The following is a 259,371-nucleotide window of genomic DNA, read 5'->3' on the forward strand; positions in this document are numbered from 1 at the left end:
TTGGCAGGGTGGGTATGTGGGGGCTGAGCACAGGGCAGGCCTGTCTGGGTGCCAGCCCTGGATGAGGCCCACCTGCCTCCACCTCACTGTTCATGCACTTGTGTTCATGCACCCATTCTGGGCTTTTTGCTTCGGCTGACAAAAACATCATTTTCCGTGGGGAGTCTTTCAGGTCTTGTGATTCAAGTAAAATGAAAGCTGTGAGCCCTTGTTCCATCCTGTAAATCCTTCATTGTCAGCCCTGCTGACAGCCAGGCCTGGTCCTTCCCTTGAGAACCTGTGGCTGCCAAGCCCTCTGTTCATTGGTCCAGATGGAGCGGGTTTGGGAATTAAGTAAGTTCAGCTCTCTGAGCAGTCCTTCAGGTAAATCAGCTTCATCTTTACCATGCTCTGCTGCTCTACATGATGCCTGCTTCTTTCCCTCTTATTTATTCCTGGGGCCTGGGAGGAGAAACAGGAGTCTATTTATATCGGGTCAGCTGCTTTACTTTGCTAAATGTGACAAATGTGGTGACATCAGAGAAACATCCCACTTGCTGAGCTGGGCACAACAAGATGGTTACTCCTGTGTTCTCCGCACAATCCCTGCAGTTCAGGCTGCTAGCCCAGGGCTCTGCAGCTCCTTTCCCACAGTGACATCATGGAGTATCCGGGAGCTTGGCTTTGAGTTTCCAGTATGGGTTGGTGGGAAGCTGCACAATGCCCCTGTGCATAGGTGCAGGACAGGAGAGGTCTCTACGGTGCCCTGTTCCTGAAAGAAGCTTCTGGGGTGTGTGGTGGCATCTCTGGGATCCATGCAGGGCATGGGTTGGTGCAGAGCAGTGAGCAAGAAAGGCAGGCGGCAATGACGATGCCTTATCAAGCACAAATGATGGGGCTGGATCACACGGAGGTGCCTGGGAGCTGAAGGAGAGCACATGCTGCCCGGAGGGATGAGGGGACAGCAGCTCTGGAACAAGTTCTTTGGTTGCCAGCGCATCCCGGCTGCTCCTTGAGCCAGGGTCTGTGCTCGGCAGTGGCGCAGTGTGTGTGTGTATGTGTGTGTGTGTGTGTGTGTGTGTGTGTGTGTGTGTGTTGAACAGCTATGAACTGGGCCATGGTGGGACTCAGGCAGCTTATTCGCTCACCCTCTTGGTAACTGCCCCTGGTGAAGGCCAGGAGGAGAACCATTGGTTCCTCTGAGCCTGCTGGCACATGGGCTGAAAATCAAACACCCTTCCCCCTCCTATCCCTCCACTGTAGCTACTGGGGATAGATGTCTCAGCATCTCTTGGGAGGATGACCATATACAGTATAGCAAATATGAGGGATTTCCTTCTATCTTCTGTTTGAAGGCAAAGGTTGTTTTCACTGTTTTGTTTTATTATGTTTCTTTTTCTCTGTTCAGTACTCTCAGTTGGTTTTATAATGTTCTGTTTTTGGTTTATTTTGCTATACCTAATTGACTGGACAACTATTATGAAGTTAACGAGATATACCATACATAGTACCTATTATACCATCCCAGTATCCTACTGTGAAATTTTGTACCAATTTCACTGCATTGTCTTGATTGGTTTTGTTCTGTCTTGTGTTGTTACATTTTTACTACTTTCAAAATAAAATTTAAAAAAAAGAAAAAATATGAACTCTAAAGAAATTGGGCAGCCCCACCCCTAAGACAATGCCAGTGATTATATCCCTCGCAGCCTCTCTCTTGGGCTGGCTTTGCTTACTCTTTGTGCCTTTCCTCAGATGCTCTATGTTCCTGGCTTTTCCAAGATCTTGGGGTCTCCACTGAGCTTCTGGCTTCACATTCACAGTTTGACACATTGCCCTCTCAGGGTTGCAATGCCCGGTCTCTTAAGCCTTCTGAAACCTGGGTGGAGACCTGCCTAGTCTTGCATTCTGTATGTACCTAGAACAAGCACCACGTGGATGATGTCAAGGTCAGCCGTCCCCTTGATAGCCAGGCCACCTTGACTCATGGCTGCTGAGTTCCTTCATGGTTGAGCATTGTGAAAACAATTTCCTGGGTGGCTATTCTTGAGCTCAGGTGCCCCAGGGCTCTCTTCTCAAAGCAGGCTTTCACTTTTGCAAGCCAAAGGGCAGGGTTTTGCTCTGTCCTGACATGCCCTTTAGCCATTTTTTTTTTCTTTTTTCCTGTTGTAAAATACTTGTGTTTTTGTTTTGTTTTGTTTTTCCCAATGCTAATCTTTTCAGCATCCACACTCTCCTATGTTCTATCTTTGCTGCAGCTTTTTGTGGGGGGCAAAACTGAAAACTTAAAAAAAAAAAAAAACCACTCAGCTGTGCTACTTGCTCTTGACTCTCAATGTAGAGTTGTCTAAAAGTCCCCGAAGTATCCATGGTACAGATTAATGTTGAGTTGCCTTGAAATTTCTTCTGCCAGATTAATTAGTTCACTGTTCTTAGTCTCAGTTTCCTGAAGTCTCAAAACAGGAGCAAAACGTAGACAAATTTTCTGCCATGGGTTATCACATGTGGCCTGGAGTTCAACTGCTAATGGAGTCTTTCCTTCTACTTAAGCCCAATCTTTTTTTGGTATCAGGAATTGAGCTGAATCTTTACTGTCTGCTTTCTTGTTACCATTCTGGTCTTCTGCCCTCTGACTGGACTCTCCCATCAAGCTTAGCTCATAGTGTTCTAGGACTTCTCCAGCTGGTATCTCCAAACCCTTCCAAACTCCTCCTGTAAAACAGTTCCAAAGATTTCTAAACCACATAGTCAAGTACAGGCATAGAGGCACCCCACTCCTGGTCAAAATCTGTCTTAGCCTCTTTTCTCACTGTTGCACAAAAGACTCAATAATATCCACAAGGTAAAGGAGGAGAGGTTCATTTGTCTCAGTTTGTAGAGGGTTCAGTCTATAGCTGGCTGGCTCCTAGGTGGGATGATATGGCCCAGGCATGATGGAGAAGAGCTGATCATGGCATAGCATCCAGGAAGCAGAAGGAAGGAGCTGGGAAGAGAGATACAGACCCTGCCCAGAGTGACAATTGAGCCTCATCCCACCTCCTGACAGCAAGTTAGCTCCCATGTCCCATGGTCCAATCACCTTCGGAGGGTCTTGCCTATGAACAGGGAGGCTTGGGGGGAACATCTAGATATAAACCATAACAATACCCAAAAGGCAGTGTCAAGTAAGAAGTGTGTTTTACATGAATCTCCAGTTCCAGGGGAAGGTCTGGGCTGAAGATATACATTCAGACATTATCAAAGGGTTACTGGCAGTTAGCTAGAGTTAGAAATATTGCAGGCAGTAAGACAGAGCTAGGTCCTCCAAGGAGCCCAGATACCTTGCAACTATGGGGGAGACAAACACCTCCTGCTGTGGGCCAAGCCTCAAAACAAAAGATCAAACAAATGCACCCATATCCTAAGGATTGGTATTCTAGAGAGTTCTCTATCACCCTGAGGAAGTCAGGGATCACCATCCCAAGCCCCTATGGGTAGAGTCACTGCTCCTTAAGAATGTCTGCTTTCTATCTGACTCACTTCCCTGTTTTACCTGGATATTTAATCTTAGTGGTTAACCATACTTCTGTCCCACCTTATGCCTGCCTGCTTGTGAGTTTCCAGTTTTCCCTACCTTGAACCTATCCCATGATTTTACTCTATAAAAGTCCCTAGAAAAAGACAAGAGTCTTTGGCAACCAGCTCAGGACCCCTCCGTCTCTCTCAGACAGCTTTCTTTCTCTTAATAAATATATTCTGCTATTAACCTCCATTGTTCTTAAAATTCATTCTTCAATTTTAGAGAACATGAACTCTTACCAGACATACGATAGGTTGGGAGTTTTATTCCCTATATCATAAGTATAAATGGTGTTCACACCTCCGGATTCAATGAGCTCACTCTAGGAGTGAGCAGGGTGTGGTTTCCCAGAAGCCACACAGAAAGTGTTTCCAGGAGAAAGTGACAGAGGTGGAGTCAAGCACTGTGAGAGCTCATGTGAAAGGAGAACAGGGAAAGACCCCTCAGCATGACCACGTGAGGGTCAGTGGTGGCCTTTGGGTTAAGGAGTCCAGAAAAAAGCTTAAGTGGACTCGGTGGAAGGCAAAGTGGAGGAGAGGAATTGGAGGCTGTATCAGTAAGCAACTCTTTCAAGGAGTTTTGTTTTAAGGAGAACAAAACTGGGGTGGTAGATAGAGATGGAAATGAAGTCAAGAGAGTGTTTTCTTCTTTTTAAGGGCGGGGGGGGGGGGAATCACAGTATAATTGTGTGTTGGTGAGAATGCCCCAGCAGAGGAGAGCCCTGAGGATGAGGGAAAGGGGAGGAGATTGTTTTGTGGTACCCGGGCCTGGGTGTTTGTTTCTGAATGCTAAACCTCGTTGCCACACCTGGTGGCTTAAAATCACAGCGTTTGCTCTCTCACAATTCTGGAAGCCAGAAATCTGAAACTGAAGTGTTGGCAGAGAAGTACTTGCTCTGGGCTCTTGCTTGTATTTGGGGGGAAATGGTGAACCCCTGGAGTAGTTTTGAATAGAGGAGCAACATGAGATTACTCACATTTGGGGGTGGGTGCTGGGGATGGAGCCCAGGGCTTTCACACACGTTTCTCACTGAGCGGCACCTCTGCATCACTCAGATCCTGCAGGATCACTGGCTGCAGTGTTGCCCATGGAAGAGGAGAATCCATTCCTTGTCTCTTTGTCTTTGTGTGACTGCTGGCCTCCATTGACCACGGCCACATCTGTCTACTCTGTGTTCACATCGCTTTCTTCTCTGGGTTGCTCGTCTTCTGTCTGTCTTCAGTTTCCTGTCTTTATCTTTTAGGCCACTATCATTATCCCAGATAATCTAGGATGATCTCATTAACTAAGATCATTAACTTAATTACATCTGGGAAGTCCATTTTTCCAAACAAGGTCACATTCATGGTTCTGGGCAATAGGGCACTGTGGGGCCACAAGTTAGCCTGACCCAGCAGATCACAAGGAGTGGGGTCTGGTTCTCTGGGGCAAGCTGGCTTTGGTGAGAGCAGAGACCATCTGTTTCCGGTATCCCAGTATCTGCAGAGGGTTTGGTTCAGCTGAGGCTGCAGGGTATCAGTAGTGGTGGAGAATGCGGAGTTTCTTTTGTTGCTTCCATTTCCTCAACGAGATGACAAAAAGGTCCTCGGTGGACAGTGAAGAAGTGGAGGATTCAAAACTCTGGGGGGCAGAGAATAAGTGTCCTTATTCTGGGGGGCATTCCTGAAGCTGGGACAATGGATGGACTGGGACTATCAGTGTAGCAGTGTTGAAGCCCACCTCACACTGAGATCCTTTGGCAAGGCCAGTCATCTGTAGCCATGGTCAGCACCTATGTGGGCAGAGAAGGCAGAAAGTCAGTTCTATGCAGCTTGCTTTACCAGCTACGAGGGTGAGGGTATGGATGGAGGAATGTGCAAAAAAGTAGCTGTCACAATTACCATGGAACCTATAGACACTGAGTGTGCCGCACAGGCCTGTAATACCTGCACTCTGGGAAGCTGAGGCAGGAAAATCACAAGTTTGAGCCAGGCCTGGGCAATTCAGAAAATTGAAAAATAAAAGAAAGAGAAACCAAGAAGGTATTAGGAAGGTATGAGATGGTGGGAAGTGGCAGACTCAACGGATTCCAGACTGTGGAGACAGAATGCCAGCAGGAGCGAGCTCAGGGCCAGGAGGTGATGGTTACTGGTGAGAGGGCTGAGTCAGACCATGGAGGAGCTGCAGGCACCCTGGGTCTTGCCGGGGGCCTGGCTGCGGGAACTGTGGTCCAGGAGCTGTAACATCCACCCGTGTTCACTGCGGATGTGGATGATGGAGGCACGGGGTAGACAGTAAGCTTGCAGACCAATAAGCAGGCAACTCTGCCCTTGTCCAAGCTGAGCCCCCAAGAGGGGACAGGGAGGATGAGGAGGTGATGACCTCTTAAGTGGGGTGTGTGGCTGTGCAGGGGAAGAGCCCCACACAGAGACCTGCAGGACGGCATAGCTCGGCAGAGAAGCACAATACAGGGCCAGACCGAGCTGCGCCTGGAGCTGCCTGCAGGCACAGAGGGTCTGGCGCTGGAATTGGCTTGTGCCTGCTTCTTTTTGTGCTCTCTGCTGCTGATTTTGTCAAAATGTAAAACAAGGACACTTCATTCCTTTGGAAATCTAGCAGACATCACAGTTGCTGAGCTTAGTGCGAGGGGAAGGCAGCTCCCCCAGCCGCTTCTTTGGGGTGCTGCTTCCCGCACAGCTGCATGGGCTTCTGAGTCTCAGGCCCAGGGCTCAGCGTGCAGGGCAGAGCTGGGGTTGGGGTGAGCAAAGGATCCAACCTTGTGGGGTGGCTGGGAGTCCCCTGCAGGCTTCAACAGAGGTGAGCATGTCTGGTGTAGTTTAGGGAGATAGATGACTGGGGCACAAGACCAGGCCCCTAAATCATGATAGAGCTTGGCCAGCCCGAAAACAGAATCTCCTCCCAGCTTCATTCTTCTCCTTTCCTGGAGCCTGAGACTGAAGCGAAGAGTCTACTCAGCCTTCAGGCTGGGGAGCCTGCGTGGGATGTGGGTTTGGCCACAGCGTGGGACGTGGGACTTTGTGTGCGCAGATTCTCTATCCTTATCTGTCAGCTGCGGGCTGTAACAGCCACTTACGGAGCCAAAGGAGGATCTAGGGCAGATGTCACAGGCTGCTGGGTGCAGCCTCATGCCCCATGCATGTCAGCTTAAACCCAGATGGCTCGTTCCCAGTAGCGCACTTTGGCTGTAAGGTTGACCTTTGCTTCTTTCGGGAAGGAGGCAGGTTGTTCTGGGAATGTGCCTGTGTGGGGCAGGAGGAGGAGGGCACCCGCCATCACATCCTGAGACTTTATTTGTAATCATTGCCCTGTTCCCCACACCTATTGAGTAAATGAAAGCATTTTCTCTTTCTATTCCCACAGCGCCAGTGAAAGATGGTCTGAGGTCTGCGGCTTTGATGACCCTCCAGTCACCCAGCTCTGCACTCCAGTAGCCATGCAGTGTATGTGTGGGGGGAAGAGCAGCTCTCTGGTAACTACAGTGGCAGAGGGGCACTGGCTCCGGGCTGCTCATCCTACAGCCTCTGCCACCCCTTCTGTCCGTGAGCATCAGCATTGGCTCCAGGTGCTTCTGCACACAGCATCGGAAGGAGGGTTTAGAAATGTCGATTTGTCCCTGTGACTCTTTATCTGAAACTGGTAATTGCCAAGGTCAGGGTGGTGGCCCAGGGCCACCTCTCCCCTTTGTTCTCCACTGGGCTTCTCCCTCCACCTGCCACGATGGCCCCCGCCCTCCCTGCTGAGTGTGTTCTTTTTAGAGGGCTCCCTGGCCAATTACCCCACTTCAGGTGTGTGTGTCCTTAGATGCTCCCCACGAACTCACTGAGCTCCTCCCCTAGACCAGAAGGCCAGGGCAGGAATGCACTTGTTTTTTTCCCTATCTGCCTGGCCCTGCCAAACATCAGCCACTTGCAAACAGGCACTTGCAAAGTATTGTTGAAGAATAACTTATGCACCTCCTTACTTTCCTTTTTAAAGCCAGGGTCTCAGTATGTTGCCTAACTTGGTCTCAAGCTCTTGGATTTAGTGATCCTCCTGCCTCAGCCTCCTGAGTGCTGAAACTCCAGGCTGGTGGCACCCACCTGGGTACAGCTACCTTCTGTATTTCCTTCTTCTGTTGACCTAAACTAGTATGTTAGCTTGGGTCTGTTGACTGGGCGTCTTCTATGGACCAGGCTCTGTTTTAGGTGCTGGAAATGCAGCAATGAATAAGCAACAAAGAATCCTGGGTCACAGGATGCTTTTCCGCTGGTGAGTCAGGAATCTGTTATGCATGTTCTGAGTCATACCCTAGCCGATTTGATTTGTTCACCATCCACTTGACCAAGGGGAGACAGGAGGCAGGAGACAGGAGAGAACCTTCTATCCAGTTCCCCAGCTTAACGAAGCCCCAGCTGCTCAAAGGGTTTTACCTCTCTCTCCTCATCTTCTTTCTCTCTCATGCTTTCTGCTTCCGACTTTTTTCCACCTCTGTTGCATGGAGCCACTTCCCAAAAGCAGCTCTCTGGTCTGCCTCCTGGGGAGCTAAGCTGATCCAGACAGCATTTGAACTCCTTCTGTCACTTATCTCTACTTCTCTAGCTTTGGGTGCTGCTGTCTCTGGGCTTCTTCAGCAGCATGGACTAGATGGATGGTATTTGTTGTATTTTCCCCCAGTCATAAACTCAGGGCGTGGCAAATGTCAAAATCCTATGTTGGTTTTGACCTGACCTATGGACAGGAAGGAATGCAGTGCTGTCTGTGGCCTACGGGAAGCCAGATGCAGACTCTGCTGGCTGGACATTGGATGGAGCTGGTGATGCTCTTTTGTGTGCCCAGCTGGTTCCTGGCTGAGTCCCTGCATCTGACTTGTGGCAGCAGGTCAGCAGCCACTCAGGTGGCTCCAGGCTCTGAGTGGCTCTCGAAGGCCACTCCCTGCAGGGGGCTCTGTCTGCCACCTGCTCCTCCACCCCTGCTGGTAGGAGAAGGAAGCAGCCCCTCCTCCTCAGTGGGACCCATGGTCCTTCATCTGCTTCTCAGGCTGAGAACCAGATGTCAGGACGCTGTGCCTGGAAGGCCACAGCCAGGGACTCCATGGATCAAGTGACTTCAAGATTCTGTGCCAACCTTGACCAAGTCTTGTGCATAAAGGAAGTGACAGGCAGCTGGCAAAAGTACATTTGACAGAGCTCAGGGTTACCAGGAACAGGATGCTTCTGTGACCATGGGGCCCTTTTTCCTTGAGGCTTCCAGAAAATGGGAAGGTGAGGCCCACAGACTCTGGCCCTCTAATATGACAGAGGAGTCGGTCTACCCATTACGCTTTCACTGGTCTCTTCCCATTAGTGGCCTTGTTGTTGGTTACAGTACTACCTCTAGTCAAGTCCTTAAAGACAGCTCTGCATATTTGCTGTCACTCATCCCTGGGGGGCCACACACATTCACATATGAGCCTGGCAAATAGCTAATTTTTTGGTGATAGAAATTCTGACATACTTCAGATTCACATTAAATGTTAAGAAATGATGCATCCTTGGGTGTGGTGGGGCACACCTGTAATCCCAGCATTTGGGAGGCTGAGATAGGAGGATTGCCATGAGTCTTGAGGCCAGGCTGAGCCCAAGACCAGCCTGAACTACACAGTGAAACCCTGTCCCAAAAAAAAAAAGCATCACATAGTCTCCTTTGTTGCAAGTTTTGAAGCCTTAGTATGCTGTCACAAGTGGGTTACCCACAGGAGTACAAGTCAACTCTCTCACTCAGATTTTCCAATTTTCTCATACCTGTATAAGTTCTGCACAATTTTATACTTCACAATTAAGATACTTAATCCCCAAAACACATGGATCCCTTATGCTGCCCTCTTATACTCTCTGCTACGTCCCTCCTACCCCCTCCTGACGCTATTTCAAAATCGTTCTAATAGAAATAAATCTGAACTTACAGAAATGCTCTAGTACACCTGCACCAGGGTCACCAATCTATTTCCTCTGTCAGTGTATCGCTCACTCTTTCCTATCAATGTGTGTCTTTCCCCCTTTACCCCTGCAGTGTATGTTTCCTAAGGACAGAAATATTCTCATGTACAGGTGTAGTACATATTATCAACATCTGTGAATTTAACATTGATTTGAGAGAATTTCATCCATGACGTGGATTTTGATTTTTTTCAACTGGAACGTCCCTTATACCCCGCCCACTGCCTTTCAAGGTCCTATTCAGTGGTCAAGGCTCTTGGCCTCTCATCTGGGACACTTCCCATGCCTCCTTTTGTCTTTTGTGACACTGAGATTTTGGGGGATAACTCCTCGCTCCCGTCTAGGGGCTGCTCCTCGTCGTGGGCATTTCTAAGGTCCTGTCCTTGCCAGATCAGGCCCGCGGCTGCGCTCACTGTGGCCAGGGCTCGCCCCTCTGCCCTTCGGTGTGGTCCCGGGCCGGCTAGCCCAGCCTGTACCGAGGCCTGGCGCGCTCTGGAACTGGTGTCCATGGGTTTCCTGCAACACCCATCTTCCCTGTCGGGCCGGCCTCCAGCTTCTCCGGCTCCGGTCGCAGTCTCCTCCCCGCGCCCTCTGGGCCGATGCCAGGCAGGAGAGCAGCCTGTGAAGTCTCAAAAAGACAGGACGGACTCTGCGCCCTGCTGGCAGCGCGGGCTGCTCCCGAACTCCTCTCCGCCCCTCCCTATCCTGTCGCCCTCGCCCTTTGGTGGCCCTCATTCAGGCTGCCCGATGCTGTCTTCCACGCGGGCAGGGATTTGGCCTGAGGACCGCCCCGGGTCCGTGCTTCCGGCTGACGGACGCACAGAGCGGGGGCGAGGCTTTCCGGACTCGCACTCCCCGGAGCCGAGCGCTCAGCCAGCGCGGGTGCCGGCGGGCGTCTCGGAGGCGGCGGCCCGTGAGGCGGGGCTCGAGGGGGCGTGACTGGGGCGGGACTCGTAGGGCGGGGGTGTTGGGCGGAGCCTTGACTGGCGGGCCCGGCGGTGGGCGGGACCTGCGCGGCGCGGTGACGGCGGCCGGGAGGTGCGCGCCGCGCCCGCCTGGAACCATGGCGAGGGCCCTCGCCGCGCGCCCTGCTCCCCGCCCGCCGCCCCGGAGACCTGGCGCGCCCGCGAGCCCTAGTCCGTGACTTGCGCTCGTGACCCCGCGGGAGGCGCCGCAGCCCCGGTGCCCTGAGTCCCCGCCGCGCGGGAGCGGAGCCCGGGGCGGGCCGGCGCAGCACGCGGGGACGGGAGCCGAACGGGTCTGCGCCCGCGGTGTCGCCCTGTGCGGGTCCCGGCCGCCGCGGTGACAGCGCGACCTTCAGGAGCGCCACAGAGTCGCCCCGGCCTCGCTCTCTTGCGAGACCGGCCACCAGCAGGTAATCAGCGGTGGCAGCTTGTCTCTGAAGTTGTGTTAGGAGGGTTCGAAAGTTGGGGCGTTGCAGCCAGGCGCCCCTGCCTGATCCCTGCGCCACCCGAGCGCGAGAGTCCAGGCCTCCGACGTCTTGCCCGAACCCTGCCGCTTGACGCTACAGTGCAGAGCGCTCCAGGGCCTTCCCCGCTCCTCTCCTGCAGGGGCCTCCGCTGCACTGGGAACAAGTCGTGGATCCTCCAGCTCCCAACTCCAGAGTAGCGGAGCAGGCCGGGCTGCAGGCGCGCCCCCAGCTCGGGGAGGTGACTGGTGGCCAGGTTTGCAGAGCGGGAACCTGAGGTGACAGATGGCAGCCTCGCCCTCGCCCTCCTGCTCTTCGACCCCTGATCCCATTTATCACAGAGGATCCAGACAACGTAGGGCCAGGGGCGGGCGTTGAGCTGAGCTAGAAAGCGCCAGTGCAGCGGCTTTGGTTTCAGCTTGGCCCCAGCACCAGAGCGTTTCCTGTCGGAGCCCCAGGGATCTGTGAGGTTTGGTTTCCATCACTGGCAAAGCTCTCCCCAGAGGGTGTCCGCATCCCGGCTGGGCAGCTGTTGCTCCCACACTCTGGTGAGTTCAGGACACTGGCCCTGGGATGGGAACCAGAATTCAGAGCCTGGCTCCCCTCTCTCCTGACTCTGTGACCTGGGTTCCTAACTTCACCTAATGGTAGCATTAAGGGAACAAATGAAAGTATCTGTAAAAGTTAGGATGCTCTAGGAGGGTTTTCAGTTTTCTTTTCCAGTGGAGCTCCCACAGTGGTAATAATAAATCAGATCTTATAGTTGCTTTTTGTAGTCTGTTGTGCAAATCAGATCTAATACTTTAAAGGGCTTTGAAAATTATAGAGCATTGTTTACATCGAAAGGATTGGCTAAACTTTCAACTTCCAAACCAAAAGCATTTTGCTGCTGGCCATCTTGTAGGACTTTGTTTCTGTCATGTCCCTGTCCTGGCCTTCCATACAGTAGGCCTCATTGTGGGAGGGCCCCAGCTTTCCCACCTGGACCTGGTGCCCCAAGTGTGGAGAGCAGGCCTGGGCTTCCCTGCTTCATTGGCCCTCAGATGGTTCTGTGGTGTCACACTCACTGAAGAGGGCCAGCGGACTGGCAGGCTGATGGCCACTTCCTCCACAAGGGACAGTCTCTGTTTTCCACTGAGGGCTCCTGTGAGAAGGACATGGGATGGAGCAGGGCTGAAGTGAACCCCAAGGGCTGTGGATCCTCTGTAAAGCCTTTGTGTGGTCTGCGCTGAAGTTGTGTGCTTTGTGGCTGGGTGGTTTGGGATCCTTTAACAATCAGCAGTGGTGCTGTGGCCCTGGTGTTTGCAGACGGACCCCAATCTGCTTAACCTGTTTGAATGTGGAAGCTCTGTGGTTTCTGTGGGGGAAGACAAAATCGTGCCTCTTCTGGAGGCTGGAGATGGCAGGAAGACTCCAGCCAAGAGGAGATGCATGGTTCGTAGGCTTCGTTCTGCAGCCTGGGGTCAGGGTGGGATGCACGGATTTATCGAGGAAGGGCCTGCCTTCTGACAGTGCTTCTCCTGCCTGCCTTCTTAGTTGTGTACAGAAGGGGCTGTGTTCAGTACTGAGGGGTTCAAAGTTGTGATGAGGTGGGGCATAATAGCATACTGCCAGGTGGTGTGCAGCTGCTTAAAGAGAAGCTCTGTGCAGCTTGTTCACTGGAAGCCCATTTAATTATGGGATCATTCACGGTGCACCTGAGGCGGAAGAGGTTGTGGGCAGGGCACCCATGAGGGCTGTGTGCCAACATTCTGGGAAGACTGCAAGGGGCAGACCTCTCTGGTGGTCACTTGTGGCTCAGGACAGTCCTGGGCCTCTGTCTGACTGCAGAATGGGTGACACTGACGCTTAATTTTGCCCCTGTAACCTTCGGAGCAATGGAAACTTAGGGAACTCAGGGTTTGGGAGCATGGCCTGAGGTTTCTAACACTTTCAGTGTTAACCAAGTGGCTGGGTGGTTTGGGGTCCTTTAAGGAATGAGGAAGAATGGAATGTAGGATTTGTTTTAAAATTTTTGATAGGAGGGTATTGCTATGTTGCCTTGGCTGATCTGGGACCCTTGCAGTCATGTGATCCTGTCACCTCAGCCTTCCCATATTGAGACTGCAGGTGCATGCTGTGGTTCCTGGTTTGGATTCATCTTGTTTTAATATAGCAAAAGCCACTTTAAATTGTTGTCTCAGTCAGAAATGCTCAGGGACAGTGTACCTGGTCTTTTCTGAAGTCCTGGGAGGCTCCCAGCTTAAGTATGCAGGTACCCTAGTTTGAGGGTTTTGGAGTTGGTTGTTTCTAAGTCTAGATTGTATGACACACCAGGACACTCAAAAGCAGGTCATTGAGCCGGGTGTGGTGGCTCACGCCTGTAATCCCAGCACTCGGGAGGCTAAGGCAGGAGGATCGTTGCGAGTTCGAGACCAACCTTAGCTACAAAGTGAGCTCAAGGCCAGCCTGAATTGTATAGAGAGACCCTGTCTCAAAAAGATCAAAAAAAAAAAAAAAAAAAAAAAAAAAAGGCAGGTCGTTTACCCAGCGAACGGACTGACATTTATACTAATGAGAATAAAGATCTGACATCGAGAGGAAGTATAATTAATAAACTAAAGAACTACTGGGTGATAGACCATCCACGTTTGGGTAAATAAGAATATGCTGTGGATGTTTAGGGGACTTCAGAATCTCATAAAAATAATGAGTTGAACATAAACACGAGCATGTGGATGAGGAGGCTGAAAGTGTCTGCTTAGCTTCCCCTTCAGCGCTTCCCCCTTTCTGCATTCCTCCTGAGACTGGACTTCCTTATGAAACAGCGTGAGGTTGTTGACGCAGAAATGCCACTGCCTGCTGGCCACATCCACGAGGATCAGCTCCTAGGAAGTCCTGCCTAGGATTACGTTGCCACAGGTTTATCCATCTCTCTTGAAATGGGTATTAGTTAGACTTAGGAATGTGGGGCTGGTTAGCTGTCTTTCTTTCTTTCTTTCTTTCTTTCTTTCTTTCTTCTTTCTCTGGGTTTGGAGAGAAAAAGCGCTTATATGTGGAAGGAGAACTACGGGATTTAAAAAGTTCTCTGTTGGTTCCTCTGGGATTCTGATGAAATCAGTCTTTCCAGACAGCTCTTTAATATCAGCACCATATGTCTGGATTTTTTTGATGTTGATAGACAAGCCTTTGGTTTTTCAGTTTTGCAAAGAGTAGAATGGATGTGAACTAGCACAGGCTTGTCTCCTGGTATTGTGTCCGTATGAAATAATTTATTGTTTGGGATGTGGCAAATATGTCTCTAGAGAACTGAGCACAGTGGCTTATACTGTAACCCCAGCACTCTGAGGTTGAGGCAGGAGGATCAAAAGTTTGAGCCTAGCCTGAGCAACTTAGCAACCTAGCAAGCCCCTGTCTCAAAATAAGAGGATGTAGCCAGAGTGAAGGCCCCTGGATTCACTCCCCAGTACCACCCTTGCAATATCGGAACTGGTCTGGCTATACCTGTACCTGCGTGTTGACTTAGGAATCTGGGCCCCAGGAGCAGTGGTGTAGAAACCATCTAAGGATCACTAGGAAGCCTGTGGAGCAGGGAAGACAGACTCCAAGGGGCCAAATGGATCCCAGCTTCTCACCAGGCACCAGGTGGATACAATCCAGGGAACAGGTGTGGAAGAGGGTGCTGCTCATTGGGCCTCTTGACCTATGCGGTTCTGCCTGACTTTGGTCCTCGCTGTCCTGGCTCAGGCTGACTGATTGGAGTAGTGTGCCCGACTCAAGAAAGGGCAGCAGCGTCACCTGCAGGCTTTGCACCTGCAGTCTCAGATCTGCCCAACCTGAACCTGCACTGTCCCCACGTCCTCAGAGGCCTTATCCTTATTGTGAGGCACCATCTGTGTCCACACAGATGCACAAAGCAGGCTTTGCAGATGTTGGGAGGAGCAAGTGGATGTGTCCCTTCCCTTCCTGCCTTCCCAAGAGCTGGGCCCCCAGGCTTCATTTAGCCTTCTGTGTGTGTTCAGGGGGAGGATTAAGGCTCTCAGAAGAGGTTTCTGATCCCTTTCTCCCATGCCACCTCTGCCCTTCTTTGTGCATAACTGAAGCGTAACTGGAAGGGCTCTTGGGGAGGGGCAGCACTGCTTCTCAGCCAGTCCTTGCAGGCGCTGGTGCCACCTCCCCCTGCACATACCCAGAATGCTGGCTGCCAGTCTGAGTTCTGTGGAGCAGACCACTCCCCCTCCACCCAGCAGGGCAGCAGCGTGCTGCTCTGCTGAGCAACCTAAAGCACTGGATCACTTGTACTGGGGCATGTCTATCACGAGTCTGGACAGCAGAGTGCAGCTGGGCGAGGGTTCAGCCCATGCCACCTGGCCCTGTCCTCCGGCACCTCGCAAGTGTGGTGCTCTGCCTGCTGGGCTCCTGCCACATCCCCACAGAACCTAGCAGGTACTGTTTGGTGAAGTCCTTTTCTTCCCCCGAAGTGCCCAAACCCTCCTGGCTGTGGGGTCACAGGACAGCCCCAGCACAGTGACCATCTTAGAGAATGCTGAATGACAAAATGAGGCCTTCACAATTTGTCATTTTCACGGTGCAGTGTACTGTGCGATAGTGTTAGGTCTGTCTACGTTATCGCATGGGTACCACCCTGTCTGTCTTCAGAGCCTCTTCATCTTCCCAGCTGAAACTCTCTGCCCGTTTCTGTGCCCCGCAGCCCTGTCTCAGTGTGCTTGACAGTGCTCAGAACCTCATGAAGTGCAGCTGTGCAATGTGGTTGTTTCCCCAGCCCTGTGTCCCCGAGGTCCTTTTGTGTGGTAGTAAACATCACAGTGTCATCTTGGGCAGGGTTACCACGTCCCACCGTGTGTTCCCCTCATGTTGTGTGTTCTTGTCCTTCCGCCATCTCTGGGCCTTCAGGTCTCTGGGGTACTGGATAATTGCTCGGTTTTGTGACCGTTTTGGGCTTGACATTTGGAGGAGCTGCTCATCCATCTCACCGAGGCTGGATCAGTTTAGGTTCCCACCGGCAAGCACAGCTTACAGGCAAGCACAGCTCTCGGGCTCTTCACAGCCTCCTGGCACCTGCTTGCTGTGTGCTTGCTGTTTCTTTGTGTTTTGCATTATGGCTGCCCTAGCGAGTGTGGCATGGTTGTTTCTTTTGTGTCACTTACCCCATTCTGTCCTGTCCCATCCTGGGTCCTGGCTTCACCCTCCTGCCCCTGGGTTGCTGGTTCACTCTTGGGCATCACTGAAATTCTTCATTTGGGCAGAGTAACTTGTGTTACTCTGGTCTAGAGCTGCTGGCTTCCAGGTCCTGTGTGCTTTTGGTTTTTCCCGCTGTTTTTTCCTTATTTTTTAAACTTTTGAATGAAAATTGGAGGGTGTGAGCTGGTGGAGGGAAGAAGAAAGGCAACTGAGTTCCCCAATGTGTTTTCTTTTTGTCGTTGTGGGTACTGGTCCTTGAACCCAGGGCCTTGCACATACTAAGCCTGTGCCCCACTGCTGAGCCTGCATTGTGATTCTGAACACAGGGTTTTAGCAGTGCATTCGGTCAGCCTCTTGGTGTGAGAGTGCGCGTGTCATGGTCTGAGACCTCAGAAATGTGGCAGCAGAGTTAGGATATAACTTGAGGGATCTTGTTCTGTCAGCTGAGGGGTCTAGAGAAAGGGTCTGGCCTGTACCGCAGAATTGAAACCTGGGAAGAAAGTTGGAGGTTCACTTAAACTAAAAGGACAAGCAGATTCTTGTCATGGTATGGAGTTAAAATTGGTAATCTTTGTGCCCGGGGATTAAAAGACACCGACAAACCAGAAGAAAAAAAAAAAAGCAGAGGCTCTATGTGTAGTGCTGCAGGGGGAGGGGGAGATGTTGTTGGAGTCCAGCAGTGTGATGTGTGTGTCTCAGTGCTCTGTCTATGAGTGTGCGGCTGTGCAGGCTGCTGCACAAGCTGCTGCACATAGCTGGCTTCCGGGCTTCACAGTGGAGAAGAAAGGTTTGTCACCCAGGCGGTGGTCCTGATGTTTCTGGCTTCGCAGCTAGGATATCAAACTCAGGGCCTTGTGCTTGCCGGCAGGTGCTGTGCCACTGAGCTACATCCCCAGCACCTAGGCTGTGTTTTAAACAAAATGTGGCCGTTCTGTGAACTGGACAGTTCTGTTCTCAGTACTATTCATTACTTGAAAATTAGAATTCTTCAGATTTAACTGAAATACATGAATTCCTTTCAGAAACTTGTGCCTAGAGGGTTAAAATGCAACACACAACTTGTATATGTTCTTTTTTCCTCTTTAAAAAGGGTGCTTGGCCGTGTTGAAAACACGTGTAAAACGTAAAAAACGTGTTTTTTTTCTTCATTGCCTTGCTGGGGATGGAGCCCAGAGCTGTAGAACTTGCATGCTGTTTCTGCATCACTGCTGTTGGGACAACTTTGGGTCATTATTAGGACCTTATTAGGACAATTGCCTGTGTTAGTGCCCTGCTGGGCCCAAGTAAGCATTTGGCGTTAGCCATCATTGTGGGGGGTGTTTCTGAGCTCCCTGATCTGGTCCTCCACACATCATTATGGGGCAGCCCTGCCACGCCCTGGGGGACACGTTGGCCTTGGCGCCAGCAGGAACAGGAAAAGCCTCTGTGGCCGAGAGTATTGCTGTGGGGTGTGGTTTTGCTCATCTGACAACCAACTTCCCTGCTTTGGCTTTGAGGAAAAAGAGTTAACTTTGCAATGGTCCCAAGGCACTAGAAAAATCCCTTAGGATTTGATATTTAGACACAGATATCAAGACATTCCAAAGGCCTCTTGTGGAAAATATGTAGTTTGTTGTTGCATATTTGAGAAAGTCCACTTTCTATTAACAAGCAGAATGTTTTTATTATTTCAAGAGTGGATAAAAGATGTGAAAAGCAAGACACTGTTGACTGGTGTAATAGATGGGTTTATACTGTACTTAGGAGATTGGGAAGTAGCTTGTATTAACAGAAAAGAGATTACTTCAGTACAAGAGGAGTGTTTTACCGATTGACTGTTACCTGGAAAACTTTTAGCTGGGCTGAGTCTCTCCACGTTTGAGAGAAATGATGCTCATTGAGAAAGAATATCAGCAACGGTAACTACTCCTGGGGTTCGGTTTGTTTGTAGTCAAGCTTTTCCCTTGCTGGTGTGCTGAGTCCTGTTTGGAAGAAGTGGCATGGTAGGCAGTGATCACGGGAGCCAGACTGAGTTTTGCTCATGAACTCAGGGAAGTCACATCCACGTTTGGTCATCAGGCCAAGAAGGGGAGAAGCTGGTGGGTTTCCATGGACAGAGAAAGTCTGTGGCAACAAGAGATGGACTGGCTTCACCTCGTTGACCGTGTCCCAGGCCACCTGGAGAATGACAGGCACTTGCTGTGGAGGCTGTGGCTGGGAGGTATGCGCAGGGACCTCCTGTGGCATAGGGTGTGAGGTCAGGAGGGGTGCTGTGGGCACGAGTGGGCAGAGGCTGTGAGCTCAGGCAGACGCCATGAGGAAGTAGTAGGAAGGCACGGGCTGGGGCAGAGTCCAGGGTGAGCCAGCGGTTTCCAAGGTGGAGACAGTGGCTCGGGTGTGCTGGTGAGGACCTGGACAGTCCCGTTTCCCACACATTGTGCTTAGCAGGCTTCTGTGTAGAGGAATTCAGGCCCGTGGGAATTTACCCAACCGTTGGGCAGAGAGCTGTGCTTGAGGTAAGGGGTGGGGACCTTGCTGTGCAGACCCGGGAGATGTCCTGCATCACAAAGCAGGGGCCACAGGTCAGGGAAGCCCAGGAATGCAGAGGGCATTCTTAGGGTGGCTGTGGGGCTCACGGGGTCACCGCGGTGAGTTGGAGTGAGATACAGGATCCTTCAGGCTGGCATACACAGAGTGGTGTGCAAATATTTGCTGTTGTGTCATGGGGGTTCTGCTGTTCGCAGAGATGTTGGGGTGGCCACACGCAGTATGGATTCTGTGGTGCTTGTAACAGTCTGCTCTGTAGTCCATCTGCTGAGTACTTAATAAAGCTGGGTGTTATCTTTCCTATCCTTGGTTTGTCCAGGGAATTTTGTTGCCCCTGTGGGCAGGGCCTGGACCAGAGGAAAGCTCCTGACACCTGCCAGAGCTGCGAAACTTGCTTTCCTTCTGTCCAGAGCCTCACTCGCCAAGTGTCATTTCCACCACTTGATTCTTGTATTGAGCAAATTTCATAAAATTGTCATTTTTATATTTCTCCTTCTGTTGTCTTATAAAAATTAATGAAATCATGTGCAGTTTTTGGTCATCCTGTATTTGAATAGTTGGACGGGTGGGTGATTAAGCAAGGGCACTGAGAACACTCAGAAGCCAATAGAAGTGACTTTTGTGCCTGTGTTGTGTGGCTTGCATGCTCTGATGAGCACTGTACCACTCTGCCACCGAGCCACACTCCCACCCCCGTACCTCAGAAACTCCAAATGCCAAAGAAAACCTATGATAAACAGCACAAAAGCTTATGCAAACAGGATGGCCTTCAGGCACCTCTGATCTCTCCTGGCCTCAGGCTGTGGTGTGACCTGGCTGGGCACTAGGTGGTTGTGGTGGAACCAGGAGAGCTCTCCAGGGAAACTGAGGAGGGCAGTGTGGCTTGGGGGTGTGGCGTGGGAAGGGCAAGGATGGGGTTGGGAGGGTGACAGAAACCAGAGTGGATGTTGTGTCTTATAGGATTCTTCTCAGCATGTTAAGCATTCCAACAAAATAGAATAATGTACAAAATATGTGGTAGCTTGTAAAACACTGTGATCCTTGTCTTTGAGTTTTTGTCTTTTGCATCTTTGCTTGTGGCAGGAGTGGCTCTGGCATTGTAAGTCCACATGTGGATCTGCCAAGCTTTCTTAACAGCGTTAACAAGGATTGAGCCACGGTCTTTTGTGTGCAACTGTGTTCAGCAGTAGGGAAGGTTAATGATTGCCCATTTTTTAGCCAACTGTGTGATCGCTACTGATATAATTACCTGGTTGACCTCAGGATGGCATGCTCACATGCTTAGGCATGCTGGCCTGAGCCCTGAGTGTGGGCTGTGACGTGTGGCCCTCCTTGCCTCAATCGGTCGTGTGATGTGTGTGTTTGGCTCTTCCTGGCGGTCAGGATGTGCTGCCTGGAGGAGAATGGGGATTCCGGAGTTTTCAGCTGCTGCTCCTGTTGCCATGGAGACAGAGCGGCATCCCTGCCAGCAGGAGTCTGTTCTTTGACCTGGGCTTCCCCCCTGAAGCACAGCCCTTCCCCTCCCGTGCGGAGATGCAGGTTCTTAAACCGATAGAGGCCTCTCCGGGCAGATTGTTACTACAGGAATTCCTTTCAGAAACTTGTGCCTAGAGGGTTAAAACTTCCAGGGCTGTTCTTTGTCTTCCTCTCTGGCGCCCCCCCTCTCCTGCGGAGCTGGTTTCCTCCTAGCAACACTCTTTGGGCTGGACTGGCTCCCTGTCCCAGACTGGTGTCCCCAAGATGGAGTCCGGTCCTGGTGAGGTCAGGACCCACGCCCCGGTGGCAGGTTCCCTAGGGACATCCTGGCCTTTCCTTGTGTGGAGAGGTTTTTCGTTAGCAATTCCACCTCTAGTAGATGGGGTTTTAGGTCTTCTCTACCTAACTGCTCCAGTTAGTCTGTTCAGGGACTTCATTCTGCCCGTTAGCAGAACTCTCCCTTCAGCATTTGGGCACTCTGTCACTCTTCCCAGATGCTTGCCGACACCTGCCTTTCCCGTTAGGGTCTGCCGCATCTGTATCAGGGGACGGCTTCAGCGTCTCAGCCCGGCTGCCCCGGTGGTGTGGGGAGCAGAGAGCCGAGGAGGAAGTGGAGTCCTTGCCCGAGGGTGGAGGAGAGGAAGGAGCAGTCACATGGTGCTGAGCTCACTCTCGGGACACCAGCTGTGCTATTCTTAGGGCTCTTCAAGTTCGGTGGGCGCCAGATGTTCCCAGGCGGAGCTCCAGCCTCGCTCTTCCCACATATGGCATAGTGCAGCGTGTGCGGCGAGGACGGGAGCTTTCCATGAGCCACTTCACCGAGTTTCCCATGGACTTTCCCTTTTCTTTCTCTTTCTCTGTCTTTGTCTCCTCTGGCTCCCTGGCTCTGTGTCTCTCCCTGCTGGTTTTTACTTTCTTTCTCTGCCCTCTGTTCCCTTTGTTCCTTTCTCCCTTCGCCCTCCCTGCCCCTCCCCCGCCCTGTCTTGCCCCTTTCTCTGCTTCCCTGGGTCCTCGTTCTGCCTGCTCCTCTACCCATCCTTCCTTGTCTTCTCTTCCGAGTCCTCTTCACATAGCCCTGTGTGGAGCTGGGAAAGAGCTGAGTGGGACAAGAAGAAAGTTTGCTTATCTTAGCTTAGAAGTGCTCCTTGGCCTTGCGCAGAAAGTGTGAGGCAGGCAGGTAAGTCCAGGCTGCCCTGTGCCTGTCAGCGTAGCACTGCTGGCTCCTGTTCTCTGCTGGCTTGGACACGCTGTGCGTGATTGCTGGCAGGTCCCTCCCGGTGGTCGCTGCTCTTGATCCCCTTGTCACCTGTAGTAGAAACTGTCCCTCACTTCGCAGTGACCCGTGTCGGCTTGACTCAGACTCGGACTCCCTGAGAACCCACTTGGCATGGCTGGGCTGAGGTCCCATGGGGCGGGGCTGCTCTGCCTTCTGGCCTCAGGGTGCCCTCTGAGGCTCAGGGATGCCAGCATCAGTAGAGACACTTCCTGCTGTTAAGCGCAGTGAAGTCCACTTTTACATGCATTTTATAAGTGTGACGTAATTGTCTGATGATACTTGCATTTCAAAAATAATAATTTGAACAAACATTCATGGTGCTTCTTTTAATAGTGTTTGCACCTGTTGGAAATACATTTTGAGGAATGCTTCTGTAATCTGGGCATTTTTTTTAGAAAGAAAGTAAATCCATTTAAAAAATACTTTCGAATTTTAAACATTGTTCAGCTGTAAAAGAGACAGGATAAAAAATGCCGAAAGCGGGGCTAGGGATTTAGCTCAGCGGCATAAGTGCCTGCCTGCCAAGCGTGAGGTTGTGAGTTCCATTGCTGGCACAAAAAAAAAAAAAAAAATCCTGAAAGCCTGGACCCCTCTGAAGCTGTGGTGGCGAGTGGCCCTCTCTTCGGGAAGGTGGCCAGGGCCACTCAGCAAACCAGCCTATGCGGCCCCCCCTTGGGGATGCTTACTCCAGAAGCCATGGTGGTTCACTTTCCTTGGTGGTCAGCAGACAGGCATGGGAGGAGCCAGGACCTCTGGCTGGACATAGGGCTGGGAAACAGGGGTCTAAGATGTGTGCTGAGTGGCTTCCCTGACAGCTGGGCCTGGGGCAGCCAGGCAGCAGGTGGCAGCTAGCAATGGGAGGGGACAGAGTGGCAGCCGAGGTATCTCTAGGGAGGCTCTGGGCAGTAGGGATATCACCCTGACCCTGCAGGCTGCGGTGGGGAGGTGAGAGTTTAACCTGAATGTGATTGGAAGCTGCTGGAGGGCTCTGGGCAGGACAGTGACATGAGCTGTTTGAATTTTCTTTGTTTTTGGTGTCTGGACTGAACTCAGGGCCTTCACACTGAAATATATGCCCTGCTCTTTGTAAAATGTTTTTATGTTGGCACACAGTCATGCTAAGTTTCTAACTTGCCCAGTCCAGGCTCAAACTTGTAATTCTCCTGCCTCAGCATCCCAGAGTTCTGGGATTCCAGGCATGTGTCATCATACCTGGCTGGGCTGGTTTTGTAAACAGACCCCAGCTGCTGGGTGCAGGGGAAGCTGGGAGGGTCTGCACTGGTGCTGGCCCAGTGGCAAGGCACGATGTGCCTGCCTTACAGGCTGTGGCCAGCTGATAGGGTGGACGCCGACCTGCACAGGGCCTGGATCTGCTGCACAATGTTGATGGGGTTTGCAAAATGTGAGGGCAGCAGGAGTTGTCAGGCAGTGGGCAGGGACCATGTCACAGCGGTGAGTGGAGCCACAGTGACTTTTGTGGCTGAGAAAGTCCTTCTCTCAGCAGAGTGAAGGTGGCCGAGCATTCCAGAGCCAGGTGTCAGTGACAGTTGATTACAGTTCATCTCTGCTTTTTGCTTTTCTGAGTTGAAAGTTCTCGGAGGATTCTGGTGCGATTCTGTGGTACTTTCTTAGTGTTCATCATGAAGTTTACTACCCTGTGTCTGGGTACAGTGCCCTGTTTGACCTTCAGAGTTTGGACACCCTTCCCCTTGTAAATCAGTGTGTGCTGCCAGGCCCAGTGCAGGTTCCGTGGACACCTGTGATCCCTGTCCCTGGTAGGGTGCAGGGGTGGGAAATTGTAAAGAGATTAAAGGCTCAGCCAGACTCATCATTCTTATCCCTGACCTGCTCAGCAGTCTGAGATTAGCTCCCTCCCACAGAGCCACAGTCTTGGGGATGACTGGCTGGGAGGCTTTGGGGTTCACTCAATGGGAAGGGATGGTATGAGTGGGGGATGTGCTGCTCCCAGCCCAGGGCTGGCTGGGCAATGCCTGGCAGGTGCCTGCTGAAGGGTGCAGGGTTCGGAAGGAGCACAACTGAGGTTCTCAGCAGAGAGGTGGGATCTCTTGGAATCCGTGGTATTAGGGGCAGAAATTGTGTCACTTTTGCAGTGTGTGAAGACCATTTTGGGGTCACTAGGAGTGAGGATAGCGAGGTGGGCCTGTCAGGGCTTGGGGGAGCTTCCTTTGTGCCCTGACCCTGGGCCGAGTGTTGCTGTGCCTGGTATTTTTAAAGACATTTTTTACTTCTGATTGATACAGGGAGTGTGCACATTTACAGGGCACAGTGTGGCCTTTTTGCCATCCTGGGTGGTGTCACATTTTAATCATGGTGTGACATGTAACAGTCGGATCAGGATAATTGGCATAGCTGCCCCCTCAGATGCTAGTCATCATGGTCCCCTCCACTAGCTGCTTTGACATATTCAGCTGCCCCAATGCACTGTGACCATGAGTAGTCACCCTGCCCACCATATCCCACTGCCCGTGACCCTGCCCCCCTTGCTCAGTTACCACTGCTGTCCTCTCTGCCCACTGGGCGCTGAGCCTGTGCAGATGCTGCACCTGGAGGGGTCAACCCGAAGGAGCAAGCCCTGCCCCAGCCCAGGACTCTTCTGGGCCTTTCCATGCCCAGAGAGCAGATGAATGCATGGGGCCGACTCCTGGTGTCTGTGGGGCCCCAGGACTCTTGTGCTATCTTTACTTTCTTCATTTTTAATAAAATTTTCTCCAAGATGGTGGCGCCGAATACTTTTTAATCCCTGAAACAAGTGTAGGAGCTGTGTGGAACAAAGCTTGTTGTCCTGGAAGCCAACATTGTGTGCATAGAGAGGAGGGCTGCTCCTCCTGTTGCTTTCTGGTCAGGTCCGGCCCCCTGGAAGCTGGGGCTCTGGACTGGGTCTCCTTACAAGATGCTCTCCTGGTGGGTTCTTCTGGGCTGTTAGTGCTTTGCTCCACATGCCTGCCCGCTGCTCTGCATGCCCCCCATGCTCTGTGCCCCGTGCTGCTAATGGCTCTGGTGATCTCAGCCTAGGCCTGAGTGAGGAGGACAGCAGGCTCATTAGTAGCAGCTGGGCCCCTGACCTCCTCCTTGAAGTGGTGTGAGGGGTAATTAGCGAGCTCTGGTGTGGGGACAGGCGATTGCTGGGGCATGAATAATGCAATCTACCCTGTCTCTCTGTGGTTGTGCCTTGCTGGGAAGCCGTGGGTGGGGCCTGAGTCGGGGTTCTGTGTCTCCACGTGTGCGCTCGGTGACCTTGGGAGAGCTCTGAGCTGGGCAGCCTCAGGCTTCTGCGCATACTGTGAGTTGTGTGTTGGGAGTGGCACGTGGAGCATACTCCCATGGTGGTGAGTGGCCGTAGCGTTACCTCCCTCTGCTCCCTGGCACCCTCGGAGGTGAGGACTTTCAGCCTGTGATGGGTTCCCCTCCCCTGTGGGCCACACCAGGCTCTGGTGACTCATCTGGCACCATGACTGTGTGTTGTATAGCAGTGACCATGCCTGGCTATGTCACCTGGAATCACCTGTCCCTCCTCTGACCTTCTCAGCTCAGCCCATGTGCTCTGACCTCCAGGCCTCCTCCCTGTCCTGGCCACTGAGACCATTGTCCTTCCCTCATGTACCTGACCACACCTGTCCTGCCTTCTGAGAGCCACTGCATGGTCACCTGCCACTTGGCACGGGGACATCATAAACCAATAAAACACAGTCACAAGCTCTGCCTGGATGCTTCCTTGCTTCCTTGGCTTCTCGCTGTCTCTACCTGGGTGACTGGCTTGGGCTCTATGTCTCCTGCGGGCACCTGCCCTGCTGCCCTCTACCTTTCGCACGCACATTCCCACCCCTAGGGCAGAGTCAGCTGACCTGGCCTCCCTACCCGCTGCCCTTGCTGACTGTTCGTGTGGGACGTGCACACTGCTTGTCCTGCTTAGACCAGTCCTCCTGCGCCTGGCTGTGTTCCTCTCGTCCTGTCCATGGACTCTGCCCCCCTAGGCTGTTGTGTGTGGCTGTCTCTGCCACCTGTCAAAACTTTAAAGTGTTCTCTGTCCCTGTCCCTGGCCACCAGACACCTACACCATTATCTGTTACCCACAGTGCACACCGTGGTGCTGGGACTGAATCCTTGGCTCCTGGCCAGCCGGGTGCCCCCTTGGGCTGCAGGGTCTTTGTTGCCCTTTCCTGACTGCTGGGAAGCTGTATCTCCTAGTTCCCTCGAGCTCCTCCAGCCACTCTGCCTCCTGTACCTGTAGCTGCAGGTCCTGTCCCCGTGTAACCTTTGACTGTTGGTGTCCTCAGGTGCCCTGAGTCTGTGCTTGCCTGCTGTCCCCCGGGACCTCACCAGGGCTGTGGCGCTCTTGCCAGCACTGCTCAGATCTTGGTCCAGAGCTGCTTGTGAGCTCTGGACCTGTTTGCCTGCCTGCTGCGCTTGGCGGCCTCCTGTTGCTGTGTGTGCTGCCCGGGAGGCACTGTGTAGACAGGGCAGGCTGGCGTGGCTCTTGGGGAGGGAGCCGTCAGTCATTGCTTGTGTGCTTGGGCAGTATGTGGGGCTCCAGCAAAGCAGGAATACCGAGGGAGCAGAGGGTGTCACCTCCAAAAGGTGCCCATCCTCAGTGGTGGTGCGCATGAGGTGCTGTCCACTCATTCCCCAGGTGTGGGGCCTGCTTGGGTCCCCAAGCCCTGGCTTGCCCTTGCTGCCTCCCCCTCTCCTGGCCTGCTGCCCCATGCCCTCCTGGACCTCCCCCATGTGTCTCTACTCTGTAGCCAAAGAGCCCTTTCTGCTGATGCAGCCCTTTCTGCTGATGCAGCCAGGAGCTCCGATGGGGCTCAGGGGCTGTGCTTCCTCTCACACTGAGGCCTCGGAGCCTTTTTGGTCTCCTTGCCCAGCTGTGCTCTCCAGCGTGGCCTCTGCTGGGAAAGCTCTACCTGCCTCTATGCCTACCTGTCCTGGGGGTCCTGCCCCTCCATGAGGGCTGCCGACTCTCGATGCAGGAGCCTTCCCCACCCCAACTATCTCTGCCAAGTTTCTGCATGGCTGTCACTGGTGTTTGTCTGTGGCTCCAGAACGTCTTTGGCAGGGGCTGAGGTGGGGGACCTGTACCCGTGTGGACTCCAGGGGCCCTTCCTGCTTGAGGCTGAGGTCGCCACCCACCAGGTGGGGCCTCCACCAGGGCAGGGGCTTCCTCAGGTTCACTTTCTGGGACCGAGTGGCAGCCTGAGGGACAGAGGCTGCTGTGCTCAGGCCTGGCGTGGGGCCACTCCTGATGGTCAGAGATCTAACCCTCTTGATGCAGCTGCTCAGCAGGAGTGTGATCTGTGGGTGTTCTCTCCTGTGGGCTACCAGTTCTCCTGTGGGCTGCGTTTTCTTTCTCGCTAGCATTGAGTCAGTACATCAGTTTCAATTTTGATGAAGTCTTATTTAGCACCCCCCCTCCCCTTGAAATAGAGTACTGGCTGGCCTTGCACTTGCTGTGTGCTTTAGGCTGGCCTTGAACTCATGGAGACCCTTCTGCTTTAGCCTCCCAAGTGATGGGATAATAGGCTGGCTGGGTACGCATTTGTACTTTTATGGCGTATTTTAGAAGCTGTTGTCTACCTAAGGTCATGAAGGGCTGAGTGTTCTTCTAAGAACTTTAGTGTCAGCTCTTACATGTCTCTGATTCATTTCATATTAACTTTTGTGAGGTTGGGGCCAGCACAGATAAATACCTGGCTGTCTTAGCACCATTCGGTGAAGAGACTGTTTTCTCCAGATTGAGTTGAAACTGAAAACAATCATACAATGAAGGGTTCGCTTTGGGGCTCTGGGGTCTTTCTCACCAATCTGTGTACCCTTGCACTGGCACTGCACTGTCAGATTGCAGTAGCTGGGGAGGAAGTTGGAAATCAGGCAGTGTGAACTCTCCAACTTTGCTTTTCTTTATCAAGATCATTTTGACTGTGCTGGGTTCCTTACATTTGTATATGAATTTTCAAACTAGCTTGTTAATTTCTGCAAAAGACAGCTTTGACTATGTAGGTACATTTTAGGAATATGCCATTTAACAATATTAGTTTCCTACTCGTGAGCATGAGGGATCTTCTCATTGTCTTACGTATTCTTTTATTTCCTTCCATGGTGTTTGTAATTTTCTGTGTATAAGTATTGTACTGTTTTGTCAAATTTATGCCTAAATATCTTGTTCTTGTTGATGCTATTATAAATGGAATAGTTTCCTTCCATTTTTGGGATGTGTGTTGCTAGTTTATATAACTATGCTTTTTGACCTATTGATTTTGTATTCTGCAACTTCACTGAACTTTGTATTCTAGTAGCGGTTTTTTGTGGGTTCTTCAGGACTTCTTTAAGGTTAGGTCATCTACAAATAGAAGCAGTGCTGCTTTGTCGCAGTGTGGCTTTTCCTCTCTGGCCTTCTCTTCCCTTTGCTCCTCCCGCGCTCTGTCCCTTCTTTCTTTTTTCCTCTCATTCTTCCTTTCTGTCTTCACCTTACTGCCCTGGTGGAGAGCCCCTGTGTGATAACCAAGCAGGTGTGGTGAGGGTGGACGGACGCCTTGGGCTTCCTGATGGCCACATTCGGTGTTGACACTGCAGGTGATGCTCGCTCCACATGGCTGCAAAAGTTTTACATCTGCTTTGTTGAAGGTTTTGTCATGGGAGGGTGTTGAACCTGTCCAATGCTTTTTTGCATCTGTTGAGTCTGGGTGGTGTGTATATGGTTGTAACTTTTGACCTTTATTTCATTTAATATGGTATAGTTGATGATGTTTTAGATCATTGTTTTATTATTTTTCTATTAGTTTTTTAGGACTTGAGCAAAGTGAAAATAGTTTTGTTTTTTTTCCCCCCAGTGAAGTGGAGACTTCTGAGAAGAGCTCACTTCTGCTTGCAAGTTGTTTATCATGGAACTAAAGCTTTGCTCACTTTCTTTCAGGAAATGAACCCAGGGCACTGCCTGCTTCATGGTGGGTGCGTGTTCCTGGGAAGAGCATGCTGCGGGTGGGCTGGTGTGCAGGCTGTCCGCTGCCCTGGCTGCGTCTGCTGTCCCTGCTGGGAATGCTGCTCAGCCATCTTCCCGGATTTTCCTCCGCCCGCCCCTTCTCACTGACCCTCCCAGTCTCTCTGTGACCCTGCTGTTTCTCCTCCCGGTCTCCACTGCTGCTCTTTGTCCTGGGAATCCTTTGTCCCTGTGCTGACCCTACTGGCCCTGGATGCTGTTCTCCCACGCTAGGTCGCAGCCAGGCACTGCTGCCTGCAGAGTTGTCCGTGGCTTGTTCCATGGCACTTGCAGTTCTTACTGTGGCCTCTGTGGTGTCAGCGGCCCCTCCCCAGCTCCTTGGAGCGTTTGAAAGAGAGCAGCTTTGCACTCTGCCAGCATTCGAAGACAGATGCAGCAATTTTTGGGTTGGTGGGAGCCCAGATTTCGGTTTTTAAATTATTTTTTAATGTATTAGAAATAAAGCACACGGATTACGATGGTCAGTGGCTTATTTTGAACAGGGGTTCTGCTCATGATCTGCTGTGGTGGTCTCTGGAGGTGGACAGGTAGGGGTGCTCTGACCAGCCAGACCTCTCACTAGCCAGATTTATGTGTCCTGGCCGGCAGGAACCTGCCTTCCAGATGCCACAAGCCCTGCATTGGGTTTTGAACCTTAAAACTGAGATTCAAATTTTAATAATGACCTTTCAGATCTGCTATAGGGTCTAATCCATTTCCATTAGCTTTTTGGTATTTTTAAGGTTATCTGAACTTTAAAATTTTTTTTTTTTTTTTTGCAGACAGAGTTTGGCACTGTAACCCAGCTGGCCATGAACTTGCTGTGTAGCCCAGGCTGGCCTCGGTTGAGTGTAGTGGTCTTCCTGAAGGTTATTTGGATCTTGTTTGTGTTGCATGGAAGGCGTTTTCTGTGTTTAAAAGGGCAGTTTTCCTAGACAGTAGTCAATAATTTGGATTTGTAGAGGCCGGTGCCAGGCGGCCAGATGACAGCTCCTGAGGGCTTTCTGGTCTGGCACAGGGCATCCCCCGTGACCTTTTGGGGGTCCCGAACTCTGTGGGGCTCAGGAGGAGGGAGGTGCTCAGGGTGTCAGTGCTGCCTGCCAGCTCCAGGACCGTTGGGTGCCGAGATCAGTGCTGAGACCGACGCCAGCCTGTGCCAAGTGGCTTTGTTTTCCTTCCTGCAATCTGTTTTTTCACTTGAATGACATGATTTCTCTGGATTTTTAAGTTAGCCCACTTTGAGAAACTAGAGCTGCAAAGACAACTTACTGGAAAATAAAATCTTTACCAGCTGGTCACTGTGCTGCTTAGAGGTTTTTTAACCAGGAAAGTGGGCCTGGCAGTTTTGCTCAGAGCAGAAGTGTGTCACTGTGTAAGCTTGTGCTCTCAGGGTGCATTTCACGGTGTTGTTATCTGTATGAAATAGATCTTTGCTACCTGTGCCCTTACTTTGAAGCCAGACTTCTATGTTCAGTTTTAAAGGTGGATTTTTTAAAATGCATTTAAGGTAAAACTGGATGCAAAAGTGCTTTTAAAAAATATTTATTTGTGCATCTTAGTCGTGTGCACTTGGGAGAGTTGAGTGTCTTATGAGGTGCTGTCCTGTGCCGCCCCTGTGTCCTTTGTCAGGGCAGCCCCTGGCCCCTCCTCTGTCAGAGCAGCCCCTGGCCCCTCTGTGTGCACCTCCTGGGCCACAGAGACTAGACTTGGACCTCAAAGCTTTGTGTCCGGGGTTTTGACTGAGCAGCTTTGCAGGTGAGTCTCCTGTTGGCTTAGTGCATATGGGGAGGTCACAGGGCACTGTCTTGCTGCAGTCAGAAGCTGGGGCCTCTTGGGAGAGGTGGAGTCTGGCCTCGGTAGTGTGAGGCAGGGTCCTGAGGTGCAGGTGGGCCCTCTGCATCCTGCCAGGCTCAGGCCACCACAAGAGTTTCAAGAGTTTGCAGGCTCGTCTTGAGCGGATGGCAGGGCCTGGAGTCTGAGCTTGGAGTTGCGTGCATTGTACGTCCTTCCCCTCCTGGGAGGACAGGTAAACCAGTGGTGACTTGAAGTTCGATCAATTTGGGTTCACAGGGTTGCCAGGGGGCTGCTAGAGTTGACTTGTTTGGGAGGGAGAAATGGGATTTTCCTCATGACCATCTCCCAGCCAGAGACTCACAATTTTGATTGGGTCATATTTTTGAGGCTGATTCTGTAGTGTTCTCCTGCTGATGAGCAAATGTATGCTTTTTGATTATGAATTCTGAGTATTTTCAGCCTTGGTATTTCCTCAGTGTTCTGAAATAGCTTTTTCTTTTCTCTGTTTATTAGGATTACCTTAATTTCATTTAGTACTAAGGTAGTGCTATAGACTGATATTCCTATGTACATATTTATCTAATGAAGGGTAACATTTCAGTTACCTGTAACTGATACTTAAAATCATTCTTTAAATTAAGTATGGAAGATACTGGATCACACTCTGAAAAGGTCACGTGGTTTTGCAGGGGTGGTGGTACACACCTGTAATCTCGGCACTGCAGGAGGCCGAGGTAGGAGGATGGCAAGTTTGAGCCCAAAGTAGGTAACTTGGTGACTTCACAAGAGCCTGTCTCAAAATAGCAACAGGCTGGGGATGTGGCTCAGTGTGAGGGCTCTGGGTTTCATCCCCAGTGCTGAAAAAACAAAACGAAACAAAACAAAACAGCCCAGACCAAACAAAAACGCAAAGTAAAGTGGCAGAGCTGTTTCCTATCTCCGTCGTTTGCTCTGGACAGCAAAAATGTAAATGCTGCCGTGAGGCTGGTCTCTTAGCTGGTCACACACGACAGACAGAACGTGCACTCCTTTAGGGCTCCCTTTTCCTGACCAGCCCTCTGTTCTGGGCTTGGGAGTGAGAAAAGGAGGACGCTGAGCTCTGGTGCCCACAATCTGAAAGATCAGCCCATGTGTGCAAACTTGTGGCTGATTTTTAAAAATTTAAAGCAATAACTTGTTTTGCCAATTTTCATTATTTTGTGTTTGAAGCTGGGGCACTAACCCTGGGTCTCCTGCACGCTGCACCTGGCCTAGCCAGTTTTGCAGTTCTCCCTGCTAGAGAAAGAGCAGAGATGAGAGCCCGAGTCCACCCCAGATCCCGCTGTTCAGAGCATCGGTGTTGAGGAAAGGGAGTGCTTTGCCGGAAACCAGATGTCTGCACGTGGCAATGTGCGCATAGCCGTCTATTCTCTCTACGGAGCTGGGGGTTGAGCTTTGTGTTGCAGCCACATCCCAGCCTGCTTTAGAGTTCTAATTTGGAGACAGTGTTTGCTGAGTCGCCATAGCTGAGTTGACCCTGAGCCTCCGGCTTTAGACTGCTGCGAGAGCCGGGTGTACCATGTACTCCGCCTCCCCTTTGTTTTTGAGACAGTTCTTGCTGAGTTGCCTGGACCGTCCTCAGCCTCTCATACAGGTGTGCAGCCTAGAGCCCTGCAGCACGTAGCTTCAGACAGCCACACAAAGGCAAGTTTGATGGAGGCGCCCAGTACCTGCATCATGCCCATCAGAGAGCAGGACCCGCTTCCCACTTCTATAGCCTGCTGTCCCCCAGTGCCATCTCTGGGCACCAGGAGCATCTCCAGGCATCTGCCAGGCATCTAAGTCTCCCTCCTCCACAGGGTCCCCTGTCATGCCAGCTGGGCTGTGGTCCCCCAAGGCCTGACATTGCTTCACCCCTGTGCGGCCCAGCATGGCCCTCTGTCCAGGGGTCTCTGACACACCTTTGGACGAGCCTTTAGAAGTATCCTGTGACAGTAAAAGCCTGGTGAGATGATGGTGGCCCTGGTCCTCTCTTCACTACTGGAGTGTCCCCATAGTCCCTATGGGAGGCCAGCCTTCTCTTCAGACTGGGCTTGGGATGCCGTGTGACCCCCCGTGCAGGAAAAGAGTGTGGGGCCCTGGTGAAATGAGTGTCCCAAGGGTCTGAGGGTAGCAACTTTGTCCTGAACCTTAGTCCCAGTTCCTCTGTATGTTGTGTTTTTGTCTGGAGGCTGGAGAAGCTTCTGGAACCTCAGATGCCAGGTGGACCTTCTTTTCCACCACAGGGTGCGCACTAGCCCTTCCCACCCAGGGCTTGTCCTGCTGTCCCAGAAATGCTTATTACCTTGATCTGTGGAAATTCCTTCCTTTCCTCCCCTCTCATGCTGGTGTTCCTCTGGTACTGATCTTGTTTTTTATACCCGATTCTTAATTCTCATCCTCTCTTTGTTGAAGATTTCTCCAGCTTTCTCTTTAGTCCTGTTGGGTGATCAATTTTGTTTTCATTGTCAATTTTCCAGTTTCCAGAAGCTCTTCCCAAAGCCCTTTCACTCTTGGAACCTGTGCTTTTCTTAGCTCTGGAGTCAGGGTCTGCCATCTCTGCCAATGAGCCTGATGAAGTCCGATGTTTCCTTCTCACTTCCAGCTGTCTCTCCCACCCTCTTCTGATTTGCATGAGTATCTGTGAGAGCCCTGCCTTCCTCCTGGAGACCCTGAGGCTGCCGATTGTCTCTTCTCTGATCTAAGTGGATCTCTCTGGTCCCCTGCCTGGCTGCTGGGACTGCCAGGGAGCTGGGCTGGATGTGCCAGGGCTTCTGTGTGTTTGGTCTGTAGATTTTGTGCACTTCCATTTCTAGTATACCCACAGTCCTGCTGGGCTTTTGATTTTTCACTTTTATTTTTTTTGCTGTGCTGGGGATGGCACCCAGGGCCTAACGCTGGTGCTCCCCCACCAGCTGCCTTGCCCTGTCCTGCCTGCTTGGGCGCCCAGTGTGCCTGCGTCTCAGCACCCTGCCACTGCTCCTCTGGACGACACCTGTGTGTGGCTGGGGAGGCAGGCTGGCACTCCCCTGGGTTGAGTCCCATATGCTCTGTGTGAACTCTGGCAGCTCCTCCTGCTTTGGGCCACAAGCCTGATCCCGTTCCTCAGGAAGCTTCTAGTTTCAGTGGAGAGTTAAGGCTGCAGCTAGCTCTTTTCTAGTTTAAGGAAGAAGGTTTGTTTTTATGCACAGAAGAGTTAATCCACACATAGTGCCATTTCATGGCAACTGCTGGTCTTCTCTTTCCCAGGCTGGCCAGTGAGTATAGGCATAGGACGCAGAGCGTTGTTTGCTGGTGGTGGCAGGTGGGTCTCCTCATTGCTGTCACAGTCCTGATGGCGTCACCAGGCTTCTTGAGCTCCCAGTCTTCTGAGTTGACCCCTGTGAAGGCCAGGATAGTGCAGATCCTCTTTGGCCCTGTCTTTGATAACTCTGTAGGGCCCCTGAATTATCATCTTCCGTGAGGTGAGGCTGTGTGAGGCGAGGCGAGGTGGAAGTGGCACTGACTGTTCGGAGGCCAGGTGCCTAATGGAAGGGGACATCCCTTTATCTCACCACTGCCCCCAACTGGCCAACTGATGCTGTGCTCTGTTTGCGCTGGCTCTGTTCCTTTGGACAGCCCAAATAGCTGAGTGCGTGTCGGATGGTTCTGGGGCTGCAGGGACTTGCATAGGCTGTGTAGGCTTGTACAGAGGATGGTGGGCCCTGCTGCTGGCTGCAGGATGATCCGTGAAGAGAACTCTGAGACTGTGGGCCCTCTGTCCTCGCAGTAGTGAAAGGTAGTGGAAGTCCAGGCCAGGCATAGTTCTGGTGTGTCCTGGACATGGGTGGCTGGATTGTTTGCTTATTAGATCTCCCCACCTTACTGTGTTCTCTCTGCTGCCCAGCAACACCCAAGGACTCATTTGCCAGCGTTGCAACGTGAAGCCACCTGTGTCCTGTGACTTGGTGGTATAGCGCCTGCCCAGCTCTTGAGCGAGTAGAGTTACAGATGCTGTCAAGGGCAAGAATCCTTGGTGCAGTCCAGGCACACAAAGAATGTAAGGACAGTTAAAGACACACCTTGCTCTAGCAGGCTTCTGGGGCCTGACATCACCCATGTTAGACTTCAGAGGGTCTGTGGCATGGCCAGGGTCACGTGCTGGTTTAGAGTCCTGACCCTCACAGTTGTACTCACCTGCAGCCTTGTCAGAAATGCAGATTCCTGGCTCTATGTAGGCAGCGATCTGTGTTGAAGGCATCCCAAGAGGCTCAGATGGCCCTGGGCAGCAGTGGGGTGTGGGCCTCTCTCGGGGTGCCCCAAGAAGTGGCCCCTCTCGTCTCTGCTTAAGCCCCCTCGTGCCTTGTTGGGTGGACTCCTCTCTGTTCCAGGAAAGTAGCACCTGGACAGGGCAGCAAGATTCAATCTTTAGGGAAAAAATAATGTGCTATTCACATGATGTGCAGAAAGAACAGGATCTGAGGGGGCGTGGGGCCAGCAGCCACCACATTCGGGCCCCTCCACATCTTTGCTCTGCAGCATACAGACTCAGGTGCCTAGACCTGCAGCATGGAGGAGGCCCGGGTACAGTCTGTGATTGCTGGGGCTCGGGCTCCTGACTCACCCTGAGGCCTGGCTTGGACCACTCCATCGCTGTTTCCACCTCTGGCTCCCCGAGGCCCAGTGCTGCATTTTCCTGCTCTCCTGGAATGGATCTGGCTGTCCTTTCCTGAACAATGGCCATTTTCATGAGCCCTGCCTCTCCTGGGCCTCGTCGAGCGCACAATGGCCCCTTGTCTCTGCCATGCGCTCAGGCGACGGGCCGTATGGATCCTGTCTGGGCGGCTGTGGTAGCATGTTTAGAGTCATGTAGCGTGGTAGCCGAGCGGAGCTTGTGTCAGGAAAGTGAAGACTGGGAGCGGGCCAGAGATGGGAGGATGGGTGCTGGTAGCAGAGGCGGAGGCCAGAGGACCTTCTGGGTTGGCAAGGGGGTCCCTCATGTAGGAGCTGGGACTGCTCTCTAGGCCCCTGCTGTGGTACCGCCCTTCCTTCTGGGCTCAAGGAAGAGGAAGAGACAGAAACAGACAGAGTCAGGCAGAGACAGAGACAGAGACAGAACCTTGATGCAGTAGCTGCTGCCTCCCCGGCCCTGGCCAGGAGCTGGCACCTTTCCTGAGGACCTTGCTGAGCCAAGCCTCACTGACCATGCCTGACCCCGCCTGCAGGTGGAGCAGGCCTCAGCTGGCCAAGGGTAGAGGTGACCGTGAAAACACAGTCCTAGGCCCTCTGCTTCCTCTGTGACTGGCTGTGGGCTCACCCTCTGTCCCTGCAGACGGTGTGCCCACCCCTGGTCCACCTGACGCCGGCACGGATCTCCAGCTGTACGAAGGTCCACCTTGGATTTCAGTGGGTAATTCTCCTGCTCCCCACTCTCCTTGCATCCAGTCCTCCCTCTTCCCTGAGCCCAGCTTCTTGGCATCCTCGAAGTGTGGAGAGTATGGGATGTGGGTATGTGATGTGACCACGTGTGCTTGTGGGGCCCTCTGTGGCAGTCATGGCCCCGTCACTTTCCCTGGGCTCCTTGTGTGCCAGTGCTGTGCACACAGTTGGTGACATCACCAGTGAATACCCAGGAGCTGCAGAGTGCCTCAGGCCTGGCTCCCCTGCTGCCCTGCTATGTCCTGTGTTCCGCTCAGGTAAACTGAGGCATAGGGGGAGATGGGTCAGAGCTACACAGGGAGAGACCTGAAGGCCAGGGCCAGAGCATGCTGTATTTCAGCAGGTGGTTGGGAGGATGGGAGGCGTCCTACCCAGGCTGTGGCGTTGCTGTGGCTCTATGTGTCTGGGGTTCACGTGCCAGTCCCCCCTGTCCCCAGAGGGATGTGAGAAGCGGGGACCAAGCAGGGTCCTATGGCCAGCCTGCGTCACTCGGGAGCTGCTTCTGGAGAGCCCTGAGCTCCATGAGAGCCCGAGATGGGCTGCCCAAGCTTGAGAGCCAGGTAATGCTTTTCTGTGCGGCTGCCCGGTCTTGGGATCTGGGCCCTGTGCACTGGTTGCTGGCTGCACAGCCAGGCTGGGGCCCACGGTCTCTCTCCGCCAGGCCACAGAGAGGAGCTCTCTAAGATTGTTATTTATATGCACAGTCCGTTTCCCTCTTACCACTGATACGCCTACTTTCAGATGGCTGAAAATTTCCAGAAGTATTTTTTGTATGGTGGGAATTCTCTGCATGGTGGAAAACAGAAAAAACATGGTTGTTTTGTTCACTTGGGCAGGTACAGGGTCAGCAAGAGGAGAATCGGTTCCCCTCGTCATTGCCTCAATGGTCTCTGAGTGCTGATTAGTGTATCACTTGAACTTGTAGCAGTCCTCCTGCCTCAGCCTCCCAAGTACTGGGGTGACAGGTGTGCTGCACTACACCTGGCTGGAAGTCATAGACTTTTGAAAAATTTTTATTTTTAAAATTATACAGCAGAACAGACTTTATGAAATTTTACTTTTTGAATTTTAATTGTTTATTGGATATTTTAGGTACACATAACGATCTCATTCATCATAGGAAACTTGTGGCTGGCTGTACATGATGTACCTTGATTCTTTTCTCTCTTCCCGTTACCCTCCCCTCCTTATTTACAAAAGCTTTGTTTCCATTGTTTATAGCTTGGGCTTTTTCTTTTCGCATGCAGTTCCATGACTGACACACACATGCTGTTGTGGAGCGCGGGTGCAGAGCAGCCTCATGGCCCAGGGACCCCGTGGGCCTTGGCCTGTTCCTCTGCAGCCCGCTCCTTTTAAAAGTCTTTGTAAAACCTTTGTGAATAGCAGCTTTGCCGAGACCTAGCCCTGTGTGGTGCCTGCATCTCAGGACTGGCGTCCGGCGTTCTCTGTGGGCCCCCAGGGCTGTGCAGCCAGCGCTCTCGCCATTTCAGGACACTTTTGTTGCCCAGAAGGAAACCCATGTTCATCTGAGGTGACCCAGTGCTCTGTCCAACCCCTGCTGACCTCAGTTCTCCGACCAGATGCTCCCACGGGCGCAGCCACGACAAGTGGTCCTTGGGTCAGCTTCTGTCGCATCTCAGCACCTGTCCCTTACTGACGGCTCATGTCCCAGCCTATGGTCGTATTTGGTTCATGTGTCCACCAGTGGACTTTCAGAATGTTTCTGCTTGCTGGCTGCTCTGAAGAATATTTTACTTCCTGACTGTCCAGAGCTGGATGTTTCATTGCTGTCAGTAGTGGAAGAGCTGTGGGTGAAATCACCAGGCTGCGTGGGGGATCCTGAGTCAGCCTGGGGCGAAGCTACCAGGCTGGGTGCCACTGCTGGGTCCACTTGGATCCTTTCCAGCAGCATCTGCCCCTACTTTGCCACACTTGCTGTCACCTGTCTGGCTTCAGTTGTCAGCTCCTTGAGGGACTGTCTTGTTGCATGTCTCTATTGTGTTTCCTGTAAGGCTTCAGTGCCATCACGTCCTGGAAAAGCATCTTTAAACATGTTCTTAAGTATTTCAGCATGAACAAACTTTCTCTGCTGTAGTGATTTTAAATTGTGTCAGGCAAACCTGTGAACTGTTTGTTACTAGATGGTTTCTCTGAGGTGAATATCAGGAAGTAGGAAACGGAAGGCATTCTGTTTGTCTTGTTCACTCAGCTATCGAGGAAAGAGGGGAATAATCCTGCTTTTTAATGTTGTCCCAAATGCAGCTCTAAAGTATGCAATTTTCCTATCTTAAGCTTCAAGTACCTGCCATGTTGGATACAACATTGACTTGTTTTGTATTTCTTGAAAATTCCTGGTCCTCAGTGTTTCTCTGGCCCTGATTGTAATCAAATACCACTCTGTATCCTTTTCACAGTGATACTTTCAAGCTTAGGCTGTCCATTCACAGTATGGAGGTTTCAGGAAAAGCTCTGCTTAAGAGACAGTTTGGTCCAAGGAGGAATGGGTTCAGATGGCCAGGGCCAGCCTGGAGCCTGAGTCACGCTCTGTTGCTATTAATAGGCCTGTGGTGAAGGGCACCTTCTGCCACCTCCCTGCCCAAGCCCATTGGCATCTAACAGGCTGCGTCCCGAGGGTGGGGGTGGCACACTTAAGGTGTACTGATTGAAGCTACTCTGAACTTCTCTCCAGTGTCCAGATACCCTGACACCCAGGAGCAGGGACTACTCCTGAGTGGACATAGCTGGGCTGGGGAGCTCTGGGGGCTGGAGTCCATTCAGTGCCTGTGTTTTCCTCAGCAGGACTGGAGGCAGCCTCAGGGGTGCTTCCAGAGGAAGGGAGGAAGGGAGGATGGAGGAGGAAGGAGGGAGGAAGTCAAGGGGGGAGGGAAAAAGTGAGGAAGAAAAAATGCATATGAGGACAGAAGGAAGGATAGGAGAGAGGGAGAAAATTAGAGAGGAGGAGGAAATGGAGGGAGGGAGAGAGGATAAGGAAGGCAGGGAGTGAAGACAGAAGGCAAGAAAGAAGTGTGGAAGGAAGGAAACATGGAGGGAGGCAGGGAGGAAGGAGAGGAAGTGACTGTCCGCCTGCACCCCTGCTGGCATCCTCTCTCCACAAGGGAAGCAGCGCTGCCCCCTGCAGGCCTTACAGTTTGCCTGGATGGGACACCCCTCATGGCTCAGGGGGCCTCTGCCCTGCTGGCTATGGTGTGGGCCTGATCTTGGCACCCTTGGATGCTGGCCACCCAGGATGGCTCCTGGGGTCCTTCCCTGGGCACCGTCTGCTGGTGCTTGTTGTGGACCCAGCTGCTGCCTGAGACCAGGCGTGGGCCAGCCTTGTATCTTCTCCCCATAAAGCACCTAGTGACCTTGGGGCTCCCTTGCCACCGCGCCCACACCCATATAGTTAGTGTTCTTACTCCTGTGTGTTTAAACAAACTGTGCTGGCAGAGGAGTCCTAGGACCATCCCAGTGCAAGGCAGCTTTGTTGGGTTGTGTGTCAGTGGTCCTGTCTGATGCGGCCCCTTTGCTGAGCACCTGTCCTCTCGGCCGCCTGGAGCTGTGTGCAGGGATGTCCATCCCAGAATGGAAAGAGGACTTAGGGTGTTAACAACAGTCTCAGTCACCAGCACAGGGTAGGGCAGGATGGGATGGGTTCGAGTTTCCGTGTGAGTATGAAAGCAGGAGCCATCTACATGCTGTGGGTAGGTAATGCAGCTCGGACTGGCCCGGGGCTCTGGCAGTACCCTGCCTTGGCCTTGCATGCTGGGATGATGGGCACACCCCACCTGGCACTGCCCTTCATTTTAAAGACACTTGACCTGTTCATGTGGTGTCGAGCTAAGAGGCTGCGGTAGGTGGTAAGGGTCTGCGAGAATCAGTGTGTCAGGGTCGCATGTGTGTGTGTGGGCGCCCTCTTCTGCAAGACACACTGGATTTCAGAGTTTAAACGACGGATACACCCCTTCAGAACACTGTCTGAAACCTGTGCCTGACTTGGAGACAAGGTGCACCATCACAAGTATATGCGTGCGTGTCATGTGTGTGATGGAAGTGGGCCTTGGGCTGCACAGAACTTTCACGTAGGCTCCTGTGCACGTGAGTTTTCTAGTCTTTCCTCACAGATTCCAAAACAAACTTGCAGGCAGTAGCTGGGCGGATTGCAGCAGGTTCGGCCTGCACCTGTGGGAGTCCTTAGTGCTTCCTGTGGCCCTTTTGTGTATTCTGTAAGAACACGGGTAGGTTATAGATGATTTAATGTCTGTGTTGTAATTTGAAAAATCACTTAACTCAGAAAGAATACTATTTTTTAGGAAAAAAAATCAAGAGTGCATGGCTTCAGTATTGAGACATCTAGTGATGGCAGCGAGCATTTTAGGCTAGGTGCTAAGTGTTAAGTTATTCTCTGTGGCGGGAGCGTTCTAGTCAGAGTGCTAAGTGTTAGGTTATTCTCTATGGCAAGGGTGTTCTAGGCAAGGTGCTGGGTGTTAGGTTATTTTCTGTGGCAGGGACAGTCTAATCAGGGTGCTGAGTGTTAGATTATTCTCTGTGACAGGGGTATTCTAGGCATGGTGCTAGGTATTTGGTTCTTTTCTTGGTGTTGCTACCCACACCCTGCCACAGAGGTGAGAACAGAGCTGGGTAACAGGCATGGTGATGTGTGCACCTGAGGGACACCAGTATAGGACCTCAAGGCCTGAGGGACAGGCTGAATGACAGTTCAGTGGCTCAGATTGTTTTTGCATAACACACACCCTTTCTGTAGAACCTCTGTGCTTTGCTCCTTCACCCCAAAGAACTACGTCAGCCAGACAGATGGGCCGACCCGCCTGGATTGTGTCCACGCGGGTGGACTTGTCAGGGTTCTGTGAGCCGGTGAACACGGATACCGAAGCCCAGCCCCTCACGCTCGCTGTCTGGGATATGGGTGCTGTGCGAGTGTGGGGATGACTGCACTTGGGAGGACTTGGTCACCCACAGCCTGTGCACTGCCCGCTCTTCCTGTTATGTATTGACTTTGAGACAGGGTCCCAGCCAGTAGCGTGTAGGGCAGGCGGGGCTCTGCCTCTATGAGCTCTGGGCTCCAGTTGTGCAGTGGAAGGGTTGCTTCCCAGAGGAAAGGAAGGGCCTTGTGGCGGGTGGGGCAGGGCAGTGTTGACCTGACTGCTCTGGGCTTCCTGGGGTGGCGCCTGGAGGAGGGTCCTGCAGCTCAGAGGCTGAGAGGGGCTGGGGCCTCATTTCTCCTGAGGGAGATCTTTGCTTTCCTTTTTTCTACTTTTATTGTTATCATGTTTGCAGTATGCTGTGATCATGTCCCCCATCTCTTGGTCCCCTTGTATCCACAAAAGACCCACTTCCCTGCTTCCTATGATCCATCTTGCTGTGCTGTCTGTGCTATCGTTGGTGTTTCAGGAAACAGTGAGGAAGCCCCCCAGTGAAGCTGAATAAACATGATTTGAGGTGTATTTAAGAAGACCAAGGCAGACCAGAGGCTGTCCTGGCTGTGGTGTGGTCCTTGGTAGTTGTGAGGCCAGGCTGGGCAGCTTTGACCTCGGGACAGGGGAGCAGAGTGGTGAGGCAGGCGCCTCTCTTGCAAGCCTGGCTTCCTGAGCGCCTCACTGGTTTTACTGATATATTTACTTTTGTGTTGCTGGGAATGGCACCTAGGACCTTCACACTGAGCTATATCCCCAGCACCCTTTATAGAATTTTTATTTTGAGGTATGGTTTCACTGAGTTGCCCAGCCTAGGTTTGAGCTTGTGATCCTCCTGCCTCAGCCTCCTAGAGGGCCTGGATGATGGGTGTACCACCGTGCTGCCCTCTCTTATGGCTTTCTTCTTACAGTCTGTCTCTGGGAGAAGCCTTCATGTGAGCCCTGTCACGTCAATGTTGGGTGTTGGGAAGTCCCTGGGACTCTGGCCAGCTTCACTCGGGCTAAACAGTCCGGCCCCCAAGGCACTCAGTGGTTTTCATGAAGACCCTGTGGAGACGGGAATGGTGTGCTTGGCCTCACAGCTGACTTGTGCTGCTTCATTTTCCGAACTCTGTTTTGGCCTAATTCTAGGTTTACAGAAACTCGAGTTGCAGATTGAGAGTTCAGGGAGTTCCCACGCACCCTTGGCCCAGGGTCTCGGTGTTCACAACTAGCAAAACCAGCCTCAAGCTTCTGGTGGGATGGGACTACACAGCTACATGCATGTGTGGCTTGTATGCACACACTGCAGTCATTTCACAGTGAGTCTGAACCTGGGAAGCAGAGTGGACACTGCCCAGGCAGGAGCTGGCAGGAGGGGCTGCGGTTCCCAAGGAGGAGGCGAGGGGGCAGTCAGTGGCGGGGAGTCCCAGAGCCAGGCCGGCTCAGTGTGCCTGGACTTTATTTAGAAGATCGTCCGTCCTAAGATGCTTAATATAGGGCCCCGCTGTCATGTGAGAGCTCTGTTCTGCTCCACAACGGGCACAGGGCGCCTGGGAAAGTTCACGGTTGTTCATGTTATGCTGAGCCCTCTGCCTTCCTTGTCCTCTGCTTCATAAGTGAGAAGACCAACAGTCAACCCCCGTTTATTAGTCTGTTAGTCAGGAGCAGCAGGGGCAGCTGCCCACCCGCCCTTCGCTGGGGCTGCAGCTTTATCCTGCGGTGCTGGCCTTGGGTGATGTCCAGGGTGCTTGGGAAGGGGACGCTGGTCTGAAGGGGACAGGCATGGCACTCGGGCTGGGCTCTTGGCCACGGCCTTCCAGAAGGCAGCTGTCTCTGGTGGGCTTGGGACAGCTGCTCCTTGGAGATTGTGAGAGGCTGCCTGGTAGGGCAGGGTCACTCGGCTCCCGGTCTGCCCACTGTCCAGGGGATGAAACGGAAATTTCCAGATGCAGGGGTAGGAGGCTGCTAGTTGTTCCTGGGAAGACCCTGCCTCCTGGTAGACTCTTGGTATGGTAAGGTGGCACGGACTGAGTGCTCAATTCTGTGTGGTAAAGGACACATTTAAAAATCATTTTTGAACAATTTTGTTCTATTGATGCCAATTTCAGAAAAATAAAACTTGCATCCACATGTTTAAAACAATTCTGGTGCTGCTTTTAGTGTTTTACAAGTCAGAGACTGTGTTTTGTTTAACTGTAGGAGGTACAAACCAGCGTAGTTACAGGGTGATTACATGGTTGTGCCTCCGAAGGACCTGGTGGTTATTCTTTCCTTTTTCCTGACCACGGATACCACTTATTTGTGAAATACGGGTTGTGTCAGTGTTTTCCATCTGCCTTAAAACAAGGTATTTTGCTGTTGAGAAAGAGCGAAACAGTGCCAGGTCCCTAACAAAGACTGTTCAGTGTGCCCCAGAATACTATCAGGCAGGTTTCACTTCGTGGGAACCCAGTGCCCGGCCGTCCCCTGTGCCCTGTCCTCTGCCTGGCTGGACTTCCCACAGTGCTGCAGGAGTGGCTCTGCGGGTGCTGCAGCTGGAACAAGGCTCGCTTGTCTTGTGGAGGGGCTGTGCAATGCATTTGGACCTTACAGCTGTCACCTTGGGGGAGGGGCCACATGATCCTAGTGTTTCAGCTGAAGAAGAGCCACTCCCAAGGGCCAGCTGCCAGGGAGGAGCACCGCTGTGGGACCTCCAAGCCCAGCTCTCTGATCCTGGAGTAGGCTTTATCCTGGTGCTGCAAATAAAGTTTTATTGGAACATTGCCACATCCATTTGTTGATAGGTGGTCTCTGGCTAACCGGAAAGACGGCAGCTGAGCTCTGCCAGCCATGCATTGTGAGAAGTAACCATTGTTTTTAAGCAGGTGGGCTGGGGGTAGGTCCAGAGCAGCCATAACTGAAATACCGAAGTGACCGGGGAGACGAGTGCTCCCTCCAGAGGCCCAGGCCAGGCTGGGAAATTGAGAAGCAGCCCATTTCCAGCTTAGTGTCCGAGTTACCCACGTGCAGATCCTGGGAGCTCTTGAAATCTGAGACACTTTTTCTTTTTTTGATACCAGAAATTGAACTCAGGACCTTGTGCTTTCCAGGCAGGCGCTGTGAGTTACGTCCTGGCCTCCAGGCCCCGAGAAGCAGAGAATGGCGTTGCTTCCTTCTGGACTTGTCATACAAAAACAGTGCATAGATAAACAGTTTAAGCCGCTTATAGACTGTCTACTAAGATACCAAAGTTAAAATGTGTACTAAACTGTAATAATAAAATTCAAAATAATAACAAATTATAAACATTAAGCAAAAATATGTGCGCCCAACTTCCTGGGAACCCAAAGCTTCTCTGCAAACGACATACCGATGGCCTTTGCTTAGAACATTGGGGTGGGTTAAGTAGCTGTATTTCTTTTTTTTTGTCTTTTTCCTTTTTATTGGTACCAGGGATCAAACTCACGACTGCTTGCTTGCAAGGCAGGCGCTTATGCCGCTGATCTAAATCCCCAGCCCCAGTAGCTGTACTTCTTAATGAAGAGATCACATTGAGTGAAGCTATTCCATTTGGTACAGTGGTCCTGGCGTGGTGGCTGTCATAGGGCAGGCCACAAAGCTGATCTCTGCGTACTCCTCACTGTCCAGTCACAGTGCTTTCTGATGTCCCAGCCCCAGGCTTCATTCACTGTGTGGACAGCGGGGCCCTGAGGCAGGGCTGCTGTGGTCGCCATGTGGTCAGCACCCGAGTAATGTGGCAAGCTGGCCTGGGCCTGCCCACCTGCCCCCCCAGCTTCCATCCTGGAAGTGTGGACTCCAGCTACATGGACCGTGGCAAGGGCTTTTCCTTCCTGATAGAGCGCTCCTTGTGCCCTTCCACCTCCCACATACCCCACAGAAACCGCACACAGATTAATTGTGAAATTCCTCATTCCCTTACAGTGACATCAGCTACCCACGAGGTGAAGTTCAAGGTAACCTCTTGCATGCTTCCCCCAGGTGCCTCCCCTTGTGAGGTGAAGCGTGAGGCCAACGCGCTTTTCTCTTCTGCGTGTTCACTGCTAACTGGCTCTACGGTTAGGTTCATCTCTCCCTACTTCAGTGTAGTTTTAAGTCTCTCATCTTCACTGACTTATTTTAATTTTTGGGTTATGTAAAACAGGTGCATGGTGAAAAGCCAAAATACAGAAAAAAGTGGCCCCTAATCCTTTCTGCTTCTGCTGACTCCCCACGTGAGCAAGTTTATTGTTCTTATTAAAAAAAATCATACAATTGAGTTTTTCATGTGCAAAAAGCAGTGCTCTTTATACACCTTTTGTTTTTCACTGAGGAACATATTCCAGGGGCTTTTCCATAAGCGGTCTGTGGGGCTGTTTCTCTTTGTTCTATTGTTTGGTTAAACTCTTACATATAAACATTTAAGTTGTTTCCTGTATTTTACAATGCATGTCATAATGAATAATATTTTCCACCTTTTACAGTTTGTTTCTAAGTAGTATTTTAATTTTGATGGGAGGTATGGAGTTTTATTTTCTATTCTGTCTTCTAACTGGTCATTGTCCATGGATATGAAGTCTGTTGCGCTGGGCCTTGCAGTGTATGCCTGTATCCCCAGCACTTGGGAGGCTGAGGCAGGAGGATTGCTGGGAGTTCAAGGCCAGCCTGGGCTACATAGTGAGTTCAAGGCCAGTCTGAACTACATAATAAGACCCTGTCTCAAAAAAGAAAAAAAAAAGTCTTTTGCTTTTTGCGTAGTGTAATAAGAAATGTTAGTAACATGCCCTGCTGCTTTACTTCATTGCTGGCCTTGTTACTCTAGGTGTAGGGTCGGGTTGTCTGTGAGGAGTAATCTCACTACTTCTATTTCCATTCCGCTGCTGCTGATTTTCTCCTTTGGTCGGATTGTGTTCACTGACTGACACATTGTGCATGGTGGGGTTTGTGGACATCTTTGTCCTGGTCTGCACCTCACTGCAGACATTGCTGGTCCCCACAGCACCAGGTATTTGCTCTAGGTCTGTGGGCTGTGTGCATTCAGTTTGGGGTGCACCCTTCAGTTCCTGTTTTGGGGAAGATGAAGTTGAATTTTATAGAAGGTATTTCAGCATTTATGGGTGTCATCATGGTTTTTCTCTTTAGATGGAATAATATGGATGGAGGATGCCTTCAAGTGGAGTGTAAAACCTTGAACTGGGCTTGCCTTGCTGGTGTCGTCTTATGCTGTGATTTCATGGCCTGTGCACTGGACCAGTATAAGCCTCACTGGAATGATCTGGTCTTTGAATGCCTGTAGATTTCAAACCCTGTGGAATTCTGGTTGTGGAATTCGATGGAGAAAATCCTCCTTGTATCAGTTCTAAGGGTTCCTGAGGTGCCTTTTATGTTAGGTTGTATGCTGCAATTGTGAATACAAGTAACAAACTATCTGGAAATGTGCTTAAAATGGGCCCCTTTCCAACATTCTTGTTAACTGGAATTTTGCAAAGATGCCATTTTGTTATACAACAAGGGGACCAGCCAAAACCAGAATTACCTGGTGTGAAGGACGCTTCTAGAGTGTCCCTGCTCCTGTGCAGCATGCTGACAGGCAGGCGGACGGCAGGAGGGATAGGGCCATCAGAGCACCGTGTGAGGGTCTGGCTGGGAGCCGGGGAGCAGGTGCTGCTGTGGCCACACCTGGAGCACAGCGAGAGGCTTGAGGGAGCTACAGTTTTATGTGAAAGTGTTTGAGTTTTAAGACCTGGCAGTTAAACATTGAAAAGCACTTTAGAACACCACACTGTCCTTCAGAGTGTGACCTTCCTGAGCCCAGCAGGGTGTGGCCTTGGCAGCAGGCCGTCTGCACAGGCTGTGGAAAACTTAGGGTGCGTCCAGCCTTCGGGGGCCACGGAGAGGTACAGTGCAGGTTGTGGAGAGCACGAGTGACAGTTGGCTTGGGAAAGCAGTGTGGGGTGAGCTCCTGAGAAGAGGTCTTCGCTGCCCACTCCAGCTGCCGTGTTTCTGGCGTCCACTTTCTGTCTTGCTCTGCCTTCATGGCAATGCTTGTCATGGCTGCTGGCACGAAGGCGGTGCTGTGGAGTGTGGCTGTGGGGCTGGCCGGCCTGCCTACTCCTTTAGTAAGTGGTTCATTGTGACCAGAACGATGAACTGAGTGCCTTCTGGGGTGGGGAGGCGCTGTTCTGGCCTGGCCTCAGTCTCTCGGGGTGTCCTGGTACATAGCTCTCAGGCTACCCTCTCCTAATCACTGTGCCACCTCTTGTGGCAGGGTGGGAGCTGCTGGGGTCCTGTTGTGCCTTCTTTCCAGGTGCTGACACCTGTGCATTGTAGAGAATCTCCTTTCCACCAGGTTTTAGCCCAGAATCATGCAGACTGGGTGTCATCATGGTGAAGGCCACTTGCCTCTGGGGGTCACTTAGGGTGAATAAATCAGGAACAGAATTCCTTCCACACAGGTAGGTATCTGATGTTGGGTTCCCTAGTTGAAGTAACTTTCATTGCAGTGTGATTTACCCAGAAAACTAGTTTTGGGGGATTGTCACACTGCTTGTGGTGAGCTGTGTTTGTGGAAAAGGAGATGGCTGTGTCTGTGCCGAGAGGCTCTCCTCAGCGGGTCCATGGTGCCGTCAGAATGTGGTGACAGCTTCGTTTCCATAGCTGCGGAATCTGTTTTCAGAAACACAGGGCTGTGACTGCACTGTGGTTCATTGCTGAGAAACTGATATGGAAATGGAAATGAGGCTTTATTCGTCTACAGACTCTAAAACAAACACTTTCTGTTCCCCTTGGCTTAGCTGAGATTTCCCCTCCCTTTCCCGGTTTGGTGAGTTTCGCAGACGGGTTTGGAAGCTGAGCAGGAAGTGATGGTCACTCCAGGAGCCCCCCGACCTTCCCTCCATCCTCGTGTGACAGGTGACCCAGAGAAAACCCACTGTACTCCCAGCTGCTTACAGCTCTAATTGGCCTGCCAGGTGACTGACTGTAAGGCTGGAGAATCGGTGTGGCTTTGTTGGCAGGCGGGGGCACCTCGGCTGAGTCACAACCGTTGTCCTCCCTCTCTGAGTGTGCCTGTGTCTGGGTGCTGAGGGTGGGCACGGCACAGGCGGGGCCTGCGTCCAGTGAGTTGCACCCGTGTCACAGGAGGGTCACGTGTGCAGAGCCTGTGGTGGAGAATCCTGTTGAGATGGGCCCTCCTCTCCAGCAGGGCCCCCATGCCTGTGGGGTCAGCTCCAGGGCAGCAGGCACACGTGTGTGCCCAGATTGCGCTTTCCTCCCATCCATGTGATATGCGTGATGGCTCACGGCAAGCGTGTCCTGCACGGTGTCATTTCCATTCCCCGTGCCCTGGTGAGGGTTAGGTGTAGCGGAGAATGGGCTGTTCAGGGCCTCACAACTTGTGCTGAGCATGCCTTTCCATCTCCTAGAGGAGCCTTTGGAGGTGGCCATGAGATGTACTCAGAGCTGCCCCAAGATTTGGGAGGCCTAAACACTGCAGTGGGTCTTGGGGGACTCAGCCACAGGCTGGTGGGGCCCCGGCAGTGGGATGCAGAGCCGTGGTGGCCCTGGGCAGTCATGGGCCCTGCTGGAGCCAGGTTCCCATAGTCTACTTGTGTCAGTGTGAGCAGTTGTGGTGTGCTGCCCGCCAGGTCTGTGACCCGCTTGGCCCCCTCCACAATCCTGGGCAGACGTCTCTTCGTGGCCCCAGTCAGACAGTTCCACTTTCCAGTTTGTCAGTGTCCTACAGATGCTAAGAGGAAGGTTCCATTCTGTGGATGGTTACGCTCTGCTGAGGGAACAATTCAGCCGTGGGATTGTCTCTGACACACGTTCCTGCGAGTGGGTGAGGTCACTGCTGGCACTCTTGGGTGGTCTGGATTTCGATCAGGACTAGGATTGGGCAGTGATCAGGGAACATGGCAGTGGACCCTCATTGTTCTTCTTTTCATTTATTTGAATTTTAGTGCTGTTTTTTTTTCAAAAACTTTTTATTGCTGAATTTCTTTTAATAAGCTTCATACCTAGAAATTTTGTTATGTGGATTTACATTTTTTCTCGAGTTTGAAACGATCTTCATTGTTTGAGTGAATTTATTTTCAAAGAGCTATTATCTTACACTTTTAAAAATTGTGTTTCACGTTGATTTGTTCTTTTTATGCTTTTGGTCTTTGTTCAGAAGCTCTTTGAATCCAGTGCCGGTTAGAGAAGACTGCGCTGTGCTGCTGTGTCCTTGGTGTGCTCCCTGTCCAGTGGGCTTGCCTTTGCTGTGGGTTGGACCAGATGCAGACAGGCGGCTTCCCGCTCATCTCGCCCATCAGTGGCCTGCAGAGGCAGTGGTGTGGCCCCTGCACTGCTGTGGGTTTCTTGCCTCAGCCTCTGGAGATACACACTGGGGTGTGTATCACCACTCAAGGCTTTCGTGAGTTTTTAAAAGCTTTGAGTGCATTGTGAGCAGGACCTTGGGTGGGGTCCCAGACAGAGCTGTCCTCCTGTCACACCTGACTCCACATCTTTCTTCTGTGAGTCACTTTGCCAACTTTGTGCGAGGGTGTGGCAGCCTGATGGCCACTGCTTGGGCCAGGGCAGGGATAGCACTATCTTTGGCCTGGTTTGGGGGGGTCAGGGAGGCCCCCAACTTTGCTTTTCCTTCCCTTCAGCTCCCTTTCTTTTGTGCCCCGAGCCCTGTGCCTGTGCAGAGGGAGGTGCCGAGTGGACCCGGGGCTTCCCAGCATGGGACACTTGGGGCCTATGTGACACAGCTCTCCTCCTCAGAGCCGTAGCTGTCTACCTGGTATCTCCAGTTCTCAATGATGTGCTGTACAGGGACTTGGGGCCAGGGGAACTGTCCTGCCATGCGCTCTGCCTGGCATTGGCCTCTCCTGAACTCTTCCTAGTGCCCTCCTAGTGCTGCTCCACTGCCATCTACCAGCCTGGCCGTGTGCCCGATGGGCAGGATTAGGTGTCCAAGAGCCCATTCCCCCCCAGAGTGAGCCCCTGGCCTGGTATGGTAGGAAACCCCATGCAGGGTCATGTGCTGTCTTTACATCACCTACACTGCCCGGGTGCGTCCTGCCCAGCCTTAGGGTCCTCCCTTAGGGGACCTATGTCTATGCTGGACTCTGTCCACCTCATGTCACTGGACTCAGCACGCTGGATGGTGCATGAAGGTTCCACTGGGCATGGAGGGGCTGTGGGCTGTCGCGGCCTCTCAGCCTGATGCCTTGGCAGGGCCAGAGCTATTTATGGTGTTGAAAAATCTGCTGCCACCAGCTCAAGCGAGGGACAGTTACGTAAGGCGGAGGGACACTGTGTGTATTCTCCTCTTGCCTTTACTCTGGAGCTGAGATGGGCCTGCACAAGGCGGTGCGGCCAGCAGCTCCCTCCTCTCACTGCAGCAGGGTTATTTTTGGAGTGGGGACGTGGTCACATGAGTGCAGTTTTCATTCATGAGATCTAGATCGATGGATCAGAAGCTTGTCCTGACTTCACAGCATTTCTGGGGGCAGGTGTGCGTTGGTGGGGCTGCTAGGGCAGTGTCATCTCTCTGCAGTTGTCTAGTGTGGAAATTGCCCTTGTGTGAGTTGAATTCCACCTCAGTTGGTGGCACTCGTTGCACGTGTGTGTCTGTGTGTGGGCCGGGCCATCCTGGAGTCCTCAGAGAGCTGTGAGGGGGTTGCTGCTAGTCCCTGCTGCTCTACCTCCCCTTCAGGAGCCCCAGGTGCTGGAGAAGGTCACAGAGCCCTGGGAGTTGTCCCTGAGACCACTGGTCCTCTCCTTCCTTGTGCCTCTGGCTACCCCGAGTGCAAGGGCTTTCTGACTGGTGGCTCAAAGGCTCCTTGGATCTCTTGTCCCGCCGGTGGTCCACATTCCCCGCCGAGGTGCTCTTCCCCTGCCTAGTGTGCTGCAGCAGTGGCTGAAGTACTTGCAAGATGAGATATGCCTCAGTGGAGGTAACTCTTGGAGCGAGTTCCTTCCCCTGGCCCTCAGAAATGCCTTGTGCCTCAGCAGAGGGATAGCAGGAGGCCCAGCCAGCAACACAGGCCCAAGAACCACTTTGCACTGGGTTCTTGTCCCTTGTCTCAGTTCAGACCTGAGCCCACTTCATCCGGGCCTTTGCACTGAGCTACAGCCTCAGTCCTTTTAATATTTTATCTTGAGACATGATCTTATGACATCACCTAAGTTGCCCAGGTTGGGCTTGAACTTGTGAACCTCCTGTTTCAGCCTCCCAGCAGACTGGGATTATAGGTGTGCACCACCACACTTGGCTTGGGGTTCGCCTTTGCTAGCTCTGTGATCTTGGGAAGATTCCTGAGCCTTCCTGAATATTATTTCCCTGTGCTAGACAATGAGTGGGATTGGTGCTTGGCTAAGGAGCTACACTGTAGCGTGACAGGTGGGTGGTGCTGGCTTGTGCAGGTTAGGGCTTCCATGGCTCTGGCACACTAGGGCTTCCCATGAGAGCCGGCAGTGTCATGATTTTATAGGTGTGCCCTGTGTTCAAAACTGATTTTAGAGACTTTCAAGGGTCATTCCTGAGATAACCAAGGAGTGACTTTGAGGAGTCTGACTGCAATCTTGGAGTTTGCACTGGAGTCACTGCAGAGGAAACCGAGTCTCGGTGCCCTGCAGGGACTTGGCTGCTGCTGCCGCCGCAGCCACAGCCAGGAAGCCTGGACACCTCCCTTCCGTTCCCTGCAGGGGATTTGCGGGCCCTGGGCAGATGAGGCTCACTGGCAGCCGCCGTGCTGTCTTCCTTGGTGCCTACTGGCTGCCTGGCTGCTGCTTGCTTTCAATCCTGAGCTTGAGGAGGTCTTGAGTAATCTGAGATCTGTAATCTGATCATGCTGAGATCTGCAGCAGCATGATCTGAGTAACAGTGCAGGCACGCAGTGCAAGCAGCATGGACGTTGAGTTCATTTGGAGTCTTACTCAGCCCTATTCTGGAGCCTTGCCCTTTATGGGGCGGCATCACTACTGCTCTGAAATTCCAGGGTTCCTGAGGGCACACACAGTACAGTGGGATGCACCTTGTGCCCAGCTTTTGAGCAGTGCGTAGATGAGCTGTCCTGGCCCCGAGTGGCCTACCCAGTCACTCTTGCTGTGCCTTGAAGAGGCAGTGGGGTGGTGAGTGGGGGCAGGTGGCAGCTGCAGAGCACTGTGTGGCCGACATGGGCACCCTGCAGGAGTACTTCTGGGGTTCCCGGGACATCTGCTAGTCCTCGAGGTTGGCAGGGTGTAGTTCTCGAGGTTAACCTATTGTTCCCGAGTGGCCCACAGGCCCACACCCGAGTTGACTCTGAATCCCATCCCTGTCAGGCTCACAAACATCCCCACCATGGCCTGTGCACTCAGGAGCTCCTGGGCCGGGCCAACGTGGACAAGTGGTGTTGGTGGGTGAGGTGGGGGCTGTGTGAGCTCAGAGCCCCGAGAGCGGAGGAACTGGAAGTGCATGTGGTGCAGGCCAGGGAGGAGTTTGAGTCTGAGAGCAGGGAGTTGCAGTGCGAGTGATGCTCGGGGACTCACACAGGTGCCTCACGTGGATTCACTTGTTTCCTGATTCTGTAACTGGGATGTGCTGCATGCATAGCTGTTTTCTTTTTCTTTTTGGTGCTGAGGATTGAACTCATGACCTTGTGTTTGCACTTATGCCGCTGAGCCAACCCCCCCACATGCAAAGCTGTTTTCAACCCATAGGATTTTACATTATTTGCCATTTATTTTAATTGATGAGAGCTGGTCTCTTCATGTCGAGAGGACCTCAGGCTTTGAATGGGTTGGCCCGTTGCTGCCGTATAACATGTTCTAGGGATTTCAGAACTGCTGTTCCTGTTCACTTTTGAGGTGCAGTGAGCCTTTGTTGATGTCTCTAGAATGTTGTTTTTTCAGAAAGTGCTTATGTTAGCCAGGCGTGGTGCTGCATGCCTGTAATCCCAGCATTCAGAAGACTGAGGCAGGAGAATCACTATGAGTTTGAGGCCAGCCTGAACTACATCTCAAAAAGAGCGAAAGAAAAAAAAAGTGCTTATGTTAATTTTGCTGACTTGCAGCGTTCATTTGATTTCAGTACATTTCTGGGGTGAGTGTGTGAGACACACACCAGGACAGACAGTGGCCCAGGGCTGGCCTCCCTCACCCTGTGCCCAGCGGCAGTGACCCAGTGGCCCATGTGCCCAGCAGGCTCTTGCTGCCACTGTGAGCTCTGAAAGTTTCCCCCGTTCTGCGGGTTCCAGGATGCAGCCTTTAGGCTTTAGAACCCTTTTTTTTTTTACAATATGGATTTGAACGAATGTTACTTTTTAGTAGAATAGCTGCATTTTGGCAGGGTGAAGGTATTTCAGGTTTCAAGTGAGGCCTCACACAGGGAGGAGGTTGGGGTGAAGGCTTGGTCTGTCCATGCATTGTACACACCTGCTGTTCCAGTCCATCCTCTGCTGCCCCATTGGGTGTCTCTGCAGCTTGCTTTGGGTGGCAGCACACTCGACCTCTCCCTGGCTGTGCCGTTGTTGGTGCCTTGGTCTCTCTCGATGAACGTGGGCTTGTTAGCATTTCACGTGATAAACATTGCTGACCCGTTCCTATTGGCCAAAGAACCATGTGCATTTCTGTACTCCTCCCCTTCCTGCAATGATTCATAAGGTTAAGAGTTTACTAAGACAGTTGCCACATTGAGCATAGCCACCTCCCCCTCTGGGATAGGGGTCTCGTCGTGTTGCCAGGCAGGCACCAGGAGATCCTCCTTCCTCAGCCTCCCTAATAGCTGGGTTGCAGGTGTGCATCACTGCCTTGTAACAAGTTTTTCATCTTTTTTGGTCTGACAGCTTTTTTTTTTGGTACCAGGGATCAAACTCACGACTTGGCGCTTGCAAGGCAGTTGCTTATGCCACTGAGCTAAATCCCTAGCCCCTGACAGCTTTTTTAAAAAATTTTTTTAATCACTGCTGATGTCTGGAGGTGGGCTCCTTGTTAGCAAGGGAAGGGTACTGATGTCCTTTGAGCTGTCTGCTTTAGGGTCATGGATCTTGGCTTCCATCTGGACAGGAACTTAGGTGTCCTGGCTGGGTTCTGGGTCCGGCTGCATGTTGCCCAGTGTCCTCACTGCTGGGTTCCTTGTGTCAGGCTGTCTGTGGGCCGAGCCTGTGAGATGAGATTGAGGTGCCCACTGCTCTGGTGTGGCAGGGTGCAGTGTCTAAGCACTGACAGTGGCTTTTTGCCGTGTGTGCACGTGCATGTGCTCACGTGGATGAGAACTGTGACATGCATCACTGAACTCTCCAGGGGACCCCCTCCCTTGCACTCATGTGGAGTTTAAAATGGGGTGCTTTTTTAATTAAAAAAATAAAGGAGATTAAGATAAAAGAGGACATAACAACACAGGTTGGAACAGAACAATTTAAGCAACATAGTGTTTCACCACAAAATAACCCAACATAACAGTAGTTACCATAGTGTCTCTTTCTTTGAAATATTTGAGTATAACTTTGTATACTATAGCATCAAACATAACATAACATACTTTCAAGAGAATGAAAGTATTACAGGGTATTTAGAACCAATTAGCAGAAAATGAACAATGGTTTCTATATTATCTCCTTGTCTATAAAAATTTTGGTTTATACTATCACGTATAATAAAATCCAATACGATACAACATGATAAAACCAATGGAGACAGAAGAACAAAAGCTTGATGGGACTTCAAAACAAGCTGATATTAAATCAGCATTAGCTATTATAATGTCTTGTTTTCTTCAAAATAGCTGTTCATATCAACACAGACAATAAAATCAAACGCCCCAGAATAAAACCATTCCAATTAATGAATGAAAACATTATAAGGCTTGAAAGTAATATAATGGGGAATCATGATTACCACATACTTACACTAGGGAGACTATACGGTATTTACACATGTGAGTTTGATTTATTTCGCTTATGAGTATGGTCTCAAGCTGATCCATCCCGCGGATAAGCCCGTGGGCCTTTGCCTGGAGAAAGGATGGGGATGAAGGGCAGGGCAAGAGAAAAGAGAGACCGAGACTTGGTGGGATTCCATTCAAGCCTCGTTTATTTTTAAAATGGCTACAACTTTTATAGGGTGGAGGCAGGCCAATGGGGCAGGAAGAGGGCACAGAGTGTTATCTGATAGTCATGTCACATCCGGATATATGACATAAGCAGGAGAGGATTATGGGTAATGTAGGCAGACATGAGGATCATGGGAAATGTAGGCTGAAGCAGGAAGTTGCCTACGTCATGCGCGTTGTAGGCAAGGGGAGGATCATGGGAAATGTAGGCTGACACACAAAATGCCCTCAGGTTGGAGGGGCAGGGCAGCAGCTGCCATTCTGAGCCGCTCCCTACATCTCCTCCCTTATTATTTTATATATTTTTTAGGAACATGGCAGGCCCTGGGAGGATAGCACTGTCTTGGGTCAAGGACTCCTCATATGAACCCAATCGAGCCTTACCCATCATGGGCCTGCAGGACAGCTGTTGGTCCTGGATCTGTCTTAGGTGGCCGATTGGCAGTACATATGTGTCCTAGTTGCCCGTCTCTGGCTGCCTGTCCAGTGCCTCAGAGCATTTGGGCCACAGTATCATGTGGGCCGTCGGTGGGTGTTCTTTCCCGATAAGTTTGTTGTTCTGCCATTTCCAACTGGTGGTAATGTACCTGAATGGGCTTTGCCATAAATGTGTCAATCCTGTTATTAACCTTATTAATGAGCATCATGATCCTCTGAATAGAACAGCAAGGCGGCTAGGGGTCCCAAGAGGGGGGCAATGTAAGGGAAGAGACCCCCCCCACATGGAGGAGAAGGTGGTTTCTCCGAGGCGCTCTTTTTCTCTCTCTTTGAGGCGCTCTCTTAGTTTACTCATGGACTCTTTGACGACTCCCGAGTGGTCAGCATAAAAACAACATTCTTCCTTGAGGGCAGCACATAAGCCACCCTCCTTCATAAATAGGAGGTCTAGCCCTCTTCTATTCTGTAGGACTACCTCAGATAGAGACGTCAGGGACGCCTGTAGAGCCGTCACAGATGTTTCTATTTCTTTTAAATCCTGATCTACTGCTGCCTGTAATTGAGCTAGATGCTGATTTCCCAACACTAGAGCCGTAGTCCCTGTTCCTATTCCCGTTGCTACTCCTAACCCTAGTAATACAGCTAAGATGAGTGGCGCAGGTTCTCTCTTAAATATATAGCTGGTCTGCGATGCCTGGAGGTAGTAGTCTCCTGGGTGGAAGGTTATGCGAGGAAGAACCTGTACAAGAACACAAAAATCTGTAGACTTGTTAAAAGCATTGGTTGCTATACAGGGAGAAAGGCTGAAATTGCAGGCCCAAGACATTCCTGGGGATGGAATGAGTTAATTATTTGGCTTGAACTCTGAATGAAGCTGGGCACAGAGTCGGGCTGCCAGTGCTGGTGGACGGCTGAAGTCCCCAAGACAAGTCCCTCTGCCTGAGACATCAGGGAGAGTCAGCTTGTGGTGATTGCCCCAGTCACAGGCAGATGAGCTAGAAGAACTGTTAAAGGTTAAATTGAGGGCCTTTCCTTCATAATATGGGGGAGGAGCAGCCAAGCATAACCAACAGGATTGGGTGAGATCAGGTTGGGTATGATTTAAAGCCATGTATGCCCCTTTAATCAAACTGAATAGGTTAGAATGTGAATATTGAGGGGCAGGTATATGATCTGCCTGGTGTGGCGGGGCTTGAGAAACCCTTATGGTTGGGTGACTTACTGTGGTGGTTTGAACAGCAGTAACAGGATCTGTATTGGACTGATTGTATTTTGGATTTGGATTATGTTTTGGCTTTAGAGCAGGATTTGGGCCTATGGGCATGGATGAAATCTGTAAGGGAACCTTTTTTATGAGAATAAGATTTCCCCTGTCTTTGCCTGACTCATAAACTTGAAGTCCCCAGGTGTATCCTGTCAGCCAGCCAGGGTCTTCAGAAGTGGTGACAGTGACATTTAGAACCTGACAGGGTCTTTGATTGGCTGGTGGGTAGCCATCTAGGCTGCACCCCAGCGGCCCCCATGTCAGTTTAAGGTGTTTATTGGGGAAGGCGGGTTGCCACCCTGTTGCAACTGTTTCATAGCCCCAATGAGCACAAAAATATTCTCCCGGGGAATTACAATATGATCTGCCCCCTGTTGCTGTGGGACAAAGGTAGAATTAACTTTGTCTAGGACCTTGGAGCCACAGAAAGAACCAACAGGGTGTGGGCGCAAACCATGGACTTCCTGATCCTACCCAAGTCCAAACCACCTCTTGGTCTTTCCAGCGACTAAGCTCCCATTTCTTTTCTTTTCTTTTTTTTAACCTCGACTTGTAAGAATGGATAAGCTCCCATTTCCAGGGTAGATAGGGCGGTACGGAAAAGGGAGCATGGCAGCGCCATTTTTTTTTTTTAAATAAAAACAACCCTACATTTATTGCCCCCAGTAAAAACATAAGGGTAGACAAAACAATATAAATAAACATTTTACAAATACTCCCAAGGCAAACCACTTAATCAGCTGCCTTTTTTATATGGGTACACACTGTAATTGACATTTATCTTAATTGCCTGCCATTGCTTCTCACTGCTGTCTTAATTCACTGATCATTTCTAGTTGGAGACACTTTGCAGCAGAGTAATATTATCTCCTTTCAGCATGATCCTATCCAGTTGTTTTCTTGACTTGGTTTTAGAATGAATTTCTTCTGCATCATCTAAACCCCCGTTTGTTTTGTTTTGTTTTGTTTTGTTTTCTTTTTCCTTTTTATCAGTACCGGGGATCGAACTCACGACCGCCTGTTTGCAAGGCAGGCGCTTATGCCACTGAGCTAAATCCCCAGCCCCTATTTTTTTCTTTTAACCACCAGAGTCAGTATGGAGGTGTTGCCATTTTGAGTACCGGGGCAGTGCACGCCATTTTGAGTACCCTCGTGCCTCCAGACAAAGGGAGTGACAGCAAGTCGCCATCTTGAAAAGGCTCTGGGATATCAAGGGCCACAGAGCTGGGAGGGTTGGGTGCCTTAGATAAGTCCGGTGGTGGTGGAGTACAATTGCGGGAGGCAGCTAACTCAGCCTCACCCTGGGCAAGCATCTCCGTGACCTGAGGATGTGCATGACGTTTTGCCAGCAGCTCAGAGATTAAAATCCAATATGAAAAAGCAGTTACGGGAATCCTTTTTAGGCCAAAAGCTTCATAATAGTCTTTAAGAGCGTCTCCTACTCTTTTCCACCTGTTTAAATTAATGGTACCCTCTAGGGGGAACCATGGACACACTGAATGGATAAACTGAAAGTACTTTATTAATTCTTTTGTCTTAACCTTAATCCCTCTAGTCTTGAGTGCCTCCCTGAGGCCAGTCATGAACAATTCGTGCTGAGTGCTTGCCCCATGGTAATTCCGTTCACTTACCATGATTCAGGCGAGACGTAAGGTGGCCGTCTGCACAGATCACAGGAACAAAGTCCGAAAACAGCCACGCTGGCCAGCGCTTTACTTCTGTGAACGGTCCCGCGTCGTTATCCCTCGTGCCAGGTCTGCCCCATGGTTGGACGCCACTTGATCCGTCCCGCAGATCAGTCCGTGGGCCTTTGCCTGGAGAAAGGACAGGGATGAAGGGCAGGGCAAGAGAAAAGAGAGACCAAGACTTGGTGGGATTCAATTCAGGCCTCGTTTATTTTTAAAATGGCTACAACTTATATAGGGTGGAGGCGGTCCAATGGGGCAGGAAGAGGGCACGGAGTGTTATCTGATAGATCATCCTCACATCTGGATATATGACGTAAGCAGGAGAGGATTATGGGTAATGTAGGCAGACATGAGGATCATGGGAAATGTAGGCTGACGCAGGAAGTTGCTTACATCATGTGCATTGTAGGCAAGGGGAGGATCATGGGAAATGTAGGCTGACACACAAAATGCCCTCAGGTGGGAGGGGCAGGGCAGCAGCTGCCATTCTGAGCCGCTCCCTACATCAAACTGCACCCCTTTATTTATAAATATCTCAGTGTGATCATTCTTTATAGCTGAGTAGTACTCCATTGTATAAAAATACCACAACTTTTTTATCCATTCCTCACATGTTTCCAAGGTCTGGCTATTACAAATTGTGCTGCTATAAACATGGTTGCACATATATCACTGTGGTGTGAAGTCTTCAGTTCTTCTAGGAATATGCCTAGAAGTGGGATAGCTGGAACAAATGGGGACCTCCAATCCCAGCTTTCTAAGAAATCTCCAAACTGACCTCCACAATGGTTGTACCAGTCTACACTCCCAGCAACAGTGCAGGAGAGTTCCTTTTTCCCCACAGCCTCTCCAGCATTTGTTGTTGGTAGTTTGCTTGATCCTGCCCATTCTTTTAGGAGTGAGATAGAATCTCAGTGTGGTTTTAATGTGCATTTCTCTAATGAGTAGTGATGATGAACATTTTTTCATGTATTTATTTGCCATTTGTATTTCTTCATCTGAGAATTGTGTATTCATCTCAATGCCCAGTTTTGGATTGGATCCTTGAATTTTGGGAGCCTGATTTTTTAAAATTCCTTTGTCTGAGGGACAGTTCACTAAGACTTTTTTCCAGTTTGTAGGTTTTCTTTTCACCATGCTAGAGATTTCTTTTGACATGCAGAAACTTTTTAATAAGACATCATCCCAGTTATTGATTCTGGGAAGCATTTCCCGTGCAGTTTGATTTCTGTTCATGAATTCTCTACCTACCCCCATGTCTTCAAAATTTTTACCCACTTTGTCTTCCAATAGATTTAGTCTTTCTGTTTTAATATTCAGATCTTTGATCTATTTACATTTTAATTTAGTACATGGTGATAGGCATGGGTCTAGTAGTCTTAGTTTTCGGCATATGGAGAGCCAGTTTTTCCAACACCATTTATTAAAGAGACTGTCATTCTTCCAGTGAACATGTTTGACCCCTTTATCAAAGATAAGGTGGTTCAGTGTGTTTGTAGTGTGGTTGTATCTTCTAACCTATTCCATTGATCTTCGGCTCTGTTTTTATTCCAGTACCATGTTGATTTTACTACAGTTATTTGTAGTATAACTTCAAGTCAGGAATTGTGATGCCTCCTGCCTTGCCTTTGCTGCTTAGAATTGTCTTTGTTATTCTAGGTCTCTTCTGGTTCCAGATAAATTTTAGGAGTGATTTCTCTAGATCTTTGAAGTATGTGGTATTTTTATTGGGATTGCATTGAATCTGTATAACAGTTTTAGGAGAATGGCCATTTTCATAATATTTATTCATTTATTCCTATCCATGAGCAAGGGATGTCTTTCCATTTTCTAAGATCGTCTTCAATTTCTTTTTTCAGTGTATTATAATTTTCCCTATATAGATCTTTCACTTCTTTCTTGAGAATAATTCCTAAATATTTCATTTTTTTGGTTGCTAGTGCGAAGGGTGTGGCTTCTCTTATTTCTCTGTGTGATCTTCTTGTTAGTGTATAGAAATGCTATTTTTGAGTATTGATTTTGTATCCAGCTATATTGCTGAATTTATTATATCTAGGAGTCTTTCAATGGAGTTTGGGGGTCTTCTATATAAGTATCATGTCATCTGCAAATAATGATCGTTTAACTTCTTTCTTTTCCTATCTTTACCCCTTTTATTTGTCTCTCTTGTCTAATTGCTCTGGCTAGTATTTCTAGTACTATATTAAATAGGAGCAGTGACATCCTTGTCTTGTGCCTGATTTCAAGGTAAAGGTCTTCAGTTTTTGGCCATTTAGCATAATACTGGTTGCTGGTTTGTCATAGATGGCCTTTATCATATTGAGGTAAAGACCATCTATTCCAATTTTCTGTAAGGTTCTTATCATGAATGAATGTTGGACCTTATCAAAAGCTTTTTCTGCATCTATAGAAATGATCATGTGATTCTTACTTTTGGCTTTATTGATATGGTGGATTACATTTATTGATTTACATATGTTCAACCACCCCTGCATGCCTGGGATGAATCCCACTTGGTCATGGTGTATAATCTTCTTGATGATTTGCTGCATCCTATTTGCCAATACTTTATTGAGGATTTTTGCATCTGTGTTCATTAGGGAGACTGGCCTGTAGTTCTCTTTTTCAGTTGGGTCTTTCTCAGGTTTTGGTACTAGAGTAATATTTGCTTCCAGGAATGACTTAGGAAGGATTGCTTTCCTTTCAATTTCATTGAAGAGTTTGAGGAGTGTTGGCATTAAGTTTTCTTTGTATTTCTTGTAGAATTCCGCAGTGAATCTGTCTGGGCCTGCGCTCTTCTTTGTAGGTAAGGACTTAATTACATTGTCAATTTCATTAATAGAAATTGGGTTATTCAGCAATTTTATATCTTCTTGACCTAGCTTTGGTACTTCATATGATTCTAGGAATCTGTCAATCTCTCCTGTATTATCAAACCTATGAGAGTAGAGGTTTTTGAAATAGGTGTTGATGATCTTCTGTATTTCTACAGAGTCTGTAGTGATTTCGCCTTTTTCATTCCTTATTGCATGAATTTGAGCTTTTTCTTCCTTTTTGAGATAAGGTTGGCTAGGGGCTTATCAATTTTATTTATTCTTTCAAAGAACCAACTCTTTGATTCATTGGTTCTTTGGATTGTTTTCTTAGTCTCTATTGTATTGATTTCTGGTCTGATTTTTATAATTTTCTCCCTTTTGGCTTTGGGCTTGACTTGCTCTTCTTTTTCTAGTTGTTTGACATGTAGAATCAGTTTATTTATTTATGTTCATACTGTTTTCCTGATGTGGGAACTCAGTGCAATAAATTTTCCTCTGAGAACAGCTTTCATTGCATCCCACAGATTCTGGTAAGTTGTATTTGTATTTTTGTTTGCTTGTAGGTATTGTTTAATTTCTTCTTTAATTTCCCTTGTGACCCACTGATTATTCAAGAGTGTATTATTCAGTTTCCATGTGTTTGTGAGAATTTTGCAGTATCTTTTATCATTAATTTCTAACTTCATGGTGCTATGATCTGATAACATGCATGGGATAATTTCAACTCTTTTACATTTATTTAAATAAGTTCTGTGGGCTAATATATGGTCTATTTTAGAGAATGTCCCATGTACTACAAAGAAGAATGTGTATTCTGATGTTGTTGGATGGAACACTCTGTATATGTTTATCAAGTCCATTTGTTCACAGGTGTGATTCAGTTCTGTTACTTTGCTGATTTTCTGTCTGGTCGATCTGTCCCTTGGTATCAATGGTGTGTTAAGGTCTCCTGTTATAATTGTGTTACTGCTAATTTGGTTTTTCATTTCTGTTAATACTTGCTTTATATAGCTGGGTGCTCTGGAATTTGGTGCATATACATTTAAGATTGTTATCTCTTCCTCTTGAAGTTTTCCCCTAACCAGTATGTAATGACCTTCTTTATCTCTTCTGATCATTATTGGTTTAAAGTTCACATTGTCTGCAAACAGAATAGCTACCCCCGCTTTTTTTGGGATTCCTGTTGCATGAAGTATTGTTTTCTATCGTTTGACTTTCAGTCTGTGAGTATCTTTTTGGGTTAGATGGTTTTCTTGTAGACAGCATATGGTCGGATGCTGTTTCTTGATCCATTCTGCCAGTCTGTTTCTTTTGATTGGTGCATTGAGGCCATTTACATTTATGGTTATAACCATAATACTGTTATATGTTGGTTTATTGTTGACATGTTATCTTGCTACTGTTGCATCTTTATCTTTCCATTCTGTTTAATTGTCTGCTTTGCTTGGTGATTTTTTCCTAAGTGTATCTAATCTGTCTTAGTATTCTTTGCAAGGTTGGCTTGGTGATCATGAAGTTCTTCATCTGTTCTTTGCCATGGAAGTATCTTATTTCTCCGTCGATTTTGAAGGACAGTTTTTCAGGGTACATCAGTCTAGGTTGGAAATCATTTTCCTTTAGGATCTGAAATACTTCACTCCATGCTCTTCTTGACTTTATTGTTTGTGCTGAGAAGTCTGCTGTGATTTTGATAGGTTTTCCTTTATAGGTGATCTGTCTTGTATCCTCCACAGCTTTTAATTTCCTATTCTTATGTTGGATTTCTGGGATGGTGATTATTATATGTCTGGATGTAGTTTTATTTTGGTTATGGCTATTCGGAGTTCTATATGCTTCATTGATCCTGATGTCAGTTTCAATTCTCATGTTTGGGAAATTTTCAACTATTACTTCTCTAAATATCCTCTTGACATCCTTTATGTTGTCCCCTTCTTTTTCATTTATCCCTATCAATGGTTGTTTTTCTTTGCATCATCTTTCAGCTGTTGAATTATTAATTTCTTGATTCCTTGTTATTTTTAAAAGATCTTTTCCTGTCCTGTTCACTAGCTACAATCTTGTCTTCGAGGTCTGAAATTCTATCTTCACTTTCATTACGGCTGTTTTTACAACTTTCAATGGAATTTTTGATTTCCTGTATATCTCTTTGCATCTGCTTTATGTATTCTGTTTTTTTCTTATATTGTTCATCCAGGGATTCTACCTTTTTGTTTAGTTCCTCCAATTTTTTAACTGTGTCTTCTTTAGATATGTTCAGCATCTCTTTCATTTCTTTTATCATTTCTTCTTTTACTTGGGAGGTTATTTCTAGTTTGAATTCCTTTAAAGCTTCCTAGAGTTGCTTCTTTATTTCAGTTGCTATTCTGTCAGGTATTTCAGGTGTATGGCATATATTTTCTTCTGTGTACATAGCTCCTAGGGTTTCTTGGGATGGGCTGGAGATTTGAAATTGTATTTTGGCCTTTCGTTTTGTCATTTTCCTGTATTTCCATGTTTCAGGTGATATTCCAAGGCTTCCTCAGGGCCTGTTGGAAATCCTCTTCTATGCCCTCAGCTCCTGGAACTCTGGCTGCCCAGTTCCCTGGATTGACAGAGGATCAGTGGGGGTGGAGCAGGCAGGCCCAAGCCCTATGGTGCAGGTTGAGTGTGGCAGGAAGCTATGAAGTTCCTTAGCTGGTGGTGCAGTGATCCCAAACTCCCTGGTTTGGGGCATGGTGTGGGCACACTCAGCTTAGGCTGCCCAGCCTCTGAAACTGAGGGTGCCGGCAGCGAATGGGGTTTTTCTATCGCCCAGTTCAGGTTTATCAGATCTTTGAGATTCTTGTCTTTTGGATTTAAATCCTACCTAGCTGAGGAGGCTGTTCCTCTCAGGAGCTCTGGCTGAGTCTTGGTGTGGAGTCCTTGGGGCGAGAGGTGCACATCTCCAGCCATGCCGTCCTGTCTGGGGGCGGCTGTGTGTCTGTTTGTATTTCTGCCTTGGCCTCCCTGTTTCCCCTTTCTGGAAGCCTGGTGAGTGAGCTTTTCCAGCTTTAGGAACTTCTGCTGCTTCGCCTTAGGCTCCACACACCGCCTCAGGCTCCACCATCTCTTCTCCAAGGTGCAGACTCACACGGGCAATGTGGCAGTGTCTCCATACCCCGTCTAGACCACAGGTCAGAGCTCGACGTGCACCACCTGTGCCCTTACCTGCCCCCTCAAGGCTGCTCCAGCAACGCTCCTTCCTTTAGCTTCACCCCAGGATCCCCATTCTGGTTTATATTGGGCCTGCACCCGCCAGGGCCTCTGCTTCCCAGGGCTGAGCTGGCTCAGTCTCCATGCTGTGCTCGTCACTGCCTTCTGCGGGGACACAAGGGCTACCCACTTCCTCTCCTTCTGCACTGTGTGGCAGGCGGGCTGAGCACTACTCAAGCGGAACTGTCCGAAGGTCTTGTTGAGGAAACTCTTGGGGGTGCACAGCTATGGTTTGGTTAGACTGAAATGTTGGATTAATTACCTGTTAGCCTCCCTCTTCCCCCAGTGCGGGGGCCTTGCATGTTTGAATTGTGCTTCACCGCTGAATGTTCCCCTGCCCTCTCCCACTTTCTTGCCAGTCATTTGCTAGAGCAGTGGGCCTCAGACTGTTTTGTTCCAGGACCCCTGGAGCTCATGGAAGGCCTAGAGCACCGCCCTGGTTTGTGTGGTACCTCTACACACTGGGGACCGGTAAACAGCCGGGAAGCAGCGCAGACTCCAGGCTCCTGGGCCAGGAAGGGAGCCCTGGGTGCTCTCCCACTGCCCTGAGAGCACATGTGTCCTGACCCTTGCAGGCTGCCTGCTCTGTGTCCCAAGGCTCCTGATGCCTCCCGATGTGTGTGGCGCTATGCTGGCTGCAGCTCGTGCTCAGTGGCCTTTGAGGACACTGTCCCTGCCCAACCTCCGTCATTGGGCCCAGGCAGGTTTAAGTGGAGGTGTTAGCTGCTTTTCCAGGCGGCTGGGTTGGCAGTGGCCCTGGAGAGTGCAGGGACAGTGGCCTGGGACCCATTGGGTCGGGGCTTGCCCGCTGTCCTGGGCTCACAGTACCCAGTGGATTGAGCTCCCACAGAGCCCGTAGTTTCTAGCAGCTTCCCGGAGGAGTCCTCTGTTGTGCCCTCCGTGTATGTGGGCACACGTCTGCATTCTTGGCAGTCTGGAAGAGTGTAAGGGAAATGTGTCTTCTGTGAGTTCTTGTACCCAGCATTGCTTGTGCCGAGCGTGTCCCATAGTGGTACATCAGTGGTGTCCCCAGGACACTGTGCAGTGGCTGTGCAGGTTGATTCTTTATGGCCACTTCAAGCGGATTTTAATAGGTGCTTTGGTTCGTGGAAGGCAGCGTCCCTGTAGTTTGGTCTGTGAAACCTAGGCACAGCATTGGAGAAACCTTGACGCTTCTTAGGGTTTGCTGTGGGAATGGGTGTCATGTTTTCTAGACTTTGTCCGGACTATTTCCACAGGCCCAGTAATCATGCCTGTTCCTCTGCCTTGTTCCTAGGTTCCCCGTAAGCCACCCCTGCAGACACCCCACACCTCCTGGGGATCGTCTGCCTGCCTGTCCCGGACTCCGGCAGCGGGGCCCCCGATGGCAGTGGGCACCTCCCCCTGAAACCTGCCAAACTGGACGCCACAGCTCTGCACGACGACACTTCAGCCAGCTCCGTGCCCACTTCGGAGGTGTGTGGCTATGCGGTCCTAGCCTGCAGCCCGGGCATCCCCGAGGAACACTACGTGAGCGAGGCTGTGGATGATGCAGCCGACTGCAGAGGGTACCGAGATGCCTGCACCATTACTGGTACGGGGTCGCCCTGCCAGGGAGGGAGACCAGAGGGACTGGGGAACCCCGGAGTGCAGAGGAACCTGGGCTGTGGGCTTGGGGAACTTCGTGCCCCGCACCTGGCCTGCCAGTAACTCTTCTGTGGCTGTGTCAGCCGCTGATGTCTGAGATGTGGGCAGCACTTCCTGAGTAGCTGCAAAGGACAAAGACTGCTTGACATAATGCCCAGTGATTCTTTAAAATATGCAGATCTGTTGCTAGCAGCTCCTTGTTGTCCTGGGTCAGGTCAAGTGTCCAAGTGTCCTGGCCACACAGAGCTGGGACAGCCCCAGCCTGGGCCTCGATCTGGGCGGGGCCTTGTATACCTCACTAACCCTGATGGGACACACGCTGCTCTCCACTTGTGCCCCTGCCTGCGACCCAGAGACATGGAGCCAGTACCCTGTGCAGTCTGACCTTAGCCGAAAGTATGCTGTGGGCTCTTGCTCCTTCGATGGTGCCTCATCATGCACTTTCCCTGCAGGCCTGGGCCATGTCTCTGTGCCCTCCTTACCCGCTTTCTTGCTCTGGTTTTCTCCTGGGTCCGCTGTGGGCGACTTGACCCTGGTGGTATCTCCTTCTGCCTCCCAGTCGGCAGCAGCTTGTCAGTCCTGTTGTCCTCGGAGCGTGTCTGGAATTCAGCTGCGCTCCCAGCTCTGCAGCAGCTGGTGCCCAGCCCAGCCCAGCCCAGCCCAGATGAGGTGGGGGCTGAATTGGCACACAAAGCCAGGGTTTAACTCCACTCCAGCCCTCAGGACCCTTCCTGTGCCCTGGTGGCCCTGTGTCCCCTTGTCTTTCTGAGCCGTCCTGGCCACTTACATGCTCCAGCAGCCCTGCTGGGATCCCCCAGCACCCCAGACACTGGCTTCAGCCTCCATTGCTGCTCTGTGAACCCCTGCGTGGCCTTGCCCAAGATGCCTGGAGACCCTGCTTCCTGTCTCTGGGTGCCACTGCATCAGGTGCAGCTTTTGACCCTCACCCTTCCTCAGTCCGTGTCCAGCCTCTTCATTCTCAGAGCAGCCCTGTGTTACGTTTTGTCTTTCCGGTGTGCAGAAAGTATGAAGTCCTCCCACAGCAAGGACCTTCTGTGTCCCTGAGACCTTATGTGTCCCTGAGATCCAGTTCCTAAGGTGGCCCTGCCTGTGGCCAATGCTTGGGGAATGTTTATTGAGTGAATATGTCTTGCCATGAACACTGTGTGCGTTTCTAGGTGAATGGGCTAAATCACAGAGGTTCATAACTGGAACTAAAATCACCGAGCACTGTGTAGTAGAGTTGCTGCCAGGCCCGTGGGTCCTCAGGTTCTCTGCTGCCCTAGGAGGTGTCTGGTTGGAGGGGTGGGTGTGCTGGCAGCATCAAGGTAGGCGGGCACCAGGGTTGGTGCCATGATGAGCAGGGAGGCACAGGAGGGCACTGCCCGAGGTTAGGGGTGGGCAGGGCCTCCTGCTAGTAGAGGGGTGGTCACAGCTGTGCCCCCCTCCATCCAAGAGTGTGACCTCGCCCTTGGGAGTCCAGCCCATCTGAGCCGGTGCCATCCAGGAACATCCAGCTTGTTAAACAGGTTCCCCTTGTTCTGAATGTGCAGGTGGGGTGGGGGTGGGGGCCCAGGGATGGTAGAGGATGGGCAACTAGCAAGAGCGGGCAGCAGGAGATGCTGGGTAGAGGGAGCCGCAGTGTGGGTGTGCCCTTCAGGCTGAGGGCCATGGGCATCACGCCAGGGGGTGGCAGCCACACAGAGAGGCCATGACGTGAAAACGCGTGTGTTCTCCTGGCGCCTGTGCTGTCCTGGGAATGTGTGTGGGCCCTGAGCCTCTGCTAGTACAGTCCTGGGGCAGCACTGGCAGGCAGCCTCCCAGCCACTCCCGCTGCCCAGCGAACCCAGGACAGCAGGGACGCCTGTTCCACCTCGACTCAGGCAGAGCTGAGTGCAGCTGTCAGCGGGCCCTGCCCTACACCCTGGCCGGGAGGTATCGCATTTTGGGTGCGTCACTGCTGTTTGGGGTGGCTGGGTGAGATGAGCCGATAGGATGCCTGGCTGCCTGGTTACGTAACGCATTGTGCGTCCTGGGCAGCTGCTGTAGCCTCAGGATTTGCCCCAACAGGCAGCTCAGAAAGTACCAGGCAGGCTTGGAGAGTGGGCACCCAAACCAGGTGTCCAGCAGGACGTCATCTTCCTTTGAGCTGCCGAGGAGTTGTGTCTGCACATGGCACTGGTTTGCGAGCCAGGGCAGCCTATGGGGGCCCAACTTGGGCCCCAGCTGCACCCAAGCCAGTGCCTTCGGACCAAGCCATGTGGTAAGTGTGGCCACCTTGGTCATTCTTTGTGTTTTCTTTGTGGCCTGGCTGAAAGGAGAAGTGACTGAGGAGAGATGGTTTCGTTCTTGCTCTGCTGCTTGGTAGTTTGTCTGTGGGCCCTGGCAGGAAATTGCTGTGTTGATGATGGACAGGTGTGGGCACTCAGAAGCCGCTGTGCCTGTAGTGAGGCTGACCGATGGCCGCACCCTCGCATCCCAAGTCTGGTAGTGGCTCAGCCGGTCTCAGAGGCTCCCTGGCCTCTCTGACTGCTGTCTGTCTAAGGTTACATCTTTACGCTGCATTCTCAGAGCCTTGGCTGGTGTGGGTCAGAGAGGAATTTTCCAGGTGTGAGCTGAGAATCAGACAGACCCCTACCCTTTCCTTACCCGGCTCAGGCCCTGGGGTTCTAGTCCACACCTTCATGGAGCATGGAGTGCTTATGGTGGTACCTGCTCAGGCCTGTTGCTCCCCTCCCTCCCCGCCCTAGGCAGCTCAGTCTGACACTGGGCTGAACCAGTGGGTTTCTGTGCTGTCTGCTGTCTGGACCACAAAGCACTAAACTCCCGAGAAGCCTGGTCCTGTTCTTGGTCCTGGTCCTATTCGGGCACCTGAGGATTCCAGTGCATGAATTTTGCCCAGAAAGCACAGGACATCTCATGTCCTGCTCCCAGAGCCCAGGAGAACCCCAAGAGAGCCAGATCTAATATGGAATCTCAAATCCTCGCAGAAGCACAGAGGTGCTCTCCTGTGGCTTCAAATGTGCTGAGTCTCCTTCTTTTCTTCCTCCTTAGATGAGTGGGCCAAATGTGACCGCAGGACTCATGACAAAGTGTAAAATGAGGTCACTGCAAGGCTCCGGACAGGTGATTTGCATTCTCAGGTGCTGGTGTACTTTGACCCTCCTCCTGGCTGGAGTTAGTTATGCCTCTGGCTTTAATATCTGGCAGGTGTCACTCCGGCATCATGGCCATCACTGCTCTGGCTGTCCTGGGAGGCGCATGGTGGTTGGGGTGGGGAGAAAGTGGGGTGGTGTGGGGCCCCTGCCCACTGGGCCCTGGGCTTATTGGCCCCTGATGTGCAGTATGCAAGGCCAAGCTGGGGTGGGTCGCACAACACAGCATCTCATTATCATCTCCACTGATGGGGGAAACCGAGGCACCGAGGGCTTAGCCACCTGGGCAGTGCCGTGCCAGTGGACAGGTGAGCCAGGCATCAGGTCTGGACCGTCTGCTCTGATCTGAATGTCCTGTGGGATGTGGGGATTGTGGTGCGCAGTGAGTGGGGCCTGCTGCTCCTCTCTTGCTTCCCCTCCTCCACCCCCAACTGAGCTCACAGGCACCTGGCAGGAAGGCAGCAGCACAGAGGCATGGGGCGACTGTCCTCTGCAGGGAGGAGTCATGCTCCCTGCGTTCCTTTGAAGCTCTTCTCTGCACGCGTGTGCAGGGCACCCCGTCCCCATGGCACACACCATTGTCTTTTCTACTATGAGACCTGTAGTGGAGACCTCTGCTTTAGGGTGGGACTGTCACGTTCTTCTTTGCTTTTCCTTTGGGGAGTGGAACCCAGGCCCTTTGTACTGAGCCCTTTACAGCTCAGCCCTTTTGTAATTTGAGACTGGCTCACTGAGTTGCCCAGAATGGGCCTGAGCCTGCCACCTCCTGCCTCAGCCTTGTTGGAGACTTACTCATTGCTCCCCAGAGCCACAGCTGATTAATGAATTCCTGTCTGGTGGAGAGGATGTGGTCTCTGGTGTCTGGGTTTCCCTGCAGCTGCATGCAGGTGAGATTTGAGGGTAGGGACTTTAGTTTTGGTGGTCGTGGTCCCAGGTCCTGTTGTGTGTTGTTCAGGCAGCATGGGAGAGCATGGGGCCGTGAGGGTGGCACCTAGGGATTAGCAGCTAGAGGTGCAGTACCCATGTTCCTCTCTGTGCCTAGAGGTCAAACATCTTTCCACATTTCTGTTTTGTTTTTTATTTTTGTGGTGCTGAGGCTCAAACCTGGGGAGGTCAGTGCTCTGCCTCCAAGCTACTCTCCAGCCCATCTGCAGTCAGGGACCAGGGCTCTTGCTGTGACCTGAGAGAAACGTTTCTAACAGCGCCTGCTTTTTGCTTAGGGAGTGTGTATCTCTGTAACCCAAACAGATAATCATACTATCCTTATCAGGCATAGTCAGGACCCAGAGTGCCCACCTCCTGGGCTGAGGGGAGGGTCAAGTGCCTGCCGAGGCCTGAGGCACTCACTGTCTGACTCACCCCTGCCCGCTCACTGCCCTCACTGCCCTCACTGCCCTTGGTTGTCTGTCCTACCTTCTCTGTGTCTGTCCACAAAGGAAAGTGCATGCGGTGCACTGTGGGCCAAGGTCTCTGGCCTCTTTCCTGTCCTGCAGGACTGGCTGCTGCTGCTGTCCAGTGGCCGGGGAGATATGGGGCTGGGCAGACCCCTCCCCCTCCTCCTTCCGCTGCCCCTGAGCCTGGGCCCAGCTCCCCTGGTGGCTACAGCTTCACTCTGTTCTTCCTTCTACGGACGGGCGCACGGTGGCCATCTCCCGGAAGTGCTTCTCCTCCCTCTTGCTTGCCCCTGCTTGTGAGTAGGGAGCTGTTCTTCCTTTTCATCCTCTGCTGCCCTGCTCGTGCAGAGGCCTCTGGTCTCTGTGCTGCCTTTTGGGGGTGGCAGGGCTGGCTGAGTATCGGGATCTGCTGGAGCTTCGGGTTGTGCCAAGGGACCGGCAGGCTCTGGAGGCCCGTCGAGCTGCTGGTGAGGCAGAACTGCTGTCTGCTTCCTAGACTTGAATATTGGATTTACTGGGAGATCAAGTGACGTATTTCCATGAAAATACTTAGAAAACCCAGAAACTAAGTGAACTTCCGAAGAACCTTTATATTATGGAAATATTTAGTAGGCCCATGTGACCGTAGAGTGCTTGAACAGTGATGACTTGGAAGAACAAATTTTATTCATCAGGAAATGTTTATTTGACAACTGTTGGGGTGCTAAAGTCAAGTGTTGAATCCCTGAGTGTCCAGGGAGGGAAGTGGTGTGGAGAGATGGCATCAGAACAGGAGCATCCTGGCCAGCCCTGCCCTCTGCGGGCCAGGCCCGCACACCCCAACAGGCCATACCCACTGGCCACACCCCTGGCCTTGCAGAGAGAGATGCATCTGCAGTCCAGGACCAGGACTCCTAGCTGTCCCTAGCCCCTGGTTGCAGGTTGGGGCTGTCCCCCTGACAGCTTTTGGTAGGCAAGCTGCATCTGTAAGGACAGAGCCTGAGCATGTTTGAAAGAGAAGCTCAGCAACCAAGTGGACGGCCTTTGTCACTGCCACCCCACACCTGGACACTAGATCAGCGGGCCTGCTTGCCATAGGCTTGGCTCCTTCCGACATCCCCGCCTTGAATACTTATGGGGTTCTTGGCCTTGACTGTCCTCGCTGGCTCCTCTAACAGGTAGCTCTTCTTGAGGGGACCATGCTTTACATTTGTGTGATGTGACTTAATTTAAATTAGAACAGGCAGGTGCTGACAGCCCAGGTCTGTGCATATTCACAGCTGTGATGGATTAACTGATGGGCAGCCTGTGACACCCAGCTGGATTGGGTCAGTGTGGAGCTGGTGTGGAGGGTCTACCTGAGGACTGTTGCCAGCAGAATAAAAGCAGAACTGGAGGGGAAGATGCTGTGCTGCTGGTTTGCTCTCCTGGAGACGTTGGTTCTGTTCATTTTTCTGATATCAACTCAGCTATTCCCATTGTCAGAGGAGCTCGGGTCCTCATTTTTTTTTTTTTTTTTTGTCTTTTTCCTTTTTATCGGTACCAGGGATCGAACTCACGACTGCCTGCTTGCAAGGCAGGTGCTTATGCCGCTGAGCTAAATCCCCAGGTCCTCATTATTGCTGAGGGGGGCTGCAGTCCTCTTTTGGGAAGCTCTGCTCTTTCTTTGTCTCTTCCTGGCTTCAGAAGGGAAGAATGGTGCTGTTGATTCTCTTATTACTTTGGCTTTCCTAGTATGAACTTGGCTGTTCTCATCATTGGGGGAGCTCACACCCTTGCTGTTGCTGAGGATGACTGTAGTTCTTTTGGGGGGGGGGCGCCCTGGTCTTTATTTTGAGCATCTCTTCCTGGCTCCAGTGCAGATCCCTCAGTCTGCTGGCACAGATCCTTCACCCTGCTGGTGCAGGCTTACCAGCTCCACCACTGACTTGTGGGCCTTCCCAGTGCAGATCTATGAAATAGACTTGCATGAGACATCATGGTGGGCTCTAGGTCTCCAGCTCAACTCATGGTGGGCACTATCACAGGCTCTAGTCTGCAGCTGAACTTTTGCAGGACCTTGTCACAGGGTCCAGGCGCTCAGCTGGATTCTTTGGGTCTTCAGGGTGTGGACCCACACTCTTGGCACACTGCTGCCACCTCTCTAACCAGGTATGGTGCTTGCTCCTGCTTTGTCTGTTCTGATGTGCTGCTGAATCCTCAGCAGATACGCATGGCCTGTAAACAGACATTAGTAGACAGAGGCCCTCAGCATGCTGTGAACTTTTCCTGTGGCAGTCTCCCATTCTTCCTGTTTCAGCCTGACCAGGATGTTAGTGGAAGGAGCAGTGCAGCCTCCCAGGAGGTTCTGAGGTGTGTCAGTTGCAGGTACAGCACTGAGTGTGTGATCATGGGGTGGGCACTCGCTGGGCTCTGGTTGTGTTCCCAGTCTCTAAGGTGGGCCTGACAGGGTCAGTGTCCTCAGGATGTGGAGGCTCCCTATCAGTCGCCTGGACTGTGTGGCACAGACAGGCTCAGTGTGTACTGGAAGGTCCTGCCCCCTACCCTCGCCTCAGTCCCATTTCCCTGAAGCCACCCCAGCCACTGCAGCTCACAGTGAGTTCTCTAGCTCGGTCCCTGCCTGTCATTGGCTTTGATACTTGGCCATCTGCTGGGCATGGCCATGGGTTCTGCAGTCGAGGATCCAGCTGCGGGGCTCCTACCAGTCTGCACTGGAGTGAGGAGTACCATACGTGGGCTTTTGGTCTCCGCATTTCCTAGACTAGCCTAGGAATACACTGCCTCAGCAGGCTGGTCCCAGAGGTCCTGTCCGGCTGGAGCCAGCAGGGGTGCCCGAGAGGCTGTGGGCTTCACCCAGCAAAGGTAGCTGGATTAGCTGCTGCTTGGCTACTAGGGCCGAAGTGTGTTTTCTGTTTTCTAGTCCTCTGTCCTCTCCGTGTTCCTCTCTGGCTCCCCCCACCCCCATCCTCCTCCCACTCCTTCCCCCCCCGCTTCACTCCCTTTCCCCCCTTGCTCCCCCTTTCCCCCTTGCTCCCCTTGCTGTCTTTAGCGATGCAGTTCTTTTCTCCTGTGTGCAGCCAGCTGGTGTGGGCCACCGAGGCTCTGGGAAGCTTCTCTGCCCTCAGTAGCACTTAGATCCTATGACAGATCACAGGCACGGCCAGGCCCTCTGCCATGCTCTCCACTGACCGAACACATGTCCTAGGGTGACGAGGAGGCCTCAGGGTGTGCATCTGGGACCTTGGGCGTTTGCTAGGGCGAGAGGCTGGTACAGGTGTCACCAGATGCCTTAGCTAGAGCGAAGCAGGAAGGAAGAGGTAGGTGAGCTCTGGCTAAGGCTGAATGAAAGCTGCGCATCTTGCAGAAGGCTACTCGTTAGGGACTCGGACTTGGAGCTGGCCTTGTGCACCAAGAACCAGGGCTGCCTGGAGTAGGCAGGAGCAGGCTTGTGAGGTGAGGGCGCAGTGCCACCTGGTGGCTGGGGAGCACAAACCAAAGGCGTTCTGAGGAGGCCAGGGCGGGCGGGTGTGCAGCTCTGCAGACCATCTGAGGGAGTCTGACAGGTAGAGCAGTCACTTTAATCTTTGGAACAAAAGGGCTGGGGATTTAGCTCAGTGGCATAAGCACCTGCCTTGCAAGCAGGCAGTCGTGAGTTCGATCCCTGGTACCGATAAAAAAGGAAAAAGAAAAAAAAATATTTGGAACGAAAGAGCCCTCACCCCTGCCCTTCTTCTGTCTTGGTCCACACCTTTGCCCTGCCGTCTGCATCATGTACATGTTGGTAGGTTCTGCCACATTTCTGCTGTGACCTGGATTCCCCCACCTGTCAGTGGTTGTTGTGTGTTCATGTCTTTGAACTTGGTGTCCCTCAGCTGGGTGTTGCCTGGACCCCAAGCCACAGTGGCAACCTCTTGCCATGGTCACTGGTTGCCTTTGGACCTACAGGGCTGTCATCTGTGTCTGCTCGCCTGCCTGTTATGTCTTGGACGAAAGGCCCAGCAGCTCTAGGGCCACTGTCTTCTCCAAGTGGAGGACAGGTGCTCAGGAGAATATACCAGCACCTTCTGAGTAGTTGGACCCAACCAAGCTGTGTCCTTGCCATCCCATTGGCCACTGCAAGTCAGGATGAGTCCAGGGTTAAGAGAGAGCATTTTGTCCCCAGTGATGCTTAGGGCAGGTATGGCATGCACAGGGGAGCAACCCAGGTGGGGTCCTGGTGACAGGTGTGGGTGGCTGTCTCCTGAAGCCCTCTGTGTCTCTGCCTGCGTGTGAGTGGTATGTTTCTGTCTCTGTGCAAGCGGGCCTGGGCCGTAGCAAGGAGAGGCAAGCTGTGAGTGCATTGCAGGCGAGGTGGGGGTCACTTGTGGAGGAGATGGGGCAGCAGTGACAGCAGGAAGATGGCCCAGAGTGGACCTGTCACCTGCAGGACTGCCACCGACTTTTAAGGGCCACTTCTTCTCCTATTTGCTGCTGGTAAAGGAGGCTGAGTGTGAGCGTGAGTCCAGAGCCAAGAAGCACTGCCTCCGAGCTCCCAAGTGGGCCTGCCACTCCTTCAGCACTGCCTTCAATGAAGCCAGTAGTTGTGTTTTGCTAAGTGCTCAGCTCTGAGAGTGAGCGGGGGTGAGGGGGAGACTCAGAGTGCAGTTTACTGACTGGGCCAGTGGAAGGCAGGTGATTGTCCATTACAGTCTTCAGAGGCTGCACCTGCAGGCCAGGGCAATGGGATGATGGCATTGGGCCTGCCATGCGATGTCCTTTGTTTGGTGACTTTATTTGGCATCTTGAGGAGACTTTACCCAGGGTTGGTCTGTGAGGCCAGGTTCCCTGGGACTGGGACCCTGCCTACCATCAGTCTTCAACTGCCCCCACTCTGGGCTGCAGCCACACAGCCTGCCCCCAGCCCCCTTTGTACATGCTATTACTGTTAGGTTTCTCCTTTGCATGATAGAGAACCAAGAGCAAAAGGAGGAAAAGTCCTTTACTGCAGGCATGGGAGGGCTGCAGAGGCTGCAGGACCCCTCCGAGGCAGGCAAAGGAGCAGTGGGCTCTTGTAGAAGAGGCGGACAGAATGACATGTTGACAACGGTTTGGGGGAATGCAGAGCATGCCAAAAGCAGAAGGCTCAATTTCAGCTTGGAAGAAGAGCACAGAAGTCAGCAAGAAAGGGGTGTGCTGTACCTCTAGGGCCTGGTGCGGTGTTGGGCAGGCGCCAAGCTGAATTTCATATAGGTGGGCGCCTTCAGTTACCCGTTCTGCAAATCTTTTTTTTTTTTTTTTAATTTTATTTAAGGAGAAAAAGAAAAAAAGGCAGAGAAAGGGTACAAGTTAAACAGATTTACAGAAAAAAATAAACAGTAGGAAATCACTAGTTAATGGATTACATATTGTCATCTTAGAAATAATTGTTCAAGTTACAAAATTAAAGTTTATAAAGTGGACATTCCAACAATGATACTGCAAACAGTTCTGTTCAATGATCCAATAAAACTCAGTGATATCATTTTCTATCTTATACACTTAAATATACATGCAGTTATATCATTTAGAGCACTTTCTTTTCCTCTCTTTTGTACAATGACAATTACACATTTTGGGTTTTGTTGCTTCCACAGTTCTTATTACTTTTTTGGAAGAAAGTAGAACCAAATGTGACATAACAGAACAGAGTCAGTCAAATCAAAAGGATGGACATAATAGATAATGTAAAAGCATAATACAAGGTGATCAACAATGGTTACCATAATGCCTCCCGCTATCTCTAATAGAATTGCCTATATCATCAGTTGTAATAAAATTGAACAAAACAGTAAAGAACAAAACCAACAAAACCAAAATACTGGAGACATTACAGGTCTTCAAAAGTAGATAATAGTCAACCTGAATGGGCGTCATAATGAATCCCACTATCTTCACAGCTGTTGCCTAAACTTTCAAACCTGGTCCTATCAAGCAAAACAGAATAGAGGAACATCAGTCAAAACAAGATGGTGAGAGCAATACAGGGCTTTAAATCAAGATAATCGAAAGTCAAAGTGGGTTACTATAATATATCCTGCTATTTTTAAATTTATTTTTCCCTTAATTAAAAGGATAAAAATAAAAAAAAAATAATAAAATGGAGATTCAGATAAAAGAGGGCATAACAGCAAAATAGCGCAGATCAAAACATAACCATTTAAGCAAAATAGTGTTTCACCACAAGATAATCCCGACATAAAAGTAGTTACCATATTGTCTCTTTCCTTGAAATCTTTGAGTATAACTTTGTATACTATAGCATCAAATATATCAAATCAATGTAAAACCATTTAAGAGAATGACAGTATTACAGGGAATTTAGAATCAACTAACAGAAAATGAACAATGGTTTCTGTATAATTTCCTTGTCTATAAAAGTTTTTGCTTATACTATCATATATAATAAAATCCAATAAAATACAACCTGTTTAGACCAATGGAGACAGAAGAACAAAAGCTTGATGAGACTTCAAAACAAGATGATACTAAATCAGTATTACCTATTAAGACGTCATTTTCTCCAAAATAGCTGCTCCTATCATCCAATCTTCTCTGTCTCATTTCTGTTGAGCTCTTTTTCTGTCAGTAGCTGTCAGTTTGTCTTCTTCATTTTGTTTTCTGCTCCATTCATTGTGGCCTTTCTGCCACTATTTCTGGATTCTTCATATTTTTCTTTTTTAGAATATCCTGCAGTATTCTCTGTAGAGTTGAATTAGTGGTTGCATATTCCTCTAGTTCCTCTTTATCCTGGAAGCACCTTGTTTTTCCATCAATTTCCAGGGATAGGATATATCAATCTTGGATGGAGGTTATTATCTTTCAAAGCTTGAATTATTTCCCCCCATGCCCTTCGTGATTTGATGGTTTGTGCCGAGAAGTCTGCTGTAATTCTGATGGGTGTTCCTTTGTAAGTGATCTGTTTCTTGTCTCTGACAGCTTTTAATATTCTGTTCTTGTATTGGATTTCTGGAATTTTAATTATTATATACCTGGGTGTTGCTCTGTTTGGATTGTAGGTGGCTGGGGTCCTGTATACTTCATACAACTGAGTATCTTTACCTTTTGCTAAATTAGGAAAATTCTCCTGGATTATTTCTGTGAGTAGCTTTTGTAGTTCATTTGTTTGTGTCCCTACTTCTTCTTTTATGTTCTTAATTCTTAAGTTATAGATCCTCTTATAGATCCTCATCTTCTAGTTTTTGTATTATTGCTGTTTGTTTCTTTGTTATTTTTAAGAAGTTTTTCATTTCATGCTCCCATATTACAAATCTGCCCTCCAGTTCAGATAATCTGTCCTTAGTTTCTTTCAAGCTGTTATGCCAGTTTTCGATAGAGTTTTTAGTTTCCTGGTAATCTCTTTGAACCTGCTTCACGTATTCTATGCTTTCTCTATTTTCTCCATCAAACAATTCTCCCCTTTTTTTCTGTTCTTCCATTCCACCATCTGTTTTTTTCCTGGGTGGTGCTTAGCATTTCTCTAACTATTCTGCTTATATCTAGCTTCAGGTCATTGATAACTTCATTCCTGAACTTGTTTATGAGGCTCTTGAGATAGCGCTTTATATCTATTGGTGCTGTGTCTGCTATTGCCTCTTTCTCAGGATTGGGGGCCGAGGAGCCTTTCTTGTTGCTGCCTCTTCCCATATTCTTTGTTCCTTATATATGCAAGCATATATAGGAGGCCCAGCTTCCTTCCCTGTCGGCCACAGTCTGATAGAATTGCACTGGCTAGGTGTTACTGCCCACTGCAGCGCACCAGGAAGTTGCAGACCAGGCAGCCTATGCGGGGCCCGCCCCTCCAAGTCACCTTCAGGCGCTGGGATCTGGGTTGTGCTAGCCTACTGGGTCTCAGCCAGCAACATCATGTAGGCTAGGCACTACTCACCAATTCCACTTGAGAGGGGGATACGTGACTGAAGTCACTGCAGTGCCCTGTTCCCGCAAGTCTGCCCGGTCCCAGAATGTCCTCTGTTGGAGTCTCCTAGACCGTGGAAGAGTCCCAGTTTCTCTCACTCACCGCAGGTCAATTCACAGCTCCCTGCCCGTCCTGCTTTCAACTCTGTTCACCCATTCCCATTGTCAGAGCTTTCGCGCGTCTCTCTCTCTCTACCGAGCCGATGTAGACGCAGCAGCGGTGGCGGGAAACCCAAATCGCGGCTTCAATGGCGCGGGCTCCAGCTTCCACGCTGAGGCTTCTCTGTTCCTGTTATAGCACCAGGATTGCATTCCCAGTTGGTTTCTCTCAGCCCAGTTCGTTCTTGGGTCAGCAGGGCATATCTCCTCTTGCTTATGATTCCTTACTCTGCACCATTCCTGAATTCTAAGTTGGGTCTTTCAGAGAGCCTCCGTAGCTGCTGCTATCTGTCCGCCATGTTCTCCGAAGTCCCTGTTCTGCAAATCTTAACTCTCCAGTGAAAAGTCCGGGAGTGACTTCCACCACACTGGTGCTGTGTACTTAAAGACATCCCTCCACTAAAGAGAAAGCTGTGTTCAGGGATGCAGGAGGTTCCTTGGAGAGACAGTGATCGCTGACATGGAAGCATAATTTCTCTGTATCTGTTGAGTGCAGTGATGTTGTATACAGTGCTCTTAGTTTTCCTCTGTGGTTGGGGTTCCTGACTCCTCCCTGAGAGACTTGGGTGGTCTTCTGCCTACACTGGACACTCTCTGGCCCACCCCTCTGTAGCAGACAGAGGCCCTGCACTTCAGCACTCAACACTGCACTGAACACTCAGGAATGAGTGTTGGAGCGCTTGGGGGACAGGCTGGCTGGCCCCTCCAGTGCAGCCTGTGTGCAGACGTGATCATTGACCTGTACTGGTCTCTGCGCCTCCCCCAAAAACTCACAAGGATGTGGTTAGGGTGCTTCTCAGAGGTACCTGGAGGGAAGTGTATCCCCAGGGGATGTGTGGGAGTGTGTACCCCACCCCACTTGCGCTGTGCCTTGCTGAGGGGTCCTCCAGTCCTGTGGCACTGTGCACATTCTCCAAACCCAAGGGGAAGGCTGTGGGAAGCTGGGTCTGGAGCTGGTCATGCAGCGGTACAGAAACAGCTGTGAGGTGGGAATCTGGGGCCTGAGCCCTTTGCCTGGGGCCAGGTGCTATCTCCATGTGGATCGGGCTGGCTCGGAGGTGGGGAGGGGACAGTGGTGCTATCTGGGTGGAATTGTGCTTCTTTTCAGCATGTGAGTGAAGATTGTGAGTCACAGTCTCAGCATATGGGTGAAGCCGTGTCGGGATGTAGTAACAAGTCTGAGTCTCAGGGGGCCTTCTGCTGTGTCCTTGGAGTGACCTTGTGTTGTTTCAGTTTCAGATCTGTCTCCTAAATAACTGGCTGGAGTTGGGTGACCATTGTCCAAGCAAGGACACGTTAAGAAAACACAGAACAGTTTTGTTGAGGTGTAGTTTCCAACTGTAAACTCACCCATCATGCATGTGTTGTTTAGAGATTTTTAGAATTCTGTTTATGGAGCTGCAGCCCTCTATACTGGCAGCATTGCTTTATACCCCATTAGCAGCTTGTGGGGCTCAGGTCCCCATGTCTCCCGGGACTACATCGCTGTCACCACAGCTGGGCATGAGGAGCGGAACTGAGAGGTGTTTTGCTTCCTGAAGGGCTGTTCAGCTGTTTTCCAGGGCTGTCTCTGCAGGTGGCAGAGTGACCTTCATGATGACACTGGAGCACTAGGCATACCTGTGCATCCTGACGAGCCAAGGCGGGTGGCACCGTCGTGCAGCCTGCTGCGTCTCTAGTTGCTTGCCACTCTCTGGGCAGCGGGTTGGAGTCCTATGAGTGTCCTCTGTGTGCACTCGTCATGTGTCTGTGCACATGTGCATGTGGCGTGCTTTCGAGTTCTCACAGGTGGTGTTGTGCCTGCCCCCTTTGCCTCTCCTTGCTCACCAGTGTTACGCTTTCCTTGTGTTTGGCGTTGCTGCATCACATGTCCCTGTGTGGAAGGGTATGTGCCGAGGAAGAGTCCACGCTAACCTTGCATCCTGTGTCACGGTACAGCGTGCGTGCTCTGGCTAAGACAGCTACGGTGTCGCTGGGCAGCGTTTTCCCGCAGGGCCGTCACTGTGCAGCTCATTATGACTGGAGTGTCCAGGTGCAGGGCAGGGTGACGCTGTCTGCACCTCCCAGGAGGGCTTGCTCACTTCCTTCCACTCCCATCTCAGTGCTATAAGAGCCAGCCGGAGATGTGTCTTTGGCTCCTCTGCAAGAGAACTGCCTGAAAACAAGTGCGAGGTCAGGCCGCGTGGGTTGAGCAGGTTGTTGGTTGTTAAGCTGTGGTTTAGTGTCTGCAATGTAAATGTCCCCATCGGAGGTGTCTGGAGTGCACAGCTCAGTGCACTGTGGCGGCAGCCATTGCTGCTGCCCCCTCAGTGTCCCTGTGCCCACCGGGGAGCAGTTGCCACTCCCCTGCCCCAGCCTCTGCAGCCTCCTGTCTGCTCCCAGGCAGCGACTCTGACTGCACTACGTGCCATGCGGGAGTAGGTCATGGAGGCTCCGACCCACTATGGCTGGCTTACGTCGCCTGGCATAATGTCTTCATGGTTGGTCTGCGTGTGGTTGGCATGTGTTGGGGAGGTGGAGCCATGTTCCATGGTGGGTCCTCTGCCTGGGCGTGACTGCAGACCTGTGCCCTTGGGACTCTGCAAGCGACACTGTGAAACACATGGGTGCAGAAAGGCCTATTGGCAACCTGCTATGGCATTAGGGTCACCCAGATGTGGGCTTGCTGTGTCCAGTGGCAGTTTGGTGTCTTTTCTTTCGAAAGACTCTTGTCATGTGTGTTAGTGACAAAGCAGATCAGAAGCCATGCTCCTGTGCCTTGCAGTTTGGAGTTTTGGGGCTCCTCTGTGACATTCAATCCCAGGGATGAGACTGGTTTAAAGATCACAGAGAGCTTGGGTGCATTGTTCTCTCCCAGCGTTGTTTAATAATTGTCAGCTGTAACAATACTCCCTTTCAAGGAGGTTACGAAGAGGATTGGAAGTCCAGAGTGTCTTCATTCTGTTTCTAGCATGCCGAGTTAAGATGGTTACTAACACCACTGTTTCATACTTTCGTGGTGTGGCTCTGGCTGGACTTAGCTTACACAGTGAGCTTCCTCTTGCCACATGCTGCTCTGGTCTCAAGGGTCAGGCCCCTTGTGCTGAGGCACAGTGCTGCCCTGTCCCCTGGCTTTCCTGACACCAGGCTGTCCCAGCTCGAAGAAGACTTTGCTCAGCAGATCCTTGTCACTGTAACCCGCCCCCTCTTTGCTCAACAAATCCCCTGCCCAGGGGACAGTGCCAAGGTCCCTTGCACAAGATTACCCTTTAGCCTGGTGCTGGAGACCTTGTTTCTGACCTGATTGAGCAGGTGGAGTCGACGCGGCTGTCGGGTATGTGTGGCTGGAGCCAGGGAGCTGTGTGTGTGCATGCGCATGTGCCTTTGTACCTGAGGCGGGGGTTAGTGGTCACTCTGCCCGACTCTGGCTCGTGTGGACAGAACCGGTGTGGTTCTCCATCCGTGTTGAGGAAGAGCCGCTCCAGGCGCTGAGAAGTCGGCCCCAGCAGCCTCTCCCTACAGCGCAGTCTTGCAGATTGCATGTCCTCCCTGTGTCTGGAGATCGCGGGCAGCTCACCCTTGTGGGAGCCATAGGAGCAGGGAGAAAGGGAGACTTGTGCTTGTCCCTTTGGGGTCAGAGCGTGAGCTGGCAGGCAGCTCTGCAGGGATAGCAGAGGTAGTGGGGGCTGCTGTCCTGGCTTCTCGCTGCTGCTGCCTGAACTGGGGCCACAGCCGTGTTTCTGGATCTTGCAGGCCCTCATTTTCTTGTCTGTCTGTCTATATATATATGCATGTATGCATGTATTTATTTGTAGCAGTACTCCAACCCAGGGCCTTCCCAGCCCTTTAAATATTTAAAAAAAAAATTACTTTGAGTCAGGGTCTTGCTAATTTGCTCAAGCTGGGCTCAAATTTATAATCCTCCTGTCTCAGCCTCCCAGAGTACAGGGATTATAGGCTATAAAGAGACACTGGGGGTCATGTATGTCTCAGGCCCCAGTGGAACTGTGTGTGTCTTGGGTCCATGCTCTTTAATCCCGTAACTTCTAGAAGGAATAGTGGCCACGTCTGTGCAGAGTGGCTTTGCTGTGGCTGAGACCCCACCCTGGCTGTGGGTCTGCTGCCCCCCCAGGAGAATCTCAGGCAGAGGGTGATGTCCCTGGACAGAATGGAGTGGGGTCGGGGTGAGGAGGAGGGCTTAGATGTTGAGTGAGCGAAGGTCTTTTCTCTCTCGCATTGCCCCATGTCCCAGAGTGAAGTGCCAGCGTGGGACCCAGCACCCGATCTGGGATGTGCATATTTGATTTGGCCCATTGGAGCGGGCATTTAGAACCCAGGGCATCTGTGGCTGGGCAGAGTAGCCTTCAGAAGCTAGCCTCTGGGGGACCAGGGCCACCCCTGCTGGGGAGGGAGTGGGGCGGCCACTGTCCCAGAGGAGGCAAGGCCCAGGCAGGGCCACGACTCTGTAGGCCACAGGGTGAAGCTGGGGCAGGAGGGGATGGAAGGGTTCTCTGGGCTGGCACTGGCCCTGGGCATTGCCAGCAGGTGGCAGCCTGGTGCTGCTTCCTCCTGCACCTGCACCTGCACCTTTCTCTGCTCCCTTTCCCCTGCACCTTCTGCTCCCCTCTCCCTGTTTCCCCTCTGCTCTCTCTGCCCTGCAGTTCTCTGACATGAAGGTAGCCGGGTGGTGTGTGGGGTGCTCCCATCCCCGACAGCTCTCTGCACCCTGCCTGCCACTTGTTCTGACCATCGGGGCCTAGGCCCTCTGTCTCCACATACAGTGGCAGGCCAAGATCCTGGGGCCCCCTCCCCAGTCTGGGGTGCTGCTACCCGGAGCTTTTTGTTGTCCCTTCTGAGAGGAGGCCTGGTCCCAGATGGGTACCCTAGAGCATACCCAGGGGATGTGCTTTCCAGAGGCTCTCGCAGTTGTAAAGGTTGGAGAAATCCAGAGTGTGCTCTGCTCTGCCGTGGGCAAGTTGGGGCCAGACCCCCGGCTGGTGTCAGGAAGGGGCGCATCACCCATGACAGCCAGACCCCTGGGTGGAGGCCTACCCACAGCCCTGAGTGAGGCCCTCTCCTGGAAGGAGGGTCCCTCCAAATCCCACGCCTCAGAGAAAGCCTGGATGGGGTGTCCCTGAGAATGGCAGGTGTGGGACCAGCGCTGGCCAAGGATTGAGGGGCACCCACGTCCTGAGTCCACCAGAGGGACCAGAAAAACCTGACCCTAGCTGGCCCCATGTCCTTTACGCTGAAGGCGGCCACATGCCCTCCTTGGGTAACGGGTGGGCAGGCAGATCTGCCACTGTCCCCATTGTTCTTTTCCTTGGTTCTGCCCTCCATGCAACACGGGTGAGCAGTTGGAGTTGCTCAGCAAGGTGCTCTACAGGACTCTAAAGCTAGTGACTCTGAGCTCTGGTTCCTGGGTCTTGCAGTCCCTGGAGTGACGTGGAGAAAACCCCGTTATGTTGTGCTGTGAGAAGCCCAGGGAGGCTGTTGGGGTACAGGGTAACATTTGGGTGACATTTGGGGTGTGGCTGGTTGCTGGTGTAAAACCTAGATTTGTGGGGAATATGCCAAAAGCATCTTCGAGAACAGCGAGTGGTTGATGTGGTGAACGGATGGGGCGTGGGGCCCTGCTCAGAACAGTGTCGGCTCAGCTGACTGACCAGAGGCCAGACCAGCATGGCTCTGACCTCCACCAGCTACATCTTTGCTCCTGCCCTCTCAAGAGTCCTGGCTTTGCAGGGCTCTCTCCAGCAGCAAGGCCAGGTGGCTGGCCACCTGGTCATCCCTCTGCATTGCTGACCCTGGAGGTGGCCCCAGCACTGGATGACTGCAAATGGACAAGGAAATGGAAGCTGGAAGCCGTTTCCTTCCCATTGCTGAGGGACGTGGGTGGCCTGCAGGGCAAGTTGGGAGTGGTCATTTCTAGCTGGGCGGTTGTGGACCCAGCTGTCCCTGGGAGCCAGCATCCCCAAAAGGAGCACTAGAAACCTTATTGGCCAACAGGAAGTGGGGGCAAGAGGCAGAGTCACAAAGTTCTGTGCAGGCAGTGAGGAGTGGGTAACGGGTGGACTGATAACTAGTGGTCAGCTTGTAACACCAGCTGACTGAATCAACGTGGTGCTGAGTGTGGACATCCTGCCTGAGACTGCTGCCAGGATAAAAAGGAGACCTGGTGAGGAAACAGTGGCAGGTTGTTGGTTCTCTGTGGTGCTGGTTCTCCTGTTGCCATGGGTTCTCCTGGAGGAATTTGTCCAGCTTCTTTCCTGATTTGCATTTGGCTGTTCTCACTGTCAGAGAAGCTCGGGACCTTGTTGTCACTGAGAGTGGCTCCCAGGTTGGGGTAGCTCTGGTCCTTACTCTGAGCATTGCTTTCTGGCTCCGGAGAGAAAGATGTGTGCTGCTCAATCTCCAGGAGAAGCTCATCATGCTGACTTCCTGATAACTCGGCTGTTCTCATTGTCAGAGGAGCTCGGGACCTCATTATTGCTGAGGATGGCTGTGGTCATTTTCAGGGGAGCCCTGGTCCTTATTTTGAGCACTGCTTCCTGGCTCAAGTGCAGATCCCTCAGCCTGCTGATACTGATCCTTCACCCCTCTGGCATAGACTTTCTAGCTTCTACTGCTGACCTTTGAACAGTATAGAGCTGTGAAACAGACTTGCATGAGGTATTATTGTGGGCTCTGGGCCTCCAGCTGGACCTATGGGAGGTGTTGTCATGGGCTGTAGGTCTTCGGCTGAGCTTGTGCAGGATGCTGCCAGACCCTCGGCTAGATTCTTCGGGTCTTAGTGTGTGGACAGATTTCCATTCTTTTGTATTTGACTCTAGGTGACCATTATAAGGTAATTCCATAAATTATGTGTCTTGTATTGACTTGTTCTCGTGGGAAATCCCTGATGCCATCAGTGACCTTCCAGAGATGGCTCCCACAGCGGCTGTGGGGGCTAAAGGAGAGGGTGGGAGGAGGCTGAGGGGTTCTTCAGTCTCTGTCTGCACTGGGCACTGCTGTTCCTGCAGGTCTGTTGAAGCCATGCCCTCTGGGGTCCTGGGCTCTTTGAGGAAACTTTCGTTCTTCTTTGGTGACTTTTACCCAATAGCACATTTGTGCAGCTGGTTGGCCATGTGGGCTGGAGCTTCAGGGATGTGATGACCACAGAGTGTTCGAGGGTTGCACAGGGCAGTGTCCATCCACTCTGCCGGCCCATATGGGTTTGGGGGCAGTGCCATCCCTCACTGTGACCTTGTGGTGGCAGACCACTCACCAAGCCAGGCTGTCCCTGCTGTGCTTTGGGTGGGAGCACCACCCTGGCTTGCCACATCTGGTTGCCCATCCTGGCCCATGGGGCAGCCTTGGCCTGCTTAGAACTGGGTTTCCTGTGGTGGCCAAGTCCTGGGATTTCCATGACCTGCAGGCTCTCTCCAGAAGGGGGCAGCAGGTGGCAGAGGAGTGGAGAAACTGCCTGCCCACTGCTAGGCTTCTCAGACTGGATCTGACACTGAGCAAGTGACATCTGAGTCCCGAGGCTGCTATGAGGGCCCCAGGGGGCTCTGAGGACTCCAGTCGGGGTTTGCCTGTGGGGCTCTTGAAGGCTCCTAGGTGACAGTCACCACCCTCGGCCTCCAATGCGTCTTCTTTATGAGGCACATATGTGTCTATCTCTACTGGAGCCTCTGGTCCATGGCTGAGGTTGGGGTACCCCTGGGCGTCTGCCATGGTCCTCGCTGTGCCTCCCACGCAGCTGCAGAGTTGCTGACAGTTGTACACAGTCCTGTTGGAAAGGTCATGTGTGGGCAGTCTTTTGAAGAGGTGTCAGCCCAGCCTTGCCTTCCGACCCCATCTCCTGGTCCTCAGGCACCTTGAGGACATGATCTGTTGGGCACAAGGACCTTACGCCCTGGACACGTGGGAGGGTAGGTCAAGCCTTGACTTTCCAGCCACTGCCAGCTTGTTCACGAGTGACACGGGGCTCTTAGAAGAGGTCTTCATTTTTCCGGACTATTGTGTCCCCACCACCAAGCAGCACGAGGAGTCTAGCAGGTGCCAGCCAGTCGTTTGGGTGTCATACCCTGAGATGTTCCTGACCTGGTCTCCTGGTGCACTGCTTTGTGTAGCTACTGTGTGGTGGCCACCATGTGTTAATGGTTGGGACTGACCTGTGTTTGGCTGGCTCCAGGTCTCCTTGTTTGCATGACAGCTGAAGACAGCTGGGAGGCATCCCCAGAGTGGCTCTGTGGGAAGCAGCTGTGCCCTGGAAATCGAGCAAGGAAGCCCTGGCTTTCTTGGGCCACTTGGACCTTTGCATGGTGTTCCGAAACAGCAAGTAGGAAGCGTGGTCAGAGAAGTCCTCTGCCTGAGCCGAGCTGTTGCTATGTCCCGCAGGCCCCCTTCTGTACTCCGCAGACCCATGGGGCGACAGTGATGGACCAGGCTGGCTGGGCTGGGTTTCACTTGTTTGTGGTGTGCTCCATCCTCCAGGGTGGAGCTGTGAAATGAGGAGTGTCCTCATTTTCTGAGCTTCCACTCCTTGCTTAATGCTTTGGGAAGCCACCCTGATGTCCTGCTGCTCCTGTCTTGCAGCAGATCCCTGAGTGTCAGCTTGAGTGGGAGCTGCAAGAGGAGGGCTGGAAGGAACTGGGAAAGATGGTGCCCACCCTGCCCCTGGGGCCAGTTCCTACCCACACCCTCCATGCTCTCTTCCTGTAATTGTCCCCTTGCCCTTTCTATCTGCTGCATGGCCTTTTTAAACAAGAAGGAAGCAGAGATTCTGGCAAGTCCAAGGTGTGGCTCTTCTGGGCACAGGTCTCTCCACGGTCTGCCTGCATCCCTGTCCTGTCCCCTGCCTGGCCTTGAACTTGGAGGGAGTGGAAGAGAGAGGGACACTTCCCTGCTTCCTGAGTTCCGGCTTCTGTTCCCTACTGGTCCTGCCGAGGCCCTTCTCACTCCCACTCGCAGCTGTGTCCACGCTGGCACCAGTCATTCCTGACCATGTGCTGGGGATCTGGCTGCCTCCTTTGATTTGATCCTTTGTTCCTTTTGAGGTGCACTCCGAATCTTGGCCCATCCTTAGTACCTGCCTTTGCTCACACTGCAGAGCAGCCTTATCCATCGGGTGTGTTCCTTTTGCTCGCCTGTTCCTGGTGGAGGATGGAAGACAAGGCCTTTGCTGTCTCCACTCCATCCACAGTCCACCTCGACGGCAGCCTCACTACAGAGAGCCCTGGGAGCACATGTGTCGTTGGGCTGGTAATTCCCATCCAGCTGTGTGCACCTGGGGCGCTTGCTCCCTTTCTAGGTTGGCAAAACCATTGCTGCTGTCATGCCCTTTGCCTTCATAGGTGGCTGATGTCAGCAGCTGACAGCTGTTAACTACACTTCCCTTTAAGCCCCTTTGATAAGTGAGCCTGGGGTAGAGAAGTAGGGTGGCACCCTGGTTACCATGACAGAATAGTTACAAGGGCTGTGTCACTGTGCTTTGGATGGGTTGGTTCACTATCTGGGATGTTCTTGGGAGCCCTGGGCCAGTAACACAGGGGTAGGTTCAGGATGGCTGCGCTTGGAAGACTGCATCTTCCAGCTCACAAGTCAGATACAAAACACCCAGGAGGTGCAATTTAAGAAGCACAGTGACAGAAGTTCTGGAGGCGAGATGAAGCAGCAGTGTGTCAGGGCATTGGTACTCGTTCCATGCCTCAGAGGGGGTCACCTCTGGGGGTGATGGTTGGATGCCCCCTAGGCGCTCGAGGGTTGAGATCGCAGGACCACGAATGCTGTGTCTCATCATATCTCTGGGGTGGTTGGGAGGAAGGATGGGCGAGTGGACAGAGGAAGTAACACATTAAATGTAGGCCGGGTTCCAACCTAGGGGAAGGTTTGAACAGTAGAAGAGTAGGAGGAAGAAGTTAGGCATGGTGCTTAAGTTACAGCTGGTTGGCCTAAGTGCAGAGCGCTTGAGAAGGATCCCAGAGGGTGTGAGCTACAGAATTCTAAGCTTGACGTTTTTGTGTTTAGCTTTACTTGATGCATAGTAATTATACATGATTTGGGGTACAGCATTATGTTCAGTATAGTTTCTTACTCTGTGTGCCATGATCGATCATTCAGCACAGTGGCACCCTGTTGTCTTGTCTTTGTGTTGAGCATACTCACAGCTTCTCTACCAGTTTCTTTGAAACAATGAGCTGTCAACCACAATGCCCCTAATGTGCTGCAGAACGTTGGAAATATTTCTTCCTATCCAGCTGCACCCTGTTTGCCCACCCCCCATCATTTTAAGTTTTGGGAGTAGAATCACATGTGGGAGAAGCCCTGATCCGGCTGCATCTGGGAGCAAAGGCGCCGCTCCCAGCCAGGCCCAGCGGCTAGCGCAGCGTGGCACCTGCGGGTCCTGCCTCTCACTCCTACTCCTCTTGGTCTCCCTGTCCGCAGACGTGTGCAACAGCACCAACCTTCCCGAGGTGGAGATCATCAGCCTGCTGGAGGAGCAGCTGCCTCATTACAAGCTGAGAGCCGACACCATCTATGGCTACGACCACGATGACTGGCTGCACACGCCCCTCGTCTCCCCAGATGCCAGCATTGACCTCACCTCTGAACAAATCGAGGAGACGCTGAAATACTTCCGTAAGTCGCTGCCCTGAGTGAGATCATGGTGGGGTGAGGGCCAGCCCCCTGTCACACCCTGGGAGGCCCTGAATGGTTGCTGTGTTCTTTGGCCTGCCATCCGTGCAAGGGGTTTAAAACACATGGCTGAAGAGCTTGGCTGTCTAAAAGTCTTGAAGTTAAATGTTCTGACTAGAAATTTCAGAGCTGCAGGGACCAAGGAGGATTTTCTTCTGAACCCACTTTCTTTCACCTATACAGAAGACTCTGAAAATGATTCCACTTTCCCTTCTTACTACCATAGTGCATTGTTTTAGTCACTTCTCTCATTGCTGTGACAAAGTACTGCACACGCAAGGTTAACAGGGGCAAGGGTTACTTAGCTCACAGTCTGTGGAGGTTCAGTACCCAGCTGGCTGGCTCGGATGCAGGTGGGCATTGCAGAGAAGCAGTTCATGGAGGGCAGAAGGTAGCAAAGCAAGCAAGTAATAAGCCACTCAGTCTGTCCCTCATGTTCTTTCAGGCTGCCCAACCTTAGGAAGGGTGGCACTCACATCCTTAATCCTAGAGTCATTGACCCTAGCCAGAACTTTGCCAAACCTTCAGTGGGCTTTACCCTTAGTGCCACCCTTAGCATCAATCTGGCCACCTCTGAAAAAGCCCCCCTATGACTGATAAGGCTTTGAGGGGACATCTGGACACAGCCACAGCACAGTGAGTCCCTGGAGACTCTTGTGGGAAGTAGTTTGTCTGCATCTAAAACCAAAGGTATTGAGACCTCCAGACACTCGTTTTGTGATGTCACGAGATGGGCACTGAGGATGGCAGGTGGGTGTGGTCAGCAACTGCCATGTGGGGTCAGTGGCTGGTGTGTGCAGAGCTGCTGCCTGCAGCAAGAAGCACCCTGGCCACAACCCCCCATCACGGGTGATGCTGGTACTGAGTGCTTCAGCTTCTGTGTTTATTTACCAGGTGCCTTTTCAGAAGTGATTTCACTCTTGAAATTCATGCTAGCCGTGTCATTATGTCACCTTGAAAAGAGAGTATACCAGTCCTGCTGTCCAGGATGCAGCTTGGCCCCAGAGCAGCTTGCAGTGCATCTCTGGGGTTCTCTGTAGTTACCATCGGCAGTGCAGACCAGTCTTCCCAAGTTTCTTGGATTTGGGAGCTCATTTGTGTGAATTACGCTTGCTGCTCTGGGGTGCTTTCAGTTTCCTCTATGACATGCTAGTGAGAAAGGGGTTTGGTTTAAATAGACCTGTGGTTCATGCCTGGCACAAAGCCTGTGTCTTTGAACACTGCTGATAATCAGTTTCAATAGCAATAACAACAGGGTCCCCCCCAGGCTGGAGTGTTTTGGGGTGTACAAGAAGCTTTCTCTGCAAGTCACTTCTGAGCACTTGGGGCATTGGTGCTGAATTGTGTGTGTTTTAAACCAAGTCCAGAGTAGACCTCTGGGTAGGTCCTGAGAACTCACCCAGGCTACCTGAGACCCTCCGGGGGCCCTGTGGAGTTCTGTAGGCTCCCTGCTCTCCTCCCAAGGATTAGTCACTGACCCTCGCAGTGTAGTTGTGGCAGCAGCAGCCAGGGATGACTGCTCAGCTTTGCCTCCTGGTACCCTGTTCAGCACCTCCAGTCGGGCAAGGTGGGAGTATGGATGGCTGTTTATTCCCTGATGTGACCCATGGTCTCTAACCTCCGATCAGCAGTGGACTTAAGCAGATGATGATCTCATTCACTTGTTTAGTATTTAGTTACATATTTAAGGAGAAAAAGTCCCGATAGCAGGTTACAACACAGGTCACAATAACCTAGAAGCAGGGCAGCAGACGTTGGGTGGGGATGCTGAAAGCACTGAGTCTCACCCTACTGCTGTCCCTCTCTCTTGGTCTACTGCGTCTGGAACAAAGTGGATATTTGCTAAGTGTCAGTTAATGGGACAATCAAGCACTAACTCTCAGCTTAACGCAGGGGTCTCAACTGAGTACCTGGACCTTAGAGGGCAAGCAGAGAGAGGGTAGGGCTTCTGTGAACTTACAAACTTACAAAGCTACCTCTGTCTCCATTAACTTCTAACTGAAACTCGGCATTTGCTTTCATCACGAATGTAGACGGCGGGGCCAGTGATGCCAGCAGACCTGCGCCTTGGTCCCCAGTCCGTCCAGACCTCGGGTATTTTCACGCTGTGAAGCATTGGGAGCAGACGCCCCGAAGCACACCTTTGCCTTGCTGCGTGGGAGTCACGGGCGTGGTGAGCCGTGCAGCAGACACTCTTGTTTAGTGCATTAACAGAGAAGCACTTACATCTCAGGCCACTTTCTGTTTACATCACTGACTTCTCAGGTTCTGGCTACAACATCGGCACAGTTACCCTCTTTTGGAGTCCTTTGTGTGCTTTTCTGTCCTCAGTTCTTGCCTCCGAGGAGGGCTCAAGGAGCCTTGCCCACTGATGAGGGCGCTGGAAGGTCAGCATCAGAGCCTACTCTGGGCCTGGTGTCCTGTGGGTTTGTGTGTTTGGGTACGCCCTGCCACCCCAGAGCTGTGGGAGTCTCTTTATTGGGGGTTGGAGGAGTGGGTACTGGGACCCTTGCTCCTGCCAGGGGTACCTTCTGCAGCTGTGGGGGCAGTGTGGGGATGGGTGCTCCAGGTGGGGTTCTGTGTGCTTCCTTGGTGAGCAACCTGGCCGTGGTGGTGGGTCACACCTGCCTGCGTTGGGTGTTCCCTGAGCACAGAGACCACACCATGCTCTTCAAACCTACATTGGGCTTGCTAAGAAGAGGGGGAGCACTCAGAGCTCCCACCATTTGCTTGTGGCAGAATGACCTTCTCAGGAATCTCTGGCCTTGCCCAGCCAAGTGGACTGAACTCGAGATGAGTCTGTGGAGCACAGAAGAGGAAAGCGAGCCACACAGTGAATACGGGCACTTGGGATCAGACAGGTGCCAGGAGGAAGAGTCGATGTGGGTGCTTTTTGTGCACTGGTCTGTGAGAGGCTCTTCCTTTATCTCCTTTAGTGCCAATGACCTCTGAATTGAATCACACTTGTCTCATTCTGGAGCCGGGGACACTGAGGTCTGGGAGTGGGCAGCTTCCCCAGCGTTACATGGCCCACTGGAGGACGCTGGAGTTCAGGCACAGGCTGTCTGGTCTGACTCTTTGCCTGGGTCACTCTCAGAGAATGGGGAAATAGTCTAGCTTAACAGGCTGGCCTGGTGATAGCAAAGTCAACGCCCACAAGCAAAGCTTTGTGATAGGTAAGCAGCTTGTGTATGTGTAAGGAGTGGGCCCCACGTACACACAGACATGGCTCAAGGTCACCATGTGACACCAGGCCTGTCATCTGAAAATGAGGTTTTATTCTCTGGTTTTCACCTCAGTCCTGGATGCTACCCCCTACCTTCCTCAACAGCAGGTGGTGATGACTACACGTGCTTTAGACTCCTCCAGCCACCTGCACTTCGGCAGCCCCTGACACAAAGCTTGCTGGGTTGGTTGTCTGATAACTATGGCTTTTTTTGGGTCCTCCTTCCAGGGGCTGGAGGTAGCTTTTTGGCTCCTGAGCAGTGGTGAAGCTCATGTGTTCCTGACCAGTGACCTGCTGACCCCACCCCGGGAGGCTCCCCGAGGAAAAGAGAAGGTCAGGCAGAGAAGAGCTTCAAGTGTTCACTGCCTCGTTTGTTTTCCGTGTGAAACACAGCCCTGCGGGTGTGTGTTTACAAGGGCCAGCAGGCACTGCGCTCCTTGGAGAGCTTGACCTGTTTGAGTTTCAGCCATGGGTTTTTCACCAAGGAGATGAAAACATCTGCATTTTTGATTCTCTTCCAAGGCCTAACCCAAGACTTTGCACAGGGCTGGACCGAGGCTGGGAGCGCTCAAGGCTGAGTTGCTTACCTCACTGGAGAGCAAGTGAGAAGGGTCTGGGAAGCTGCATATAAACCAGCCTCCCTGACCATTTTAATTTCTTAAAATTAAATTTAAATTGGAATAAAAACTCTAAGATCATTAGTGTAGGTCAGCTGACCTTGTGCGCAGTGACAACTGAGCTCCTAAGCTACTGTGGGGGCCAGGAGTTATGTTGGGGCTCCCCGTGCTTCCCCAGCACTCTGGGCTGTGCCTGTAAAGTGACTGCACCATCCCACATTCATGGGTGTGCAGGAAGAACCCAACATGGATGGTGCTTGTCAGGGGGAGAGGCTACACCCAGGGTGGGGCACAGAGGCTGCTCCCCACCCACCCTCATCCTGCCCATGCCTTGAGCAGTAGGCGCAGGGGCCGCCCCTCCTGGACACACTCCTGGGAGGCTGCCGGGGCCTCACTGGCTCCCAGTGGCCCTCTGTGCCTCCCTCCCTCCCTCCTTGCTGTCTGGCTTCCGCCTCAGTGATTCTCAGCCTGGCGCACCTGGAGCCTGAAGGTTTCCTGCCTGGCCATGACCGCAGACACGATCCCTCAGACCTTGGGTGGCTGTGGGTGCTGCTCTAGATGTCAACCAGCCTGGCTGCCTCCTCAGTCTCCTCTCCCAGGCTCCCACTGCTGGCCACATGCATGAGGCATGCGTATAGCACACCCCCTCCTCACATGCCATCCAGGCACCTCCTCCTGTCCGTCAGTGACATGTCACTTCTTTTCATTTATCCCAGATCCCTCCTCTGACCCCGCTGCCACCACCGCAGCTCGATCTTCCCTGGCCACAGTCTGGTTCCCATTCTTGCTGCCTCCCTGCTTGCTTCTCTCTATGTCTGGGTGGGTGCTGCTGCTCACTGCATCCCATATGGGGTCATCTGAGGCCTGGGCCTGGCTCTGGACTCTGACCCCACCTGGCCTCAGCCGCCCTGCACCCAGCCCACTCTAGTTCCTAGCACCGTCGCCCTTCCTGGGGGAGCTTCCCTGGAACCCTTCCTTGTGGCACCCTCCTATGGCCTGGCCTTCCTCCTGTGGGGCAGCTTTGGGCACTCTGGGGTTCTTCGCATAACACCAATGGCCATGACGACCACGGTGATGCCTCACACCCTCGGGGCGCCCACTGCATTGGTAACGTGTAGCCCTGCTTTTGTTTGTGACTTCCTCAAATATATTAGTTGTTTTTCCAAATCAAATTGTCATTTGGCTGATTCTTTATTGCATCTTTTAAGACATTAAGCTTTGTTTTCATAGAACGACATTTGCTATTTTCACTGTTGGTGACATAAACAGCATAGTTGTGTAGCTGCATAAACAAAACAGGCTCAGCAGTTTGGGGTCACACAGTGGCCATTAGTAGGGACAGCGCTGCTCAGGCATGGACAGTGACCCGCCGGCCGGCAGTATTGCAGGTGTGGACAGTGGGCCCTGCACGGCTGTGCTGAATGCAGCTTTGTCAGGAAAGCTTCCTCTCCTGGTGCCTTTGCTGCCTGCTGGTGGGATCTGTACCTGCTGTACTGGGCTCCTTTCACCCCCAAGCTTGGCTCAGCAGCCAGCAGTGCAAGGGCAGATGTTTCTCATCCCTTCTGTGTGGAGGGCTAGTCTAGCACCGAGCCTGCAGCTGGCTGCTCAGGGCTGTGCCTCTGGCTGTCCTCTCTCTGCCTCTGGTCCCACTGGTTGATCTCTTACCCAGCTACGGTGCTTCCCTGACAGCGTAAGAGACGCCTTCCTCTCAGCTATCTTGTTGGCAGGATACCGAGGGAGTCCTGTGCAGTGTATGCCTGTGCGCAACTGCATTATGTGGCAGCTTCTCCTCCTCCTCTTCTGTCCTCCTCTCAAACCTGTTGTTCTCATCTTCCCTTGGCTGTGTGCCTGTGGATACTGGTCAGTGTGCTGTCCTGGTGTCTCTTCTTTTCTGGCTTTTGACTTGGCTGTTACCTCTCCGCAGGTGGCTTCTCCTCTCTCTCCACCTTGGTGTGTTGCCAGCATCTCCCGGAACTGGGTGTGGCTTGTCCTTCTTGCTGTATTGTTTTCGACAACCGAGCAGGAGCAGCGGAGGCCCATGAGGTCACCTTGCCCTCTCTCATGCACACAGTGGCTGATTTTGCCTCTTGGCTCTGGTCTGGAACCTTTGAGTGCCATCACCAGGAGGAAGTGGGGGAGCCCTGTTTTCCTGCAACTTTGTTGGTGGTGTCCTGGCATTGCAAGGCTGGCACTGGTTCCGGTTTCAGGGTGAGGAACCAGGCCTGCCTATCGCTGTGTTAGAGGATGCTGGAGTTGTCTCCCTCTCTCGACCGTGGGCCTTTGGTGAAGAGGGATAATCTTTAGAAGGAGACACATTTTAAAAATAATAAAATTTCTTGGAGCTGTGGATTTAGCTCAGTGGCACAGGGCCTGCATACTAAACCTGAGGTCCTGAGTTTGATTCCCAGTCCTTCCCACCAAAAAAATAAAAATAAAAAAATGCTTGTCTTGCCTGTCTTGCCAGGCAAGGTGGCGCACGCCTGTAATCGCAGCACTCAGGAGGCTAGTTCAAGGCTAGCCTTGAACTCAGGAGTTCAAGGCTAGCCTGGGTTACAGAGTGAGCTCAAGGCCAGCCTGAACTACATAGCAAGACCCTGTCTCAAAAAGGAAAAAAAAAAAAATTCTTTCTGAACACAAACTTTTAGATATTTGAAGAATGAGAACAAAAAAAATGAGTAGCTTAACAAGCAGCACTCCTTGGAAGCTTTTTCTAGTATTTTTTCTGCAATAGATGCATGACATTTTTGGGAACATAATGCTTTTTAAATTGCTATTATATGTGGACCATTTCCCCTGGTGTTAAATACTTAAAAAACACAATTTCTCCATTGCACAGAATTTCATCATTTCTATCTAACCATTTAACTGCTTTTAGGAATCTAGATCATTTGTGACTGTTCCACAGATATGGGTGAACGTCTTCTTACCTTCGTCACCCTTGATTTCTGCAAGGCATGGTTCTAGAACTCGATTTCCTGGGCTAAAGACGTCCCACATTAAAACGGGTGTGAACTGCCTCGTTCCTGGCTCCAAGTCTGAATGTTTCCGTAAGTGAGGATGCGCTGCCGGAGTGAGCATATCTGTAAGTGAAGACAATCCAGGTAGCTCTGGCTTGGCTTACACTAATCCCGGGGTCCACAAGGGACCTGGGACTCGGAGGCCGCTTAGCAGGTGTGGTGCTCACTCAGCCCGGTGGGCTCCTGCCATGGTGGCTGTTGCAGTCGGCCCTGCTCCTTGGACTCAGACTTCTCTTTTCAGCGCCTCATCCTGCTCTCTGCTGGATGGCAATGGCTTACGCCGAGGGAAGAGGCTGTCCTCTGAGCCCAGTGCCCGTTGTGTCCTGCGGGTCCCTGAGAGGGAGGCTTTCCCCGTCTCCTTGTTCCCAGCCAGGGTCCTTTCGGTCTGTGCAGTCATACAAGAAGCGCCCCGCCCTCTGGCCGGTATGCTGTCTTCCTCGGTGCACCTGCAGCTGTACCCACACGTTTTTATCGTCGCCTTCTGCTCTGACATCCTGAAAACAGGCAGGATTTTACCTCTCCTGAGTTCCCGCGTGGCATCTTCTCAGCCCTAACACATCCTCTTCCTCCCAGACCTCAGGCCAGCAGTTCTTGCAAGCCATGTATCCCTAAGTTTGGCCCTCGTAGTCTGGACACACTGAGGTCGTCTTGAGATGCCCAGGGTCGAGGAAGGACATACTATACTTTTTCTTAGTTTGCACAGATTATTTTCTGGAGTGAGTGTTTGGAAAACAGTAATGGTAGGTTATGGCCACGAAAGGGATAACGGAAGTGTGTGAGCATGACAGATCATTTCAAGACTGTTAACTGTTTTTAAAGTTCAGCATTACAAGAGTGACTTCTGAAACCCACCAAGGCAGCTTCCTGGGAGAGGACAGTGCTGCATATTATCTGAGAAAGTGGACCTGGCCTTGAGCTCATAATACCTGTAGGGTAAATGGTATCCTGGAGGTATGGGGCACCCTGATTAGATCCAAGGTCTTCTTCTGAGATGCCCAGGGTATGCTAGGGTTTGCATCTTGAATGTTCCACAGAGGCCATGTGGTTAAGGGTTGGTGTCCTGCCCATGGGGTCCTGAGGACGAACTGGAACCTTCAGGAGGTGGAGCCTCATGGGGAGTTGGTCTCTGGGGCCATGTAGCCTTGAGAGGACGTTAGCCTTGCCCCTCCTCTTCCCCTCCAGTGCTTCCTGGGCACCGTGAGTAAGCAGGTCATTGGTCCTACTTCCCTGTCTGGGCAGGACAAGTGACCACAGAAATGCTGGAAACCGGGAGCCAAATAAAACTCATCTCAGGTGTTTTGTCACAGAGGTGGAAAGCCAGCTCAGGGAGAAGAGCAGCTGGAAGGCAGCCCTCCTGCGCTAGAGGGCTACTCCCTCACCACCAGGGAGCTGTGCCACCTGGGGCACACTGCTCTTGACTGTGTGTTCTCTTCTGTTATCTGGATCACACAAGTCCTGTGACTCAGAAATGTTTTGCTGAGTTTTTCCTTCTGTGGTCAAAGGTAGCCCACAGTGATGTTTTTAAAAATGTCTTTCGTTGGGCTGGGGATTTAGCTCAGTGTTATAAGCACCTCCCTGGCAGGCGCGAGGTCATGAGTTTGATCCCTGGTACCAAAAGAAAAAACACAAAAACAAGAAAGGTAAAAATGTCTTGTTTTATGGCAGTTTTCTTTTCTTTCTTTTTTTTAATTTTATTTAAGGAGAAAAGAGAAAAAAAAAACAGTGAAAGGGTACAAGTTATACAGATTTACAGAAAAAAAAATGAACAGTAGGAAATCACTAGTTAATGGATTACATATTGCCATCTTAGAAATAATTGTTCAAGTCACAAAATTAAAGCTTGTAGAGTGGACATTCCAACAATGATACTGCAAACAGTTCTGTTCAATGATCCAATAAAACTCTGTGACATCATTTTCTATCTTATACACTTAAATATACATGCAGTTATATAGTTTAGAGCACTTTCTTTTCCTCTCTTTTGTACAATGACTATTACACATTTTGGGTTTCATTGCTCCCACGGTTCTTATTGCTTTTTTGTAAGAGAGTAAAACCAAATGTGACATAACAGAACAGAATCGGTCAAGTCAAAAGGGTGGACATAATAGATAATGTAAAAACATAATACAAGGTGATCAACAATGGTTACCATAATGACTCCTGCTATCTCTAATAGAATTGCCTATATCATTAGTTATAATACAATTGAACAAAACAGTAAAGAACAAAACCGACAAAACCAAAACATTGGAGACATTGTAGGTCTTCAAAAGTAGATAAAAGTCAACGAGAATGGGCGTTATAATGAATCTCATTATCTTCACAGCTGATGCCTAAACTTTCGAACCTGATACTATCCAGCAAAACAGAATAGGGGAACATCAGTCAAAAACAAGATGGTGAGAGTAATACAGGGCTTCAAATCAAGATAATAGAAAGTCAAAATGGGTTACTATAATATATCCTGCTATTTTTTTTCCCTTTGATAAAAATAAAAAAGTAAATAATGGAGTGGAGATTGGGATAAAAGAGGGCATAACAGCGAAACAGCGCAGATCAAAACATAACCATTTAAGCAGAATAGTGTTTTACCACCAGATAATTCCGACCCAAAAGTAGTTACCATATTGACTCTTTCCTTGAAGTCCTTGAGTACAACTTCGTATACTGTAGCATTAAGTATATCAAAACAATGTAAAACCATTTAAGAGAATGACAGCATTACAGAGTATTTAGAATCGACTAACAGAAAATGAACAATGGTTTCTGTATAATCTCCTTGTCTTTAAAAGGTTTTTGCTTATACTATCATACATAATAAAATCCAATAAGATACTTAGACCATTGGAGACAGGAGAACAAAAGCTAGATGAGACTTCAAAACAAGATGATACTAAATCAATATTTCCTATTAAGATGTCATTTTCTCCAAAATAGCTGTTCCTATCATCCAGTCTTCTCTGCCTCATTTCTGTTGAGCTCTTTTTCTGTCAGTAGCTGTCAGTTTGTCTTCTTCATTTTGTTCTCTGCTCCATTCGTTGTGCCCCCCCCCCCACTATTTCTGGGTTCTTTGTATTTTTCTTTTTTTAGAATATCCTGCAATACTTTCTGTAGAGTTGAATTGGTGGTTGCAAATTCCCCCAGTTCCTCTTTATCCTGGAAGCACCTTGTTTTTCCATCAATTTCCAGGGACAGTTGTGCAGGATATCTCAATCTTGGCTGGAGATTATTATCTTTCAAAGCTTGAATTATTTCCCCCCACGCTCTTCGTGATTTGATGGTTTGTGCAGAGAAATCTGCTGTAATTCTGATGGGTGTTCCCTTGTAAGTGGTCTGTTTCTTGTCTCTTACAGCTTTTAATATTCTGTTCTTGTATTGAATTTCTGGAATTTTTATTATTATATGCCTGGGTGTTGCCCTGTTTGGGTTGTAGGTAGCTGGGGTCCTGTATGCCTCATACATCTGAGTATCTTTACCTTTTGCTAAATTAGGAAAATTCTCCTGGATTATTTCTGTGAGTAGCTTTTGTAGTTCACTTGTTTGTGTCCCTACTTCTTCTTTTATGTTCTTAATCCTTAAGTTATGGCTCCTCTTATCATCTTCTTGTCTTTGTATTATTGCTGTTTGTTTCTTTGTTATTTTTAAGAAGTTTTTCATTTCATTCTCCCATATTATGAGTCTGCCCTCCAGTTCAGATAGTCTGTCCTTAGTTTCTTTCAAGCTGTTATGCCAGTCTTGGATAGACTTCTTAGTTTCTTAATAGTCCCTTTGAACCTGCTTCACGTACTCTATGCTTTCTCTGTTTTCTCCATCAAACAATTCTCCCCTCTTTTTCTGTTCTTCCATTCCACCATCTGTTTTTTCCTGGGTGGTGCTTAGCATTTCTCTAACTATTCTGCATACTTCTAGCTTCAGGTCGTTGATAACTTCATTCCTGAATTGGTCTATGAGGCTCTCTATATGGCGCTTTATGTCTATTGGTGCGGTGTCCACTATTGCCTGTTTCTCAGAATTGGGGGCCGAGGAGCCTTTCTTGTTGCTGCCTTTTTCCATATTCTCTGTTCCTTATATATGCAAGCTTACATAGGAGGCCCAGCTTCCTTCCCTGTCAGCCACAGCCTGATCGAATTGCGCTGGCTAGGTGTTCCCGCCCACCGCAGCGCACCAGGGAGTTGCGGACTAGGCAGCCTACATGGGAGTCGCCCCTCCGGGCCACCGTCAGGCTCTGGGATCTGGGTTGGGCCAGCCTACCGAGTCCGCCAGCAGCGTCACGCAGGCCAGGCACTTTTCACCAATCCCGTCCGAGAGGGGAATGTGTGGCTGGAGTCGCCACTGCGCCCTGCTCCCGCAGGACTGCCCGAGCCCAGAAAGTCCTCCACTAGAGTCAAACTGTGGTAGAGTGTCAGTTTCTCTCACTCACCTCACCACAAGTCAGTGTACGCCTCCCTGGCCATCCTGTTTTCGACTCTGTTCGCAGACTCCCGTTCTCAGAGCTTCTGCGCGTCTCTCTCCTTGCTGAGCCGATGTGGAGGCAGCCAGCCGCGGCGCGCCGGGAAACCCAAATTGCGGCTTCCAATGGCGCGGGGTCCAGCCTCCACACCGAGGCTTTTCTGTTCCTGTTTTAGCACCAGGACTGCATTCCAAGTTGGTTTCTCTCAGCCCAGTTCGTTCCTGAGTCAGCAGAGCATATCTCTACCGGCTTATGTCTCCTTAGTCCGCACCATTCCTGACTTCTGAACCAAGCTTTTCAGAGAGCCTCCATAGTATCTGCTATCTGTCCGCCATGTTCTCCCGGAAGTCGGCAGTTTTCTAATATGAGTTTTTCAGTACTGTATTAAAGAATCAAGAAAGTTAGAATTTTGAATTTTTGTTTTTAAAAACTGTAATGTTTACTTTTTCAAGTACTAGAAAATAGCTTTCAGGCGAAGCTTTAGGAAACATCTTAAAGAGTTCCCCAAAAGAATACCACAGAATATTCACCTGCCTCTCCAGGCACGCTCTAAATCACTAGGACTTTTCTCATTAAGATTTAGGGAGGTGTGAGGCTTAAATTCTAAAAGATAAATTACTAAAAGAACTTCCACCTTCGAGGAGTAGAGGCCAAGAGGGCAGAGCCCAGACCTAACAAGGGCTGTGGTCCTCAGGCAGGTACCTTGCATTAAATGGGTGCTTAGTAAATGCTTCCTAAAGAAGAAAAAAGAGACAAATGTTTTTCAGTTAATAACAAATACGCTTTTCTTCTTCCTTATCTTCTTTTTTTGTAAAATGAAACAATTTTAAAACCAAATGTAGAACAGAATGATAATTTTGTTTGTTGCTATCTTCCAAACACTCCTGCATCCTAATTGAATTTCTGAGTGAAGCAAAAATAGAGGCACAACAAGCTGCCTGCCTACCCCTCTGCCAACTGAGTAGCTCTGTGGTGTGGGTGCTGACCTGAGCAGTATATGGGTGATAGTTTAGACCTGAGATGTTGCTCGAAGTCACCCGTGTGTAGAGGACTGGATCGTGGGCACTATGCTCACCAGTGCATTCTTGGATTGACAGCTCCGTGGCTGAATGTGCTGCCAGGGGTGGGTTTTGGAGATGGCTGTTGGGATGTCACCTGGAAGCGTGTGTTCTTATCCTTGTTCCTCCCCGCTCTCTCCTTCCCAGCCAGGTTCTTCTACCGTGCGTTTTTGTCTTGCAGACAGCTGACCATGGACTAACCTCACAGCAAACCAGGAGCCAAATAAGCCTTAACTGTGAAGGGTGTCAGGTCTTATGTTCCTCTGATGGAAAATGGTTGAGACGGGGTGGGTACCAGTCATTTCACAAAGTGGCGACCTAAGGAAAAGATGGTGTGTGTGTGTGTGTGTGTGTGTGTGTGTAGGTGCAAAGAGACCCTGCGGGCAGCAAGACATCTTTGCCCACAGACCTGTGAGTGGAGGAAGAAAAGATACTGAGGGGGTGGGCTAGGAACCATTCCAGGACACAAAGGAGAGCTGATTGCCAGGGAAAGTTTTTGTTACAGTTTGCTGACAAAAGTGACACCAAATGTGTTTAAAAACAATGGCCTCGCCTTTCTCTCCTGTCAGTGCAGAAGACTGAGAGAGTCCTTTCCGCCAGTCCCCAGACCTGGGGCTGTGTCCCGCATAGGCAGGGGCCTCGGAGCGCAGGAGCAGGCCTCCTCCTGCTTCCTCCCCTTGTGTGTGGCTCCTTTGGGGTCTGGGGTTGGCAGAGTCAGCAAGATCAGAGTCAGCAGGATTGCAGTGACTGCCCTCACGGTGGCCCCATGAGCTGAAAGGTCCCCCACACTTGGTAGGCCTGGGGCTGGAGGCCGCCTTCTTGGGGGGGGCGGTGACCAAGGCAGCCCCACTGGAGCCCTGGCATGGGATCCTCATACAGCCCTGGGCTTCATTTGTTGCCTGTTACCTAGCAGCTGTCATTGTTTTTGATGGAACCAGTTCCAGCATTATGTTTCCCTTTTGTCTTTTTGAGATTTACATGCTTGGCAAGTGTCTGTTTCATGTCAATGCAGCGTGGTTCAGACAAAGCTGGAACGGGTTCCATGGGTGAAGACTGTTCCCACCCTATCCACTCACCTGTGATGGGCTTAGCTCACCTTGGGTGGGAACTAGTTTCTGGTTTATGTGTGTTTTGAGGCTGATGGCATCTGCCAGGTGACCTGCTGGTCCCAGTGTGAGATTCCTCCTCTGGGCTTCCTGGGCAGCCTGGTGGCAAACGTTGACCCAGTCCACACAGGTGCACACGAAGGGGAACTGCACTGAGGCTGGATGTCTGCTCCACTTGGGAGTGCAGCTGTGAAGGCCAGGCCTTGTCCTTATCTCCTGGGATGTCATGGCTGGCTGTCTCTGGAATGAGCAGGGCCATCTGGGCGAATAGCTGACAGCAAGCTGTCCCCTCAGAAGCCTGCCTTCTGCCTGGTACCTTCTTGACAAACAGTAGTTAAGGGAACACTTTCATAAGTGAGGGTCGGAGGGCTGTGCAGAAGCCTTCTGCTCTGCAGGGCTCCCGGAGCAAGTGGAGAGAAGGGCTGGTGCCAGTGCCGCGTGTCACACAGGCCCCACCACCCCCATGTCTCAGGCTCCTGGCTACCTTTGTACAGCTGGAAGGTAGAGGAGGAGGAGGGCGACCTGGAGATGGAACCTCGGTGGGTAGGGCTGTGACACCCAGGGGGGCTCTGAAGTAAACTCTGGCATCTCCATTTAGGCCTGGGTGCCTGGCTTTGATGGTGTCTGCTTTGCAGGGCTCTAGTTATTCTGGTGAAAAGTGCCATCTTAGAATATTAGGGAACCCTGAGTTAATGACCAACCTGACATCTGAACAGTTGGGTTATGATGGAATTTTAGGTTTGACTTATGACCAGAGTCTTGAGTTATGGCCCAAATGTTGGCAGCTTGTGCAGTTTTAAACAATATGCACAGTGTCCGAAAAGCGTGTGTAATTACATACGTGTCAGTGCATACCCAGCGCCATATGTTTGTGGATGTGGTTTCTTCAGGACTATATACTCACTACGAATACTGGTATCCTAGTGACCCCTAAAAAGCTAGTAAAGAAGCTAACTGGGATAAAGGGAGCAGTCACCCATTTCAGTTCTGAGAAGGTTGCAACCTAGTGAGTGAGAAGCAGGTCCTACTGGGCTTTACACTCTCCCAAGGAGAGGACACCAGGGAGCCGGATTCCTGACGTGCCTGTGGAAGGTTCTCGCCCTTCCATCCTCCCTTGCTGCAAGCCAGAGATGTCACCTTGAGTGGTGAGGACAGCATGGAATTGTTGTTTCTGGTAAACTAGGGAAATTATTGGTGTTTCTGGTAAATTAAACACATTATACAACCCTTTTTATGAAAAGGTTCATTAAGGGGTGCTTCGGGAGGTTCGGAATGCATTATGGGTATTTCCATTATCTCAAAAGGTATTGACTTACAACAGTCTTGAGTTATCCCCAGCCCTTGTGAATACATTGAGCTTGTCGGTTAAGGTCTGCTGTAGCTGTATTAGTTTCCTGTGCTGGGTGTAACAAGTGACCTTAATTTGGGGTCATGGAAAACCATGGAAATGGATCTGTAATGATTCTAATGGACGAAGCCTGGAATCACGGTGTCCACAGTCTATGGTGCTCCTGCGTGCTCCTCGGCAGCTTCCAGCCTCTCCCACAGTGTCCTATGAGTGCTGGCCCATGGTGTCCTCTGCTGATAGATGCCACACTCCAGTCTGCTCCACGCTGCTGCTGCTGCTGCTGCTGCTCTGTGTCTCTTCCCACCTAAGTTACTTGCACCTGAATTTAGGCTAATGTCACCTAAGACCTGTTATGGTTGTATGTAGATGTCCCCCAAAGTGTCATGTGATCACAAACAGGGCTTTTTCAGAGGTGGCTGAAGTAGAGTGTGTGACCCTGGGATTAAGGGTGGATGATTACTGGATCAGTCCACTGATCTGTTGGGCATCGCCCTAATCCCAGTAACTTAGATAGAGAATGAAAGGTGCAGAAAAAGGCTGCTGAGCCCCCTTGCTTGCTTTGCTGCCTTCTGCCCGGCTCTGCGATGCCTGTCGGCTTTGCCACCCTGCCTTGGAGCCAGTCGATTGTGACCTGAAACTTCTACCAATTGTGAACTAAATGAATAAACCCACCTGGCTTTCCTGGCTGAGGGGCAGAGCTTGCCCCAGCGCTGTCTGCCTGACCCTGGGGGCTGGTGCTGGCGCATGTGTCTTTATGGGGCCGCATTGTCTGTCTTTTTAACATCGTGAAGTCACGCTGATATTTCCATTTCACTCTTCACTTTTCTGATGATTTCTAATTTTGTTCTGAAACAAAACTCGTCACCGCTTTTTTGTTTCCTGTGTGTGACCCAAGAGCATCTGTCTCCCCATAGTGCCTGTCTTGTTTCTCTTTCAGATCTTACTTGCAGGTGATCTTCGAATTTTACTCTCCTTACTGGTTTGGAGTCCTGGAAGGGTTAGGGGGTGGCAGTACCTGGTTTCAGTTGGATGCTCTGGCAGATGACCTAAAGCACTGGGCCCTGTATCCTTGTCCTTGTTCCTGTCCTGTCTGCACGGTGGGCAGCAGTCCCTGAGGTGCCTGGCACTGTCAGATGCTAAAGGCTATGCAGCCGGTGTCTTGGGTTATGGCAAAAACCCCACCACAGTGGGGTTGCTCTGGGCTGTTTGCCAGTCCAGGTTCACTGAGGATGGTGACAGGAGACAGGGTCAGTGGGGAGGGGTGTTGTGCTCACAGGTGGAGTTGAAGCGAGATCCACCTGAATTTTAATCTTGTACTGTTTCAGCAGAGTTGCATATGTGTTATTTTCTCTTTCTAAGCCATGATGTGGGAGTTTTAGTGGGGATGTTCATGTCAGGGCTGCTCAGAGCCCCTAAAATTGCCCTGTAAGGGTGCTGTTTCCTTTGTGCTTACTGACATGCTGCCTACATTTCTTTCCCATTGAAGAATTATTGTTTATGTTGATTATAAAATAATAGGTTTCCTTATGGTAGTCCCACATGTGCTTACAATGTGCTCTGATCAAATCCTCTGTTATCCTGTCTCACCCCAATTCCACCCCTTTCCTCAGTGTCTTCTTCCACTTCCACATCCTCTCTTCTCCATCCCAAAGTCCACACATGAGAAAATAAAACGTGTAACACTTGTCTTTCTGAGCCTGGTTTGACAGTCTCCATTTCCATCCATTTTTCTGTAACAAACTTTTGTTCTTCATGTCTAATGCTCCCAATGTGTGCACTCCTCAATTGATAACGCCTGGACTAGTTTCCTTTTGGCTGTCACATAGGATCTTTTTTTTTTTGGTACTGGGGATCAAACTCATGACCTTGCACTTACCAGGTAAGTGCTTGAGCCATTGAGCTAAATTCCCAGCCCCACATAGGATCTTGATATGGTTTGTATCTGGATGTCCCCTCAAAGCCTCATGGAGTTGAGGGGGCAGGCTTTTCAGAGGCAGCTGAATCTAGAGTTTGTTACTAGTTCATTGTCTAGTGCTGGGATTCAGGGTGTGAGTGGTACACCCACCCTAGGGCAGGTAACCTGCACACAATGTAAGCGGGGAATAGAGGCTTGTACCCACTTTCCCCTTTTGCTCTTGCTGCTTTTCTGTCTTCTGCTGGGGTGAACGGTTGCCCCTCTGTCGTGCCGCCCTGCTTCGAAGCCACCTATTTAGGGAGTAAAACCTCCACAAACTGTGAGCTAAATAAACCTTTCCTCCTTTATTTTTGGGTGTCAGGTATTTTGTCTCAGCAATGAGAGAAAAGTAAGTAAGTCAGACCTCTGTTTTTTTGTTCATTTTTTACTTGACTTCCTTCATTTAGAATCTTTTGGTTTATTTATTTGTTTGTTTTGGTAGAGGTTTCAGTCCATAATCACTTGGCACCAAGGTAGATTATCGAGCAGCCCCCATACAGCTTCCTGCAGTGGCTGCTTCACTTTCATTCTTATCAGCAGAGTGTCCGTGCCCCTTTCACCCACATCCCCCTCAGTGTTTGCTAGTTTTTGAGCTCCTGCTGTGGCCATTCTAATCATGGTGAGATGGAGGCCCAGTGTGGTCTTGGGCTGCTGTTCCCTTGTGGTAAAGACAAATGGGTCATTTTTTTCATGCCTTTATGGACATTGTACTACTTTTGATAAATGTCTGTCCTGCTTATTTGCCCACTTGTGGGTTGGGTTACTTGTTCATTTTGGTTGAGTTTTTTGAGCTCTTCACGTATGCTGGAGGAGACTGATCCTGTGTTGGAGGAGTAGCGCCCACTCTGTAGGTTGTTTATTCGTGCAGTATTTCCTGTGCTCTGCAGAGGCTTTTCAGCTGATGTGATGCCATACATCGGTTTCTGCTTTTGTAGAGCTGAGAGCTGGTAGAGCCCTTTTCAGGAATTCCTGAATCATCTATCCCAGTGTTTCCTATTTCAGGGTTTCCTCTAATAGCTTCTGAGTATCAGTTCTTCGAGATGTTTCAGGTTTGCTTGGTAGAGTAAGAGTCAGGCTTTGGTCTTCTATGGGTGGCTTCCCTGTTCCCCAGCCCCTGCTGGCTGAAGAGGCTTCATTTAGAATTTTTTCTAAAATTTTTTGCCAGTATTTGTATGTTTTTGGCTGCATGGCTGAGGCTGCATAGGTTTATTCCTAGGTGTCCTGTATTCCATTAGTCTGTGAGTCTGTTTTTATGCCACTATTATGCTATTTTGTTAAAATGTCTTCATAGGATATTTTGAAATTGGGTACTGTGATCCCTCCAGCATTGTTCCCCCAGAATTATTTTGGCTGTTTAGGAACTTTTGTGTTTCCATGTGTATTTTAGAATTTTTCTTTTAGTTCTGTGAAGAATGCTGTGGGTATTTTGATAGGGACTTCATTGAATCTTGTAAATGGCTTTGTAGTATAGTCATTTAAAAAGTGTGAATTCTCAAGCCAGATGTGCACACCTGGATGGCTTTGAGGAGAAGGTGTGCCTAAGGGGCACCTGGCCCCGAGGCTGTGACAGCAGGAACAGCACTGCCAGGGACCATGCCGCTTCTTTATTCCCTACACTTCCTGAACCTCTCTCAAAGCTTGCTAACACCTCAAGCCAAGAAATGTGGCCTTGGCAGTGGCCTCTGCACACACGGGTGTCCCCTTGCCTGCTTGTGGGGAGCACTGCTTGTTTTGCAGCCCCCAGCAGACCAGATCTGCTTGTGCAGCAGGCAAGGAAGTCTAGGATGGCGTCCTATGCCACTGTACAGGGGAGGTGATGGTGAGGGATCAGCCTGACACTACAGGGATGCAGGAGAGGCTTCCAGACAGAGGCGGGCAGGGACCCAGCTGTGCTGGCTCCTCAGCTTCCAGAGTTGGGAGGTCAAGGTAGACTTGTACAGGGAATACATTCTGTGCGGGAACCTATATGCAGAGTGTATGTATGCATATGTGTGTAGCTTTCCTCTCAGCTTTTTACCATGCACATACATAAATACAGTCATGCTATTTTATACACATGTATTGCAGTCAGCCCTGTATTGGCAGGTTTTGCATCTGCAGACTTAAGCAACTGTGATTGAAAATATGCAAAGAAGATCGTCTGTCCTGAACATATGCAGACATTATTCTTGTCATTCATCCCCACACAGTGTGCCCAGCACTCACGCTGTGTTAGGTGTTGGAAGTAACTTGGAGAGGAGTCACAGTGATGGGAGGCTGTGTGCAGCTGAATGCAAAGCCTGCACCATTTTAGAGAAGAGTCTTGACCCCCCTGGGGTGTTGCCACCCATGGGGGCCTTAGAAGCTGTCCTCAGCAGGGACCGATGAGGGCTGCTGTCAGTACCATAGGTACCGTGAGCAGCACTTCCCCTGGGGGCCGTGGAGTGGCCTGGTCCAGAGCAGGATTGTCATCCAGGCATCCAGGGAACATTTTGGCAGTGTCGGGAGACATTTCTACTCGTCACATGTAGGGTTGGAGGATGGAGCACCAGACTTGGTAGCATCGCAGAGTGCCAAGGATGACTTCCATAACAGAAAGCCATCTAACCCTGAGAAGTTGCCCAGGGGTGAGGTTTGGTTCATAACAAGCAAAGATATTTAATGATCTTCCGTTTTCTTTTGATTAGGAAGCATTTTAAATATGTCAAACATTGAGAACTAGCACCTGTGACTGTCTGTTAACAGGCATAAAACATGCCAGTGCACTCATAAGGATGACTGTGAAGCCCCACACAGTCGCCTTTCTCCCTCCCTGCACTGTTGCCCTCAGACAGCTCACCTAAGTGTCCACCAGGGAGTGCAGCGTGCTGGCTGAGCCCTCCCAAATGGCTGTCTCCTCTGCTTAGAAGTTGCAGACCATTTCCCACAAGTGTGAGCAAAGCCATGAGTGTAGAGTAATTATCTCAGTGCAAACATAGCCATTTTCTGAGTAATTTACATTTTCTTAAGGCAATCGTTAAAAATTTTAAGAATTTTAAAAATCTGATTAAGAAAAGAAAACCAAAGGCAATGGTTTGCAAATTTGTTTTTCAGGTGCAGAGATACTTTCTGTAGTAAGCAAAGTAGCGCCAAGAAGCTGGTCCCCAGCTCTGCCAGGTGCCAGTGATACCAAACCTCATCTGCCCCTTGCCTTTTCCCTTGTGGTGCCTTGCAGCCTCTGCTCCCAGCATCCTTGGAAGACATTTCCTCCATCTCTGCATCATTTTTCTGAGCCAGCCAGTTTCTATGGCAACAGTTAGATTGAAAGATGAGCGGAGAGCAGGAGGCAAGGCTAGAGTGAGCTGCCCCGGAGGTGGTGTGTGTCCCTGACGTCACCCGCTGGGCGTCTGGATAGGACGGTTTCGGCTACTCCCATTCAGGGCCGCTGTCCAGGGCCGCTTATTAGCAGGACTGCCAGGGTCTAGAGAGCTCTGCAAACTGACCCCCTCTGCTGCCCTGTCCCCCTCCCCCTCTCCCCACTGACTTCCTCTTCCCACAGCTCCTTTTCTGATCTGGCTCCGTACTGTGGTTCAGCATGCACAGCCAGGTTCCAGCATGTGTTGCGGTGCTTTTCTGCCCAGTTATCTGGGAGGGCAGGGAGGCACGGCAGAGATTCACTTGATGTCCACGGCGCTGTGAAGTACTGTCTTCCCTCTGCACGGATACTGACTATGCAGAAATTTATCGAGGCGGATTATTATGAACTAGACTGGTACTATGAAGAATGCTCGGACGGTAATTATGGCCCTGAGAAAGAGCGCGGGGATGTGTGGAGGCATTGTCTTCCTGGGGGGTGGGGGTGGACTGGCCTCTGTGGGGAGACAGGCTGTGGGGGAGGACCGGAACTGGCTGCCAGCAGGCATATATGGCTCTGCCAGCTTCCAGGGCCTTGGGAGGAGATGGCAGCTGGGCAGGGCTCCTGACACCAGGGCTCCTTTGCGGCGTGCAGATGGCTGGAGGGCAGATGGCTTTTGGTGTGCTGGGCTTGCAAGGGTGGTGCTTCTGGGGACTGAGCCTCTGGAGTGAGATGTGAGTGCAGCATTGATGCATGTGTGTGCAAGTGTCACTGTTAGCTGGGCTCTGTGTGCCGGGGTTCAGTATTTGGGAGCGGACCCCAGGCTGTCAGCAGCAGGCCTGGACAACCTGCCCTTTTTGAGCGTAGACATGGGGTCTGCAGGAGCCTGAGGAGAGGCAGAAGCAGCTCCCCACTTAGTGCGTGATTGAGTGAATCTTGCGGTTGAATCTGGCAGAGACTGGGTGGGAGGCGTGGGGTGAGGCAGGGGAGAACTCGCTCTCCGCTCTCAGGTGGCCCTCTGGGTTTATACAGAGAGGGTGTGGCACATTCCAGAGGAGGCTGGGTGGCCTGGCTGGGAATGAGTGACTAGACAGGTCTCCCTCCCGAGAGGCTCCTGGTAAGGGAAGACGTCCAGAGGAGCTTCTGGAAAAGGGAAGATCATGGCTCCTACCGTGTTGAGCATCAGCAATGCGTGCTACATAGGGAAGCTGTCCTTTTCAGCTTCTTCCTGCAAATGACCCTTCTGCCACAAGCCTCTGCTCAGAAGGGGCACAGTTACACTCATGGAGGGTCTGCTCCCTGTGACGCTCTGTCCTAGCCCCATGTAAGCCGTTACAGGGACAGTAACTGCTTTTTAATAGAGGCACAGGTTTCAAATTGATCCAGCCTTGACTCCGTATCCAGTAACCTGATGATGTAACAGCTGGGAGCTGGCCTAGTTAGTGAGTGGAGGAGCTGCAGGATGGTCTCGGTTCTGCAGATTCTTGCCGTGACTGGACTCTGGGGGAAATGTGCTGAAAAGCCTTGCCTTGGTCCTTCTGCGTCCTTGAAGACGTGGCCATGTTGTGTCCCTGTTCGTCATTTTACAAACATAGTGGGAAGCGCCCAGGCTCCTGAGGGGAAGGGTGAATGGATTCTTTTTGTTTCTGGGCAGACTGATTTGTAAAGTAGCTCGCATCTTGTTGCCAAACCCTGAGAGGCACTCACAGGCCTGCTTCTCTTGGGAAGCTGTCACTGAGCCCACTGGTCTCCTTGGTGACGGGTGGCTCTGAACCCACCATAACTTTTTAAAGTGGTTCAGCACCTCTGCTCCAGCCAGGCCCCTCCTACGCTATTCCAGAAATGGGAGAGGGTTGCTTAACGTGTGGATCCAAGTGCTGCCCGTCCAGCCCTCTTTACACACAGGAATAAAGCTGGCCACTCCCCACGCTCAGTGGAGGGCAGAGGCGGCCTTTCTAAGCTGGGTGTCCATCCCACCAGTACTCTGGGGAGTCTCTTGGCCTGGCAACCCCGCTCTCTCCTTTCCTGTGAGTAGAGTCAAATGGAAGAGGTACAGGCTCCACTGCCCAGTGATAATAAATACTGATTTCTGTATCAGTCTGGATGTGTGTGGAGCAGAACCCTTGTCCCTTCAGCTTTTTCCTGTTGTTGGATAGAGGGGAGAAAGCTGTGGGGACCAAGTTACTGGCACAACTAGTATTTTCATAATGCTACTTAAAGATGCTGAAAACCAGGATAAAGGGACTGAGGCCAAGAAAGGGTCTGTCAGGAGACCGCACAGCATGCTTGTGTGCGTTGGCTTTGCGGTTCCCTGCGTGTTCACTCCTGCCTAGCTGGGGTCCCTCCTGGCTGGAAGCAGGGTTTGCCCTTGTGTATGTGCATCTTTTTAATTGCAAATCAGCACACAGAGCCTTGCTTTGTCTGCATTATCATTTGGCCTTTGAATCAATATTGAGCTGAACTTTTCTAAGGAACTTTCCATGCTGATAACAAAAGGTGAGTCAAATGCTTTGACAAAGATGCAAATTCATCATGGATGCCAAGCTACAACTATAAACTGCCAAGTTGGCATGGGGAAAGTAGCGTGTGTAGGTGGGCACACAGATTGAGGGCATCCAGAGCCTCCATGAAGGCTGGGGTGCGAAGGTGGATGTGCTCCTGGCCCCAGAGACTCAGGAGAACTTTATTTGGTGTTGGTCGCCTCCTTCCCTTTGTCAGTTTTAGTCATGTCCCTGCCTCTGCCCCCTGCACCCAGATAAGGCCCACTGGGGGTGACTAGAGGCAGGGGACAGGAGCTGTAATAATCAGGAGGTGGAGGACGATGATTGCTCAGTTCCAGGAAGTAATTGATAGAGGTTTGAAGTGGCCAGCCATGGGCACAGGATGTAGATCAGCAGCCTTCAGGGACTCACACCGTGTTGGCAGGGAGTACAGCTGCCACACTGGCATCAGACCTCCTGGGTCACTTAGACTGTCGTTTGGGTGTGTCCCATCTCCAGCCAGGATCTTTAGACCTTGGCCAATTGTAGGGAATAACCTCTCCCTTCCCACCCTGAGGAATCTCACTGCTTCCAGTGTATATCTGCAGAGCTCTGCCCAGGGATGGAGAGCAGGCAGAGGGCTGGAAGAACCATGGCTTATGGGGGCTCAAGTCTTCCCTGTCTCCACAGGTCCACAGGTCTCAAGCAGGCGCAAGAGGGCCCTGTCTTTCCACGTGGTCCTGTGGACAAGAGTGGGCAGGCAGAGCAGTCATGCTTGGGGTGCTTTGGGGGCCCAGGGTCCCTTAGGGTGTGATGGCTATGTGTTTGGGGTGTCTGTGCAGACAGATGTGGTGCATGGACAGTGAGAGCTTGCGGTCAGCAGTGCGGGCTCTGCCAAGGCTGAGTTTATTTTCTTAGATGTTGCACTAGTTGTCAGTTCTTCAAGAAAAAAGAAGTCTTCACACGAAGGGGAGTGGCCTTTTGAGCAAGATGTGGGCTGCAAACGCTGTTCACTGCACCATCTCCACTGTTGTCAGCCTGGTCGCCTCTCCACACGTTCTCCCCATCCTGGGTTGCAGATTTCAGGGTCAGGCAGACGGTGGCCACATTCATAAGGATTTTCAAGATGGGGCCACTGAGCCACAGCAGTGGTTCCGTGACTTCCTCCCCTGTGATGAGTGTTGCAGCCGTAGGTGAGGGCAGTGCTGTTCTCCACGTGCCTTGGGGCCCCTGAAATATCACCCCACCTAAGGTGGCTGGACCTCACACAGTTTTGTAGAGGGATCGTGAGCGTGGGTTGGGAAGCTGTTCCGAGAGTTTGCGATGATTGTTTAATTTCCCCAGCTTGATTCTGTGTCACACGATGCAAATGGACCTCTGGCGTATGACCCCGTGTTTATCGTGTGCTGGGCCTTTGCTTGCAGGGAGAGGTTGATTTCAGCTTCTCAGACATAGCACCATCGCTTGTAGTGTTCAAATGATGCTTCAAAAGGGATTAAATGTGCTGGCACAGGAGTGCACAGCTATTGTTCCAGCATTCTGGGGGCTGAGGGAGGAGGGTTGAGAGTTTAAGACCTATGGTTCAGTCAGGGGCCCTGGGTTCAATTCCTAGTAACGCGTATGTGGGTACACGCATGCACACGCACGCGCACGCGCGCACACACACACACACACACACACACACACGCACGCACACATACCGGATTGAATATAAAAGTGTCCTGGATGAGTGGAGCCTTTATTGCCAGTCTTAGTAATTAGAGACAGTGTCTTCCCTACACGGGAAAGCCCAGGATGAGGGAGTCGACAGGAGCACCCAGCACCCAGGTTTGTGTCAGGAGAAAAGTGGGGTCCTCAAGGAAAGGACCTCCCTACCTGCCTGCTCCACTGTGGGGGGCACACAGAAGTGGGGTGCGAGGGAGGAGGTGCAGAGAGCAGAAGAGGAGCTGCCATGGAATGGACAAAGGATTTCATAGACAGGAGAGCAGAGAATGTCACAACCAAGAAGAAAGCCAGCTGATAAATGGGGATGGGGGCAAAAAATTCCTCTACTACTCCCCCCCCCCCCCCCGCCGCCCCTTTATTTTTTACTTTGAGAGAAGTTCTCACTAAGGTTCTAAGTTGCTAGCCTGGACTCAGATTTGTCATCCTCCTGCCTTGGCCTCCCAGAAAGCTGGGATTGCAGGTGTGTTCCACGATGTCTGGCTACCCCAGACACTCTCATTACACAGGCAAAGTGAGGAACTGTGTAGTGACAATTTCTCTCAACCGGGGTTTGTGTCAGTGCTGGCAGGGATAGCTTAACCTGCAACAGGTGCTCCCGTAAGAAAGCGACACCTTCTTTGCTCTCATTCTGTGTGTTCAGAGTGGGCACCACCTTGAATTCAGAGACCCAGACATGCCCAGGATTAAGGTCCTGCAAGACCTGCCCATTCAGTGCGACTGACAGTTGTGGGTTTCTGCTGCCCGAAGTGCCTTTGGGGCAACTGAGTGATGGAGGCTGCTGTGAGGCCTGGGTCTGGCCCCAGCAGTGTCTGGTGCCTGGCAGGAAGAGCCAGGTGCAGGAAGTGTTCTCTGGCAAAGCAGTTAGGAAATTTTGTGCTTTCATGTAACTTTTCTGAAGATCTCAGCTATGTCCTCAGAATACTCATCGTTCAGTTTGGGCAGAGGAACATAGAAGTTTACAGTAGTATTCTGTAAACTTTTTAATATATTTAAGTATCTTCATGATTAAAAGTTGGGGCTGGAAATCCTACATATCAAGTCCTGCATGGTGTTGTGTTATGCTCTGTCTGGGATCTTGGGCTTTGTTATTCCCTCTGTTGGCATTACAGGATGCACTAGTATAAGAAGCCTGCTCTGAGTGACCCACTCAGAGCTGTTTCAGGTGTATGAAGTCAGCTTTTGTCAGCCTGTGGCCTAGCGTGGGCCCTGCCCGGCCCATAACCACTATTGCTGGCTGCCTGACTCCGTGGTGGGCCTTTCCTCCCACTATCTCCCCAAGGCTCAGAAGACCTGGCACATATACTTACTGGTTTTTGAATTACTTAACAATTTGATAACAAAAATTGAGATTAAAGAAATAATTCTTAATGTATATTTTAAAAAACAGTACTTAAAGTGCACACCTCTTTATAATGTGTGCTTTTTGAACTTGCTGCCTGTGAATTCTACTAAAACTTTTTTCCTTTTTTGCCCACACAGAACACATCTTTAACATGGTAAAAAGTAGCAATTTTACTTTCAATTTCCAAAAATTTAGCCAGAGAGTGTATATGAGCTTAGGTTTTAATTTTTAAGTAAAATCTTACTAATACTCTGGTTTTCTACCCAGAGGTGCTTGTGCACGGTCTTGTATTAGTCTGTGTGGCCCAGCAGTTTGGTTTAGCAGACGTCTTTAGCTGTTGAAACGGAATTCTCAGCTGCAGGATTCCAGGCTGAAGGAGCCATTGTCCCTGGCTTGGTGCGGAGTTCTTTCCGTGGAGATCGGGCACAGGTAAAAGGCTAGAGAGTAGTGCAGGCTGGGTGTTGTGCTGGGGCAGGGAGACTGTCACTGTGCAGCCAGCCATGACTGAAGCCTAGGGACCAGAGATGCTCCTGGGGGCTGAGGGCGCCGCTCCGCCCTCGCTGTCGAGGCAGTGGAACTGGGTCAGGATACACCGCACAGTACTGGAGTCTTCCTTGGGTTCCTCAGAAGCTGTTGGCTTTAGGTTGCTTTAGCAGTCGGAAAGGATTTTTTGAATTCGTGGAAACAGATTTAAGGTGAGGACAGGATTTATGAGGTGCAGATTAATACAGGAGAAATGTAATGCATCACTACCAAGGGAGGACAGCTGGGCTGAGTCTGCCACCACCAGCGTCCTGCCTCTGTCCATTTCTGCCAGAGTCTGAAGGCCGACTACTCCTTCACCAAGCTGTGGCCACCCTCAGAGCTGCCTGATTCCCAGGCCCACCCGCACCCACAGGGAGGCCCCACTAGGCTGTGGAGCAAGCCTGCCTCACGCTTCTGTGGCTGCACCTCTGGGCAGGTGGACCTGCCCCAGGCCCAGCAGGTGTTTTCCTGTGCTGCGGCTGTGGAACTTGCCGGATGTTCTATTACTGCTGTTCCCAGGGAGAAGACGTGGGGAACCCGCCTGGTGGTGGAGGTGGGTGAGGTCCTGCAAGGCTGATCTGGCTCCTCCCCAGGTGGGTGGCACTAGGTAGGGCCACCACCTGGCAGGTACCTCACCCCGCCCACCCTCCTCAGGCTGCTGCCTGTGATATTGGTGAGTGGCTCTGCTCATACTCCTGCATGCCAGCGGCCCAGGGCATGTTCCAGCGTGTGCCCCTCGGGCCTGGGCCCCAGGGCTCCTTGGGGCAGGCGGCCAGGCACTGTCCCAAGAAGCACCCTTTAGGGTGATATGCCAGCTTTGGATCACGTCAGCAATGTCCCTGAGAGACACAGGCGGGGAGGAGGAATGCTTTGAATGCAGCTGCTGGGAGGAAGAGAGGAAGCTGGCCTGTGAGCAGCAGGACACCCTGGACCTGGTGGAAGCAGGTAACTGCTGTGGATTCCCCACGCACATTACACACCCCTTTCCTGTTTACCTCCCCCAGAAGCTGTTGTTCTGATTCTGTCACCTGGGAGTTGCTGCTCTGGATCACCAGACTCTGTGTTTGGCTTTGCGTCTGGCTTCGCGTCTGGCTTCTGTGGCTTAGTTGAGGTCTCTGAGAATCACTGTGAGCAGCAGGTGCCAGCTCAGTCTGGTTCCTTCCTTTGTGTGTTCCAGCTCAGTGTTTTAAAGGGTTAAAGTTGTTTTATTACAGCTGAATGGGTCATAGGAAGTTAATGGACACAGGAATGAGTCATTAGGAAATAAAACATACTTTTGGTGCCAGTTGTGTTTATTTAAAAATTATCAATCACTAATTTGAAATAGAACGTTGTGCTTTCTAACTTAAGGACTTCCTTTGAAAACTGCCAGACGGCACTGTGTTGGAAGGCTGCTCCTTTTTGGGGGCTGAATGATGAGGGTCCAGATGCTGGGAGTTTCCCAGAGGCTTCTTTGCATCACCTACAGGCCAGAGAAAAGGTGATTTAAACATCAAGCACCGGGGCGTGAGTGAACAGTCAGAATACCTTTCACCACTTACTCTAGGATGTCCTGTTTTCATATTTCAGGATAACTTTCACTTTCAAAATTATTTATAGTCCGATATATCCCAAAAGTGTTTTCCCTTTGAAGTTACAGACCTGAAAATAGTGCTGCTCCACCTCCCAGACAGCTAAGCATGTTTTATTGGGGGAAGGCAGATGGGGGCGTAGGGCACAAGGATGGGGCTCCATTTGGAGGCCAGAAACCTGCTGGAGCATATGGCTCCAGTGAGCAGATGACCGAGAGAGAGGTGCGAGGCCTGTGGTGGCGGACACGTGTTGTGCTCTGGGGGTGACTGAGAGCTGGAGGCCAGCTCAGGCCTAACCGATCTGGTCCTGTCCTCGAAGGCTCATGGCTCCCAGTGTGTCTTAGTGACTGTCCCCAGACCCTCGGGTCTCGCAGTCTGGGCGAGGTGAGCGTGGGACTGAAAGGCACGTGACTGTGGCTGTGAATTAAAGGTCACGTGTGACACTGAGCAGCGCCTCAGAGCCTGGGCAAGTGAAGAATCGTGTTGCACACACGTCTTGCATGAGCACATTGACATGTGCACCCTCCGTGTATCTGCACTTGTGTTTGTAACTGATGGTGTGGAGAGTGAGTGCTGGGCACTTGCCTAGTGTGGGCACCATTTTGGGTGCTTTATATGGGCTCACGAATTGAACCCTAAAGCGACCATGTGAGGTGAAGCACATTGTCACTTCCGTTTGATAGCCCATGGGAGGAAAGCTGAGGAATTCCAAAGCTACCACTGGTAGTGGCTCCAGCTCATGCAGCATGGCTGCTGGGCCCTGCTCCAACCTGGGGCCCCAGCCAGGTGTTCTCCAAGGAGTCCTGGGCAGCAGCACAGGCCTGCCCTGGACCCTTGGAATTGCACGTTCTGCGGCCGCACTGGACCTGCTGAATCTGACAGTGGGATGGCCCAAGTCCAGGTTCTGCCATGCTTGGGTGGTCCTGGCCCTGTGGAAACAGTGGTGTCCTCTTGCTTCAGAGCTGCAAGAGACTCACTCTGAGTGTGCCACGTCGTGACCAATGGCTGCATTTGCTTCCTGTCTTTTCTGTCCCCCTTTCTCCAGTGAAGTACTTCTAGCTCGTGTGTGAAGTGGGCACAGTATTTCCAGGACAGAAGTCCTGAAGGGAAATACATCACTGTCTGTGTTGCTTTTCTTTGTGCACTGGGATCACCTCGTGCTTTAGGTTTGCTTCTGGCTGGAAGCAGTGAGGAGGGAGCAATTGGTGCACCCTGGAGGCCAGCAGCCAGGACCCTATGACTCTGTCCTTGCCTTGGGGCACACAGGGAGTAGGTGCTTCCTTATGCGGAGTCACCTTGTTCCCGAACAGGGCTTTGGGCTGAAGACTGAAGGACAGCATAGTATTTGAGTTGCTCTGGTGGCTGTGGGTGCCAGATATGTTTACCATCCTCTCCAGGTTACCTTGTGGGTGCTGGGCACTTTCTGACCTCACCCATTTAACCTTCAGAGGAGACACTGTGGCAGGGTTAGTCCTGCTTGCACTCCAGACTCTGGAACCCTTTGTACAGGTCCCCAGCTAGATGCATAGTGGCGCCTGCTGCAGCCTGGGGGTCTCCTTGCCCACCTAGGCTCTTGCCGATGGAGCCCTGGGCCTTTTCACCATCCTGCGTATTACCTCATTTCATCAGGCCCAGTGCTGGTGCCAGCTGAGACGTGGTGCCCTGCTCTTCCTGCTCTTCCTGCCCTTCCTGGGAGAGCCCAGCCCGAGCCACCTGCTCTGGAAGGTCGTACTTGTGAAACAAGGCTGATCTTGGGTGCCATGTGCCTGCTGTCCGTCTCTGCTCTCCTGTCTCCCAACAGGGCCAAACTGAGCAAAGGAGGTGGGTGCTGACCTGTCCAACCAGGTGGCTGGGCAAGCAGAAGTCAGGGTGGACCGCAAAGCCTGTAGTTTGTGGCAGAGCCAGGCCCCACGGCTGTCCCCAGGGCATGCCTAAGATGCCCCTGGGAGTCACAGAGCTGGTAACTAATGTCCTCCAGGCTGCCCTGGAAAAATGTGACTTGCCGAGAGCTCTTGGCACAGGTGCAGGTCCTGAGACCAGGGCTTCTTCAGTGAGTGTCTCCCGCTCTGCTTGGGGCAACACAGGCAGGTCTGTACCATGCAGCTCCTTCCGCAGATGTCACTTCCCGTGACGTCAGCTGCCCAGCCTGCCTCTGCTGCTGGGATGGCATACCAGCATTGCCCCAAAGCTGGGCCTGGGCCGAGGTCATGGATGAGCTCTGTATTTTAGGTTCTGCCTATCTCTGAGCCTGTGCCCTGTCCCTGTGTACCGCCTGGCATGCCCTGCTTGCTAAAGTGCACATGGGTCTGCTTTCTGAACAGGCCAAGAGGGGAGGATGTGTGTGTTTACTCAACAGGTGGGGATTAAGATCTGGCCTAGGGGTCACATAGCCCAGGACCTTCAGGAGTGGCTCTGAGCCCTTGGACAGGTTCTTTGAGTCAAAGGAGGACAGTAGTAAAACTCTTCTTATAAGGTAGCTGTGAAGGTTCGAGGGACACAGCCCAAAGCCAGGGTCTGGTGAGGGCTCATGTAAGCCACTCGATCATCACCTCATCAAATGCCTGGTGTAAATGGCCTCCAACACCCCAAGTTCTGTCCTAGGGCGGGTGACTCATGGTAGCATCCAGCGGACCCAATTTCAGTGCAGAGTCCTGTCCCCCTCCTTGGACTGGCCCTTGGCCTCTGTTTTGATTGCTAAGGAGGGGTCATGTTTGTGTTGTGGATTGTTTTGTTTGCACTGTAGCTGCTCATTGGAAATCACTCTGAAGAGTATGTTATCAAAGAGTTGCTGTATCGTTCGTTGATAACGTACTCAGATCTGCTCCTGCCCGCCCCAGCGAGGACCAGTGAGTCAGGGAAATCACCATCCTGCCCCTGCAATCTTGGCTGTGGCACCGAGAGCAGTAAAGTGGAGCCGGAGCTGGGTAGCACCGGACTGTGCTCCTGCAGGGGTACCTAGCTCCCAGCCAGAGCAGGGGCCAGGTACACCTGGCAGTGGGCAGCAAATGCCACAGTGACTGCAGTTCGAATGGCCGGGTCCTGTCCCTGCCGCTGTCCCCAAGTGCAGCACCTCTTTCCAGGAGTGGTGGCTGGAGGCTGTGTGGCACAGGGAGGAGCAGCAGCTTCCCTTGTTTGCAGCCATCCTAGTGACGTCCTGCGCCTCCCTTCTGCTGTTTTCCATGTGTTTGAGCCTCAGCTATGTTTCCAATTGGAAATAGGCAGCTGCTGTGGACAGCACTGTGGTGGCCTGAGCACAGCTGAGCCAGGCTGAGCCGTGAGAGGGTGCTTTGGCACCTTTGAGGCTGCTCGTGCTGTCCTAGGGATGTGGCCAGAGCATGGTGTGGTCAGGGGGGAGGTTTACATGTTACATGAGAGCTTAGAATGCTGAGGTCCAGTCGCCTGTGTTGCCTAGACAGCTCAGAGGTTCTCAGAGGCCTGACTGGGCTGTGCAGCCCTTGCTGTCATGCAGGTGTAGGGTCTCAGCTTCACACCTGTGTGCAGCGAGCTGGTTCTTCCTCTGACATAGGCAGCTGAGAGTCTGCTTCCTAGTCACAGAAGTAGGCTGGGAGCCTGTGGTGCTTTTGGGTCTGGTTTGTACCAAGCATAGGGATTTTGAGGTGCACTGAGGCTGAGTACTGTGTTTCTTGTGACTGGCCAGTACCCCACGTTGTGGCCAGACCACATTTTGGTCATTCTCTCACCACTGGAGGGACATTTGCTTCCAATCTGGCTGTAAGAGGTGGTGAATGCTTGGGCACACGTTTCTAGGTAGACACAGGTTTTCATCACTCTCAGATGGATCCTTGGACTTCAGAATGTCTCTGTGACTGTGGATTGTTGTCTGACTTCTCAGAGCCTCAGTTTCCCTGCCTTGAAATGGAGGTAAATGTGTTTACACTCAGGGCTGTGTCTGCCTGGCAGGAAGAAGGGTGCTGAAGGCTGAGTCTCAACAGCACTGGGAGGATGGCCCTCATCCAAGTCCCTGGGCCATTGGCCTGGCCTGTTCCACAAAGGTGGGCAGGACAGCTGAGGTGTGGGGACAGGGTGGAAATGGATGAGTCCTTTCTTCCTGCTGGGCGTGGAGAAGCAGGCTGTTCCAGTCCCGGGAAGTGGGAAGGGCATTCAACACCAGGAAATGCTCACAATGAAGTCGCAGGTGGGGAGCGGGTGCAGAGTTGGTGAGAAGGCTGGAAGGGCAGGCTGGGCAGCGGAGGACAGTCCCTGGGTTCTTGCAGGGCTGTGTGTGGAGGCTGCCTTGTGGAAAACGTCCCTGCGGAAGGGGCATGGGTTCAACCAAGCACGAACAAAGGACACCTGTTCTCTGTGCTCAGAGTGTGCCCACTTGTGTGGGCAGTGACTCACTGGGACTTTATGGGAGCTTCGTAGCTCCCAGATTATGAATCTCCACCCACACCTGATGAGCAGGGTGGACATTCCTGAGGGACGAGGGCCAGGTTGAAGACAGCCTTCTCCTGCCATCCTGCTGGGGCCCACTTCCTGTCACTGACGAGGAGTGCTGGTCTGCAGGCTGTGATCACATAGTGGAGCGGACCCATGGACCTTGCTGGTCACTTCTGTGACACCTGATTCCTATCCCTGCCTCTGTCAGGCATGTTGAAATTCGAGGACTCTGGGCCCCTTGTGAAAGCTCACTCAATGTATTTGTGGTTTTTTATAAGAAAAATTATAGAAAATTAATTTGACTCTACAATATCAATATTGGGTACGTGAAAAGAAGAAAAATCATTGGTCGTGAAGGGGAGAGAATAGATCTTGGATTCTAAAGAAAAGTTGGAAAGTCTGGCTCCAATTAAAGAAATGACCAGAGTGAGGCCAAAAACAAGCAACAGAGTACAAAGAGAGTGGGTATATCCTGTGTGTCTCCTCGGATATTTGCTGCTTGATCTTGGTGTCTTCTGGAGGGCCAGTGGTAATTCCTTTTTATCTGTCTGTCTGTCTGTCTGTCTCTTTACTACTGCATGTTCGCTTAGTTAATGATTACCATTGTGGGGAGCTGGTGCACGTACACAATTCCTTTTTCTCCTCTTCTCTCCCCCTCCCTGCCTCTGGTTTCTCTACCCTTTTGCAAAAGATCTGTGTCCCTACTCAGTGCTCAGTGAACTGAATCAGACACACAATCTTCAGTATTACATGGTTTCTCTTATATGAGAAAACACAAAGTATAAAGAAATTAGAGTAAAATAAAAGGTAGACAATAGGACATTTTATTTTTATACACACACATGCTGGTGTGAAATATTTATCCCCTCCAACCACACATAAAGATGTGTAAAGTTGGCCCACGTGGGAGAGAGGCTGCAGGAATTAGTGTAAGAAGCGGTGAAAAGGGCCTGGGGGTTTAGCTCAGCGGCATAAGCGCCTGCCTTGAAAGCAGGCAGTCGTGAGTTCAATCCCCGGTACCGATAAAAAAGAAAAAGACCAAAAAAAAAAAAAAAAAAAAAAAAAAAAAGCAGTGAGAGCTGTTTGTTCGCTTCCCTAAGATGAATGAGGAGCAAGGTCTGTCATGGGCAGCGGCCTGTCAGCCTTTGGTGGAACGAGTGACAAGGAGACACTCAGCTGCCTGGCCAGGCCGCCGTGCAAGTGGGCCTCAGCTCGCTGCCCACTCCAGATCTGCTGCTGCCCCTCCTACTCTGCGTCTGGGGCTCCATCTACGTCTCCCTCTGTGTCTGCCCCCGCTCCATTTTCTTGCCCTGTGAGGTCTTTGCTGAGCTTCCTACCAGCCTGTTTCCCCTTTGCCTCCCCCTGTATCTCATCTCAGACTCAGGACGAAAGAGCCCAGTGCCCACCATCCTGCTGCCCCCCAAGGTCCCCTGGCTCGGTCAGGAGCCTTGACATGGTGCTGGTCCTGTCACTGTGCCCTGTGGCCACTTCCTCTGCAGCCTTCAGTGCTCCCCATGGCCCCTTGTAAAACCTGCACTGCTGAAAGGTTCTCAAGGGACCTTGGGGACATCCTATCTCAGGGGACACCTTGTCTCCTGTGCACCCTGGGAGGAGGGCAGGTGTGCTGCCTGCTAGCACAGCTTGGTGCATGGTAATGGGTATTCGTTGGGGTGAGCTGGGTCACTTTACTTCGTTTTTAAATATTTGGACCAAGATTTTCTTGTATTACGTTGTTATATAGATTGACGGCTGCCCCTCTACTTCTTGGACACATTTTTGGATGGAAGGGAGTTATTGGGTCAGTTATTGGGTCTTCCTGAGTCAGAAACAGAACTTCCTTTTGCAGTATTCTTTCTGTAGAGAGAAATTCACAGCTCTTGTAGACTTAGTGTTTGGGACATCGATACTTGAAGAACAGAGCCCATGGGACCTTAAAACTGAGGGGCCAGGCCGTGCTGGTCCACACACCTCTCGTCCTTGGAAGAGGAAATCCAGGACCCAGAAGCTGCAGGGCTGTCCTGGCCCTGACATCGCTAGAAACCAAGGTCTAGGTGCCTCTCCACGCCCACAGGCCTCCGCTGTGTCCACACACTTCTCAGCACTGTTGATTTGTTCCTGTCCTTGGTCCTATGCGCCCTATGGCTGTGTTTGAGTACAGGAGCCAGACCCACTGGGACCCCGAGGCACAGCTCTGCTCTCTTGACCTTCATTGGGTCCCTGGCCTCTAAGCTTTTTCACCTGAGGACCCAGCCCTGGAGCAGTACCCACCTTGCAGGCTGCTGTGGAACTCAGTGAGAAAGAGCACCAGGTCCCTGCCCTTCCTGTTGGGCAACAGGGATGTTAGCTGCTGTAGTGCTGCGCATCTGTGCTTGTTTCAAAATGTGCCCCTTGCTGCTGTATGGCATTGGGGAAGTTACCCAACCTCACTGGGCCCTAGGTCCCATGCGTGCAGCGGTGTTAATGCAGTGCCCAGTCCCATGCTGATGTACCCACCGTTGGGCCCCTTGTGAGTGTGAGAAACTGGAATCACCAGTTTATGCACCAGATGTCAGGGTGCACCCCACAGAAATGCATGTCTAGCTGGCAACTAGAAGAGCTCTGTTGCTACTGTTAGTTTCTCTGAGGAGGAGACTCAGAGGAGCCCAGCACTAAGTCAATTGTGTTCCCTGAAACTCATCTGAGTCGCTTCTGTCCATCAGTAGGTGGTCACTATAGAAAATTTTTAAAGTGCACAAAAAGTAAGATGTACGATCTTGTCGTAATGTCAGTATTTTTGTGGGTGTCTTCATTTTTCTGGGTACTATAAGTATATACATCCCCACCCCTGGGATAATATGTATTTTATACATATTTTATGTATTATACACTCTCATCCTGTGGAACAAAGCGTGGCTTTTCATGTGTGCCTCTTACTCGTGGGGAACCTTGTACCCCGAGTGCCCCTGGCTGCAGCTGTCCTGGCTCAGGGATGCCAAGGGTGCCTTGCATGTCCTTTTGCAGTGTGTGAGGGGTGGCTCGAGAGACCTGGGCCTGCGTTTATTAAGATTTAGTTGTTGATGTACTTTAAGGCTTCTAGAAATTGGCCATGTAGAAAGGGTGACACGGGGTCCTTGCAGCAGCAGCTAAAGGGACTTGCACCCCTGAGATGACTGTCTGACCTTCACGCCCATGTGCTTGTGCATGCGTGCACACACAGATGGAGAAAGAGGAGTCAGCAGTGTGTTGGCACCCAGCCGTGGTGTCACATGAGTGCTAGTATTGCCGTGTGTTACCACTGGCAGAAACCAGGCTAGGTGTGCAGCTTTCCTCTGTGTTTTTCCTTGCAACTGCATGTGGCTGTCCACATGTGATCCTCTACATGAATAACCTCAGAGCTCTCAGGGCACAGAACTCAAGCATAGCTGGGCTGTTGGTGCATGCCCTCGGGACGGCCAAGGCAAGAGGATGGCAAGTTCAAGCCCAGTGGGGGCAACTTAGTGGCTTAACAAGACTGGGGCTGGGGTTGCAGCCGTATGAGGGGTCTGGGTTCAAACCCCAGTCCTGAAAAATAGAATGAAGTGTAATCTCTGGTTAATACAGTGCTGGAGAAGTGGGGCCTTCACACCTTGTTTCCTGGTGGACTATCAGCTGTACATCCAGAACAGTAACTCCTGGAGGCGGCCTAGGAATCTTCACCTTAGGGTTTCCTTGGCTTTGGGCTCTGAAACTATCTAGAGCAGTTGAGCCAGACACCATCTGCATCAAATTAGATACATTTGCCTTGGCCCTCGGTGGCTGTCGGGACCCTGGCAGGAGTCTTGACCTGGGGAGAGATGCTTCTGGTCCTCAGAGCTCTGGCTTGGTAGGTTGCAGATTGAGAGCCAGATTTCGGGCTTCTCCTTAGCTAGAAAAGCATTGCAGCAGATCAGATTTCTCTGGGCTCATTCCATAGGATGGTCTCTAATGCACTGGATAAAATATTTAGAATCCTATTGAGTTCCAGTGGCAGTGTGCCATGGGCAGTGCTGCTGAGTTGGACTTGGTTACACTCTCCATTCTCCATCACTGGGCCAGTACCGACTGAGGTTGTTGTGGAAGTTCCCACCCTCATACATAGCATTCCTAAGAAGTTTCATTTGGCTCCCGTACAACAGGTTTCAAAAACCACATTTTGACCTTAAGTCCACTTCTGTTCCCTCCTCCTGCCGTAGGGTAAAACCCATGTTCCTTCCTGGATGTTTGCTGAAGATCAGCTCCTTGCCATTGATTTAAAATAAGACAGCCCTGAGATTGTTCAGCAGACTAAGTAAAGCCTTGTTTCTTTGTGTAACTATTTTCTCCAGTGGAAAAGAAGCAAAGACAAGGGGGGTGGGGGGTGTCCTGCAGTGGCTCCTGAGCTGCCTCTTGTGACCAGTCAGTTGTCTGTGTAATGAAACTGCACTGTGTGTATGTGTGTGTGTGTGCACGTGTGCATGTGCGTGCATGTGTGTGTGTACATGTGCACTTCCCCAGTCTTCCTGGTAGGGAATCTTTGTACTTGAGGCCTTGGGGGCGGAAGGGCTGTGCCATTATAAAATCATCCACACAGGACAGTAGGCTAACAATTACATTATGGCTGCTGTCTGCAGGCCCCACTCAGCCTGTGATCAGGATTCTGGTCATGCACAGCTGGCCACTCTGTGACCCTTCCTTTCACAGTTCTGTTTGCTGAGCTTGCACAAGACCAGAGTCCCTTCCAGTCCTCTGCCTGGTCCTCAGCACCCTTGATACATGCACATACACAGGTATACACACATTCACCCAGGTACACACATGCATGGTGTCAAGGATTCAGGCTCCTTCCCACCCACAGACCTCATGTGAGACATGGAACCCGCCCACGGTGTTGACTGTGGGGTTCAAACCCAGCCAGACCAATCTTTCGGCCCCCTGCCTGGGGACCCTGTGTTTAGCAGGCATGGTGTCAGCAGCTTACTGTCCTCTCTGTTTCTTACAGTTCTCTGTGCTGAGAGAGTTGGCCAGATGACTAAGACGTACAATGACATAGATGCTGTCACTCGGCTTCTTGAGGAGGTAAGTGGCCGGGGATGCAGGAGAGCTGTCTGTTATTGACTGATGGTGATTTCTCATGTTTCAGGACTCAGAGATTGCTGAGCCCCTACAGAATCATTGCATGCCTTACTTTTGTAGCTGTAGGCTTATGTAGCTAATTTTGTGTAGATGTCTTGTGTTTTTAAAGAAATGTATTGGTGCTGCAAAATGCAATGGCATTTAAATACTTAGAATACCCAGTATGGTTCAAGATTTGAGAAACTAAAATGCAAGGTGACAGTGTATTTTAAGTGCATCCAGAAATGGGCAAAAAGGCCAGACATATTTTTGGCCTCTGCTTGTGTCAGCCTAGTGGAATATTACTCAGAGTCCGTGTGGACATGAGCACAGCAAGCATGGTGAGGTGTGTGAGGTGGGCTGTGTGTACTGCAAGAACTATGCTGTCAGCTGCGTCCCGGTGCCTTTCTGGCATTGTGTCCAGAGAAGGGTGACATATGCCACAGCCCAGTGCTGTGGACAGTCCAGCTCTTAGGCCCTCATTTCCCCGGCAGGCTCCAGATGATGCTGGGTCCTGTGACCACCCATGAGTATCTCTTCGGGATTCGAGTAGGGTGACTTGCAGACATGCACATGGCCATTAGTTATAGCAGAGGGAGGATATGGTGGAAACACGGGCAGGGCCTGGCCGTTCTGGTCTTCATGCTGCAGTCCCATTGACTGTCAGCCAGGCGGTGGCCTTTGGAAGCACGAGCCGGCACTGCTGCCTCTGGGCATGTGCACTTGGTGGTGGCCCAGGCAGTGATCTCAGCCTGTCCTTCTCCCTAGGAATGGGCAGGGGTCATGCCCTCCAAGTGAGGATTTTATGTAGACGCTGGCTATCAAGGGTTCACATCCCTCTGGGCGCTCTCCTGCATGTCCTTCACCTTACAAGAAGTGGTCTTGTAGTTTTGCAGAAATGCTGGGTGGCTTCTCCATGCGGTACATACTGGTGCTGTGCTTGACTTTGAAGGCTCAGTGCGTGCCCTCTGTGCACTCCTCCACTGCTCTGATAGTGTGGCAGCAGAGCTCCCTGCCTTTCTCTGGAACCAGCCGGTTCCCAGTTCAAGTCGGGCCGACATGTGATCACGTGGTGGCTGCATTGCCCACTTCCTGTGCCTGCTGCCTGTGCATATGGGTGTTTGCATAGTTGCTGTAGCTGTGCCCTTGGCCACTGGTGTGGAGGGCGAGAGGCTGCCTGGCTTCCTAGCTGCTGTTGTTGGGAATGAGAAGGAGCCAGCTCCAGCTGGGCGACAGGCTGCCCCCCACCCCCATGGGGTGCATCCAGGCCACTCTCAGGCAGCACAGCCCAGGTGGAGGGAGCAGACCAGGCACATGGGAAGAGGACAGGCTTTCCACCCAGCACAGTTCTGGGGAGCTGAGCAGCCTGTTCGTGGTTTCCCACTGTTTAACCCCATGGTCATTTCCTGGTTATTCCCGGGGTTTAGAAGCTCATCATGTGCTGTCTGGTTGTGAAAAGCAGTATATATTTTGGCATTCTTGTAATTGGAGAAACCCAGCCAGCCCATTGCCTAAGTGGAACTAGAGAGTAACTTTTACAATGCTTTCATGTCCACCATAGAATTTTACCATAACTCCTTGCTTCCCTCCAGCAGGGAATGCTCTTTCCAGTCACCATGGAGATTAGATTTCCAGGGCAGAAGGTGAGCGCTGCCCCCCAGGGAAGAGCAGGGCAGGCAGGATCCTGGCCTGGGTGGAGATCAGCTCTGGAGAGGGGCACTGCCCAGCCTCTGCCCTCTGCACTGTGTGTACCACCGGTGGGAGCCTCCCCGTGCTCCAGGCGCTCAGTGACTGGGCTGGCCTGGCCTGCACATGCAGTGCTGCCCCTCTGGTTCCCTTGTCTACAGTAAGAGGTTCATGCTGCAAAGCGGGGCAAAGGTTTTCATGATACCTGTGCTCGTTGAGCTCCGCAGCTTGTATCAGCAAAAGCTGGGCGGAGGGATGGTCAGTAGTGAGCCAGCAAGCGCCAATTACCCCTGCTGGGGCGGGGGCAAGAGCCCATTGGATCAGGTGATGACTTTGAGTTGCCCCTGGATGCTTCCTCACTGTCCAGGTCTCCCCACCTCAGTTCTTTGAGTCCTTTCTAGTAGGGACCAGATAAACACAGCCGTTGCTCTGAGAGATCATAAAGGAGTGAGGTAAGGGGCCTTCTGGGGGTAGCCTGTGGCCAGTGTGGATGAAGGTACAGAGCAGAGTAGCTTCTCATCCTGAGTTTCTGGGTGGTAAGAAGATGAGGGGCAGTAGGAGTTGTATGGACAAGTGCAGGGTACTCAGTTGATGTGAGGCTGGCACAGACAAGGTGGGTGCTTGCAGCTCAGTTGATGTGAGGCCTGGTGTGGACCAGGGTGGGGTACTTAGGGCTCAGTTAGCGTGAGGCCTGGCCAGCTGTGGGGACAGAGGCAAGTGCATTAGAGGTTTGGAGAGCAGGGAGACGTGGGGGACGAGAAGTCCATCACCCTGTATGGAGGAGCCACATTGTGGTCGGGTCTGGATCACCCCAATCTGCACTTTGACTTGGGGCAGTGCTGGAACTCACTGACCCCTCAGGGTTTATCTGAAGGAGGTGGCTGCTGTGACTCAGTAACCACAGTAATCAGAAGGTGTGTGAAGCAGAAATAAAAACTTCTAGGTCCTTTATCTTACGTTGTAACCGGTCAGAAAGCGGGGAGTGTTTTCCAGGCCACCTCGGCTCGCCTTCCTGGCCATATCTGCCTTTCAGATGTGCTGCCAGGCACACCGCTCAGCTCATCTCTGGTGGACCGGTGACCAGCAGAGTGCTTGTCCAGCACGCCTGAGGCCCAGGCTCAAGCCTAGCATGAAGCAAGAAGAGGTGGGGGCGACAGAGCCCTCACAGGCAGGCACAGTCACCACTAGGGTGCATAGGAGCAAGCACTCGTAACGTGGGGTGCCTTGGGTGTTTTCACGTTGTCCCATCCTTGTCATTGAAAACTCTAATTGCCGTTACCGAAGCAATGGCACATGTCCCTGGGATCAGAGTGTATGGCTGACAACGAGTCTGTAGTGGACCTGATCCTGCCAGCAGATTCCTGCTTAGAGCTACCCCGCCCAGCAGGAGCCAGGGCGTCTCCCCAGCATAGCATCTGTCCACTCTCAAGGACAGCTTCTCCCTCCCCGTGCCACTCTGTCCACTCAGTGTCATCGTAGAAAGACTCGTGTCTCTCAAGTGTGGCATTCTAGGCATGATTTTGCCTTTTGAAAGATTTTGTTTTCAAAGATAGAGCCCATGTAACTGTTCTTAAGTTTACAAAGCTAAACAAACAAAGCAGATATAATTGTATCTCAGAGTGACTGTAAATGTTTTTGTTTGGTATGTGGCAAAAGTAGGAAGTCAGTACTCCAGCCTGATGTGTGCTGGAGCAGCTGCCTCCTTGTGCCAGCTGTTAGTTCATTCTAGAAGTCTTCAGATTTCTGCACTCATTTAGCAGAGTCACTGGGCATTTCCATGAGCCAGGCCCTGATAGCACAGCCAGCCAGCCTTCTGGCAGACGACGGAAGTTGAGCTACAAGGGGTGTTGGGTCCGTGGCTCTGCAGGAACAAAGGTCACCAACCTGCAGACTTCCCTTCGGTTGCTCTTTATTTGTTGCTCTTGTCTGTACAAGGGTGATCAAAATACACAGGGTTGGTAAATTAAAAAATGATTACAGTAAAAGACATTGCAGTGCAGCCCCTTTAGAGTACTCCCCTCAGTTTGCACACAGTCACCCCATCGTCCTGGCCACTCTGCAGCAGCTCTTGAATCCTCTCCCACGTGTCTGTTCAAACAGTGATTAAAAGTACAGCGGAAAAGCAGGCTCCTAAAAATCGCAGTGTGTCCCCTCTACCTTGGTCACCAGACCTGGTTCTGTATGATTTCTGGCTCTTCCTAAAGTCAGAGAGGCCTTGAAAAGAATACGTTTTAAATTAGCTCAGAACATCGAGGCAGCCACACAGCACAACTGAAGACCCTTAGAGAGGAGGCTCCAGAGCTGCTGCAGAAAGCAGCAGGGACAGCAGGGTGAGTGTGAGAGCAGGGGTGGGGGCTCCTGGCAGTGTGTCTTTCATGTGATACATTTCTTTTCATTCAGACATTCACCACGATTTTCAGTCACACTGTGTGTGGGAGGAGGTTTCTCCCCTCAGCAGGCCCTAATGCCAACCCAGATGGTGAACTTCCTGCAGTCTTTTGTTACTTCTGGGGCCCCCTGTTTTGTGCACGCTTTGACTCTGGGCCCGGAGCCCTCTGGGGTGCAGAGTGACTCCAATTCTCCCGCCCCCTTTGCAGAAAGAGCGGGACCTGGAGCTGGCTGCACGCATCGGTCAGTCACTGCTGAAAAAGAACAAGGCCCTCAGCGAGCGGAACGAGCTACTCGAGGAGCAGGTGGAGCACATCCGGGAGGAGGTGAGGGCCGCCCCAGGGGGGTGGGTATGCGGAACCCCAGGATGACACAGTCCTCCCTGGCCTCTAAAGGGGCTATGGTGCCCAGCACAGGCGGGATGGGCTCGTGGGGTGTCCGCAGCCACCCCCACAACTGATCATGTGTGTGGACCAGAAGCATGAGCAGCCTCCTGGTGCATGGAGGAGCACTGTGCTCTCACAAGAGGCATCTGTGAGGTGCTGTCAGCCACAGGGGAATGGCGGGAACTTCTGGGTTCTCAGGTGTCTTTATTTTTTATTCTGAAGCCCAGGGTCTTTGCACTGAGCCACAGCCCTAGCCCCATCCATCTGTCTAGCCACCCATCTGGCTATGTGGTATAATCCTCCTGCCTTAGCCTCCCAGAGTGCAGGGTCACAGATGTATGCCATGGTGCTGCCTAGGCTGCTCCTAAGTGGACCTCAGTTTAGGAGGAATGGTGCTGACTTTCTGAGGAAGGTGTGGACAGGAGGGAGGCTGTGGGTCAGCTGTCATCACTGGCACAGGTTAGATGCACAGGGCCAGGCCTCTGAGCAGCCCCTTCCCTCTTACCTGGCTGTGTCCCTCATGGTGGCATCTTGCCTAGAGACTCCTCCTGCCCACTTCTTTTCCCTTGTTTTCTCTCCTTCTCTGGGCTGGCGCCAGGCCCCGAAGTCCCTTCTCTGTAGTGACTGGGAAAGAACCCTGGGGTCCCTAGGTCCCCCTGAGCAGGGGCCTGCCACCCGCTGCTTCCTCGTGTGACCCCACATTGTCCCTGCCTGACTCCACAAGCACCATGTAGCACCCGCTCTCAGGAGTGTGAGGGTTACAGCCTGCCCACCGGTGTACTGTCGGGTCAGTGTTGATGTTGGGTCTTCATGCATCCACTGAGATGGCCTTTTCTATGGAGGAGAGACCGTTCCCCAGGGAGGTGGGGAAGCGGGATGAAAAGTAGCCCCCATGTTGGACAGAATGAGGGAGAGGAGGTAAAGAACAGGGCTGCCATTCTGCTCTGCAGCTCTGGGTCCATATTCCTCAGTACTGATTGTTGAGAGGGCAAAGGAATTTTACAGCCTGAGTTTGTTCATTTTCGGACCTTACATACAAACCAGCATAAGCCAGGACCGGCTTCCTTCCTGCACAGAAGTGTTTTTTTGGCGGGTAGAGGGGAGAGTTTGAGGCAGGGTCTCACCATGTAGTGTGTAGTGTAGGCTGGCCTTGAGCTCACTATGGAGCTCCAGCTGGCCTTGAACTCACAGCGATGCTCCTGCCTCAGCCTTCTCTGTACTGGATTATGGGTATGCACTATCACGCCTGCCCAATCCATGCACCAGCAGTTTCTTTCTCATGATTGCTGAGCATAGGGGAGCCTGGCCAGAGGCTGCAGTGGGCATGGGGCACCATAGGTCTGTCCCCAGGAGGTGGCAAGCCCCCCTGGATCCAGGACTGCTGCCGCCCTGTTGTGACTTGGTGTCCAGTTCTGGTAGATTCAAGTGGCCTTCTGTGTCCTTTGGTGTTGGACTCAGTGTGCTGGCTGCTGACCCAGCTGGGCATCTGGCTGCTTCCAAGGCCAGTAGGCGGTGTCATCCCTGACTATCCTAGAGCCTTTTGGTTCCCTCTTTCTCTCTGCTCTTCTCTGAGCAGAAAAGAAAGCTGGGAATTTAGACAGGAGATTTCCATCATAAACATTTTCTTATCGAGACGGAGCTTAACTCTAAAACCTACTCTGAGTAGTGTGAATCCTATTAAGGCCTCATCACACCAGCAGCGTGGTGCTCTCCCGGGCCACGGGGCATCCTGCAGGCTGAGCACTGCTGTCCATGCAGGTCTCCCAGCTCCGCCATGAGCTGTCCATGAAGGACGAGCTGCTGCAGTTCTACACGAGCGCGGCGGAGGAGAGCGAGCCCGAGTCCGTCTGCTCTACCCCGTGAGTCCTGGTTGTGTGTCTGCACCGGTCTGCGTCCCTGTCCTCAGCCAGGCAGTGTCCCCACCTCCAGTGTGGCTACAGGATGTGAGGGCAGGTTTCCATTTTGCCCTTACTGCTTGCCTGTCAGGCCAGCTGCTGTGCCCGGGCTGGGCACTGGGCACCCAAAGGGGCTGGGGTGTTGGAGGAAACCCAGGAGGTTCCATGTGGGCCCTTGAGACTGAAGGTGTGGGGGCTCCTCTGAGAGCATGAATTCTCAGGCACCCCAGAACTGTTGGTGTTCAGTGGAGTCAGTTCCCCAGAGTCGTGAGGGGATATGCCACCCACAGACTGTGAGCAGAGGCCAGGAGGGGCCCAGGGGTCAGAGGCTTTCCTGGGCAGGAAGGCTGTGCTGGTTGAAAGCCTGCGAGCTATCTCCACTGGGTCCCCAGCTGTGGCAAACATTTTGTTCTCCCCAGGCTGAAGAGGAACGAGTCATCCTCCTCTGTGCAAAATTACTTCCATCTGGATTCCCTTCAGAAAAAGCTAAAGGACCTTGAGGAGGAAAACGTGGTCCTGCGGTCCGAGGTGAGGTGCTGCCTGCCCTGCAAGAACAGCTATAGGCACATGGCAGTGACCGTGCAGCCCAAGGGGTGGTGTACCCCACCCCGTCACAGGTGGTCCTGCCCCGGGTGTCCAGCTCCTGAGCAGTGACGGACGCCAGGGTGAAGCTGGTTTTCAGGTTACTGTGGATAGGACAAGGAGCCTGGGCATTTTTCTCTGGTGCCTCACTGTGGCTGGGCCAAGGTGCCCTGAGACTTGTGTGTTTAGGCACAAGTGTTTCCTCTGTGGGTGAGCGCAGTGTCAGGCACTCATCACAAGTCTAAAAGCCAGTTACTGTCATTATGACAGCCAGGAGAGCCGGCCGTGGGCTGCCAGGTGTTTGATGAGCAGGTCCAGCCAGTGAGTCGGTGACAAAGCCACACTCAGACTCCCCCTTCTCACACACACGCCGTGAACGTGGTGCTAACAGGTAGAGCAGTTGCCTGGCCTCGAGCTACACATGGGCACCTGCTCAAGGTACCATCCACTCTGGCCCCGTCAGTGGGTAGAACAGCTTGCCCCTGAACATGTCACAGGTAGAGAGAGCTGATCTGAGCCTAGTGAGGTGCCCTGTGTGCCCTGTTCCTATAGCCTGCAACTCTTCTAGCTGCTCACTTAATTTGGGGACAAAGCCCCATTTCTGAGAAGGTTTGCAGCATGAGAACATGCATCCTTCACCCCAGGGAGCTCAGAGGTCACTGTATGGGACACATAGGTAACAGGGTGTGTGGGCAGCATCCTGGCCCAGGCTGCCCACAGCGCCTCACGCCCAGCCTGGCTGCCCACAGTCTGGGCAAGTGCAGGCGCTGAGCTGAGCCCCTCCACAGGCCTGCCAGCTGAAGACAGAGACCATCACCTACGAGGAGAAGGAGCAGCAGCTGGTCAACGACTGCGTGAAGGAGCTCAGTACGTGCCCACTCCTTGCCCATGAGCTACCCATGGCCATACCAGGGTCTCCCTGCCACCCACACCCACTGCCTTCTTCAGGCAGGGCCTCTCCTGACCTTGCGTGTGAATTGGGTGTTGAGTGTGGGCCGTGCTATCTCAGCTCCTTGCTGGATGCTATTTCCTTGCAAGGCCAGCTTGGTGGCTGTGTTGGGCCTACTCAGAGACAGGTGGAGGGGGCAGATGCTGCATGCTGGTGACTCGGTATGACCAGTGAGGACAGGGATCCTAGCCTGCACAGAAGTGTGTTCCCAGCATCTCCGCATGAGCTTTCAAGAGAAGTAGACAAAGGGTCGGCAGAAAATGGGAAAATGAGACACTGGAGCTTAGTCCTAGGGCGTCAGGTGGGGAGCCCCCACCAATGGAGTGCAGCATGGCTCCTGCCAGCAACACTGCCCCTGGGCAGGGCCACAACAAACGCCCCTGGGGTGTGGCTACACCAGGCTGCACTGAGTGTCCCCCTGCTCACCCTCTGTCAAGCTGGGAGGGAAAGCCCCGAGAAGGCTGGGCTGCTCGAGGGAGACCTTCCGCTCTGTCTGGGGAGAGAACCCCACTTCGTGCACCTTCTTACTCCCACACAGAGCAGGGTTTCCCTGCACAAGCCACCATGAAGCTGTTCATCTGGGCTGCATGCGTGGTGACCTGACCCACCCTTGCTGCTGTTGTTTCTGTGTTCAGGGGATGCCAACGTGCAGATTGCTAGCATCTCGGAGGAGCTGGCCAAGAAGACAGAGGATGCCGCTCGCCAGCAGGAGGAGATCACACACCTGCTCTCACAGATTGTGGACCTGCAGAAGAAGGCAAAAGCTGTAAGCCCGGGCTCCTCTCAACATAAGTGGCTGAGATGGGAAGGGGCCATTACAGAGGAGGGCCGCTTCCTGTCAGGAGCACGTGTTGGCCCAGGAAGTGCATAGATCCGGTAAAACCTCCCGCTTTCCCTGAGTGGCTGGGGTCTCATGATGATCTCTGACTGCCTAAGAATGACCTGCAATCCCAGACGCCCTGAGCAAGGCGGCTATCTGTGGGGAGCTTAGGCCTCTTGCCTTGGACGGTGCCCTATGACAGAGGATTCTGCATAGCTCCATGTCCCCCAAGAGTTAAAAAGGAGCAGCAGAAGCCAGCATAGCCTCCCCGGTGAGGCCTGTGCTGAGCGCTAGTGAGGAGTGCACCTGGACAGTGAAGTCACAGCAGAGTGGAGGAGAGAAGCACTTCAGAGGACAGCAGCACTTCAGAGGAGAGCAGCCTCTGCTCTGCTCTGGCCAGTGGGCCGTGGAGAGCAGTTATGGCCATGGGAAAGCCTGTACGCTCGTTAGGCAGGAGCCACTCCACCTCAGTGATAAGGCAGTGGTGGCTGGGCTCTCCTGAGTCTGCATAGAAAAAGTGACTTAGCTTTGTCCTCACAGTGCGCAGTGGAGAACGAGGAGCTTGTCCAGCACCTGGGGGCTGCGAAGGACGCCCAGCGGCAGCTCACAGCTGAGGTGAGCATCTCCTTTCTGCCAGTCAGCTGCCTCCAACAGGCTTGAGTCCTGCCCATCAAGCGATTGCCTCATGGTGCTCTCACCTTGGTTCTGTTCCCTCTGTGCTGATGCTGGTTGTGGGAGTCCAGGCTGTGCCTGGCCCCGGGCCTGGCTTTTGCAGCTCTGATAAATATCCTGCATGGCTCAGAGCTGCAGCGCAAGGCCAGGTGCTGATGGGCTGTTCTGTGGCGGCAGCTGTCACTGGTGTCAAGGAGGTTCCCAAGCCCGTGGCTCGCTCTAGTCCTTGAGGACTCTGCACTTTGGCCCTAGGTCCAGGGGCAGTGGGTCCCCTTGGCGCTGAGGACGCAGTTGCTTTGCTGGGCCTCTGGGGTGGGGTGGGGATGCCTCCTAGGTCCTGAACCTGTGTCTTCCGGCCCACAGCTGCGTGAGCTGGAGGACAAGTACGCGGAGTGCATGGAGATGCTGCATGAGGCCCAGGAGGAGCTGAAGAACCTGCGGAACAGGACCGTGCCCAGCACCACGGCCCGGCGCTACCACTCACTGGGCCTCTTTCCCATGGTGAGTGGCGCCCTCCCTGCACCTCCCACCTGCGCCCTGCTGGCGGGCATCGTACCTTTAGTCAGAGGCAGCCTCTCCATGGCCATGTGCCTGGGGTGGGGGGTGTCTGTGTCGAGGCCGTGCGCCCCTGCTGGCTTGGCACAGGACACACTGGATCCTCACTTCCCACCCAAGCCTGTCCTTGTCCTACTCCTGCCCTGGAGATGAACCTGGATCTCTCGTGTTCTTCTCTGACCTCATCAGAGTCCTCTCGGGTCATTCTGCGATTCTCCCTCGGCCCTCAGAGGTCTGCTGGGTCTTTGTACACTTAGTCACTGTTGCCTTGGCAACTTCCCTATGGGTGATGGAAAGCAACTTCTGTCAGGCTACTTCCTTGTGATCTTATTTCATTACTCCTGGCCTGGTCTGTTTGGGGAATGTGATAGAAGGGATTTCCCGAGAGGTTAATGTCTTTGGGCTGAGTCTTTGGGCCTGTCATTTCCCTGTGACATTTGGGTACAGGGAAATGAGCTTGTTCAATTTCCCTTGTGTTAGATTAATGCCCCTTGAAGGTGGAGACCAGGTCTTGTAATTTCCTCTTTCCCTCTTAATACCTTGTACCAAGCACAGCACCCCGTATGTTGAAAAATTGTAGGTACTTAATAGATAACACATTTTGATGGTTGGATGGATGATGGACAGATGGGTGAAATGGAAAGATGGATGATTGATGACAGACATATGGGTCGATGATGGATGGATCATGGACAGATGTGTAAATGGATGGATAGTGGACAATGGGTATATGGTGGAAAAATGGATGGATGGATAGATAATGGGCAGATAGATGGATGGATAATGGACAGATGGATGGATGACAGCTACGTGATGGGTACATCGAATGGATAGATGGGTGGTGGATGGATTGAAGAACAGCTTACCAAGAACTTTGTAATATCCAGGCTTTGATTCCATGAGTTAGTAATACATCAGGTTCTCTCTGAGACAAGAACTTTGGGAAAACACACCCCTAGATGAGATAGGAGTGGTGGCTGTGTAACTCCTTGTCCTTTTGCTTTTGGTCTTTCCCTGGACTCTGCTTTAGCTTCCCTCGCCCATGCCCACTCTTTGTCCTGTGATTCTTTCTTCTTCAGTGATTCTCTGTCTCTGTCTCTGTCTCTGTCTCTCTCTTCCTGCTTTCACACATCAAACTCAGTCTAGCACTTCCATGTGGGGGACCTGGCCAGGAGTAAACATGAAAGTAAAGGATTAAACTGCATGGGCTGTATGAAGAGTAAAAGGTTAAAATGAGGATAAAGCACACAAGTAACTACACGGCAGGGAGTTTAGAAGAGTGAAGTGGGCCGTGTCCAGCCCTGTCCTTCCGCTTTCCCTGCAAGGGGCCGCCCAGCCTCAAGGCAGTGCTGCCACACCGCTTCCACCCGCCTGTTCTCTCACACTGCGATTCTGAAGCAGAGCCGGGGAGCTGTTGACTTGGGCTGTTTCTTCTCCCACAGTCCCCTGCGTGTTTGGTGCTCTGAGGGGAGAAACAGTCCCTCTCAGTCGTCTCCTGTCAGTCTCCTCCCCTTCATCTTCATCTTCATCTTCATCTTCATCTTCATCTTCATCTTCTTCCAGTAATGGAACTTGGGACCTTGCACTGCTAGGTAGGCACTTGTGCAGCTGACCTGTATCCCAGCCCCACACTCATGCCGCCCTCATTCGCTCCCTATGTCAGTTTCTCCCTCTTTCTTAAAACCTTGCCTGAGGGAAACCCAAAAAGTACAACACTGCTGGCCTCCTGAGGGCCTTCGGGAGGCCCTGTCCTGGAGTGCTGGCCACACACAGCTCAGGGCACTCGTGCTGGTGCCCTGCTGTGTCACAGCATCCTGGCTTTCATCCTGGCACAGTGAGCTCGGGGACCCCTAGGGTCACTCACTGTCTTGTCTGCTCTTCAGGACAGACCTGTCCTCAAAAACCCAACCAGTGCTTGAGGAGAGTGGACCCGAAAGCACATGTTCTGGTCTTTCCTGGAGGGACCTCTGCTGTCATGTCTATGCGGGCAAGCTTTTGCTTGCCCTTCCCTGTGGCGGTTGGCGTGTGTGGGTTTTGCACACTGGTTTATAAAGTGCATTGTGTGTCCAGGATATGACTGGCACCTCATCTGTGTGTGTAGTGTCAGTGCCCAGCTCTGTCTGCCAATCCCACTGCAGAATAAGACTGTGTGGAGCAGCATCCCTTTCTGTTGCCTGGGGCAGGTTACTTAATCCAGGAACATCAGATGGAGTCTAGGTCGCATTAGGGAAACAGGCCAGGCTGACCAGACCCAGGTCCCCCCGCCATAGGCCTGCGTCTCTGCAGTCTCTGCCAAACAGTCATGTACAGCAGGATTTGCAAAAGCTGAGAGGGCCCATGGCCCTTTCCTGCTCAGCCCCCGTCAGCTCCTTTGAGCCTCCGTGCCTGGTCCTGGCTTCAGACAGTGCTGCCCTGAGATGATGCCCGGGAGGTCCCTACCCCACGCCCCACAAAGCACTGGCCACAGGGGCTGCCTCAGTTTATATCAGTGCAAATCGAGTACTGTGAGCATCCACTCCTCAGTCACAATTGGCCATGTCCCATGTGCTTGGTGGCCTGTAGGAGCCAGGCCAGTGCATCATTGTCGAGGTTCTGCCCCTTCCCTTGGTGCCCTTGGTGCTGCCTGAGGATGTCCTGCCTCTTTCTGCACTTGCCTGGTCCTCATGCAGGAAGAGGACAGGCAGTGCTGGGGCACCCATCAGGCAGCCTGTGCTGTGGGCCTCAGCTCAGGGTCTTCCCTGCCTTCGCGGCCCACTAAGCTCACAGCCCTGCTGAAGAGGAAACAAAGGCTAAGAAAACTAGCAAGGACTTAGGGGTTTGGTGTGTGCTCAGGAGAAAACCACCTTTCCCGAGCACATGGATCAGGCTGGCTGGTGGGAGAGCCCAGGGGAGGACTAAAGCAGGGCCGGAGGTGACAGCGCCCAGACTCAGGTCACACACCGGGTGTAACCTGTGTGTTAGGGTCCCCCGAGTGCCGCAGCTCCATGTGACTCGTGGGCTTTGATGTCACACCTGATGCTCTGTAAGCTCGGCGTATCTGGAAACATCATCCCATCCTTCAGCACTCGTTCCCTTCCCCCTCAAAGTCACCATCCCTGTTTGGGGCCATAGGGCAGAGCTAGGGTGGCCAGGGAAGCATGAGGTTTGCTCCAGTTGACAGCTATGGTTAGGCTCAGTGGCTCTGTATCTGGAAGCTGCCCTGGCTTCCACCGGCCTGGGTCTCCAGCTGAGGAGGGTGTTCCTGATCCAGTGTCATGCTGGGGAAGCCTGCTGCTCAGTCCCTCTTAGGGACAGAGCCTCATGAGCCACTCATACAGGTGTGTTTCTGGCTTTTCCTAGGACTCCCTGGCGGCAGAGATCGAGGGGACCATGCGCAAGGAGCTGCAGCTAGAAGAGCCTGAATCTCCAGACATCGCGTACGTCACGCGGTTTGGTTGCTGTCAGCTTCCCAGGCCAACCATCGAGCCAGGATGCTCAAAACCTAGTCACAAGTGGGCCTCAGACCCTGAAGTGATGCCTGTGTCTGGCAGTCCAGTTTGAGGGATGTGGGGGACACAGCTGGCTCTAATCTGGGATGGGGGTACTTGTTGAGCTCTAGGAGGTTGGCAGGGAAGAGGTGTGCTTCCTGCCTCTCCTCCATCAGCAGTCTTGGCACAACTGTGTACCATCCTCCATGCCTTCCGTGGGAAGTGCTGTGTTATAGTGTTCAATGTCTGGTAGGAAAGGAAAGGAGGGCACAGAGGGCTCTGCAGAGGCCTGGCCAGGCTTCAGGCCCACCCACTGTCCAGAAGGAGCCTAGCTCCACAGGCAGGGTGTGAATGGGCCCTGGCTGTGCTGTGTTCAGAGGGTGTTAGTCCATGTGGCCGCAGGAAGCCTACCTCCTGAGATGGGAACCAGGTGACATCGTGTGTGACTATGTTCTTAGAAGTAGCAGCTTCTCAAATGAACCAGAGCTGGTGCCTGGCTCTCAGCATGAAAGCTGAAGCCTGGCTTTAAGTCTGGCTGTTTCTATATGAATGGTCAGCAAATACTTAGTCTACAATACATATTGAGGCCACTGTGTGTCCAGCAGGGAGCACTGCCCTGGAGCTGGTGTTCCCTGGAGTACTTATCGTGAAAGGGAGAACTTGTGGGGAGACAGAAGTAATAAGCATTGCTTTTGCAGGTCAGGTTTGGGTCTCGCAAGCGTCACCCTAGTGTGCAGCACGCAGTGGCATCTTCGACCCCTGGGTGCTGAGTGAAGGAGGCACCCTCGCCCGTTGCCTGATGTTCACCCCTCAGCTGACCCTGTCTAGAGGGCCTGACCCCAGGTCCTTCCTCCTCTGCTTCCATTCAGGCACCAGAAGCGTGTCTTCGAGACCGTGCGGAACATCAACCAGGTGGTCAAGCAGAGGTCATTGACCCCCTCGCCCATGAACATCCCGGGCTCCAACCAGTCCTCAGCCATGAACTCCCTGCTGTCCAGCTGCGTCAGCACCCCCCGGTCCAGCTTCTACGGCAGCGATGTGGGCAACATTGTCCTGGACAACAAGACCAACACCATCATCCTGGAAAGCGAGGCAGCCGACCTGGAGGTGTGAGTGAGCCACACATTTTCACCTTGCTGTCCCGGTAGAGGAGCATGGATTGGACACAGATGCAGTGACCAGGCCCCCTGAGGGATGTGGCTTGTGCTGGTCCATGTCCAGCCTGCTGAGCTCATGCTTGTCCTCAGTGCCCAGGCCTCTCTGTGATCCCTACTGTCTGGCTGCAGAGCAGACCCTGGCCTTGTGCATGCACTGTGGCCCAAGGGCAGGAAAGGCCAGGAGAACCCTGGCACCGCATGGTTTGCTTCAGAGCAGGCATGGAGAGCCAGGTGTCTTGCAGAACCGGCCCATGGCTGTCTCTAGTGCAGCCTCCTCTGACTGTGAAACCAGGTCTGCCTTACTGCTGGGTCAGATGGCCGGGAATCTCTGTGATCAGAGCTGGGTTTGGTTGGAGTTTAGATCTCAGTGCCCTTAACTCAAGAGGAAGCTTGAGCCTGCAGCTTCAAAAAAGCTTCATCTGTGAGGCATGAGGTGACCCAGGCTCGGGCTGGGTCTTGCTCAGTGTTCAGAGTTCATTTCAGTCCACTGCCCATCTAAGAAAAGCAACTCAGACCCATGGGCCAAGTTCTTTGGGGCAGGCATTTACTATTTCCATTCTTTTTTCCTTTTCTTTTTTGAACTGAGGGTTGGTCCCAGGGCCTTCCTGCTGAACTACATTTCCAGCCCATTTAGGTTTTGTTTTGCAGTAAGTTTGTGCTTAGTTACCCAGACTGGGCTGGAACTTGTGATCACCCTGCTCCCACAGTGCTGGTCTGGCACCTTGTGCCCTGTGCGTGGCACTCACCCCCATTTCTTCTCCAGGCCCAACGAGCACACGAAGAAGCCAGGCACACCAGGCACTCCGGGTACCCACGACCTGGAGACAGCGCTGAGGCGGCTGTCGCTGCGTCGGGAGAACTACCTGTCGGAGAGGAGGTTCTTCGAGGAGGAGCAGGAGCGGAAGCTGCAGGAGCTGGCCGAGAAGGGCGAGCTGCGGAGCGGCTCCCTCACGCCCACCGAGAGCATTCTGTCTCTGGGCACCCGCTCACGCTTCTCGGAGCTCACTGGCTTCTCGGGCATGTCCTTCAGCAGCCGCTCCTACCTGCCAGAGAAGCTGCAGATCGTGAAGCCGCTGGAAGGTGACCGCAAGGGCCCTCGGCCACTCTCTTCCCTGCTCGGGGACTCACTATGGTCCCTGATCCACCTGCAGCAAGCGGGCCACCTGAGTCATGCCTACTCCTTCTTTTTCCGTGACAGCCACCCACGCTGCTGGTTTGAGTTCCGTTAGGCAGCACCAACCCCTTCTCCCCTGGGTGGGGGACATCCCAGTTGTCCGTTCCCTCCCCTTCCCATGGTGCCTTAGAACACACCCTGGAGAGGCAGAGGTGTGGCTGGGAGAGTCCACATAATCTGATCCATCAGTCTCTGGAGGGCCAGAGGGGCGCTGGGATTCATGCTCTGACTCCCCAGAGACCTCAGGGTTGGGAGGTTGTGCCAAGCAGACCCTGGAGTCGGGGCTCTGCAGGAACACCCTGAGAGGGATTCACAGGTGTCGTGTTCTGGTTTGATCTTCCAGAGAGAGGGATGCTCTGAGCCAGGCTCATGGCAGTGCTGCATGTTGGGGTTGGGAAGGAGCTGGGAGCGGGGAGCCTGCGCCCCTGCCTCCCCACCAGGGCACTCCCCTTGTAGGATTGACCTCCTTGGATGACCTGACTCCTGGAAAACACGTTTTTTCCTTGTTGCTTTCTTTTTTTGCCTTGGGTATTATAAAGTGTTTCATCTGCACCTGCCAAGGGCCACCGGGTGTTTGTAGTTTTCCTTTTACTCCTTCTGTTTGGAAGCTCCTGGGAGTTTAGGGTGCTGTGGGTCGCTGCTGACTCAAACCCAGATCAGCCTCCCTGTGAGTGCACCTCAGCCTTCACCTTCTTGCCCCTCCGGGGAGTGCAGAGCCCCGTTGGCCCTGCCACTCGCCCACCCTGAAGTTTAACACACAGGTGTGTCCTTTATGCCCTGTGAGTTCAGCGTGCGTTACACACACAGCACTATGTGCCCGGGAGAGGAGCGCAGGGCTTTTCACCCAGGATGTTTCGAGAAGGCACCGCTAGGTGGGGTGAGCTTGCTGGAGACCCCACAGTCTCCAGAGGAAGGAAGAGGAGGGGCTGCTTTTCTGTCTTCATGACTCTTTATAGATTTAGACCCTTTGTAGGTTTCAGAGAAGGCTGGCTCACTCTTTTTCTAATGGTTCACTTAGTTGTAAGCTTGGCAATTGTTTTCGATCTGTGATTGTGTCTGTTATTATTTCAATAAAATCTCCCATTTCTGATTACTTTCTGCCTTTCTTTTATTTTTCTTCCCTTGTCTCTGTGGTCATTGAACTTTATCATCTCTATCTTGTCTGCTTTCTGTATTTTACTGTTTCATGACATCATCTATGCCTACAGCTTTGGACTCACTTTCCAAGCCCATGGCAGGATGAAGTCTTAAACTTTATGTTGAACATCAATGCACCTTTTATGTATGAGGTGGCAGTGTTTCTGTGATGACCTAGTAGAAACAGAGGGGCTCCCATCCTACTTTAGGATGGATTTGATTTCTGGTGCCCTGCCCCAGAGGAGGCTGAATCACTGCATTAGAATCTTACCACCATGGCTCCCAACACATCCTCAAGATACAGGTCCTTCTCCCCTCATTGCGTCATTCTCTGGCTTCCTAGCTGTTTTAAACCCAGCCAGTATTTTCTGCCCCCTACTCCCTGCGTGGTTGTTTTGTTTCTGGGTGACTAGGGGGTGGTGTGAGTTACTCCCTTGAGGCTGTTCCCTGATCTGTGACAGGTTGTGGTGAGGATGAAATGTGATGGGCTCTGTCCGCACCCAGTGCCTGGCAGGTGCCTTTTGAAACTCAGCTACTTCAAACTTTGTCTTTCCCAGTGCTGGGCAGTGGACCGCCCATGTGCTGAGCCATGTTCTTACATCGTCCTTTGCCCCTGGCCTGGGAGATGCCTGTGCAACTCCTTTGATCTCCAGCAACCAGGTAGAAGCACTTGGGTGAGGCCCTGGAGAAGGTTGCTGGGAGCACAGTGCATGGTGGTTGGTGGCCTGCATCTCCCTTCCCATTTAATCACCTTGCTGTCTGCTTATGGTGTTGGTGGTTGCGAGTGTGCTGCTCTCCCCGAGTACCTTCCAGGGCTAGGGCAGGCATGTTCACACTGTAGAGACTCGTAGAGACCCGAGGCAGAGGACTGAGCCATGGCTATTGTTTTCCTGTGTTTCACTCTTCCTTTCTAATTACAGCCAAGGTAGGATTTCCAGATGAACAAGTTCACCTATAGCTGGAGAAAGGGTCTGTGGCTACGTGGTATTGCCCTGTAGGCTTCCTCCAGACTCAGGAGCCCTGTCCTCCTCTGGCAGAGTGGACTGAGTTTTCTCCTCCTTCGTCAGCTGTAACAGTTGGGTGTGGGGAAGGAGAGAGACAGTGGCCGAGACTCTGCCTGTCCCTGCCCTCCACACCCTTGTTCTGCAGAACTGTATCTCCGGCAGCCAGGAGGACAGAGGTCGTGTGCTTCTCGCCCTATGCTGTACCAGCTGGCTTCTGTGCAGGGAGGTGTGGGCAGGGCTCAGGCTGAGGGTGATGGGTGGCAGCTGACAGCACAGGCTTGTCCTTTGAGGTGTCGAAAAGGTCCAGGAGGCCAGAGAGGAGCTGGGAAGACGGGACAGGAGGTGGCAGGCAGGTGGGAGGAGGTGCTCTGGGGCACAGCTGGGGTGGAACCTGTGAGCCCCTGAGCCTGACATAGTCAAATCACAAGGCGGGGTTTGTGGTGGCTTCACCAAATCTTTTTTCTCTTTGGCTGCACTGGGGATTGAACCCAGGGTCTTCACTCTGCGCTGCATCCCAGTCTTTTTTTAGCTTGAGAAAGAGTCTCATTAAGACACTAGCTGGGCATGGTAGTCCCAGATGTGAGAGAGGCCGAGGTGGGAGGATCACTTGAGTCCAGGAGTGTGGGCTGCAGTGCAGTATGCCGATCGGATGTCCCCACTAAGTTCAACATCAATCTGGTGACCTCCCAGAAGTGGGGAACACCAAGTTGCCTAAGGAGGGGTGAACTGGTCCAGTTTGAAAATGGAACAGGTCATTAAACCCCTAAATTGCCCAGTGTGGGTTGAAATTTGATCCCCCTGCCTCAGTCTTCCAGAGTGCTGGGATTATAGATGTGGCCACCACACCCTGCTCTCCACTTACTCCCCACCACATGGGTGAGGCAGCTGTCTGGGGTACAGTCCTGATCCCCAAGGCTCACATTCCTCACCTGCCCAGGCCCCAGCTCGCCCCACCCTGCAGAGTAGAGTGATGTGGATGTACTGGCCTCTAGATCCTCAGGGCATGGTGCCAGCCAGGCATGGCCATGGCTCCTGGAGCCGCCTCCTTGCTGCTGCTCTGATGCCCAAATTGTGCCCATGAAGCCAGTGAGCACCCAGGGCTTTGGGGATGGCCAGAACTCCCAGTGGGTTTCCTGCTAGCCCAGACACTTGCTTGGGAGCTTTGATGACCTTTGTGCAGCAGGATGCCAGCCAGTGCTTAGCATGTCCCTAGCCAGGACATGGATGTCCTGCCCTGATCTTGCCTGTGCACTGGGAAGAGCACAGTGTCGGATTCCTACAAGAGCCAGCCTGCCCTGAAGCTGGGTTCCATGCCCACTGATTAATGGCTTTGGGGAGTTGCCCAGCCCCAGGGTCCTGCTGTGGAGTGAGGTGATGGTGCTCACCAAGGATGTCTCGAGGAGGGAGTTGATGTGCTGCGGGTCAAATGTGCAGCACCTTACAGGCTCCACATAGGCTCCTGACACCAGTGGTGGCACAGTGGCACTGGGGGGCGGGGGAGCAGCTGCAGAGCTCTGGTGGCATTGTGCCCGAGTGCCCTGGGGCAGAGTCTCCTCCAGATCCTCAGAATCCCAGAGGCAAAGGCCCCAGCTGTGGGGTAGTTTCCCAGCCGGGGCCCCGGGAACATTGGCCTGTAACTCTGTGGCACAGCTATCCTGGGCCTTGCAGAGTATTAAGTGCCACCCCTGGCCTCTGCTCACCTGGCAGCACTAGTGTCCTTCCTTCCCATAGCTGCAACAGCTTTGACAGTTGTCCCCCGTTCCCCCTGACAACCACTGGGCCAACTGTCTTCCCTGGTGCAAATTCACTTCCGAGACATTGCCCTGTTCATGCTAGTTCCTTGTTGCATTGAGGGCATTTGTTTATGCTCAATGGATAGGGTGAGGCAGCGTGGGTGTATTTCTATGTCCTGAAGTCCGGGGCAGCCCTGGAAGGGGCATCAACAAACTCTGAGCATGGATCCTCAGATTTTTCAAGTGGATTTGTAACAGCCCCTGGAGATCCCCCAGACCCCAGCTGAGGTGGTCCATGGAGAGTGACCTCGAGGTGGCATTGGGGGCCAGCAAGCTTCCATCCTTACTTCCTGCATGCTCATGCCTGGGTCAGCCGTGCAAACAGCCTTGGGTGGCTGCTGGGCCCAGGTGTGCTGGAGGCCCCCTGTGCTGCCTCCTTTGCTGGCAGAGAGCTCCTCTGATCTTGGGCAGGCAGGTGTGGTTTGTGTTGGTGACTCCCAGCCCCTGGGCACACAGGTGTCAGAAGATGCAGCTGAATGTCCTGAGCCTAGGCGAAAGCTGGGGACACCTCTGTGTCCTAGAGGCAGATGTGCCCTGAACCCGATTCCCAGGTGCGCGTGGTGCTGGAACAGCTCCCAGGATACGTTGGTGTCCTCGGGGGACACACTCTGGTGTTGTTACAGACCACACACCGTGTTACCTGAGTCCCAGGCTGGTATCACGGGGGATTGTCACCTTGCTCTAGGCCACTCTGCGTGTTCTTAGATTACAACCAACAGGCAGCGCCAGGCTGCTGGCAGGTACGGAGACCGAAGGGGAGGCGGTAAGGGTCACACCCGCCACCTCCTGGCCTCTGCTATCCCTGGCGCAGTCCTGGGTGGGGCAGCATCGCCTCCTCCCCTTGTCCGTCTGTGCTCTGGCACCTGCTGTGCCCGTGCACACCCCATGCTTGTTTGGCTGTGTCCCCCTTTGCTGTCTGTACAATGACGATGCATTGAATTCTGGGGTTGCTTAAAATGCTTTGTAACCACACACCTGGCACGCAGTGTGGCATTTGTTTTACTTACAAATGGCGCCGTTGGTTCCTTGAGTCGGGCTCCTCAGGGCATGGCCAGGAAGAGGGCAGAGCCCACTGGGGAGGTGACAGCTCGTGTCAGCCTCCGTGCTAACCTGCTCCTCCCCTGTGCCCTTCCTCCTGCAGGTTCTGCCACCCTCCACCACTGGCAGCAGCTGGCCCAGCCTCACCTTGGGGGCATCCTCGACCCCCGGCCTGGTGTGGTCACCAAAGGCTTCCGGACACTGGATGTTGACCTGGACGAAGTGTACTGCCTTAACGACTTAGAGGAAGATGACACAGGTGACCACATTCCCCTCCCGGGCCTAGCTACCTCCACACCAGTGCAGCACCCAGAGACCTCAGGTGAGAGGTCCCAGGCACACTCGACTGTCCCAAGCAGCAGGAGCTCCCCTGAGGAGATGCAGAAGCCACCTGCGGCCATGGAGGAGGAGGAGGGGTCTGGTGAGGCCGTCGCGATCTGTCCCACACACCCGACCCCAGCCACACAGTTCTGGGCTGTTCTCACCTCTGTCCCCGGCACCATTCGTAGTGGCTCCCTGTGTGTGGCTTCTGTGCGTCTGTGTGGGTGACAATGAACGCATCCCCGTTGCGCAGTGCAGTGCTGTGTGCACCATGGAGTCTGAGGCCCCAGCACGGTACATGGGCATAGCCATGCCCGACTGGGCCTGGCTCAGCAGGGGTCTCAAGGGGAACAGGAGAGGCTGCTAAAAAGGAGTGGGTGGGGCCTCCAAATGTCAGTGCCCCCTTCCTGTTTGGGTGTCGCCTGGTGTCTGAGGGGCCCTGGTGAGTGCTGGTTGGAGCCCAGTAGGCCCATTAAGGAGGTGATGGATTGGTGCTGGGTTGGTCTGAGGGGGAACAGGCAAAGCTGCCTCCTGGATGCTGCTATCACACTGAAATAAGCCCACAGGGCTCGGGCTTTCAGACAACACTGGACTTCCTTCCTCCAGCAGAGTCACATTTGTGGTTTCTCTAACTTACGTGTGTGTTCAGGGTGGATTTTTAAAAAGTGATTAACCAGGTAAACCCCATGGGATCATTACTAAGCTCTTCCAGGAGGACCAGATGCATCTGAGAGCTGTGACACCCTGCCCCGGCATCAAGGTGTGGACAGCAGCTTATAGTCACTCCTCTGGGGGCTAGGTCCTGGGGTCCCAGAGAAACAAGGGGACAGACCTACAAAAGAGGGCTAGCATCACCCTTGTGACATCCTTCTATCGAGACTTCCTGTCTGGGCTTCCTGGTTCTCCTCTGTGAAGGCATGGCAGCCAGTACGGAGAGGCAGGACAGAGCTGAGGGCACGGTGGTGTTGGGTGCAGCCTTCCCAGAATCCCCAAAGTCAGGGCTCATTAGATGCACTCAGGGAGCTGTGCGAGGAGTGAAGCTGCTGGCAGCCAGAGAACCCCTCATGGGGGTGGAGGGCAAGACCGTGGCGGTGAGACCCAGCTGCCGCTCTGCATGGCCCTTTCTCATGGAAACCTGCGGCAGCAGCGTCCCGGCTGCCATCTGGGTTGGGACGAGCCGCAGAGGACCAGGTGTGCTGGTTTGCGCTGAGAACAGGGTGGCACTGGTTTCCAAGGTGGTGGAGGAAAGGCCTCCAGGCAGCTTGTGTTCTGTGAGGGTCGTGTCTCTAGGAGCTGCACTCGGGGGAAGGCACACTTGGGTTTTGGTGGGGCAGAGCTATATGGATGCTTGGCACAGGCTGTGTCCCTCTCTGGGTGAGACCCCTGGGTCCCCAGGGTTGCGGGCCAATGGTTAGCTCCCTGCGCTGGGCCGTGTCCAAGTCTAAGAGCTGCTGGGGAAGATGTCCGAGGGAGAAACTTCAGTGTCAGAAGGTGATACACCTTTTCTTTTTTAAAACTGGGAGGAAATGGTGAAGAGCAGACGCTTTTGTCTAGAGCCTACTGTCATGTTGAAGAAAACGTTTTGAGCACTGAAAAAAAATATCAGTATATTTTATGTATTACTTGAAGCATCATTTAATGATTTTTTAAAATTCCCATGTTTTAAAAAAGATGACTCCACAGTACTGTATTGTAAATAATTTAGACAATTAAAATGGGTTGTTGAAAGTGCTTTTTAAATCATAGTTTTACTTTATTTCAGTGACATGTTCTACGTCTCGGTTCACATAGGAAGCACATGTCGCCGACATGGTCTCTCCCTGGCCGTGGGCTATGTGCTGCGTTAGACTTCACACGCAGCAGGCACCTCAGCTCACAGCCCTGCGGGCAGCACCTTGGGTGGTTGCTTTCAGTGAGTCCTTCGAGTGACTCAGAGACCTGGAGCCATACGGGCATCCGTAGGGTTTGCAGGTCATTGTAGTGAGATGCTCATGGGCCCTGCACCTGGCACCAGCATATGGGCATCACCTGGCAGAGATACCCACTGAGACCCTGGTCACTGAGGATATGTGAAAATTCCCCTGCACCTCCAGCCCGAGGTCCAGCAGAGGCAAAACCAGGAGAACGCGCTGCTTGCATTGTGTCCTGATTTGGTACCTAGGCCCACATTTTGTGGGGAGCAGCCATGGGTGGGAAAGGCAGGGCACCTGTCACAGATACTATCATGGCCACCAGTATCTGAGGAGTGGGTCCAGGGGCCTGTGAGCAGGCTTGGCCCAGAGGCCTGGATGTCCAGAAGCAGGAGGCTGCACAGGGAGCTCACAGACCTCTGCCCCGTCTGTTCTGTTGAGCACCTGTCCACCCAGTGTGGCAGTCAGGGACAGCCAGCTGGCTATGGTCACTGGCACGCAGTCCTGCCCATGTCAGCAGAGTCAAGGTAGCCCTGTGCTCTTGTGTCCAGTACATGCAGCCTGGAAGTAGACTGACAAGGAGTGAGAGGACCTTGTCCTCCATAGAGATCAGTGTTGGGCAGTCCTGTTACAGACCTCTAGGACCAAGCCGCCCATTGAGAGCCGTTTCTCTATGGTGTCCTCACCTCAGAAAGCCATGCAGGTTCCTTGAGGAGCCAGTGCTTGCCTCCTTCTGTGTGTGGGTCCTCTCAGGAGTGTGCAGTGGGCCTCTGGGCTGTGGTCTGCCTGGAACGGGTACTGCCTGGAACAGCTCTGAGGCAGAGCCTAACTCTGAGGCTAGCCCTGCCATGCTGGTTCCCCAGGAGCCCAGAGACTCTGCGTTTCCCCAGGAGGCATCAGCAGTACCCTCACCATCTCTTCCCGGACGGCAGCCCATGGCAAGCCCCTCATACACACAATGAAATTGTTCACCTCTCAAGCCACACACTTCTTAGACAAAACAGACAGTAGAGAGCTTGGTGCAGAGTGAAGAATAGACTTAACTTTGCAGAAACCAACATGAAATTGTGCAGAAACCAGAAAAATGTCTTGCAGTGTGGTCTAAAAATCTCCGAGATAGAGCCCACAGGAGTGCTGCGGACCAGATGGCTGACCTCTGGGGTCCAGGCCTCCGTCACAGCCACGAGCAGACCAGGGTATGTTTGAGGGACACCAAAGAGGCCAAGGAAGGCGTCACCAGGCCACACGGAGCCTCACCCCACACCCCAGGCAGCGGGTTTCCAGGGCGCATATGGGGCTTCTACGTGAGCTCACCGCAGAACCTCCTGCAGTTACGGGACAGTGACAGGCGGTCCTTAGGGCATTTCCCTGAGCCCTGATTCCAGTCTCAGGAGGGACTTTGCCTGTTTGGGGCTTGTAAAAGGGCCCTGTCTCTCTTGTTTCTGACAGGCGGGGAACTGTCCTTCCCTCCTCCACTTTGGTGACCGGAGCTCCGAAGCCAGGCCCAGCTGGGCCCTGTGAAAATGTATGCTGTTGCTCACAGGGCTGGGCCCTCGCCCCCGCGACCCTGGGAAGCTGGCCTGACAGCAGCTTTTGTCACCAGTGTGTGACAGGTAGACTGGGCTACAGGTGTGACTGTTGGTGTCACAGCAGTGAGGAAATGCAGGTGGGGGAGTACTTTGTGTGTGTGTGTGTGTGTGTGTGTGTGTGTGTGTGTGTGAATGAGTGGATAGAAAGTCTCCACCAGCAGATTCTTGCTGTGTGCACAGAGTTCACACAAGGGAAGTAAAGTGGCCAGATGGTTTCCATTACCTCACACAAGGCCACCACTTCCCGCAAAGAGCAAAGATAAAACAGAAGTCGCCCGGACACTGCAGTTTGGATCCTGTCTTCCAGGATTTTGAGATGTGCTTGAGAGAATGCTTGAGCTTCTTTGGAAGTCATTCCCATGAGTTAAAAGGGCTGCGCGGCATGGCAGGGCTCTCCATCCCCGGACTGCATTTCCTCTGGCTCGCAGGTCTCAGGACTGGGCTCCCACCGGCTGTCCCGCTGCAGAAGAGCCTCTGTCCACATTTCCCTGGGGGCAGAGGAAGGAGCAGCACCAGAGAATGGGACACAAGAGCCTGCGGGTCCAGCCACGCCACACAGAAGGCCTGGTGGAGCAAGTCCCATCGACCTTCGCTTGCCATGGATCTGGGGCATCCTGGCCAAGCCCCAGCACAGCCCCTGGATTTGGGAGTGGCCGCCCTTCCAGGGGACCTGGCTGTACTGGCACCTGCGGTGCTGCAACAGAAGGATGCCAGATGCCACCTGCCTGGTTTTCCTATCAGTGCCAGGCATCGTGGGCCCAGAGGAGCACCGGCAGTCAGCACTGCCAGCCTACACGGCCTCGTGGGTCACATCGGAGAGCTGCACCTGCTCTAGAACATGTCACGTGTGTGTGAGAGCACCTGCAGGGAGCCCCGTGTCTGGGCAGGCATGGCCAGTGAGCCAAGGGCCCACTGGTTTGGAAATGTTGGAAGTGAGTGCAAGGCAGTGGTCAGCACTGTCTCTGGCCCAGTTACCTGCCCGTCAGCTGCTGCTCAGCCTCCAGCTGTGATCGGCGTGGTCTGCCCTTGCCCTCACACAGCCAGGCCAGGAAATGAGGGCTTCGACGGGGGATCAGAGCATAGTGCCCCCCAAAGGAGCAGGGCGACGTGAGCGCACAGTAAAGACCAAAGGCTCCTCACAACTGACTGCTGGCCAAGAAGATCCTCAGAGGAGCATAGGGCACCAGAGGCCCCACACCAGGCCCTCACTACTCTGAGTTGTGTCCCAACGTAGGGAGGCGCAGTGGCGGCCAGTAGCCTGCGGTGACCAGAGAGCCTGAGGACCCGTGTCCCAATGGTATTTTGCGGGCAGGTTGGACCTCTGATGCTGGGGCTGTGGGCTCTGACTGATGCTCCATCTTCTAAAGCTGTTGATTGCTTCTGGGTTCTAGTGTCTTCTGAATTTTTAGCAGCCTTTTCCCATCCCCAGAACCCACCTGTGTGAGGTGGGTTCTGCTTCCGTGGGTGCAACTGTGTCTCTAAAACCTCTTACACTACTGTTGTACTCAAAGATCAGAATCTAATGAGGTGAGGGTGGAGGGGCACACTCAGGCCTTTTTTGATTTGATATTCTGGCCAGGGCTTGAAATTGAGGTGCACTTCTGATTTCAGATCCAGCCTTGTTTGAATTGTTTTTAACATTCTCTCCCTTTCAACTGTTTCATCCTGATGATTTGTTTCCTGCTTTCTTCCCAAATCACCCTCCTGTGTGCGGCCATGCAGCTCCCCGAGGCCGTTGGTTGCTTTGGTCCTGGCCTCGGTGGCTGCAGGGAGACTCGTGATTATTCGGTCGTCTCCTCTTCATAGTCATAGCTGCTTCTGGTTCTGTTTCTCAGGCCCTGGGCCCCTGAGCTGTTGTATTACGGCTGGAGAGAGGGACTGAGAAGGCTGCTGCTGCCTTTTCTCTCCCTCCTCCTGCCGGGAGCCCCCATGCTGAGCGCTTGCTGGGGGCTGCAGGGCTCTGGCCCATGGGTGGGTCCCACACTGGGAGCCTGAGTCACCTCGCCATCATGCACTTGGCGTTGTCCTTCCTGAGCTCAGTGTGTGTCTGCAGCTTCTGCTGTTTCATTTTTTTATTATCTGCGTGGATTTGTGGTTCTGCAGCACCATCTGTTCCGTTTTGCTTTCCTTGTTTCTTTTTGTTCAAACTTGAGAGAAAACAACCTGTAGAGCTGGAAGGCGCAGGCTCCTGGGCTCCGAGTCTGTCCCCAGGAGGTCTCTGGGTGCTGAGCTGCCTGGCAGGCGGTTGAGTGGGAGGCTGCTTGCACCTTGCTGGGCATGCACTTGGTGCAACGTCTGTTTTTTCCCCTTTTGTTCTTTCTCCTGATGCTTGAGTTATGAATGATGCGGCAATCATGATGTCTCCTGTAGACATAAGGCTGCTCCCTGCCTGCTTTCCTTCCTGTAGCGCTCATACCTGTTTCCCTGTGCTACAGATGCCTCAGCCACCTGAGCAACAGCCCGGCAAAGCCTGAGAGGAAGTGATGGGGCTGACCTCTGCTGTTCCTAGAGCCCAGGCCTCCTGAAGGCGTCACCAAATGGGGCGGGGCCTAGGGAGGGACCTGTGCCATTCATGGTCTGTGTATGGGTCTCTGGTCTCTGAGCTCTTGCTGTGCTGTTCTTGAGGTGGCTGAGGCTTCCCATCCCACTGTGCCAGTTCTGGGACAGCAGTGGAGCCAGGTCCCAGAGCCCTGCCCTGCTGCTGGGCACCAGGTGGCCTTCCCTGTCTTGGGCAGGGTTCGGCACATGTTTGCCAAGAGAAAAACATGCAAAATGACAAAAGGAGAAAGCAAATTCTGAGCTCTGAGGAGGAAAACCAGATTCATGACCCACCCCAGGGCCCATCTGCCTGGAACTGGATCCACTGCTGGCCCTGGGCCTGACGGGAGCCTGTGAGGGTGGGCGGGGGCAGGGACACACTGCCCCTCAGGCTGGGCTCTGCCGCAGCTGTGTCAGAGGGTCACCTTCCCTTAAACACCTGCGTGACTGGCCCAGGCCACTCCACACCTCGCATCTGCTCAGGGCCCTGGGTTCCAAGTGCGCTGTGCGTACCCAGGTGCAAGGACTGTGTTTTGTTCCCCGATGCAGCGAACCACCCCGGGAAGTGCATGTCCCAGACCAACTCCACTTTCACCTTCACCACCTGTCGCATCCTGCACCCCTCCGATGAGCTCACACGGGTCACACCAAGGTAAGGGCAAGCTTGGCCGCGTGGGCCGCTGTGGGTAAGAACGGGACGCCCCTTTCCTGCAAGGCCTGTGTTGAGGATAGCCACAAGAGAGACTCCTGCAAGGCCAGCTCCAGAGCCAGGCTGGTGGCGCACACCTGGAATCCCAGCACTTCAGCAGCTGAGGCAGAATGATCACAGCTTAGGCAGCATAAATTCAAAGCCAGCACAAACTACAAAGTGAACCCACTGCAGAAACAAAGGAACGAAAGGCAGTTCTAGCCCACTTGAGAACGAACAGCACGAGTGTTTGCAGTCACCTGTTCCAGGCCCCACTTTGGAAACACGGCCCCTTCTGGCCCAGCCCCTGCTCAAAGGGAGAGAGCTGGCCCGTCTTCCTGCCCTCGGACCCTCCTTAATAGCCCTCCCAGAGGCCCCCGACTGTCCCACAGCAAACCTGCGTTTCCCGTGGGAGAGGCCTGAGAGGTTCTGGGAGTCCCTCTCCTGCCTGAGGCTGCTGCCTGGAGCCTGAGGCTGCTGCCTGGAGCCTGGGCTGCAGTGACCCAGGGCAAGAACCTCAGGGCCAGCCCCACACCTGGCGCTCGTGGGGCCTACAGAGAGCCCCATGTGTCCCCACACGGCTGTTCCTTCTGTGGTGTAGTTGAGCAACCTGCCAGGGTCCACAGAGGAAGATGCAGGAAAGGGGAACAGTGGGCAGTGTCCTGGGCACCTCATCTGTGCACACTTCTCCACAGGTCGTGGGAGGAGGACGACGGAGCCGTCCTGTGCCCGGTTGGGCAAGAGGCGGTATAGGGCAGAGCGGAGCCCATGGGCAGGGCAGGGGGTGAGCGTGCAGGGCGCCTGCTGGGCCCCTGCAAGGATCTGTGTGACGTGTGGCCGCCACTAACGGCCCGGCTTCGGGTGTCTCTGTATGGCGCTGGCTGAGTCGGCCTGGCCCTGCCGCCCTAACCATCTTAAATCCCTGGGCCGCCAGGCACTGGCACTAACCAGGGTCTAACCTAGGTCGCTGTCTCTGCCAGCCCTTCCTGTCCAGGAACTGGCCCTTCCTGTCCCAGCATTTTAAAGGCACTGGCCATGGCCCACTGCATCCCCAGCTAGAGGTGCTCGCTGATGTGGGTTGCAAGGCAGGAAAGGCAGCTAGGGTGAAACTGAGACTCCTAGGGATGGCCACCAGGCCAGACTTAAGACTAGAAGATCTGACCTTCTATGGACCATGTGTAACACCTGCAAACCCCACCTGTGTCCCCTGCAATGTCTGCCTCCCTAATCCTGGACTCTGCATCGCTCTAACCCAGTGTTTCCCGAGTGCCCTGGCCCCTCCTGTGCTTGTGTGAGCTGGGCCTGTGTCATAGTAAGATCCCTAGGCCCTCAAGTCATGTAGCTGGCACTTGCCATTGGGCTGTCCCTACCCAGAGGAGCCCTTTGGTCACCCTGGAACTTGGTCCAAGCAGGTTCTCCTCTATCCTTCCCACACTGGTCCTCTTCGGCTGGGCTGGGAGAGAGAGCTCTGTCCCCAGCCCATGGGCCATTTGGCTGGCCTGTTCCCAGCACCTGGCAGCCCATCAGTGGGCTTGGAGGTCAGGCGGACCCCTGCTCACAGTAGCTGCCAAAAGTCTCCCCCTGCGCCCTGTGACCCTATCTGTCCTGTGGCCTCCCAGCTCCTCCAGAGCTGAGCCCCGGATCCTGCAGTCCTGGCTGGGCCTCGTGTCCAGAGGCTGCAGCTGTCCCCTTCCCCACCAGGTGTGATTCTGGGTCCCAGGCAGTTCTGGTGCGGGGTTGGTCATGCCCTCAGTCCAGGGATGGCAGGGGGTCCCATGCAGCTTTGAGAGGGACTCTGTGGGTAGAGGTCTTGAGCGTCTCTTGGTGTGTCCTGGATCTGCCCCATCACCTCACAGGACACAGCCACCGGCCCTGCTGTGGCCACAGAATGTCCCTAAGGAATAACTTGCCGCTCTCCCTTCCAGCCTTAACTCAGCCCCGACTCCGGCTTGTGGCAGTGTTGGACACCTGAAGGCCACACCCGTGGCAACACCATGCACCCCAAGGAGGCTGAGCCTGGCCGAGTCCTTCACCAATGCCCGCGACTCCACGACCACCATGAGCACGTCGCTGGGGCTGGTGAGGCTGCTAAAGGAGCACGGCATCTCGGCTGCTGTGTACAACCCCCAGAGCTGGGACCGCGCAGCGCGAGGCGCCCTACTGCATGCCTACACCCCCCGCATGGCCGTGATCCCCTCCACTCCGCCCAACTCGCCCACTCGGACGCCCACTGGCTCCCTGCCCACCTTCGAGTTCAAGTGCACCAGCCCCCCATACGACACCTTCCTGGCGTCTAAGCCGGCCAGCTCCATCCTGCGGGAGGTGCGAGAGAAGAAGGGCGTGCGCAGCAGCGAGAGCCAGACTGATGTGTCTGTCGGCAGCCTCAACCTCGTGGACAAGGTCCGGCGCTTTGGGGTGGCCCGGGCTGTGAGCGCAGGACGGGCCCAGGGCCCCACCCAGACTGAGGACCAGGGACCCCTGCTCTGCGTGCCTCCCGGAGTACCCGGGGGCCTGGTCCCTGAGGGCCTGCAGCTGGGCTGCCCAGCCACCACTGTCACCAGCGCCGTGGGCGGGCTACAGCTGCCGGGTGGCATCCGCAGGAACCGAAGTTTCCCCACCATGGTGGGCTCCAGCATGCAGATGAAAGCGCCCGGGACGCTGGCCCCGGGGATCTTGATGGGTGCTAAGCTCCCCGCGCAGACTGGCTTGCGGTGAGGGCCGAGGCAGTGTGCCTGCTGGGCACTACCCCTTCCTGTCCTCTCGGGGTGACGGGCAGTGCCCCTGCCTGGGCGTTAGGGCTGGCACACAGCACACAGAGATCCCATGTGCACCCAGCCCAGCCTGTCCTGCCGCCCACAGGAAGTGCCCTATGCCTGTCCATGGCGTCACCTGTGTAGTGGGGGACGTGGGGTCCTTCCTTCCTGTTCCTTCTGAGAAGCACTGATGCTCCCATGGTGCTCTTATCCTGTGGATAGGAGACCAGTGAGTGCTACACCCTCTGCTCGCGTCACACCACGAGCTGTCAGGTGTCCCCTCGCCCGCCCAAAAGAGCTAGATGGAGCCTGGGCCACCTTCATGAGTTCCACCGCAGCATTTCCGGGTGATCGGAGCTTTCTTGTCTCTGGTGGCGGCTCCGTGCCTGCGAGGCCTCCTCTGCCTTGAGGGGAGCCTGTTCCTCCCGGCCTGGGCCTTTTCCCTCCACGCCTCGGACATGAGGTGGTCAGCCGGGGGCCACACTCCAGCCTGAGGGAGAACAGGCGTCCCGGCCTGTGGCTGCTGTGCCTCCCGCGGTCCCCGCACAGATCCTTTTCCCTTGCCAAGTGTAGGGAGGCGAGGGCACCGGCGACTCTGTCTCTGTGGTTCTGGGACGTGGGCCCGCAAGTCACCAGTGAGGTGGCACACGAGAGTGGAGGCCAGACCCAGGCAGCGTTAGTAGGAGGGGTGGCTGAGCCATGACCCAAAGGCAGCAAAAGGTGAGAGCGATGCCCTGACCACAGTATGCTGGCTGAGCCGGCGCCCCGTCCTGCATGCGGGCCAGCTGTGTCTGCACTCCCCAGGCCTCTGTCCCTGCATCATCTGTGGGAACAGTATGGTGCTGGGGAAGGCTCCGTGGCTCATGTCCCGCCAGCACCGCCGAGGCCTGGGATGGTTATTTATTTTGTGTGCCCTGACCTCAACCCCGCCCTGCGGTTATTTATTTCCTTCCACCTCAGGCCGCCCCCCCCCTCAGGTGGTCACAAGGCCATAAAATGGTCATTCTGCACCCGCCACCCAGCAGAGGTGTGTCCTTTGCCCGCACGAGGGTCACACATCAGCAAGGGAAAGGCGAGGGCCCACCCCAGGGGCCAGCTGCAGTCCTGGTCCAGACTATTTATTCCCTGCCCTACAAGCGCCCGCCGAGGCCGTGTGCCCGCCACAGGTAACTTACCTCTTCGGAGCTGAATGTATGTTAAGTGTCAGGGAGAAAAATGGGAACAGAAGACTGGTGGACTGAGTGGATCACTCTGCGTGTCAGAGAGGAGCCGCCCACCGCCGCAGAAAACCACTGTAAACCCAGCAATCCAGAGGCTGCAGGATTTAGCATAGTAAATATATAAACAGTCAGCATTGTGCAGCCAGTACCGGAAGTGTGTTCAAATGCATCAAACAGCAACAATACAGTTTTATTCGCTAACGAATATCAATAAAGTAAGTTCAGATGATGGAAACCACACTGGTATTCTCATTGTATCTTTTTATCTTTTCACCAAAGAGATGGATTGATCTTTATGTAAATCTTGAAAGTATTTGGCTCTTTGGGAAAATCAAACACAAGGCATAGTCTTTCTGTACCACTCACTCCCATTCTCTCAGCATAATACTGCACCTCAGGCAGCTTTTCAGGGCTGCATACTATTCCACCATGCATCTCATGACTATGTACCCATTCCCCTGGGACTTGTCCCCCACAGTCTTGGAGTTAATTCATCTGTTGTGCTGTCACAGCACTGGAGTGAAAACACCCTGCATGTGTGAGGTGAATCCCCAGGATGTATTTCAAGTTGCCTTCTGGGCAGTTAAGAGATTAAATAACTGAGGATAGTAGCATCACCAGCAGGGAATGGTGAGGAAGGAGGACTCTGGCTGGACAGCAGTGTGGCCATGCACATCAGTGCCGAGTGGGAAGTAGCACTTGGCAGGGCTGTGACCAGGACAAGCACCGCCCTTGTTCATTTTTAAATCTCTCAAATTCAGGGACTGCACCTCAGTGGAGTGGATTAAACACATCTGTGCACCTTCCATGTGTGGACGTCATCCTGGGGGGACACTCCTGTTCTCCTGAGCAGAGGAACTCATGAAGCACAGGACCGAGCGGGTATCCAGTGCTGTGCCACAGATCAGAACCGGGCTGCTGCGGGTTGGGCAGTGGTTTCAGCCAGCATGGCTTCAGTGACGGCCCTGGGGAGACGGTGCCTGTGTCTGGGGAAAGAGAAACCACTGGGACTGGAGGACAGATCCCAGTGCACCTGCAGGTCCCTCGACTCCCTGAGCAGTCCTAGTCCTCTGTGCCACTCCTGGTCACCCACAAAGCCACACCTGAAATGGGAGACGCTTGTGACCTGGGGCTCCAGGCAGCGGGCCGGGCCTCCCTGCCATCCAGAGGAGAAACAGAAATGCAGCCTCCAAGGGATTCTGTTCCCAGTAAGCTTCGAGAACTCTGCTGGAGCACAGACGCCCTGCTTGGCCTGGCCTTGCCCCATCCCCGGAAACCATATGGTGCTACCCACCTCACTTGAATGGAAGAGGAGAAAAGCCAGTTAATTTGCCCAGCAGGGGCAAGGGAAACTCTGAGACCTGGTGCCCTGGGCCTGAGCTTGGAGGATGGGGCAAGGGGAGCACATTCCAGGCAGAGGACAGAGGGGTAGAGTGGCAGGCTCTGTTTGAAGGCATCCCCAGGGCTTCCTCACAGTGGCACAGGAGCAGCTGGCGTTCCAGACCCAGCATCCAGAGGCCACAATCCCGCCACCCAGCACAGCTGTGTGGGTGCAGAAGCATCGGGGAGCATTGCTGGGTATCGGAGCACTCAGTCTGAGGAGGGGAGGTGCTCACCATGGACAGGCTATGGCCCAGGCTCCGAGCACACAGGACACACCTTCCCCATGTAGGACACACCCACACACTCGTTCCTGTACTATCCCTGCGTGAATACATGTCCATAATCACAAGGTGACAAACAGGGAAACACCAGGACATACTGCACTCACCCCTGCAGAAAATGCCAGTGTCATTAAAGAAAGGTGCTGTCCCCAATGAACGGATGATACAGAGGTGATTAAGTCAGCTCATGATCTGAACCGGAATGGAAACCTGAAAGGCTGCTGTAAAAGACAAATCCGGCACTCGGAGGAGTTTGATGTGAGCACAGGATTCAGGCACTGTGGAAGCACCCAGCTTTGGATGGCCTGGGGCCGCTTTGCACATGACCCCAGTTTTTCCAACATCACGAGTGGGGGAGCAGCCTGAGCACTGGGCGAGGTCCTCTGGGGACCTCTGCCTAGGAATGCACCGCTGCACATTCATCCACTCTCCAAGCTCCCGAAGCAAGAGCCACAAAAACAGGCACAAGAGACAGCATAGCGGCCAGACCCAAGCAGGGAGAGAACGAGAGATCAAGAAGCGTCATCCTCCATGTTCCCGAGTTGCCCAGGTGGGGATGAGGTCTGCTGTGAGGCCCCTGGACAAGGGGCCCCAGGCTCAGGCCATTAGTGTCTCCAAACCTGCAGAGACCCCAGTGGCACTGGGACCACGGGACTGAATGACAAGCTCCAAACTGCTCCGTGAATAGGGTGAAATGGGGAACAAGGTCTCTTGACAAAGCCCAGAGTAAGTCACCGTGAAACAGAACCTAACCAGAGAGTCTCATGCCTAGAGTGGACTCTCCTTATTCAACTTTGCCTCAAGCTTCAGCACAAAAAGGATACAAAAAAATAAAAAGGCAACCAAAGGCCTCCAAAGACCCTGAGGTTTCTCAAACAGACCCGAGGAGCACTGCCCAAGAGGATGCTGTGTGACGCAGTTAAAGACATTCACTCAGCAGGTTCATCATGGACAGTGGCCAGAAGGTAGTGGACCTGGCAGAGAACGAGTAGATAACAGAGGAACTGAGCAAAGTGTTCAAGGTGTGAGCGGCCAATGGACCAAAGAAACAGAGCACGCAAAATAAATGCCTGAGTAGAAACTACTGAATTCACGAACACAGAAATGACCAACGTGAAGGTAGGATTTCAAGAGTTTAGGACAAGAGAAGACATTATAATTTACACAGGAAAGCCTGAAAAATGAGAACAGACACAAAAAAACTCATCCACCAGCTACAAGATGATGCAAAGATTAAAGCTGGTGGAGTTAGAAACCAGAGGATGCACACATGGGGTTCAGAAGTCTTCACAGATAACAGCAGAAAATGGAAGTGTGGCACAGTGAATCCGCAGAGGCTCACAGAACGCCAGCAGAAAGAGCTGCTCTCAGCACATCATAGCCACGGCCCTGGAGGTTGGGCACAATGACAGAACTGTGCCAGAGAGCCACAATAAAAATAAAAAATCACTTATAAATGTAAACTGGTAGCACTACAGCTGACTTTTAAACACAAATTTTTATTTATTTATTTATTAAATTTTTGGTACCAGGAATCAAACTCAGAGCCTTTTGCTGGCCAGGCAGGCGCTGTGCCCTTGGGCTGTGTCCTCGGCCCTCAACACAAATTTTAAAGGCCAGGAGAATTGAAGTGTTTCAGCCCTGACTGATAAATTCTGCAAAGCTATCTTTCAAAATTGGTGGGGAAATAAGGACATGTCATGACCACACCATAAGAGATATGTGAACATGAGACCAGCACCCTAAAAAATACTCAAGAATATTCTAGACAGAGACAACGGAGCCAACAAACCTAAGGGATCAGGTGAAATGAATGCAGTAAGCAAGGTCAGTAGTTAAAGAGTAAGGGACAGATGAAGGGGTTGACCACAGAAAACTCAGTGGCAGAAATAAGCAGTATCCTTCAGAGTAGCTCTCCACCTAAGAAGTCATGTGGACGGACAGGCTGGGTAAAACCTGTAGCAGCTCATTGCATTCAAGTGACATCAAATCCAGAGAGAAGTCCATAGCCTAAAAACCAAAGGACAGAAAACACCAGCACAGCAGGGACAGCAATATTAATTTCAGACAAAGTAAACTTCGAGCTACATGGGACAGAAGAGGCAAAGGAGGTTACCACCCGGTGATCCAGGCCACAGCCAGGCAGGAAGGTGTAACAGCTGGAACCACCTCCGTGCCAGCACACAGTGCCCTTCCCACAGCAGACACTGCAAATCAGGGAATGTCAGGGACTCAGCATGCCATCGTAGAGACTTGGGCACCCCACTGACATACGTAAACAATAAAAATTAACAGAAACATCAGCCGAACCACACCTTCAAACAAATGAACTTAATGGCTATTAGCACGTTCTACCCGTGTATTAAAGGGCTTTCTCCAAAATAGAGCTTTCCTGGTCCATAAAGCCTGGGAATAAATACATGGTAATCCAAACTATCCCTTGTCCACTGTTAGAGGGAAGATCGGGGGCGGTGGGCAAAGGTGAGAGCCTGGGGGAGGTTTCTGCAAAGGCCACTTCGGGGAGAGGTTAAGCAGGGGGGGTCAGGACAGCACTAAGCTCGCTTGGCCCGGGCCTGGTTCCTCCTCTCCCCCTGGGGTTCCATATAAAGCGCGCAGGGCTGCACTGCGTGGAACTCCCTGAGTGCATGAAAGCATGCCCACACTGGGCCTTACTGCCCAGGCACGGACACAGACATCCCCGTGTTCTCCACCGAGTCGCTGTACTGAAACGTGCGCAGCACCCTGACTGCTAACTCGGCCTCGAATGTAAGGCTCTGCTCTAGATCTCAAAGATGCCACCTCGCCAAAACAAAACCAGAGAAGCATACCCAAGAACTCACACATAGGCAGTGAAAAGGGACAGTGCCTGAATCCGGGGTCTAGAGCCCAGATAAAAGCCAAGCGAGGTACCATGATAACCCTTGGGGGGCGGGTCCCTCCTCACCGGCAACAAAAGGGGCGAAGGACAAAGACCCTTGAGCACCAACCCTTCACTCTAAGGAGGCAGCTGTGTCTCATCTCCTCTCTCCAGTACAGTGAGTTTGTTCCTCCTTTTAAATTTGTATTCCTGGGCTGGGATTTAGCTCCGTGGCATAAGCACCTGCCTTGCAAGCAGGCAGTCGTGAGTTCGATCCCTGGTACTGATAAAAATGAAAAAGACCAAAAAAAAATTTGTATTCCTGATTCTTTATTGGTGCAAATTGTGAATCCCAGATAGATTAAATCTGCCCTGACCTGACACTGAAACTAGAAGTCAATCACTGAAGAAACCACAGAGATTTTATAAGCATTTTGCCATTTGGGAACACTCTCCCAAACACTCAGTTGGCCCCAGAAGAAATCCAGGGAGAAATTAATTCCTAGAATCAAACAGTAATGTAATGCTGGTCTAACACAGCAGAACCTGCAGGATGCAAAGAAAGCAGTCTCAAGAGGGAAGTTTGTTGTGCTCAGTGCGCACAGCATAAAAACATCAAGTCAAATAAAAACCTAATGATGCGCCTCAAGACACTAGAAAATTAAAGAAATTGAGACTAAAAGTAATACAAAGAATCAATGGATTGAGAACTGCTTCTTGGAAAGTGTCTCAGTTACTTTTCTCGTTGCTGAGACAATAACAACACCCAAAGTTAAAGGCAGAAAGGTTTATTTGGCTCACAGTTTGTAGAGGTTTCAGTCATGGTTAGCGGCTCCAAGGTAAGGTGGCAGGGCAGAGGACAGTCAGTTTGTATTGGGCAGAAGGTGGCAAATAACAAGAGCCAACCACAGCTCTTTCTGTCCCTTACATCTCATGCAGGCTGCTTAGGGTGGGCACCACCCACACCCTTCATCCTCGTGGCCCTGGAGCCTAGCCCTGCACCATGAGCCAGTCCTAGCGTCACACACCCTGGACCCTCTGACACAGCCTCGTCTGTGACAGCTGGAGGCTTTGGGGGACAGCAGGACAGAGCCACAGCAGCCAGTTTCCGTGTTTGCCCTGCCCCAGCCACACTGACTGGGTTTCCTTCGTCATCTGGCCCTTGGGTACCTGGCCCTGGTGTCCACCCCTTCAAGAGGGCTTTTTCATTATAGTTCCAGGTTCTGGGTCCTTGGTCAGGGAGGAACAAAGACACGAAGGCATCAGGGAGAGCTGAGTTCTGTTCCAAGCTCCTCTAGTTTTTATGTTCAGAATACGAGATCGCTTGCATGCAAGGAAGTTAACATTTTTGCTTATTTGGATTTTTTCCCTTTCCCTTTTCCTTCATTCTCACTGGGAAAGCAGAAGGTGCTCACTAGTTCAGGGTAACCATAGTTACCAAGTTGCCTTCGAGATGAGATGTCTCAAAGAATTCTGTTTTCCTCTAAGTTTTAATTCTGCAAAAATCACTTTCCTTGTCAGGTTCCCTGTTTGGTCAGGTTGATTCAGTGAGTTCTCCAAACTTAGGTCTTTTGGTAGCCTTATTAAAAGTTCAAAAATATGATTAACATGTTTAAAATTTTGTTTTAGTTTTTTCTATTTTTATTTGAAATAAAATGGATTTGGAAAAAATTTAAAAACAAAAAAGTTCAAAAATAAATACTAGATCACTGATTTTTAGCAAACAGTTCATGCCCCAAATGACAGGATTTTAGAATGTCAGTGGACCAGGGCTGGCAGGAAAAAGCAGCCCGGCCGCTGGCGGGCTCTCACTGGGTCAGCAGGCAGGAGCATTCTCTGCGCGTCCACAGGAGGCCGCTGTTGTCCGCTGCGGGACAGGAACCCAGGAGAGGGAGCCACCCTGGGCACGGGGCTCTCTGAGGCTGGGCTCCTGGATGCTGCAGAGACTGCGTCTGGGCAGCTACAGCCCAGTGAGCTCGGCTGCCGCCCCTCCCGAGTCCCTTCCCTCACTGCTCTGTCCCTGCGCAGCAGCCGTACCTGGCACACAGGTGCCCAGTGCATTTCAGCGTGGTGCAGAGCCGAGCAGGGGCTGCCTCAAGCCGATTCTGGAGTGCAGTCCGCCCCTTCCGGAGACACCGATGATCACAGTTGCCAAGGCCACTCAGGTGCAGCCCAGAGCGCCTCCTGCTGCTCCAGGCACCACCATCTCCAGAAGGGCCTTCAGTTCTACTACAGGGAGGGACGGTGGGAGGAGCGCCCAGGCCAGAGGACCTGCACACACTGCTGATCTTTCCTTTTGCTCCTGTTGTGTCGTCCCAGGGCCCCAGGCAAAGCCACTTTGGCCGTGGCCACAGTAGGTGAGGGGCTGGCCGGAGCCACACCCCTAAGGAAGCAGAGAGGAGCTGGGATCCTGAGAGGACAGGCCAAGCTCAGTGAATCCTTTCCCTGTTCTGCTATTGGGACCAGAACCGGCTGCCCAGCCTGGAAGTGTGCAGAATGAGCAACCAGCTCCAGGACCCTGGGTGGAGACCAAGGCGGGGTCTCTCCAGGAGATGACTGGGGGGAGGAGCTCGAGACATTGACCCCCCGCACAGTCACCTCGGGAGGCCACGCAGGCTTGGGTCTTGGCTTTGAAAACTGAAGTAACGCTTAAAGGGCCACCGGCTCCCATACTGACCACTGGCGAAGAAGGGCTGACACGGACGGAACCAAGGACGGCACGATTCTCTTAGACTGAACTTGAGGCAGCCAACAGCGGGAAGGCTGGGACCTACAGACCGAACCCAGCCAGTTCCATACCTGCAAGCAAGCACACCAGTGGTTTCCCAAAGACCTAAACAACACCCAGAATCCCCTGCTGTCACCAAGTTCTTCAGAATAAGTTCAAAGTTAACTGAACATACCAAGAACTGTGGAAATTTCCATTTTCCTTGGAAAAGACAGCAGCTGCCAATGATGAGCTTCCGCGTATGTGAGAATTATCAGTCACTTTACAGCAGCGACGTATGCTTAAATGAGTAATTATGACCATTCTTGAAATAAATGTTAAAGTAGGAAATCTCAGCAGAGACAAAAGATATAAGTGGAAATCTGAGAATTTAGAAATGCAAAAGCCAAACAAAGAAACTCACTGAATGGACTCATTAGCAGAATTCAAATGATAGAAGAATGAATCAGTGAATCTGAAGATAAATAGAAATTATCCAATATAAGCCATGGCAGAAGAAACAGAATTTTAAAAATGAATGACCCTCTCTGGCATGGGACAACAAGAACAGATCCAACATCTGTGTCATCAGAATTCCAGAACAAGAAATGCTAAGGAAATTCAAAGAAATAATGACTGAAAACTTTTCAAGTTTGATAAGATAAATTTATACATCTAATACTTGAACAGACCCCAAATGAGAATACATGAAGAAATCTACACCCAGACATACCATAATTAAACTGCTGAAAGCTAAAAAAAGGAAAAATCTTAGCAATGACCAGAGAAAATCAACTGTTTACTTTCAAGGGGATAATGACCTGCTCGACTGTAGCTTTCTCGTTAACTATAGAGACCACAGGGTGGGGAACTGAATTTTTATAGTGAAAGTGCTGGAAAAATGTTAATCTAGAATTCTAGATACAGTAACAACATTCTTTATGAATGAAGGTGAAATAGACATTTGAGTGAAAGAAAATGAAGAGAATTCATAGAAGAAAACCTGTTCTGAAATGCCTGGTGATGCTCCCCAGACAGAAAGGTCTGCCGTGGCCCCTCCCACAGGTGCCCTGCTCAGCCTCTGGAGCATCGATGCCTTGCTAAGCCTAACAGTAGCCACCACAAGTACAGAACACATCGTTCATCTGTCTCTAGCTATTACTTCCATTTGTAAGGTAAAGGCAGAGACTTTGGGCCAATTCCAGAAGTGTGCGAGTGGGATTGAGTGGAGCAGCCATACAGCCCCCTGGCTGGGGTGGGAGTATCTTGGACAATAATTGCTGTTTAGAAGGGTTCCCACACGCATTCTTATCACTGAGACACGATACTCAACACCCACAGCTCTAGAGGTGGAGTGGTTCAGGTTAGCTCAAGATTTCAAGAGAGTCAATCCATGGTCTTCAGGCTCCAAGGCAGGAACATCATGGCAGACACAGGGCAGAGCAGAGATGTTCCGTTCACAGTGGCCAGGAAGCAAAACAGGGGGCAGTGCCAGAGAAGAGTGGGTGGGGACCAGATGTGGTAGCCAAGTTTACGCCTCATGATCCGCCCAGTCATGCGCAGCAGTGGGCTTCACTCATTGGCTAGGTGCTTCTTAATCCAATGAAGTTAGCCTGTCAGGGTTAGCAGCCACACTATGGCACCTAGGCCCTGCATAGCGCTCCAGGGCAGCGAGGAGAAGTCGGTAGCAGTGTCACCCCAGCCCCCACACTGGGGACAGAAGGCATTGAGGACTCCAGACACTGGCCACCTGGGATGGGCACTGCAGAAGGCACAGCCAGGGTGACAGAGGGAAACGTTGTACACCGTGGGTAGCCACGTGAATGTCAAACCTCAGTGATTCTGTTGGTTACTTTTAATGCCCAAAATTAAAGGAGGAAGGGTTTATTTAATTCATAGTTTGTGGAAGTTTCAGTCTATATCAGCTGGCTCCAAGGCAAGGTGCTGTGGCTGAGGGGCAGCTATAGGGCTACAGAAGAGAGCAACAGCAACAAGAGCAAAAACAGGGAGCAAGCCTCTTTCCTGCCTCATATTGTAAGCACCACCACCACCACCCCACACCGTGGGTGTAGCGCTCATACCATCTCTGTGCCCTCCGCTTGCACAGGCTAAGGATGTTTACAAAGTGAGGACCCTGGCCAGCTGCTAAGTCCGTTAGGCTTGTAAACTTCTCAAGTTGACACGATGAACAACATCCTGGAACAGTAAGGGCAGGTCCTCTGCACCCTAGGATATGGAACTGCAAGGTTACTTAGTTAGGCTTCTAGACTTCTGAAGCTGACACAGTGTATCAGCCATCACAGTGATGCTGAGAACCACCCAGGGAAGGGCAGCTCAGCTGTGAGGGTGTTCTACAAATACTGCAAGACTCATATCACCCTGTGAATAGCTAAATAGACTTAATGTGGCCACGGGACACTTGCACTATTCTCAGATGTTCCAGAACATACTGGTCCCTGTCTGTGGAACCAGCCCCCAAATGCTGTGAGGCTGAAGGAGCAGCAGACTGATTCAAGACTACATAGAGTGCTGTTTCCTGGGGGACACGTGGTACTGGACCCCAGCAGGGCCAGCTAGACCCCAGCAGTTTGGATCAGAAGGATACCATTTGTGTTGATTACCACCAAGAACATTGCTCAAACAAGAATGTGTCCTGCTAATATCAGAGAGATCAAGCACATTCGTGGTGGCAAGGCCAGTGTCAGGGTCCAGTTGTAAAGCCCCACCTACTGTTCCCTGGCTTTATTTATGGTGTCCTGGGATGCTGACCAGTCATGGCAGTGAGGACTCGGGATGGCGCCACCCTTGTCCAGCTGAATCCATGCTGCGGTCTCAGCTGTCACTTTCCAGCCAGACCTCCAGCCCTGACTGTCCTACGCTGTCCTCCGAGGCACCTTTAAGTGACTGCTGTCCATCAGCTGGATGCTCACTGACAGCTTCCATGGTTCCCTGGCTGGAGCGCATTGGCAGCTTCCACTTTCTTTAGAAGCTGAATGGGGGCTGGAGGCTTAGCTCTGCTGCCTAAGCACCGTGAGTTCGATTCCTGGTACCAAAAAAAAAAAAGCTGAATAAGTGCAAAGCAAACCGTCAATGTGCTTCTTTTCCCTGCTTTGGCATCAATGATCCATTCTGGATTTTTAACTGTATCAAAAGAATAGGACTGCACACAGATGTGAGTGTGATGCGTGTGTGTGCATATGTGTGACTGCATGTGTGTGACTGCATGTGTGTGTGTGCGTGTGTGCATCTGCGGCTGGGTGGACTCTTCTGCAGGCACATGGCCGGCCCAAGGCTGTGGAAGGGTCTGCCTGCAGCTTCACATGCTCCTGGAAGACGTGTCCTGTGCCTGCACTGTGCTCTCATCTCTAAAACTAACAGTTTGAGGAAACTGCTTCCCAAACCATCCGTGCCTGAGGAGCCATCGCCCTGGGAGGTTTCTCCCTCAACTCATAATCACACACTAGGGACCGACTCTCAATGGTGGGCCAGGCCATGGCTGAGCACTGAAATACAACGGTCAACCAAACCACGACATCTCTGCCCAGCAGCTGACAGCCTACAGCGACAGGGGACACCTGCGCTCACCCGGCAGCATGGCTCTCTGTGGTAAGCGGGAGGAAGGGAGGCCTGGGAGAGGAGGACTACTCGGGGCTCTGGGGAGGAAGGCTGAGGCAGCAGGGAGCAGGTGAGGGACACAGACGGTAAGAGGCAGCCTCTGGATGGTGTCGAAGAACTGGGGGGGCCCTGGCCTCTCTTTCTGCTTGACCCTGGCTGCATTTACCTTCGGGACAAGGCTCTTCTGAAGAAAGACACTCGGGGTCTCGGGGTACATGGAGATGTAGCAGGCAATTGGGATTCTTACCTTGGTGACCTGGACCCCGAACAGGAACAAAGGGTGGTGTCTTTATTGTTTGTTAAAAGGATGAAGAAAGCAGGTTTCCCCTGGGCCCACTTTCTTTCCCCTGACCTCACAGCCAGGGTGCCATTCGGGTCCCCAGGTTAGGGTCCTCGCCTGACAGAGGCTGGTTTAGCCCAAGCTGGAGAAACCCATCCCGGTACAGCAGTGCTGTCCACTATCCACTGCTGGCCATGCGGGAAGCAGAATAGCTGCAGGCTCCAAGGTCACAGCAGTGTCCAGGGCCAATGGGCAGCTCCCTGTGGCAAGGGGGACACCCAGGGGTACACAGGTCCATTACCAATCTGCCACAGGACCCTGGGCAAGTTTGTCACCTGTTAATGTGGGAGGTGTGGGGCTCCAGTGGGTGGGGATGGAGTCATGGCCATGGCCATGGCCCCTTCAGCCTTTCCATTCTTGTGGAGCCATAGAAAGGAACTTCAGAGTAGCTTTCATCATCCGGAAGGATCCCAGAAGGCAGGCACAGACCTGGGGACCTGGCCAGGGCTTCCTGCGGGCGGGGATGGAGTAGGGAGGAAGGGCAGGAAGTGGAGCAGAAGGGCAGGAGTCTCAGGCACCCTAACCCCAGCTCAGGTGGCCTGGCTGGGCGTGCCCTCCTCCCACTTGTGGCTCAAGGTGGGTCCCCAATCTCAGTGCAGGACATGGACCCCTCAGCAAGCAGCTACTGAGGCCCTGGTGTTTGGGGGCCCTGTGTGTGTGGTCACCATGCCTCCTGAGCTGATTCCAGCCAGGGAGCCTCAGAGTGGCCAGGGGTGGTGACGGGAACCGTGGTGGCCTCTCCCCCCACTCCCCGTAAGCCCTAGAGAGCTGGCGGGAATGCAGGTGCTTCTAGTCCAGAGAAACACAGGAGAAAACTGTCCCCTAAGGAAGCATTGATTGCTGCGCCAGGTAACAGAGCAGCCCACCCTGTGTCTACTTAGAGATATGAGTCAGTCTCCCCAGCATCCGACTGTCCTGCGTATGGTCCCTGGTTGTCCTTGACTGCTGAGTGCTGTCTGATGTGGGTTGGTCATGTGAGCCCAGACTTCACCTTGGGAAACCACACGCCAGCCTCCCCCACCACCTGTGTATCACCTTTGGACCAGACCTCCCCCATCACCCACTTTCCCCATCAGGTCCAGGCCTCTCCTGAACCCCGCCCCTCCACCAACGTACAAGCTGTACATGCACGGTGTGCTCATACATCCAAGTGCACACACAAGCGCGCACGCACACGTGCATGCTCGGCTGCACACTCAGCCCTGACATCCCCATTGCTCACGGAAACAGAGATTTTCGTTGGGGCAGGTGGTGCAGCGCTAAACACACAGCCCTGGGGCCGAGGCTGGATGACAATGTGGAGTGAGTATGTGGAGTAATTCCCTGAGCAGCAGCGGCCTCTGTGGGCCTCTCTGTCTCCCACTAAACCCTGACTTCACCTGGGTTGGGACTCGCTCTGACCCAGCCTCTCAGGTTCCCCAGGAAGAGGCCTGACGTCTGCTGCCCTGGTGAGCTGTGGAGTTCTGCACCAAATGAGGGCCTGAAGTTCTGGGACACACATGTGGGGGCAGTAGGTCACCTCGGGTCATACAGCCACAGGGTTTGGGGGAAGCCACGGGTGTACCCTGAGGCAGACAGGACAGCAGGCTTGGAGGTGGAGGGCTGGGTGTCTGAGTAGCTTGAGTGCCACCCTGTCTGCAGAGGGACAGTGGCCCTGTGCCACAGGCTGTGGAGTGACCAGATGCATACAAAGTACAGGACTTTGCAGCTCATACTTGCAATCCTAGCACTCTGGGAGGATGAAGCAGGAGAATCATAAGTTCCAACCCAGCTCAACTCATTGACCCTGTCTTAAAAAATTTAAAAAGGGTTAGGGTGTAGCTCAGTGCAAAGGCCGTGGGCTCAATTGCCAGTACTACAAGGGAAAAAAAAAAGCATGGACTGACTGGGACTGCTCTAAGAAAGTTAAAGTCTGAGAGACCCTGCTGGAGTGAGGCAGCTGGGCAGCCCTGGAGTGACTGCAGGAGGCCCCTTGCCCAGTCCCTTGTGTCAGGTCGCCAGCCCTCAGGACCATGAACTGTAGGTGCATCCTGGTGCAGGGCCCAGCTGCTCTTCCCAGCAGACACACGGATGGAGGTGTGGACTGAAATCACTTTAATAGCATAGCAACGTCGTAGGACCAGGAGCCACGGGTGAAGGAGACACCAAGGCGTGCGTGGCACTAGGTAACTGCAGACATGGGTCATTCACGCGGAAGACGGAGAGACTGAGATGTAGATGGGACTGTGCTCCTGCTCGGTTCCTCCAGGGGGGCGGGCCAGAGCCTCTACACAGGGTACTCGTACTCCTCCTCTGCGCTGCGCCGGCCGAAGTCCATCCAGCCCACGTAGTCCCGGTCACTTATCCTGTGGTTGGGGTCTAGGCCCTGCAGGCTCTTGACCATGGCCATACGGCCAGAAGGGGCTGTTGGGCGGAGAGAGGAACAAGGGTGCTCACCTGAGAACAGGACTGCTCGGACTGTGGACAGCAGAAAAGGCCAGTGACAGACAAGACCTCACAGGTATGGCGGAGCCACCACGACACCAAATATAGGGCAGAAGGCCCAGAGGCTGAGCTGCCCTGGCAGTATTCGTCAGGGGCAGGTGGATTCCTCTGCTCCTGCCTGGTGTAGACGGGGGACTTGCCTCAGTCTACCCTGTTTCCTGACCTCTAACACAGGCCCTTGTCTGTGGCCCTCAGCAGAAGCCGACCTCAGCCTTCCCTGCGGCCCCTGCCAACTCCTCAATCTCACCCTGAGCATCTGGGAGCACAGCTGGCTCCCCAGAGAGCTTTAGGCTGGGTGAGTTATAACATCCTGACGGAGCGGTGAGAAACAAACCAAAGAAAAACACAAAAAACAAAACAAAAGGGGGCTTGAGTCCCACTGCTGTATCAATTCTGTTCTAAAGTTATTAACTTGAAAGCTACATTCTTTATGATCTGGAAAGACATGCTGACAGGTTGAGATCTCAGCTGTCCAGCAAACACCTTCCACAGACTCCTAGGTGAGGTCACCAGGACGTCACTTAAATCAGCGTCAGACCTAAGGAGACAGCAGGGCCTTAAGAGGGCGTAGTCCTGGGAGCAAGGCTGTCACTACCGCTGGAACCCAGGCTGAGCTGGCGGGACAGGAGCATGTGATATAGTACCTGCTGCACAGCAGACTTCAGCCCCCTGGAAATCAGGGTGCTGTTTGCAGAGCAAATCCCTCGGGGACCTGGCCTCTCACACAGAGAGGCGGTGGGACATCTGTAGTGTCCCCCAGCCCTGGAGGCGGGGCTGCCCTGCCCCAGCTGCTCCAGCCCAAGCAGTTTATGCGCTGATAAAGGACCCTGCAGGGAGGGCAGCCATCTCACTGGCAGCAAACTCAACCAGCTACAAAGCCAGAAACCAGTGTGCAGAATGAAGTCCCGCCTCCTGCAGCCCCTCACTTCCCTTTGGGGATTCAGTGTCTCCTCAGCAGGTACAGCCCCTCATCCTGGACACCTGCTGTATAGGATGAAGGGAATTTTGCTGGGACACAAAAAACCCACACACCTGGCACCTGGTGACAGCCATATGGAAATGATCCATCCTGCTGTCTGCTCTGATGACAAATGCCATTCCAGGACTGCCACCACCCAGGTGCCCTGCTGCTGCTGAGAAGTGACATGTCACCATTCTCTGGAGCTGTGGCCTCCACATGGACACAGTAGGCGTGAAGGTGCTGGAGTGGCTCTGGCAAAGTCAAGAGGCCATGCAGATGTGGCGCCTGGCCCTGCGGGTCCTGGCAGGCGTGACTGTGAGCCACTGGGCCACTAGAGGCCTCTCTTCGCCTCATCTCCTGACCCCTGAGAGCCCCCATGGGAGACGGCTCCAGAGAACTCAGCCCCCGCTCCAGAGCACCACAGGTTCAGAGCCATGTAAAAGTCTGATGTGACCTCAAAGCACGAGAATACCCCCGGACACCGTGTAGTCTGCGTGGCAAATACTGCCCGCCCCTCGAACCTCTGTCTTTCACAGGCACTGACCTGGGTGTGGCAGCAAATCACTAAGTGTCTGCTGCTCCCACCTGGGCTCAAATAGCCCAGTGCCAAAGAGAAGGGAGAGGGTGGAGAAGATGGCTTGGAAAAACCCAGCTAAGGGTCTCAGCACCAGACCCTCCTGGGGCAGGACTAGGAGCTAGTTTCAGGACTCGCTCTTTTTTCTAGATTGCTTCTCTCTGACCTTTCCCAAAGCTGGGGAGAGAGTTCCTTATCTATGGCTCAGTAACAGCCTAGGACATTTCAGATGGATCTGGCTGATCTTCAGACCCCATTGGGGGGCATAAACTAAATTACTTTCAGATCATCAAAGAGAAGCAACCCCCAAGCAGGGAGGCTTTCTCTGTTCTGCCTCTCAATGCACGTAGCAGGCAAGCAGCACAGGGATGAGGGTGGGCTGTTGGGGTGATTCCTCTGCAGGAGGAAGGAATGTGACAAGCGGTCTCCTGTCCTTTCCTTCTAAAGCCCACTAGATGAAAAGGGTCCCATCTCATCATCCTGTGAAACCTCAGGTGCCTGGTGAGCCCACTCCTTCCTCTTCTCCTTTGGTCAAGCCAGGGGCCAAGGCTGGGTAAAAGCCCCGTGGAAGGGTCCTGCGCCTGCCTCATCCGGCCCGTGGGTCCTGTGTGGCGTCCTGCCCGGCAGCGGGCAGCATCTGCGTTGCTGTAAAGCTGGGAGGAAAACCTGTCCCCAGTCATGATTCCTGCAGATGCATAGACGCCTGAGCCTCCTCAGCGGCAGAAAGAGCAGCAAGGGCTCAGGGATGCCCAGCCTCACCTCCTTTCTGCCACAGGGAGCCAGGTCAGAAAAGGGACCCCATGGCGGCCAGCTGGTCGCCCCATTCCGGGGGAAGGAGTCTGACTGACGCTGAGAACAGGAGCGCACCTCCGTAAACCGCGCTAACCCTTCGCCCAGGAAGGCGGCTGCGGGAGGCTCACTCTCCGCTCCTCCTAACTACGCCGGTGAAAGAGGGCACCAGCTCACTACTGCTTGTTGGATCCCAAGCACGGAGACCCCCTGCAGGCGCAGTCATTATCTTTAAAAGTGTCGGTACAATGCTGCTGAGCTTAATCAGCAGCACGACGGGCACCCACAGTCAGCTCAAAGCAAGGGTTTTCAGGAGGTTCGGCTCACGTCCTGCCGATCCTCTGTCAGCCACAGGACGCCCGCAACCGCCTTCTGTGGGCAGCAGGGCTCTGGAAAGGAGTCACCTCCTTCCGGGCACAGGAGGAGACGTCAGGGCAGCAGAGGGGCTTACCTTTCCGGGCCTGCTGGATGTACCGAGCGAGCAGCGCGCCCAGGCGCGCCCTGGGCTCAGCGGCGCCCGTCCTCGTCCGAACCTGCCTCCCGGGCGCGTCCTCCGCGCCCAAGATCTCTGGGCCCAGGGGTCCCGCCGGCGACAGCGGCTGCGTCCAGGCGCCAATCGCTAGAACCGCCATCAGCACGCACAGGCACAGGCCACCGTTCATGGCTGTGGAGAGAAGGGAGGTGAGTGCTGCGGAGAAGAGAGGAGTCGGGGTCCCCGGGGCGCCCAGATCTGGGGCCCAGAACCTGTGGGGACCTGGCTCCGCCGCGCGTGCAATGGAAGGAAGGTCGCCGTCCTGGGAGTGAGCCGGGTGGGAGAACGCGCGGTGAGAGATCTTGGAGAACGCGGGCCAGGGGCGCGCACGGCTTCGGAGGGAAGAGCCCCGCGGGACAACAGAGCTCTGCGCGGGGAGAGGGGCGCGGTTCCGAGCGCAGCCGGATCCTCCAAGTTTCCTGGACGCGAGGCGCTGCCCAGCGCTCAGACCCGGAAGGCGCGCCAGGCTGCGGCGTCGCCAAAGCGCGTGGGGAAAACGCGAGCTCCCATCCCCAAACCCCGGTTTCTTGCGTCATTCGGGGTCTGAGTCCGAAGCTACGGGGCTTTCATCCGAGAAGAGGCAGAGTTTTCTGCCCGCCGCTCACCTTGCCTGGCGCACACGGGGGAGCAGCACCGGCCCCGAGTGCGACCCGGAGGAGGACTTGGGGCGCAGCCAGGACCCTGGCACCTACCTCTGGGCGACAGCGCGGTGAGTCCCGCGGGTGCACCCAGGCGCCGTCCCTTAAGTAAGTCGGGTCGCCGTCACCTGCTGTGACGCAGCCCCGCCGCACGTGCGCACGGCGATGGCGACGGCTGGGGGCGGGGACAGCTCGGGAGCCCCCGCCCAGTCCATCTGCACCCCGCAGGCTCCAGGCGGCCCCGGGAGTCGGGGTTGTTCTCCCTGGGGACCTTGGGGTCCTTGGAGGAACCTGAGTAGGGACTGGGATCCTGCGTCAGCTCCTCCTCCACCTCCTAGGGCGACCAGAGTTCCACCTGTGGGGCTCTGGGAGAAAGGAGCGGTCCGCGTCTTCAGCCCCTTGAAAGCCTTGGAACTTCGGCTCTTGCTGTTCCCTGGCCGGGTTACCGCGGGGCCTGGGGAGACATCTGCCTGGCCCACACGCTCTCGCCGCACGCACACGCACTCCTGCTCCGCAGCAAAGCCTCGTGCCTGGTCTGCCGCGCACTCTCGCAGTCCAACCAGGCTCAGTTCGGCTCAGACTCGCCCTAACCCTAATCTACTGTCTTAGAGCTGAGGCATCGCCCCTTTCCTGGACCGAGAGGAAGGAGGACACCGTACATCCCTTGCGCCTCGCACCTCCTGCGGAGGGCCGCAGTCCATACCCTGAGACCTGTGGGTTGGGCGTCCACGGTCCACAGCCTGCGCCCCGAGATCTCCGCCACTACCTGGGGCACAATCCCCCGCACCCTCTTCTGCCCCCAGCTCCCAAGCCAGGAGGCCCCTTTGGAGAGAGTCACCCCAGGGACCCTGGCCTGGCCAGCGGTGGGCTGCGGGAGGACGTGACCGGGCCTGATTAGATCCCTTCTCCCTGCTGCTGCAGCCCGCAGAGCCTGCGGACCACAGGTGCAGTTCTGTGGGAAACCAGTCACTGGTGCCAGAGCCATGAGTCGGAAATGTAAACCTGGCACAGGGCAGACTCGCCTGAAGGTGCTCAGACACCCCCAGAGTTCTGATGCCCCTAGTCTGAGGGGGTCCCGGAGCCTACATTTCTACCCAGTCCGGGGCCAGCTTGGGAGCCTTGTGTGGGATCTCTGCCCTGGAGCTGGCCACCACCCTCCCTGCCCCGACGATTAATTCTTGTCTTTTTTTTTTTTTTTTTTTGTCTTTTTCCTTTTTATCGGTACCGGGGATCGAACTCATGACTGCCTGCTAAGGCAGGCGCTTATGCCGCTGAGCTAAATCCCCAGCCCCTTAATTCTTGTCTTTAATCACTTGCTCGGCGCAGACCCCAGGGCTGCTGATGAGACAGAGCCAAGGAAAACCTGCCACTGGTGATCTGGAGGCACTGGGGCAGGGCAGGTGTGGGAGGGGGCCTGCCAAGGCTCCTGGCAGGGAAGGCAGAGATCTGGGATTGGGAGGCAGGAGCCTGTCGGCACCAGAAGGCACCTGAGAGCAGAGACCAGGCCAGAGCTGGTTGGATTCACGGTATCTGGGAGGAATGAAATCAGGATAACACAGGGGCACAGAGGGATCCATGGTCAGGAGACGGGAAGGTGTGGACCAGAAGTGAAAGGAGAGGTAAGAACTTCCAGCCTGGGTGAGGAGGACAAGCTTGAGGTTCCCTGCTGGGAGGCAGGGCAGGTGGGGGACAGTGCTGGGGAGGGAGCTCAGGGCAGAGCAGTTGAGGCAGGCAGGGGGAGGCTCATATGGGGTTGATTTCCCCTGTGTGCGTAGACTGCCCAGAAGAGGTGGGACCCTGGGTATGGCTGGTGTGCCAGCTGGGTATGCTGCCAGCCTGGGGTTTGAGAGGGACAGGGATGGAGGGAGGGTAGAGCTGGTAGGGGAAAGGGTTCCTCCCACTGTCAGGTGTAGGCGCCTGCACCCCCTGGAAGGAGACCCCTGAGCTGGTGTGTGCTACAAAAAAGGAAAAATCAAAGGGAGGTGGCGCCCCCAGCTGCTGCATGGGCTCAGGTCTCTGTGGGCAGAGCCATGGTTCTCAGGCAGGACGGTGGGGACTGGGTTTTTCTTGTAACACACATGGACCTGGATGGCGGAGGAGCCATTTGCTCCCTAAGAACATGTCTACATATCCTTAGCAGCGTCTGGGAGGTGAGTTGGACACCTCAGTAGCCATCGGGCTGGTTGGGGCTTAGAGGAGAGTCCCCACCACAAGCTTGCAAAGACGCCTGCACTCCTGTCCTTGGAAGCCCAGCCTAGCCGTGAGGAAGGGTGTCACTTCCCCAAGGAACCCAGGGTAGGATGAATGTGACCTTGTCTCCTCTAAAGGGGCTGTTCTGGGAGCTTCTGGAAACTTCCAAGCAGCACCAGATAATGTCTTTAGTTGGCTATTCCCTTTCCTGGCCTCACTCTTCTCATGTCTTCTGAGGTTACCCCCAGACAAACCACTCACCCTCGTCTGTCTGAGTCCAGTAGAATCCCAAAGATGGCAAACATCACCAGGCCCCGCTGAGATTCGACAGGAGCAAAAAGCACCAGACACTTCTGCACGTGAAGCCTCCCCTGCAGCGGGGGGTGCAGGGGACCCAAGGGAGGCACATGGCCCTGGCCCTGGGAAGCTGGCAGAGAGCTCACAACATGTAGGCACTGCTGCTGGCCCAGCCTGTAGACCACTGGGCTCATTCACCCAGGAAAAGTGACTCCTGCTTTTCTATAGGGTGAGAAAAGCAAAAGGTTCCCCATTTCCAGGGTGCCTTATCTTGTTCCATGAGTCTCTCTAGGGGGATGAAAGAAGCAGGGCCTTCCTGTTGTGCCCTGTCCTCTGTCCCTCACCTGCTGGGCCAAAAACCCTGCATGGGTCAAGGTCCCTGTGTCACCAGGGACTGGAGCCTGGAGCTGCATCCAGAGGGAGCCATGGTGAGGAGACATCTGACAGCTGACCGGCCTGGAGTCAGGATTGCTGTCTAATTTTGCTGAAAAGAATTAGGATGGGCTTCCCCAAAGGGCAGCGTCGAGAGAGACGTGGCATCTTCCATGCCGCTGTGGGAGGTGTCTGTCTCAAAGACACATGTCCACCTGAACTTGCAGGACACTGGATTTCCGGGGATCCAGAGGAGCCTGCTAACTCCTGAGTCCTCCATTACATTGTTACCGGAAGTCAGGCTCCGCAGAGGCGGAGAGGCTGTCAGCTCTGATCAGAAGGCACTGGTTTGAAGGCTTCAGTTTGGGTCTTGCATTTTTCCTCCTGGACACATTACAGGTGCCACTGTTTGTCCTGGGACATTTAAAGGCCACGTGGCTTCCGTCACAGCCTTTGCCTTCAATGATTCAACTGCAAAGGATGCAGCTGCCCTGGCCCCGTGAGCAGCAGTCTCCGTAGGGCCCCTCATTTGGTTTGGTTTCTGCCAGAGCAGAGACTGAGTGCAGGGAAGTGGTTTTGAAGCTGGGGCTCTGGCTAAAGCAGGAGTGGTGGGGGAGACTCCAGAGTGTGTATTATGAGTGAGTTGCTGCCGTGGACCCTTTGGGGTTTGTAATAACTATGGTCACTGCAGGCAGTTGGACGGAGGTGAGGTCAGCTCCCAGCAGGTTATCTTCATGCAGAGCGAGTCCTCCTCCAAGACCTTTCCCCAGCCAGCATCCAAACCTGGGGCCGCAGAGCTGAAAGGCCTGTCCCCTGGAGGTGGGTTTGCAGAAGTTTTGGAGCTCTGCCTGGGGTTATTTGAGCGGGGACCTGGGGTCTCTGTGATCCTGAGGACTCAGCTTCCCCTGGAAGCACAGAGTGAGTCTGTGACCCCGAAATGATCCTGGCCTCCACCAGAGACCCCACCTGCTGGCCAGTGGCTGGCATCTGACCTTCCAGTCACGGTCCTGCCTGTGGAGCTGGGGCCCAGTGCAGGCCAGGGCTTCCCTGCAGTGGTGCTGTCTTGGGCGATGGCTTGGGAATGTGGCTTTTATTGCAAATTATTAAATGTATAGAAACATTCTGATTAAGTAGCAAACTGTCTGGCTTGCCTGAAATCCAAACTTAAGTCTGAGCGACTGCCTGCGTCTACCTCTCTGTGTCTTCCAGTTGGCCGTGGCTGCACATTTGTGTACTGCGATACACATGGTTTACTATGAGTCCTTTCCTTCTGTCTTAGGTGCTCTGAAGGGAGGATGGGAAGCAACTGTGTATGTGTATGGGGGGGTGCACTGGTCCATGTGAAGCTCATCTGGGTTGTGAACTGGCCTGAATCAAAGTTAGGGTGCTGTCCCCGCAACACTGGTGGGACACAGGGGCCCTGTCCTTTGGGGTGGGTGGAGCAGCCTTGAGCTTTCTCAGGTGGGCACTGTGGGCTTAGGCACGGTCACTGTAAGGACAGGGCCTGTGCACTTAGGAATCCTGCCAGTGTTGGAGCCACTGAAGCTGAGTACACGTGCAGCGCTGAGGTGTGGCCTGGGCACAGGTGAACTTAGAACGAGGAGACATCTTGGGGCAAGACAGGCCACAGCTGAGGCCACCTGGAGACTTAGTTTCCTTAATTAGCATCGTCTGTTGCTCTGAGGAGTCCTTGAATCCCTCCCAAGATCCTGCTCAGGTGTCCTCCATTGTCCACTCAGCTCCTTGCTTGTTCTGAGTAAATACGGGCCACCCAAGGTCAGTCAGCCAGCTGGCTAAGGGTTATGAGCTCTGCCAAGGATTTCATTCCTCCTGCGGCCCTAAAGACCATGCTGCTTGTCTCATTCCTTCGGCATGCATCCATTAAGGGGTTTGGGGATCGAGGCACAGACCCCAACATATGTCTGTTCCAGTCTTTAGAGGCCGAGGTAGAAGCCCCACTGAGAAGGGGTCAGAGCTGGGGGAGAGCATGGTCAAAGATAGGGTGTTTGTAGATCATGGAGCTGTGGGTTGTTGGGAGCCATGAGCTAGTGATGGTTCACACTGAAGCACAGAGCACCCCAGGAGTGCCCCAAGGGCACAGCATGCCTGAGAAATGGCCTGAGGGCATGGGGAGCTGCAGGTGTACAGGTGTCCAGTCCTAAGAACACAGGGGCGTAGGACATGAGCTGGTGAAGCAAAGGGCCGTGGTGTGACAAGTGTATAAACAGATGCACTGTGGTGGCCGAGCAGTCTTTTCACCAGGAGAAGGGCTCCACCTGTTCCCAGCTCTGTCTTGGTTTTCTTCATCCTCTCCTCGTTCTTTCCCCGAGGAACCTGAGAGCTCACGGGAATGCAACAGTGGGTGTTACGTCAGGGCAGTAGATGGAGAGCGGGAAATAGCTGCTGTCGAAGGGGACTTTGAGACAGAGAGCGGACCCAGGGGCTCAGACCTCATCATGCCTGACTGTTTTCTGGCTATTTTGACTCAGGCTGAGGAAAGGAGGAAAATTGAGAAGTCCAGCAAAACAGGCGAGCATGGGAAGGAAGTGGGTGGGGTGTGGCCGTGTAAAGACCGCCTCCGACAGTTCTTCCTCGCCAAACTGCTGCTGCCCTGGGGCTAACCGCGCCACCCAGTCATTGTCCATAGCCCGAGCCCCAGGCAGAGAGGCAGAGCAACATGCCCACGGCCTGCCTGGAGGCCCAGGGCTTGAGGAAGTTGGGTTTGGGATCCCATGCTGTGCATGAAGGTCAGGGTGGTGGAGATGGCAGCCAAAGAAAAGAGAAAAACTGTTTCATGCTGAAAGTTGCTGTGCTTGGACGGCTGGAGTTGGACCAAGTCTGTCCCCTAAGAATGCGCTGGCCACACGGGAATAGTCTGTGTGACAGTGATGAGGGCTCACACACGCACTTCCCAGCAACCGGATGTGAGTGAGGAGAGATGGTTTTGCAGATGAACTACAGCAGACGGGCTGTGGGCAGTAGGGATGTTGGGGTGCCAGCCCTGGGCTCTGGAGAATGCTGAGGAGTGTAGGGCTGATCTGCCAGACTGCGTTTTTCACGTAAGCTTCTGGAGCGGGGAGTTGGGAGGAAAAGAGACTCGGCCCTCAGCAAGAACCCTGCTTTGTATGTTGGCCTTTGCTCTTCATTTATATACGCCCTGAGCAGACCCCAAGACTGACCTGGGTGCAGGAGCCCTGCTGGGAACTGCATCCCAGAGAGCTTTCCTGAGGAGGCAGGTAGAGAAACAAGGAAGAGAGAAGCCAGGAGTGTGGTGCCTGCCGGAGCCCCGGGTTCAGTCTAGGGCTCTGAGAAGTGGTGTAGAATGGGCCCATGGAGGTGAATGATGGGGTGCTACAGCTAAGTGTGATGCTAGGATGTGGGGCCCGCTGGAAGAGGCAGGCCTCCCCTCTGCTGGTCCTTTGCTGCCTTCTTCCTGGCCCCCACGACGTGAGCAGCTGTCCCCCACTAGGCCTTCCCATTGTGCTCTCCTGCTTTGGAGCTGGCTGACCATGGATCAAGTCCTTTAAAGCCCTGAGCCAAGATCAACCTCTGGCCCTATAAGGGTTTTGTCCCAGTGATGAAGAAGTGACTAAGACCGGAAGCTCCTTGAGACAGAGGCTGTTGTCAGAATGAGACCAGTGCGGGGAGTCACTCTTCTGAGGCTGCGGCTTCGCAGAGGTGGAAGCAGCACTGACAGCTCAGATCTGCTAGGGCTGTCGAGTCTCGGAGGTTTATTCTGGGCTCCCCGTGAACTGCCCCTTGCATAACAAGATGCTAATTTTAAAGAAGATGGATACAGAGGGCTGCAGGAAGGCGTAGCTCCATCTTGGCAACCCCGATTGTCACAGGAGGTGCCAGGCTGCTAAAGGCATGCGCATGTGCTGTGCCCCAGCCGAGAAAATCCAAAGCCAGGAGCTGGGGGTGTTGGCAGCCCATCCTGGAGCTTCCCACGCCATCTGCCTGCCTTGGAAGATGCACACGGGCCCAGCAGTGTCTGGAGAGTTTGCTGTGGTCTCATGGCCTCAGCTGCACCTTCCTGCTTCGCCCATGGCTGCTTGTTCCATGCTGCCATGGAGAAGCCAGGTGTCAGGAGGAGGCAGTGAACATAGGTGCAGGTGTTCAGGAGACGCATGGGTGCCCTGCAGATCCACTCTGCAGATTGGTGACTGTCTTGGCCCTGGGTCACTTGTTTGCTGGCAGGCTTGCAGGCGTGGGTTTCAGAGCTGGAGAGCAGGTGTCCCCAGAGCCACTCTCTCACAATGAAGCCAGTGAACTGGGGGCTGACACCCTGCCCACTTTTGTCGGGGTCACTCGGAAGCCACAGGTGCCCAGCACAGTTCGGTCCTGTGGGCCCTTGTGGGGCACAGGCTCAGTCTGCACCCTAGCTTGGCCTCCCACCCCTGTTCTTGTCCTTGTTTCCGTACCCAGCTTTCCCGAGGTGCAGCCCAAATAAGCCCCTTGCACTCAGAGCCCCCTGAGGCTACTTGGGAAAACCCCCACACCATGAGCTGAATTTTCAGCATCCGTCAACATCCATGGCCTTCGTGCTGAGCTGCATCCTCAACCCTTTGTTGATACAGGGTCTCACTAGGTCACTAAGCTGTCCAGGCTAGGTTTGAACTTGTGATCCTCCCCCCCTCAGAGGCTGGAGTGCCGCGGTTACAGGTGTGCCCTATGATGCCCAGAAGCACCACTCAGTCTTGCTGTGGCATCTATCAGTTCCCTACTTCAGGAGCATCAGGGAGAGCTGGGCTTTGCCTGAGACCCTCCTGGATCTGCTGCCCAGCTCTATCTGCTGGTCAGGGAAGGCATCAGGAGGTGCCCCAGGAAAGCAGGAGAGGGGCAAGCAAGGAGGGGAAGCCCAAGAGGGGCTTGACTGAGACCAAGCCCATGAGGCTGGCCCACCCTAAGGCTGCAGAACCTCGAGGCAAGAGGCCTGGGCACCCATGTCTGCCCCTGCCTATCCCAACAAGGGCTGTGTGGCCACTCAGCTCGCCAGCCTTCTGGTCTCTGTAGATTGGGCCAAAGGCTCACACAGCCTCTGCACTGCCCCTGACAGTCATGAGCAGAAGCCTGTAGCGCCTGAGGGACAGACATCTGTTGGTGCTGACCACGCCTACTTGGCAGATGGCTTGGTGCACTCTGCACCAGGGGACGGGGCTCGACCTGGGCCTTGGCTGGGGGGTCAGCGGAACAAGTGCAGGCGGGCTCGTGGGACCCCATCACCGAGATGTGTGAATATGCCTATGATGCCTCCTGTCACACAAGTGTGCACACACGTATGCATGGCTCCAGAGTGAGTGTCACTGGCTGAAACCTCCTGCTACCTTCTCTGCTCCCCACAAGAGCGCCCCACAGGTCAACAATGAGAGGCCAGGGCACAGTGCCAAGAGAGACACTTCCCAGACACCCTTCCCGCATGCTGACCTGGCGTCAGGCATCAGGGCCAACCTGGAGGGCATTTTGTCTCTCTTTCCTGTCCACATCAGAAAACTGGATTGCAGAGTCAGAGTGGGGAGGAAAGGGATGGGTGTGGGTGCATTTAGGAGCGGGCTGAGGGACAGCCAGGTCTTGTTGAGCATTAATCCCCTTCCCTTTCCCCACCTTCTCACCTGCTATCGTCGGGGTTTACAGGAGCATTTCATACAGTACACATAATCTGTAGGATTATTTTATAATATTCACCCAAAGAGTGAAATGCAGAAAAGTGCAGGAAATCTGTCCACACACTAAAAATCCAAAGAGTCCAGCTGGGGGCCTGGATCTCACAGCAATGTCCTGCATGAGTCCAGCTAGAGACCTAGAGCTGTGACAATGTCTCATGCAAGTAAGTCTGTATCACAGATCTGTGCTGGGAAGGCCCAAAGATCAGCAGTGGAAGCCAGAAAGTCTGTGTCAGCAGGCTGAGGGATCTGCACTACAGCCAGGAAGCGATGCTCAAAGTAAGAACCACAGCCATCCTCAGTGACAAAGAGGTCCTGAGCTTCTACGACAACAGGTGAGTTCATATCAGGAAGCCGGCGTGACAAGCTTCTCCAGGAGAACCAGCGGCACCAGGAGAATCAACAACACCTCTTCCCCTACAGTTCTCCTTTTATGCTGTTGGCAACAATTCTCAGCTGGGCCTCCACACCCAGCACCATGCTGATTCAGTCCAGCTGGGGTCACAAGCTGCCCACCAGCTCTCAGTCTACCACATTGTCCCTTTTTTCTCCCCTAGTACTGGGGATTGAATCAAGAGCCTTTTCCACTGAGCTACATCCCATCTTTTTTTTTTTTAATTTTTCACTCTGAGATAGAATCTTTCTAAGTTGCCTAGGCTGGGCTTGAATTTGAGATCCTCCTGTTTCTGCTTTTCAGTCTATTGAGGTTACAGTGTGCCCCACATACCAGGCTTGCCTCACCCATGCTTTATTGGTGTCCCACAGTTTGGTGGCCACCTGTCAGGCTCTCCACTGCAGGCTCACCAGTGAGATCTAGAAGCCTGTATGGGGAGAGCCCAACCACCAGGGCAGCGAGCACAACCTTACGCATGGGATGAGGCTCGGCTCGCAGCAGCTACCAAATGCCTGTGGTTCACCTGCCAGCTCTGAAGGCTTCGATGGTGTGTCTTGGTTACTTTTCTCTCATTGTTGAAAGAAGACTCCCAAAGTGAAGCAAGGAAAGTTTTAGCTTATAGTTTTTGGAGGTTTCAGTCCATACCTAGCTGGCTCCAAGGCAGGGTGGCGTGGCTGAGGGATGATACCTCCTGGTGGCTGCAACTGACAAGAGCAAAAAGGGCAAAATAGGGAAAGGCACACCTTGTTCCCTCCCTGACACTGTATGCCAGCTCCCTGCCCCTGGGCAGGTGCAGCACGGCCCCTAGCCAATCACAGCACTAGACAATGAACCAATCACACACGCTAGACTCAACCACCTCCATGACTGCATGATGTTTGGCAGGGGCATCCGAACATAAGCCTTAACACAGTGGGAATCCTGACTGCTACCTACTTTTTTTTTTTTTTTTTTTTTTTTGTCTTTTTCGTTTTTATCGGTACCGGGGATCGAACTCATGACCGCCTGCTTGCAAGGCAGGTGCTTATGCCGCTGAGCTAAATCCCCAGCCCCTTACCTACTTTTGTGTAGGTTGGGCTGTGAGCCTCATGGGTGGGTTGAGGGTGTGCTGGTTTTCAGGTGCCCAGGGTCCAGGCTCTTCTTGTGGCCTCCTTTTCTCCCTCCTGCTGCAGAACAGCCTAGATCTGGGGCTCAGCCCAGGTCCCATGGTGTCCATCCTCTCTCCCCTGAGATCTGGGGCCTGACCAGAGTCTTGGCATCTGACCTGGTCTTCCAATGTGACTTGAGGGAGTGGCTTCTGGGTTCTTTGTATCCAAGCAGAGAACCGAGCAGGACACCCAGGAGGAGAAGCAGGAGTTAAGACTTACTAAAGTGAAGAGGTGGCAGTGCCTTCCACAGGTCTTTAAAGTCCTAGGGCTTGGGGGGGGGGGGAGTGAGGGGGACAGGGGTCACGGCCCACCAGGCTGACCTGCCTGCACCACCAAAGCCTACTATGGGCAGCATCCAGACCGAAATGTGGATGAGGCCAGAGACCAGCAAGGTCCTGCCTTCTGGTTTACGCAGGTCTGGGCCCCAGGGGACTGGTGACTGCTGTCTGTGGGTGTCCTCATCCCTCTGATCCCCGTCCTCCCCTTCTGACTGCCCTTTGCTCACTTGTCCTCCTGCCTCATCCACTGCCCCTCCTCCTCCCAGGGAGCTGAGCGTTGCCCTTTGGGACTAACAGATTCTTGGCCAGTTCTTGAAGAGTGGGCACTGGCCCTGTGTCCCCTGTCCTCTGGGGCCAATTGGGGCTCCCTGACCTGGCAGGTGAGAGCTCGGCAGACTCTGCCCCTCCTCCACTGTGCCTTCATAGTGGTTTTTGATTGAAGAGGCAGGGTTTGGAGGAGGTAGGAGGGCTCTTTGGAAGGGATATCTTCCAGATAAAGAGGATGGGGCTCATATCCCATAAGTTCAGGTTTAAATTCCTGATTTCCAGCAGACATGGTGGTACAGGTCTGCAATCCTGCACTTGGGAGGCTAAGGCAGGAGGATCACTGTGAGTTCAAGGCCAGCCTGGGCTACAAAACAGGGTCTGTCAAACAAACAAAAATTCCCACTTTCCCCTGCCTGGGTGTTGCTGCCTCTGTGGTCCCCAAGTCCTTCAACTTCTGCATGAAGAGGAGTTGTATGGCGCCTGCCCTGCAGCTGGAGGCTGACATCAGCACACAGAGGCCCCCACAGAGCCCCACACCGTGCAGGCTGGTGCCCAGTCACTGATGGCACAGACCGCTTCTCGTTCCCTGGGACTTCTGTCTTCTGAGCACATTCTTTAGAAATCTGCAGAGTCCAAAACCAAGAACAAAAGATGTCGCCCTTGAGGGTGATTTCAGGGAACTGATTCCAGGAAAGTTAAACTGAAAGCCCAGATCAAGGCACCCGGCTGGGGTCACCACCAGGGAGGCACAGTGGAGGAGAAGCAGAGTGTTTTCAGGGCTGGGGAGATTGGTGCTGCCACTCTGGCCTTCATCTCTGCCCCAGGGCCTGGTGGAGCCCAGGAGGTATCAAGGTTTTGCTTCCCAGAGTCCAAGAGCTGCATCTTCTCTGCATCCCTGAACCTGGGCAAGCGAACCCAGCTGAGCCCTGGATAGACGGCCGCTGTGTTTGTCCTCTCCTGCTGGAGAGTGTGGAGAGGAAGCACTGCCCTTCAGGGTGCCCACGCTGGCCTTGTTTTCATTCTATGAGAAGTGCACTTAAACAACTGTGCAGCTGAAGAAACTAGGACAACCCCACCTCAGCCACTGCGGCCTTGAAGTATGCCTGATGTCGTCTGGCTGGGGATGACCATGACAAGACCCGCTGTGACCGAAGGACTTCCTCCGCCTGCGCTCAAGCCGGTCCGTGTGTGTCCACACCTCAGAGGCTGCAGGGCTCGTCACCCTGAGATGCATTTTCCTTCCACATCAGTACTGCAGGAACCAGGACGCCTTGCGACCCGTGATGGTTACAGCTGTGGTAGTCGCCTCCTGCCTCAAGTATTCCTGTCCAGACCAATTCTGCGCAACAACTCGGGATTCACAGCCGGTGTCTGATGTCCTGTCAACCCCATCTGTGATGGGGCTGTGCATGTTAACTTTAACACAACTCCACCACCCTCAGGAAGGCTCCCTACGATTTGGTGTTGAAGTGACATGAAAGGGTACAGGACAGGTTGGCCCCATGTACCCAGGAAGACAGAGATACAACAGCAGGACCTGGAGACCTCATCAGTGAATTCACACTCTTCAGAGGAAAAATGATCATCAGTCTGTATTTTCTCAGTCGGAGATAACCAAGGGCTTTTGACAAAAGAAATTTCAAAGCAACAAGAGCAGGGTGTGACATTTTCATGTTGTGCAGAATGATTTTGAAAGCAGAATGGGGTGGTTTTCCCAAGGAGTCAGGGGTGTCTTTCCTCCCGTGCGTCTCAGAGCCGATGGGGTCTCAGTGTCTGGGAAACGGGGTGTGTTGAGAATGACATAGAACTGTTTGTTAGGAGCAAATGCTGCCATTACCTGGAAGATTTGTATAGTGTGATGTTTAGCAGGTAATAGTACCCCAGCCCTCCCCAAACCCTGCTCCACCTTGAACCTCTGTCCCCAGGCTTGGCGTCCCACATCAGCGTGAGGAGGAGGAGTTTTGATTCGGCAGCCAAGTGCCACTGCTGTACCTGAAGGTCACGATCCCACCACTGTGAATAAATCAGCAGTGGGCGGGCCATTGCGCTCGCTGTGGGCTCGAGGTGGTCTCCCGGCCTTTACTTTTGCTGCAGGAGGGAGATGGCTCTGCAGAAGCAGGAGTAGTGGCCAACGTGGTCTGCAGGGCTGGAGGACTCTGATTCCCCAGGTGACGAGAACTGTGGAGGTTCAGGAGAGAGCAAACATGTCGGTGACCCTCCAGGTGGCTGCAGGTGGGAGAGTCCTTCCCAGATCAGAGTCTTCCTGCATGAAAGGGCAGCTTTTCCTCTTCCTCTCCCTCTTCTTCTTCCTCTTCTCAGTGGCCTGGGACACCTGCCCAGCCTGCATCCTGATCTGTACTCTGGGAAAACCAGCCCTAGAGGCCCCAACTCTTGCGGTCCCTTCAGGCCTTGCCACAACCATGGCATCCCAGAGGTCAGAGCGGCCAGTGTTCCCCACTGCAGCAGCAGGTTTGCAAGTCTGCATTTGGCCCGAGCTGACCTAAACTGAGCTTGGTGAAACTGGAGAGACCATCCCAGCAGCGGAGGCTGCCTTACTTTCACCTGAAATGTGGTAAGGGGACAGTCGTAATTGTCTCTCCAATGAAAGGCGAGGGTTGGCCTGAGAATGCATCCGGGGCAGAGTGCTGAGGGGCGACTAAAGCTGGGCAGCGTCCTCTGACCCCTGGACTCATCCGGGCCTGACGGAGACCCATACCTGGATTTCCTAGCCATGCTGGTCAGTGAATTCTCACTGATGCAAACTCTTTTGAGCCAGGTTGATGTCCATCAGCCCCAACCTGCCTTGTTGACCCTGGGGGTAAAGGAGGAAATTTTCTGTTTCGTGGTGGGGAGGGACACAGTCCCTCTTAGCCTCTCTCTCCCTGTGAAGGGAGAGGGCTCGTGGGGCTGATGGTGCAGGACGGCACTTACATTCCTTCTTCTGAAAGCACAGCTGGGATCCTGCAAGCTCAGAACTGGTGAGACTGAGCATGTGGGGCCGTGGTCCACAGGTGCCCGGTTAGAGCCCCAGCCACCAGTGAACAGGGCTGCTCTCTAGGGTCTCCGAGCTCCCTCACAGCTGGCTATGAGCTGGGTGCTCTCCGTCAGGGACAAACCGTAATTTGTGCATTTCCCTGAGCACTGCTGGCAGTGAAGGGGTCCTGGGATCACAAGACTGAGCTGCTTTGCAAAGCAGGGCTGGCGAGGGTGCTCTGGCTGCAACTCCCAGTGAGGGACAGCTCTGCAGAGCCCAGAGCTGAGGCTGGCGCCACAGAGCCAGGTCTGATGGAAGTTGAAGGGAGAATGAAAAGAATTTTAAAAACAAGCTCACAGAGGCATAACCAAAGTGCCATATACTGTGTGTCCTTAGCATGGACGATTTGATCTGTGTGCTTGCACCCTGAGCCATCACCACACCCAGCGGGATGAACGTTTCCATCTCTTCCCAAGGTTTTCTGGAGCCATTCCCCAGCAATCAGGGACCTCTGTCACCAGGGATCCATTTCTGTTTCCTGGGGCTTCTGAGGACACCAAGGCAGGTTAAAAGCGTGCAGTGAGCCCTCTTGCAAGTGGCTGCTTCAGGCTGTGGTGGAATCATTGAGTTATGAGCTGAGGCTGTCTGATCCCAGCTTGAATCTGCAGAGGTTTTCCTCCCACGGCCCTGAGAGGAGCAGGCCAGACACCAGGCTGATGGTGAGGGATTTGGCAACTCAGTCAGGAGGAGCCAGCTGAGAAGAGCCCAGTGAGTGTGAGGCGTGGTGCTAGGCACAGGGACCGTGCTGGGCTCCTTGTCCTGGCAGGGTCAGAAGTGAAGAAAGATGTTGACACTGAAGCCCAAGGAGATGGAAGACTGTTGAGGTCTCCAGATAACCAGCAGATCACTAGCAGAAGTGATGACTCCCTCCCCGGGACCTTGGTCTTTTAAGAAGATAAAGCTTTGTCTTTCTGAGCTGAAGTGGCCACAGAGCGGTCTAAACACAGAGGAATGCACTGAAGATGCCCTGCATTCTCGTCCAGGTTTGACTGAGTCAGAAAGAGGGGTGTAAGCCAGACACTGTGGTACATGCCCAGCAGCCCAGCACTCCTGGGGCCGAGGCAGGAAGTTGGCCAGTTGAAGCCCAGTTTAGACAACTTAGGGACTTGGCGAGTTCCCTTCCTAAATTAAAAGAAGTGAGAGGGGCTGGAGATGTAGCCCAGCAGGAAGGCCTTGCATTGAAGCCCAACTACTGCACAAAATGGGGAGGAAATTTAAAGTGTTTTGTGTAAAACTCCTTTGGAGAGCAGCTCCTTGAGGGAATATTTAAAAGCACCGAAACCTAACTCCACAGGCTCTGCCTGTGCGGAGGCTTCGGGTGGTGAGCAATGGTGTGGAGTGGAATAAGCAGCATGGACATGGGTCTGTCCCCCCTGCCCCGCCCCGCACACCTGGCTCTGGGCGCCAGCTGCACTGAGACCGGCAGTGGCAAAACATAACCCCACATTGACCCTGAGCAAATCACTGCTGGGACGTACTTTTAGGCTCAGCAATAGCAGGAGGCCTCATTAATACTAGTGTTATTTACACATACAAATGAGCCCTGCTGGACTTCGCCTGCACATCCCCTCCCTGGCAATAAAACTTGATGGCTGCGATTCTCCCACTGAACAAACACCATCTTCCTGTGGAGGATCCCAAGCCCTGCAGGGCTGCAGTGTCAACACAGGAGGCCTGGAGAGCCATCTCATCTACCTTTCTACGGCCCTGGAGTAGCTCTATTGGGGTTAATGGCACTCGGATTGGAAAGCGATTCCGGAGCTGGCCCTGGAGGGGGGTCATTGCTGAAACCAGAGGCCACAGAGGGTCCCCTTGCCGTGACGGGCCCCTCCATGACAGCAAGAAGGGATGAGCCAGAGTGGCAACTGTTCATTCCGAGTATCTCTGACTTTTCTTAAAACACAAAAAAGGCCTAAGATCTCCGTGAATAGAAGTTTTCTCCCTTGAAGTGTAATTCCATGACTTAGATTTAGATGACAGATGTTGGTATCTGTATGTCTTTCACATGTATTCTATATTGCTCTTTAAGGTGATTTAAAACCAATTTACAGTTTTAACATCACCTAGATTTAGAGTGAACCTCTGGTCTCAGAAGATGGGGCACCTGATGGGGTGTGTTGTGTCATAGAAGAACACAGAAGGGATGAGGGGATCCCGAAGGTAAAAAGGGATTGAAAAGTCATAAATAAAAGCAACGTGTGGACCTTAATTGGGTGGAGTTTTTTCCCCAAACAAATGAAGTAAGACATCTTTTGTGGGACAACTGGAAAATATAAGTATGGAAAGAAAGATTATATAGAGGAATTATTAACTTTGTTAACTGTGATTATACTTTGTGTGTGAAAAGGTTCTAACTTCCTGGGGGTGCATAGTGAAGAATGTAGGGGTGAAATGGCATGTGTCTTCCTTTTATCTTGTTGCTCAGACAAAATACCCGACACTCAAAGTAAAGGAAGAAGGGTTTACTTGGCTCAGAGCTTGTAGCGGGTGCAGTCCGTAGTTGGCTGGCTCCAAGGTAGGTGGCATGGCGGCGGAGGAGGAGTCCATGGCAAGCGGGCAGGCAGGGCACAGTAGCCCTCTTTCTGTTCCTTACGGTTTATGCGGCTTCCTGTCCTAGGGTGGGTGTGGCACCCACACCCTGAATCCTCCAGAATCAGTCAGTGAGCTGATTCAGTCATCACACACTCTAGGTCCAGCTGCCTCTGAAAAGCCCTGCTGTGACCGCAGGAAGCTTGGGGGCATCTACACACGAGCCATAACAGCATCTTTCTGTGGTTCTCCTTAAAATATTTTAGCAAAAACTAAAGAAAATATGACAAAATACTGACTAACGTTAAACATAAATGGTGACTGTATGGGAGTTTGCTGTAGTATTCTGTTTTTTTTTTTTTTTTTTTTCTGAAAAGGTTAGAACATTTTCATTGTCTTCATCCTGTGGCTCCCTTCTGTCTCATGATCCAAAGTGGCTGGTTCTGTTCCCTCCCTCACATCTGCATCCCAGACCAAGGCATTTCTCTTTGGGGCACAACTTGGCCTTGCACTACTTCCTTCACAGTCGATAGGACTCAGGCATGTGATCCCAGGAAGCACCAAGAAGGCTGGGAGTGGTTAACTCTAGCTGGAAGCCCTATGGCTTTGTTTTCTAAAGGGAAGAACAGACGAGTGGGCATCGGCAGCCCCGACCTCCTCTGCTGCAAGCGGCCTCTGTGGCCACCGAGCTCCTCACACAGGGAGCACACCCACTGTTCTCTTTAGGGCGACAGCCCTCTGGGGACCCCACTGCCCCGCATCTTGCCCGTCTCAGCTCCCCGTTGCTGTAACACAGCACCAGCAGCCATCTGCTCCAGGAACAAGGAGGTCCTGGCTCACAGCCCTGGGGCTCAGTGCACAGCTACTGACCACTGCTCCAGCCCTGGGAAGCATAGGACATTGTGACAGGGAGACCAGGGGAAAAGCCCCTTGGCCTCATGGCTGGGAAAGGGCAAGGAAGGAGTGGGGGGGGCGTCCCCTTTGTGGGACACCACAGTACCCCCAAACCATCAGCCGGTCCCAGGACCAAGTCTCCCCACCACGAGGGCCCCAAGCTGGAGAGTCTCCGACAGCAGCATTTCTTAATCAACTGAAACGCAGCAGCGCTGCAGACCCCCAGCTCCTCACTCCCCATCCCCGTCCAGATGTGGGCACCCTGAACCCATCTCTGTCCCTAGCAGGTGTGCTCTGCCCAGCAGCAAGTTCCATCTCATGCCTTAGCGGTCTGACGGCTTCTGGGGCTCCCAGTCCAGGGCTGATGTCTCCTGGCATCATGCCTGACTTCCTGGGGGCACCCTTAGAAACTCAGTCCAGCACTGGAATGGGAAGAGGTCACAGAGTGGGAGGAAACATTTGCAAAAGCCCTATTTGGTAAAGGACTACTGCCCAAAGTACATGGAGAACTCTTCAAAGTCAGATGAGCAGACAAACAACCAGACTAAACCCCAGCGGGGATCTGAGCAAAGCCTCTCTGGGAAAGACGCACCATACGCAGGCACATGGACAGCCACTCCTAGTGCCTGTCCCGCAGAAATGCAAATGACAGTAACAAGAAGACCACACTGCAGAGCTACCAGACAGCCAAAGCCTAGAAAGCAGACATTCCTGGGTGAGGACACGGACACAAGGCCACAGAGACTCACGTTTTTCTGGAGGCTGTGAAAAATGGCACAGCCACTTTGGAGGCATCTTGGCAGCTTCCACAAAATCACACCTACGGTCCCAATGTGATCCTCAAATGTGGCTCCTTAGGAAAGGGGACACGGGAGTGAGATATGATCAGTGGCCGAGGCTGAGAAGGAGCAGGACAGACCTCAGAGAACTTCGAGGTTCCAGGGTGCTCGGTGGGACCTCACGTTGTGCATAACCCATGACGTTATTCATGAAGCCCACAGAGCTCTCAGCATGCACCAGCTGGGCTCAGGAGCGGTAATTCGGGTTCCCCGTCTTGCTGGTTCGGGCTTCAGTGCAGGGAAGCGGTGTGTGGTGTGTGGCGTGGTGAAGAGAAGGAATGACCATGTCCTCAGCCCCGCAGTGCCTCCCACGTGTGCTCACCGCGCTGCCATCTGTCTGCTTCAGCACCCTGAGCCCAGGTCAGATGTGACTTTCAGAGTGAGAAAAGAATGGGCTGTTTAATAAGGAGTCCTAAAACAGCTGCGCGGGAAAAGGGACAATGCAGGGTTGAGTGTGGACCTCAGTCCTTACACCAAAAACATCACAGGGGCTCAGAAATTTAAATGCAAAGAGTTAAAGCATAAAATGTTGGTTATTAAGTTTAGAATGAAGAAGACATCTTTTAGGGAGAAGCAGAAACACAGACACCACACAGGAAAAGGTGATGGGTTTGACTCGGGTGCAGGCAGGCTGAGTCCTCCCAAAGCACATGTGGGATTCCTAATCCCAGGCCCTGTGTGTGAGCCCCGGACTGGGATACATTTGGACTGAGATTGGCTCCAGGCTGGGTCTAATCCAACATGACTGGTGTCCTGAGAGGAGGAAGAGCAGAGGAAGAGACAGGCACGGGGCGGAAGACACCCGAGGGCCCAGGACTGGGGAATCCCAGGAGCACAGGTGCAGAGAAGCCACCGAGGGTCATCAGCACACCGAGGTCAGGGGAAGGTGGGAACCACCCTTCGGGCCTTCCCGCCTACTTGCCATCCCAACCGTGAGAAAGCACTTATCGGTGGCTTAATGTCGCCTAGTTGTGATGACCAATCTTATGACAGCCTTAGAAAGCAGGTGCATCCATAAAGATGCAGAGATGGGCTCAGAAAAAAAATCATAAACCCCAAATAAAAATCAAATGATTGAGTTCTGGCAATGATAAGGTTCTTCTCCCCCAGCAGATCTCCCGAACAACTGTAAACTGGACACAAGTGTTTAAAAAATTGTGTCAGGGCTTTGGAACAGACCAGAAGAAAGCAACAAAAGGAGGAGAGTTTATTTATTAAACATGGCCGCAGCTTGGGTGAGGATAGTCAGGGTCTAGCTTAGTGTAAAACAGTTTCCCCAGGCAGGCGTGAGAGGGAGTGAACCCCGCGTCCGCAGTTCTTACCGCACTGCAATTCTCCTCTAAGTCAGTCTCCATCTGCAAGGTGCTGTCCTGTGGGTCCTGGAGTCCTCATGCCCTGTGCTGCAGTGGCTCTGGGGCAGGGTGTGAGCAACGTTATGTCCCACCCCACTGGCCCACCACACCCTGCTGCCCTCCCCAAGCAATGGAACCACCCACAAAAGGACTCAAGCTTGCAGAGCGGAGCCAAAGAACTCTTTCCTCTTCATAAATTGATTATCTCAGGCATTTCCTTGCAGTGATGGAAAGCCAACTCGCACACTGATGATGAATGAATATATTCTCATGGCAAAATAATGAACCAATACCAGCAAATGAAATTTCACACTGGTTCTCTTACCCTCCGAGCTCATTTCTCTCCTTCGACATTAATGCAGCCAAAGAGGCACAAACAACCTGGTTTGAATTTGTTTCAGTAGTAAATGAATTATGCCATAATACAGTTTTTTTAATCTTTATTTTTTCCAGTTAACCACATTTTGGGGGGAAAACTTCCTGTGTTGTTAAACTTACATTATCCTCATCTTTATTTAACGGCTCAATGGAATCCCACTTGCTGAGTGTTCTTCCTACCAGGGGGCAGCCAGGCCTTTGCGCAGGTGTGTGTGTGGCTCTCAACATCTGATAGGCCCAGGCCAAAGCGTGCGTGAGTGTTCTAACATGTGGGGACATTTTTTTGTGTTGTTTTGGTGTTTGCCAGTTGGCTGGGAAACATGTATTCTCATTTACATACTTTTGTTTGTTACTTTTTGGGAGTCCATGATTATTTCAAAGTAAAATGTTAAAAACTAAAGTCAGGGGGAAGAAAACCTTTTAAAATTTTCTGCCACTGCCACAGCAGCTTGGGCACTTCCTTTCATCATCAAAGTGTGAGGTGCGAATTGTTAGGTCTGAGAAGAGGGGGAAGAGGAGGGGAAGAGGGGAAGAAGGGAAAGAGGTCCGTGGAAGGAGTGGAGTGGACGGCCATGAAAGTAGTGGGCGGCGGTGGCTGCAAAGATAAGAAATATAAAATATAAGTAACCTTTATTTCGGGAATGCGGGGAGAGACCCCCACCCCGCCCCGGGGCGCAGCATCTCCACCCCGGGCCGATGATCTCTCTCTGGATCTCTCTCCTCCTCCTCCTCCTCCTCCTCCCCCTCCCCCCCTCCCCCTCCTCCTCCTCCTCCTCCTTCTCCTCCTCCAGTGAGGCCCATAAGTAGCCTCTGTCTGGGGCGGACCCCAAGGGGCATTAGGGATACACAGGTATTTCTTTGGCACACATTTGGCGCCAGGGTTACAGGGACGGGGGTATAGGGTTACAGGCAAATCTATAGGGGCAGGGGAGGCAGGAGCCCCCTAACTTGGCTGAGGCTTTTCCTGGTTAAAGTGTCCGGTCTGAGCCAGCAACTCTTTCACGAATCAAATCAGACTTGACTCCCCCAGGGCCCAACCTGCCTCCCGGCAGCAGCACTGTCTCTGCAGGGAGCTCAGCTCAGCACAGAAGCTGTCGAAGCTGTCGTGGGCAAGCACAGGAACAAGACAAGATAGGACAAGGGATCCTGCAGGTCCCTGACATCTGGGGACATCTGGAGACATCTGAAATTTACACTGGACACTCCAAGGACTCTGCCCAATGAAGTGCAAGACAGCCAGAGAACTGACCACAGATGTTTATTAAAATCTTCCCACCTAGGGGGCTGGGGATTTAGCTCAGTGGCCTAAGCACCTGCCTTGCAAGTGTGTGGTCATGAGTTTGATCCCTGGTACCGAAAAAAAAAAGAAAAATCTTCCCACCTAATGTCTCCTGCCTTCTCTCCATCCCTGTAAAAGCGATACACTTTTCTTTGTTCCAGGCAGACGGTCTTACCACTCTCTGTCTGCCTGAACAGGCGCAGTAAATTCCAGCGTTGCGGAGCTGCCCTCTGCATCTCACAAAAAAGGTGCTGTCAGCTGGAATCTTTCCATCATCTCTGGTTCTTAAAGGGCCCGTTGGAAGCCAATGTCTTGGGAGACTAGGACTGGAGCTTCACATAATTGCTAGGGAAATAATAGTAATTAAAATGGATGGGAATAGTCTGGCTATTCATGGCAATGTTAAGAGACTTACGACTGGTTGAGGGAAGTTAGCTTCCAAGACACTTTCAAAGCCAGAAAGTCCTTAAAGATGCTCCTATTTTTTTTTTTTTTGAAATTTGTTTAGAAGTAAAATTTCCACTGAAGGGGAATCCACAGAAAATGTGTACATCACAACGTAGGTCATGATGGATTCCACAGTGAATACAACCAACAAACCAGTCCCAGATTGATAAATATAAAATTCCCAGTGCTGAAGAAGCCCCTCCATATGCCCTCTTCCAACCATGGCTTCCTTTCTCTACCATGTAGACTTCCAGCCCCTCTTTGGCAGCTTACCTGCTGCGTGTGCTGAAAATCAGACGCACTGTCTTTATTAGGCAGCACTGCAGAAAAGATGAAGTGACACAGCAAATGGTGAAAGAGAGACTATGAGACCTGCTTTGGGGACATTTTGGTAGCTAAATCCCCAAATCATGAACTCCCAAATCCCCCTGAACTCTTCTGGTTGGCAAAGTTCGCCCCCGGCAGGACTGCTTGCCCCTGCCTGAAGCCCATCTTGGCCTCACTTGAGTCAGGGTCCTGTAGAGATGCAAATGCTCAAGACGGCCTTCCCCATGCCTCAGGGCATCTGGCCAACATCCAGGGGCAGATCCCGGTATAGCCCTGTGATAAGAAATCACTTGCACACCAAGGGGATTTCTGGGATTTCCAGCAATGTGTGAGCAGGCCTTGGGGGAATGTGGGTCCATTGTGGATGAGTGTGGTCCCTCAGCCACACTGGGCAGAGCGAGGAGTTGGCAGTGTGCGCCGGGAGGAGGAGGAAGCCCCTCCCTGGCATACGCTTCCAGGTTCCTGGCCTCCAGACCAGTGAGGAATAGATTTTCTTTGCCCACAAGTCACCCAGTCTATAGGAAATGGTTCCCCAAAGGAACTAAAATACTGCCCAGACTACCACAGCCTGCTCACTCTGAACAGCAAGCACATGTACTATGTCAGGGCTCTGGGGACCACAGGCCCCACCCTGAGGTTGCAGCAGAGCTGGTCTCTGTGGAGGTGGAAGAGGAAGCTGGTCCACAGCTTCCGGCTGCCAGGAGCTCTTGGTGTTCTGAGTGGTAGACACACCACTCAGAGCTCTGCTTGGTGTCACCTCTCCTCTGGGCATGTCTGTGTCTCCTCCTGTTCTGTCCCTGACAAGGACAGTTGGTCACTGGGTTTCCGGCCCACCCTATATCAAGGATGGCTTCAAGTTGAAACCCTAAAGTTACTTACACCTGCAAAGACACTGCTTCCAAAGAGGCCACATCCACCACCGTGGGGGTAGGATGTGGACAGAGCATTTAGGGATCATGACGGTATTCAGCCCACCATGTAGGACTGTAGAGAGAGGAGACCAGGCTGGGGCAGATCACAAACTGCACAGGGCAGGTCCTTGAGATGGCTACATGCACTTCTGATTCTCGACTGATGTGTGGCCTGGCCAGGGTGGTGTGAGTCCTGCCGTCTGTACAAAGGGCTTTGCCATCTGACCATGGACTTGCAGTGGGCATCAGAGTCAACCGAAGCCACCTGGCTGACTCACAGGGGAAGAGCCGCAGAGCCAGGCTGGCCACCGCAGTGGGGGCAGAAGCTGTCAGCCAAGCCTGCCTAGCTCAGCCGAGTCCCAGATGACCCCCAACAGTGATGCCCAACAGATGCCCAACAGGGATAAATTACTGTTGTTTTAAGCCACCGGGTCTGAAGGGGTTCAGTTTTACAGCAATAGCTGATCAATACAGAGATTAACCCACCTGTGTCAGATATCAGTAGGCAAATAAAAGTAAGACCTTGGGATCTGAGTAACACAGTGATAAGCTCCCTGTAACAACCATCCGAGGAACCCAACGTAAAAAAGAGACGTTCTTCTAAATAACTGTGGATCAATCTCTCTCTGTCTGTCTCTCTCTTGCTCACAAATGGCAGCTCATTTTAAAACAAATCTTAACTTTTTCTGAAAAAAATCTAAAGGAAAATTTCATAACTGATAAATTATGGCAAAAAAGGAAACTAAATTTAACTCCCTCGAAAAGTTTTTCATTCAGTTGGGATAGAAATGGGTTTTCCAAGATAGTGAATCACAGAGAAAACAATCAGACAGAACTTATGGGCTCACTAGAAAGGAAAGCCAAGAGGCCCTATGTATAAAAATCCGTGGGGGTAGTCAGTGTCATACTGAAAGAATCACAAACCTTATACATTTATTAAAAAATACAATATTTTTAAAATATGTTGAACTGATCTTTCAAGCAAGTAAAAAAATCCACATAATCCCAAAAGCAAGTAAATAATAAATATAAAAGCAGCAACCAAGCCAGTGGAGCACTAATATGTCTTTTTCACTTTTATTTTCCTTTCCTTTCCTTCTTTTCTTCCCTCCCTCTTTTCCTTTCTGTCTCTCTTTCCTCTCTCTCTCTTCCTGAGAGTGAAGACACCGTACAGATTCAGTCAAGATACAATGAGGCCAGGCAGAACCAGCAAGGAAGCTCCTCCGCCCAGCCCACTCCCCGCCATGCCATAAGCTGTCCGACTGACGCAGGCCCGAGTGATAATAACTGAGTACGGAGGAAACCTGACATTTGTGTTGTTTGGATAATAATAACTGACATTTGTGTTGTTTGATTGACTGAACAAGCCTCGGGCCGGTAGTCTGACAACTATTTGGAGGATAACAATGTGCACCGTAAGGATTGTGGATTTCCTGTTGTCTTATCACTGTTTTGTTTCATTTTATTGTTCTATTTTATTCTCCTTTTTTTAAAGATACAGTAAGAAAGATATTAAACAGTGTCAGGGATGATGAATGTGTAGTCATAAAACTGAAGGGAATGTCATAGAAAATTAAATTTGAACATCTGAGGGAAAAGCACATGAGTTGTTAAGAATCAAAAAAAGTTGCCTGGGGAGTTAGCTTAGCAGTGTAAGTGCCTGCCTGGCAAGCGCAAGGTCATAAATTCAAACCCTGGTACCAACATAAATAAATAAATAAATAAGTCAGATTGACAGATTTAAGAGAGCAAGAAACATAGGATAAATGGGTTAGGTATTTTAATGTCTGTACTCCAAGCCCACACAGTTCTAGAAAATTTTCCAGGATTTTTTTTTTTTTGAGGCAGGGTCTCTTTGTGCAGTTCAGGTTGTCCTTGAGCTCACTTTGTAGCCCAGACTGATCTCAAACTCGCAATGATCCTCCTGCCTCTTGAGTGCTGGGATTACAGGCATGCGCCATCACACCCGACCTAATTATCCAGATTTTTTAAGGATTTATAAATCTCCATATTACTTAAAATTTCTGTTTTACTTAAGTAAAAATAGGGAAACCATCCCAATACATTCTGTAACAGTAGCATGGTCTTTCTACCAAACCAAAGAAAAAGAGAACAAAAGGAGAAAGCTGGAACCCTAACTCACTTTATAAAAGTGATGGTTCAGGGGGAGGCAAATTAAATCAAGCAGCATATTGAAATGGGATTCATCCTAGCCACGCAAATGTGATTCAGCGGTAGGAAATTTTCAGCGTAAGCTACTTTATGAACACATTAAAGAAAAATATGCATTTTTAAATACTGAATGAAACTTTTTATATGAAATCATCTCATTCCAGAAAGAAAGATGAAAATAGTCAAACTGGAAATAGAAAGAGCTTTCTAGAAATGATGAAGCTATTGTTAGAAACTGGCTACAGGGAACACCCACAGCCACGGCTCCGTGAGTCCCACCCTGGGTCCCGGGTTCTCCCCAGAGCTCCCTCAGCAGCTGCCTCTGAATTTGATCTCCTTCCACGATGTCCTGAAGGTGCCACCAAACGTTCCTGCAACTGGGCTGGAGCTTCCTTCAGCCTCTAGGTTTTTGATCATGCTACTTGAAATTTAGAAAAGGAAAGCCTTAGTTTGAAGAACAGGCTTACAAGAGTGGTTCTCAAAACGTGGTATCAGCTAGAATTATCTACGAGTCTTCCTGAAATGCAGAATTCTAGCACAAGAAATTTTTCAATACGTAACTTTTTTTTCAACACTAACACCTAATCATTGCAGAAATTTTGAAAACAAAAGCATGGCTAAAGCACTACTGTGAACATAAGGTGATACTTAAAATATTTTAAATAGTTTGGAAGGAGTTTCCACACCATCTGGAAGTAGATGACAATTTTACTTCATTTTATATATGACATAAGATTACCCCCACTTTTTTGGTGATACTGATATTGAATGAGGGCTCTGTACCCCAAGTTGCATCCTTAGCTCTTTTTAAGACGAGGTCTCACTATGTTGTTGCCCAGGGTGGCCTCCAGCTTGCCATCCTCCTGCCTCAGCCTCTGGAGTAGCTGACATTATAGGTGGGTGCAACCATGCCTCCCCTTGTCAGACACTGTGCTGAGAGCCACGGGAAAAGGAGAACCTTGTGCAAAATCAGACAAAACATGGAAGAAACACACCAAACTTGTGGTCCACATATACATTTTGAAAGCAGGAAGAATTGTTGTAAAAGAAAAAGATAAACTATAAATAAGAAAGTTCAAATACATATTTGAAAAGAAGTTCTAAGATTTGCTCTGGGAGTTTAACTTTTAGAGTATATAATACAGGACTCTAGCTTATAAAGAAGTACTGTGCACACATGACGGGTCATACATAATTTCACAACCTACCTTTTAGCAAAATTTGGAGAACATGTATCAGTATTTTTACTTTTCATAGGTACATGAAACCGCCTCAAGGTGGATATGGTGTTTGTAGCTGCTTTTAAATGTGACAGTGCTGTGCACTGTGACTATTTACCACTGCCGCACTGGTTTCCTTCCTGTCAGTCAGGATAAGCCAGGCTGTGCTGCGGTAACGAGCAATCCCAAATCTTGCTGCTTGCTTTGCACTCAGGTTACACATGGGAATTCGGCCACTCTGTGCCATTGTTGGGATTCTTTCCAGATGGAGGCTGATGGGGCAGTGTCATCCAAACCATGCCTGCCACCACGCCAGAGAGAAGAGAGGGCTCTAGAGGATCCGGCATGGTAAGTAGACATGTGGGTTGGATGGATACCTGCTACTTTGCTTGCAGTTCGTTGGCCGAATAGGTCCCGTGGTCTTGCCCAACCAGAGTGGGCCGAGAAATGCAATCCTGTCACACGCCCTGCAAGGTAGAGAACCGATGGGAAGTATTCAGCAGGAGGCACCCACGTGTGAATGGACTGCACCTCACTGAATTCTTTCAATGTTTCTGATTTCTCTTTATTATAGTTAGTGTCCTCCAGAATACATTATTTGCTCAGGCCTTGCTTTATTTCCTTCTTGCTAGTGAAATTGCTAGCTCAAAAAAAATATATAAAATCTCGTTCCATATTAACAAACCTCAATCTATTTAAAGTTTCTACTTTATTTAATTGAATAACCGTGTGGAAATCTTTCCCACATATTCTGCAACATTAGCAGAAGCTTGCTACCTAACCAAAGAAAAAGAGTATATTAGACACCCTCCTAATCACATCTAAGGCTCGGAAGCAAAGGTCTTTAGAAAAGCTCAGTGGAACGATTCTCTGACCTCTGTGACCGCCGCCCATCTGCCCCAGTGTGGGTGCTCCTGCTCTCTGCCTTGTCTGTTGAGGGTTCGAGCTCTAAGGAGGAGTCTCTGATTCCTTACTAACTCCACAGTCTGCCGGCTTGGAGAGCTCTGGAGAGGAGGCTGGGTCTTTGTGTGCCTATGACTTGGTCTTCTTGCTTGGCAGTCTAGTCTTGTCTGGATAAAATGCCTATTGTTTTATTATATGATATTGTAATTTACTCCTCAAAAGAGAACCCCGTCTTTTTTAGGGCTTCTCCAGCATGCTGCCCCATTTTGTTCACAAACTGACACATGTGGGCCTCAGCCTCCTGCCCACCTTGTGCATCCCCCGTCCACCACCTACAGAGCTGCCCAGAGAGCTCCCTGGCCAGCGGTCCACATTCAGTGTATCTGAAGGTGGCTTTGATCTTGCCACACTCTTGTGTGACACGTACCACCCCTTCACAGACGTCCACACAGAGCTCAGTAGTAGCATCTGCCTGTTTATTTAAAACCTTCTGCTTTCGTTTTGAAGCAAAGTCCTCGGTCTGTTAGGGGAAGCATAGTGGGCCAGACGTCACTGTGTGTTGTAGTTAGGGGTTGTGCAGAGAACACTAGAATCAGGACATGGAGTTTATAATATTTTTATAATGGTCACTAGGAGTTAACACAAGAAAATGCAGGAAATCTATCCACAAAACCAGACATAGAATATTTAGTCAAGGGCCTAAATCCCACAGCAATGTCCCACGTGAATTCAGATAAAAACCCAGAGCTCAAGATAATGCCTCCCACGAGTCCAACTGGAGGTCCTGAGCCCACAAGAAGGACTCACACCAGTCTCTTTTACGGATCCGTGCTGGGAAGGCCCAAAGGTCAGCGGTGGGAGCCAGAAAGTCTATGCCAGCAGGGTGAAAGAGCTGTGCTGGTGGGATGAGGGTTCTACGCTGGGGCCGGGAACTCACACTCACAACAAAGACCAGGGCTATCCTGAAAGGCACCACAGCCACCCTCAGCAACATGGAGGCCGAGCTCTTCCAACGACAAGCACAGTCGGGTACATGCCAGGAAGCCAGCATGACGAACCCATCCTGGAGAACAAGTGGCACATATCTTTCCCTTCAGAGCCAGGAAGCAATGCTTGATGTGAGGACCAAAACTTCTTCAGGAGAACCAAAGGCTCAAACAGCAATTGGTAGGGGAACCCACAATGCCTCAATGCAATGCAATAATGCATCAACACATTAACAACTTCTTTCTCCTTCTCCACCTATTTATGCTGGCAACTTCCCTTAGGTGGAGCATCTTCACTCAGTGCCATGCTGATGTAATCCAGGTGGCGTTAAGTTGACCACCAGTTCTTAATCCATAACACCGTAGTTGGAGACCCGGTGGACTCAACGTCCATTGAGCCCCAGCCTCGATCTCAATCTCAGGGTGGTCAGGAACCTATGGGGTGGGGGAGGAGGCAAGTCTGGGAGCACTGGATTCTAGAGCTCTATTCCAGGAGCATCAGAGACAAAGGCCAAGGCCTGGCCTGCCCTGGGGGAGCTGCTTCATTTCTCAGGCACAGAACCTGAGCAAATTTCCCGTAGATCACAGGCGTCAGGGACAGGAACTTCTGCTACCAAAACTGAGCTTGGGTAATGCTTGTTTTCCATTTTCTCTTAAAAACCTTGTGTGTCTATATATGATGAAAGTAAAAGCCCTCATTGTAGACATCTTAGAAGATGCAAAAGAGGATCAAAGAAAGCGACATTCAGGTGTCACTCCTGGGGGACAGCAGCTCTTGGTGCTCCGTCTGCTTCTGAAGTGGGGGCTGGCATCTCACATGAGTGCAGTGCGCTGCTGGGAGGTTCTGCTCTTGCCTGTGGCATCTCATGGGCACGAGCACTTGTGCTCCTAGAATCTGGCCTTTTCTGAAGCGAAGTATTCATTCCCCACTTCCCAGTCCATTCGCCAGGAGTAACAGTTTGGCACAGATTCATCCAGATAGTTTCTGTGTTTACACAGATATGAAGAGTAAACCCACCGGAAGGTACAGATCCCTCTCTAAACAACAAACGGAATTGCGTATCATTTACGGCTGTTCACTGAACAATGCATCCGCTTCCTCACTCACTCCGCCGTGGTGGATGGTGTCCCTGTGCCTGACCTGGGACCCTGGGGACGTCTCTGGACACAGCAAGGAGAGGACGGGCAGAGCAGAGTGTTCCTGAATCCCAGCTGTAGCTACTCATCTACTTTCTTAGGCTGGCTCTAATATTTCTGGTTTGACCGGGAATGTTCCTCCCACTTGTCTGACACTTTGCCGGCCCAGATGTGAGGGAAGTGGCAATGAATTCACAGACAAGTTAATCACCTCCATCTTCTGGATACATCATTTTAAAACACTAATGGCAATTTCATCTCATTACCCTGCATTACTTTTGCACCGTCCCTGTTTGTAACATTTTAGTGGTTTGATGCTTGTAATGAGGGTGTTAATGGGCTGGACAATTAGGAGAGCAAACCCTCTCCCAGCACAGGGTGGCCAGTGGGGGGTCCTCCCGCCCAGCTTCCTGCGAGCTTCTGTGGGAGCTGACACAGATTCCAGGGCGGCTTCAAAAGGCATTTTTTTAGATCAAATGTGTGGAGAGGTTACAGTTCGTCACAGTAGGCCACTGCTAAGTGCACTGCAGGGTCCTCCACAATAACTGTGGGCTGTAGAAGTCTGCAGAGGAGGTGCCCTTGATTCTGCCCCAGCAAACCCTGTCCTCCCTGGCCCTTGTCCCCATGTGTGTGGCGCCTGGGGACCCCTGGTGCACATACTTCTTCTTGACCTACCCTCCCCCTGCACCAGGCTCGTACCAGCTGCCCAATACCCCCTTCGGCTTTGGGAACAGTAGGTCCTGGTCTGTCCTGAGGCTGCTTCCCTCACTGGAAGGAAAGCCCTTCTCCTCTAGAGCTGACCATCTCTCACACTCAGATTATCACATGTGAACACCAGAGGTGTGCAGCAGAGAGAACCGGGAGCCAGGCTGCTCCACAGGTGGTGCAAACCAGGCACGATCCCACGACTACCGTGCAGCTCTGGGGGGCCACCCACAGGCCCAGGTGCTGAGGCTTGGTCCCCAGAGCAGACTGTAGGGAGGACATTGGGAGGCTGAGTGCAGGGGAGGCCTTGATAGATGAGACCCAGCTGGCCCCTTCCTGTCCTCCCCGCTGACCGTCAGCACATACCTCACCCCATCTCATCACTCTGCCAGTCACAGGCAGCAGGGCCAGCGTCCTGGACTAAAACTGCTAACGCTGCAGACTGAGCTGAGCCTTTTCTTTGCATTCACTCCTCACCTAGGCCTCTGCCACAGACACAGGCTGACACCACTGTCTGGCTGACACCTGAGACACTAGCTGGGGGTGGCTTGGTCCTTAGCTGGGAGGATGTGAGCTCCTGAGAACAATTACACTTGGAGAGTCATGAGGGGAGATTTTCCCGGACCAGAGATAGCTGTAGGCTGGGGGGAGGAGGGGAGTGTGAGGCTGGAACCCCAGGAGCAGACATGGGCGATCCTGGCTCCCAGCAGGACACCAGAGAGTGGTCACACCCACATTGGCCCAGCACAGGTGCAAGTGAGAGCTACAAGTCCGGAGGACAGAGTGACAGTTGCCATTGTGACCCCTGACCTCCCCAGTGCCAGGATTGGGGAGTGGGGGTCCCAAGAAGGACTGCAGTGGTTCTCCCTGTAGCCCTGCAGGCTGGGAATTTGAGTCAAAAATTGAGTAGAGTCCTGGACCCTAAAGCAAGCTTCAGGTTGTGAGTTCCTTAGCCAGGGAGCTGAAACACAGGCGTCACCACTCAGCGACGCTTCTGTTCTCTCCTCCCATCCCTGTCCCCACCCTGGTTTCTAAGGCAGAGTGAAGAGCCCACCACTGCCCTGGGCGCCTAACTCGCATGGCAGCTGCTCTCAAACTCTGTCCCGCGCACCGTTAGACCAAACTCCATGCCATGGTGGGGGGAGGTGGACCCGGGCCCCTATCCCAACCTTGGCCAACTGCCACAGGACACAGAATATGGCTTAGGAACAGGCAACCAAATAGCATCCCAGTGTGTTTTTTGTTAGTATTGGGCATCAAAAGACAGTTATGTAGGTGACTGAAATAGACATTAAACACTTCATTCACCTGACAGACATCAGAGAGTACATAAAGGTCAGGTGGCCCCCAGATTAAAGCAGGGTCAGGGTTCTTATAGCACAACAGGAAGCCAAATGCACACACGTGGTTTTGGCGTAGGTGGGAGATTTTGGCTTTCATCAGAATGCTCGGTTGGAGCTCGTGCTTATCCTATGCAGCTGGCTCAAGGCTGCGGTGCCATCCCAGAGCTGTCTGAGTATATTTTCCAACAGTAGTTTTGCAAGTCTTGTGACAGACTGTGTCATCCAAATTCACAATGTGAGGTGACAGCAAGAAAAAGAAAGCAAGGTTCAGAGGCAAGCAGGAGCCTTGTCTTCTGACATGTGGTGCTAAGTCTTTCTGCATGAGACTCTCAGCTGCATCTTGAAGGCCAGCACAAGACAGGGTGCCGGGGACCCCAGTTCCCTTGTGAAGCACCCTGCTTCATGAGCCCATCACTGAAGACCCCCTGCAGGCCTGGCTTCTCCATAGAAACCACCCCATCCTCTGCTCAGACCCAGGATCATCCATCCTTCCTGCCAGTGGACAGTGGACACCTCCACAAGGGCCTGGTGTCAAGATGCCAAAACCTCTGCTCCTGCCCAGCCTGGCCTCTGCCTGTGGGGCTCAGATGTCCCTTCCTGGTAGACTAGCCCTGCCCTGCCTGCTGCTGGAGCCCTGCCATGCACCTTTCCTTCAGCCAAGCTCCCCAAGGCTGCAGGCCTGATCCCATCTGCAGATCCTTTCAGCTCCCGGTCCCTGTCCTTGTCCTGCCCTGCCTCTTTCCTGCTCTTCCTGGAGAATCCTCACCAGGGAGAGTGGTTCCCTGTGGAAATCCCCAGCAGCCTCTGGGCAGAGGATCAGGTCACCTGGCAGATGTTCCTGCTGGCATTGGGAAGGGAGCTTCACAGATGCACCTGCTGCACATCCCAAAGCATGGGCGTGGATGTCCTCTCCTCTGCCCCAGGCTGTGGAACTGGTCCTCTGCTGGTTGAGGAGCCACCCACCTTTTCCAGAGTAGAGGTCTGATGTCTCTCCCAGTCTCTGATTTGAGCAATGTTTCTCTGGGGGAAGAGGACAATTCATGGGTTCCCTCAAGTTAAAATGGTGCGTCTGCCCTTGGCGGTTCCCAGTGGAGAACGTCAGCCCTGCCTGAAGGATGGAGGGCATGAGGTCGACAGTGACTCCACAGTGTCTCTGTCCAGCTCCCCTTCCTGCCTGGCTGGACCCCAGTTTGTAGGAAAAGAGACTCTTTATAGCCCATCCCATTCCGGGAAGACACAGTGCTGAAACTTCCTCCTTTGGACAAGCAAATTCCAGCCACAGCTGGTGGGGCATGGGCAAGATGTCTACTACCCCAACCCCTTTGGGTTGATACAAGCTGTGGGCTCTACAGCAGCTTGGTGGGGGACAGTGGCTAACACCCTCTTGTTCCTCTCTGAGCTCCGGAAGTCCCCTGGCACTAACCATGCCACTGTCCAGGCTAGATGGTCGCCATGCTGGGGTTGGGCCTCTACTTCCTGACCCAGAGCACTGAAGTCCATGCTGACCAGTGTTGTTCTTTAGTAAACTCCTTCCTGGGACACTTCATGGGCATCAAGGAGGTGACAAGGAGCAGAGAAGCAGCCCAGGGTCATGTCCACCAAGTAAACAAGCCCGATTCAGATAGCACAGGGCAGCCTGGGCACCTGAATGAGTAACAGCAGCTGGTGTCACTGAGCGCGACCATTGTTGAGCTTAGGAAGCGCCAAGTGCATTGCCACTCTGTCCTGTCCCTCCTCAGCTTCAGGTGCTGTCTTCTCACTAAGAAGAGCACCCTTCCTGTCGCCCCCTCTGAGTAGGGTTCTGTCTTTTTTTTTGGCCGTTGCTAAGGGCACGGGCTGAAAAGGGAGGCTAAGCACCTGGTGGCTCCACCATGGTGATCCGATCCCTGAATGCTGATAGACAGGGAGATGAAACCGGCTATGACAGGAGAGACCTTTCTGATGAGGGCTCTCTGGAACCCATTTATCAAGCACAAATGCTGCCACCTACCATGCACAGCAACAGTGACGAAAAGGCAGACAGATGTGGATGTGGCCCTAGAATTTCGTCCCTAAGGGAAAGAAGGATTGCAACTACACCACTGCACAGGTAGTGGGGGACACAGGGCAAGCATCAGAATTTCTCCTGGACTCAGAGAAGACCCCTGGAGCGGGCTTTGGGGTACATGGGATGATAATAAGGGTGAGAAAATAGGAGGGCCTGGGTGGCTTAGGCAGCGCGTGCTAACATGCAGAGGCAGCGGCTGGTTCCGACGCCCAAAGACAAACTCAATGGCGATAGATCCAAGGACGCTTGCCAGGCTCATCCAGCCACAGTCTGCAGGGCTCCGGGCAGCTAACGACCAGGTCCCAGGGACGTGGGCTCCTAAGAACACCATGGGGCCGGGGTGGAGTTTTTAATGACTCGATCCTGTGCCCACCACAAACAACTATGCTTGGGACGTGATGTGCATTTGTGCAACTTAAGCAGATAGCATTTCACGTCCCCTTCTCTCATGTGCTGTGTTTATTCAAACCTGGGCTTGGTTCATTTCAAATCAGTGAAGGTGGTATGGAACTTACACAAAGGTATCAAATAGTGTTTTGTTTGTGATGCTGTTATAATTACACATTCAATTATCCGATATGTATTGTTTATGTATGATTTTTTTAAACTCCAGCATGGCTTCAGCATTATCTCAAAAGAGGAAAGACTGTCTCTCCAAAAAGAAAATCAGTGGATAAAGAGGTGTTCGAAACCTGACCGAGGAGAATGTACTGCTTTGCTGAATCAAATGATCAAGTACTGCCTTATTTGTAGAAAGTTCTGTCAGTTTTCAAAGATCATAATTTGAAAAAAACATATGCAAAAAGCAAACTACATAAGAAGGAATGTTTCAGAAAGACTGAATAGTGGATCTGTCATCTCAGCAAAATTGCCTCTATTTTCCTGCAAATGGTATAATTTTATTCTTTATGGCTCAATCATGTTCTTTTGAATATATGTATTATAATTTTCCTCACACATTCATCTGTTGGTAGGCTGTTTAGATGGTTTAGTTATTGTGAACTGTGATGCCATGAACATGAACATGCGTGTATCACAATGGTGTGTTTTTAAAAAATATTTTGGGGTTTATATCAAGGGCTGATATGACTGGATCAAATGCATGCTCTGGTTTAGTTTTCTGAGGAACCTCCCTAACAATTTCCACAGTGGCTGTGCTAACTTACTGTACCCTGCAGTGTAGAAAGGTTTATTTCCCATATCCTGCAGCTTTCATCATCATCACCACCATCATCTGCATTCTTGGTGACAGCCGTGCTGGCTGGGATGAGATGGAATCTGAGTACAGTTTTGATTTGCATTTCCCTGATGGGAAAAGATGCTGAACATTTTTCACATATTTGCTGGCTATTTGTATTCTTCCTTTTGAGAATGGTTGCGTTCATTTGCCCTTTATTCACTAGGTTTTTTAGGGTGTGTGTGTGTGGTCTGCTCCCCTCTCTCAGCAGAGTATCTGACAGCGACTTTCTTGCATTCTGTAGCTGCTTCCCCACTCGCGGTCCTCACTACTCCCTGGTGCAGGAGCTTGTTAGCCTCCCGTTTGCACGGGCTGATTCTCACTCCTGTTTCTGTGTCACTGGGTCCGACTCAGGAGCCTTGCCTGTGCAGATAGCGTCAAATGTTTTGCCCATGCATTTCCTTAGAAGCTTCAGGTTTTGAATTGATGTTGGTACAGGGTGAGAGCTAGAGGCCTTGTCTCAAGCCCAGCTTTCCCAGCACGTTTGTTAGGCAGGCTCTCTTTTCCCAGCTTGTGCTTTTGAATGCTTTGTCCGGAATCAGATGGTTGTGGCTGTGGGGTTGCTTCTGTGTCTTCTATTCTGTTCCATTTGTCTGTGTGTCTTTTTTTGTGCTGGTGTCCTGCGGCTGTTCTTACTGTGTCTCTGAAGCATAACTTGAAATCAGGTGTAATAATTTGGTGACGCCTCCAGCTTTCTCTTTTTGCTTAGGATCGCCTTAGCCATACTGGGTCTTTGGTGCTTCCATATGAATTTGAGGATTGTTTTTTCTAGTTCTGTGAAGAATGTCATTGGAATTTCGATGAGGACTGTGAATCTGTAGATTGTTTCAGTAATATGATCATTTTAACAATACTAATTCCGCTGAGCTCTGAGCACAGGAGGTCTTTATCTTCCAGTTTCTTCATTTTTTTTTCAGTGTCCTGAACCTTTCACTGTAAGTCTCTCACTTGGTTTGGTCAATTCCAAGGCATAGGTATTTAGTTTTTGGGAGCCATTATTGAGTAGAATTGGTTTCCTGATTTCTTTCTCAGTGGGTTCATTATTGGTGTATAGAGAAAAGCTATTGATTTTGTGTGTTGCTTTTGTATCCTGCCTGTGCTCAATTTAGTGATTAGATTTAAAGTCTTCTTTTAAGGCTTCTAAGACTCGTATCATCTGCAGGGAGGGATAGTTTAGCTTCTTTTTCTCCTATTTGAATTCCTTTTCTCTCTTTCACCAATTCTGCTGGTTAAAATTTGGGTTTTATTGTGGGGAGGTACCTGAAATTGAACACACAACCTCATGCTTACTAGGCAGTGCTGTGCCACTGAACTATACCCCTGGCAAAAATCTCAAGAACTCCAGACACAAAAGTGGTGTCCTTGGCCAGCCTTGCCTCACTCCTGATTTTAGAGGAAATGTTCCCAGTTTTCCTACTTAGTGCGATGTTGGCTGTGGGTTTGAACACATACTGTAGCTTTTATTATATTGGGGTAAGATACTTCTATACCTAATTCTTTAGGAGTTTTATCATGAAGTGGTGTTGAATTTTGTCAATGGCTTTTTCCTCATCTGCTGGCATGATCATTGCAATTTTTATCTTTGAATCTATGTGGTATATTACATTTATTTATCTGTGTATATTAAACCATCTTTTGATCCAATTTGGTCAAGGTGTATGATCGTTTAAAATTGTTGTTGAATTCAATCTGCAATAATTTGACTTAGAATTTTGGCATATATGTGCATTAGAGATAATGCTCTGTAGTTTTGTTGTTGAGTATTTATGCACTTTTGGCATTCGGATGATGCTGGCTTCACAGAACAAACTTGGCAGCGTTCCTTCCTTTCCTATTCCATGGGCCAGTGTGAGGAACACTGGTATTAGTTGTTCTTTGTAAGTCTGATAACATTCAGCAATGAACTTACCTAGTTCTGGGCTTATTCGTTGGGAAACTTTTTGGTACCAAACCAGTCTTGTTGGTTGTTATTGATATATTTAAGCTTTTTATATCCTCTGGGCTTCACTTTGATAGGCTGTAAATGTATCTATTTCTTCTGCTGTGACATTTATTATTTCTTTTCCTTTATCAGTTTGGGGTTTGGTTTGCTATTGTTTCTCTAGGATTTTGAGACTCATCATCAGGCTTTTTTTTATTTAAGGATGCTCTGCCCTTCTGATGTAGGCACTCACAGCTCCACACTTCTCTCTTAAAACAGCTTTCACTGTGTCCCATAGATTCAAGGACATTGTGTTATCATTTGATTCTAAGAATTTTTTAATTTATCCCAATTCCACTGATTGCTGAAATATATATCATTCTGTTGCTGTGTGTGTCATTTGTGTGGTTTCTGTTGCAGTTGATTATTAGTTTCATTCCACTGTGACCTTTGACCCCAACATTCATATTCTAAAGGAACCTCAACCAGTTAAATCTTTGTAGATGTAATTAGGTGAGAATCTTGGGATGCGATCATCTGATAAATGGCATCTGTATAAGAGGAGAGGACACAAAACACAAAAATTCAGGAAAGAAGTGCGTGGGAACAGAGGCAGGGGTTGGCTTGGCCCCGATTGGGGAATGCTGGAAGCCACTGGAAGTGCAAAGATGCAGGGAAGGATTCTCCCCCCAAAACCTTCAGAGGGAATCTAGCCCTGTTGCCCCCTGAGTTGCCCTCAGAGAGAATAAACTTCTGGCTTTACTTGGCTTTGTTTTAGCAGTGTCAGGTACTGGACCTCAGACCTCCCACCGAGCTACAACCCCAGCCCTTTTTTAAAGCATGAGACAGGAACTAGCTACATTGCCTGGGATGTGTTTGAACCCATGATCCTCCTGCTTCAGCCTCCCAGACTACTGGGATCACAGATGTGTGCCACCACAGCCAGCTAATTTTTCTTGTCTGAACTCACCAATTTTGTAGTAATTTGTATCCCTAAGAAACTGCTAGGGTGGTGAATTAAATTTGTACTTCTGGTTCTTGCAAAAAAAAACCCAAACCAAATCAAAACAAAACACCATGAACTTATGGCCGGAAGCAGCAAATACAGATCATCCCATACTTTCTGAGAGCCAGGAATACGGGGGTTCTTAGCAGGGTGATTCAGCTGGGATTCCCCGTGGCACTGTGGTCAGGGCCTGGCTGGGCTGTGAGGTTTGGAGGACTTGGCTGGAGGACGCACTTGTGATGTTCAAGGGGTTTCACCTGCTGCTGGTGGAGAGTCAGTCTCTCCCCGGGGGCCTCTCCACGGGGCTGCTCAGAGCATGGGAGTAGGTCCTCCCAAGCAGGTGACGGGCGTGCGTGTGCGTGTGGGGAGGAGTCCAGGCCTTTTCACTGCCAAGTCTCAGAGTCCCGTGCTGTAACTTTTGCTTTATTCTGTCCCCTGGAAGCAGCCTGCAAGGCCACATCCAACTCCAGGGTGGGAGGGGGGGGGATAATTGGACTTCGCCTCATAAAGGAATTTCAGAAAATGTTTGGATCTCCTTTAAAAACTCATCTGGAGGTGTCTGTAGGAGTAGACCTGACCAGGACACCCTGCACCCAGCCCCTGCTGCAGACATAGATTTGGGCAGAGGTGAGGCCAGAGGCTGCAGCTGGGAAAGCGAAGGCTTCGGTGTGGAGCAGCCTGGTTGAGCCCTGAGGTGCAGCTGGGTTGATCAACCAGGGGAAATCATCAATCTCGCAGATCAAAAACAGTGGTGGGCCAGGGTCCAGGGTTCACAGGGCTCAATCCAGATAAATAAGGTCGAAAGTCTGTAAAGCTGAGTTTCTGAACTTTCTGTTCTCACCAAAGGAGCAATCGCTTTCGCTTTACATTTTTTCCTGTTCATCTCACTCTGCTGCTCGCTCACCCGTGGAGCACCGCCTGCCACACAGGAAAAGCTGATCTGGTCCTTGGAAAGCTGACGAGGAGGCCCCCCTACTCTCAGGTGGGCTGTGGTATCGCATGTGTCACTCAGTCCCCAGGATTGGAATCTTGGAGCTACCACTCATAAACAGAGAGTCAGAAATGAAATGTAAAAACCATTTCCTTAACAAGCTTGTTACACATAATGACTTCTAGTTTTTGGTGAAGGAGGCGGTTACTGGGAATCAAACTCATGACCTCGAGCTTGCCAGGCAGGCACTATGCCACTGAGCTATACTCCTAGCAGTAATTATTTTTTGATGGACAAAATCTTATTCCTGCTGTCCGATCCTGAGTCAGTGTGCGGAATTTTAAGAACACCGTTAAGTTCCTGCTACATTTGCTGGAATATCACAGTAACAGGAAGAGAGCCCTCCTCACTAGCCAGAAACTAAATGAAAATACTCTCCATATAATCACCATAATATCCTTTATATCTTATAATTTTATGGACTGACAAAAGCAGCTTCTGTCCATCAAAGGCTTTATAAATGGCACGGAAAATAAGTGCCCCAAGCTCTATTAACAAGATGAACATCCTGCACCCACAATCTCGTAACTCCCCCTGGCTCACAGACGTATAATTAGTGCTGAATTTTTCATGAACATAAACATCATTTTCTTTGTCTGCTAGGCTAGGCTTTGTGCTCAACTATTTCCAGCACTGCACTTGGGTAAACAGGCAGGGGGAAACGAGCCGAGTCCCTGCGGGCTGGAAGCACTTCTGGGTCTGCTGCCAGGGTCCCCTGGGCCCTGCACAGGCTCCTCTGGCAGAACCCTGCCTGTCCCAGCCCACAGCCAGTCTGAGGAACACCAGGAGAATCGTGGGTGTGGAGCCTCCTCAGCAATCTGGGGCTGGGGGAGAGGACAGACGATGAGCACTTTTGTGCTCAGTCCTGAAGAGAGCCCCTCGCTCCCCTTCAGCGGAAGTGACTGCTGTAGTCTCTTCCACTTCCACGGCTACGTGGTTGTGTCGGATCTGCAGTCCTTGCTGAGGTGCTGCGTGGTCACCTGTGACAGGTGCCTGAGTGCTGTGTGAAGTCTCCTCCTCATTCCTGCTGCCCTGGAAGGCAGCACTGGGCCTCACCCTGCTTGTGTAGGCCTCACAAGCTATCTGGGGTGGTCTCTGAGTACCTATCCGGACCCCACCCTCTCTGGACACCTGATCCATAGCCACAGGGCATTCTGACAGCTCTCTATGTATTTCTTTTACCCAATGCTGCAACACAATTTCCCCTAAAAGCATCCAAAAGTATCCTTCCAGAATCAGGTCAAGCTCTGATAAAATGAACTAATAAAAAATTTTATTTAAAAAATTGGTGCATCTCAACCCCAAACCAGGCTTCTTCGCTAGTGGGGAAATATCGAAAACATTTGTGCCAAAGAGAGGAGCAAGATGGAGAGATAGCTGTTGCAGATGTTCTTTAACTCATGAGGATGAAAGCTCAGAGAACACAGTAAATAGGACACGTGTAAATGTTAATGTGAAAAACTAAACCCTCTCCCAAATGTCCAAAATGTAGACTTAAACCAACAAAAGTTACAATGTAGTCTTGTGCAGGAAAACAGAATCATAAAATCTGAGTACTTCTCAAATTATTTAAATAATTTGATGTAATCCCTTTAGAATGCATAAGGTTTTTCATGTGATGAACTCTGGGGAAACCAAAAGGAAATTTATTCAGAAACACTCCAAAGAAAGGAAAGATATTGAGAATGTGGGCTGGGCCTTGACATACACTAAGACATACTGGAATCCTCAGTAATTTAAATAGTATTGGACCAGTGTCTCAAAACAGAAAGATTCATTAGCAGAAATTAAAAAGACTCAGAGTAGACCCAATGCATATTCATACCCAACACACACTGCAAGTACCTCAAGACACTGGGAAAAAGAGGCATTTGTCATTGTTCTGAGACAGCTAAATAAGCATGTGGGACAATTATGAGTCTGAACTTCATAAATGCACTAGGATGAACTCCAAAGGGATCAGAAAGCAAAGGCTAAAAAAGGAAGAAATCATAAGTATAGAAGGAAGTATGTGTGATTTCTTTTAAAACATGTAGTGGATAATGTTGTTTGAACTATAACTTATTCATTTGCAAATTTTTAAAAATTTGATATATTTAAATAAAAACAACGATAAAAGCAAACTCAAATGACAAACTGGAAAATATTTACAATTTTCATCACTTGGAAAGGATTAGTTACTATATGCAATGGTCGATACATTGTGTCAACTTGAAAAGTTTAGAAGTTTAAGCAACTCAGCAGGGGGCCAGGGTCCTCACTTTGTAAACATCCTCATCCTGTGCAAGGGAAGGGGTTGGAGATGGTGTGAGTGCTACACTTGCCTTGGGGCGCTCAGAGCCTGCTTACAATGTAAGGGAGGCAGAGAAGCTTGTTGTCATCCTCCTTATGCTCCTGTTGCTTTTGTTGTCTTCTGTCACCTTGAAGTGTTACCCATGTGCCATGCTTTGGAGCCAGATGATTATGGCCTAAAACCTCCACAAACTGTGAGCTAAATAAACCTTTCCTTTCTTACTTTGGGGTGTTGAGTATTTTTCCCAGTGATGAGAGAAAAATAACCAAGACACCATACTATGTAAACTTTCTTAAAATCAAAAATAAAAGTCCAAAACAAGAAAAACTAATGGAAAAGTAGGCAAAGGACATAAATACTTCATAGAGAAGAAAATACAAATATCCTTTAGACACATCACAGTGAACTTCACTCATGAAAAGACAAACCCCAGTGAAATCCACACTGAATATCGACATAAGTAAAAGTCATTTTGAAAGTCATTTCATTCATAAAAACACTAAGAACACTAGAAGGGCAGGGTGAGTGTCAGAATTAATATTCCAGAATTCTAGACTTTAAACTGAGGCTTACAGCAATCCAGTGCATGATACAAGGAAGAGGCTGAACTCCAGCAGGATGGTGAGCTCTGTGGCACTGTAGATTGCTGTGTCCCCATTCACCACTCCAGCATGCTAGTGGCCTTGAAAACCAACACTGACCTGGAGCTGCTGGCTGATGAGAGTGGGTTGAAACTATTAAAAAGCCGCATCCCCAGAGGATTGTCCCATCTGACCTTTCCAGGGCTCCCTGCTTGCAAGGGAGTCTTTGGTGACCTGATACATAGCCTTCCTCAGCCAGCTACTTGTTGAAAACAATCAGAGGTAATTGTTTAATATCACAGCTGCCTGAGGTGGTAGATGAGAGCAAGACCTAAGCTAGTTTAGCAACGATCCTCAGAAGGAGAAGCTGGGAATGGCTGTCTGCAGAAAGCTTGTAAAGATCTAATCCTGGAATTTAGAGGACACATGCACAGCTAAACAGTCACCTGGCGGCACTGGGGGAGTGCTCAGCATTGTGGCAAATGCCAAGGTTGGAAGTGTGGGTGAGAATGAATGTATATCCCCAAGTGCACATGAGGCCTCAGAAAAGACTGGGAGGCTATGAGTTCCCAGCACCTAAAGAAGCCCCTGTCCAAGCACTCGCTTCTATCACGCCGACTGTGTGGCAAGTCTGAGACGGACAGGATTTGTTCAGAAAAGTCAAAAAACAGCAACATGAATACCAACAAAAAGTGCTAAGAGCTAACTCCAGAGAGAGCTGGAGACTGACTTGTATGCAGAGTATGTATTATATTATCTTAAATGTTCAGCTTTACAACAAAATGTGAAATATGCAAAGAAATCACAGCCTGTATAAAAGAAAGGGGGCATATATAGGTCCCAAGAAACTGTTCCTAAGGAAGCCCAACGTTGCACTTACTGGACACATGTGTTAGGTCAGCTATTTAACATGTATTCAAAGAATGAGAGTGAACCATGTCTAACAACTAAGGCATCCCGTAAGCATGCTGTCTCATCAAATAAAAAAATCACCAGAGAGACAGAAATAACTATCTTTAGAGAACCAGATAGGAATTGACAAGTTTAATACTTGAAATGGAAACTCATGCAACACTCAACAGCAGATCTGAGTGGGTAAAATCATGAGATATGAAGACAGGTAAACAGGGTTGTTCCAGTCTGAGAAACACGAAGAAAAAATAATAAGTTAATACAGTCTCAGATGCCTGTCAGAGGTCATAAAGTGGCAAGCATAGTAAGATGCACATAGTGGGAGTTCAGGAAGGAGAGGGGAGAGAGAAAGGACAGAAAGAATATTGGAAGACATAAGGACTGAACACATTCTAAACTTGATGAATAATGACAATCTGTGTTACAAAGCTTAATAAACTCCATGTGAGGTAAATTTCACAGACACCTAAGTGTATGATAATGAAACTATCAAAAGACACGACAGTGAGGAAATCTTAAAATCTACAAGGAGTGGCTCATTACACACATGCAACCCTCAATGAGATTAACAATAGATTTCCCATCCAAAACTACAGGACAGACAGCAGTGGTCAGTGTCCTGGAAAGTGATGTTAAGAACTTGACATCTGACCAAATTATTCTGGGAAAATGAGAAATTGTGAGATTTCCAGATTAACAAAAACTGACAGAATGTGTTGCTAGCTGTCTTAGTTATTTTTCTTGTTGCTGAGACAAAATACCTGACACCCAAAATAAAGAATGAAAGGTCTATTTAGCTCACAGTTTGCAGAGGTTTCAATTCATAAGTAGCTGACTCCATGACAGGGTAGCATTCTGGGGCGGGGGTGGATTGCAGAGAAAGCAGGCAGAAGGCAAAACCAGCAAGCAACAAACAACAAAGCAGACCTCTTTCTGTCCCTTATGTGTCATCCACGCTTAGAGTGGATCTGCTCTGAGATTTGAGGCAAACTCTTAGCTGTGAGCCTCTGTACAAACGAAAAGAAAGTTAAATACATGCAACATTCAGTGAAACAAGATAGACTTTACCATTCCAAAAGTGACATATAGGGGATAGAAAGGAATGGAATAAAAGGAGTCAAAAATCCAGCAGGGCAATCATTAAGTCCTACAGTTCCATGTTAGGATCCCCAGCAAACTGTGGCAAGATGTGAACTCAAAAAGGCTTGGGTGTCTCCACCCCTGCAGCACTGCTGGTGGTTGTAGCTTCCCATGGCTTCTCTCTGGGGCCAGCTCTGCTCTCTCCTGGCAGTTTCTCTCAGATAACCCACATTTATGGCTTCTCCAAATTTCTAGGGTCTCCATGCACTTTTGGTTTCACACTCACAGCTCCACTTGCTGCCCTCTCAGGGCACAGTGCATGACCTCCTAGGCATTCTAAAATCTGGGTGGAAGCCTTTCTGACCCCACAACTCTTGCATTCTGTATGTCCCTAAAATCAGAGCCACGTGGATGATGACAAGGTCTGTTGCAGCTGGAGCGGGAGCCAGGCTCCCTTCTTTCTTGGCTGTAGGGTTCAAGTGTCCTTGAACCAAATTTTGAAGACAATTTCCTAGCTGGCACCATTCTGGAACATGTCCTCTGGGATTCTCCTCTCAAAGCAAAGTCCTTCACTTTTGCAATTTTGAGGCTGCAAAGCATGAAATCTTGTTGTTTTTTGTTAATGTCCCCAGGCCATCTTTCTCTCTTCTGAAATACTTGGCTTTTCCTTGCAGTCTTTTCAGTGACCAGCTTCTCCTCTGTTCCATTTTTGCAGGCCACAACTTTAACTGGAGCTTTCTTTCTGGCAAAACTCAAAATGTTTTAAATCACTCTGCTGGGCTCTTTGTTCTTGATTCTAACTTAAATCTGGCCATAAGCCCCCAACAGTCACCATGCCACATCCCCAATGTTAGACTGCTTTAAAATTTCTTCTGCCAGACTGCCCCTAATGTTAGTCTCACGCAATGTCTCTGGACATGAGCAAAATGCAGAAACACTTTCCACTGAGATATAACATACATCATCTTGACTTCAACAGCCAATTCAGTTCTTCCCAGAAGAAATCTCTGAGACTGGTCTTTACCAACACAATTTCTATCAGCACTTTGGTCTTCAGAACTCTAAGCAGAATCTCCCATCAAATACAGCTTAAGGCATTTCAGAACTTCTTGTTCAGTCAGCTTCTCCAAATCTTTCCAAACTCTTCCCACAAGCCAGCACCAAAGGCTCCTGAACCACATGATCTGGTATAGTCACAGGAATGACCCCACTTCTCTGGCCCCAAATTCCGTCTTAGTTACTTTTTGCTCATTGCTAAGACAAAATACTCAACACCCCAAGTTAAAGGAGGAAAGATTTATTTAGCTCAAAGTTCATGGAGGTTTCATTTCATAGATGGCTGGCTCCAAGGCAGGGTGACATGGCAGAGCAAGCTGGCAGAAAACAGCAAACAGCCAGTGACAAGCAGTAAGCCATGACTAAGGACCTTTCTGCCCCTTAGGTCTTATCCAGCCTAAGCACTCTTAGGATGGGTAGCACTCGCACCCATGGTGGGGAAGCCTTAATCCTGGCATCACATCATGAATCAGTGCTGCCAGCACCACATCCTTGATCCCAACAGCACACACCGTAGATCTGCCCACCTCCAAGAAGCATCACCTATGATCACACAAGGCTCTGTGGGACATCTAAATACCAGCCACAACACAAGCACACCTTTCCTACAATACCGTAATTATTAAAAGTCTTTACACAGAAATAAATGGACACTAAAAGCCACACAAATAAGAGCACCAATAAAATGAACTATGCAGATTGTTTGAAAAGATAACGTAAGTGTGTTTTTGCCTGTAACTCTTATTTTCTAATGATTTGAAACAACTGCATAAATAAGCAATAATTTTTTATTGATGGGCATAAAAATACAATTTTCTAACAATGCTAGCATGAGAATTGGAAAGAAAATAGAATTTTATAAGAGCAAAATTTTTATAAACTATTGAGATAAAGTTGGTATTTATTCAAACTACCTTGTTATAAGCTAAAATGTTAACTTTAACCCCCATGCATTGCAACCACTAAGAAAATAACTTGAAAAACATAGAAATGAAATAATAAGAGAATTAAAATAGTACACTAAAGTACTTATTTGACACAGAGGAAAACACTAACTGAGAAATAAAGGAGGAAGGGCAAGAAGAACAAAAGGTGTAGCACAGAGAAGTGGCAAAGTGGCAGATAAAAACTCTACTCAATCAGTAACCATGTCAAGTATAAAACATGGAAAAATTAAGCCCTTAGTTAAAAGGCAGAGATTGTGAGAATGAATTTTTAAAGCCAACTCATCTGCATGCTGTGTTAAAGAGAATCACTTTAGATTCAAAGATATAATTAGATTGAAAGTCCAATCATGGAAAAGATTTTCCCTGCCACAATAGCATCAAAAGTGATAAAATGAGGGAATGTAACCCGGTATGACCCCTGCGGAAATCAGTTTTGATGTATCACAAAACACTGAGAGTAGGAAGCCCCTCTGACACAGATATTTCTTTTCTAGGTATCTTCCCCAAAGAGCTAAAGGCACTGTATTACAGTTGCACAGGCAGATCTGTGTTATATCAGCACAACATACAACTGCTAAATTATGGGAGCTACATGATGCTTTTATGCCCATTAATGGCCTGATGAAGACAGTAGGTGCTTATATACAGGATGTACTCAGCTGCAGAGAAGGTAAATTTGAACCACTGATTGAAAAAAATGGATGGGTCTTGAGGCCATGATGCTAAGTGAAATAAATCAGCTACAGAAGGCTAAATCTCATGCTTTCTCTTATTTGAGAAATGTAAAAATGTAAATAATTTAAAGAAGAATAAAAGGGAGATGATAGGAAATGGAGATAGATTCTATGAAACAGGAAGGGTTTGTGGGGAAAAAAGGAGAGAAGACAGTCAAGATAGGATGTGGAGAGGTACTAACTGATAAAGGTGACTACAGTTACTATGTATCAAAGGCATACATAGTGAAAAGATGAAATACACTTGTAATAGTGAACGGATTGTGTCAATTTGAGTAGAAATGCCCAACTCAACTGGGTGGGCGTAGTCCTGGGTGTGGGCGTAGTCCTGGGTGTGGGCGAGGGGATTTGCTGAAAACAGAAGACCCACCCAGGCTCATCATCTGAAGGGAACAGAAGCGAGCTTTGCTGAGGAGCCCCAGTCCTGGCCTTCACCTTGGACCTCGTCTCCTGGCTTCCAGTGCAGACTTTCAGGCTCCTAATACGGACTTGCATGGACATGCAGTGAGCTCAGCCCCCCCCCCCCCGACCCTTCAGCTCTCCGGCACACAGACAGCCCTTTTGCACGCTTCCACACTTGCCTGTGGGAGGCCACCATAAGCCAATATTATGATATATAGCCAATTGCTATATATTTTATACCTTGCATCAAATGTTTCTCTACCAAGCACTGACTGATATAAAATTTAAAATGATAAAATAGTTGGGGATAACAAAAGTAGTCCAAGACATATGCACTAGAAACTATAAAATACTGCCAAAAGCCATCAAAGAGCTATCTTTGGGTGAGGAGTGTGACTTACTAGGAAAGCAATGCAGTAGCTCCCCACACACGCTTCCTTATGATTTCACTTTCTTTGATTTCAGGTACCCATGGTCACTCACGATCCAAATATATTAAGTGGAAAATTCCAGAAGTGAACAATTCATATGTATTAAATTGAATAGACTAACAGAATGCTCATGTAATCCCATCAGTCTGTTTTCCATGACTGCAACAAAATACTGGAGGGGGCTTATAAGGAAAGAGGTTAATTTAGCCCACGATAGGGAGGTTGAATATTCAAGACTGGAGGCACCCCATGGATTTCACCTCTGGTGAGGGCACCAGTGTCACATGGCAATGGCATTGTGGGGAAGCCGGGGGTCAGAAGTGAAAAGTCAGAGAGTGGGCAGGGGCCAGGCTTGCTTTTTTTTTTTTTTTAAATAACCCCTCATTCTTGTGAAACCTGCTCAAGAACCCATGAAAGCAACTGCAATGGTTGATACATTGTGTCAACTTGAGGAGTAACTAAGGGACTCAGCAGGAGGCCAGGGTCCTCACTTTGTAAACATCTGCATCCTGTGCAGGAGGAGGGCAGGGAAATGGTGTGAGGGCTACACTTTCCCCAGGTGGGAACCTGCTCACAATGTAAGGGAGGAAAAGAGGCTTGCTCTCCCCTTTTTGCTCTTGTTGCTTTTGCTGTCTTTTGTTGTTGGAGTGTTGCCCTCACCATGCCACCTGCCTTGGAGCCAGCTGATTATGAACAAACTGTGAGCTAAATAAACTTCTTTCTTAATTTGAGTCTTGAGTATTTTGTCTCAGCAATGAAAAAAAAAAGAACCAAGACAGTGACCTTTCCTTTATGAAAGGACTTCCCTGATGACCCAGCAACATTACACCAGGGCCTCACAATGAGTGCTCCCCTGCTTCTTATCGTGGCCATGCAGGGGTCCAGGCGCCAACACACAGACCTTGGAGGGCAGATGTACGCCACATCCAAATCCTAGCACTCCCAACGCTACTCCCACCCCTACCCTCCTCCATCTCATTGGATTCACCTTCTGACCTCCAGGCCTCCCTCATAATTCCTATGAAAAGCTCCAGCTTTCCAAATGGCAGAAAACTTTAAAAGAATATTTTCTTAATTTTGTAGAGATTTGCACAGGAATAACAGATACATATGGTCCTCCTGACCCGAGATGGATACTTTTCCAGAAGAATAACCGGGCAATTGGGCACCATTGACAAGAGTGTCCTTGCGGGGTGACAGAGACAAGGGAACTGCAAATTGAGGACCTGGAGTCCTTCCCATGGGTGATCTTAAGGCTGATGGGAGGGACACAACAAATCATGATGTTCTTGGATCCCATTTCTGTCAAGGCTTCATCTCTCACCGTCTGTAATAATGACAGCTCTGTCACCATTTGGTGACACCACTGCTGTCTGGAAAAGTCTCCAAGGCATAGCACTCAGAAGCTAAATCAATGCCATCGATTGTAGGATGACAAATTGTGCTCGGGCACAAGTCACATACCTGGTAACTGCCACTTTTGTCAAAAGAAGATGTCCTCTAAAAGCTTTAATAAGAATGTTAAATACTTCCCAGTCTGATGCTTGAGAATTGCAGATGGGAAATAGATACCATTTCGGAAAGAAGTCAAATTAGTGTGCAAGCCCCTGGGAGCTAAGTGAGACAGCAGAACTTGCATGGCAGGCAAGTAGAGGGGGCAGAATATCCGCACTGCTCTGCATCCCCACGCTTTTGAGAAGGAGCCACAGACTGTAGCCTCCAATATCTATGGATTCTTCCTGCCTGGTCCCTGACCCTACCAAAGCCTAGTGGGGAGACCCTAGCACTCAGGGTTCTCGACTTAGTTCCAACTGCTAATGGTGGGATGCGAGCCCCATAGCCCTGGTGTCCCCGGCCCTGCCATTCTCCCTGCATCTCAGGTTTCGTGGGCAGCAGCGGATGGTGCTCAACATCCCAGGTGCCATTTTTGACTGACACATTCATTTCTCCTACACAGCTCCAAAGAAAAATACCCACAGTTGTTTGTAACCAAACAAACCTTTTACAGAGCCCAAAGTACTATCAACACTGATTTTTTTAATGAGATAAGAGTCTTGCTATGTAGTTCAGACCAGCCTTCAATTCTTCATGTACCTCAAGCTGGCTTCAATCTACAGTGATCCTCCTACCTCAGCCTCCCAAGCACTAGGATCACGGGTGTGTGCCACCATACCTGACCTCAACGTTGTTTTACAATCAAATATGAGATGTTAAGGAAATGTGGGAATTGTGGAGAATGGTTTAGACATTTTCTCTATACCCATTGTTTTATTTATTTGATTCTCAACCTTCCTTCTTGAAGAAACTTTCTTTTCTGGAAGAATTTGGGAAGCCATTGTTCTTGAGTACAGATAACATGGGGCACACTCCACACCCACCACACCCCTCCATGGCTTACCTTTCTCCTCATAGCTGTGGGAAAGCTGCACACCCAGACTTGAGCCAGGGTTCCTGGTTCTGAAGCTCATGGAGACTCTGTGAAGCCAGGGCTGGGATGGCCTTCCTTGGCCACATCTGAGTGAACACCAGGGTGTGGTGTTTACGTGCTCAACAGGGACCTTACATCCCCCAGTTCCCTGTCTGGCCCCGGAAGCCCATAATGACCCACCCTGCCTCTTCCCAAGTTGATTCTCTTGTCATTTGGAAACACCAGAGTTCCTTCATCTGAAACTATCCTGGCTGAGAACCTGTTCTCACGGTCCAAGAGAGCGATTCTGTGGGTGGAACCACAGTGGTCAACAGCCCGTGGAGATCCCTGAGATACCCAAGGTGCAGAGTGGCTGAGCAGGGACAACTGGGCCCTGGGTTCTGACATCAGCATTTCCAGCAGCATAATATAGGAAGGGAACAAACTGGAAGGAAAACGATGACTTCAGCATTCGAATGGCTGAATTTTGTGAACACAACCTCAGAGTGGAGAAGCCAGTAAACCAATAAATACAGACTTGAAATGTGGGGAGAGGGGGTCTTTGGGGATCAAAAAGTGAAATCTTGAGAGTCACAACCAAACACAAGTTCAAATCACAGCTCCCTTCACGGAGGTGGAAACACCCCAGTGGGGTTTTTGATGCCCGTGGTCCATATTCCTTGTGAGTCGCCATCTCTCTGTGGCCTCAGGACCCCTGGCCATGCCACCTTTCAATTTCTCATCATCTTGTAAGAATGTAGTTGCAGAGTTTAGGCAGTGCCCAGGTAGGAGGCTTGTTCCACAAATCACTCTCAAAATCTAAGCTGCCAAAGTACCAAGCACAGAACCTGAAAGAGCAAAGAGAAGAAATGTTTCCCAAAGTCCTTTTGCACAGTTTTGCTGCACAGGCATCACAAGAGGGGCAAGCACCTGCTGAATGTGGCCAGCCTGGGGCACAGCAAGCCTCTCAGGAACTTGACTATTTAATCAGTCACTCACTGACTCTGAGACGTGTGCTTGGCCATAGAGAGCAAGACCAGCTCAGACCCCTGATGTGAAGCAAGTTCCTCCAGAACTGGAGAAAGGGCAGTTGTGGTCTCCTTGTTCCTCCTACTCCAAGCCCTCAAAGCCAGGAATGGGTCAGTGCTATGGAAGGTTCTAACCCCAGAATGAAACTGTTTGAGGGACATTCAACCTGTTATGGTTTGTGTCTGGATATCTCCCCAAAGCCTCATACAGAAATGGAGGTTGCTGAATCTAGCATTTGTGATTGGTTTGTTGTCCAGCACTGGGATCAACAGTTTGAGTGCTGCACCCACCCAGGGGCAGGGAGCTGGCATACAATATAAGGAAGGGAAAGAGGCATGCTTTTCTTTTTGTCCTTTTTGCTCTTGTCACTTTTGATATCTGCTCTGGCTGCCATGAACAGTTGCCTCTCAGCCACACCACCCTGCCTTGGAGCCAGCTGAGTATGGACTGAAGCCTCCACAAAATGTAAGCTAAATAAAACTTTTCTCCCTTCATTTTGGGCAGCAAATATTTTCTCTCAGCACTGAGAGAAAAATAGTGAAGATACCACCCCTTCCCAGCATCCTCCTCCCTGGACCAGGAGGATGCTACACCCCTCCGGGCCTGAGAACACAGTGAACTGTAGTGTTCCAGAAGTTGACATGGTTATGGTTACTGTGCTGTTACTTTTAACTTTTCATTATGGAAGATTTCAAGCATATACACAAGTAGAGAAAAACAACAAGTCCTCACTTACCCAGTACCCACACCATTCCTCATTTTAAAGCAAATTCCAGAGCAATGATCACTTCATTAGAGAATCATGCATATCTATCTCTAAAACATAATGGTCCTTTTATTAGCTGCAGAACCATAATACCATTACCATATTGAAATACTCTCAGTAATTATCTAATATCATGAAATAGTAGTTTTGGTCATGTCACCGATACTGTTGTACCCAAACAAGGATTGCGTTTCCACCTACTTTCTCCTCCCTCCCTGGCCCAGGATCAGCCATTAGCTGCCAGGTAAAGCAGCTGTCTCCCAGCAGTGGCTCCCTTGCCAATGTCCTTCCCCTGGGGACGCGGGTGGGATGTCCTTTATTAACAGTACATTTAAGGGGCACTCTGAGCCATGCCCTAGCTCCCAAGCTGGTCAGAAAATAAGTCTAACAAATTTGAAATTACTGCCCTGGCTTCAAGATCCCTAGGGTATTCATTATTTTATTTTTGCTGTGAACTTGCACGCTGGGTCCTTTACTTAAAAGGCCCCTGTGGGTTTTGTTTGGGCCAATAGCCCCTAAAGCGAGTCCAAACACTGAAGCACAAAACCAGTGAGATCCAGGGCAGCTTATTAGCAAAGCCTCTTGCTCTCAGCTCAAGTGAAAGCTCTGCCCAGGGACCTTGTATATTTAATTGGTGCATGTGTTGGGCACCGGTGACAAGCGTGCCTGGTTTGGGAGAACAGCTGCAGGGAGAATGCTTTCAGGGACTTGGCACCCTGGTCAGAAGGCGGAACCTGCATAAATCTGGTGACCGACATCCGAGCACCACAGGAGCCAGATGTTCCCTCCTGGGTGTTGTCTTCAGGGGCAGTATGGGGGTGCTGCAGGCACCCTGGAAGTGAGTCCAGCGGGCTGGTACCAGTCCAGCACCAAGGGGAGTGGGCCAGAGCAAGCAGAAGGGATGAGCAGGGAGGAGAGTGGGCAGAGGTGAGCGGCGAGGCCGGGTCTGAGGCCAGCTCAGGGCAGGAAGAGAGCCCTCACCTTTCAGCTCGGGATGTCCCTCGGCCTGAGTGTGGTGCTTTGCCAGTCCTGACGCCCTTGCCCTCTGCCCCGTTTCCCGACCTCTGCTGGCTTGCAGCTTCACCCAGATCCCCACTTCAGCTCTCCAGTCTCCTGGTCCTGCTTCCCAGCACACAGGGCCTGGTGGTTGTCCGCTCACGAGTGTGGACTCCACTGTTTGCCTCTGGATACAGCTGCTCTCTGCGCTCTCCTCTGACCTCGACTGCACCTGTACTTCCAGTCTTCAGATGCCTTCAAACCCAGGCACCAATCACACTGCAACTTTAAGTCTGCTCCGAAATGAACTTTAATGAGCTGGTGGCGTTTGGCTAGCATCAGAAAACAGGTCATTAAGAGACTCTTGTGGCTCCAAATCCAGCAGCAGCACGGGCTAATTTAGAGCAAAATAAGAACTTAATGCTAGTATTTTAAACAAATAGGAAGGAAAGTGTTTTTGTTATTTAATTAATTGTAAAGTAGAAGAAGGTCTTGGGCCAGATGATGTCAAAAATTCTTCCAGCTTAAAAATTTTTTATTCATTGTCTGGCTTTGCCGAATTGAATAGCTTGAATAAATTTCACATAGCTTTTCAGAAACTGACTGCATTGTGTGTAATTTTTATCCCCAGATCAAATGACTGATGGCTTTAATGAGTTCACTTACTCTGCAGTTTTGCTGTGACACTGTCAAGTGAGACACGTGGAAAGGGAAATAGCCTCCCTGCTTGGGTGACAGAGCCAGCTGGATTCTAAGCCAGGGACCCTGGGCTCCTACCCTTGTAGCCCTGGGAGAGGGGCCTGGGACATGGCTTCCCCCACTTGGGGTTTATTTGTGTAGCTGAGAACTACACGCTCCAAAGCCGAGTTAGATTCCAAAGCACGATAAACCCTACAAAACCAGGTTGCAGTCTTGTTGTAGGAGTCAGGGTTTTTCCGGTTGTAAGTGACAGAAACCAAACATAAACTTTTAAACGGAACAGAGAAATGAATTGGTTCACTTACCAGAAAGTCCAGGGTAAGACAAAACAACAGGAGAGGGACACTTCCAGTGGGGAGGGACACTCCTAAAACAGTGACCATCACCATCACTTACACAGAACCAATCAGACGAGAGCTACTGTGGACCAATCAGAAACTCATTCTTTCAGTCCTTCATTTGAATCTGGTGCTGTTTGCAGAACCACTCAGAGACATTCTTTCAATCCTTCATTTGCTGGCAGGCACAGCCAATCCTGAGCCTTCGTTTAAAGTAACAGGAAACCAATTAGGGTTTCGATAGTACAGTCTATACATGTAATGCCAAGTGTGTGTGTGGCAGTAAGACCGTCCCAATGCCTTGTTGGCATAAAAAAGAGGTAGCACAGGAATCTGGGATACAGAAGACCCCTCCCCTCATCTCTGAGGCTGATGTGAGACTTTTCATTTCATTATGTCACTGGGTCATGATACCAGACACCTGCAACTTAAAGAAAAAGAGGTCCATTCTGGTTCATGTTTTAGTAGTCCTCAGTACTTTTTTTTTTTTTAAATCGGTACCTGGGATCAAACTCATGACCACACACTTGCAAGGTAAGCACCTATGCTGCTGAGCTAAATCCCCAGCCTTTACTCCTTCTTTTATGGTTAGTATCTAGATGCCTCCCCACCAAAAAGCCTCATGTGCTCATAGGTGGGGCTTCTGCAAGTGACTGGATCATGCCTTGTGGTACTGGATCACCTGTGTGTGGTACTGGATCACAGGTGTGTGGTACTGGATCATGGGTGTGTGGTGCTGGATCACGGGTGTGTGGTGCTGGATCACGGGTGTGTGGTGCTGGATCACAGGTGTGTGGTGCTGGATCACGGGTGTGTGGTGCTGGATCGTGAGTGTGTAGTACTGGATCATGGGTGTGTGATGCTGGATCATGGGTGTGTGATGCTGGATCGTGGGTGTGTGATGCTGGATCGTGGGTGTGTGGTGCTGGATCGTGGGTGTGTGATGCTGGATCGTGGGTGTGTGGTGCTGGATCATGGGTGTGTGATGCTGGATCGTGGGTGTGTGATGCTGGATCGTGGGTGTGTGGTGCTGGATCACGGGCGTGTGGTGCTGGTTCATGGGTGTATGGTGCTGGATCATGGGTGTGTGGTACTGGATCACAGGTGTGTATCACGGGTGTATGGTGCTGGATCATGTGTGTGTGATAGTGGGTCATGGGTGTGTGGTGCTGGATCACGGGCGTGTGGTGCTGGATCATGGGTGTGTGATAGTGGATTACGGGTGTGTGGTACTGGATCACAGGTATGTGGTACTGGATCACAGGTGTGTGGTGCTGGATCACAGGTGTATGGTGCTGGATCATGTGTGTGTGGTGCTGCATCACGGGTGTGTGGTGCTGGATCATGGGTGTATGGTGCTGGATCATGCATGTGTGGTACTGGATCACAGGTGTGTGGTACTGGATCACAGGTGTGTGGTGCTAGATCACGGGTGTGTGGTACTGGATCGTGAGTGTGTAGTACTGGATCACAGGTGTGTGATGCTGGATCATGGGTGTGTGGTACAGGATCGCGGATGTGTAGTACTGCATTGCAGGTGTGTGGTACTGGATCACGATGTTTGGTACTGGATTAATCCTGTCTACAGCTGGTGTGATGCTGGCAGGGGAAGCCTGGTAGGAGGAGATGGTCACTGTGGGCATGGCCTGGAACAATGTACAGCCCATCCGCCTCCCTTAATCCCTCTCTGCTTCCTGCTCGCCGTGGCCTGGGCTCTGTCTCCTCTGCAGGGCTCCTCTGCATACCCCCTTGTTGCCTTGCAGCTGCCTACTATGGACTTAGGAACTGTGAGCCAAAAGAATCTTTCCTCCTTTGAGTTGTGGGTGTTGGATATTAAGTCTCAGCAATGAGAAGGTAACTAAGACATCTTGCAAGGTTGGCTGCCAAAGCAGGATGGCAGGGAAGAGGGGCATGGCAGAGAAGGGCTGCTCACAACACAACAGACGAGAAGCAGAGTCAAGAAAGGAGCTGGGAAGAGAGGAACCAGCTGGGTCACGCCCACAGTGACCACCTCTCTCACCTGACCCCACCTCCAAAGAGCAAGCCAGGTATGAGCCCCCAGATCCATCCCAATCCCAAAGATTCCACCTATAGTCACAGGAGGGTTAGGAGACATCTAGACCTGGACCACAACACCGCCATCCTGTTTGCAAAGTATCTGCACTGTTCTCCTCTCTTTCCGGTTTCTCCACATCCTCGCTAACACTGTAACTCTCCGTCATTGTGATTATAGTTGTAGTCAGTGGGTGCTTCCTAGGGCCTCATCTTGGTTTTGGTTTGTATTTCCCTGATGGCTAATCAAACTGAGAATACCTCCACCGGCTATTTACCTAGTCAAATCCTTTGCCACTTTTTAAAACCGGGTTGTTTGGTTAATGCTGCATTATAAGAATTCTATAGATTGATTCTAGAGACTGGTCTTTATGAAAGAAAAAAAGATTCACACGTATTTTTCCCAACCCATGAGTTATCTTTTACTTTTTTGCTAGAATTGATGCACAAATGATTTCAATATTGATGAAGTCTAACTTAACTTTTTGTTTTTATTGTTGTTATTGTTGTGCTTTGGATATCACGTCTAAGGAATATTGCCAAATTCAAAGTCAGCAATATTTTATTTCTTTACTTTTTTGTAAGAGTTAAGTTTCTTGCTTCTTACACTTAGATCTTTAATGATTTTTGAGTTAATTTTTGTAAACAGTGTATAATCTAAATTCAGTCTTTTCCATGTGAGTAAGCAGTTTACCCAGTACCTTTGTCAAATGGACTCTTCTTTCTCCAGTTGAATTATCTTGGAACTCTAGATGAAAATTTATTAACCAGCCAGGCGAGGTGGTGCACTCCTGTAATCCCAGCACTCAGGAGGCTGAGGCAGGAGGATCATTGCAAGTTCAAGACCAGCCTGGGCTACTAAGTGAGTTTAAGGCCAGTGTGAACTGCATAGTGAGACCCTGTCTCAAAAAAAAAAAAAAAAAAAGCAAATTCATTAACCAGAAATGTGAGGGTTATCTCTGCACTCCCAACCCTCTGGGCTCAGATATATCTGTGTCCTCCTTCCTGTATCACACTCTTTTTCTATCACCACAGCTTTACTGTAGGTTTGAAATCAGAAAGCAGTCTCCTATTTCTGTTCTTTTCAAGATTTCTTTCACTCTTCTGAATAACTTGCATTTCCATCTGAATTTTTGTAGTGTTGTGACTTGTGTCTGGATGTCCCCTGGCAAAGCCACAGTCTTGATGTGACTTTTTCAAGGAGGCTGGATCTAGAGTGTGAGACGCTGGGATTAAGGGAAGGTGTTCACTGAATCAGTCCACAGATGGGTGGCACAGCCCTAACCCCAGTAGCCTAGACAGAGTACTCCAGGGCTGAAAGACACTGTTGAGGGCTTTGCCATCTGTGCTGCTGTGAACAGTTGCCGCTCCGTCACATGCCGCTCTGCCTTGGAGCCAGCTGACTATGGACCGAAACCTCCACAAATTGTGAGCTAAATTAACCTTTTATCCTTTAACCTTGGGTGTTGGGTATTTTGTTTCAGCAACAAGAAAAGTAACAAAGACATGGAGCATTGCCACCTTCATTGCATTAAATATTCTGATCTACGAAGTGGACCATCTTTCCAGTTATTCAAATTTTCTTTATCTTCCTTTAAAAAAACCTTTGATTTTTCAGATTTTAAATGTTGTGCTACTCCTCTTAATGTTATTCCTAGGTATTTACTCCTTCAGATACTATTGTAAATGGTATTGTTTTCTCAACTTCATTTTGGCTTATTCATCCCACTGTATAGAAACACTAGGGATCTTCACACACTGACCTTGTGTCTTAGGAATTTGCTGAGCTTGCTCTACGCGCTTTGTGGCAGACACTTCAGGATCTTCTGCACACAGGGTCATCTGCTCACAGTTTATTCCAAGTGGGGCAGCTGTTACTGCATATTACACAGACAAAAGAGCAGATTTACATCACGTACCTAATTAGACCCACCTGCAGCATTTCTGCACCTCCCAGAGTCCCCCTGCAGCATGCCAGCCACGAGGTCCTCACCCCACTTCTCTGCTTCTCTTTCTAAGTAGTGTGCATTTGTAATGGAGCAGGGAGCTCTGTGTGGAGTATTGGTGCAAGCACATTATGTACTCTAATTATTTTCGTCCTCCTTCTGCTCCTCTTCCTGCCTCCCCTTCCCCACCCTCTCCCCATCTCTGGACCCTACTTTCCAGGTCCTCCCTGTCTCCCATGCCCACCCTGAAACCTGCAGTCATCATGCCCTGACATTGGGAGCATGGCTCCTCCAGGAAAAGTCACTGCTGTTTCCAATGCTCTGGGTACAGATGTGGCTCAGCTTCTGGCAACAGAAAATCTAAAAAAAAGTGGCCTAGATAGGACTGGGGCTCATCTCTCTCAGATGACTTGGCGTGTTAGCTTAGGTGTTTTGTTTTTGTTTTGTTTTGCAGACTGGGGACTGAACCCAGTCCCTCCTGGCTGAGCTACATCCACAACCATTGTTTTGTTTTGTTTTGTTTTGTTTTGTTTTGTTTTTACTGCTTTCCTTTGAGACAAGGTCTTGCTAAGTCACTAAATAACCCAGGCTGGGCTCAAACTTGCAGTGTTCCTGCTTCAGCCTCCTTGGAGTACTGGGAAGGATATCAGAACTCAGAGGTCTCTATTTCTTTAGACTGCTCTGTCACAGCCTCAAGATGCTGCTGCCATGGCCACACTCCAGGCAGCCAGAGGCCTAGAGGAAGGGGCAGGAGGCACCACACCCAAGAGCCACTTTCCCACAAATCCTGAGTCCACATCCATGTGGGTGTCTGTGGACCTAACTGTGTCACTTGGTCTTTCTGGTTGCCCAAGAAACTGGAGTAAGAGCTTTTCCCTGGGTCTGTGGCTGTCCCTGATGACCCTTGGGTGAAAGAGGAGAAGGGTGCACCAGCCAGTTTCATGTCCCAAGAGGTGGCACAGGTAGCTGCAAAGCACCAGCATCCAGGGATGACTTTGATCTCTACCCCTGAGGGGCCGGCAGCAGGCCGGATCTTGCTCCTGTCCTTGCTGTCTTCCTTCAGGTCCTCCTTCCCCTCCAGGGAACCCCTGGGAAGTCAGCTTCTGGGGTCCAAATCAAGGCCGTTCACCTTGAGGCACCTTGGGGAGGTGTGAGAGTAGCAGATCTGGAAAAGGCCCGGTGCTCCTTCCGCCAGCCACAGATGCCAGGTGGGTGGGGCAGGCAGGACACACTCTGCGGTATGAAAAGGGGTCAGAGGGCAGGAGGCCCCTTGCCCTGCAGTGGCCGCCAGACTCCTCTTGCTGCAGACTGCGCTTGGGCAGGCAGATAGGGGACTGTGGCATCACAGCTGTGTGTGTGTCTCCTCCAGACCTTTGCTTCTCTGTCACAGTGACCAGCGTGGAGCTGATAGCTCACAAGCTGGGAGCTAAGCAGCTGGAGCTATGCGTCCTTCCCCTCCTGTGATGAAATTCATTTCCATTTCATGAAAGGACACTGGGCCCTGCGGATGAAGATTCGATGTCTCTCAGTGGACAGTGACTCCATACCCAGTGGTCAGAGCCTGAGGCCTAAGAAGCAGGGAGGAGGCTGGGGAGACTGCAGGTGAAATGGCAGGGCTCTCAGTCCTTCGGGGATGCAGGGGACAGGCGGGGCAGAGCCTCAGTTTGAATGGTAGCTCAAGAGTGGCACTGTGGAAGCCACGACCCAGTCAGTGCCCAGGGTGGGCACAGATGCCTCTGGGGAGCCCGCGAGTGCAGAGAAACCTGCAGCAGAGTAAGGACACCTTGGAAGAGAACCTTCCGGCCAGGGCGAAGGCCAGACCTAGTCCAGCAGTCTGCAACCTGGCTTCTCAGGACCAGGCATGGTGCAGTTAGGAGCCACAGGCCAGGAAACCACACCCCGCGCTGGGGCTGGTGGGCCCCAGAGGACACACAGAGAGAGAGCCCAGCCCATCGTCCTGCCAGGCCACAGGGACCTCTGAGCTTCTCCAGGTGCCAGTGCAGGAGAGGAGCTGGGGCGCTCCTGGGGAGGTGGGAATCTTTATTCCAGGAGGAGACACAAAGTACCTCACCACGGACCCCTTCAGGCCAAAAGGACGTTCACCTTTCATTGGCAAAAGTGTGTTTTCTGTCCTGGGAAAAATTACTTCCAAGTACAGCTCGACCAGTTATTTGGGATTTTCTGTTTACTTGTTTGCAGTATGGGAGAATGAACCCAGAGTCTTTGCGCTATGCTATATCTCCAGACCTTTTGTATATACGTATATACATACATATATGAGACAAGGTCTTGCTACATAGTTCAGGCTGGCCTAGAAATCCTCCTGTCTCAGCCTCCCAAGGTACAACACTTCATGGGAACAAGAGGCCAGGACGCTGCCAGGAACAGGGTAATAATAACTGCCAACTTTCCCAGGAATGAACACATCTCATTTCTCCTGTGTAGGTCATCAGCTCCCACAGTCGAGGGTATGAAGATCGTCTTCATGACAGGTTCCTGCCCTCATGCATCCTGGATGGAGACTGCAGATCCTGGCTCTTCCAAAAGAAGCCAACATCACATCAGCCGCCATCCAGACCCGGCTTTGGTCCTGGGCCTGGAAGTCAATTGTCTTGGTTAATTTTTTCTTGCTGCTGGGACAAAATACCTGACACCCAAAATAAAGGGGGCAAAGGTTTATTTAGCTCACTATTTTTAGAGGTTTCAGTGCATACCCAGCTGGCTCCAAGGTGGGGTGGCATGGCTGAGGTGCAGCTGCATGAGCAGCTGTGGCAGATTCCAAATTGACAAGAGCAAATGGGTAAAAGGGAAAAACGCCTCCTTCCTTCCCTCCCTTAGATTGATTGATGCCTGCTCCCCACACCAGGGTGGGTACAGCACTCACACTACCAATCCCAGTGCTAGACAACCAACCAATCACAAACACTAGACTCAAGCCACCTCCATGACCACATGAGACTCTGAGAGACATCCAGATACAAACCATGACATCAGTCAGTGTGGCCATGGTAAGAAACAGCTTCTTCCAGCCTTGTTGCTGGGCAGATGGGAACCTCGCCCTGGCTGTCACTTCCCAGCTATGATGCCTGGCTTCTCAGCAAATGATAACGGTGCTGCAGAGACAGAGCCAACTGTCACCTGGAGATGCACAGCCTGATTACTGGGTAATGGTTCCCTGGTTCATCCAGACCACACTCTGCCTTCCTGGTCTGTGTGGGGCACCTCAGAGTCTCTCCAGGTGGAGATCTGAGATAACCTGGGGTAGGGGCCTGGGGTGCTCCTGATCAGAGAACTGTGGCCACACTGCTGCTTCTGAGCTGCCCCAAGCCAACTCTGCAGGAACCTACAGTGTGCCCAAGGTCCTTGCCACACAGGTGGCATCTCCACCCAGAGGGGCCTGTGCCACAGGAAAGGCCTTTGGGAGCAGCCCTCCTGGCATGTCCAGGGCAAGTGAGTTTGTGCCCATTTCCCAACCACAGTGTCTCAATTCGGACGAGTTACACACACATAGAGATACACACACCTGTGAGCACTTTATTGCCACTCTGGAATTTTTAGGACCAAAACAAAATTATGTTTACAGACATCAGGAGTTTCCTCCTGTTTATAGTCTGAGAAGTCATTGCCTTTCCCCTCTGTTGCAGTAAAATTCTTGGCAATGTCCAGCAGTACCAGAGGTGCAGAAGGGAAAGTGTTCCCACTGATTGCAGTGTTTGGAAGGCAGGAGCTGGGGACGGGCTTGGGGCTTCCTGAGGTGGGCAATAGCTGCAGGGGCAGGGCAGGTGCAGCTCCCGAGCAGAAGCTGACCCTGGAACCAGGGATGGAAGGTCAGCGGGTTTGTGGGCAGGAAGTGGGAAGGGAAGGCAGGGTGTCCCTGGCAGAGGGCACAGTGTAAAGATGCCATACTTGTTTCTCCACTAGTTTGGGGTAGCAGATAACCTGCTGAAAACCACCCCAGTGTCCCATCCTGTAGTTCTGGAAGCCTGCAATGAGGCCCAATGGGCTAAGTCACAGCACCAGAGGTCGGTGCTCCTTTTCAGAAGTTGTGGAACCCACTTCCTGCCTTTCGGCCAGAAGGCTGCCCTCCTCCTTCAGTGCACGGCCCCTTTCATCTCTGAACCTGCCTCCTCTCTCTCTTCCTGACTGCACTGGGCCCACCTGATAAGCCAGGGCCTCTCCCCTCTTTGAGATCCTTGACTTCCTCGTGTCTATAAAGTCTCTTTTGCTGTGAAGCCAACGCGCCTGCAGGTTCCTGGGGCTGGGTGTGGCTGTCTTGTTGGAGCCCATTGTTGGTCTCTTGCAGGCTCCAAGGAAAGGAAGTGCCTCTGTGACCAGCAAGCATGTCACAAATACCCACCGACCAAATGGGAAGGGTGTGAAGCAAAAGCGTGGACTGGAGATTCAGTGAAGGTTTTCCAGATTCCCTCCCCAAGGGTCTCCATGACAATGCACCGCATCTCCTGTGGTGGGGGCAGCTACTGTGACCCCTGGGTGCTGGCCAAGGGCGAGGCCAGCAGACATCTCCCCAAGGCCCATGGGGCTCTGTGCAGGCTGCGGAGCCAGGGGTCCGGTGGGGGGCAGGGGCTCAGTGTGCAGTGGCTGAGGGCTCTGGGTGCCACCTTCCTCAGGGCATTAGCAGTGCCTCCTTCTGATTGAAGCCGCAGGGAAACTAGATAAGCACAGATTAAAGCAGGGCAGGCCCAGCCCAGGCCCCCAGAAGCTCCATGTCCCTCGGACAGTCTCTTTGGTGTCTCCCAGGGAGTAGCTCACAGCCATGAAAGCTGCAGCCTAAGGTAGAGGGGCAGGGGGAGCTGGGACCAGGACCCCGGTGAATAGAAGGCTCACATGGGTGGCGGTTTACAGGCACAACCACCTTCTGCTGGATCTGCAGGGTAGTTCTTCCTTTGAGCCCCCCAGAAGCAGACACAGGGACGAGGACTTGGTGCAAAGGGTTCGTCTGGAAGTTGGGAGAACGTGGCCGAATGCAGAAGAGCATCTTCAGGGAGGGACAGGCAGTGGTAGAAGCACCCCCAAACCCATTCTCATGGAGACAACTGGAGCTAAATCTTGAGAGGAAACAAAGGCTCCCGGTCCATCCCAGGGACGCTCCCTGCTGCTATTCCCTGCTCCCTGACTGCCAACAGGCTGCCCTTGCCCGAGGATGCCGAGCCAGGTCAGCTGGTGGCCCCAGAACAAGGCAGAACAGCTGCACAGAGACAGCTTTGTCAAGGAGCACGGGAAGCGGAAGTACCCATTCGACTGTTTCTCTGTCCCTGCCCATCAGTGATCTCTTCCTCCTGTCAGCAACCTGCACCCCACCTGTAGACCTGGGGCCCTGGTCTTCAGTGACCTTGTGACCCTGGTCCCCACCCCAGGTCCAGGCTCTTCTGACCAGAATAGCTCCCCCATGCACAGGCGAGGTGGGGCCTGGATGGCAGTGTCCACGTCTCAGTGTCCCCCAAGTCCATCTTCGAGGAGTGGAGAATATCCAGGTGATGCATGTGGAGGGGAACGTTCCAGTGCCAGAGCTCCATGGAGAGCAGGGAGGCGACTTCCGTGTCCCCTGGGAAACCAGCTTCAGGGCTGCAGCAAGAGCTTCTAATTACGCCCACCAGGCGAGTCCTCGGATGGATGTAAGGCGGGGATGAGAAAATGAAAGATCCCTTTGTTTTTACACTCATTATGCCTCTTTTCGATGACTATACAAGAAAAATGCCTTTCAGACAATTAGCTTAATTAGCAGATTATATTTCTATCCCGAGCCCTGGGCTGAGTGCCCAGCAGCTGATGTTCACTGGGGAAGGACACCCTGGCCTGCCTGCCTCCCACCCCTGGGCCCAGCCACCTCTGCCTCTGCTGTCTCCCGGCAGCCTCTGGGCAAGGTGGCGTTAGATTGCGGGTCTAGCTACCCCTCAAAGGCTGTGGACCACATGCACCTGAAGTGGAAGACCCGCCAGAAATTACCGTGCAGGCCAAGCAATTGCATCTGCCTGGCTGTCCCTACCCATGTTCCAGGCCCCACACGCCCCTCTAAGCCTCCATCCCCTGCCCCTCTGGTTTCCTCCTATCCCGAGTCCCAGCCACTCCCAGAACCCAGCACCCACTCGAAGAGGACAAGTTGCTGCCTGGAAGAGCCTTGTGGTTCCTCCCAGGACCTTCACAACTACAAAACTGTTTAAAAAGCAGTCAATAAATTTATTCTCTATCTAAGACACTAGTCAGCGCACAGTGATGTGATACAAAGCACATGGTACCAGTTCATGCTTCCTCTGCCCCCAGCCCCTTCCCGGGCAGGACCACTGGGTACACTTGAGCCCCTCCGAGTGCAGCCTGGCTGTTTCTGCATGGGACGCAATGGGAAGATTCCTGGGGCAGAACTCGGAGGCCAGATTCCCTCCTGGTGGTCGGCAAGCTGCTGCAGGTGCCACCTGCCCAAGACACAGGTTTGCAGAGATTTGTGGGTAATGAAGTGCAAGTGTTTACAGATGAATTTCCTCCTCCTCCTGCTTCTCCTCTTCCTTCTCTTCCTCCTACCTGTCCTCTTCTCCTCCCCTTTACCCTTTATGTAAACCACAGGAGGCTCAAACCTGTTTCCCTAATGTCCTCAGTCCCACTCTTTGCTCTCTTTCACTTAATTCAGAAATGAGGCTGGGAGCGCATATTCAGTGCCTGGCACCCCATCAGCGCCCCACACCCACGAGCTCCCGCAGCTCCAAATTCAGCCAGTCCCAAACAGAAGTCTTTAATAGGCCCAGAGTGCCCATAGCGAGCCTGTGCGGCCTCTCCCACTCATCATTCCCTAGCCATCCCTGCAACAGCTCATTATTGGGAATCAGTGACCACAAGGTAACCCAGAGCTCCTGGGAGGTCATGCAGGTTGTGTGTGAGTCTGTCACTGTGTCCGTGAGGGGCTGCAGCCCTGGAATTATCTCTGATAAGTGTGAGGGACAACTGTGTCCTTAAAATGTGGGAAAATACAGATAAAAACAACAAACATCTCTCTACACATTTAGCAAATGCTAATACCTTAATGTTTCCCCAGAGCTTCAAAGAACATAAAGACAGGGGAAAAAATCAGTTACAGGCAAAGCCCCTGCTCCATCCGCTCATGTCTCTCTGTGTAAAGTCCTGTTGCTTGCTGTCGAGTACTTTTCCATCTTTATTTCTCATTTTGCCACTGTTGCAGGGAACCTGAGGGTGGAGAAGTTTAAGGAGAGGCCTGGTGACAGCTCTGTCCCCAAGGCTGTCCCCTGAGCACTAGCCCTGCCCCAAGTCCTCTTCTAGAACTCCACAGGCTTGCAGGCTATGCCAGAGCTGGGGAGGAGTTTTCACGGGGATTGAACCAAAGGCTCTACCCCAACCTACTCACAGAATTTGCTTGAGGTTCTTATAACCCGTCGTGCCTGGAACCATTGTATTTCCTGGGAAGGAAACAAAAAATTTGGAACAGCAGAGCCAGGGCAGGACTCTGCTGCTTTGTAGATGGACATGAGGGTCCAGTCCTGGGGCCAGATGGTCTTGCGAGAAGGACCATGTGGTCCCAGTCATGGGGAGAGGGTTAGGAGGCAGAGTGGACGCATTCACACTGTCTGTGAGTGTGTATATGTGTGTGTGTTTATATATGGGCGTGATCTATATGTGAAGGTGTATATATCTTCATTTCAGAGCAGGTAGCTATACAATAATTTTACAGATATATGATATAATCATGAATTCATGTTAAATTAACCATATGAACCAACATCACAGATTTTCTATTCAACCTATTTTACCTAAATCACTTTTTGGTTTCTAGTATTTTATTTACCTATTTTCTTCACAATATTTATTGACCAGCATCAAGTATTCACTGCTTTCTTTGTTCCTTTTTTCTCTCTCTCTTTTTTGAGACAAGACTTCAGTATGTGGTTTAGGCTGGCCTGAACTCACTTTGTAGGCTGGGCTGGCCTGGAACTTACAGCGATCCCCGTGCCTCAGCCTCCCAAGTGCTGGGACAACAGGCGTGCGCCACCGCGCCTGGCTTGTTTCACGACACACCTAGAGTTGCTGTAGCACTGCAGTCCGGATGCCCCCTGCAGCTGGGTCTCACTCTTAGACTCTCACCAAGGACACCTTTTCTCGGCAGAGCTATGTCGATGACCTGGTGTGCAGTCAGGTTCCTTTAGCCCCGTGTGTTTTCAGTGTCAAAGCCTGCCTTCCTTTCCATTTCATTTTATTTTACGATACATAAAATACGTGGTTGAGTCAAAATCACACAGCATCTTAGACCGAAGAAGGCTCCCGCGCATCTCTACCCCTCCCTTGCTGTGCCTCCTGGGCGACCCTGTGCACACATTCCTGCTTCTTCCCATGCGTGCTGGGCTGCCCCTGGCTGTCCCCCACTCACGGTCCCCAGTATTCCTGGTCATCAGCACTGCGAAGGGATTGGCAGGCAGGGACGGAGGGAAGGAGAAGCAGCGACAGACCTCGGGACTGCAGTCTGCATAATTATTAACTCTTCAGTGTTTTAGAATAAAAATTAATCTGCTGACTTTTAAAGAAATAGACTTTATTTTGAGAGAACTTTTAGATTCACAGCAAAAACAAGTGACAGGCGCTGACCTTCCTCACGGTGAGGCACCTTGTGGCACCCGTGGGCCTCCGCTGACACATTTCTACCTCCCTACTCCAGGGTCCATGCTAGAGTCTGCTCTTGGGACACTGTGTCTGGGTAAAGAGAATCTGAAGTGATGCACTGTGGGGACCTGTCACAGTGAAGATCACCCTACAGGCCGTCCACCTTCATCCAGGTCAGCCTTGCCCAGGCAGTAGATGGATCCAGGGCCAGCCCGAGCATCTCCCTCCTCTAGCCCCGCACCGATGTGAGGCCTCTCCTTGTCTTGAGGAAGCCACACTGGAGAGGGCAGTGGGGTTCATGCACCATAAGGCCATGGCCAGGCCTGGGTACAGATGGTGACCACGAGGCTTGGGGACCAAGGTGAGGGATTTAATCAATGTGCCACAAACAATGTGCTCTCAACCAAAGCTGCAACAGGCAGCTTTGTTAAGTGGCAGAAAGAGAACACTTCCACTTCTAAAAGTCTTGTTGGCGTTGCCTAGTTTTCTGCAATAAACAGATACTGTACATCGAATTAAAGAAAAGATTCCTTTCGAACACACAGACACTGCTGGGAAGCCCCAGCCTGTCCTTCTGCCCTGCTGCCCACTTCATGTCAGCTGCAGCAATCTCACTGTGCTCTGGGGGTGGGGGTGGGGGTGGGGTGCTGTGTCCTAGGCGCGGGGTCAGGCCAGGCTTTGTGGGTGCAATGGGGAGGCAGGGGTGGAGGAGGCGGGAGAGCAGGGAAGGGGCTGCTATCTGCTGAGCTACTTGAGGAAAGGCGTTCTCCGTCTGCTCCACAAGGGCAATGGGAAGACACACGGGCGGGGGCAAGGGGCAGTGCCAGAGGCAGGGATGTCCAGCGCATCAGGACCTCTGGGAAGTGCATTGAGCCGGCCCCCTGTGACCTTCCATCCACACAGTGGCGGTAACCCTTGATCCCTCCCCACTGGGCCTGGCACCCCTCCTTCCAGAGACATCTTCCTGTGGCACCCTGCAGGGTCGGATGCTTACTGTTGAACGTGTGGGGTCTCCCCACACGCCTCAGTCCTCACTATGACCCTGTGTCCCTCCCTCCCTCCCTCATGTAGCTTAACCCCAACGTCCCCCTCTAGCTAGACTTGCCTGAGGCCACTGGTGCCATGCCAGTCCCCTGGTATCCCTGGTGTCTCCCTGTCATCCCCAGCTCAGACCCCAGCAGCCTGGGGCCATAGTGGTGCTAAAGGTGGTCTCTCTCTCTCTCTCTCTCTCTCTCTCTCTCTCTCTCTCTCTCCCCTGCCCCATGGAATCCAGCACCCCCTCTCCCTCTTGTGCAGCGCCATGCAACAGGAAGTGCTTATTCATAACTTCCTAGGTAGACCAACAAGCAGACTACAACAGCTTGTGACATGGTGGCCAGGTTGCCACCCTTTCTAGCCAGCAGGCTCTGTCCAAAGCAGCAGATGCTGCTCTGAGACCAGAGCTACAGCCCTAGTAGCCTCGGTGGCCCTGTGTGCCACACACACAACCTGCCCCAAGTGACAGTAGGCTGTCCTCTGACCCCAAACAGGACCCTGACCTTCGGACAATGAGGACACCAAGGACTTCAGCTGCATCCAGAACTGTGAAAACAACAACTGTCATTCCTGAAATGATTCATGGCTCCATCCCATGCAACAAATATTTAAGTCATCTAGGAGTGATGAAGCATCCATTGAAAGCCAGGTGGATGGAGCTGGAGCACTTTCCAAAGGGCACAACAGGGGGACAGAGCACAGGAGCTCAGAGGACAGTGTGGCAAAGGGACAGGTCTAGACAGGACTCGAGAACCAGCCAGGCACAGGGTGACAGTGTGAGCAAGGCGGGGTCACAGAGGTGCAGGAACTGGGCCAGCAGTGCTAGAGCAATGAGCCCATGGGGCACCCTGCTTGTCCAGGCCGGGCATGAGGTGCCTCTCAGAGGCGTGACTACCAGAGAACCCTGGCAGCGTGGGGGAGCACCCTGATGACATCCAGGTGACCAGCTGTCCTGGGCTCTGCCATGCACAGGGAGCTGTGATGCAACCTTCCTCAGTTTGCAAAATTATCCCACAATTACGAAAGTAATATGGTGGAAAGGAGGCACAAGACAGAGGGGGAATTTTCACAGAATCACTTACTAGCAAGTACAGACAGGCCAGGCTCCAGAATCTTCCTTCTTATCCATGCATATAGCAGCAGATGTGCTCCACCTCCCCCAGTATACTCCAGTTTGCTAGTTGCCCATAATAGTTCCGGTTATAGTTCCTGTTACTTTTGTTTCCTAGAAATGACTGGTCACTGTGATACATAGCCAGTCACCATGATGCAGATTGTAAGAATTAATCAAAGACAGCCAAGCAAGATCAAGGTCCTGAATTCAGTTCTCAGTACAAAAAGAAAAAAATGAAGACAGCCAAGTACTCTGCCTGTTTTGGTTACTTTTCTCTCATTGCTGGGACAAAATACCTGATGCTCAAAATGAATGAAAAAAGGTTTATTTAGCTTACAGTTTGTGGAGGTTTCAGTCCATAATCAGCTGAATCCAAGACAGGGTGGCATGGCACAGGGGCAACTGTTCAAGGCAGCAGCCAGCAAAAGCAGCCAGAGCAAAAGGGGGGGCCTCTTCTCCCCCGTTATGTTGTACACAGGCTACCTGCTCCAGGTTGCTGTAGCACTCAGAGAATCCCTGTGCCTCTTTTTGCACAGGATGAGGATATTTACCAAGCGAGGATCCTGTCTCCCTGCTGAGTCAGTCAAACTTCTAAACTTCTCAAGTTGACAGTTTATCACCCCTAACACTGCCACTGTACTTCCCCTTTCAACTCCATAGATACCTGCCTTCCTGCACCTTGCCAGCCTGATATTTTGAAAATGATCCCTATCAGTGTCCGTTGATATAAACAAATTTGCCTCCAGCTCCTGGATGTCATTCTGGTGTTTCTGCTTGCTGTTGCACCAGCACATTTTGGTTTATAGCTGTGGCTCTCAGGTGCTGAGCTACTTTATGCACTCTTTCAGAGACGCAGCAGGAACTCAGCAACACCTGCAGGCTCAGAGAAGGGACTGAGCTCTTCACCTGAGCCAGGGCGCTTTCCAGGTGGCCTGCAGGACAGGGGCTGCATCTGTGGCTCCATGGAGAGCACTCAGACGCTCAGATGCTGACATTCCACGGACAGAAGAAGCCTGGGAAAGTCCAGCGTGCAGGGTTTTCTGTATTACCTTATTTTCACGTTACAACAGTAAGCTCGCCGTGAGGATTCAGTTATATAATCTGCTTTCTTCCTTTCACAATCTTAAGAACAGTTTTGCATTGAGTAAGTGATTTTTCACTTGCCAATAGATAGCACTGTAAGGACTTTTTTCCAGTTTCCTTCTCTTTGTCAATAATGTGACACAAATGTGTTTGTAAACCAGGGCACCCCGTTGTTTGGCCAGAAATTGGGTTCGTGTTTTGGGCTGTCAGGGCAGGATCCAGTCACCTTGCAGGCAGGCCTTCCCTAACTGTGGCCCATCCCATACACTGCTTTTAAAATACTTGCTGTTTCCCAGATTAAAAACATTCTCCACTACCATCTTGATGTGTCTCTTCTGTCACCAACAAATTTGGAAATTTTTTCATTCATTTTTCGGCCATTTGTGGCCCCTTTGTGAACTGTCTATTCATGGGCTTTGTACATTTTCCACTTGGCAAGTTCCCCTGCTTCTTATTGATTTGCAAAGCCTCCATCCCGCTTTAATGAAAAGTTTAAATCCAGATGCAGCTGCCAGAAATGCTGAGGGCGGCTTCTCTGCAGATCTAATTGCGCTAATAAGTCCCCTCCATGTCACACAGGCTAATGAAGGTGTAGCTGCTGGATTAGAAGTTTCCTCTCCGAATCAAGAGTTGACTATATTTACCGGACCGACTTCCTATCTTTCTCTGAATTTAAGAAGTAAAATACATTTAAATGTATCCCACGGCTTGGCTTTGCGGGGCGGTGGGCGGACAGTGCCGCGCCAGCCCTTATGTAACTCTCCAATTAGTGCAGGGGCTCCTTCCTCCTTGGTTGCATATTTGTCTTCGGAGTTGAAGCTTTGCATCTCTTTGGTTTCCTTCTGCCTTGGTGGCATCCAGGACCAGTACTGTGGCTGTTACCTAGCAACCAGGCCCTGTTTATAGAACAGATGCCTCGGCCGGGGCCCAGAGAGGAAAATCACCAGTTGGAATAAAAGTTTTATCTTTGAACGAGAGAGCAGGCACAGGCACAGCACGAGACCTGGTGACAGCCCCACTCTTACCACGAGGAGGCCCAGCTGCAGTGCAAGGTGGAGAGTGGCCTCGGGGACCACCTTGGAAGCCCTGCTCCCCATCCTGAAGGTTGCTGAGCCGTTTGGCTTTGTAAACTTGGACCAGGGGAGGAGGAAGCCACTCCTGTACCCCAAACCCTTGCATGTCCTCACTTTCTGCACCCTAGCGCTTCCTGCAGGTCACTCCACAAGCTCGGGGCTTCTTCCCTCAGCATCTGGGCCTGTAACAGACACCCCAAGCGACCCCCGCATGGGGCAGGGTTTGGTGAATCAGGGAGCAGGAGTCACTGAGATCCAGGGTGTGGCTGGCTCCAGCACCTTACCTGGAAACGCCCTCCTGCACTCTTCTCTGTTGTGTGGCCAATGGGATGTTGCTGAGCAGGGCAGGAGACAAGACTGGAGTCTTCTGTGTCTTGGCTGGTCACTCAGCCCACTTAGTCCAGGCAGAATGAAGTAGAGCCATCCCAGCCCACATCCACGCCATGCCAAGAAGAATGGGATTTTTAAGGTTGGGAGCCCCTGGATGTGAGACCCACTTTTTAGGCAGTGCATTGCAGCCACACCTGACTGATACATAACTCTGGATCCTACTGCTGCTTCCTACAAGGAGTCTTGGCCTTGTGTTTTCTGGGGCCTCATTAGTCAGCTTTATCTTCAGTTCCATAGACTTTGTCAAATGCTTCTTGGAAATTTCTCTGTTTGCTAAGGTTGGTTGGAATTGATTTCCAACATCCATGACTCAGCGCTGGCTGGGAGAGCTCGCCTGCCTCATCTCCACAGAATTCTCCTCCTCCTCCTCCTCCTCCTCCTCCTCCTCCTCCTCCTCCTCCTCCTCCTCTCTCCTCCTCCTCCTCCTCCTCCTCCTTCTCTTCTGTCTGAATCCAGAAGCCTCCTCCTGCTGCTGCTGCTCCTTTCAGGCCTCTGATTTGCTCTTCTGCAGGTCTCTGCTGGAAAACTGTGCCTACCTGGCTCCCCACACCCCTCCCTAGGGCCTTGCCTGCCCTCTCCATCCCCAGAGGCTGTAGTCCCATATTCCCATGTGCCTTCCAAACAGGCCACTGTTCCCTCCAGCCAGCTCCCTGGTGCAGCCGTCCCTGACTGGGCTGGGGGTGTTTGTCTTCCACCATGGAGCCATATGGTTTATTCCCTTGTCGTGGGAAAGGCAGTGAAACTGGGGTGGGGGTGAGCCTCAGTCTTTGGCACCCACACTCATTCCTGTCCACCACCCGCTGGGGGCCTCTGGGTCAAGGCCCTGCACTGCCCACTAGGGTCTATGTGGTGCCGAGCACAGGTGTGGGACAGTGGTGTGCTCTGAAGGGTTGTGATCATCTGAACACAGCTTATCCACCTCTGGGAGAATTGGGAATTGGAATAGCAGGCAACATGGGTGTCCAGGTCAGCCTTGTGCTTCCTTTGACCTGCTATGGGTGAGGCCACCATTTTTGTTCTCCCAGGCCAGCATCAGCCACCAAATGCCACCGAAATGAGGCACTGATGACACTAAGGTCCCCCACAGCATATGGGCCGTGCCAGCCCCACTCACAAACTCACAGTGAGCAGACTGAACAGGTGTGGGCGCACACGGAATCCAGGTCCATGCAGACAGGGAGGGAAGGTTGAGGCGAGGAAGGAAACCAAGAGGGCCTTAGCGCTCTGCTCCTTATAGGAGAGAAGCGTCCCACAAACCAGGCTGCCAACCCAGCGGGGTTTTTGCATTGTCTTCCTGCATAGCCTGTTGTGGGGGGCATCACCACTCTGCACCAGCCTCCACCATCACAGAGGTTCTGCTCTGTGCCCAGGAGGATTCGTCAGATGATAGTACTGCTGCCTCTGAGCGCTGTGACAGTGGGTTCCCAAGTGATATTGTCCTGCCTCTCCCTCTGGGGCTGATACGTGGCACTGCAGCTGGTCAGGGGAGCCATGTCTGATCTGGACTAGATGTGTTTGGGGGCTGGTACAGGTGTCCATGGAAGGTGGGGACTGTCAGGAGCAAGAGGGAGGCTTGTGGACCTTGTCATCAGCAACCTTGGGAGCCCTGGGCTGCGTGCCCTGCCTGTGGTCACCTTGTAGCAGGATGGCTTTGTCTCTGTGGGGCTGACCTGGGCCATGCTGGGGCTGTGTCAGTGAGACTTGCTCACTCTTTTCAAGCCACGGGCCCGGTTTCAGCACCCAGGATGAGCTCTTTCATGGAGCCCAGCCTGGGCTTGGGGCAGATGTGCCTGTGTCCTGAGGGGCCAGCCTGCAAGGGTCTTCGTGCCCACCTCCTGTGGTGACATGGTTTGGACTGGGCTGGACAGCACAGAAGGCAGCTGCAGCTGGGAAGGCTGCTAGGGGCCGGACAGAGTCACAGAGCTGGTGGCCAAGGCCCACCTGACTCCTTCGTGAGTCCTTAGAGGCAGAGTGCCCCGTGCCCCTTGAAGGCCAGAGGATGGAAGCGTGGGAGATGCCGCTGCCATCATCCAGCACCAGCAGCTCCTGTGAGATAGGATTTGAGTGGGTGACTGGAGTCCCCCCAGTGATTTGTGGATTGAACTGCTTTTAAAAAAAAGAGTGCTGGGCTTTGTGGCTTCCAAATGCAAGGTTAACAAGGCAAGACAAAGCACACCTGAGTGCTTTGTCACTCTCACAGGAAAATCATGCAGGAAAAGAACTTTCAGAAGCTGAGTTCCCATTAGAGCCTGCCTGGGGGTTATAAATGCACGCTGTGGTGATAATAGCTGTCACTGTTGTGATGATAATTCTCATCATTGATATTTTAGCAAGCAGTTTCTTGAGAGCCTCTCATCTGTTACTTATCTCGCATTTAATATTTTATTGCATTAATATCACGCAGAAATTCAGATGTGAGGAAACAAGGCTCTGAGGGGAAAATTAATTTGCTTGGGGTTGCACAGCAGGAAGGCAAGGCAGCCGGGATCAGTGGCAGGTTTTCAGGTCCCAAAGTCTGCTCTTCACTCCCTCCAAGCGCTGAGTGATGTGCTTACATCGATTTCTCTCTAGCTGTACAATGTTGTTCTTCTAAGTGAGCACTGAGCTCACTCCTTGACCTCTTCTTCTAATGGTTGCAGTAATCAGAACTCTGGGCCTCTTTGCTCCGCACACACTCCCACACGTGTTTGACCCAGAGTGATGGCTCCCTGCCAAACAACAGCGAGGCAGCATGCCTGAGCCCAGATGCAGTGTTTATGAGGAATCCTACAGCTCGGGGTGTTGGCTATCACATGCAAGATGTCCCAGGGTGGGCAGGACTTCCTTGGCTCGCGCAGCCCCACCTGTCCCTGCTACAGCCTTGTGCTTTGCACCGTGGGTTTGCTTAAAGGAAATGAGACTTTGCTGATTGCTTTGCCCCTCGATCATTTCCCTCCTTCCTGGCCTGTGCAGCCCTTGGAGCTTGGGTGCTGTCCTTCGGCATATCCAGGTCCTGCTGTGCAGGCTCGGTTCAAACAGACTGTCTGAAGACTGGGCCTTGAGCAGTTGCATTGCTTCCTTGGTCGTTTCTCAGTTTCTAAAACTGAAGTCACTTTGGTAAACGTGGAAGCCATGGCGCCCAGGGCCAGTCTCCCACTCGAGCAGTTTGTTGACTCATTGGGTGCATTTCTGATTCCATGGCAGGATTTTACAGACTACTACAACGGTGTTGACCTAATTTCTGTTCCTGCAGCTGGAGGCTGCAGCATGAGAGAGGGAAAGGGGTGAGGGAGACGGGGCCACAGGGATGCGGCATGGCAGGACGCCTGAGAACACACTTGCAATGAGAAAGCTGCCTTCCTGGGCAGACTCTCACACAGGTATAAGAAAACATGGCTGATATGTGCCCACAGGCAACACTGCCCACCATTGGCCCGGGGCTGCACCCCTGCAGCAGGAGTGCTGCTCCCCACATCCCATCTACCAAGCCCCAAGCCAGCAGGATGCCTGGCTCCTCAAGGAGCGGTGCCTCCAGGGAACAAATGTGCTCTCTGGCTGCCTGTGCTGAGCGTTTGCTTTCCAGTTTGCTCCAGGCCCCTCCCTGCTCGTGACTGCCGAGCATCTGGTAACTTCCAGGGGTTAACAAATTGAATTTTGGAGCTTGCACAGCTGAGGACCAGTACCCAATGGGCAACTCAGGCTCCAAAGCAGTGTCCTCTACTGCAGACCTGTCTGCTGGTCCCCTGTGGCTAAGGGCTTCTTCCCAGCCATACCCTCATCACCCCCCACGGGGGACAGACGGGGGGGGGGGGGGGCAGGGCTGCTAAGGAGAATCTGGCTGATGTTCCTAGGAGGCCCCAGCAGGACTTGACCTCGATCAGGACTTACAGCCTCACCTAACATCACTGAAGAGCAAGGGGAAAGCTCCCTCCCATACTGGCTTTAAAATCAAATTGAGGAGAATTCTGTTGCCTAGACAATGGCATATTAAATTGTTCAGCAACAGCAAGGATTTATAAAAAAAAATCGCCCCCAATCTCTAGGCCCAGGCAATGGAATAAATCTCCCTGGGTTTTCGGCCTGCATACTGTACATCATGCCTAGAAATTGTGTTAGGGATGTAAATGAGACAGGCAGGGGACCACAGGACGCCAGAGGACCACGTTCTGGAGCAGGCTGGGCTGTGGGGGATGAGTCTACAGGGGGACAGAAGGGGAACAGAGTATGCATGGAGCATTCTGAGGACCTACTCTGTCCAGCACTGGGCTGGCAGCCTCCACTACATCGTGTCTCTTAACTTCGCTGTGTGTCCACAGGGCAGACCCCAGCCGATTCATTTAAAGTCTCCTGTACCTTGGGTTCCTTTGGATAGAAGTGAGAAAAGCCCCTGCTGCTAGCATAAGCCCCAAATGATCTTCGTTAGGGAAACGCTGCTTCTCACACAGAGGAGAAGGCTGCGTCTGTGGCTGGAGAAGCGGATCTGCAGTGTCGACAGAGCTTTGGCGCGCAGTTTGCTGACCGCCGGCCCAATGGCGGACAACCAAGGGTGTGCAGTGTGGACAAAACCCACCCATGAGGAGCTGGGTTATAGGCTCCTGAGCTGCTCCCAAAGCTGCAGGACTTATGAACCAGCAGCTGCTCCGATGGTGGCAAAGTCCCCCCAGGTCGCCAGCAAGAGGAGCTGGGACTGGCACAAGAGCTGCGCTCCTTCCTGTGGGCTCTTCTCACGACCGTTCAGCCCCCTGGGAGAGGCAGCAGAGAGCATAAGCCCTGAAATTCAGCAAGGCCAGTCCGTGACACTCCCAACAGCCTCAGAGCGTGAGCTGCAAGGTCGCCCTTACCAAACTGTGGCTGTCACTTTGACTTTGGTGCCGTCTCACTCACTAAATTCCTTTAAGCTACAGTGGCTGCTGTTTAGGGGGGGCAGCTCAGAGTAGTGACCAAAGGGGCAGGCACAGGATGGACCCCAGGATCCGGGCTGTCGTCTGTGGAAACTCCCCATTAGCCTCTCACCTCCACGAGCCGCTCTGTTAATAGGGAAACTGAAAAGTTAACACAGGGCACTGTGAAGCTCAAGTGAGAGGTACACAGTGGACAGGACACGTTATTCAGTCCACAGGTGCTGGGCATACATTTCCTTCACAGCCACAATCATTGCATCGATAACTAAGTATCAGCATGGTGTAGAATCTGGCACTGAATGAGAGTTTGGTGAACGCTTATGTTGAAGCCGGTCTCTTCCCTGGGATAAATCATAGGCAGTGTCTGCAGTGTCCTCTACAGGCAGAGGACTGCCTCCCGTGGCTAAGGGGAGAGAGAAACGGCCCAGACCCTGGGACGCGGCTCAGCTGGATCACGACCGCCACTCACTGACCTGGCTACGCCATGCCAGGCACCCTGCCTGGGCAGAGGACGTGATTCACACCATGGGCATGTGAATCATGTGGGTGATTCACCGAAGTGGGATCTGGGCAACTTGATTTCATTTGGGGCTGAATTCATACTCCTCCTCCTGTCTAGAGTATAATTGGGCTGTTCTGGTTTGCCACACTTGGCAATTTAAACATTGTAAAGTGCTTGTTAAAATACAGGGTGATCCTGTGGCCGCTTCTTTCCCCTCCCCGAAAGCTACGGTTTTCTGCTGCCTGCACTCTGGAATAAGCAGCTCACACTGGAATGTAATCCGTTTGGGTTCTAATGAAAGTCAGTTACCAGACCAAGGCTTCCTCAGGTCTCTCCCACTTCACGTTTTAAAGGGCAAATGTAAATTGCAGAATCTAGGAGCATCCACTGGGGAGAAGCCGATTCATTTCTGTAGAGATCTGTATTCTCCACTGACCGCCTCTCACTGAGATGGGACCTGGCAGAGAGCCAGTAAATCCCATAAGCTTTCCCAGGAGACTTGGCCTTTAAGATACTTATAATTCGGGATGCTCTTTGCCTTTTCCATCCAGAGCTTTCAGCGTGTTCTATCACTGGAAAGTCCCGCTCCTTCCAACGCTGATCTTCACTTTTCCCAGCTCTTTTCAAAGCTCAGAGCCCTGTCCCAACATTGACTCCGTGACTTCCATCCCTCCAAGCAGCTTGAGGGAAACAGCCCAGCCCAGCCGCTCTTCACTATTTTAAAATAAAGTTCTTAAATATCTGTTGCTTTTTAAATTCCTTTGTGGGAAACTTCCTTTGGATGAATCGATAAAGACTGAAATGCTGGAATCTGGCGAAACCCAGTTCACGGTTCCACCCCAGTCTCCATGGGTACTGACAAAGCAAAGGCAGCCAGGCACTGTGGGTGAGAAGTGCCTGTGAAGCTCCGGCACCAAGGGGCGATAGGGCAGCAGACAGAGCCAGTGGAAAGGAAGGGGACGTGTGCAGTCTGGTTCCATCCAGGACAAAAGAGCCTTCAGCCTCTTCTTTCGTCCCAGGGCCAGACCATGTGGCTAGAGGTCAGCAGCCAAGGAGACGGGCATGTTGGCAGGAAGTCAGGCTGTCCCAGACCAGTGAGATCTCAGACTTGAGGCCACACCGCAGAGCACATAGGGGCACAGAAGCGGGTGGATCGCGGCAGCTGCCTCTGACTGTATGGCCTGGGTGCCCGCGGAGCCCTAGGGACCCAGGAACGATGGGCGGCAGTCACACCTGACATAGAGAAACTGAGGCTGAATAGTCACTTTCTCACTGCACAAAGAGCTGCTGTGGCAGAAAACAATGATTCTGTTACTGAAAAGGCCCGGGCTGCAGTCTCTGGAGGCACTGGGCTTGGGAGAGGCCACGCACACTGAAAACTGGGCTTAAATTAGTGCATATGCAGTGGAAAGCTGGGGTCCAGCCTGCTTCCTGACCTTCCCTAAGCAGCCAAGAATAAGACAGCCAGAACTAAAATCTCCAGGCAGGGGCTGAGGACCCTTCTCCAGGGACACGATCAGCTGGAGAGATTTCCACACCTGGCACGGGACATGTGTCAGCATGTGACCCGGCCAGGGGCCCTGAGAGGCCCCTACCATCCCAGAATAATCCACACCCCACCTCGGAGCATATGTTCCACACCAGGTACAAACCAAGCAAAGTCTGAAGAAGACCTTAAATAAAGTTAGTAACCACAAAGAAATTTACAGGAGACTACTGCAAAACAAACGAGAACCTGCCATACCTGAAAGGCAGAGCAGAATGCACCCTCAAAACAGGTGCAGCCCTAGGAGAAGACAAGAAAGAAACATTCAGAGGACAAAGACAGCATGAAACAAAAATGAAAGAAAAATCAGTGGTAGCTTTAAAGAAGGTGAGGATTTCCCAGCAAGTAGAGGAAAATGTCAAAGAGAGGGAAACGGGAGAAACTGAATGAATGAACAAATGACAAATATGAGATTCATAGCATCCAATCGTAGCAGTGCCAGAGAGAAGGGAAACATCATGAAAGGGGGAAATAGAGGCAAAACAACCCAAGACAGCTCCAGAAAGGCAGAACAGAAGTTTCCAGATTGTAAATGGGCTGTGATGTTGAACACCTGTAATCCCAGCACTTGGGAAACTGAGGCAGGAGGATCACTGTGAGTTCAAGGTCACTCTGAGCTACATAGAGAGACCCCATCTCCAAAAACAAAGAGAGGCCAGGCATGGTGGCACACGCCTGCAATCCCAGTACTTGGGAGGAAAAAATGCCAGCCAGCCAGACTTTCCCTGAAGGCTTCCGGATTGAAAGACTTCACAAGGTGGAGGAAGTGGACCTCCATTATGGTGTGGGGCTCTGCAATTTGAAAATGTTGGGCCTCTCCTACGATTCTCCAGGAAAAAAAAGACCAGGTCAGTGCAGAGATTCGGAACCACAGGGGCTTCGGACTCGTCAAGAGCAATGTCATCACATTCCCTAGGAAAACTGCTTTTTGATCTAGAATTCTACATCCAAGCAAGGTGTCATCCTAATGTCAGGTGCAGCATGGATACTTTGGAAGTAAAGTTCTCAAAAAACTTCAAAACAGATCCAGGCATTTAAAAAAAAAAAAAATCCATGGAGCATGCGTTCCAATGCAGCGAGGCTCAGAAGGAGCAGTGCGCCCCAGGACACAGAGGGTCTGACCCCACTGGGGCTATAAGGGTGGTGGCAGAGACCCCAGGTGTGATGATGGGCGGAGGGAGCAGGCTGTCTGCAGGCCCCGGGAGGGAGGTTTCTTCCCCACGATGGGGAGAGGCCGGGGTTGCTACAAAGCAGTGAAGATAAAGATTTACCAAAGACGAAAATGCCTGCTCAGCTGGAAGCTTCCTCGCCATGACGAGAGCCGGATCAGCAGAACCCAAAGTAGGAGTGTGTGGTGAGCTGGACATCCTTGACAGGCCCCAGCTTCTTAGAATAATTTCTTAGAATAATTCCGTTCGGACAGAAATAAATATCCAGGGATCAGCCAAAAGAGTGGACTGTGTTTCTTTTCCTGGGAGAGAGCGGGGGAATGTGTAGCTCTGCACAGTTTTGTATTATGAGCTTATATTACTTGATAAAAAATTTAATAAAAGATACAATTAAAATATACTAATGTAAGCGCTTTTCACCAAAAACAAGTGCTTAATGGATTGACTTAATTAGATCAGACCTCTCCTGGGACCTGTGTAGTCTCGGGTCTCTTCCTACCAGGGAAGAGACGCTGTGCTTCCCTGTGGGCTGAGGGAGCATGGGGGTGGGGTCTTCAGAGAGCCAGGGTTCAGGTCCCTCTGCCCCTTCCTGCCACATGGACTCAGTCACTGAAACCCTCTGAGCCTAAGTCTCCGTCTGTAAAGTGGCACCGCTGACCCCTTCCTGTCTGAAGCTTTCCGTGTCCCTCTGTGCTGCTTTTTGTACGAAGAATGCCTGAGCCCGGGAGATTTCTAACAAGCAGGTATTTATTTGGCTCATGGTTCACCTGGAGATTCCACGCTCAGGGGCTGAACCTGGAGCTGTAGGAGGTGGAAACCGCATGTGTTGATTGTGTGGATTTCCACACACCCACTGTGCAGACAACTCTTAAGACTGATTTAGCCGCTCGTGAGAGCTGGGCCCTGCGACTCCATCTCCTATCACAGCTCTCAGACTTCCACTTTGGGAATTAGGCTTCCCAGGTGGCTTTGGTGAGGTGTTCAGAGCACAGTAGGATAGCACGGTGCTGGGTGCAGAGTGCAGAGCGGTCGCCCTGTGACAGCAGAAATGAAAAAGAATGGACTAAGGAAGCCAAAGGGCTTCTAGTTGTTCTCTATTATTTCTGTACCCAGTTAGCACAAATTTAGCAGCTTTAAAATGTATCCTCTTACAGTTCCAGAGGTCAGAAATCTGAAATCCAGCGCCAGCAGAGCTGTGTCTTTGGCAGGCACAGGGGCAGGAGCCTGGTTCCTGCCTTTCTCGGCTTCTAGGACCAGAAATAGCCACGAGCCCAGCCCTGGTCCACCAAGAAAGCCCTGCACAGGACCAAGCCTCTCTCCCACGAAGGCACGGGGTGCACAGGTTTAGGGAGCAGGGTACATGCACTGGGGGGTGAGGCGGATAATGCTGCCTATCACAAGGAATAAAGAGATTTTTAGAAAAAGCAACAAGAAGTTTCTCTCCTTTTTGAAAACTTATCTTTAAAACTGAAATAAGAAGTTGGTTGATTGTAAGGAATCGGCATTAATTTTTCCAGATGTGCTCGTGGTTCTGCCTGCTTGTTTTTCAGTCCTTGTTCTCCAGAGTCACTGTGACATTCAGAGAAGGAGCCCTCTGATAGCTTGGAGTCACTTCAAAGAAATCTCATATCAAAGGCAGCCAGGGTTAGAGAGGAGACAAAACCGGCCTGAGCCAGTAGTGGAGGGAGATGCTCAGTGGAGCTGTGGGGATTTGCTGTGCCCTCTGCTTATAATTTTAAAATTTGCCTTTGTATTTCATCCTTTCATTGCTGTTACCATTTCCTCCTCGACCCTTAATGGCGCTGTGTCCACCATTCTGTTTGTTTCTTTGTGTGTTTTACTTCTTCACGTCCTCGTGGGGGGAGGGTGCTGACCCGCACACTGCTGCCTGGAGGGCTCGCGTACCCTACCTGCTGTCTTCCCACTATGCAGGGAGGGGCAGTCCTCGTCCTCACCGGGTCAGGGGACCTGGACGGGACCCAGACGCCTGCTTTGGAGGCCCGACAGACTGGGATTCCTGCAAACCCCTTGGTGCAGGCCCTGCTGGAACACGGAGAGCCTCACACCTCGGTGACAGGGAGGCGGGCGGGGAAGGTCCCGCCTGCTCTGGCTGGGGCTTGACCTCCCCTGACCGGGGGACACGCACCCTCACCAGCCCTTGTGGGTGTAAGTGGGACGTCTGCGCCTCTCTGAGCCCTCACTGTCCCTGTTTCCACTGATCTCCTCGGCACTTGGTGGTGAAGGCCTTAGAAAAGAACCAAAGGAACACGGAGAAAAGCGTTCCAGGTCGGCGCCCTGCTTTCCCAGCTCAGCCAGAACTGTGCCCTTGGCCCCCGGCTGCCCTGACACCCACCCTGCCTGGTCCCCGCCAGCCCTGACCTGTCCTATCACCTCCAGGGCGGGCCTCAGGGAGTGCTGCTCCCTGCTGGCTGAGTAGCCTTTATGACATGCTGGGCCTCAGCAGCTCTGTGCAGGGAACACAGCACGGTGACTGAGCAGCTTCCCCTCTACCCCCACCTCCTGACCATACATAGCCTAGGAAGTGGGGCTCCCTCCCCTGTCCTGGCTTCCAGGGAAAAGAACAGAGGACAGCAGGCACACACGCGGGAGCCGCTGGGAAGGGGGCATCCTTGGTGAGTACAAATGTCCCTGGCCACCAGGACAAGCGCTGGGCAAGCACAGAGCTGCTTCCAGGGCCCAGGGTCCGACTCCGGGTCAGACTTGGCCACCGCCTCCCCCCTCCCTCCCCCTGCAGCCATGCACACCGCACACCAGCGTCAACTCCCTGTCTGCTGTCAAAATGCAAAGAGCACCAGACCAGGAAAGTGGCAGGGACCGAGCCCTAGAAAGCTGGCCTAGGTGTGCACACATGCTCATCGTCTTGTTCACGCTCACACCCATGTTCACACATGCACTCATGCTCGTGCTCACACCCATACTCACACTCATGTTCACACCAACACTCGTGCACTCATGTTCATACTGTGTCACACTCATGCTCACATGCACTCACACTTGTGCTCATGCCCACACACTCATGCTTGTACCCAGATCCGTGCTCACAGTTGGGCTCACACTCATGCCCATATCCATGCTCACACTCATGTTCACACTCATGCTCATGCTCACAATTGTGCTTGCACTCACATGTGCTCATGTTTATGTTCATACTCATGCTCACACTCATGCTCATACTTGTGCTCGTGTTCACTCATGCTCAGGTTTACACTCATCTCATACTGACACTCATATACTTGTGCTCATACTCCCAGTTCTCATGCTCGTTCATGCTCACATTCATGCTCACACTCAGACTCAGGCTTACAGTTGGGCAGCAGGGCCCAGACACCCCACTGGCTGATAGTTCAGCCCTGCAGCAGGCCAAGGATTGTTCAAGGGCTGGCCTCTCCCAGCCCAGGGCCACTGTGGACCTCAGCACCCCCAAGTCCTCAGTGCAGGAGAAGAAGTGACCAAGGGACCCGCAGGGAGCCATCGCCAAGGTCAGGGGGGCTGCCCGCTGGTGTGTGGCCTCCTCCTGAGCCAGGGCTTGTGTAGTGGGGACACCTTGTAAGAATGCCAATCTGCCCCATGTCTGTCACCACCTGTTTCTTGGTCTCCCTGGGGGCGGGCAGGGACTGGACGCAGAGTCCACGGCACTGCCAGAGTGGCCGGACAGAGGCAGCAGGCCATGTCCTGCCCTGCCCTGCCGGCCGCCACCTCTGCCACCCGCCTAGGCCCCAGCAGCATTTTCCCTCAGGCTCTCGGCCTCCTGGCAGCAGGAGCAGCTGTCTGAGCCCCTCACCACCTGGGAAACCCAGCCAGGCTGGATTTCACTTTCTTAGCTCTGCTGCCAGTTTCAGCAGCGATTAATCCCAGGAGCCTCAGGAAGCCCTGGCGGGAGAGCACAGCACAGCTCCCTAGGGGCCCAATTCAAAACACACAAATGAATTACCAACCGGCACACTCCTGGGAATTGCCCTCACATCTGCTCCCGGGCTTGGGGCACGCTCGTCCCCACCTCCTCGTCACTTTCTGCAGCAGCTCTATAGTCCCCTTGCCCAAGGCTCTAGCTGTGCTGTCCTGGTTGCCTCGAGGTCCTGAATCCATGCATGGTCATTTTGAGTCTGAGGAAGCGCTGTAAGTCGTGTGGTGCCAGACCTGGTGACTCAGATGGACACAGCGTGGTGTTTTCACAAGCTGACTTTCTGCTGGAGGGTGATCTATAGGAGCGTTCACTATTATTTTTTATCATAGCTGGGAAAGACACAAAAGAGGACTTCCAGAGCTGCTGGAGAAAGGCTCCTCAGTTTCCCAGCCCTGGGCTGGGGCACAATGATGGGGACTTGCTGCCTGAACTGTTTGCTTAATACTTCTTGCTGCAGCATCTTCATTAAAGAGTGGGAGACCCAACTGCCCAGCCCAAGGCTTGGGGAGTGTGAGAGAGTCCCACTGCAGCTCAATAGCTCACCAGCCTGAAGGAAAGCCTGGCTATGCCGCCTGTCTCAGGCTCCGTTTTCCCACCAGGAACCTGGGTGTCCCTCACATCTATCTTGCAAGGTTTGGAAATGCAGTGTGTAAAGGCTTCTTGCAGTATCTGTTAAGCCAGAATTAACACAGTGGCCGCTGGTAGTAGAATAAAACAAGAGCCTTGTTAGCAGAATTTCCTAATCTAGCCTGGCAGACAAGGAGAGATCGGCCCTGGTGAACTCTCACTATGGTGCCCATTAGTAGTGCGCCAGGCCAGGGGCTGGCACTGGAAAACCTGGGAGAGGCCAAGCCAATCAATGCACTAACATTTGCTTTGTCCTCAAGCCTCACACCCATGTTGACACAAGCGGCCATCAAGGGATGGTGGGCAATGGGCTGGAAGGAAGTGGCAGCACATGGGGCCTGGCACTTGGGGAGAGAATGATTCAATCAATTGCAGGTTATTTCCGGGGTCTGGGTTGGGGTTGGGTGGAGGTCGGATGCATTATCTGGGTCCATTCTTGGAAACTGCAGGGATCCAAGAACAATCAAAAAGCTGCTTTCTGCCAAGTGAGCAGGGCACTCCTGTGATCTCAGCACTCTAGGAGGCCGAGGCAGGAGGATTGCAAGCTTGAGCTCAACCTGGGAAACTTAGGGACTTAGCAAAACCCTGTCCCAAAATAAATATTTTTTAAAAAAAAAAACTGGGGATGTAGCTCAGTGCCAACCGAACACTCAGTTCCCTATACAGCCAAAAATAAAAATAAAAATAACTCTAACCATTTGAAAAGCTTCTCATTGACCCCACCAGCAAGCACCACTATCTGCAGGACTTCACTGTGTAGCTCAGGCTGTGTGATTGGAAAGCGCCAAACACTTTTTCCTCTGGAAAAGCGGGGAAGCCACACAAAATCCGGGCATCAATGATGATAGAGATTTGAGATTTGAGTAAAAGCTCCACCCCCTGAGGTTCTCATTCTTTTCTTTTCTTTTTTGGTGCAAGAGATTGAACTCATAATGTCGTATTTGCCAAGCAGGCACTTAAGCCACTGAGCTAAGTCCCCAGCCCCTGTCCCTGAGGTTCTGACTGCAGTCGCCTCTTGTCATTTCTGAAAGGGACAAGACGCCAACGAGAGGAGGCAGGTTTGTGTAGGTCCTGCCTCGCCTCACGGCAGCCGCTGCTCACCGCACTGGCTCACCGCCAGGCCGAAGCGAGTGACACGAGGTGCGGACCTGGAAGTTTGCCTGTGTAGTACTCTACAGTCATTAAGATGGTGCTGGGGAACCATTAGACCACAGAGTACCAAGTGAAAAGGAAAGACAGAGAACTGTGTTTAGCAGTCATCCAGGCTTTAAGGGGAGTAAGTATGCAGGAGCAAAGCGCACAGACACACACACACACACACACACACACACACACACACACACACATCCCAAAGTAGAGGAGACACGTGAAAAGTTGAACTCAAACCTAAGCCAGGGTCTCTCCACTTGGGCTGAAGAACAATGAAGAAAACTTCTGCTTCCATGGGGACG

The 259,371-nt window shown here is 51.7% G+C and overlaps 2 protein-coding genes and 2 long non-coding RNA genes across 19 annotated transcripts; 3 read left to right on the forward strand and 1 right to left on the reverse strand.

Annotated features, from left to right (window-relative positions):
• Positions 1 to 10,689: 10,689 nt before the first annotated feature.
• On the forward strand, positions 10,690 to 158,101 carry Trak1 (trafficking kinesin protein 1). 13 transcript variants are annotated; one of them, XM_063260969.1, is made up of 17 exons: positions 65,298 to 65,583; positions 88,666 to 88,860; positions 126,029 to 126,105; positions 130,425 to 130,541; positions 132,360 to 132,460; positions 132,916 to 133,024; positions 133,867 to 133,945; positions 134,663 to 134,793; positions 135,388 to 135,462; positions 135,883 to 136,020; positions 139,414 to 139,490; positions 140,411 to 140,650; positions 141,462 to 141,778; positions 146,948 to 147,166; positions 153,752 to 153,854; positions 154,586 to 154,674; positions 155,816 to 155,967. In XM_063260969.1, exons 3-16 carry the CDS (start codon positions 126,055 to 126,057, stop codon positions 154,641 to 154,643), a joined length of 1,815 nt encoding a protein of 604 aa, XP_063117039.1. In that variant the 5' UTR covers positions 65,298 to 65,583; positions 88,666 to 88,860; positions 126,029 to 126,054; the 3' UTR covers positions 154,644 to 154,674; positions 155,816 to 155,967. The 13 variants fall into 13 exon arrangements, with proteins under 13 accessions (XP_063117035.1, XP_063117039.1, XP_023416025.1 ...); XM_063260965.1 differs by lacking the exons at positions 65,298 to 65,583; positions 154,586 to 154,674 and adding an exon at positions 10,690 to 10,867 and having other exon boundaries at positions 146,948 to 147,265; positions 155,816 to 158,101; XM_023560257.2 differs by lacking the exon at positions 154,586 to 154,674 and having other exon boundaries at positions 146,948 to 147,265; positions 155,816 to 158,101.
• A 13,024-nt stretch (positions 158,102 to 171,125) lies between these two features.
• Positions 171,126 to 175,237, reverse strand: Cck (cholecystokinin). 4 transcript variants are annotated; one of them, XM_005006817.4, is made up of 3 exons: positions 175,079 to 175,237; positions 174,306 to 174,518; positions 171,126 to 171,449 (listed from the first exon to the last, which is right to left on the reverse strand). In XM_005006817.4, the coding sequence occupies exons 2-3, from the start codon at positions 174,514 to 174,516 to the stop codon at positions 171,313 to 171,315; spliced, it is 348 nt and encodes a 115-aa protein (XP_005006874.1). In that variant the 5' UTR covers positions 174,517 to 174,518; positions 175,079 to 175,237; the 3' UTR covers positions 171,126 to 171,312. The 4 variants fall into 4 exon arrangements, with proteins under 4 accessions (XP_005006874.1, XP_003476910.1, XP_005006876.1 ...); XM_003476862.5 differs by having other exon boundaries at positions 174,992 to 175,109; XM_005006819.4 differs by lacking the exon at positions 175,079 to 175,237 and adding an exon at positions 174,609 to 174,845.
• Positions 175,238 to 197,091: 21,854 nt separating this feature from the next.
• LOC134478738 (uncharacterized) lies at positions 197,092 to 211,682 on the forward strand. The gene is made up of 3 exons (XR_010051542.1): positions 197,092 to 199,038; positions 201,230 to 201,363; positions 208,750 to 211,682. It is a non-coding gene; the product is annotated as an uncharacterized LOC134478738 (long non-coding RNA).
• Positions 211,683 to 228,238: 16,556 nt separating this feature from the next.
• Positions 228,239 to 234,651, forward strand: LOC134478613 (uncharacterized). Its single transcript, XR_010051365.1, has 2 exons — positions 228,239 to 228,496; positions 234,406 to 234,651. It is a non-coding gene; the product is annotated as an uncharacterized LOC134478613 (long non-coding RNA).
• The last annotated feature ends 24,720 nt before the right edge of the window (positions 234,652 to 259,371 follow it).

The sequence above is a fragment of the Cavia porcellus genome, unplaced genomic scaffold (genome assembly GCF_034190915.1).
Source record: "Cavia porcellus strain 051 isolate PalLab524CR breed Dunkin Hartley unplaced genomic scaffold, mCavPor4.1 scaffold_14, whole genome shotgun sequence".
NCBI lineage: Eukaryota > Metazoa > Chordata > Mammalia > Rodentia > Caviidae > Cavia > Cavia porcellus.

Bases quoted from the DNA above. Each gene is read 5' to 3' on its own strand.
- Trak1 (XM_013160145.3), top strand. From the start codon at position 115,915: ATGTCCCTGAGAGACACAGGCGGGGAGGAGGAATGCTTTGAATGCAGC. The intron at 133,025-133,866 runs GTGAGGTGCTGC...GCCCCTCCACAG, and splicing joins ACGTGGTCCTGCGGTCCGAG to GCCTGCCAGCTGAAGACAGA. The intron at 139,491-140,410 runs GTACGTCACGCG...GCTTCCATTCAG, and splicing joins CCTGAATCTCCAGACATCGC to GCACCAGAAGCGTGTCTTCG.
- Cck (XM_005006817.4), bottom strand. From the start codon at position 174,516: ATGAACGGTGGCCTGTGCCTGTGCGTGCTGATGGCGGTTCTAGCGATT. The intron at 171,450-174,305 runs GTAAGCCCCTCT...TCCGCCCAACAG, and splicing joins CATCCAGCAGGCCCGGAAAG to CCCCTTCTGGCCGTATGGCC.